The 245,665-nt window shown below is 66.2% G+C and overlaps 16 protein-coding genes across 26 annotated transcripts; 8 read left to right on the top strand and 8 right to left on the bottom strand.

The window, feature by feature from the left end:
• Nucleotides 1-7,255: 7,255 nt before the first annotated feature.
• LY6H (lymphocyte antigen 6 family member H) lies at nucleotides 7,256-9,172 on the bottom strand. Its single transcript, XM_054590569.1, has 4 exons — nucleotides 9,050-9,172; nucleotides 8,672-8,799; nucleotides 8,012-8,131; nucleotides 7,256-7,752 (listed from the first exon to the last, which is right to left on the bottom strand). The coding sequence occupies exons 2-4, from the start codon at nucleotides 8,736-8,738 to the stop codon at nucleotides 7,517-7,519; spliced, it is 423 nt and encodes a 140-aa protein (XP_054446544.1). The 5' UTR covers nucleotides 8,739-8,799; nucleotides 9,050-9,172; the 3' UTR covers nucleotides 7,256-7,516.
• Nucleotides 9,173-9,701: 529 nt separating this feature from the next.
• On the top strand, nucleotides 9,702-20,863 carry GPIHBP1 (glycosylphosphatidylinositol anchored high density lipoprotein binding protein 1). Of its 2 annotated transcripts, none has more exons than XM_054590568.1 (5): nucleotides 9,702-9,783; nucleotides 18,823-18,891; nucleotides 19,384-19,509; nucleotides 20,312-20,425; nucleotides 20,526-20,863. In XM_054590568.1, the coding sequence occupies exons 2-5, from the start codon at nucleotides 18,840-18,842 to the stop codon at nucleotides 20,759-20,761; spliced, it is 528 nt and encodes a 175-aa protein (XP_054446543.1). In that variant the 5' UTR covers nucleotides 9,702-9,783; nucleotides 18,823-18,839; the 3' UTR covers nucleotides 20,762-20,863. The 2 variants fall into 2 exon arrangements, with proteins under 2 accessions (XP_054446543.1, XP_054446542.1); XM_054590567.1 differs by lacking the exon at nucleotides 9,702-9,783 and adding an exon at nucleotides 17,147-17,346.
• A 2,881-nt stretch (nucleotides 20,864-23,744) lies between these two features.
• On the top strand, nucleotides 23,745-26,812 carry ZFP41 (ZFP41 zinc finger protein). Its single transcript, XM_054590566.1, has 2 exons — nucleotides 23,745-23,933; nucleotides 25,541-26,812. Exon 2 carries the CDS (start codon nucleotides 25,725-25,727, stop codon nucleotides 26,316-26,318), a length of 594 nt encoding a protein of 197 aa, XP_054446541.1. The 5' UTR covers nucleotides 23,745-23,933; nucleotides 25,541-25,724; the 3' UTR covers nucleotides 26,319-26,812.
• Nucleotides 26,813-31,915: 5,103 nt separating this feature from the next.
• GLI4 (GLI family zinc finger 4) lies at nucleotides 31,916-36,510 on the top strand. The gene is made up of 3 exons (XM_054590695.1): nucleotides 31,916-32,060; nucleotides 33,438-33,599; nucleotides 34,696-36,510. Exons 1-3 carry the CDS (start codon nucleotides 31,916-31,918, stop codon nucleotides 35,613-35,615), a joined length of 1,227 nt encoding a protein of 408 aa, XP_054446670.1. The 3' UTR covers nucleotides 35,616-36,510.
• A 5,991-nt stretch (nucleotides 36,511-42,501) lies between these two features.
• On the top strand, nucleotides 42,502-47,295 carry ZNF696 (zinc finger protein 696). The gene is made up of 2 exons (XM_054590563.1): nucleotides 42,502-42,564; nucleotides 43,866-47,295. The coding sequence occupies exons 1-2, from the start codon at nucleotides 42,549-42,551 to the stop codon at nucleotides 44,939-44,941; spliced, it is 1,092 nt and encodes a 363-aa protein (XP_054446538.1). The 5' UTR covers nucleotides 42,502-42,548; the 3' UTR covers nucleotides 44,942-47,295.
• A 26,660-nt stretch (nucleotides 47,296-73,955) lies between these two features.
• Nucleotides 73,956-84,268, top strand: RHPN1 (rhophilin Rho GTPase binding protein 1). Its single transcript, XM_054590557.1, has 14 exons — nucleotides 73,956-74,036; nucleotides 78,160-78,263; nucleotides 79,037-79,165; nucleotides 79,320-79,395; nucleotides 80,006-80,083; nucleotides 80,464-80,588; nucleotides 80,694-80,860; nucleotides 81,017-81,210; nucleotides 81,608-81,950; nucleotides 82,324-82,518; nucleotides 82,919-82,995; nucleotides 83,175-83,321; nucleotides 83,426-83,587; nucleotides 84,011-84,268. The coding sequence occupies exons 1-14, from the start codon at nucleotides 73,956-73,958 to the stop codon at nucleotides 84,215-84,217; spliced, it is 2,085 nt and encodes a 694-aa protein (XP_054446532.1). The 3' UTR covers nucleotides 84,218-84,268.
• Nucleotides 84,269-110,699: 26,431 nt separating this feature from the next.
• Nucleotides 110,700-112,677, bottom strand: MAFA (MAF bZIP transcription factor A). The gene has a single exon (XM_054590564.1). The coding sequence runs from the start codon at nucleotides 112,284-112,286 to the stop codon at nucleotides 111,228-111,230; it is 1,059 nt and encodes a 352-aa protein (XP_054446539.1). The 5' UTR covers nucleotides 112,287-112,677; the 3' UTR covers nucleotides 110,700-111,227.
• Nucleotides 112,678-118,944: 6,267 nt separating this feature from the next.
• Nucleotides 118,945-174,745, bottom strand: ZC3H3 (zinc finger CCCH-type containing 3). The gene is made up of 12 exons (XM_054590549.1): nucleotides 174,637-174,745; nucleotides 172,046-173,342; nucleotides 170,758-170,954; nucleotides 152,674-152,827; nucleotides 135,925-136,112; nucleotides 131,871-131,913; nucleotides 131,636-131,797; nucleotides 131,463-131,532; nucleotides 129,433-129,564; nucleotides 122,046-122,230; nucleotides 121,032-121,393; nucleotides 118,945-119,401 (listed from the first exon to the last, which is right to left on the bottom strand). Exons 1-12 carry the CDS (start codon nucleotides 174,722-174,724, stop codon nucleotides 119,370-119,372), a joined length of 2,910 nt encoding a protein of 969 aa, XP_054446524.1. The 5' UTR covers nucleotides 174,725-174,745; the 3' UTR covers nucleotides 118,945-119,369.
• A 4,036-nt stretch (nucleotides 174,746-178,781) lies between these two features.
• Nucleotides 178,782-183,156, top strand: GSDMD (gasdermin D). Its single transcript, XM_054590562.1, has 11 exons — nucleotides 178,782-179,132; nucleotides 179,840-180,054; nucleotides 180,235-180,427; nucleotides 180,907-181,075; nucleotides 181,209-181,314; nucleotides 181,565-181,618; nucleotides 181,892-181,966; nucleotides 182,094-182,269; nucleotides 182,349-182,490; nucleotides 182,586-182,665; nucleotides 182,797-183,156. The coding sequence occupies exons 2-11, from the start codon at nucleotides 179,844-179,846 to the stop codon at nucleotides 183,025-183,027; spliced, it is 1,437 nt and encodes a 478-aa protein (XP_054446537.1). The 5' UTR covers nucleotides 178,782-179,132; nucleotides 179,840-179,843; the 3' UTR covers nucleotides 183,028-183,156.
• A 3,425-nt stretch (nucleotides 183,157-186,581) lies between these two features.
• MROH6 (maestro heat like repeat family member 6) lies at nucleotides 186,582-191,107 on the bottom strand. The gene is made up of 14 exons (XM_054590559.1): nucleotides 190,862-191,107; nucleotides 190,503-190,655; nucleotides 190,184-190,338; nucleotides 189,442-189,559; nucleotides 189,049-189,233; nucleotides 188,826-188,963; nucleotides 188,589-188,703; nucleotides 188,356-188,499; nucleotides 188,113-188,286; nucleotides 187,748-187,915; nucleotides 187,442-187,561; nucleotides 187,118-187,220; nucleotides 186,935-187,000; nucleotides 186,582-186,811 (listed from the first exon to the last, which is right to left on the bottom strand). The coding sequence occupies exons 1-14, from the start codon at nucleotides 191,105-191,107 to the stop codon at nucleotides 186,582-186,584; spliced, it is 2,115 nt and encodes a 704-aa protein (XP_054446534.1).
• A 1,728-nt stretch (nucleotides 191,108-192,835) lies between these two features.
• On the bottom strand, nucleotides 192,836-196,122 carry NAPRT (nicotinate phosphoribosyltransferase). Its single transcript, XM_054590560.1, has 13 exons — nucleotides 195,881-196,122; nucleotides 195,545-195,672; nucleotides 195,385-195,467; nucleotides 195,109-195,239; nucleotides 194,874-194,989; nucleotides 194,418-194,614; nucleotides 194,206-194,346; nucleotides 193,833-193,917; nucleotides 193,654-193,734; nucleotides 193,460-193,562; nucleotides 193,228-193,382; nucleotides 193,024-193,131; nucleotides 192,836-192,939 (listed from the first exon to the last, which is right to left on the bottom strand). Exons 1-13 carry the CDS (start codon nucleotides 196,104-196,106, stop codon nucleotides 192,859-192,861), a joined length of 1,635 nt encoding a protein of 544 aa, XP_054446535.1. The 5' UTR covers nucleotides 196,107-196,122; the 3' UTR covers nucleotides 192,836-192,858.
• Nucleotides 196,123-197,304: 1,182 nt separating this feature from the next.
• EEF1D (eukaryotic translation elongation factor 1 delta) lies at nucleotides 197,305-209,781 on the bottom strand. Of its 7 annotated transcripts, none has more exons than XM_054590551.1 (9): nucleotides 202,894-203,985; nucleotides 201,147-201,267; nucleotides 200,798-200,869; nucleotides 198,749-198,805; nucleotides 198,417-198,516; nucleotides 198,242-198,342; nucleotides 197,871-198,089; nucleotides 197,489-197,683; nucleotides 197,305-197,393 (listed from the first exon to the last, which is right to left on the bottom strand). In XM_054590551.1, exons 1-9 carry the CDS (start codon nucleotides 203,955-203,957, stop codon nucleotides 197,355-197,357), a joined length of 1,968 nt encoding a protein of 655 aa, XP_054446526.1. In that variant the 5' UTR covers nucleotides 203,958-203,985; the 3' UTR covers nucleotides 197,305-197,354. The 7 variants fall into 7 exon arrangements, with proteins under 7 accessions (XP_054446526.1, XP_054446525.1, XP_054446531.1 ...); XM_054590550.1 differs by having other exon boundaries at nucleotides 201,147-201,270; XM_054590556.1 differs by lacking the exons at nucleotides 198,749-198,805; nucleotides 202,894-203,985 and adding an exon at nucleotides 209,658-209,781.
• Nucleotides 209,782-210,136: 355 nt separating this feature from the next.
• Nucleotides 210,137-212,573, top strand: TIGD5 (tigger transposable element derived 5). The gene has a single exon (XM_054590558.1). It carries the CDS (start codon nucleotides 210,166-210,168, stop codon nucleotides 212,065-212,067), a length of 1,902 nt encoding a protein of 633 aa, XP_054446533.1. The 5' UTR covers nucleotides 210,137-210,165; the 3' UTR covers nucleotides 212,068-212,573.
• Nucleotides 212,574-213,801: 1,228 nt separating this feature from the next.
• PYCR3 (pyrroline-5-carboxylate reductase 3) lies at nucleotides 213,802-220,071 on the bottom strand. Its single transcript, XM_054590565.1, has 7 exons — nucleotides 219,968-220,071; nucleotides 218,413-218,477; nucleotides 217,712-217,891; nucleotides 217,227-217,439; nucleotides 216,845-216,937; nucleotides 216,504-216,687; nucleotides 213,802-216,390 (listed from the first exon to the last, which is right to left on the bottom strand). Exons 1-6 carry the CDS (start codon nucleotides 220,062-220,064, stop codon nucleotides 216,505-216,507), a joined length of 831 nt encoding a protein of 276 aa, XP_054446540.1. The 5' UTR covers nucleotides 220,065-220,071; the 3' UTR covers nucleotides 213,802-216,390; nucleotide 216,504.
• A 2,999-nt stretch (nucleotides 220,072-223,070) lies between these two features.
• On the bottom strand, nucleotides 223,071-227,781 carry GFUS (GDP-L-fucose synthase). Of its 2 annotated transcripts, none has more exons than XM_054590125.1 (11): nucleotides 227,694-227,781; nucleotides 226,774-226,930; nucleotides 226,330-226,444; nucleotides 225,189-225,317; nucleotides 225,037-225,110; nucleotides 224,693-224,826; nucleotides 224,517-224,581; nucleotides 224,187-224,253; nucleotides 223,996-224,075; nucleotides 223,722-223,821; nucleotides 223,071-223,452 (listed from the first exon to the last, which is right to left on the bottom strand). In XM_054590125.1, the coding sequence occupies exons 2-11, from the start codon at nucleotides 226,917-226,919 to the stop codon at nucleotides 223,397-223,399; spliced, it is 966 nt and encodes a 321-aa protein (XP_054446100.1). In that variant the 5' UTR covers nucleotides 226,920-226,930; nucleotides 227,694-227,781; the 3' UTR covers nucleotides 223,071-223,396. The 2 variants fall into 2 exon arrangements, with proteins under 2 accessions (XP_054446100.1, XP_054446101.1); XM_054590126.1 differs by lacking the exon at nucleotides 227,694-227,781 and adding an exon at nucleotides 227,392-227,413.
• A 3,336-nt stretch (nucleotides 227,782-231,117) lies between these two features.
• ZNF623 (zinc finger protein 623) lies at nucleotides 231,118-241,224 on the top strand. 3 transcript variants are annotated; one of them, XM_054590640.1, is made up of 2 exons: nucleotides 231,118-231,202; nucleotides 237,529-241,224. In XM_054590640.1, the coding sequence occupies exon 2, from the start codon at nucleotides 237,601-237,603 to the stop codon at nucleotides 239,116-239,118; it is 1,518 nt and encodes a 505-aa protein (XP_054446615.1). In that variant the 5' UTR covers nucleotides 231,118-231,202; nucleotides 237,529-237,600; the 3' UTR covers nucleotides 239,119-241,224. The 3 variants fall into 3 exon arrangements, with proteins under 3 accessions (XP_054446615.1, XP_054446617.1, XP_054446616.1); XM_054590642.1 differs by lacking the exon at nucleotides 231,118-231,202 and adding an exon at nucleotides 233,188-233,338; XM_054590641.1 differs by lacking the exon at nucleotides 231,118-231,202 and adding an exon at nucleotides 236,414-236,466.
• The last annotated feature ends 4,441 nt before the right edge of the window (nucleotides 241,225-245,665 follow it).

A 245,665-nucleotide genomic window follows, 5' to 3' on the forward strand; every position in this document is an offset into this window, starting at 1 on the left:
AGAACTGCCAAAAATGTGGCTGGCACCAGATAACCCGCACAAAGCGTGCTTGTCTACAGCAGAGAGCATCTCCTGTTCAGGCTCAGCAGGGAGCATGCGTGCTGGGAGACTCCAGTTTTCTGACGCTTTGCACATGTCCTCAAGCAGCCCCGAGAGCCAGGATGGGGGGCTGGTCCCGGAGGGAGGCTGTGGGTTGCGGCTGCAGGGAGAGTCAGAGCGTCTGAAGTGTGTCCAGGAGGTGGGAGTGAGGTGGAGGAGGGGGAACCAGGCAGCGGGGGCGGGAGGGCTGGGTGCCTGTCCCCACCACTTGGCCAGGCCCTCTCACCCCAAGGGCGGTGTCCTGGGCCCTGCAGAGCCAGGGGCGGCCGCTGCAGGGCAGGGCGGACACGTCAGAGTGGGGAGGCAGGGCGGGGGCCCGGAGGGCTGCCGCTCACCTGCAGGGTGTCACGTATGGGGGACTTTTGAACAACACAGCCTCTGCCTTGTGTGCCACGTGTCTGTTGCTCCTACATTCAGGGAGTGGTGACGCAAGTGTGCTCTCAGCGGCGAGCCGCTTCTTCCGGACGCACCCCGGGTCCCCTTCATCCCAAGCTTGGCCCTGAAAAGAGCCGGAAGAGGTGGGCGGAGGCACACCCCTCGCAGACAGTCGGTGGGCGGAGGCTGCCACGGGGGGGATGGGACACGGAGCTGATTCTGGAGCTGATGGAGCCCCAGGCGCCCTGACTGAATGTTCAGGGTCACGGGCGTTTAGGGTCGGGGTGCAGAGCACAGAGGCCGCGGCCCCTCTGCACCGCCCTGCGCCCTGCGGTCCCACCAGCAGCTCGTGCCTGCGCGTGCACACGCGCACATGCACATGGCTCCAGGCCCGCCCAGAGGGGCTCCCCGCACCCCCCTTTCAGAGCCCCTCCGTCCCCCCATCCTGCCAGCTGCCCTTCTTCCAATCACTCCTGGAGGCTGCGGGCCCCTTCCCACCGCGCTGCCCCAGTTCTTCAAGGCGCTGCTCCCAGGAGCCGTCAGCAGACCGGAGGTGTGGGCGCCGCCTGAGCGCGGTGTCAGGGGCCCGGAGAGCCAGCCGGCCTCCTCTGGAGTGCGGGCCGCCCCGGGGGGCGGGGGGCAGTGTGCGGAGGGCGCCACCCTCTGCCGAGGGACACAGGTGTTTCTAGAATAGCAGGAAAGTGAGGAACATACTGAGAATACAAGGGCGAGCGTGCGGTTCAAGGGTTTTGTATCCAGCAAAACTGAGAGGCGGTATTCAGCCTCGATGAACCTGGGGGATTTTGTTCCCATGAGACAAGGCTGCGGGGCACAGGAAGGATGGGCGTGGGCGGCGCGTCCGCAGGGTGCCCATGGGACCCATGACGACTCTGCTCGGGAGACACAGACACAGCAGGACCACAAAAAGGTCAAGGTGACACCAGAGTGAATTTTGAAGGTTCTCAGCAATCAGATTGCAGGCGATGGGTTAGCACCGCTATTCTGGGACTATTGTGTCTATAAAGGGGGATAAAATAAATGAGTAACAGTGAGCTACCTGAGTTCTAAAAAGTCCTGCTTCCCTTCCTCCTGTGTCCCAGGATTCTCAATGTGGAAAACAAACTATAAAAGCAGAGCGCGGCCTTATTTGGAAATAAGGTCAGGACCGAGGTGAGACCGCCTGGGGTTAGAGTGGGTCCTCAGTCCAACCAGAGTGTCCCTCTCAGGCACAGAAAAGAACCCACATGGCCCCAGCCCCGTGGATGGAAGGGACCACGTGAGGACAAACGTAGAGACTGGAGTGATGCGGTGACAGGCCAGGAAACGCCGGGAGCCCCCAGAAGCTTGAGGGGATGAGGAAGGACCCGCCCCCCAGAGTCCTCCCAGGGACCTCGGTCCCGCCGACACTTTGATTCCAACGCCCGGCCTCCAGGCAGTGGGAAAGTAAGGCTCTGTTGTCCCAAGCCTCCACCGCGCTTGTGGTCATTTGTCACAGCCGCCCTAGGAAACTCACACAATGGGGGTCACCACGGCTGGGGCCCAGACCTCGCTGTCCCCAGCCCCTCAGAGGGAGGCTTGTCCTCATACCCGAGGTCCCTGCTCTCCTTGCGCCCTCCCTGTCTCCACTCAAAACCCTGCTCTCCTCCTACCGGGGGGAAGATGGCAGATAGACAGACGGATGGACAGACAGGGAGACGGCAGGAGGAAGAGGGCGACAGACGAGTGAGGTGGTACCGAGGTCCATGCCCACGGAGCTGTGTTTGCCCATCACAGCTGCGCGCGGCAACGGAATGAGGCGCTTTGTGCATGGGCACCCGCAGCGCAGAACTGCTGGGGCCTGTGCCCGCGGGCCTCTGGCGCTGACCCGCTCTGCGCTCCTTCCCAACCCGGCGGCTCGTCTGTTGGGACTGCTCTTAGGAGCAGAGGCCGGGCCACACGGTGGGCTCCCCGAGGAGACCCGGGGCCTCCGGAGGCACGGTGACCATGGCGATCCCTGAGCCGTGCGCACTGGGGACAGGTTCACCAAGAACAACTCACTCCGATTAGTGAGTCCCAAACCTCTCCTTCCCAGCGCGTCCCCAGGGCCTGCCCTGGACCAAGACCCTGGGCTGTGTCGCTGTAGGAAGGCATGTGTTTGTCTCGCTGTCTGTCTCGAAGTCTGTCTGTCTCATGGCCCGGCCGGGACAGACGTGATCTGCAGGTCCCCAGGCTGGGCGACGTGGGCCCAGTGCTCAGGTGCGTGGGGCAGGGACCCCGCATCCCCCTCAGAACAGGGAGCCCTGGGGAGATGGCGGGCAGGCAGCCAGAGAGAGTGCGGCCAGCAGGAAAGCGGACCCCGGGGTTCCAGCCCACAGTGTGGGGTGCACCGCGGCCCCTCCTGGGCACCTGTCACCCCTCAGTCACCCATTTGTCATTTGTTCAGAGTCACCGACCGCCTGCCTGGAGGCCAGCTTGGGAGGCCTGGGTCCGGGGGTCTCCGTCCAGGGCCCGGCCGGGGCCCTGGGCCAAAAGAGCAGCCTCCGCACCGCAGCCCGCGGCAGGGCGGGGGGTCACGGTGCCAGCCCCGGCTGCGCCCAGGCCAGGCCGAGCGGCTGAGTCTGAGACTGAGCGCGTGCACCTGTCCTGGGTAAAGGCAGCGTGAAGACCGAGCCGCGGCCGCGGCCTGGCCACTCAGCCTCGCTGCCACCTGCACACCCTCTCAGACTGCCACCGGGTCCCCTGGCTGGATGCCCAGCCAGAGTGTCCCAGCCCCCTGCCCCCCCCACCCCAGCTCGGACAGCACCGTCTGGCTGCCCCTGCCCCCCCCCATCAGTGCTGCAGGAAAGAGCCCTGGATGCCGGGGGCTTGGGCACAGTGGAGGGGGTGCGGGCTTGGCCTTGGAAATCAGGACCTGGGGCCAGCAGAGCGAAAGGGTGCCTGCCCCACCGCGAGCCCCCTCCCCCCGGCCCAGTGGCCCTGCTCTGAGCCCCCATCCTGCAGGATGTCCCTTGGGTGCCCCCGCTCAGCCTGGGCAGCCCCAAGCGGGCCACCCGTTCCCAGCCCGGTCACCGGTGCCTCACGCACCAGGGCCAGGCACAGGGCCACCCCACACGGGGGCCTCCGGCGCTGCCATCCGCCCTCGCTGTCGCCAACCCAGCTGCGCCCCCCCGCTCGGCCGCCCCCAGCCCTGCTTTGCAGGGCCCGGCGAATGGCACAGGGACAAAAATTAGACGAGCAACGGAAATGTCGGGAGAGCAGAGCCAAAATAACCTTCCTTTGTAGGTTGTCTGTTTGTGCGTCTTGGAAACCTCCGAGGCTCGGGTGAGAGCGGAGCTGGGAAGAGAAGGGCGGGAAAGCAGGGAGCCCTGGTGGCCCCGCGGTTGGCGGCTGCCCCCACCCCCCGCCTGTCGCCCCGGCCCCGCGGGCCGCTGGCGGCTCCTGCGGCGTGACCCCCCTTCCTCTGGATCTCCAAGGCTTCACCCTGCCATCCCCAGGCTCCTGGGGCGTCCTTGCGCGATTCAGTCCTGCTGGAGAGACACATCCCAATGCCGCCAAGGGCCCGCCTGTGGGGGAGATGAGGGGCGGCGCCCGGCCGCCAGCCCCGCCCCCGAGCAGCTCCTGCGGCCCTTGGAGCGGCAGCGTCCTTTGCGAGAACCCCCACCCACGGACTCAGGGGACCCCGCGCCACACTCGGGCGTGTGGGCCCAGCCCCGACTCCCAGGCGAACAAGGGCTCTTCGTTTTCTACCAGTTTTTCTCTGTAGCCCGGTCCACCAGGCCGGCCGAGCCCCGGCAGCCTGGCCGGTGCCGGCCGCACCCTTTTCCCCAGGGCTGCGTCCAATCGAGGGGCCACGCCCCACACCGGCGCCCGAGGCCGCGAGAGGCTCACCTACCTGCCCAGAGCCCCTCGCCCGCCTGTTACCACTCTGAGGTCTTGCTCCTCGGGAGGGACAGACGTTATTAGGAGGCTAAATAGACGTGGGGCTCTGTCGAGTGTTTAAGGCGGAGACTCCCAACAGTGACGGTGGTATCCTTTCCCACGGCCACCCGCGAATGAACGGGATTCCAATTAAAACCCTGGGAGGTTATTCTGGGACTGGACCCCTGAATTCTGAAGCTCCCCTGTGAGGACACGTTGTGAGAAGCGACAACCGTCTTTCAGAAAGGAGAGCAAAGAGGGGAGCCCGCCTACAGTCGCTGAGCCTGCCGTGAACCTGCCAGAACCGAAATCACGCAGCGGGGACGCGGTGCAGAGCGCCCGGGGGACCTGCCAGCCGCGGGCGGGAAGCCGGCGGCAGACACGCGGGGGGCGCATTCTCTCATCCAGGTGGCACTTTAAGCCAAAGGGGGAGGACTACGTACGGAGTAAGTGGCTTTGAGACAAACTGGCCACTTCTTCGACGGAGGCACTGCCTCCAGCCACGTTCTAGACCCCAGGTGGGCTGGATATCGGACCACGGCCCCACGTCTGTGACAGCGTGAGAGGAAATACAGACACTCTGTTGTCTCCTGAGGTTGGAAACCCAGAAACCATAAAGGACCAGCGAGGCATGGCTGCGTGGAATGTGAGCGCTTGCACCTGGGCACAGTGAAGACGCCAAAATGAAGACACATAGAGACATTTGTAAAACATGCTCCATGGAAAAGACTGTGTCCCTAACACACAAAACGGCCTACGGGTCAGTCAGGAAAAGACAAGCGTCCCGACGGAAGGGTGAGCTGCGGGCGCGGTCAGGCTGCGGCCAAGGAAGCGCGCTGGCTGACAGACGTGGACACGGTCAGCACGCGAACCATTTTTTACATGGCAGTTCAGTAAGAGCCTAGCTTTCGTCTCCCGGCCTGGCAACTGTCCCCAGCATCGGACAACACTGCTGCTGGCCAGGGTGGGGGGGCCAGGCCGGGCCGGGCCGGGGCCCAGCGGCCTTTGTGGGGGCGGCACGCCGTATGCAGGCAGACACTGCACCCGGCTCAGCGCCTCGCTTCTCGAAGTCGATCCAGCAGGAACAATGACGTGAGCCCCTCAGGACAGGCGGACCAGGGGGGCGGCAGCGGCACCGACAGCCCTGTGCCCCCAGGCGCCGGTGGGCACGCAATCTCTGCTCATTTGTTCAGGGAAGCACTCAGCCCACGCCAAAATGAGAGAGTCTGTCTAGGTGTGCTGACCAGGACCGATGTCCTGGGCGAACTCCTCAGGGCCCAGCGGCAGGCCGTCTGCGGGCGCAGCCACCTGCCCATCGGACCAAGCGCGTCCCCCGGACTGTGAAGGACAACCCTCAACCGCGACCGGGAGGCTGGGGACTCCACTCAAGCGCCTTGAGAGGCGGGGACACAGACCCAGCCACTCGGAAGCGGGGGCTGGGATTTCATGTCCAGGCTCTGTGCTGTCTTCCCCGGCAGTCCCCGCTCATTTCTCACCATGCGTCCTTCTTAAAAGACCTGGGAGAATTCCCGTCCTTTTTTTTTTATTTAGATTTTATTTGTTTATTTTTAGAGAGGGGAAGAGAGGGAGAGAAACATCCATGTGTGGTTGCCTCCCGTGTGCCCCCCACAGGGGACCTGGCCCGCAACGCAGGCCTGTGCCCCGACTGGGAATCGAACCAGTGACCCTTCGGTTCGCAGGCCGGAGCTCAGTCCACGGAGCCGCACCCGCCGGGGCCATTCTTTTTTGTTTTAAATACTTCCTGCAAAGAGTAAACTCAGCACGCAAAGGTGGTCATCAGAGTTGGCCCAAGTCCTCCCGGACCCCCGGCTCCCCTCTCCCCACCACAGCGCCAGCCTCCAGCCTCCCTTCGCTCACCCCCTGGGAGCTGCCCTGCGTCCCTGCCGACCGCGCTGTCCCAGGGTCCCAAAGCACCAGGCGCACGCAGCGGGTAGCACGCTTTGCTGGGGCTCGGGCGGGGGCGGGGTGGGGTACACTGCAGCGCGCAGGGCAGACTTCTAACGGCGCGCGGACAGCCCTCGGCCAGTTCCACCTGCGGGACATGGACACCGCTCTCCAGTGGCCCCGCTGTCCTCTCTGGGTCGCTCACCCTGGACCCCCAGGTGCCGCTCCATGGCTCCTCCGAGGAGCCTGGGAGGGAGGTCAAGGCCAGCTCTTGGTGGAACATTGTCCTTTCCAGAGAGCCCAGGACCCCGAAGTGACCATGGCTTGGGCCAGCCACACAGGGAAGAGGAAAAACTGGCCAAAGACCGGACCCCAGAGGAAGCCTGGAGCGGCCGCCAAGCATCACGAGGTGAGCCTGGGCCACAGGACAAGCTGCAAGGCCAGTGGGTGGGAAGGCCGCGGGGGGAGGGGCTCGGGCACAGGGACAAGACCACAGGGCCTCAGCTGGAACGGGGAGAGGGCCAGCTAAGCAGCACCCTAACACTCACCTCCAGGGGTCCCGCCCTGCCGCATCCCGTCCAAAGTGCCCCAAGGCCTCTGTGCCCTCCCACACGGTGGGGGGGCTTCCCCAGCCCCCGGACCCTGCCTGGGGGCGGGGGATGTCTGGTTAAAGGGGCCTGTGAGTGCATCTGCACGCCCCTGCGTCCGTGTGGGCCGGCGTCAGGCTGCGCGTGGCTGGGCCTCCCCCTGGGGCCCTGCTCACCCCCGCTCTAACCCGCCCCGCCACGGCTCCGCAGCCTCGCCAGGCCCGCGGTCCCCCAGGGAGCCCGGCATCACGGCCCCGTGCCTGGCTGGCGTTCGCCTGCTTTTCCCCAGCACCTCACGCCCGACCCCCTGGGGGAGCCCGTGCCCCTACGCCCAGGCCTGGAGCCAGGTCTCTAGACTCAGAAATAACTTTATTTCTCTGTGGAAGACGCCCTCACAGCTTGGCTGCTGAGCTGGGCACGGCTCAGCCCGGCTTCCTTTCAGCGACCTGGAGGTCCCAGCCCCCCGCCCTCACCCCCAGACGTCCTGCCCAGCCAGGGGACGCTGATGTCCGGCGGGTGCCCTGCTGGCTGGGACTCGGAGCTGGTGGAGAGACAGGGAGGGGCGAGGGCCACAGACGGTGGGGCCGAGCGGAGGAGGAGGCAGCCGCAGGCTCCAGGGCACCAGCTCAGAAGCCTTTCGGAGGGAGGGCAGCTCAGGGCCCAGCCCGGAGGAGGGCGGGGCCCAGGCTGAGCAGGAGGCCCCCCGCCAGGGCCCAGGGGCTACCCCCCGCCCCGGGCGCCCCATTGCACAGATCCTTCTCGCAGCAGTCCACGTCCACTTTTAAGATCCCAGAGTTAATGAAGCCCATCAGGTAATCTGAAAAAAAGTGCCGCTTCACGAAGTCGCAGGACGAGGCGCACATCCTGTTCACGGAGTGGTCCTTCCGGCCTGGGGGGTGGGGAGGGCCTGAAATGCGAGCCCTGCCTGGACCCTCGCTGCCTCCGGCCCAGGCCAGGCCCAGGGCCGGGCCCGGGGCCCCAGAAAGGCCGGGCTGGGCCGTCACCCAGCCCACGCTGTCCTCAGTGACATGGGAGGGGCCACGGGGAGGGGGCCAGGGCCAGACGGGCACCAGCTCAGGGTCACACAGCGGGCCAGAGGGCCACAGACCACCCCCAGGCTCGCTCCCCGGGGCCAGGCGCCAGCTTACTGCTGCTGGGGTCGGCGATGCGGACGCTGGCGCACACCGTGTCGGACGGCTGGCACTGCTTCGGGGCGCAGCGGCTGGAGTTGGTGGTCAGGGTGCAGTCCTGGCACCACAGGCCGTGAGCTGGGCGGGCCGAGGGCAGGATGACCAGAGGGGCCGAGGGCCAAGCGGGCCAGCCCCCGCCTCCTCCCACCTGCTGCAGGTGCTCCTAGGACAGCCCCGCGGCTGCGGGCGGCTGTGCGGCCCCCAGCCTGCCGCGGCCAGGCCAGACTGGCACCTGGAGGACAGGCCCTCCCTGGCTTCCCCTGAGAGTGCCCCTGCGCGCACAAGCCCCTAACCCCCTCGGGTACATGCCACCTTTCCCAGAGTCCTGTTCGTCCTAAGTTTCCAAGGACCAAACAGGACTCGATGGGCAGCCAGGTGGGGCTCTGAGAGCGATGGAGCCCAGAACCCCGGCACTGAGCAGGGCCTCCGTGCGGGACCAGAGGGTGCAAGGCCCCGAGGCAGAGCGCTCTGTGCCCTCAGGAGCTGGGAGGGCCCCGCGGGGTGGCCGGGGCCAGGCGGGGCTGTGCGCTTGATGGGCACGCTGACAGGACGGAGGCTGGGGCCCCGCAGGCCGGCCCTCTCGGCGAACCGGCCCTCCCCGAGGGCGCCCGGACTCACCGGGGGCGGAGCCCAGCAGGGCAGCCAGCAGCGCCACGCTGAAGCCCTTCATGGCTGCAGGCAGCATGCTCCAGGGGGGCCTCGCGAAGGCGCGGGGGCTGCGGGCGCGGGTCCTCTGGGGCGCAGGCCTGGCCAGGAGAAGCCTCGGTCAGCAGACACAGCCGCCCCGCCCCGCCCCGCCCCCACAGCTGGCCCGAAGGGCCCTCTCCTTTCCTGGCCTCCAATGCAACCTCCTCCCGGGAATCCTCCGCCGGGGTCGCCCGGGAGCTCGAAGAGCCCCACCCCCAGCCCATCCCCCACACAGCATCCCCTCCAGCGAGCCCGGGTCTGCCCTCCGGCCAGTGACAGGCTGAGGCGCGCCCACCCCGCGCCCGGCACCTGTGAGACAGCGAGTGTCGGGGGCGCGTCTTCTCCTCCTCCCGGGGGAGCGGCGGTGCGTCCGGGGAGGAAAGGGCAGGGCAAGGTTCGAGAGAACGGTACCTGCTGGTGGGGGGAGGGGCGCGCGCTACGCCCCCACCCGCACCCGGGCTCGGGGGCCGGGGACCCCCCGCGGAACCCCCTCCCTTCGCCGCCCCCGCACACGCCTCAGCGCTCACCGCTGATCGGAAAGCGGAGCGCAGGCCACGGGTCGGGAGGCCCACTCACATCCCTGGGGTGTCCGCGCTCGGACGCTCAGGGCGGAGCGGGCGGTGCTGGGGGCGCGGGAAGCGGCGTCCTCCGGTCTCCCTGTGGACCGGAATCGGGGCGCAGCCTCGTCTTTGGGGGAACGCAGCCGCAGACGCGGACCCCGCGCGAGGGGCGGAGCTGGGGCCGGGGGGCCGGGGCGCGAGGGGCGGGGGCGGCGGGAGGCGCGCTGCCGGGGCGCCCCGGGCTCCGAGGCCCGAGCCTGGCCGCTGTCCCGGACCGTCCGGTGCCAAAAGCCAGGCGGCACCGGCCCGCCCGCGCGCCCGCGCTCTCCAGCTCCCGCTCCCTCCACCGCCTCCGCCTCCCCCTGCCCAGGCGCGGGCGGGATCCCTTCCCCCTCCGCTTGGCTGAGATCCCCTTGGAATTTCTCGGAAGAACGTTTACTGCGAAAAGAAGCGAGACGCACAAGGACGCAGAGAGGGAGGGAGGTAAGGAGCCCACGTGCGGGTGCGCGTCCGTGTTCACAGACTGGCAGCCTTGCCCCTGCGCAGCCCCGGCCCGTCCGGCCGTTCGGGGCCCTTCTCCCCGAGCGCCCGCGAAGGCCCCGAGCGAGTAGCGGCTGCAGCCCCGCGGACGGCCGCCTCCACCCGCCAGCCCCCAACCAGGGCAGGACGTCCAGGCCCGCGGCTGCTGCCCGGGCCGCGGCCTCAGCCTTGGCTCGAGCCTCCGCCCGCGCAGCTCTCGGCCTCCTCAGCCTTTGCACCCGCGCCCCCCGGGCCCGCAGCCGGTCTCGGCGGGGCTCCGCAGAACCCGCAGCGCGGTGCCGCCCGGGCCGTCCAGCAGCTAACTACGCGGTGCCCGCTGCTGGCCTGGCGCTGCCCTGGGGCCCCGACAAGAGGAGAAGAGGGTTCTGTCCCTTGAATCGTACATCAGACGAATGATTGTCACTGATATGTCCTTGTGAGATGTGCCAATCTCAGCGTTCACTGAGCGCATAGTGTGTGCCCTAAACCCTTGCTGCGTGTCACCTCGTTACCCTGTGCCCTGAGAGCAGCGGCGTGTTGTCGTGGGTCCCATCTCAAGGGAGAGGAAACCACGGCACTGAGAGGTTGGGATCCCTGCCCAAGGTCACACAGTGAGTGACCCAGTGACCGGCGGGTGACCCTGCTGATGCTGGGACCTAAGGCCTGGCTCCAGGGCCCGTGGCCTCCCCGCCCTCCTGCGCTGGGAGCAGTGAAGGCAGAGGAGGAGCCCACGCAGCCCGGGCTCGGGGCTGGGCCTCCCGCAGATCCCACGGACCTCAAACGCCAGCTCGAAGTCAGGAATCAGAGGCGCCCACAGGAAAGAGGCCTCCAAAGTGCGGCGCCGCAGAAGCAGCGACGAGGGACGTTTTTGTCCCCACACACTTTCCAAATCGAAGGTGCCAGAGAGAGAGAGAGTATAAGAGCCATCTGCTCTGCAGGTTTAAGATACAGTAAAGGAAAGAACACTATCCAAATGGACCACGCTTACATGAGGGAAAAGGAAAAAGAAACCCTAGGAATGAAAAACTTTGCCTTGAAATTAAAAAGCCAGCAGAAACCTTGGAAGAATTATGCTAAGGGAAAATAAAAGTCACTGAGAAGCACACGTTGTATGATTTCCTTTCTGTGAAATGTCCAGGAGAGAAGCAGGTCAGCGGGCGCCTGGGGCCCCCCCTCCCAGGAGTCAGGGCCCCCGTGGGCGTGCGGGCGGTGTTCTAAAGGCAGGCAGCGCGGACGGGCGTGCGCGTGACCAGTGGGGAACTGCGGAGTTACAGACTTCAAAGGGGCGCATTTTACAGGAGGCGGGTTGTATTTCAAGACAACAGCTGTGAGAGAAAAAAAAACAACTCCGCAAATTAGACACCGTGGAAGAAGGAACGTGTTAACTGGAATATCAATCGAAAGACATTGTCGAAAATGGAGCACGAGGGATAAGGAGACAGAAAATGGAAAAGAGAAGCTCAGACAGAAAGGACAGCGCACCGAGAGTTAACACGGGTCTGGCCGGAGTCCCAGCGTGCAGAGTCACTGTTTGAAGAGATTACGCTGCAGAATGTTCCAGAACTGGTGAAAGATAAGTATTTACAGAGAAGCACAATGGGTACTAGAGAGAAGAAACAAAAAGAAAATCCCCACCTAGGTACCACCTAAGGAAATCACAAGCCACCGGAGACAAAAGATTTCCAAATTAGCCCAAAGGGAAGGAAGCTCCGCTCTAAAAAAATAGTCGCGGGCTGACAGCAGAATTGGAACAGCAACAACACAGGCGAGAGACAGTGGCGCGGTGTCCTTGGAGGAACCAGAACAACAGAGACTGACGTTCACCTCAGTGGGCTTGTGCGCAGCGGGCCGCTGGCAGGGCCGTGGGTGGGCCTCCCTGATCAGCAGGAGGTGTGGGTGGGACAAAGGCTGACCTCCCCCAAGCGAGAGGGGGTTCTGCCAGCGAATGGCCTTTGCCCTCGAACTGAAACACTGGCTCTCCTGCCTGCGGGCCCACCCTGCAGAGTTTGGACTTGCCAGCCTCCACAACTGCTTGCGCCAATTCCTTAACGTGAATCTGTCTCTTTTGCTTTCTCTCTCTCTCTCTTTCTCTCTCTCTTTCTCCATGTATATGTACACACAGACACTCACCTATGAAGTCAGAAGTCAGGTCTGTCCGGAAAACATCCAGCCATAGTTAAAATAACAAGAACAGTTTGCATGATATTGGTGTACCCGGGCAGCCACGTCAGTTGGGGGTGGTCGGTACCACTGAGCGAGCGTGCGCACTGTGTGGCCGTCACATTCAAAATGACTGGGCGAGTAGAGCAGCGAATCTGCATCATGTTTTGCATTGAGTTCGCACATTCTCTGCAAACACGACTCAGGAGGCCACAGCTGCAGGCAACTCGTGACTGGCAGCCTCGTCACGGCAACACGCCTGCTCATGCATCACGTCTCGTGCAAAGTTGTTTAGCAAAACATCAAATTGCCCAGGCGACTCAGCCCCCCTACAGCCCAGATTTGACACCCTGGGACTTCTGGCTTTTCCCAAAACTAAATCACCTTTGAAAGGGAAGAGATTTCAGACCATCGATGAGATAGAGCTACCTAACACAGATGCAGCTCTTGGAAATTGGGAGAACTGTGTGAGGTGCCAAGGTGCCTCTTGGAAAGGGACTGAGGTGTCACTGTCCCATGGACCATGTTTCTTGTATCTTGTGTCTTCTTCAATGAATGTCTCTATTTTCTGCAGTGCTTGGCTCGATACTTTCTGGACAGACCTCATGTATCGCTCTCTCTCTCTCCCCCCACCCCCCTGAAAAGGAACCTCCTGTGCTGTGAGGCAATGAATCCGTCCTGGCCTCCACCCTCTCTTTCCATCCCGTTTCTAAAATGGCACTGATCGCTGACCTTGAAACCATTTCCAAGTTCTCTTGACTTTGTCCAAGACATTGTGAGGCCATAAATGGTGCTGCTTTAAGCCCCTACATGTTGGGGTCACTTGTTATGCAGCCCAAGATGGTACAGGAGGCGGGGCTGGTGTAACCCCGGCGAGGACATTGCGGGCAGGAGCCCCATGTCCCAAGAGCAACGCCCAAGGAGCGGGGCGCTGCAATGCCCAGTGCCCCGGGGACCCTGGTAGGGCCGTTCCCCCGAGAGCCCGGACCAGAGCTCTGCCAGGTGGGCTTGGTTGCCAGGGAAACGGAGATTCCTATCCCAGTTTCCAAGCTGCTCTCTGCCTTCCTCCCGATGCCCACGTGGGTCAGTGTCCTCCTATCAGGATTTTGTAAACGAGAATAACAATCCATCAGGATTAGCAAAAGAAAGGGCCTTTTTCAAGGGAGTAGGAGGAGGCGTGGCTGCAGGGCCCACCCCTTCAGAGGGCCCGCAGGAGCCGGTGACGGACAGAGTCAGAGGCCACCGCCCTCCAGCCATTGGCCGGCACACCTGGCGCCCAGAGCAGAGGGAGGAGTCTCTGGGTCAGCCCGGTGGTGAGAGGCGAGTCTGGGGTCACAGAGAGAGGCTCTGCTGAGCTTCCTGCCGGGGACTCCGGGGATTCCGGGTGGCGGCCTCAGAACCCCCCCAGGCCTTCGCGAAGGACGGCTGCCTTACAAAGAAGGGCCATTTCCCAGAAGACCGGCGGCCTGGCTCACCGAGAGGGCCTGCCAGGGTCCCGGGGGCACTGTGTCACTCTCATAGCGCATTTCCTGAAGGGCTGCCGAACTCTGAGATGGGGGCCATCCCTGACCCCAGAGGCCCCAGAATAGCGAGGGGACAGGAAGGATGCTTGGCTGAGCGGTGGCCCCCAAAAGATGTTCAAATCCTCGCCCCCACCCCCCTGGCCTGGGGTTACGACCTTGTTTGGAAAAAGGGTCTGTGGATTGGATTGAGGTAAGGCTCTGGAGACGAGGCCATCTGTGTCCTTATGGGAGGAAGGAGGGGCCGGGAGGCGGAGGCCAGAGTGGTGTGGCCGTGCCCAGGAGCGCCCAGGAAGCTGTGGCTCAGCAGGACGCGAGGTGCTGCACAGAGCAGCAGGCAGGAGAGAGAGGACGCAGCCCCGGGACACACAGGAAGTGGAACGGGGACCGGAGGGAGCCCTGGATGCTGACGCTGTGTGCACGCTGTGGCAAAAGGGACGTGAGGCCAGGGCGCGCCAGGAAGCAAGTTGTGGTGAAGAAAACTGAGGAGGAATGGGACTCATGTCTGCTGGGTGCAGAGGACCCCGCTCCAAGACAAGGGGCAAGCCAGGCAGGGCCGGGGAGGGACGGGCAGTGGGCATGTGCGCTGGCGGAGACGCGCCCCATCCTGGGGTCCGGGGCAACTTCCGAGGACAGAGCCCGGGAGAGGGTGCATAGAGACTGCTGGATGGCAGGCGGGAACCCAGAACAAGCCCACCACAGCCTGCCAGGGGGCAGCCAGCGGCCCTCACCCGCGGAGTCTGTCGTTTTCCTGGGGTTGCAGAGACTGGAGGTGTGGAGCTGGGAGTGTCGCTAACCAGGGTAGGAAGGGCCGACAGCGTTGGCTGAGGGGCTGAGCCTGGCGGGGGGGGGGCAGTGAGGGACATGGGGCCAGGTGTCTACTGCAGCCAGGAAGGAAGCGGGACAGCAGGGACCCCCCATCCTTCCCCTGGGTCACGCCCTCCCCGCCCAGCTCACAGGAAACAGACGCTTCTCCCGCGGCTCTTGGCACCCACTTCCCTGCCTCCCGGATGTGGAGGTTCGGAGGCAGAGGTGTGGGTGGCCAAGAGTGGCCGTGCTGGCGTGACCCCGGGAGAGGGCTAGTGAGCTGAAGCTGAGGGACAGGCCCCCAGGAGTGAGGGCGTCAAGGACCCCGGGGCTCCCCCTGGCTGGGGAGCAGAGGAGAAAGGGAGACTCATGTCCTCAGGCAAGGGGAGGGATAGGGCAGCAGGGGCGACGGTGCCTGGAGCAGGGAGCAGGGAGCAGGGAGCATGGCAGAGGCGGGTGCCTGCGCATGGGGGGTTCGGAGGGGTGGGCCGGGATTAGCTGGGCGGGGCCGCTCGCTCGGAGTGAAGACAGGCATTTCCCTGCAGGAAGCTCCCAGCCTCAAGGTTTGAACCAACTTCATCAGCAGCTTCTTACCTGCCGAAGGATGGCAGGCTCCACTGGAAAGAAAAACTGTCCTCCTAGAGAGAAAGCCAAGTGCACGCTTGGGGGCCAAAGAAAAAAAATGCCTCCGATAAAGAAGGTCACCTGGCCACAGCAAGCTCCGTCCGGCAGGGAGAGGCGGCCCTTAAATGCAAACATCTGAAGAGACGGCTGGACAGTCCTTAGCTGCACACCCATCTCAGGGAGTCGGGGGAGCGATACGAGAGGGAAGGGGAAGGAAGGAGACCAAGGCCATCTCAGGAGTCTGCGCTCGGAGCAGAAACAGTTGTGGCCGAGCACAGGGTGGGGCAGGAAGCGGGCTTTTTGCGCCTCTCAGGGGATCCCTGAGTCGGTGGAGCCAGATGTCCGGGGCCGCCCTGGGAGGGGGTCCTGCTTCAGCAGCTCCGTGCTGGCAGCAAGGGCCCTGTACCTCCCCTTTCTCTCCTCCACTTTCGGTCACGTCAGTGTCACCCCAGACCCAGGGCCTTAGGGGGTCACGGCCGGCTCCTGGCTGCCAAGAACGTGGGGCGGCAGACCTGTCTCCCCGTCCACGGTGGGGGTGGGGGAGGGGCGCACCTCCTGATGATCCTGGAGCCCCCCAGGCCCCGCGCTGGGGCCCTGCACACCACTGGGCCCGGTGGGGCCAGCACCTGTCGCACCTGTCGCTGAGGCTGGGAGGCGCCAGCGATGGTCTGGTCGCAGACCAGAGCTGGCACTCCCAGGGGGGTGGGTCAGCAAGGGGAGGGGGAGGCGTTTTGGGGCTGCAACCTCTGGGCTGGCATTTACCCAAAGGAGGCGAAAGCTGTGTCCACACAAAGACCTGCCCGCGGATGTTTCTCGCAGCTTTGTTCACAAGCGTCAAAGCGTGAAGCAACCGAGACGCCCTTCAGCGGGTGACGGATGAACATAAGCTGCGGTCCATTTAGCAATGGAAGATGACTTGGTGCTAAAAAGGAATGAGCTCTCAGCCAGGTGACTTGGAGGAACCTTTTTATTGTTTTTAGATTTTATTTGTTTATTTTTAGAGAGAGAGGAAGGGAGGGAGAAAGAGAGGGAGAGATACACCATTTAGCTGCCTCCTGCAAGCCCCTGGCTGGGGACCTGGCCCGCAACCGAGGCCTGTGCCCTGACTGGGAATCGAACCAGGGACCTTCCAACTTGCAGGCCAGCGCCCACCCCACTGAGCCACAGCAGCTGGGGCACACAGGGCATTTTTAGGACAGTAAAATGCTCTGTGTTGTGACACTATGACAATGAACACATGCTCTTATTCCTCTGTCCAAACCCACGGAACACGCTCCCCCGGGACAAGCCCAATGAGAACCGCGGGCTCTGGGGCTTACGGCGCGGCCGCGCGGGCTCCTCCTGGTGAGGGAGGTCGGGGCTGGCAGGGATGTCGGCTGTGGCAGAGGTTCTGGGGAGGGTGGAACACAGGAAACGTCTGTACCTTAACTTCGCAGGGAACTGAAAATTGCTCTGAAAAAAAAGAAAAGTCTTTTAAAAAAAGCTGAGGACCCAGAAAAAGAGGGGTGCTGGCCTGGCACCGGGGGCTGGGCCGGGGCGGCTCTGGGCTGAGCACTGCCCAGCGGAGCACGAAGTCCCCACAGAGGGCCAGCCCACCCGCCGGCTCTGACGCCCTGGACCTGCAGACACACGTGCCCCCCTCCAGCGGCCTCCGTGCACCCTCACTGCGCCCCATGTGACCCCCAGCCCGGGACCTGTGTTTTCTGCCCGCAGGCCTGCTGGCCTGGCTGTGGTCGCCTGAGGCTGCGTTCTCTCCTGCCCCTTCACGTTCCCCTGGGGCCGGCCCCAGGGGCCAGCGAGCACACGGAGCCGGAGCCAACAAGGGCAGGTGGCCCTGGGCAGCTCCAGCCTGCGTGGAGAGATGGGCCCTCGGGAGCCTTGCCCGGCTCAGCGTGGGGACCCGAAAGCTGAGGGTCGGGGCACAAGGCTGGGGAGGGGCCGGCACCGGGGCCACGCTGCGGGAGGAGCAGAACGGGGCCTGGGGTGTCAGCCGCAGGGCCCAGGGTGCGTGGGCGCCGGAGGCGGAGCCTGGTCCTTGCCAGCACCAGCCGCTGCGCTGGGACTGGCTAGGGGCTGTCCGGTGGCCGGCTCAAGGTAACTCGCCAGTGCTGCGAGTTACACAACTGAAGGAGTCCCCGGGGAAGGAAGGGCCCCCGGGGACAGCCCCAGCGTCCTGCCAGCCTTGGAGAAGGGGCCTGGCGGGCAGCCAGGAGGCTCCAGCGGGCGGCGTCCAGAGCACGACCTCCGACCGCAGAACCTTTCCCCCGTTTCCACCCAGAGTGCGGCCTGGACGCTCTCCTGTGGCTCAGGACATGAGCTCTTTCCTTCCTCTCCCTGGCTGCGTAGGATTCTGCAGGCTGTTTTTTTAACATCAGTTGAGGGAGACTGATGTCTACTGTGAGAAAGGACATGCAAGGTACATCGTTGCTGAGCAGAAAGAAGCTGGTGGCCTGGGACAACCAGCCAGCAGCCTCCCCAGCCCCCTTCGGCAGGGGCTGGGGGCAGGGTCTGTGGGGGGGGGGGGTCCAGAGCACAGGCCGCCGTCCGGGTGGGTGTTCTGGCCTCCGTTCCCACGCGGAAAGCCCAGGCTTGGCGGTAGGGGGGAGGCGGCACCAGGGGATGAGAGGTCAGCCCCTGGCTCGGGAGATGCCACCGCAAGGAAGGGGATGGGGACAGAGTCTGGGTAGGAAATGAAGGAAAGAGGAGGCTTTTCAACAGTTTGCTTTTATTTTTCTGCTGTACGACACGCAATTGCATTGACACCCAGAAAGGGAGGCCCCGCCGGCAAAGGGAAGCTGGCTCACTCGGGGTCCGCCCTCGGGGCCTGAAACAGGGGCAGAAGGGGCGCCTGCGCACCCACGCTGCCAGCAGCCAAAAGGAGGAAGCGGGCTTGGTGCCCAGGGGACGGAGGGAGGGCTAGATGGGTGCGGCCGGCCGTGCCCTGGAATGGGGTCGTTCCCCCGTAAGCAGGAGGGAACAGGAGGGAGGTTCCGACACTGCTACGGCAGGGATGGGCCTGGAAGCCTCGATGCTGCGTGAAATAAGCCAGTTCCCCAGGGAGGAGCCTCCGGTGCCCCTGTGCGGCCCCCAGAGCAGCCAGGCGCGAGGGAGAAGGGGCCACGGGCCACGGGCTGGGAGCCCGGTTGAGCGGGGCGGAGCCGTGTGCGCAGGGGCGCCAGGGCCTGCGCGGGCGGCGCGGTGGCTGTGCTTGGTGCTCCTGCCCTGGGCACGTGAAATCGGTTATGACGGCAGGTGTTTTACTATGTATCTTTCACAACAGTGTTTTTAAATTGGAAACAAAATTAAAAAGAACTGGGGGGCAGACGCAGGGGGCCGCCCAGGCCCCCCTCTAGTCCCCCCGTGGGTTGGGCGGGAGGAGGAAGGCAGGCTCAGCTGGACAGCTCGGCCCCCAGGGAGCGCCCTGGGCAGGGGACCCCGAGGTCAGGGAGGGAAGGAGAGGGTGTGGGTGGGTGGCCTTGGGAAGGCCGGCTCGTGGGTAAGAGCGAGGGGCGGGGCCGGATGTGTGCTGTGTGTTTATCTACTATACTCTTACAGAGGCCGTGGAATGTCAGCGAGCCAACTCGGGGTGGAAGGGGCCTGGTCTGCAACCTGCAGCTGTGGTGACCCTGAGCTCCTGAGGCTGTGGGCCCTGGGCCCGGGTCCAGACACGGGGCAGGGGGCCGTCAGGGGTCGTGCTGCAGGGCAGGGCTGGGCCCCGGAGGCCCCCAACCCAGGCGGCACCCACGGCCAGCCACAGTGACTTCCCTCCCCCGGGTCCCTCAGGTCCAGGAGGGAAGCTGGCCAATTGTTTGAGGCTGCGGCTGGGGGGCAGGGCCCAGGGGCCTGCAGGAAGCCCCCCGGCAGCTGGCGCTCTTTGCCACACTCCCCACAGGCTCGCACCGCGGCAGGATGAAGGCGCTTGCGGCGGCCCTGCTTGTCCTGCTGCTGTCCAGGCAGCCAGGTACGAGGGGGCGAGGGGTGACCCTGGGGTCAGGGGAGGGCAGCAGGGCCCAGGCCCCCAGGGACCCCAGCCTGAGGACAAGACGGCTGGGGAAGAGAGAGAGGGTGAGGCTGGAGCCTGAGCCCGGGGGAGAGGGCCGGCCCCTGGCTCCCACAGCCGCCCCCGCCAGCCCCGGGGCTCCCCTCCCCTCAGCCCAGGGCTCAGCCCCTCTGAAATGCAAGCTTGGGGGCCCCTCTCCTCTCCCAGCCTCCGTTTCACTTTCTGCACAAGGGGCAGACCAGCCTGGGGGCTGGGGGTGGGGCTGCCATAAAGGGGCCGCGGCCCTGCCTCTGGCCGTGTGAGGACTGTGCCCGGCCGCACGCTGGGCAAGCAGAGACCGAGAGACCCGGCGGCCCGGGAGATGGGCGGGGGGGGGGGGGCGCTGGGCCGAGGGCATGTCCTCTGCACCTGAGCAGCAGAGCCTTACGGGCCTCCCTGTGTGGCCTGGGACAGGACAGGCACAGAACAAGGACATGGAGGAGGACGAGGAGGACGAGGAGCAGGGGGACGAGGACGAGGACGAGGACGAGGACGAGGAGGACAAGGAGGCCGGCTCGGTGGCAGGCGGCAGGGGCAAAGGTACCCGCGCCCCCGTCCCCCCAGGGCACACCGCTCTCTTCCAGCACGTCCGGCGGGCGCCGCAGCCCCAGCCGGGCGGGGGACCTGCGTGACGCGCAGGGATGGGCTGCCCTCCGGCGCGGCAGGGGCGGGTGAGGCGGGCCCTGACACCCCGCGCTCAGCACACCCCTCGCCGCTCGCCCTGACCGCAACCTTCAACTGCGTAAGGGGGGCGACGGTGCTGGGGCAGAGATGGCCCAAGGGGGCCCGAGTGGAGCGGCCAGCGGGGCCTGGGTGTTGGTTCTGCCCAGAAAGACAAGAGCGGTCTGGCCCCGGTGGGGCAAGGCGGTGGGGGGGACCCCCTGGGGGCAGGGGCTTGGACGGGCTCCTGCAGGGGACCGGGAGCGGACAAAGGCTTAGGACAGAGCGCCGCGGGAGAGGCGAGCCCGTCCCCACTCCTCACCCTGACACGCCGCCCCAGACGGTGGGGGCCGCCCCTCCTCTGTCCCACCCGCAAAGACAAAGCGGAGCTATTGTTACCATTGACCCGCGTGGCCTGCGGCTCCCAGCTCACCCCGCCCCCACCCCCGCATGCCATCCCTGCACCCACCACCCCACCTGCACCCTTGCCACGGCTCTCGCACCCCAGGCCGTGGCCCGTGGGGCTCTGCTGGCCAGTCCCCGGGAGGGGCCGCGTTCTGGGGGTGGCAGCTGCGGTAGGCAGGTGGGCGGGTGGGCAGTGGAGGCCTGGAGGGGAAGGGGTGGGACCGGGGAGCTGGGGGCTCCGGGGCCATGGCCGCAGCCTGAGCCCACCTGTCCCCAGGACTGCAGTGCTACACCTGCCTTACCCTGAGCCAGGAGGGTCATTGCAACCAGACGCGCAGCTGCAACCCCACTGAGCCCTTCTGCAAGATCATCACCTACGAGTGGGACTTTGGTGAGTGGCACGTGGGCGCCTACAAGGCACACAGCCCTCGAGGGGCCTCGTCCCTGTCCAGACGCCCAGTGTGACTCGCTTTCTCCCCCCCATTCCCCAGGATCAGGTATTCCGGCCACTTACTCGCTATGGTGTGCTGACTCCTGCACACCCGTCACCAAGACGGCGGACGGGACCCTGATAACCACGACCTGCTGCCAGACCAATCTGTGCAACATCCCACCCTGGCAGGGCCAGCCGGGCCGTGGGGCAGGGGGCCCCCAGGGCAGCCCTGGAACTGTGGCCGCCACCTTCCTGCTCAGCCTCCTCCCTGGCCTCAGGGCCATGGGGCCTTGAAGGCAGCGGCTCCTCCATCAGCCCGGGTGGGCCAGCTGCTCGCCTTCCCCCGCCCCACCAGCTTAGGAGAATAAACTCGGAGAGCCCGCACTGGCTCCTCCCAACCCCTCTGTGTGTCCTCAGTTTCCCGGCCTGGCCCTCTGGCCCTCCTCTGCCACTGCTCGCACGCGGTAGGTTCCCGGCATGTGGGCCTCAGGTCCAGGCCTCAGCCGCTCACTCTCCACCTGGGGGAGCCCCGCCCTCTTCTCTCCCCAGTGTCCTGCCTCCATCCGCCCCTCTGCATCCCAGCCCCTCACTGCGGGGGGCTGGGGAGGGGCGCTGCGGAGGTTGGGGTGGCCATGAGGTGGCCTTAAGGAAGGGGAGCGGAGAGAAGAGGAGGAAAGGGGGAGCCAGGAGAGTGGGCTGGGGTGGGAATTTCCAGCCAGCCCCTCAGCCTGGTGGGTGTAGTTTGAGGGGGGTGAGGGTGGGGGGTGGGGGAGAGAGTGCAAGGAGGGGCCCAGAACAGGCCTGGGGGTCCCTGAGGAGAGCAGGCAGTGGGAGGGGGAGAGCAGGAGAGCCAGGCCCTCCCTGGGCCAGAGGGCGGCTGGGCCCCTGGGGGTTCCCCGGCATCTGCTCGGGCCGGGCCGGGCCGGGCTGCGTGCTGGCCGCGGGGCGCTGGGCCTTCTTGACCGGACCAAACTCCACCTCCGCCAGGAGCTGCTGCCAGGATGGAGCCTTGAGGTGGCGGAGGGAGGAGGCCTGACCTTGGCCTCAGTCTCCCCATCAGAGGTCAGAGCCGTTACAGAACGAGGCTTAGAGGACCCCTAGGCCCCCACCAGCTCGAGGCCCCGGGAAGTCCAGAGTCCTCTTCTGCCTGTTGTCTGCCCAGCAGGCAGCGTGGCGCCCCCAACTCTCTGTTCTCCCCTCCCCTTCCTTATTCATAGAAACCTCAAGTCCAGCTGGAGGTGGGGGCAAATCCCTTAGGAGAGGGGGGCGTGCCTCCTTCCCCTTCACCCCTTCTGCTGGCTGGAATGATGGCTGGGGCTCAGCAGCCGCCTTGTTCCCTGAGGTAGCACTGAGAACGGCAGGCAGCGTGGCGAAGGCGCCCGGGTCGTGGGTGGCCCGGAGCCAGCAGGCGAGCCCTGCGCTGCCCGACCCAGGACCCCGACCCCGGGGGAGGCGGGGAATTCCTGCCATGCCACAGCTGGTTATTTAGGTTTCTCCATCACTTGCGTTGTCACACGCTCTCCCAAGCAGCCCCTGGTAAGGCCTCTACCCCACAGCGCGGGGACTGCTGAGGCTTCTCAGCCTTCCTCTGTGAGACCTGGGGACCCCAATACAATAAAGGGGAAGGCAAGGCGCCGGTGGCCAGGCCTCGAGTCTGAATCAGCCATTTACCCGCTGTGTGACCTCAGCAAGCCGGCGAGCCTGTCTGTGCTCAGGCCCCTGCCCTGGGCCTGGGGCGGGGGGGCCTGCTCTGCCCCAGGCGGGGGCTCAGGCTCTTGAGCTCTCACCTCCAGCGGTGTCCTTTCCTCCATCTGTCCCTCTTCCCAGCATTACGTCAGCCCTCTGGCCCTTCTCCCTTCAATGACCCCCACCCCACCCACGGGCCCCTAGTGAGGAAGAAACAAATGAGCCCTTTAGGCTGAAGGGCCCCTTCCCAAGTTGTCTCACTCCCGGGGCCTGAAACCAGCCCCTGGGGCCACATTAGGGCCCGGTGTCCCCCACTCCTTGGCACCAGGAGGAAGCTCAGTGTGGACACTCTGTTCTCTCCTTTTCTGGGCCCACGTGACCTGCTAGCTGGAGCCTGTGGCCTCCGGGGCCCGGCCGCCTGGGAACAGACCTTCCTGAAGCTCCCCTCCCATGCAGCCTGCGGCCTCCTCAGTGACGCTGGGCCCCCGCCCTCCTCCCCCTACTCCCAGATCCATTTTGTCCCGTGCGCCTAAGTGCCCCGCCTTGGGTCACCTGCCCTTCTTCGCTCCCCCACCTCGTCCAGTCTTGGTTCCTGGGGAGTTCCTTCTGCCAGCACAGGAAGCAGATGACCACAGTCTCATTTCCTTGCCTTGTTCTCGACCTTGAGAAGGGGGTGAGGATAAGGCAAGGACCCAAAAGAGGATATTCCTGAGGATGGAGGTTCCGAGCAGTGCTTCACCGACCCCCCCCCCGCCCCCGCCCCGCAAGCTGCCGCTCCCCGGGGCGGCCTGATGGCCCGCGATAGGCCTGCGTCCCCAGGTCCTGCCAGGAGCTCGCCGAGCAGAGGGGAGACCGCGCGCGTCGCAGGGCAGGACCCGGGCTCGCCGAGCGGTCCCGCCGGGGCGCGCGCTCCACGCTGCGGGCGCTGTCCAGCACGCAGGCGGCTTCGTCAGAGGGGCCGCGAGCGGGAGGCTTGAGGCTGTGTCCAGGGGCTCCGAACGGGGCTGCCCGTGGACCAGGGCTGGGTCTCGCGGCCTCGGAGGATCGGGGCGGGGGCGCCATGCATGGAGTAGCGTGGGGAAGGTGCGCTCGTGGTTCCCGTTACTCACGCCATCATTCCCGCCGGAGAGAAACCCGAAGTGAGCCGGGCGCCGGGGACAGCGAGGGGCACGTGAGAGCAGGGGGCGTGGGCCCTGGCTGGTGAGGCGCGGCTTCCGAACCCACGGTCCCAGGTGGATGCGCCATGGGCGCACGTGCCTGGGTCGCCGGTTCGCCCCCTCTTGGGGGCGCGCGAGAAGCAACTGATCAATGTTTCCATCTCTTTCTCCCTCCCATCCCCACTCTGTAAAAATAAATAAATAAAATGTAAAATATATATATTTATTGAAAAAAGAAGCGTGAAGGGGGACCGCAAAGGTGAAGGACGGGCATCAGCGGTACGTGAGGGGCCTGCGGGAGCCGAAGGGAGTGGGCGGAGCCGGCTGGGGGCGCAGCCCTGCGCCGCGCCCCACCGAGAGGCCAGGAGGCCCGCCTCCTAGAGCGGCCCCGGAAGGGGCGTGGCCCGCGGCCCGCGGTTCCGGCGGGCGCAGTGGCTTTGCTCCTCGGCCGGGCAGCTGGTGCGCGGCTGGGCTCGGCGAGGCTGGCGCCCATTCCCCGCCCCGCCTTCGGCGACGGACTCTCTGTGTCACTCCGGCGTGGCGTGGGCCCCGGACCAGGGAGACGGCCTTCCCGCCTAGGCTCCAGGCGCCGCGGACGAAAGACCAGCTCCGCGCGGATCGAGGTGAAGGCGTCGCCCCGGGCTCCGCGAGTGCGGCCGGCGAGGCTTCGTCGTGGGCGGGGCGCTGCCCAGCTCTGGGCCCCTCGCGTTGGCCTCAGCAGACCAGGGCCCAACAGACTGGGTGCATGTGTGTCCCTGGATCTCAGACCCACTGGTGATACGGTTTCTCCCTGGGGCCCAGGCTCCCGCAGGCAGCGGGGAGGGGATCTGGGTGAGGGAGATTTTCGGAGAGCCCAGAGCTGCGTGGTTCAGACCGCAGAAGGGCGATACCCCAGGTGCGCGGCCGGTAGCAGCACGCAGCCTTTGGGCCCGTGCTCGCCGGCGTCTGCTCTGGTAACGTGGACTGAGTTGTCTGTGTCGCCGTAGCAGTCACTCGTGTCTACAGACCTGCGACACGAGGGGACGGGGTCGGTGACCTCTGTCCACTCCGTGTTTAACCATGATGTTATTCCGGGGTGTGCACAGCAGAGAGAAGCGAGTGAATCCGTCCTGTGCCCTGAAGGACCTAACAATGCCGCGGGGGCGGTGCTTCCGCGGGCTCCGGGCCAGACCCGGTCGGAGGGACCGACAAGGTCTTGTTTGCACTTGTGAGGTTGGGATGCTTTTGGGTGGAATCAGGCAGCGGGTCGCTCAGATTTTAAGACAGAGCAAAGAAGAACCTGGGCGGCTACCTGGGGCTTTGGCCCTCCGTGGATGAGGTCGCTCCGGGCAAGTGCTACAAGGAAAACTAGGGCCGCGAGTGGGGCAGCGACACCTCTCTGAGAAGGGCCTCCCAGCCGAGCTCTGCGTGAGCAAGGGGCCAGCCCCACCTAGACCTGCTCTCGGGGCCTGTTTTCCGGAAGCAGCCAGGCACTGCGACAGAAAGGACTGGACCTTTTTGGGGACCTAAAGAGGGCTGGGTGGCTGGAGGGGAGTGAAGGCTTGGCCACGTGGTAGGCCAGGGCCAGAGGAGCAGGAGCATGTAGGGCCTGTGAGTGTGAGGCGGCCACTGGGGATGGAGCAGGGGCGTGAGGGGGCTCACCGGCCGCTGCGTGGGATGGGCCACGAGGGGCCCCGGGCCAGGCTGGGAGCTGGGCAGCCGCCAGGGGGCCAGCCCCAATTTCATGCACCTTAGGATCCAGGCCCAAGGTGATGGGTGGCACCTTCCACGAGGGGCACAGGAGGCTCCAAAAACATGTTGTGTGGAAGTGGAGAAAGATTAACAAACTCCAGTTTGGGGACCACAAAGTAGAGGCTGGGCCATGGCACACGTCAGCCCTCCTGGACACAGGTGTGGAGGCCTTATCCCCTGGCAGAGGAAGAAAGTTCAGTGGCTGGTAACTTGAGTGCACGCGGACGCCGTTTATGGAGATGGGGAACTGGCCAGAGAGAGTGGGGCGGGGCTCTCAGGAGCCAAGTGTTCTGTTAGGTCCGAGATGCTCAGCAGATGCCAGGTGGCAGGACCTGAGTAGGGGAGGGAGGGGCCATGGCCCCCTGGGCCCCGCCCCCATCCCCACCCCTCCCCCACCGCCCCCACTGTCCCTCAGTCCCTGTCTCTTTGGGAAAGAGCTCAGTGTGTCTTCCCAGAGGCCCACCTAACGCTCGGGGTCTTGCTTCTCTGGCCACTGCAGGACTGGCGCCACTCTGCCTTCTGCTGCTGATTTTCTCTTCGGGCTTTAACGGGAAGCTCAGAAAAGCGAAGAGCTGTGTCTACGGCAAGACCTTGCTGAAGACGTGGTTGCAAAGAAAGGAACTTGTGAGGCTGGGGGACGGCGCCCAGGCTTCCTGTGGCCCTGCCTCCCCGCGGACGGAAAGATGGAAAAACCCACAGGCAAGAAGACAACCCAGGGCCCAAAGGAGGACGCGGCTGCGCAGAGGGACTCTGCCAAGGACCAGAAGGCGTCCGGGGGCAGAGGGCCTGGCAGGAGAGCCGCTCCGGCAAAAAAGCACCGCAGGGAGCCCAGCCTGAGTCCCGAAGACGAAGCCCACATATTCGATGCCTTCGACGCTTCCTTCAAAGATGACTTTGAGGGGGTCCCCGTATTCATTCCTTTTCAGAGAAAGAAGCCCCACGAGTGCGGCGAGTGCGGGCGCATCTTCAAGCACAAGACAGACCACAGTCGCCACCAGAGAGTTCACACTGGCGAGAAGCCCTTCCAGTGCGCCCAGTGCGGCAAGGCGTTCCGGCACAGCTCCGACGTCACCAAGCACCGGAGAACCCACACGGGAGAGAAGCCCTTTATGTGTGGGGAGTGCGGAAAAGCGTTCAACTGCGGCTCGAATCTCCTGAAACATCGGAAAACCCACACTGGAGAGAAGCCCTATGAATGCAAGGAGTGTGGGAAAACCTTTGCTTACAGCTCGTGCCTCATTCGGCATCGGAAGCGGCACCCCCGGAAGAAGCACTGAGCGCAGGGAAGCGCTGCCGCCTCTGCTGGGCACCCACGAGGCTGCAGCCCTCGTGCCTGTCCCTTCGAAGACGTTGGTCTGCAGCCTCTGGGCCCACGGGGTCCCCAGCCCGTCCCCGTGCAGGCTGGCCGGAGGGCCGTGGCCCCGAGCCGGACAGCAAGCTGTCTTCTAGGAGGACGCGGATGCTGCCTGGGCAGGACCAGAGCCCCCTTGTCCCCACTCGGCTCGCTGCAGTGCCGTCCTCTCGGGCTGCAGTGCCAGCCCTTGGATTCCAGCCCCACCCCGCGGAGCTGGATGCCCTGTGCGTCCTCCCGGCCCAGCCTCCATCCCAGAGACGCGGCCCAACTCACACAGATGACCACCTGGGACACGGCGCCTCAGGCCTGACAGCTGCCCCGCGGGAGCGTCCCCCCCCCCCCGGTGGCCATGGGCTGGGGTCCCCGCATGCTGGCGGCAGCTTCCTCCCAGCCTGTGCCTGCCGCCCGGAGCCTCCGCACACCCCGCCATGTGCCCTGCCCCCCGGGCCTGGCTCTCCGTGCTGGTGAGTCCCACCTCCCTGTGGCTGCCCTGGGTCCATCCTGCCCTGGGTCAGGTCCGCTTGCAGGGCCTGCCTCGGTTTCCCTCAGGAGCGGTCTGCGCGGGGCTCTGTGCTCCGCGGGGCTGTGCCATTTGTCCCAGAATCTCTAGACAGCAGGAGGGGGCGCGGTGACTGTCAACCAAGAGATGATACGGCTTTCTATTAGGAAAATGACGATACCTGCATTTCCACCCTTTTGAACCCAAAACACTAATAACGGCCTACGCCTCTGGGGACTGTCTCGTAAGGAGGCCGAGCTCAGGGGAGGACAGGCCCCTCCAGCAGGCAGCCCCCGACGCCGGGAGGGGCTCCCGGTGGGTGGTCCTACCCCCACTCCCCCCAGAAGCTGCGACGTTGTGACACCAGCCTGAGAGGGCCCCGGCGGCCGCCCGGTGTGCCAAGGAGTGGACGGCCGCCCAGCGTCCCCCGCACCGTGACGAGCTCTGGCCGTTGGGAAGTGAGACCCGATGAGGCAAAATGGTTCCGAGGCAGGTGCCAGCCACCGGCTGCGGGGGCACTCAGACATGTGACCCCGCGGTAGAAGGATGTTCCTGGGACGCTGGGCAGATCTAAGGTCCCGACTGTCCACTCGGTGGCAGGGCTGTGCCCGTGACAATGCCGCCCCGTTTGACTGAGGCCTGTGGCCGACACAGACCACAGCCCAAGGCACAGCAGAGACAGCAGGGTCCGCCGTCCATCCCCGGGCGTCCCGCGGGGACACAGTGATGACAGCACATGCGTGTGCACTGAGAGTGGCCAAGCAAACTGGCGAGTGTCGGCCGTCCCTGGGCCCAGGGTGAGGGTCGGCAGACGTTCTCTGTGACGGGCCGGACCACGCCTGTTCTCGGCTCTGCGGCCACAAGGCCTCTGCCGTTGCCCAGCTCTGCTGTGACCTGCGACAGCGGTCACCACGGTACAGCGGCGGGTGAGGCAGTCTTGTGCCAGTGATGTCTTCTCTTTTTTTAAGGTTTTTAAAAAATTATTTATTGGTTGATTTTGAGAGAGAGGGAAAGGGAGGGAGAAAGAGAGGGAGAGAAACATGCATGTGTGGCAGCCTCTCACACATCCCCCACTGGGGACCTGGCCCACAACCCAGGCCTGCGCCCTGACAGGGAATCGAACCGGTGACCTGTTGGTTTGTAGGTCGATGCTCAATCCGCTGAGCCGCACTGGCCAGGGCTACGATGCACTTGGAAATGTCTTTACAAATATTGTTTACAGTAATCAGAGGAGTCACACATTTCAAACTAAACAGCGGTCTTTTGAGCCTCCTGTTGTCTGGAGCAGACAGCTGGGCTCCTTTCCCATTGCTCCTGAGTCGGCCGTGGTGAGGGCGCAGGCCGGCGGCCGGGGCCCAAGTTCTGCTCCCGCGGGAGTGCCAAGGCCAGAGCTTCCGCATTCGTCTCTGCTTTCTCATTTTCTGCTGTTCCAGTAAAACTCACTCACATTCCAGGAAAAAGAAAGTCTTGTAAATAACCCGACTCAAAAAATACTGAAAGTGCCCAGGCTAGTGGGGCTCCGTGGACTGAGCGCCAGCCTAGAAGGGTCGCGGGTTCGATTCCCAGTCGGGGCACAGGCCTGGGTTGCAGGCCAGGTCCCCAGTAGGGGGCACATGAGAGGCAACCACACAAGGATGTTTCCCTCTCTTCTTCCCTTCCCCACTCTCTAAAAATAATTTTTTTAAATATCTTTTAAAACCCTGAAAGTTATAAAGTATGTGCTTCAGTGGTAGCAAAAATGCCACTCGCCAGAGCAAGTCCCAGACGGGCAGCTGTCGGCATCCGGCTCCTGCAGCGGTCGGTGGGAGGGCCGGTGTTGGGGGAAAGCAACAGGGTAGACTCGGAGCAGGGGAGGGGGAAACTGAACAGCCATCTGTCCCAGGGGTGGGGGCCACCAAGGGTTAGAAACGGACAGGCTGGGACTTTGAAAGGACTGCGAGTGGTGCAGGGACAGTGTGTCACAGGAGGCACCGGCCCGATTTTAACGGTTTCAGGTGCAAAATGGGGCGAAACTAAGTAATGCGGTGAGTGGGGCACGCAGTAAAGCCAGAGGAAAACCTCACTGAACTCAGAGGACATTCCCTCAGCCGGCAGGCCCGCCCCAGCGGCGTGTCGGGGTGTCCACCCCCCCCCCCCCCCGTTAATTCCATCGTACGCACCCTGAGTTTGCGTGTTTGGTCTGTTTCCCAACTTAAACTCAGAAAGAAATAAGCACTTTCCTGGGGACCCTCTTGCCACCCAGGTGTGGGTTCTGCGGCTTTAGCCGCACATTCCCCCCCGATCATCAAACAGCTCCTTCACTCCCCTAGTCGGCTTTTTCCCAGCAAAGGAAGCAGACAATAATTGCACTTCTTTATTCAAGGGGCATTTCTCATCCTTTCAGGTTGTGAGAGCCGCCCATCCCCGAAGCGAGACGTTCCCAGTGGGAGATGCATGAAGAGAAGCCTCAGCGCCAACAAGGAAACTCCCACGTCACTGAGCTCCAAGGAGGAACGGAGGTCAAGAAGGATGAGAGGAAAGGAAGGCTCAATCCAGCCTCCCAGGCCGAGGGACAGGTGGGGCCCAGGCGTGGAGGGGGCTGTCCCTGCGGGAAGCCCACACTCCGGGGACACGTCCGCAGACGTGAGCGGGGCAGTGTTCCGTCTGGGAGCCCGTGAAGGCAGGGGCGCGGGGAGGCAGCCGTACCTGCAGGACTCTCCCGGGCCCCCAGACCGTCCGATGGACAGGCACACGCTGTGTTCTCGCCCCACCCAGCAGGCTTCTCCGCGCTCCGTCCACGGGCGGGCGTCCCCGGCCCAGTGCCTGCTCAGGACCCCGAATCTCGGCACCTCCTGCTGTCGCAGGAAGATGGCCCACAGTGACCCCAGACCTGCCTCAAGGTGGCTCGGTCACCACCCGCTCTGCCAAAGTCGCACACGGGCGCAGGGATGGCTCCGGGGGGCCTGGCGTCTGGGTGCGGGCCACCAAGGACCTTGAACAGACCTGCGGACAGCCGCAATGTCCTAGGAACTTGACGGGGACCGTGCTGCCTGCTGACATTCTGTGAGCCATGCCCGCACCCGCCCCTCCGGGCCTCACCCTGCTGCACCTGAGGGTGGGCGGCGGGGTGGGGGGGTGGCCGGTGCTGCCGGACAGCGGGCAGTGCGGGCCCCGGAGCAGGCGGGGCTCTGGTCCTCTGCCCGCGGTCGGGGGCTCCTCAGCTCCCCTGTTCTTGCACCAGGGTCCACTGCGTTCCAGTGGGCATTATTTCTAGTGACCTCTCGTGTGTGATCCAGTTTGGGCACCAAAATATGATCACTTGTTACCTCTGCAAGTGAGCAAGACTCCACCACGCGCTGCGGAGGAGACGGGACTCGGGGTGGGGCCTGCAGCCTCAGCTCCCAGGAGGCATTCACGGCCCGCAGGCGCCTGGACGCGCGCTCTGGAGCAGGACAGCAGGGTAAAGGGGTGTGTCTGAGGTCTAGGGAAGCGGTGCTGGGACCAGAGAAGGAGCAGGCTGGTGGCCAAGGTGGCCTCCGGGTCCGCTGCCCGAGGACCCCTGTGCCCCGAGCTTGGAGGCCTTGCCACCTGCTGTGTGAGCTGCAGGGGGTCCTCCTTTTGACCAGGGTCCTGCCGGGACTTTGGGTTCTGCAGGACGCTGCCCCCGGAAGTCACCTGCAGAGCCCACAGACAGGTTTCTGAGGCCTGAAGTCACCGTCCCCTTGGGGCGCGCGCTGAAGTGCCTCAGCTTCCATGCGCACCTTGGTCTTGGCCCAGGGGGTGCCCAGCGTGGGTTACGTGCACCACTCCACACTTGCCCTGTCACACCCCATGGGGCCCGGACCACTGTCCCCTCACCCACATGGCATTCGGATTCTGTTTTTAGAGTCTGGCTCGTGGTGTGAGAGTGCCTGTCCCTGGGGAGCCTGAGCGCTCCGTGCGGTGGCCTTCTCACGTCCCCCTGGGGCACGCGTCCCTGCCCGCACACCTGGGGCTCGAGGTGGCCGTGGCCGCAGATGCTCTCGCGTGGAGTGGGTGGCCTTGGGCCTGAGGGTGCAGGCTCTCGCTGGTCTGCTGTCTACCACGGTCATTTTTATTGTCCGTAAATTGAACTCTCCAACGAGTCAAAGCCATTGAACTTTTACTTGGTGATCCCTTCCCCGCTTCAGTCCTTAGTGAGTGTGTCCTGCTTCCGACAGCCTCCTGTGGCCCAGCGGCCCCGTGGTCTCCCCATCCAGGCACTGCGGCGTGGGCTCCTGCAATGCCCCCGGCCCCTGCCTCCCACACATCACAGGCCCAGTGTCCTGCTGCCTCCTGCAATAAACGTCTATCCTGACCCCTTCACTGTGCTCTGTGGATCTCTCTGCATCTCTGCAGCCCCGGGGTGCAACCGGGATTCCCCAGGGTGGAGCAGCTGGTCACTGCTGTTCATGGGCCTCTTCGGGGGCAGCCTCATAGTAACCAAACTCTCGAGAGGACATGTAAATTAGAGTTTGCTAACAGGATGGGAGTGACCCGCTGCAGTAACAAGATACGATGCATACCCCCCTGCAGACACCACTCATCTGCGAAACGACGTCTGGTTTGCCGGGTGCTTGGTGCCTGGAGGCGCTACCCGGGGGGCGCGGGTCTGGGAGGCTCGGGCTCCCAGAAGGGTTCGCGGAAAATGTCTGGGGCATTTTTGTTTGTCACAACTGAGGGGAGATGCCGTCAGCACCTGGAGGGTGGGGAGAGGGACGCTGCTGGGAGCCCCACGGGGCCGGGGCCGGGGCCGGGGCCGGGCGCGGGGCGGGGATCCGAAGAGGCCCGGAGGTCAGGGGCTGTCGGCCAGGTCTCAGCCGCTGGAAGCCCGAAGAGGCGGCTTTCGGCAGGAGCGCGGTCACGTGCTTGGCGAGGTGCCCGTGCAGGCGGCGAGCCCTGCAGGGCCGGGGACCGGGCGCAGGCGGGGAGCGGCTGGAGCCCCGGATCCGCTCTCACCTCGCCCTAACCAGCGCGGGGGGCGGGGCGGGGGTAGGTCAAGCCGTCGCGCTGCGGTCTAGCATATGCTCGCGTCGCAAGCCTCGGGCCGCCGAGGCCGCAGTCCTCCGGGCGCCCAGAGCGGCCGGAAGTGCGCTCGGCTGGGGCGGAGCGCGGGCTCACTTCCGGCCGGCGCGAGCGCGGGCGCGGCGGCCACCTCAGGCTCGGAAGGTGAGTGGGCGCCGGCGGGGGCGGCGGAGGCACGGGCGTTCGCGCTCGCGTTTGGTCACCGCAAACCCGGCCTCGGTGCCGCTGCCGCGTGACCTTGACCGCGGCTTCGGGGGTGCGGGCGGTCGCCCCAGCGTGCAGAGGAGGCCTCCGCCGGGGGGCGGGCGCACTGGCCCCGGCGGTCGCCGCGTCCGTTTGCGGGTCGCCTCGCCTTCCCACGCATCCTGAGCCCGAGGGACGGGGACTGTCATGCCCACTTCGCCAACGGTGAACTGAGGCTTGGCGAAGGCGCGCGTCCCAGGGCCTCGGCCAGCGAGTGCGAGCGCCTGAGCCCCTGAGGTCGGGCTTTCCCACTGGGCACCGGCTCCGCCTGCGACGAGGCGAGCGAAGGCAGCGGCGCTGGCGCGGGACCGCCTCCTCCGCTCCGGCAGCCGGGGCGGGCGGGACGGCCTCTCCCACAGGAGCCCGGGAGGTTCGCCCCGGACCTTCGGCGCGACTCAGCGGGCTGCGGTCCCGCCCGGGGTCCGCTCACCCGGCCGCCGTTCGCGGAAAGGCCCCGAGGCTGACCCGGGAGGTCGGGCTCCGTAGACCTGTCCCTCCCGCGTGCCCTCTCCACCCCGAGCAAAGAGCCCTACTGCACCGCTGCGTGAAAGGGAAGTCCTCACATCGCACAAGCCGCCCTTGCCCGTCAAGTTGAGGAAAAGTATCTGACTCCAGAAGAAGCTGGGCAAGGACAGAGGTCACGGCCTGCCCCAGAGGTCACCTGTGAGGGCCCGCAGGGTCTGAGGAAGCGGGCTGTCCCTTGCTGGCCGGCTCATTGAGACTTAAAGACTTTATTTATTTTTAGAGAGAGTGGAAGGGAGGGAGAGAAGGAGGGAAATATCCATGTGTGGCTGCCTATTGTGCGCTCTCTATTGGGCATCTGGCCCGCAACCCAGACCTGTGCCTTGAGTGGGAATCGAACCGCCGACTCTTTGGTTCGCAGGCCAGCACTCAGTCCACTGAGCCACCGTGGCCAGGGCCGGCCCATTAAGATTTAATCTAGAATGTTCCTGCTCCACGAGACAAGGTTCAGTTTCCCATCCCCCCCAGGGCCAGTGCCCCGTTAGGGTGCAGGTGGTCTTTCGGGGAGAACCCGCTTGCTCTGTTCCAGGGGCGAGGCTGTGGGTGGGGTGGACACTCCAGGCCACTTTTGGGACAGAGCCTTTCGGTTCGGTTCCTGCAGCCGTGCTCCTGCTGACCACAGGGCATAACGCCCCGGGGCCCAGATCGCCTCGCACCCCAGGCCCCACATGGCAGCTCCGGGCGTTCTTGCTCGTCCTGCCCCCCGCCCCTGGGTCCCTTTCACCCCCTCACCCTGCCCTGGTTTCCGTTCCCCAGGTCCCAGGTGTGCACGCCTTCGTCAGGCCTTGGGGAAGATGGCAGCCCTGGGGGACTGTCAGGAGCCCCCTCGTATCCCGCCCCCTGTCAGTCTCGAGTCGCCGGGGACACCTGGAGCCGGCCGCCAGGAGGCCCAGCCTCACTTCCACAGCCGGCGACACGGTACTCGCCCCGCAGTGCTGACCCCGTGGGCGGGACCCGAGGCCGCTGGCCGTGCGCTGGGGCCCCTCCGCCCTCAGGTTCGGGTCAGGACGCAGGTGACATCGGTGGAGGCTGGGGGCCGAGCTTCGTGAGCAGCGGTTCCTCGGGGGCAGTCCCCTGGGACTGTTTCGTTTGGGAGGGGCGTCAGGGGCAAAACCAACAGCAGCCTCAGCAAGTCCTCGCACCTGCCCCCAGGCCTTCGAAAGTCCTGTCCTGGTTCTGGGCAGGCTGGTTGGGGTGGGGGCCCCAGGGACCTCGCTCTATCCCCCTGGCCGTGCCTGGGGCTGTCGGGGGGTGGAAGTGGCTGGCAGGGGTGGACCTCTAAGCCCTGCACACACTGTGCCCCGGGCCGTGCCTTTGCTCAGAGGTCAGGGAGTCCCAGGGCAGTGCCCGTGTTCCCATCCACAGGAGGCCTGGCCACACCCCTTGCAGCCAGGGGCACAGATGAGCTGAGGGTCAGGGGCGGCGGCGGTGCTGACTGCCGGGCTCTGGGCGCATCGTCTTAAAGCCCAGGGGCCTCTCTCCCAGGTGGGCCCAACAGATGAGAGAGGTCAGGGTGGCATGAGATCACACGCAGCTGAGGGGCATGGGTCACCACCAGGCCAACCCAGGATGGGAATGGGAGCTCCAGGCTGTGCGAGGCCCCAGGAACCCTCCGGCTCCCTGCCCGCCCTGTGCTGGGCCAGGCCTGGGGGTGGAGGGTGCACTGGATGCTGACCTGGAGGAACCTGGACGCCACCCAGCGCGTGGGCTGCACAGGCCTTTGCCGGGCCAGCCCCTCTCCCTGCCCGGTGGTCTTGGGGCCTTGCCCAGGGCTCCCAGCCCCAGGCCCCTGCTGGCTGTTTCCCCTGCCCTCACATAGTCAGGACTTTGAGGCCCACAGTTTACCTCCATTTTCTCATGTCATCTTCAGAACAGCCTGGCGAGGTAGGACCTCTGTCCCCATGTTTTTGATGGGGACATGGAAGCCCAGATATGAGCCAGTAGAAACCAGCAGGATTCAGACCACGCCGGTGGGTGGGCAGGAGCCAGCTAAGTCTCCCAATTGTCTTTTCAGGTTCCAAGGCAGAGCCCGAGCAGGCTCTGCCCTCTCCCCACCTGCAGGAGGCTGGATGCGAGAGGGGCCAGGATGGCGGGGCACTGAGGGCCCTTCTGAGGGGCCTGCCCTGTAGACCCACAGGCATGGGCACCTTCGGGCAGGAGGCCAGCCTGGAGCAGCCCGCCGGCCAGCCAGCCCGGGCCACATCCTGCCCGCAGAAGAGGGGCGCCTGGCGCATGACACTCAGGCCACAGGGAGCCTCTGGGACCGGGGCCGGCCAGGAGCTGGGGGACGGCTTTGGCCGGGACTCGGACCTCGCGGCCCGGCAGGGCAGCCCGCGCAGCGCGAAGCCCCACCGGTGCGAGGCCTGCGGCAAGAGCTTCAAGTACAACTCGCTGCTGCTGAAGCACCAGCGCATCCACACGGGGGAGAAGCCCTACGCCTGCCACGAGTGTGACAAGCGCTTCCGTGGCTGGTCGGGCTTCATCCAGCACCACCGCATCCACACGGGCGAGAAGCCCTACGAGTGTGGTGAGTGCGGCCGCGCCTTCAGCCACAGCTCGCACTTCACGCAGCACCTGCGCGTGCACAACGGCGAGAAACCCTATGCCTGCGGCGAGTGCGGCCAGGCCTTCAGCCAGAGCTCCAACCTGCTGCGGCACCGGCGGCTGCACACAGGTGAGAGGCCCTACGCCTGCAGCCAGTGCGGCAAGGCCTTCGTCTGGAGCTCGGTCCTCATCGAGCACCAGCGCATCCACACGGGCGAGAAGCCTTACGAGTGCGGCGAGTGCGGCAAGGCCTTCCGCGGCCGCTCGCACTTCTTCCGGCACCTGCGGACCCACACAGGCGAGAAGCCCTTTGCCTGCAGCGCCTGCGGCAAGGCCTTCGGCCAGAGCTCCCAGCTCATCCAGCACCAGCGCGTGCACTACCGGGAGTAGCGGCCACGGCCAGACCAGAGGCAGGAGTGTGCGGCGCCCTGGCCTCCTTGCCTGCCTTGGGTGGCATCGCACACCCGGTGTCCCCGATACATTTCTTGTTAACTGACAGCCACGAGGGCCACGTCCACCTGGGTGAGGCCGTGGGTTGCTTGCTGTACTTGAAGGCCTGCCTCAGGGAGGGGGGCCCGAGCGCCGGAGCCGCACGCAGGTAACACGGTCCCCTTGCGAGTCAGGGAGAGTGCGCGAGGCTCGCCCACGCAGCAGGCCTCCAGACCTGGCCTGCCACGCCTGCCCTGGAGCAGTGAGGCTCGGGCTCTGGGAAGAGCTCCGTGGGGGTGGGGATGGCAGCACCGCTGTATGTTTATGAGCTCCTGCCTGCCCCCCCCAGAGCCGCGCCTCCAGCCACCTCCCCTCTCCAGCTTGCGTTCCTGGGGCCACCAAGTGCTTTGGACTTGCCGCCCAGTGTCCCCACTGGGCCAGAGGGCCTCCCGCTCCCTGGGGAGAGGCTGGAAGCCAGGCTCTCCCCAGACAGTAGCTTTAGGGCTCAAAGCACCTCTCTGAGTTGTCCTTGCTGAGGTGCTGGGCTCCCTGGAATTCAGTCCCTTCTGCCTAGAAGACAGGCAGACACGACTGCCTGCCGCTGCGTCCCCCCCCCACTCCTCCCCAGGCAGCGTGGCGATGCCTCTGCCTTCACGGGGAGCGGCAGGGTCAGCCCGAGCTCCAGGGGGGTCCCGTGTGGCCTGGGCGCAAAGGTGAGAGTTGATGCCCACGCCATGGTGGGAACTGGCAGCCCTGTCTGCTCACACCAGGGGACCAGGGTGAGACAGGAGAGCCCCTGCCAGAGGTTTTTCTTGGGATCATCGCCTGGAGAGGGGACATGCTTTTCGGCGACTTGGTCTGTGTTTCCCTACAGTGGTTCAGAGGCTTCAGCCCAGGCTGTGTGCACACGGGGTTGGAGGGAGGGGAAGGGGGAGATCCTGGACTGGCCGCGCACCCTGCCCTCAGGAGCCCAGGGCAGGAGGGGTCGGGGGAGCTGAGAACTGTCTTGTGTCGCTGCTGCGAGCCGTGCACGGAGGACGACCTTGCAGGGTTTTCCGACAGTGGCTGTGTTCCCCTCTTCACCACAGCCCCGCCCTGGCCTTGCTGAAGCTCTAACTCTCCTTGGTTGCCTGCACCCCCTGCCTAGGTGTCGGGGAGGGGGGGGGTCTCCTGCCGATCCCGGGGTACACTGGCCCAGTTCACACTTCCTAGGACCGGGCTTCACGGGGATTGAGCGCCCGCTAACGGGCCGCCAGCCCCGCCCCAGGGGAGACCCTCGCTGGGGCGCCCAGGCTCCTTTCCACAGCCCCCGGGGATGGCGGCCGTGCGCCGTGGTTGGGGACATCTGGCCTGCGCCGGCCCCTTAAAGCAGGCGCTCCCCGCTGCGGGCGGCAGCCCTGGTGCCGTCAGATGCCGTCGGGACAGGCAGGACGATCCAGAATCTGCCTCTCTGTCTGCGCCTCCGCTTGTTCCGGGCCATGCCCTCGGGAAGAGGACGCTCGCGGGCGCGCGGGAAAGGTCCCCAGGGTCGGGACGTGGAGTCGTGCCCGGGCCCCATCGCCTGCCCCTCTGGCTCTCCTAAGCGGTCGGTTCCCTCAGCCGGTCGCCGCGGAGGGTAAGGCGCCCTCCCCAGTCCCGGCCAGCGAGCGCCGTCCCTCGGGCCACTCCAACCACCCGCATCCGGCGCCCAGTGGAGGCCTCCGGACTCGCAGGCTAGACGCCCCTCGCCTGCTCTCTGGGGCCCCTCCTCCGGCCCTCCGATCCCCGCTCGCCTCGCCTAGCACCTCGGACAGCGCCGGCCGCCCGCGCCAGGTCTCCGGCGGCGGCGGGTCCTCCATGCAGCGCCCCAGGCGTGCGGCGCCTGCGCCCTATTGGCTGGGCGGGTAGGGGGGGTGCTGGGCTCAGACAGGAACCCCCGGCGTGGTTTGTCCCCGAGTCCAGGGCCTTCTGCTCCCCCCCACCAACCCCGGTCGCTGTGACCGTCGCGGAAGGGCCGCCCTCCACTGATTGGACTCCGGCACCGTCGGTCTCCTCCCCCGCGGCGGCCAGCGTCCTGGCTTCGCGGCCCCGCTGCTTTGGCCGCGGATCGCCGTCTGCCCGCGCGGCTCCCGCTTCTGATGGTGCCTTTCTCTTCATAGGAATGAACTTTGCAAACAATACATATCCTTTTCTTACAAAAATGTTTTAAGGGAGAATGACGTAAATTAAGTGCGCGGTGAAACCCCGGTAAATGCCAACTTGCACTTCAAAGACACCTTTAAAATCCTCAGCCGCGTCTGCTGTGCATGTTCGCGTCGTCCCCGCTTGCACTCGAGGCTGGTCTCTCTGCCCCGCCCCCCGCCCCCCCACAACGCCCATGGCGTGTGTCCTTTCTGGGCGGAACCCGCCGCGACCCCGAGGAGGGCGGCCTCCCGCTGTCCCACCGGCGCCCTGGGGCCATTTCTGGACCGAAACAAGTATCTTCTCTGGCGCCGGGAGGAGACTCGAACCGCCCGGGCCTTCCTTGCTGGCCCCGCTCGACTGGCAGCCAAAGGGCCAGGCCACTCGGTCTGGCTCCCTCGTCTCGTCCCCAGGTGGCGGCAGGACTGCACGCCCTGGCGCTTGAGCCGGTGGCGGTTAAGACGCTTTGGGCAGTGATGGGCCCGCGGCCCCGCACCGACCGCCGATGACCGCGGAGCTACCGGTCTCGGCTTCCAGACGCACAGCGCAGCACGGCCGAGGGAGGCCTGTCGCTTCCCAACGGCACCAGCTCCTTCCCCTGGGGCCCGGCTTCCCCATCCGCACAGCAACGCCTGAGCGGGGTGTTGTCAGGCCATGGGTCACATGGTGCGGGGCCAGGGATGGACGCGGGGGCTGAGCCGCGCGGAAGCGCCCGCGGGTCGTGCTCCCCACTCCCACCATTGTCCGCCATTGTCCCCTGCTGTCCACGGAGTGGCTTCCTGAGTCTGCGGCCTCCGCTCCCCGGGCAGCACTCTCCTTTCTCCACGAACGCCCACCTCGTCCTTCGCGCTCTCCGCAGTCACCAAACCCAGACCCACTTCCCTGACCTTAACCGTGCACCTTACTGGAGGCGGAGGAGCCCAGGTGGGAGACAGGTGCATGGGGCTGGAGACTGGCCGAGTGGGGGATTCTGGGGTGGGCGGGAAGGCGGGAGGGGCTGCTAAGATCGTGGCTAGGACGACAGCCTGGGAGAAGCCTCGCCCTGGAGCTACGAAAGCCGCCTTTAAGGATCTCAGAGGGAGGCCAACGCCGGGGCTGCGGTCCGCCCACACAGCGGTCTTCAAGCGCCACTGAGCGCACACTCCTCCGGCGGCCTAGAGCGTACCCGGAAATGTTCGCGCCACAGCCTCCAGGGCAGCAAAGCCCACCACTCTGCATTAGCCTAGAGCGTCGCCGGAAGTGTTCGCGCGGCGTTTCCCACCCCACAAAGCAGCTGTGAGCAGCCCTCTGGTGGCCTAGAGCGCCGCCGGAAATGTCCGCGCTGCGGACTCCAGGGCAGCTCAGCAGTCCTCCAGCGGCGTAGAGCGTTGAGGGATAGCCTGCGCCCGAGCCCCAGGCCAGCTGAGAACTGTCCGCTGGTGACCTAGAGCTTCCAGGATATGCCCGCGTCGCGGCATCCATGGCAGCTAAACCCACAGTTTTCCATTAATCTAGGGCGTCCGCGCGCCGACTCCAGCGGCACTGAGAAGTCCTCCAGCGGCCTAGAGCGTCCCGGAAGTGCTTGCATCCTGGCCTCCAGAGTCGCTGAGAGCAGTCCTCCGGGAGTCTAGAGCATCGCAGGAAGTGCCTGCGTCACGGCCTCCAGGGCAGCTGAGTACAGCCCTCTGGCGGCCTAGAGCGTCGCACGAACTGTCTCCGTCGGGGCCTCCAGAGCAGTTGAGCGCACAGCCTAGAGTGTTGCCGGAAGTGTCTGCGCCGCGAGTGAAGGGCCTTCGGTGCTTCGGGGTGACAACGCGACTGCAGGCAAGTTGGGCGACGGGGAAGGGGACTGCTGGTGTTGGGGCCGAGCCGAGCGCGACCGAGAGACCAGGATTGAGGGTCGCGTGTCTATCCTGAGTTGTCGCTGCAGAAGAGCCGCGGGTCCACTGAGGGGAGTGAAAGCGGGAAGCCGGGCCCAGCGGCTGCGATCAGGGGGCAGCTTCCCGGGACCAGCGTTACGGCCACCAGGGGTCACTGCGCTCCCAGTCGCTGGCGTTGGGGTGATGGCCCTGTTTTTCCTGTGAAATGACGTATTTCACAGGGTTTCCTCTGCAAAATTCGAGGTGAAGTTCCCGCGTAGATAAGCCATGATTTCGGTGTGGGGAGGTCCCAGGATGAGGGGCACGTGCGACCCCGGGGCCTTTGTAAATTGTCCGTGGCCGCCAGGCGCGCAGCGGTGAACCAGGGGAATGTGCTTTCAGAGTAAAACGCGGTGTTGAAGGGGACAAGTGTGGGGCTTGATTTGTTGGCCACTTGTTTTCTTTGCTGGGTTGTGTGCGCGTGACTTTTACCATTTTTTCTTACACAAATATATTTTAGTACGTTTTATTGATATTACAGTTGTTCCCCCTTTATTCCCCTCCGCCCGCCCCCCGCCCCTGCCTTCAGTTCGCGTCCGTGGGGCGGACGTACAAGTTCCTTGGCTTCCCTGTTTCCCGCACGATCCCGAACCTCCCCGCCTCTTCCGTGCCCACCAGTTACGCTGCTGGTTCCCTGCGCCTTTTCCCCCACTCGCCCCCTCCCCCTCCCGCCGATAACCCTCCCTGTGATCTCCATTTCTGGGATTCTCTTCCTGTTCTAGTTGTTTGCTTAGTTTTTGTGTTTTAGGTTCAGTTGTTGATGGTTGCGAGTTTGTTGTCATTTTACTGTTCCTAGTTTTGATCTTTTTCTTAGTTAAGTCCTTTTAACATTTCCTATAATAAGGCTTTGGTGGTAATGACCTTTAATTTGACCTCGTCTGGGAAGCGCTTTGTCGGCCCTTCCAGGCTAAAGGACAGCTTTGCAGGAAAGAGTGACCTTGGATGCAGGTCCTTGTCTGTCATGACTTTGAATACTTCCTTCCAGCCCCCTTTTGCCTGTAAGGTTTCTTCTGAGAAATCATCTGATAATCTGATGGGAGCTCCTTTGTGGGGAACTGTCTGGGAACTGTCTCCTTTTCTCTTGCTGCTTTTCAGATTCTCTGCTCATCTTTAATCTCAGGTACCGTAATTACGAGGTGCCTTGGTGTGTGCTTCCTTGGGTCCAACTTCTTTGGGATTCTCTGAGATTCCTGGACTTGCATGTGTATTTCCTTGGCCAGATTGGGGAAGTTCTTCATTGTTCAAATAAGCTTTCAATTTCTTGCTCTTCCTCTTCTCCTTCTGGCACCCCTATGATTCGGATGTTGGTACGTTTGGAGATGTCCCAGGGGCTCCTTACACTATCCTTGTTTTTTCTGAATTTTTTTCTTTTTGCTGCTTTGATTGAGTGCTTATTTCTTCCCTATGTCCCAAACTGTTGATTTGAATCCCGGCTTCCTCTCCTCCACTGATGGTTCCCTGTGGATTTTTCTTTATTTCACGTCATGTAACCTACACTTCTTTATTTTGTTGCCATACTCAGTCATTTCTGCGAGTACCCTAATCACCAGTGTTTTGAACTCTACGTCTGATAGGTTGGTTATCTGTTTGAATTAGTTTTTCTGGGGTTTTGCTCTGTTCTTTCGTTTGGAGCATTTCTTTATCTCCTCAACTTGGCAGCCTCCCTGTGTTTGTTTCTGTGTATTAGGTAGAGCTGCTTTGACTCCTTGTCTGAGTAGCGTGGCCTAATGCAGAAAAGGCACCTGTAAATGGTGTGGGGCGGAGCCTTGGGTAATGGCCAGGGCGGGGCAAGCCGCTTCCCGGCTTTGTGGTTCCGTGCGGGAGGAGGGCTTGGAGAGGGGACAGGGCCGCTGCCTGGCTTCTGGAGGTTTGCCCAGCACTCGCCCCCTTTCCAGTCGCGTCGCGCACTTCCCACATGTGACGGGCGCCCTTCCAGCTGTTGCCCTGGTGGTGAATCCCACAGTGGGGGGGTTGGTGTACATTCTAAGTCCATGTGGGCCCTTTAAGCAGAGTCTCCTGAAAATCCGGCAGCTTCTCCCACGACCACAACCCCCACTGGTTTTCACAGCCAGAAGCCATGGGGAACTCTCCTTCCGGTGCCGGAACCCTGGGCTGTGCCGTCTCGCCTGGGGCTCGGATCGCTCGTTCCCAAGGGACCCCTCCCGATTTTTATCCCACACATGAAGGTGGGGCTGCCCGTCCGCTGCCGCCGCCTCACCACACCGCACCGTCTCCGCGCCTCCACCCCTTACCCACTGAATGAATGCGGCTTCTTTAAATTCTCAGTTGTCGGGCTCGAACTTCTGACGATTGTGGGTGTTACTTGTTTTGAGGTGTAGTTGTAATTTTTCCTGTAGTTGTGTGAGGCAAAGCATGTTTATGCCTCCATGGTGGCCAGAAGTCTTCCCCCCATTTTTTATTAACACTAAATGTTCTTGTATGGCAAAGTCCATTGGATTTTGGACTTAAATTGTTTCTCAATCCAAAATTGCACCTTTTACTTGATTTCTTCTTTCATACTAAAATTTCTGTATTTACAAGAAAATTAAAAAACCTGTGGCCATTTCTCTAGACATTGGAGGACTAGTGGGAGGCGCCGGGCCAGGTTCTCACGGAGCAAGGGGAGTGCGGTCGGGTATGGACGCTGCCCTCGGGGGGTCTGTTCAGTCAGGGCCTTGATGAAATGACAAATGGGCACACAGGTGAGGTGGCTTTCAGGACCCCAGAGGGCTCCGACCTTCCCTCCCTCCTGTCACTTTCTCCCCTTTCTTCCTTTTGCCCAAGCAGGTGTCCCCGCTCCTGGCCTGTCTGCAGGACACACAAGAGGGCCACCCCGATGGACACACATGCAGGTGAGGGGCAGGCGGTGGAGGGGTTACAGGTCAGGAGTCGCGGCTCCCCAAGCCCAACTGCAGGGAACATAGTGCCCCCCACTTCGTTCCTGGCACAGCACCCACGGCCCCCCCGCCCCCGCCCCCGCCCTTGCCCTGCGCCCCTTTCTTGGCCCCCTGGTGGGAGTCTTCTGAGAACAAGGCTGATCCTGGGCTTTGTTTCCGGGCCCCAGCAATTCCAGGCCCAGGCAGCTGGGGCTGGGGGTGCGGGTGCCTGAGCTTTAAGGCCACGTTGGGGCTGTCACAGCCGAGGGCGCATGTTGTTTCCTGTGGTTGCTGTCACTACACTATTATGTGACCAGTGCTGAGGAAAATGCTACCTTCCCTCACGTAGACACACCCTTCTCAGTGTGTGGTCATGGTCGAATTCAATCGTGATTTGTCCAGCCCACGCTTCCCACCTGTTGCTCAGCTTTACTGCCCCCTCACTCGAGGCCGACAGGCAAAGCCCTGCAGGTGCGGGGCTGCCCGCTGCGCCCTCCCCCCACCCCCGGCCAGCCCCCAAGTGGTCCTGGCCTGAGGGGCTGCCGCAGGGGCAGCACCTGCCTGTGGGTGGACAGGTCGTCTTTTAATCTAGTCTCTGTGCTCGCCCTGGCGGCCCTGCCCTTGTCCTGGGCCACCTGTCACAGCAGACCCCAATGATGCTACAGGGACTGCCCGCCTCCCGGTGTCCCCATGTTGTGCGGCCACATCCCGGGTGCTCTTGTCTAAACGGGCACCTGCCCTGAGCTAAGGGGACCTTGTTAACCCGCCGCTTCTCTGCGACAGCCCCGCGGGCCGCAGCTCGCTCGGGCACCGATGCCCGCGTCCGCTCTGCGTGAGCAGGGCCCCCCAAGGCGGGTGGGCGGGGGGGGACTTGTCAAAAGCAGTGTCGACTCTGGGAGCCAGGGTCAGAGGAGTGAGTTGGGACCAGGACATGCGCCATCAGCTGCGGTGTACCCCACTCTGGTCCCGGGCCAGGTGGCAGAATGAGCACAGCCGAGCTGGGGTCTGTCCCCGCTGTTCCTAGGACTGGACTGTCGAAGTGGAGGCGCAGGCCTTTCCCAGAGTCACTGTTCTCCGGTCCCTCATCCATTCCTGTCCCCCCAGAGGTTAGAAGGGAAGGCTGAGCAGGAGCCCCTGCGGGTGCCCGGTGCACACTGACCTCATGCTCTTTGGCCCCATGTGGCCGCAGGTGCCCCCTCAAGTTCATTGAGGGCCGACCGCACGCAGCCCAACTGTCGTCTCATGTCTGAACACACGCCCCTGACCCTCTTTTCCAGCTTTCTTCGCACAGGTGTCCAGTGGCGGCCGGGCTGCTGAGCAAGGCGCTCAGAGCGCCGGGTTGACGCCACGGCACGCGGCTTCGGCAGAAGGGGAACGCCATGGTGAGCAGGCGCCAGAGCTGTGCCAGGGGCCCCCGCAGGCCCTGGGTTTTCTGGACCTTTGTGGGAGCAAGAAGGCTGGAGAGAGGCCCAAAGAGGCTCCGCAGGGACCGGTCGCTTGTGAGAAAACTGGAGGGCAGAATGGCCACGAGGACACGTCAGGCATCACGTTGAGCGCAGGCTCCGCACCAGGCAGCAGAGGGCCCTGGAAAGGGCGGCCATACCAGTGCAGCACCTGCGACCGCAGCTTCAAGTGCTACTCGGACGTGGTCAAACACCAGAGCATCCACTCCGGGGAGAAGCCCTACGCGTGCAGCGACTGCGGGAAGGCCTTCATCCACAGCTCGCACGTGGTCAGGCACCAGCGGATCCACAATGGGGAGAAGCCCTACATCTGTAAGGAGTGTGGCAAAGCCTTCAGCCAGAGCTTCAACCTCATCAGACACCAGCGTATCCACACTGGAGAAAAGCCTTACCGATGTGCTGAGTGCGGCAAGTCCTTCAGCCAGAGGTCAGATGCCATTAAGCACCGGAGAACCCACACTGGAGAGAGGCTGTACGAGTGTCGGGAATGCGGCAAAACCTTCATCCACAGTTCCAATGTGGTTCGGCACCAGAGGATTCACCACGGAGAGAATCCCTACGAGTGTAAGGAATGCGGCAAGGCCTTCAGCCAGAGCTCCAACCTCATTCAGCACCAGCGCGTGCACACAGGGGAGAAGCCGTTCGCCTGCCAGGAGTGCGGGCGCGCCTTCAGCCGCAACTCCTTCCTCAGCGAGCACCGGCGCATCCACACGGGCGAGAAGCCCTATGAGTGCGGCGAGTGCGGCCGCGCCTTCAGGGCCCTGTCGGGCTTCTTCCGGCACCAGAGGGTCCACACGGGCGAGAAGCCTTTCCGCTGCGCCGAGTGTGGCCGTGCCTTCCGCCTGAGCTTCCATCTTATCCAGCATCAGCGGGTCCACAGCAGAGAGTGAATCTGGGACGTGGAGGACATGGAGCTGGGAAACGTGCCAGCAGGTGGGGAGGGGGGCGCCCGCCATAAAGCCGCCACCCCCCTGAGGTGCGAGCTGCCCACCACATGCGGGGAGGACGGCTGGGGGCCCTCGCTGGGTCCATCTGCAGCCACTTGCCCAGGAGCAGCCAGAGGGCAGTGGAGTCTCAGGAAGGTGAACTTCCTACATGGACACCACAGGTGTTCCCGGAGAAGGGAACGTGTGACAGACGCACGTGTCCACTGGCGTTAACTCGTGTCACTTTCATAGCGCTGTGTGTTATTTCCTGGGGTGTCACTCGCATGTGGTGCAGCGTATAGACCTTACATGTGTGGTTGTATGCGATCAGACAATTCATTTCAGCCTCTGTGACCACTGTACTGCCAGGACAGACCTTCTGTCACCCACGGGTGTCCTCCCGACCCTCCCAGGTCAGTCCCCGCCCTCAGGGGTGAGGGGAGCCCGCCTGTCCCTGCAGCTCTGACTCTCCTCCAGCTTCACGTTAATGGGGCGTGACAGGCTCCCTGGGGCCTGCGCCTTCGTTCCCTTGGCCTGTGTTGGAGACTTGCCCGTGTGGTAGCAGTATTGTTCCAGTCCCACGGCCCTTTTTAAAAGGCACGGCTTCCCTTCTGCCCGTATTGATGCTGTTTTGTCACGTCTGCTTTCTCCATCAGAGTGTGAGCTGCTCATGCCCAGAACGGCTGGGCACGGGCCTGGCGCAGGGGCGGGGGAGGGGCCCGCGGTGCGCACGGGGCAGCACAAGGAAAGATGCTTGAGAGCTCTGCACTTGGAACAGCTGCTTCCTAAGTGCTCCCCTGTCCGGACTCCACGCTGTCCCAGGGAAGCAGACCCACCGCGGTGTCTGTGTTCAAGGACTTTACAGGTTAGAGGGAGAGATGGACAAAGCAATTTCTGTAACACCCAAAACAGGCGACGGCAGCAGCAACTAGGAGCCCGGCACAGAGCACAGGGCGCGGAGAAGGGCGGGACTCCTGGTGGGTCCTTCACACGACCAGTCGAGGGGACAGACAGATGGGGCTGTGTGTGCGAAGCAGAGGTGGGCATGCACGAGGAGTGAGCATGAGAAACGCGCCTACTCCGTCTGTAGCCGCAGATGGAACAGTGTAGTGGTAACCACCACCGCCTGGGAGCTGGGACTCCCACCACAGGACGAGGGCAACAGGCGCGCGCAGCAGCCGGGGCGAAGCAGAGGCGCCCAACGGGGGAGACGTCATGGCTCCATGAACCTCGGCCACAATGCGGGGAGTGAGTCATGTTACTGAGTCAGGTCTGTCACAACTGGACAGACCCGAGCGGTCACCTGGCCGAGTCCCGGGCCCAGCGCGTGGCTGTGCCACTTGGTGGAGACAGTCTGCTCCAGCTGACCCACGGGCAGAGGACCACGGGGGGGGGGCCCGCAGCCTCTGGACTCGGGAACAGCAGCATGGCTGCAGGGCCCGTGTGGGCACCCAGTGACCTATGTGGCCTCGTGTGGGGGCAGGGCGCCCCACGGAGTGGACTCAGTGTTGACCTGGGCCTCTGCGGGGGGACAGCCGGGGCCTCCACGCTGGGCCCAGGCCCGCAGGTGGGCCGGAGGCTGCCGGTCCGTGCGCCCCCCACCACGCGGCAGCAGAAGCCAAGGCAACTGCTCTGGAGGAAGGCCCCCCTCCCCCCGGCACTGAGATCCTGTCCTGCTCCTGGTCACAGGTTGCTGCCAGACCCCAAAACCGCTGGGGGAGGCTGGAGAGAATGGCTGCCTCTGAGGCGTGCGGGGGAGACGCCACAGTGGCAAGAAAGTGACGGCGACCATCAGGCCCGCGTGGGCAGGGGTTTTAAAGGAGGCCTAGGAGCGAGAACACAGTTCTGGAGAAAGCGTTAGCGTCGTTGAGGACACAGCCAAAGAAACCCTGCCTCGCAGAGAGGCCAGGAAATGGGAAACGCAGTAGAAAGGAAAATGCTCTAATTTAAAATGAACAAAAAGTATCAAGAAATAAGAGGAAAAAACTGGGTAAATAATCAGTACGGTAGCAGAAACAACCCAAAAATCAGCAAACATGAGTAGATGAAATCGCAGGTAAGCCCTGGCCGGTGCGGCTCAGTGGACTGAGCCCCAGCCTGGGAACCAAAGGGCCGCCGGTTGGATTCCCAGTCAGGGCACAGGCCTGGGTTGCTGGCCAGGTCCCCAGGAGGGGATGCACGAGAGCCAACTAATGGATGTTTCCCTCTCCTGCCTCACTTCCCCTCTCAAAATAATAAAATCATGGTTAAAACATTAGAACAGGTAGTAGGACTCTGACTCAGAACCACACACGCAGTCACGCACCGTAGGTGCCCGCAGGGGCGAGAAGCCAGGGCGCTATGCCAACACTGGGAAGGCTGGAGCCCAGGACAGAAGGGGGTCAGAGGGTCCTCCCTGGAACGCCACCCCAGAGGGCAGACGGCGGCTCCGGCCGGCACGGCACCCCCTGGACCGCCACGCGCCACCATGACGCGCACAGCCCTCGGCACCCGCGTCCCCGTCCCCATGTGGGTGGAACGCTGGCCGCCGCAGGCACTCAAGGGCCGTTTCTCACGTGCAAGTCAGAGATCAAACCACAGCAGACGGTGGTTTTTACGAACTCAAAGGAGACAGTTCAGGAGAGTGAACGAAACAGTAAGTAACCTTGGATTAAGAAGTAACTGTGTCCATTTAAAAAAAATAACATTTTAAGAGGAACACTTCAAAAGGAAGTAACAAGTCTTAGAATTTAAGCATGATAGCCAAAACTAAACTTGTCAGAGGACTGATAGGTAAGCTGAGCAAATCTGTTTGAAAGAAAGACGAGGAGGCGGGCGATCGGATAGGACGCGTCGGGGTGGGGACGCGGCCATCAGACAGGACGCGAAGGGCCGCCAGGGTGAGCACGCCTGCCAAGACCAGAGACCCGCCACAGCAACGGGCGGGGGGGACGTGGGCGGACGACCTGAGATGCAAGCAGGCCCCGGGGTCTCTCGACAGCAGAACCACGAGGCAAAGATGGTGCTCTGAAGTGACAAATGAAAATAAAAGGGTGCAGTGTTGGGGGCCTTCTGTATGACACCACAAACGCCTGCAGCCAAACATTTCACCCTAAAAATGCCCTCATGCTTTAATAGTGGAAAAACCCCAAAATCAGTCCAGCGAGGCTCTCAGGCGCTTTAGAAGCCAGAGTCCTCGCCGGCTGTTTCGAAGGCCCAGCGAACTTCTCCATGTCCTGCCGTAGGTCCTCTGCACATGCACCCCGACTCCCTGCACCTGCAGGCGGAGGCTGGGCTCTCGGAGAGCGCAGGGCGGAGGCTAGGAGCCCGGCTGGGCCTCCCCGGGGCTCGGGGCAGCTACAGAGCGTGGGGGCGGTCCCCCGAGGCAGGCCCCGCGTCCCCCAGGGGAGGCATGGGGACCACACTCAGACACACAGGTGACCCGGCCTCCCACCCACCACAGGCCCCCGATGCCCGAAAGCTCCCTAAACGCGGGGCTGATGACACACCAGTCCAGGTCCCTGTCACAGGAAGGAAGGGCAGGCCTGTGCTGCCCACGCGGGCACAGAGGACTGACCTGAGCCCGTGCACCAGGCGACGCTGATCCAAGGGTCCTGGTGGTAGAGCTGGGACGGGCCCAGGGCCACCTGCTGGCTCTCCTCCTCGTCCGCGGCCTGCACGTTCAGCCTCAGGAGCTGCCCCTCCAGCCTCTGCCCCGGCCGCTCCCTCTCCCTCAGCTGCAGGCTCGCCCGTGGGTGCGGCCCCGCCCCGGGGGCGGGTGTTCCTCCAGGCTGCGGGGGCGGGGGGGGGGCGTCCTGCGAGGCAGGAAGGTCCCACGGGGCGTCTTCAACGTCCTCCGCCCAAGCACACTTGTCACAATGAGGAAACTTGCACGTTTAAGAACCGCAACCACAGCAATCGGGAAGGAGGGGGCCGCCGCACAAACCAGCAGGGCGATGGGAACCGAGCCGCCGAGGGCCCGCAGGGGAGCCGCACACGCGCCGGGGACTCAGCCGGCGGGACCGACTGGGGCAGAAGCGGCCCGGGCCAGGATCTAACGGGAGGCGACCGGCCCGCCCACGGTTTTAAAACTTCACGAAGAAAAGCCCAGGCCCAGGTGGCTTCACTGGTGAATTCCCAATGTTCTAAAGAAGAATTAACACCAATTCTTCACAAAGTTTCACCAAACAAAAGAGCAGGGAACACGTCCCTACTCGCTCTAACACCGGCACTGCCTGGACCCTGAAGTCCAAGACGTCGCAGGAAGTGACCGATAACCTCCCTGCCCCCCGTTATAAAAAGAAGCGAAAACCCTCAGCAACAGCGGAGGACCCCCCCTCGCCTACGAGCCGGACAAGCTCCGCACCGGCGCGGCCCGCCGGAGAGGCGCAGGGAGGGCTGACGGCGAACACCGGTCCGCACGACGCGCGCATCCGCGGGGCAAGCCCGGACCGCCGTCCCCGCAGCCAACACCCTGCCCGGGGGAATGAACGGCCGCGACCTCGGACCCGAAGGGGACACCCACAAGCCGCCCACGGGCGTCTGCGGAGCCCTGGCACTGTCCCCGGAGGCGAGAGTGACGCCTCTGCCCCGGGGCTGGAGCTGAGCACGTGTCCCCTCGTGTCCCCTGTCGGCGGCACCGCGCGGAGTGCAGCCAGCGCTGTGAGGGCGGAAGGATCGCGGATCCTACGGGCCGGGGCCCGCAGGGCAGCCCCGAGACACGAGGCCGTCACCCCGCACTGACCGCACCTCCACGCAGGGGCGTGCGGAGTCACAGCAGGCCCGCCGCCCGGGTTTCGGGAGGGTCCCCATCGCCCTAAAGAGCGGACCACACGGAGGCCCACGCGGCCGCCGCTCAGGGCGCCGCGTCTCCAACCAGCCTCCCCGGCGGCGCCTCCCGCCTCGGGAGAGACTCCACACGTCTCCGGGGCAGCGGGGAGCCCGCGGGCCAGAAGCCCCGCCCACGCTGGGCGTGCCTGGGGGCGGGCCTCGGTGGCGCCCCTCTCCCCACCACCCCCCAGCCCCGCGGAGCCGCGCGGTCCAGGCGGCGGCAGCGGTACGTAGCTGGCAGCTGGGGGCGCCGGATCCTTGCCCTGCGCCTGGTCCCTCTGCCGCGGTGCACAGACCCGGTCCCGGTCCGGTCCCGGCCTCTGCTCCCGCCGGCGCTGTCGAGACGCTCGCACCAGGCAGCCGCGGCCTGCACGCGGTAGGCGCGGCGTGTCAGCGCTGGCCGCCCACGGCTGGGGGCGCCTAGCTGGAGCCCACAAACACGCGCGCCCTGCCAGCCGCTCAGATGTCAGCTGGCGCCTCCATGTGGGCGGGAAGCTGCGCAGGGACAGAGGACAGGAGCCAGCGCGGGCGGACGCAGGCCCACAGACGCCCCTTCCACCCAGCCCGGGCGGCCTCCCATCGGAGGCGCCTTTTGACAACTGTCCCCGAGGACCAGCCTCGCGCGGAGAAGGCCCTGGGAGCTGACCTCTCCCCCCTCCGGGGGTTGGTCCCCCGCTAGCCCCTGGCAGCGCGGCCAAGCTGCAGGCCCCCCAGAGCAGCTGCTGCTCCGGACAGACACGCGCTCGCCTGTGGGCCGAGCCAGCAGTGGGCCACACGGCTCCCCCGCATGTCCGGGCGTGGGCAGGTGGCCGGCAGCCCCGAGTCTCAGTTTCCGTCTGTAAAATGGGGTAATGGGACTGCGGGGAGGACACAAGGGCACGTGTGCAGAGCGCCCCCCCCCCCCCCCAGCGCACACGGCAGGTGCACGCACACTTGCTGCGATCACCCGGGGCAGTTCGTGGAGGCCGCCTGCCCCCGCGGCTGCCCCGGCTCCCCAACTCCCACCGGCGTCTTGCGGCTGGAAGCCCGGCAGAGCGGCGCGGCTGCGAACGCTGCGTCCCAGCACCAGGGCGGCCAGGCGGTGGTCGCAGCCGTTCTAGAAGGAGCCACGCAGCTACTGGCTGGACGTGAGCCAGGACAACAGCTGCCGACGCTCCTTGCAGCCCTCCGTGTGCCAGGTGTGTCTGAGGGCTGTGTCCATTCCCTCCGAGAGCCCTTTTAAAATCGGGAAGTAAACTCTAGCACAAGGCCACCGTTCCTCCGACGGAATCCTGGCCTCCGTGCTTCTGCTCAGACTGCCCGGGGTTTGTGAACAGCACGTGGCAGGACAGAAGCCACAGGGGCTCTAAAGAGGCGCAACAGCAGCACCCAACAAAACCCAGCGACTCCAAACGTGAGGACGGGAGGGGCACTCGACACCGCGGGGCCAGGGAAGCCCCGCCCAGTCAGCGCTGGAGGCGGAGCCGGCAGGACTCCCCGCCCCCACTACTGCTCTCCCGCGGTGGAGGCTCCCCCGAGCACGCGGGCAGGGAAGCGACACAAGGCACCTGCATCGGAAAGGAACTGCACTGTCTGTTTGCAGACGGCACGACCTTGGGTATAGAACACCTGAAGGAGTCTATGAAAAAAATTATGAGCACTAATAAAGAAACCCAACAACGCTGCAGGGACAAAGTCAACATTCAGATACATGCCAAAATCAGGGGTTTTTTACATCTGCAATGAACAGAGAAGAATATTAAAGCATGACTCCATTTACAACAACATCAAAAAAGAAAACACCTACAAAGACATTCAGCCAAGGAGGTGAGACCTGTGCACTGAAAACTACAACACGCTGCTGAGAAGTGCAGATGTGCAAACACCGGGAACAGGCCGCTCAGGAATCGGAGGACTTCGTGCTGCCGAGGTGGCTGTTACGATCCCAGCAAGTAAGAGCTCAGAATTCAGAGTTTTATCACACACACTTTATTGTTTGGCCAAATTTTACCTGCGCAGGGGCAGACCCTCCACCTACGAAGGGCGCGCCGCTGCTAAGGCACTAGGGTTTTTATACATAAGCGGAGCAAGCAAGCAGGGTACAAGGGCGAGAAGTGGCAGTTAGCGATAGGCTACTTTAGGCAGCTTCTTTTCTGCTGATTGGGTTCAAGGCTGTTACTGGGCCCCCCTCTTCTGTCTTTCTCTGGTCAGGATGTTTATCTGAGGCAAGGCTCAGCCGTTGCCCTACGCCTCCTCCTCATTCTTGTCGACTCTGGCCCAGCTGCATGGGGGCTGCACCCTGATATGTTTTTCTTGGTATTAGTTCCTCCCTTATCCTCAGCTTTGACCCTGCTCTCACGGCTCCCTCATTCCCCCCTTTTCTTGTTCATACCTTGTCAAACCCTTGACTCAGTGTCTTCTGCGGCCAGCAGAGTATAGGGTTGGGATAATACCATTAGCTTAACAACCTCAATTCGGTTTCGCACAAATGCCACTAGTTTATTCAGGATTAGAGGACCAAACAACAGGATCAGCAGGAGGATTAGAATCGGTCCTGCTAACGCTGAAACCAAGGTAGTCAACCAAGGTGAGGCTTTAAACATGGAGGCATACCAGGAGGAGTCACTCTCTTCACTATCTCTTTCTTTTAACCTACGGGTTAAGATTTTGATATTTTCCCTTATTACTCCAGAGTGGTTTGCATAAAAACAACATTCTTCTCCTAATGTGGCACATAGTCCCCCTTGCTTCAAAAACAGAAGGTCTAACCCTCGCCTATTTTGGAGGGCCACCTCTGCCAGTGAGTCTACTTGCTTCTCTAGGTATATCACCTGCTTCTGTAGCAGGGACACATCCTTGGAGAAGGTCTGCGATAGCTGCCTCAGGCTCAATTCTCCCTGCACAAGGGCACCTGCCCCTAGGGCAGCAGAGCCTACTATCCCAATTGTGGCTACGACGGGAACGAGCAGAGGGACCCTCTTAATTCGAGGGGAAGGTTGCAGCAAGAAGTTGGAATCTCCCCCGTATAGGTAGACTTGAGGGATGATGTATGCGCTGACACAAACATCAGGGTGTATGGGGGCTGTGCACTTCATGACTCCCCTTGTACAGGCAAACCACAGTCCCTCCTGGGCCTTCAAAACTTCGGGCTCCCCGTCTTGTATGGGGGTCTGTTCCTGCATATAGACATAACTAGTACAATAATTTCCATATGGTGAGGAGGAGAAATTTGCCAAGAGATAGCATGTCCCTTTCCCATGAAAATCTGCTAATTTTAAAGTGGTTTCTTGGTGACACCCTGGCATATGATACTGATAATTATCCTTGGTCACTTTGATAGGCTCTGAGGAATTCTCTGTGGTATTTGCCCCTATTCCGACGAAAAAGGGAGGTCTTGGGCTGAGACACAACCAGCACGACTCAGTTAGCCCGGGCTGGGTGTTATTCAGGAAGGGAAAGAATCTGTCGAGGAGGTTTAGTGTGTCAACCTCCCGCTCGGGGGCTCTTTGATGCTCCTCAGACCAGGGTCCCCTGGTGGGTTCGTTTGCGTACCCTTCGGTACTCTGCACACTAACGGGGGCCGTCTCGTTCCCTTCCTGGCTTGTTTTATCCTCAGGAGTCGGTCCTCCTCTTGGGGGAGCTATTTGCCCCGGTGGAGGCCGATTTGGCAGGGGCAGTCCACCCCCCAGGCCCTTCTGCAGGGGGCTGCTAATTAGGGGTATTCTACGTATGGTAAAAAAGGCCCCTGGGTCTGCTCCTGGTACATAGAGCCTAATTCCCCAGGTACGCCCTTTAACCCATTCCGGGTCGTGCGGGTGCAGGACGGTGAAGGTGACTATTGAGCTGTGAGATGTTATGGTGCCTGCACCCCCTGCAAAAGTAAATACCGTCTTATCCCGGTGGATGGTGATGTGAGGGTCTCGCCCCGCCCCCGGGCTCCATCTCCCGTCCGTCAGGGTCTCACATCCCCAGGCGCTACAATAGAAGTCCCTATGGGATCCACAGGTGCGACGCTTTCCTGGAGGGGGCTCCGGGCAGGCATAAAAAGGGGTGAGTGTTAGGGCTTCCTCAAGACTTCTATACTGGTTAACGAATGACCACAGGCCTTGGGAGTCTTCGTGCTCCTCCTCAAAAAATTTGGATAAACTTGCCCTGAGTGAAACAATTCTCTCGCCCCATGTTTGATTCTTTCCAACTACAGTCCCATCCTTTGTCCTTATTAACACCCATTCCCGGAGCTCATACCCGCTTGTTTCCCAGTTTAGTCCAATCAATATTAAGAGCGGGTAAAAGAGAGTCTGAGAGGCCTTTCTGGGTCCTGTCGAACTCTCCATGGTCTTTCTCCACTGGGGTCCTGGGCTGGCTTTACGTGGGAGAGGTGTATCCAGTAGGGTTTCTCAGCCACCCGAACGGCGGTCGGGGTGCTTAGCAGTACCTGGAATGGCCCGATCCACCTGGGTTCAAGGCTTCCTCGCCGGTGGTTCAGGATCCATACCCATTGACCGGGGTTCAGTGTCCTTACTTCGCCAGTGCCGCCTCTTTCATTTGCCTCCTGTTCCTCCCTTCGTAGACCTCGGACTTCCTCTCTGAGGGCCTGCAGTGCCTGTAAGGACTTTAGGAAATTACGATTAGAGGCCTCTACCTCCTGTCCAGTCAGCTTGGGCACTAGTGGCACAGGCTGCCCAAACATGATTTCGTAAGGCGTCCCCCTCCTGTGTACGGGGTACATCGAGCCCTAAATAAGGCGAAGGGGAGCAGTTCCACCCAGTTCTCCCCGAGCTCTTCCTTTAATTTGATTAATGTTTCCTTTAAGGTCCGATTCATTCTCTCTACCTGCCCTGAGCTTTGGGGTCTATACACACAATGCAATTTCCAAGTGATACCCAATCTCCCGGCGAGATTTTGGGATATTTGGGATATAAAGGCAGGCCCGTTATCTGATCCAATCGCCACGGGAATGCCATATCTGGGAATTATTTCTCGGACCGGGATTTTTCCTACCGTGGCGGCCGTTTCACCTTGTGTGTGGAAGGCCTCCACCCAGCCCGAGAAGGTGTCTACTAGAACTAATAGGTATTTGTATCCCGATTTTCCTATTGTCATTTCAGTGAAGTCAACCTCCCAGATTTCTCCAGGGGCATTTCCCCTATGCCTGATAAATCGAGGGCATTTTTGATTTTTAGCGTTCACCCTGGCGCATGTCTGGCATCGGGATACTATGGACCCAATGACTTCCCTTAGATTGGGGGCTTTGTAATATTTCAGCACTAGCTTTTCTAACTTCCCTTGTCCTAAGTGCGAGCTATTGTGCATTTCTTGTACTATTTGGGTTACTATCCCCTGTGGTAAGTATATCCTGTTGTCTGGGAGCACAGTCCAGCCCCCCGTTACTTAATTTCCCCCCATCCTGTCCCCTTCCTGCTTCTCCTTTTCACTATGGGTGGGAGGGGTAGGTAGTGTCGGGGTGGGCACCGTGGGCAGTACTCCCGCAGCCTCATCCCTCGCCGCCTCTTTGGCCGCCAGGTCAGCCAGGGCGTTACCCTTCGCCACGGGGTCACTTCCTTTTTGGTGCCCTCGACAGGGAATGATGGCCACCTTCTTGGGCATCCACAGCGCATCTAATAGTTCTAGGATTTCCTGGCGATTCTTGATTTCCTTACCTCCAGCCGTCAGTAGCCCGCGCTCCCGGTAGATGGCCCCATGCACATGGGCTGTTGCGAAGGCGTACCTGCTGTCCGTGTAAATGTTGACCGTCCTTCCCTCGGCCCTCCAGAGGGCTTGGGTGAGCGCGACCAGCTCCGCTCTCTGGGCCGATGTCCCCTTGGGCAGAGCTTGTTTCCATACTACCTCATCTGCTGTCGTTACTGCTGCCCCAGCATACCTGTGTCCATTACTTACAAAACTGCTTCCATCCGTGAACCAGGTCAGATCAGCTCCTTCGTGGGCCTGGTCCCGCAGGTCTGGCCGCGTTCCGGCTACCGTCTCCAAGACATGAGGGCAGCAATGAGTCACTCCCGACTCGGGGACTGGTAGCAGGGTGGCCGTACTTAGCAGCTGGACTACTACTGGTGCCTGATGCGCTGCAAGTCCAGGGGGGTTGGTCTCTGCCCATACCCCCGGTATCCTTTCCCTAAGTGCCTGAGGCATTTCGGTGTGTTGGTGCTCAGCCTTATCCACCGCTAGCAGATATTCTTCGGAGAGGGGAACTGTCACTTCCATACTGGGGTTCCCTTCCTCTCCCTCTGGTGCCTTCAACACTATGGAGGCTCGCAACTTTTGGAGCAAGTCTCTTCCCAAGAGGGGGTAGGGGCAGTCAGGTATGATCAAAAAGGAATGGGTGACTGTCCCTTTCCCAAGGTCCGTAATTCTTGCATTAGTCCAAGGGTAGGTTTCTGACTTTCCCGTGGCCTCTACGATTCTGGCCGAATCTTTGGTTAGTTTTCCTTGTGGCTTTTTCAGAACAGAAAAGGTGGCTCCCGTGTCGATAAGGAAATCGACTGGTTTTCCTTCGACTGTTAGGGTGACCATGGGCTCCCGGGAGCCAATACTTATGGAGCCCTGGCCCCGTCAGTCTAAGGTCTGCAGGAGCACTCCAGGGGTCCCCCCTTGCTCCTCTATCCCCTTCCTCTTGGGGCATTCCCTCTTCCAGTGCCCCTTCTCCTTGCAGATGGCGCACTGATCTTTCTCTAGCCGGGCTCCCCTTCTTTCTCTGTTCCCCTTGCCGGAGTTCCCTCTGGGTGTCCCTCCTTTCCTCTGTGCCGCTATCAGAATTTTTGCTACTTCCCTAGCCTTCCCAACCTCTGGGTCATCCCTGTTGACATATACCTTCTGTGCGATTTCTAGCAGTTTGCTAATATTCTCACCCTCAAATCCCTCTATCTTCTGCAATTTCCTCCTTATGTCCGTGGTTGATTGCGTGACAAAGGCTATGTTCACGAGTCTCCTATTCACCCTTGCCTCTGGGTCTAGTGGGGTATATACCCTATAGGCCTCCATCAATCTTTCCAGGAATGCGCCAGGGGTCTCGTCTCGTCCCTGCACTACCTCACTCACCTTCCCGAAATTTGTGGGCTTGCGGGCTGCTGCCCGCAATCCCCTCAGAAGAGCGCGGCGGTACTGCGGAAGTGCCTCCCTTCCCCCTCCAGTGTTCGGATCCCAATGCGGGGGATGGAGGGGAGTATTTCCTCCAACTCCCTTCTTCCTCCCGCTGTCCCTTCTTCCTCTCCCATAACCGCCTTCCCTGCTTCCCTCAGGATCCTTTCCCTTTCCTCAGACGTAAACAGGGTCTGCAATATCTGCTGGCAATCATCCCATGTGGGCTGGTGGGTCCGGAATATAGTTTCCAGTAGGGAAATCAAGCCCTGGGGTTTCTCAGAGAATGGGGGGTTCTGGTGTTTCCAATTGTATAGATCACTCGTGGAAAAGGGGACATAGATTAGCCTAGGAGGCGCCCTCGGGGCGTCCGGGGCCGTGGGCGCCTCTCGGAGTGGTAGCAGGGCCGGCTCTCTAGAGTCCGGAGCGCGTCAGCCTTTCTGTCCCTCACTGCTGTAAGGGGTCCCTCCCCGGGTGTGGGGCGGACTAACAATCCCCCCGGATTGCTCGGAGGAATCGGGTGCCGCCAGGGCGGGAGACGGTGGTGGGGCGTTAACAGGATCTAAGGGGTCCTCGGGCCGGCCTGGCAGGACTGGATACAGCCGGTTCCCTCAGTCGGCCACCCAACATTAAAGGTAAGCCACTCGAGCTGGCAGAACACTCGGAGGGCCTCCGGGTCGGGAGGGTTTCCTCCATAGCGCTCTGCCCGCTTCCTAAAATCAGAGAAATTTTTCAAGATGCAATCCAAAGGTGAAGCCTCGACCGCTCCCGTGGATCCCCCTTGTCCCATGTCTTTACGTATGTGGGTCCAAAGATCGTGACTTATGAGACCGAGGAGGGTCAAGATTAAGCACGCGGCCAGGCTCCACACCACTCTCTCACTTACGCCGTTCACTCTTCGGCCGGCCTCACACACGCACATGTAGGAGACGACTCGGACAGACGGGAACGATTAAAGCACTTTCACTTTCGCCCGCCTGGCCTCTCCTCTCGCGAGGGACTTGGGTCTGTCTTAGCTAAGGCTGCCCGAGTAGAATCCGGGTTACCTCCCAGCCGTTATGCCGTATGACAGACCGAGGATCCGCAGGTTGGGGCCCACTCAGACTCCGCAGGCTCGCTGTCCCGTGGAGTCACACAGACAGGCACTCGCTCACTCACACTGCCATTTCGCATGCGCTCCGTACCCGTTTCTCCCCGCGCTGCGCACCGAAACCGACCTCAGGGGACCCTGTCGCGACTCCCGAGGGCGTCCCCTCCTTGGGAGCCCCCTGGGTGGACTGCCGGTGACGTCTCACCTACCACCGCAGGGCTGCGTAGGCTAGCCTTTCCTTCCCCTTAAGAGAATTCTCGGTTTAACTCACCCAACTCGAGCTGGTTCCTTGGTTTCCGTTCTTTCACTCCACAAAGGGAGATCTCGCTGGGGCCTCCAAATGTTACGATCCCAGCAAGTAAGAGCTCAGAATTCAGAGTTTTATCACACACACTTTATTGTTTGGCCAAATTTTACCTGCGCAGGGGCAGACCCTCCACCTACGAAGGGCGCGCCGCTGCTAAGGCACTAGGGTTTTTATACATAAGCGGAGCAAGCAAGCAGGGTACAAGGGCGAGAAGTGGCAGTTAGCGATAGGCTACTTTAGGCAGCTTCTTTTCTGCTGATTGGGTTCAAGGCTGTTACTGGGCCCCCCTCTTCTGTCTTTCTCTGGTCAGGATGTTTATCTGAGGCAAGGCTCAGCCGTTGCCCTATGCCTCCTCCTCATTCTTGTCGACTCTGGCCCAGCTGCATGGGGGCTGCACCCTGATATGTTTTTCTTGGTATTAGTTCCTCCCTTATCCTCAGCTTTGACCCTGCTCTCACGGCTCCCTCAGTGGCAACTGCCCCGAAGCAACACCCAGACGCGGCCCCAGCCCCACCTCCGTCCCAGCCACTTCCGCAGAAATTGAGAGCACGATCCTCAAATGTACGTGGAAACACAAGATCTCCAGAACAGCCAAAACAATCTTGGGGGAAGAGAGAAGAAAAACTAGGAAGGCCCGTACACTCCAATGTCGAAACCTGCTCCAGCGCCTCAGCCACCAGGGCTGCGCGGCCCCGGCCGCGGGTAAGTGTGCGGCTCGCGGGGTGGGGTGGGGGGGGGGGGGGAGGAACGGAGCAGGCCCCCGGGGAAACCCTCGCCTCCGGGGCGGCCGGCCGACGAGGACGGCAGTGTCTCCAACAGCCGTGCTGGACGGGTGCAGGCAAACGATGAGCTCGGACCCATTCTCCAAAGTTACCCCACAACGCTCAGAGGCCTGGCTTTCACAGTTTTGTACTTAGAAAAAAAACAAGTGTAAAATTGTTGTGACTTTGGATGAATGATTTTTAAAATATGCTATCAAAAGCACAAGCAACCAAAGCTAAAATGGCTAAACTGAACTGATCAAAATTAAAAACTCTGGGCTTCAAAGGACACTGTCAGGAAAATGAGCAGACAACCCACAGGAAGGGACAGAGTTGCAAACCACGCGTCCGACACGACTCTTGTGTTCACAGTATGTAAGGGCTCACGTCCCGACAACAAAAAGACACAAACCTCACTAACAAAACTGCAAAGGGTCTGAAAAGCCATTTCTCCAAAGAAGGCTGCCAGCGGCCGAAGGGCGCAGGAAGGGTCACAGCCCACAGGGAGACACTCCGCGCCCACGCCGCATGGCCTGGCCCGGGTGTCCTCACGCTCGACGGCAAGGCCTCGCAGAAGGTGCCAGAGACTCCATTTCTCTCTCTCTCTCTCTCTCTCTCTCGCACGCACGCACGCAAAACATGCTCAGGAAATTTAAGTAATTCCCCCAAAACCAATCCGCTGAACACGCAGCTGATACAAAGACCTGTCCGACCTCGAGGCGGGCAGCCCAGGGGGGCCGGCCACACCCCCGCGGAAACTGGCAGCCACGTGTGGACTTAGCTGTCTAGAAACCAAAAGAAACAGGAATTTCCTCTTTGAAATACAGTTAAACTCAACCAGTGTATCTGAAATACCGTCATTTCAACGTGTGATCATAAAAACGGACGAGTCAACGCATGTCTGTGTCAAGCCAAGTGTTTGAAACCGGTGAACTGTTTACACCCACACGTGGTCTCGGTTGGGACCAGCCAGGTGGCTGCTGTATGGGGCGTCTGCTGCCCGGCGCCGTGGCTGTGTGTCAGCGGGCAGGCCGCCCAACTTCTCCGCTCCTGGCTTCCCAACCTGAGCAACGGGCCTAACAGCCCCACGTTGCCAAGGACGGGCCGAGCCCTGCAGACGGAGCACGCACCACGCTGCCTCTCACCTGCACGGTGAAGCCCACCTGTGAGAGCACCCCCCAACGCCTCCCCGCAAACCCGCAGCGGGCAGGACGGACACACAGAGCGTGCACCCCCTTCCCACCCACACCCACTACCCAACGGACCCTGAAGGCCCTGGAGCGAGCGTGGGGGGCCACCCTCTCCACCTTCCGCCGGCTCCCTCCCCTTCCTCCTCCCCGCTCTGCACAGCCCTGCACGGTGCCCGTCCCCACTGGCCTCCTCTGCGCCACCTTTCCTCAGGCCCCTCTTCCGGCATCTGGCGCCCACACACGTGCCCCCCGCTCGGCCCTGCAGCCCCCCTCTGGGGGCGGTGCCCACGTCCCCCAGCAGGTCCCTCCTCGAGCCCTCTGGGCCTTTTCCAGTTTTTTTTCTTTTTTTCTCCTGTTTGCTTCCCACCTCCCGCACGTAGCCTCTGTGGCTGGTGTCTACTGCAGGGCCATCTCCCTCCCCAAAGGTGCCTGGTGGCGGGGCCAGCGCGACCCGTCCCGGGGACGCCTCCTGTGCGCCCGGGGCCCGCGGCATCGCATCCCCAGCTCCTTCCCGTGGACTCGGAACCTTGCCCGGAACAGAGAGACCACCCATGAGTGGGACCCACGCCACGGGCAGCGCCCCCGCCAGGTCACCAAGGTGCAGGGGCCCCCGATGAGGGGCTGGCTCTGCACTCGGCGGGGAGAGGAACCGCAGCACCCTCAGGGCTCTGCAGCGACAGGCAGGCACGTGGCTGCGCGCACACCTGCCCTTCCCCGCGGGGACTGCCTGCGGAGTGGCGTCCACACAGAGGCCGCGTTCCTGTTGCCTCCGACTGATCATCAGACAACGTCCCTCTGTGCCTCAGCCCTGTGGCCCAGGGCAGACGTGGAACCCGCAGCAGCGGGCGAGTGGCCACGCCAGGCGGCCGCCCCCAGCTCGCTCGGCCTGGCAGTCACCGCGGGCGGGGCCGAGAGGGGCCTGTCCCGGGCCATTTCCCAACCAGGCTCGCACCCCACGGCAAGGCCCTACGTCCATCCACTGCTGTTCTACGTTTGCAGGAAAAAAGCCCGTACGATTACAAAGCTGGTCGTGGGAATCACACCTGGAGACGCTCACTCGGCCTTTGTTCTTGGACGGCTTTTCCTGGTCCCTCGTCCCCACCGGTCTGTGCGGGTCTGGAAGACACAAACACGTAAACCCGCTGCTCACCTGGGAAAGATTCGAAGTAAATGCGTAGGTGCCTCCAACATTGTCACAGACTCCTCTCTCTTTTCGAAACACGTACAAGCAAACAGGACAGTCAGTCTCCGAGCAGGGAGGGGGCGAGCCGGGTCGCAGCCCGAGTGCAGGCCGGCGGGCGGGGCTCCCGGAGCAGCTCGGGCGCCTCTCCCACCCGCAGGGGACCCCCACCAACACTGCGGCTGCCCCGGAATCACCCGTTTGGCGAAGCAGTCCTCAGGAGTGCCTCTTAAAGAACCGATCGGGGTGCAAACACATTCAGAAACAAAACAAACTGCACAGCGACGCCAGGCGTAACTAAGCCCAAGCGGAGAGCTGAGCGGCCGCGCTCAGACACACACACCAACACCCACAGGACAGCCAGAGAGGAAGAGGACGTCTGGCGGGGAGAAACCAACGTGCAGATCCACGCAGACTGCGGCCGGGCTGGGAAGCACTCTTTATTCTCATTGACGTTATAACAAACCACACGATTTAAACAAAACGGCGTCACTCAGGGGCCCGCTGTACGTGGCCGCCCACAGCATCAGCGTTCGCAGGCGCCCCCAGGAGGGAACCACCCGGACGTCCGTCCGCGGGTGACTGGAAAAGCCGGGCGGGGCGTGTGCGCCCGGCAGGCTCGCAGCCACAGGGGCACGGGGCGCGGACAGGCCGCAGGGCGGACGTGCCTCGGGCAGGTGCTGAGTGAACACAGCCAGACGCAGAGGACAAGCGCCACCTCACCGGTCGTGTGAACGGGCCAGGACGGCCGACCCGCAGGGACAGAGAGCAGGCCGGCGACGCCAGCGCCGGGGACGGCGGCCCGGGCAGACGGGGGCGCCTTCTGGGCGACAACAGGCCTCTGGCGAATGCTGACGCTGCAGGACACTGTGTGCGTGGGGCCACCGGTCTGTCCCCCTCAAAGAGGTCAAAATTATGACTTTTCTAGTATATAAATTTCACCACGATAAAGAAACACAAGAAAATTTCCGCGACGTTCTGACACTGCCCACGTGAGAAACAGCAGGCTCGGAACCGGATGCAGGGACCCAGCAGTGCCGGCCACTGTCCACCGCCCGGGCGCCACACACCGTGGGCCCAGGAGTTCAATCTGGGCCACTCATGTTTCTGTTGGGCTGGCCAAGCACTTTTCTAAAATTTCAGCAACGTTTAACACTACAGACGTTTCAGCACAAAAATCCCAATTCCTGCAACCTGAACTACCGGCAGCCTGGAGCCTGCAGGCCACGACCCCCGGCAGGGCCTGGCGCGCAGCACAGGGCGGACAGGAAAAGGGCCGGGGCGCCACCCCCGCCCCCCGGGGGAGCCGACTGCAGGAAACTAGTGACCGCGACACGATGTGACTCAGGAAACAGCAAAGCAAACCGTTCCCGGGCTGCAAGGCCAGGAGCTGCAGTCAAAATGGAAATCCCACGAGACACGACATTGCTCAAACCACCTGATTCTGGAACTTTGATTCCAGTCACCGGGAAAGAGACCCAAAGCCTGTCGCCAAGCCACGTATCACGTATCCGCTTACGGCATCAAATTATGCAAAAGCAAAACCTGCCAGTTTTCCCATCAGGCCTTTTCCTTGTCCCTCAGCACAAAGGGAGCTATTTACACCTCCCTCTGACACGAAGCAGGGAGAAGCGGGGAGTACGGGTGGGGGGCAGGGAGGCCGGCAGCACCCTGCGCCTAGCGCCTTTCAAACTATTTTTGGTTCCATTCTTTGAACAAGATATCGTTTCATCGATTCTTACCCAAGTTTACAATGGTTTCTGACAAGATCATTTATTTAAAACGAAACTGAACCACAGGCAGGACAAGGCAGGGCGGGCGGGCCGGTCCTCGGGACAGTGGCCTCCCGTCCTGGCGCTCCCACGGAGGCGCAAGAGATTGAGTTCCGCCCAGCAGACAGCGGCTCACATGACCATCCGCCCACAGCGGCACTGGACTCCTGCCGTCTGCTTCAGGGACACGAACCCCAGATTAAAACAGGGCAGGCAGGTCCCGCCTGCGCTGCAACGGCCGCGCACCAACAACAGGCGGCGATGCCACTCGCCGGCCCCCGCGGCCCGGCGTCTCCTCAGTGGGGTCCCCTCCCCAGCCCCACTTCACCTCCTCTGCAGCAGAATGACCTGACGCCACGGCCTCCAGGGCCGGGAGTGTCTTTCGATGTGGAGGACGTGCTTCCTAACTCGCGGCCCCGCTCCAGTCCCAGGACAACAGAGTTCACGCGCTCCGAAGTCCCAACGAACGGTCAGACCTGCCGCTGAGACCCTGAGGCCGCCACCGAGGCGTCCTGCACGGGGCCCCTCGGACGACCAGACCTGGTGCTCAGGACGTGGGCAGACCAGGCCCGGCCACCTCGGCCGGCATCCGGGCCCGCGGCCGCCCGCACCCTGTAGCTCAGCAAGTGGCAGCAGCTGAGAGCCACAACCCAACCCACCCCAGAGCTGCCTCTCATCCGGACCCGCCTTCGACACTGAAACTAAGCATACGCTACACAAACACGAAGTACACATTGTAAACTGTGCCAAAATGGCGTGAACACTAAAAAAGGCTTATGAGTAAAAACCATGAAGAGTGGACTACACTAAAGACTGCTTTTAAAAATGAAATATTCACAGCACATAAAAGATTCAAACCTGGCCTTTCCCACATCTTCCCCATGGTCTTTGGTTTGGCTCCTGCACTTCTTGTTTGAGTTTTCTAGCTTCATCTGTTCAGTATTCTCTCTCTTCCTTTGATCAAAAATAAATAAATAAATAAGGTGACTCCCAAGGGAGGAAATGCAAAGCCAACGCTGACATGTCGTCTTTGCCGGGAAGAAACTCAAACTGCACCGAGAAGCGATAAGGCCGCCTCCTGCTCCTCCAGCCTGACACCGGACTCCCGGCCGAGGCTGCCTGCGCGCACACCTCCATCCCGCCTTCCTCTAGCTGGGGGTGCAGCCCGGCCAGGCCGGGACAGGCGCTGAGCTGCCCGTGAACAGAAGTCACCATGCACCCAGCCAAGGCCACCTCTTCCCCACAGTGCGGGCAGCCCCGAGCCTCAGGGAGAGCGGCTGCGCACAGGGCCCGGCCCATCTCCCGTGCCTCTCTTCTGCGTCGGCCACTGCACGGCCGCAGCTGCCAGGAAACACACCGGGCGGCGGCGGGTGGGCTCCCGGAGGGCAATCTGCGCCAGGCCCACCTGCAGCGGGGCGTCCGGCCCACGTAGTCCCGACTGCGACGCAGCAACAGCCAAGCCCAGGCACAGCCCGGAGATCCACACGGGCCCGCATCCCGCAGTCCCCACTGGCCGTCACCCCTGAGCCCGGAGTATGTAGTCAGTGTCCCCAGGAAGCTTAGTGGACGGGGCTGAGCATTTTCCTGGGTGTCTTATGTCACCGAATGTCACCTGTGAGTACTCTGAATGTGGGCACAGGCTGGAAACGGCCCGTTTGCCAATTCTAGCTGAGCGCTATGGCTTTAGAGGCGTCCGACCAAAGGAAAAAACAACCAGAGCCGCACCCTGAGGTCTAACATGGCGGCGAGCACTTGCACCCAACGGCACATGCGAGCTCCGAGAGAAGGGGTGGCGCCGTGGCCACGGTGCCCGTGCGGGGCTTGTGGGCCTGGGGGAGTCAGGGTTTCTTTTCAGGGCAGGAGGCCCTGGGACGAGAACGTGCGTCCACAGGAGCCCCGGGGCCGCGGAGGGTGGGGGCACCGCCAGGGGAACGGGACACAGGCGCTGTGGACTCACCGAGCGGGCAGCTGGGGACACAGCGGAAGGGGTTTGCTGAGAGCAAGGGCGCGGTCGCCGAAGAGAACAGGGTTCCCGAGCTCAAAGCGGAGCTGCACTCGAGCCCCACCGTCCTGCGCTGGCCCTGCGACCTCAGGCTGAATCCCAGCTCCGCGGCAGCTTTCGGGCGCGTCCCGGAGACCTGCAAAGGGGCTGCACCAGGGAAAGAGACGACCCCCCCCACCGCCAGCAATTAGGGCCGCTCGTGCGCAGCCCGCGCAGCCTCGTGCCACGTGCACCTCGAGGACGCTGCCGCGGGGGCTGCTGGGAAGGTGGGCGGGGCAGCGCCTGCGCAGGCCTGGACGCAGGGGAGTGGGCGGGTCCTGAGGGCGGGACCTGCGGCCCAGACTGCCCAGCACCGGCTCACAGCAGACAGGCTGCGGGGACGGGAAGCAAGGGCGCCGAGTGGGCGCCCCTGCAGGGCCGCTACGTGGGCTGGCCACCCTGGCCCTCCTCTTGGGCACTTGGCTCAGCTGCCCAGGACTGTTGGAGCTAATGGGCCTTCGGTGTCCTCAAAAGATGGGGACGTCGTCATGCTGTTTGCTATTCTGAACACTCACCGGATGTTTGGGAGAGGCTGTCAAACAGGAGGTGTGACGGCCGGTTCTCTGCACGTGCAAGTGTTTTCGTGCAACCCAGAGGCCGGGCCTGCGCTGGGCGCTGGGGTGCGAGGGACGCTCGGCAAGCTCTTCGGGGAGAACAGGAACGGCCTGAACACAGGCGTGTGCGGCACGCCGCCGGCGCCACCACGTCTGGGGACACTGAACAAGTGACACTCAAGCTGCGTATGGAAAATGGAGTAGACGTTGGCGGTGGTGGACAGAGAGCGGGCTCCAGGCCCCCAGAGAGCTACACAGACAAGGGCACAGGGCACAGCGCGCAGCGGCCGGGACGCCACCATGGGCAGCCGTGCGCGCGCGTCTGAGGTTGCGTTCCGTTGGAAGCAGAGCCTCAGGCACGCGCTGTGCTTGGGTGGCGGGCCCAGGAGGGACAGGTAGGGGAGCGGGGAGGTGCAGCAGGAGCGAGAAGGAGGCCGGTCCCCGGGGGTGTGGCGCGGAGCAGATTTGTGCCGTGGCCTCTCCCCGTCTTGGAGCCTCTGGGAGACCGGGAACACACCTCCAGGGCGAGCGAGCTCCGGTGGGTCTGTGTCCGCCGCCCCGCTGTTGGTCCTTGGCTGGCGTTGCTTTGGGGCCAGCAACCCCGCGGCGAGGACCTCAGGCCGGCGCGCCGAGGCACAGCGAGAAGCCCCCTCGGGAGGTCGGCCGCAAGTGCCGCAGGCGGAATCGGAGCGGGTGTATTCGTGCCGCCCTGGGGAGCACCGGCTGGGTTCGGGATGACGCCAACAGGCTTCCGTTGCATTTAGAGATGACTGGGCCTCAGTGGGCGGGGCAGCCTCAGTGGGCGGGGCGGCCTCAGTGGGCGGGGCGGCCTCAGTGGGCGGGGCGGCTCCAGGGGGAGATGGCGGACGGTAGCTGGGGGCAGTGGGATGTGGGGACAGAGGAGTTTGTGGCCGGGTGGGTGTGGCCGCCCTGCGACCCTGAAACCCCTTCTCGGGACAGGAAATGGGCCTAAAAGCGTTCCCTCCGGAAAACAGGAGGCTGTCTTCCTGTTGCACACGTGCCCCTTACTTTAGTTTGGTTCTAAGTTCTGGTGCCTTTGAGGTTATTAAAGATGCCATTTGCCTGCCTTCTTAACAAATGAACGTTAGGTAAATAGCTGTTTTCCTGCTTTGGTGAGTAATGGCCAGACAGCAGCCTTCCGCCGCGCAGACCTCCCGGTAGGAGCCGCAGCCGCTTTGCATAAAGATGGCATCTAATCTACAACTGCGCCCGGATTTACTCAAGCCCCACGGAGGCTGAACTCATTTTATTCAGAACGCCACAGGAACGATAACCAAAAAAGGACACCGTGAAGGCAACATCTATCACAGGCTTCGGAAAAAACCCACTGTCAGCATCGGTGACAATGGCATCACCGCTCAGCCACTGAGATTAAAAATTAGTCACGCGTGGAAAATAGAAACGCATTTTCGGGCAGAAGGGAGCTTTGGTTCCACTGAATAATGCCCCCTTTTTTGCTTGGTAAATAAATGATGCGTATTTTCTGATGATATATCTTTCCGAGGGCAGCTACGTCTAGGTGGTCCCAGTGGGGGTGAGAGCCTTGCTGTCTGTGGACGCGCGGCGCCGGTGTCAGAGGCGTTTTGCGCGTTGCACCCACGGTGTCCCGTAGAGGCAGCAGAGCCGACTCCGTCCAGAATCCGAATCTTTCTGGGTTAGGTCACAAATGGATACGCCCTGGAAACCAAGCATTTTCCCTGCACGTGTCACCGGCCACCGCGTTGGCACGGTCCCTGCAAACCCCGCTCTTTCGGCCCCGTGCCTTCCGAGCCGCCACAGAGCCCCTGCCCGCGAGGCCTCCGCCCACCCTCCCCGCACCCCCCAGGGCCCCCCTCACCCCCTGCGCAGCGGGGGCCTTGCTTCTTGTGTCGCCGACTCCCAGAGACAGCCCACAGGCAGGACGCCCCTCCCAGCCCGTCTCAGGCCGCACCTGGCCCCATTCCCCTGCCTCCTGTTACTGGGTCAGACAGTTGGTGCCTCGGTTAAGGGCCAACCCCCGCCCTCCCCTGACCCCACAACCAGGCGCCATGCCATTCTTCGCCCCCCAGTGCAGAACTCCCCGGACACAGGCGTGTTCACTCGAGATCCCCATCAAAACAGCCCTTCCTGCACACACCCCACACCCACCCGGGGCTCCATCTGCATCCTGGCCTGGCTCAACAGCCTGCCCCGCCTGGCCTCGGCCCCTCCCGAGCGCCCCACCCCCCTGCTGGGCAGCAGGAGGTGCACAGAGGGTGGGGGGGGCCTCTGCAGTGGGAAACAGGCCAGCGCTTCCCAGTGCCGGCCTGGGATCAGACCAGCCGCAGCACCTTGGTGTCGGGAGGGTCGGGAGCACAGGCAGGGCCTTGGGGAGCTTCCGGAGTGGGGTGGGCACTCACACCCCCGGCAGGGCACCCTGACAAAGGGCGCGTTAAGGTGCTCCCCCTGTTCCGGGGACTTCCTATGCGGCGCCCACTGCAAGCCGCCGCCCCCTCTGACAATCCCCCCGCCCCCGGGTGACTGTCAGCTTGTCTTCAAATAAGAATAAATGTGCACGTCTGCTCCCCGGAGCCCCGACAGCCCTGAGCCGCCGTGACTTGGGCGGGATTAACGGCCGCGCCGCACCGGGAAGCCAGGCGCATCTTTTACCCAAGGCGGTTTCCGGGTGATGAATGGCTTTCTCACGAACACAACATTGTTGATTGTATTTACAAACAATTCATTTCTCACGTCCTGTTGATTCCTCTCCCCTGCTGATGCATGGCCCACTATTACCGCCATTGATTAAGGCTTCCGCGGCCCCGGGCGGCCTGTCCCTGCATCCGTCATGGGCAGGCAGCTCACTCCATCATGTTCTCTTCGTGCCTCGCGGTTATTTATTTTTCAATTTACGTCGTGTGCCCGCTCAGCGCAGGTGCCTTCCGGGGCTCCGAGATCACAGCCGGCCGCCGCAGCCGCGACCGGCCAGGGGAAAGTCTGGCTGCCCCAGTCTGCGCCTCGTTCTGAAAAAGCGTGAATGTAAATGGCACTGTCGCCTAAGGAGATCTGGGACCAGAGAGGTGACAGCAGTAAGCGCCACCACTTTTCAGCAAGTCGTGCGGCATTTACGCCCGAAACCCAAAGTCTTCAGCACCTCCCAGGGGACAGGCGATCAGGAGAGCAGCCAAGTCCAGGCCTGGTGGGAACTTTCTAGAATCAGCTGCTTTCTCCATGTTCTCCTGTCCAGACGCCCTCCTTCTGGTGGCATTTTTGGTTCACCTGTGGCAACCCTGCGGTCGGTCCCCACTGGGAGATGGGCCGGCTGCGAGGTCCTGCCCGGGGTCGCCGCTGCCTGGCCGCTGGGCCTTGGGCACATGAGCGAGTGTGGGGACAGCCAGGTCCTCACCTGGGACTCGCAGGCACTCAGAGCGGAGCCCGAGTTTCCCCTCCACCCGCCCCCCCCCCAAGAACCTGGGCGTGTACGTTCGCACGGAGACGCCAGTGGGCTGTACCGGCAACGTGTGGACCCGCAGCGAGTGGGGCGGCCCCTCCCCCTCCCCCCTCCCGCCTCCTGCGTGCAGGATCGCGCGGCTGCTGCTGCCCCACCCGCCTGCCTTTCGCTCCCACATCCTCCTCCGCCGCCAGTCTCCCATTTTCCCTTTTTTTACCGCACGGGCGCAGTGGTGCACGTTTGCCCCAGCAGCGCAGCAGTGCAGGAGGACCGCCGGAGGAGGCCGGGCTGCCGTAGGGGCAGAGCGGATCCCCGCGGCCCGGGCCGCGGCAGTGACGCCAACAGTGGGCTCGCCGTTTCCGTCCATGTCTGCCTTTTTCAGGTGCCAGCACGGCGGCTCCCACATACGTGTTGTCTGCAATGCGTTTTGTTCCCTTACCGCCCCGTGGGCTTCCTTTTAGACCATTGCACGAAACTCTAATTCTAAAATAACCTCATTATATCCCAAAGCTTGGAAAGACCATTACAAATTGTCCAAACCTCCAGGAACATGGGTGTTTATACAGGTTTTTACTTTGTTTTTTTAATATTAATTCTGACAATTTTAGTTGAGAAGGCTTGATTTCTAGATGCAGTCCCGTCGAAGCTGAGGTTAGTAGCTTCTTCAAGGGGCTTTCCTGAAGGGCTCCAGCCCCGGCCACCACGGGCGGCCTGTGGGCCACCAGCCCTGCCGCTGCCCGACCGGTGCCTTGCAAAGGCGGCCTCGCCAGGTCGGCCTTCCCCGGCGTCTTCACAGGGGACACTTCGGGCTTCACGTATCAGAAAGCCCAACTCTGAGTGTCTGAGCCGAGAAGGAGATTTGCTCTCTCACCAAATGGGAGTCAGGAGAGGGGCAGGGCCCTCTGCCACGCCCAGCGTATCGGCGGTGTCCCCAGCAGGTCACAGGCAGGACGTCAGGGCAGGTCTTGGTGTCCCGCCCAGTCACGACAGCGTCCGGGGGCAGGGGAGACACGGTCTTCCCCGCGGGACTCTCCCGGGAGCCCCCTGAAGACACCCTTCTTGCCCAACTGGCCAAAACTGCGCCCTCAGCCCTGGGTGCAGATGGGTCGCGGGCAAAGGGACGGAGGCCAAGGCAACTGCTGTCCGTCTCTGTGCCCTACAGGCGCTCGAGGCCGGGCCGTGGCTGTGCAGGCACGCCGGGCATCACAGGGCACTTCCCACCGCGCAGCGGCGCCCACGTGGCTCCAAGGCCCTTGGTTATCGCTGCTGGCCTACCTCTCCCGCAGCCGGGCCGGCCGGCCTCCCCCAGAACACACAGCCTCAAGGGCTACAGGGCAGAGCGAGTGGGCAGGGCCGAGCCCCCAGCAGGGCTGCCAGCTTCCGGGGGTGGGAGCAACAGATCCCCAGCAGAGAGAGTGTGGCCTCTCTCTGTTTGATGCGGGCATTTAGCCCGGCGAGCCGTGCCACCCAGCAGGGGCTGGAGCTGCCGGACCAGCCCGGGGCACGCTGGTGCCTACAGGTCCGGAGCCTCTGGGGACCGCCGAGGTCAGGCACCCTCCGCAGTCTACCCCGGCCGCGCCCTCTCCTCGGGCTGCCGTGGACCCCGGCGTGGGTCCCTACCTTCCCTCCCGGTCTTCCGTCCCCTCCCACAGGCGCTCGCACCGGGGGCGCCGTCGCCCGGACTCGGCTCTTGCCCGGACTCGGCTCTTGCTCGGCCACGGTGGGTTTGTGTGTTTGCTCTGGCGCAGCCCCTGCTCGCCACCCATGCAAGCCCACCCTCCTTCCCCCGACGGACAGAGCCCCAGCTGTGGCGGGCACAGCCACGTGCCAGCTGGGACAACAGGCCCCGCCCCCTGCAGCCACCCGCGGCCGTGTGTCCCAGTGCTGACGGCTGCTGGAGGCCTTCTGCTTTACTCCCTTCCTCCCTGGAACGCAGAACTCAGAGGCGGCGTAACCGGCCTCCCCGGGAGGCGGAGGCCACACTGCAACCCAGGCGTGGCCGCCCTCGGGGCCACGGCCCAGCCCCCGCCCCAGAAGGAGCCACGCGGCTGCGTTCCAGCCAGATGTGGGCGGCGAGGGTCCCAGTGTCCCTACGGAGCGTCTCAGGGGCTTGCCAACCCTGTTTTTTCCCCAGACACTCACCTTTCTTTGCTACCTGACTGATGTTGGCTCTTAATCCTTAGTAACTTCCTTCTGTGGCTTTGTTTTCATTTGGTTAATTGATTTTATGTATATATTTTTTTTTGCAAGAAACTCACCTGAGTTTACAGAATTTCTTTGGGTTTATTCCATACGTATATGAGGTCTGTTGGGAAAAGTCCAGCCATTGTTAATATAACAAGAATGGTTTTCACGACATCAATGTCACCTGGCAGCCAAGGCGAGGAGACTGGAATGCGCATGTGTGAACTATGATGACTTCACTGTCCTAGTCCGTGGGGGCGGGAGACACTGCTGAGTGAGCATGTGCACTGTGTGGCCGTCCCATTCAAAGTGACTGAGCAGGTAGAGCAATGAATCTGCATCAAACTTTGTGTTAAACTTGAACCTTCCTCCATGGAAACTATTAGGATGACTCAGAGGCCGCAGCCGTGGGCAGCTGCCCATTCGAGCTTCATCACAACAACGTTCACACTCAAGCATCACGTCTCGTGCAGAGTTTTTTGGCGAAACCTCAAATCACCCAGGTGACTCAGCCCCCCTACAGCCCAGATTTGGCGCCCTGCGACTTCTGGCTTTTCCCAAGACTAAAATCATCTTTGAAAGGGAAGAGATTTCAGACTGGCAATGAGATTCAGGAAAATACAACGGGGCAGCTGATGGCGACTGGGAGAACGGTGTGAGGTCCCAAGGTGCCTACTCTGAAGGGGATTGAGGTGTCATTTTCCTATGCACAATGTTTCTTGTATCTTGTTCAATAAATGTCTTTCAGAGTACATGGCTGTATGCTTTCTGGACAAACCTCTTATAATGTTATTTATGTATTATTTATAATTTATGTATTATTGTTATCTTATATATATCAATGTCACCTGGTCTTCATGTATATTGTTATTTACATGTTACATGATGTTATATAGCTACCTATATAGTAAAGTTATATAACATTTACTTTATAGTTACTTTTTAGGTAATTTGCTGTTTTAATTTTTGTTTAATTCAAACGTTATTTAGAAATTTCTTTTCCCTTCCAAATGGTTATGTTTTATTTTGGATGTTTTTTGTGGTCCATTTCTAGACATCTCTTTAAAAAAAAACAAAACAAGCTCCTGGCTCTGCTGAGGAGGGGACATAGTTTCCTAAGAACTGCCTAGCGAAACGGCGGCCTCCCCCGGGCTCCGCAGCCCTCCCTGGAGGCGGCCGCTTCAGGGACTCCTTCCGCTGATGACTTAGCACTGAACGCCACAATTCTGGGCAAGCTTCAGCTTCTGGAACTTGACTTTCTAATCTAGGCCTCCTCTGTGGACTTAGCCTTAGGAGGATGGAGGTTCATCATCTCCCACCGTCTCCTGCCCCCTCGCCCCTCCCCTCCTGCTGGTTGGCGCAGGTTGTCATTGCGCTGCGGCCGGGAACATTCTGGGATCACTTTTTACTTCCTGCCCACCGTGCCTGTGCCCAGGAGTTAACACCCGGCCTGTTTTGTTGCGGCCCGGCGAGCCCAGGAGCGTGGCTTACACTCTGAGCTCTGAGGAGAATCAGGTGTGCGCGAGGCCCGAGAGCCGGCCCCGCTCCCGCAGAGGCCCGGGTGGCGCGGTGGGAGGGCGGCGGTAGAAAGAGCCGGGCTGGAACTTCAGAGGAACCTGATAAAAGATTAGCGCCTGCTTCTGCTCCGGCGTCCTGTCTCCACAAAGGGTGTGTGTTCTTGGGGGAGGTGAGCCCACGGGACATCTGAGTGGGTCCCAGCCACACAGAGAGGTTAGGAGAGGACCTGGTGGCGGCACGGTGCCGGGGCAACCCTGCTTGGAGCGCAGGTTCCGGAAAGAGCATAATTCTGGAAGCAGGCCGGTTCCGCAGTCGGTTCTCAAGTAGGTTGTGGACAGAAAAAGGTTCTGGAAGCAGGTTCCGGGGACTGGTTCTGGGCGCAGGACGAGGGGCCGCGCCGACGGCACCCACCCGAGGGGCCGGGCCGGAGCCTGCGGCCGCAGCGGAGTAAGAAAGCGGGCTTTGTTTAAGCACTCGCCCGGCGCTGGCTCCTTCAAAACCGTTAAAACCCCCCACCGTGAATATTTTTGGACGAGCCCCTTGTAAGGTCCCTGTTGCCTGGGACGGGATAGAACTGCGCAGCGGTAACCGTGGAGCCTGCACGGGAGCCGCGCGGCGCGCCGAAGCGGTCGGAACTGGCACAGTTCGCGAGTTTCCCGAGTTTCGCGTTTCGCGTTATTTTTTTCCTTTTCCCCTAACCTTGCCGCACACGAAGCGGCCGCCCGCGCATGCGCAGCGCGCGGCCCGCGCCGGCCGCTCGGCGTCGGGCCCGGCGGTTGCCAGGGGCGACCACATTCCCCTAGGACTCCTCGGGCGGGTGGGCGGGCCCTGGAAGCCCGGAGCCCCCGCCCCCGCTCCCTGGTTGGCCGAGGCTGCTGTCCGTCGGAGCCACCGCTGTGGCCGACTGGGCAACGGAAAGTTTCGCACGCTCGGCTCGGGGCGCCACGCCCCTCCCTCCTGTCGGGCCGGCCACCCGGGACCAGAGGACAGTTCAGGACCCGGCGCGGCGCCCGGGAGGGACCTGCGCGGGTCTCGGCTTTCAGGCGGGCGCGGCCCGAGCGGTGGGCTGCGATGATCCCCGAGGAGAGGCAAGACGGCCCGAGCGCCAGCGAGGATAGCACCCGGCTGCAGGCGGCCGGCAGCGTCTGCAAGGTGGGCGCGCCCGCGGGGCTGGGGGACGCCGGCAGAAGGGCGCCCAGAGCCCGCGAGCACGCACGGGGCTGCGGATCCGGCGGTACTTCTCCCGTCCGAGCGCAAAGCAAGACTCGCAGGCGGCCGTCTCCCACACCTCGCCCGCCCCAAGAGGGCCAGCGAGGCGTGCCGCTGGGGAAACTGAGGCCGGGCCGGTGGAAGTCCGGAACCCGCGATGCCTGCCTGCGCTGGCTCCTGTCTTGCCTGTTCGGGGTCACGTGCGGGGAAGAGGCAGGAGGCCCCTGTGCGGCTCAGGAATGAGGGGAGCGCAGTTCAGCTCACTGTTTTCCCGGCGCTCTGGGCTCCCCTGTCTGGCAGGTGTTGGGCTCCGGTCTGTGACAGCCGGGGCCCTAGGGTGCGTTCTTGGGCAGTCATTCCACTTTTCCTAAAACCTGCCTCTCCCCCGGGCAGTCTCGCTTTGCCCTGGGCACCCAGCTCTGTATCTGATGAAACTTTGAGCTGCAGGCGGCTGAAGCCTCCCAGATACAGGAAATAGCTGGAGGACTTCACAGCTGGGGAGTTTGTCCTTTCATCACCGCACCCCCCCCACACACACACACATCCGCCCCCTTGTGAGGTCCCGAGCCCGGGGGCACCGACTGTGGACTGTGGACCGTTTCCAGGAGTACTGGGAAGCTCTGGAAGGCCCGGGGCGGAGGCGGAGACGGGCGGAGCCTGTGCCTGGGGAAGAGGGGGCGCCCTGGCTGACTCGCTCTGCCGCCCAGAGGCTGAGTGTCCCCTGGGGGCCACCTCGAGGCTGCCCTGGTGTCCATTGCAAGCATTGGGTTTCCATGCCTCAAGGCCATTCAGCCTGGTGCCACCAAACAGAGGTGGCACCGGCACCCGGACGATGCCTTGCCCCCCTTCCCCCTTCCCTGGTCAGGCTGCACGTGGACCCCAGCTGCTCTGTGCAGCCTTTGTGTGCCTGGGGCCTGGGCCTCCCAGGGAGGGGGTGGGCATCAGGTGGGACACGGGCTCCCGGTTCCTGGCCATGCGATGCAGACCAGACCCCCGGAGGGGCCGGCTCCTCCCACCTCACCCCCAAGAGATGCCCGGTGCTGCGGCATCTATGTCGAGGGAGGGCGCCGGTCCGTGGTCCCCAGCGTGGGTCCTGGAGAAAGAGGAGGCCCGTCCCCTGCCCTTTGTGCGCTCACTTCTGTGCGGGCAGGCCGGCCGCCCGGTGGCCTTGGGAGAGAATGAGCGCTGTTCTGGGCAGCATGTTGGGGAGGCTGCTCGCCCAAGATGTCCGGGGGGCTCAGGGGACAACACTTCCGCTCTCTGCCCAAGGGCCTCCTGGGAAGGCGGCAGACACTGGGTCCAGCCTTTCCTCTGGGATGGCGCCGCGGTCGGCGCGTCCTGACTTGTGTCCCCGCAGGGGCCCCTGGCTGGGAGCCGGCCAGTGGGGTGTGGACCGCGGCCCCGCTGGCCCTGTGTGGCGCCCAGCACACCCTTGCGCCCTCCTCTGTTATGTCACCCGGCGGCTCTTGCCACCTGGGAGGTCTAACTGATCCCTGCCGCCGGGCTGGGGAGAGGCTGCTCCCTAGACTGGGTGTCACATGCAGAGTCAGGACGGGCGGGCTAGCCACTCCCGTGAAAGCTACATCCAGAGCAGGCCCCTGTGGGCCAGCGTGGGTGGCGTCTCTGCCCCCAAAGTGCTGAGAGCAGGTGGCCAGTGGGCACCGCCGGCCGGGTGGCCAGCGCGGGCTCACCAGCACCACGTGGGTGCCCACCGAAGGGCAGCCCGGCCCGACCAGTGAGACAGGGCCTGGGAGCGGGGCACCTGGGGGCGTCTGAGAGCCACCTGTGCCCCAGTGGCCCTGGGCGAGGGCGCGGCAGGGGGCCGCTCGGCTGGCATGAGGGGCCGGGTCTGTGGCCCATCTAGTCTGGGCGAGGTTCAGCCACCACGTCCCAGCAGCAGTGCCCACGGGGCTCCGTGTCCCTCAGCGTTGGGAGGGTGGCAGAGGTGGAGGGTGGGGGCTGCTGGGGCCCCCCTCCTGGTGCGTCCAGTTCTCCTGTGAGCAGTGCAGGGAAGGGACGGGGTTCCGGGGATGGGAGGGCGTCGGCAGGCAGAGCAAGGGCTCCGAGAGGGGGAAGCCCGTCTGCCAGGCGGGGACCCTCCTTGGGAACAGGTGGAGGCGGGGGTACCCTGGGGAGGGCGTGGGGCGCCTGCTGTTTGCTCCTGGCCTGTGCTGGCATGACCGTCCCCCAGCGTGTCCCATCTGGCCGCCGCCCACACCATTTCCTCCTGGGCCTCTGGGGACCATGGCCTCAGGCGTCCGGGCAGCCAGAGCCGCCAGGCCTGTCAGGGCGTCAGCCATGAGGGGCGGGGGTTGCTCCTCTGTTCCCCACCCCTTCCCCTCCGAGCCGGGTTTCCGGGCGGGGTGCATGCGGGTGGCCTGGCCCCTGCGCCCGCCCTGCTGGTGGATCCCTTCGCCACAGGGACCGCTCGCTCGGGGCGGACAAGTGTGAGCTGGGCTTCCGGCCCATCCGGCTGCACCCGGGCTTCGGGAGCGCGCAGGGCACGCGCTGACACCGCCGCGCCCAGGCCGCCACAGCCGGCCTGGCCCAGCCGGAGCGGGCGGGTTGAGGCCGCGTGCCTGAGCTTCTCCCACCCCCAACACGTCGCTCCAGGAGCACGCGGCGCCAGAGACCACAGGAACCGCGTTGGCCAGGACAGTGTGCTGAGCCCGCAGCCTCTACCCAGCACAGGACGCCCCGGCCCGGGCGACGGCCGTGGCCGCTCACCCAGGACGCTGAGCGCTCGCTGGAGGCTTGCGTCCCCTCCCTGCAGTCATCTCAGGACCACTGGCAACCCATGACCATCAGGTCCCAGAAGAGCACCTCCTTCTCCGAGAAGTCTGCCCTGATTGACCTCTGTTGAGAACCCTGGAGTCTAGACACGTTGGGCCGTAAACCAAGGGTGTGTGCCAGCAGCAGCAGCCTCCTCGGTGGGCGGGTGTGCAGCCATTTTTAGGGAGCCCCCTTCAAGTGCTGGGGCAAGCGAGAGCCCTCGGGGGCTGAAACTGCCTGTGCATGCCACTGGGGGGCGCACCAAGGAAACCGAGCAACAGACCTCAGCAACGGGGAAGACAGCAGCTGCGGGGAGCCCCAGGGCGGTGCAGTGTGGACAAGACCTCGCTCTGGGCTGTGCTGTTGGGGGGCGTCCTGGGAGACACTATGCCCTCATCCCTGCTCTGCCCTGTCGGGGCTCAAGTAGACGCCCAGGTGGATGTTGACCAGGGAAGGTGATTCTGAGAAATCCTTCCTATTTCCCGGACTCGTGGCTGACCACAAGAGGAGGTCCATAAAAGGCCAGGAGGAGGCGCGGTGGCCGCGGCTGTCACCAGCGGGCCCCACGGAGGCTCTGAAAACCTTTTGGGGTTCCACACCCCTGGCCCACCACCTGCTGCAGCGGCCCCCCTGCGCGGCACCCCCGCAGTGAGGAGCCGCGCGGCACAGCGTCAAGCCGCCTGGAGGCCTTCGCCTGGGCCCAGCTCACGGGTGGGCGGCCTGGCACAGCTGCCCGTGTGCAGCGAGGGGCCGCCGAGGCAGGCAGGGGGCAGCCAGGAGCCTGGCCTGCTGCCTGTGAGCCGGGCGGCCCTGGGCCTGCGGTCAGACGTTTGCCACACGGTCCCCACGAGTCAGCTGGCAGCTGGGACCAAGCCCAGCAACAGGGTCAGCGCAGGCCCAGCGCCACACGACGGGCGGCCTGAGAGCCAGCCTCCCACACGGGCAGCCCGGGCTGCCACCCCCGCGCCCTCCCATGCACGCTAGGGCGCTGCGCGGGCAAGGTGGGCGGCAGCGGCTCCGGAACGAAATCCCGAAGGGCAGAGGGATGTGCGGAGCCACTGGCCGCCGCCTGCCCGGGGCTCCCGGACCGACTGGGTGTCCAGGCTGGGCCGAGACCCAGAGCCCCGCCACGCTCCCGCCCACTGCCCTCCTTCCTGGGGCTGCCCTCCGAGCCCAGGCTCCTCGCTCGCCCACCCCCTTCCCCACGGGCAAGAGATGTCCGGCCCAGACTCGGCCGCTGTGAGTTGTGAGCCGCTGACAGCGCGGCCGGCCTGTGACCGCAGCCTCTCCACAGGTCACACAGACGCAGCGCGGCCGCCTGCAGAGCCGCAGGGCCCGCATCCACCAGCAGATCAGCAGGGAGCTCCGGATGCGGACAGGCGCGGAGAACCTCTACAGGTGAGTGCCAGCGACCTGGGACCCCCAGAGAGCGGTGCCGCCGTCCCGGGGGTCCCCTGGAGCCAGGCCCACACTGGGTGATGAAGGCAGCACCTGCCCCGTGGGCGGGTCAGGGACAGGGACGCCTGAGCAGGTGGCCATGCCAGTGCAGGCTCCCGGGAACCTGGGCTGGCCCCCACCAGGGTCTGGGGCGGCCACGCTGCTCAGCCGAGGCCTTCGCCACCAACCTGGGCCCCCCCTTGGTGGGCCACTGGCAGGGGTCAGCTCGGGGCCAGCCGAGTTCCTTGCTGGGCTGGAGCGGACCTGGAGGGGTCTTCCTGCTGGTGTGCAATGTGGGAGCCCCTGAGATGCCTGCGGTGACCGGGGGCCTTCTCAGAAGGGGTACGGTTCAGGCTGGGCTCTGGCAGCAGACCAGTGTCCCAGGGTTGGGGACCTGGGCAAGGCCTCTCCCCCTTTGAGCACAAGAGCTGCGCACTTGCTCGGACCTCTGTGCGCCTGCCCTGTGGGTGGTGGCCCGACCGTGGCGGCTCCAGGGTGTGGTCCAAGGGACCCCTCCTTTTCCTCAGCAGCCTGGCCTCTGTCCACCGCATCCCTGCCCTAAGTCCGGCTTCCTAGGACCCCACGGCCCCCTGCTGGGCACCGAGATGCGGGCACAGGGGGTCGGACCCCACCTGCCCGGGGAAGTGGGCTGGAGCTCAGGCTGGGCGGGGCTGCACGGCCGGGGCGCGAGGCCACCTTCAGGGCGGCTGCTCACTGCAGCCTGGCCTCCCCAGGGCCACCAGCAACGCCCGGGTCAGGGAGACGGTGGCCCTGGAGCTGAGCTACGTGAACTCCAGCCTGCAGCTGCTGAAGGAGGAGCTGGAGGAGCTCAACTGCAGCGTGGACGCCGAGGGGCCGCGGAGGTGCGTGCGGGCGCGAGCACGTGGCCGAGCCTGCGGGGGGCAGTGCGACACGCGTGGGGCTGCCAGGAAACTTGGGGGCGCGTTGTGCGTGGCAGGAAAGGCAGGGGGTGGACTCCATGGCCTCTGAGCCTGGACCTGATGCTTCTGCTTCCAGCGAAGGAGTCACTGTGCCCATGATCCCCCTGGGGCTGAAGGAGACCCAAGAGCTGGACTGGTCGGCGGCCCTGATGGTGAGCGCGTGCTGGCCTGTGAGCCGCGGGCCGGGGGGGCCTGGAGAGTGTCCTGGCCCAGCCACCCCCTGAGCAGAAGAGGAAACTGAGGCCCGAGGGAGGGAGGGTCTGACCCGCAGGCGCCAGCCTCCCAGGCTGTTGGGGTCCTGCCCGGGTGGGCTTCGGAGGGGAGCCCCCTTGGTGGGCACAGCAGAGCCGGTCATCCCGCCAGAAGCCCCGGGATGCCCATGGGCCCTGGCTCTCGCCCCGAGCACCCCGCCGGCTGGGGGCCCCCCTGCAGCCAGCCTGTGTCGGGGGAACCCACCGGTCCCCCGGATCCTCGTCGGGGGTTCGGGAGCCATGCCGTCCTTGGCCGGCTTCCCACGGCCCCCTCAGGCCCAGTGCAGAGGAGCCTCGGTGTCCCCACCTGCCCAGGGCCACGTGGTGCCTGCCCGCGGGGCTCACAGGGGATGCGAGAGGAACAGCACCGTCCTGGGCCCGCATCTGCGGGGATGGGGCGCCCCGGGGACACCCCTTCTCCGGGGGACAGGGCTCCCCCACCCTGTGGCTCTTCCCCACGTCGGGCCAGGAGCCTCCAGGTGAGGCCAGTGCTTGCTCCCCCCGGCACCAGGAGCTGATCTCTGGGCACTTTGGAGAGGATGGCGCCTCGTACGAGGCGGAAATCAGGGAGCTGGCGGACCTGCGGCAGGTGGGTGGGCCCTGCCCCGCGGGGAGACCGGCCACGCCCAGTTCCCAGGGGACAGCGAGGTGGGGCTCAGCGTAGGCGTTCACGCTGCAGCGTAGGAGTCCCCACCCTCGGGCAGCTCCAGGGACAGCGGGGCGGCGGCGGGGGCTCGCGTGCACACCGGCCCTGCAGCCCTTCGGGACGGGGTGCTCCGTGCTTGTCCCCTCCCCAGGGACCCTGCCTCCCTCCCTCGTGCCCTTGCCATCTCCCGGGCCGAGCAGGTGTGCCACCGCGTGGCCCTGGCTGCCCCCGCGGGGCCGCGCTGCCCAAGGAGGCTCCCGGGGCGGGGGGTGCGGGCAGCGGGCCGGGCCGGACGGCGGGCCCAGCCGGCTCCTGCCCCGCAGGCCACGCGGACCCCCAGCCGGAGCGAGGCCGGCCTGGAGCTGCTCATGGCCTACTACAGCCAGCTCTGCCTGCTGGACGCGCGCTTCGTCGCCCCCGCCCGGAGCCTGGGGCTGCTCTTCCACTGGTAGGGCTCAGCGCGCGCCCTGGGGCCTCCCCGCCGGCCCACCCGGCCTCTGAGCCTTCCAAGTTGTGGCCGCGGAGCTCCACCCAGCCTGACCCGCCCCCGCAGGTACGACTCGCTCACGGGGGTCCCGGCCCAGCAGCGGGCCCTGGCCTTCGAGAAGGGCAGCGTGCTCTTCAACATCGGGGCCCTCCACACCCAGATCGGGGCGCGCCAGGACCGCGCCCGCCCCGAGGGCGCCAGCCGCGCGGCGGAGGCCTTCCAGAGGGCTGCTGGTGAGGCGCCCGACCCTGGACCCTCGGCCCCAGACAGGGCGCCCGCTGTCCTCCGGGGCCAGAGTTAGTGGGGGGGGGCGGCCCCCAGCGCGAGGGGTGCGGGGCAGCCCCCCCCCCCCCCCCCCCCCCCCGCCGCTGAGAGTGCCATCCTTGCAGGCGCTTTCCGCCTCCTGAGGGGCAAGTTCTCCCATGCGCCGAGCCCGGACATGAGCCCCGCCTCACTCTCCACGCTGGAGCGGCTCATGGCTGCCCAGGCCCAGGAGTGCGCCTTCGAGGGCCTCTCGCTGCCGGCCCCCCCGCCCCCCCACGACTGCTCAGCCCAGCTGCGCCTGGCTCAGGAGGCCGCCCAGGTGAGGGCAGGGAGCCCCGGTCCCGGGGGGCCCGTCCCAGCATCCTGGGGCCTCCCGTCTGGGCCAAGCCAGGCTGCGGCGGCTCACTGGGCGCGGGGCCGGCTGCGGGCGCCGGGCTGGGGCTGAGGGGCCAGTGTCCAGGCCGTGTCTCCTGTCGGTTCCCAAAGCCGGGGAGTCTCCTCGCCCCTGGGGGACCCTGCCTCGGGGGCAGCACCTGTCGGGAGCTGGGGGCACAGACCTTGAGCCAGGCACTGGGCTGAGGGGCAGGGCCGCGGGGACCTCAGCCAGGGCAGGGGAGGCCAGTCCCCAGGGTGGAAGAGACCGGGAGGAGGCCCCTGGGCCCGGCTCACCCTGGAGCCCCTGCAGAGGCCCCTCGGTCCTGCCCTGTCACTGGCAGGTGGCGGCCGAGTATGAGCTGGTGCGCGGGACCATGGCCCAGCCACCCGTGCAGGACTACGTGCCCTTCGCCTGGACCACCCTGGTGTGCGTGAAGGCGGAGCACTTCCGCGCCCTGGCCCACTACCACGCGGCCACGGCCCTCTGCGACGGCTCCCGTGAGTGCCCCGCCCGGGCCTGGGCGCCGGCAGAGGCCCGGCGCGGGGGGGCTCATAGCCCTCTCTGCCCCCCAGCGGCTGAGGCGGAGCTCCTGGCGCTGGAGCAGGTCTTTCTCGGGTCCCCGGCCGCATCCGAGCCCCAGCGCCCAGCCCTGCCCCAGGAGCGTGAGGAGCGCAGGAAGCTCGGTGAGACGGCCCCCTGCCGGGGGCGGGGGGAGGGGGGACTGAGCGGCCCACCCCACCCCGTCACTCAGAAGCCGCCCCTTCTGGGCACGCCCGGTGTCTCAACACTGGTGGGCGGGGGAGCCAGCCCACCTCCTGGACGCCCCCCCCGCCTGGGGGCGGCGCCCAGAGCAGGGCCCTGCGGGGTCGGGGGTGGTACACACGGGGGCTTGTCCCTGGCCCAGCCGGTCACCCGGCAGCTCCCCCGGTCTGGCTCTTGGGGCGAACCCGGAGGCGGTCAGCAGCCCTCCGCCCGTCGCGTCCCGGCCGGGCGCTGGGGCGCAGCCTGGAGGGCTGGGCGGGCCGGTGTGAAGCAGCGCCCGCGTGTCCCCCGCAGGCAAGGCCCACCTGAAGCGCGCCATCCTGGGGCAGGAGGAGGCGCTGCGGCTGCACGCCGTGTGCCGCGCCCTGCGCAGGGTGGACCTGCTGCAGGCCGTGCTGCTCCAGGCGCTGCGGCGCTCGCTGGCCAAGTACTCGGAGCTGGACCTCGAGGACGACTTCTTCGAGGCCACCGAGGCCCCTGACATCCTGCGTGAGCAGCCAGGCCCCCGGGATGGGTGTGTTCTGGACGTGCGGGGGGCAGGGCAGAGACCCCCAGAGCTGTGGTGCTGATGCCGGCGCCTCCCACAGCCAGAGCGGTGCCCCTGCGCAGGGACAGGGCGCTGGGGGATGAGCCCCCTTGCTCTGTGTCCCCCTCCCCGCACCCGATTCGTCCCCGGCGCAGCTGTGGCCTGGGAGGTGGATTCCCCCAGGCAGGGAGCCCGTGGGGCCCCTCCCACTAAGTTGGGTGGGGGGTGGCCAGGCCCTGGATGTCCAAGAGGGGCCAGCGGCACCCACTCCGCCGTGGCCGAGCAGCATCCAGCGGTGTTCCAGGGTCTGGGGGCCTGTGAGCGGGGGCTCAGTCCTGCCCTCCGCTCCCCTTTGCCCTCCAGCTAAGACGCAGCGGAAGCTGGAGGTCAGGGCCCCCAGCTTCTCCCGGGTGAAGGTGGCCGACATCTTCCGCCGGCTGGTGAGCCCGCGTCCCACTCTGTCTGCTCCAGTGAGGCCCCCACAAGGCCACGCGCCAACCCGCCCCGCCCGGCTCCTCGTGGGCCTCTGCCCAGGGTGGAGAGGCGGGGGCGGGGGTGTCACAGCCGGGCTCCCCCAGGAGGGCCACCCAGCCCAGCCCTGAGCTGCGGCGCCCCCCAGGGGCCCCTGTCCGTGTTCTCAGTCAGGAACCGCTGGCGGCTGGTGGGTCCCGTCCACTTGACCCGAGGGGAGGGCGGCTTCGGCTTCACGCTGCGGGGGGACTCGCCGGTGCTCATCGCTGCGGTGGTTCCCGGGGGCCACGCTGCGGTAAGGCCCCGCCCCGGGCCCAGCAGAGGCGGCTGCGTGAAGGGGAAGACGGCAGGGGCCGTGCCCCTGGGACTCGGGACCCGACTGTCCCCACGTCCCTGCAGGCGGCTGGCCTGCGGGAGGGCGACTACATCGTGTCCGTGAACGGGCAGCCGTGCAAGTGGTGGAAGCACGCGGAGGTGGTGGCCCAGCTGAAGGGCGTGGGCGACGAGGGCGTGAGCCTGCAGGTGGTGACCCTGCTGCCCAGCGCCGAGCCGCCCAGCACGGTGAGCCCCGGGGCGGGGAGGGCGTCCCCCTCAGCCCCCCCAACCCTGGTCTTCTGGGCCCCAGGCGTCCACAGAGGCCGCCGGGGCCTGGGAAGTGGCTGGCGCACCGGCGCCCTCCCGGGGGTGGCCTGGGCAGCGGCCTCCACCGGGGGGCGGTGCTGCCCTGGACGCGGCCCCAGCCTTCCCCCCCCCCCCCCGTGAGCCCACAGCCCTGGAGGCTCCGGGCGGAGGCGCTGCAGCTCTGTCCTTCGGCTCCCGCCCACCCAGCGTGCCGCGCCTATGGGGACCCCACTGTGGGGCTGCTCCACGTGAGCCCCCGACACACCCCCGACCTGCCGCCACCGCCTCCCTCACGCTCACCAGGCGGCCCCAGGCGGCTGAGCTGGGGCTGCTGACCGCTGCTCGTCTCTGTCCCGGCTGCAGGGGGACCGCCGGCCAGCCCTGCGGGGGCTTCTGAGGAGCCAGAAGGACTGTGGCTGGGAGACGCCGGCGCCTGCGAGAGCCAGCCCCAGGCCCCTCCTCGGCTGGAGGGGCAGGGCCAAGCGGGGCAAGCCCGGGGGGAGGCTGTGCCCAGCGCCTCGGCCCTGCACTGCGCTGCCCTCGCCCTCCAGCTGCCCCGGGAGGTCCTGACGGGCGGTTCCCCACACGCTGGGAGCAGGGGTCCCTCATGTCCTCCCCCGGGGACCTTCAGGCCAGTCTGCTGCCCAGCCCAGTGCCCGAGCCGCCCATTAAAGACAGTGTCCGACGAGGAGTGTCTGAGCCCATTGCGGGGACTGGGCACTGTGCCCACGCGGGGAGCGTCACTGTCACCCTGGACCCTGAGCCCGGGGGCCGGGAGGCTGCCCTGCCCCAAGAAGCCATCTGCTTCCCTGGGGGGGGGGCATGTCTGGCCGCTTGTCGTGGCGCCTGAATGGGCCACCCCCCCCAGAGCTCTGAGGGTGGGGCGATGTGGAGTCCTTGGGGCCTGCAGCCCGGACCCTAATCCCCTGCCTGGCGCACAGTGGTGCCCGGGCGCACCCACCGGCCCACCGGGCACCCACAGCCTGGACAAGGCTCGGCCCCCTGCCGCCCCCTCGCCCCCCGGCCTCCAGGCCACCTTCTTGCCCTGCTCGCCCTTCACACAGCAGCCCCGGCCACTTGTCCACCCTGAACTTGCCCTCCTGGGCCCAGGGCTGTCACCAGGGGGCACCCCCAACCCCCCCTGGGCTAACCCCTTTGGGCTCCGTGCTCGCCCCACTCCTGTGACACCCCCGAGTTCCCCGGACCGGGCCCTCAGGGTCCCTGAGCTGCACACACGAGGCGGGGGCGGGGGGGCTGCCTCGAAGGCTGTCAGCGGGCAAACTGCGCCGGTCCCTCAGAGCCTGGGCCCAGAGGGAGGGCGAGGGGGCTGCGCGGGAGGGGCCGGGGTGGCTGGCTGGGAGAGGCCCGCAGGCCTGCAGATTGGGGCTGGGGCCCGAGCTGGCCAGGGGTCACCGTGGCCACCAGGGGGCAGCCACTGACCACACAATCGGCCGCAGGAGGCGGGATCTTGGGCAGGGGCGGGCTTAGGGCCGGCTGCAGGCCCAGGAGAGCAAGGGCTCCCACCGGCCTCCCCCAGGAGGAGACCCAGCCCCCTTCCACCTGGTGCGTCCCCCTCCTCCCTGGCCTCCCCAGACAGGAACAGCCTGCGGGACCTGGCCCCTCCCCCCACCCGCGCCCCTGCGTTTGAGCTGCTGCAGGGTGGAGGGCGGGGCGCGGCGGGCGTGGGTGCGCGGGGGCAGCGGGGGGCACGGGCGTGTTTCCCGTGGCCCACCTGCCTCTCCTGGGAGAACATGCCCCTCTCAGCAAAACCACCCAAGGTCACCTCAGCACGTATTAATTTGATTAATACAACTGCGCGTCCAGCAGGCCATTACCTGCTAATCGGGGATGACAGGGCTGGCAGCTCCGGTCCAGGAGAGCGCAGTGACTCCCCGGCCGCCGCGGCCCCTCTGGACCCGAGCGCTCGGGCCTGGGCAGAGCCCGAGGGTCGGCAGCTGCCTCCAGCCTCTCGCTCGCCCGGGGCTGGTGTGGAGGGGGCCTTCCCAAAGACCAGAGGCCTCCCCGCTGCCGGCAGCCCGCGGGGCACCCCTGCCGGCCCCTGCCCTGCCCGCGCACCTGGCCTCTCCTGGCCGAACCGGCGTCGGGCAGGCTCTGCTCCAGGAGGGCTGGGAGTGAGGTCGAGGGCCCTGGGCCTGGCAGACGCTGCAGCTTCACCCCAGCGGTCAGTCGTGGCCTGCGCCCCGCCCTGGGAGCCATGCTGTGCCCCCTGGGGACCAGGAGTTGGACAGGGCAGCGGCCTTGCGTTGCCACAGCCGGTGACCCCTGCGGCCAAGCTCCCTCAGCTGGTGGGGCTCAGGTCCGGCCAGCGCCTGCCCTGTGTGTGCTCGGGGTGGGACCTGTCCAGCCTGGGCGAGGGGGCTGTGCCCATGAGGTCCCGCTGGGACAGGTCTTTCCCAAGTGGCAGTGGCTGCTCTGGCTGGGATGGGCTCCTGGGTGTGCACACATGTGGGTGTGCGTGTGCAAAGCTGGGTGTGTGCCTGTCCCTGCCCGGAAGCTTCGGCCCGACCCCAGCCCTCGCCTGTGCTCTCTGCCCCCTTGCTTTCCAGAGGGCACCTCTCAACCCTTCCCTGGACGCGGCCACGCCTCACGTCCAGGCTTAGCCCCGTTTTCTGGCCCAGCCCCATCACCGCTGGTCACGGGTACGACAGACCGTGGGCCATGGGCAGAGGCTGCATCAGCTCATCCACAGGCTCCATAAACAGAACTGGGGACCTGGCAGAGCGTCCCACGCGTGCGCCGCCCGCAGAGGTGGCCGCAAGACCCTGGCTGGCTCCCCGGCGCCCAGCGCGAGCGGCCCTGGACAGCGCGGGAGGGAGGGAGCGGGGCTGCGCGTGGAGGGCCGGCCGGGCTGGGACCGCGGGCCGCGGGCCGAAGGCCCCAGGGCGCCCGCCCGACCGCGCCCCTGAGCGCACCCGGGAGGTGCGGCGGCCCGCGGCGCGGGGAGGCCTCACTTCCCAGAGCAGCCCGCCCTGGGCGGGAGGTCGGGGGTGAGAGCGCGCTGTGATCCTTTTTGCTTCGCCAACAGAAAACTGCGGAGGGGAAAAGGCAGCTCCGTTTCGCTTGGGTCAGCAGTGAGCCGGGCGCAGAGATTAATGTGCGCAGAGGCGCACGGCGGAAGGGAGTCCGAGCCGCCGGGGAGGCGGCGGGCGGGCGGGCGGGGCGAGGCAAGGGGATCGGCAGGAAGAGCAGGGCCAGAGCCCCTTCCCAGCCTTCCTCTGACCCCGCCCCCTCTCAATGTGCTCCCACCCTGCCCACCCCCTGTCCCCTAACCCTGGGCCCCGTCCCATCCCCCATCCCCTCCCCCACTGCCCAGCCCAGGCCCGGCCACCTCAGCAGCCTCAGTCAACCCTCCACGCCCCTAGATGTCAGCCCTGGGCCGAACCTAAAGGACATGGCCCAGGGGACTCACGGCAAGTTTGAGAGGGGGCGAGGTGCCCCCAAACTGCAGAGCCACCTGCGGGGGGGCCAGAGGAGGGTGCGTGGCAGGTGGTGAGCGGGAGAAGCAGCAGCTCTTCCAGGGCCCTGGGAGGCCGTGCGGCCAGGACGCGGAGAGGAGCAGGCTGGAGAGCCGGGCGCCCTGCAGGGGCCTGAGCCCCGGAGCCCCAGGCGGGGGCCCTGCTGGACCTGCTGCCCAACCGCAGTGGGCGCCCCAGAGCCACGGCCACAGGGATGCCCCTGTTCGGAGAAAGGTTCTTATGCATGGAATTAAGGGTCTGAGGTGAGGTCATCCTGGATTACCCCAGGACCCTGACTCCATTCACAGGTGTCACTATAAGAGACAGGACAGGACAGGAGATCGGGGCGGGGGCTGCCTGGAGCCCGCGAGCCAGACGGAGCAGGCCGGGCCCTGCCCTGGGGCCACCGCGCCCTCAGAGGGCACCTCCGGGGCTGGCGGAGGGTCCTGCTGTGTTCTGAGCCTCTGAGCCCACGGCGGCAGCCGGGGAGCCGACTCGCTGCCCGCACACCGGCCGTGTGTCCTTCCGTGCCACGGACCTAGTGGCACAGGACCTCCGGGGTTGGGTTAGCGAGGGGGCTCAGACCCGGCTGCCGGGGGAGGGGCACCCCCACGCCGGGAAGGCTGCTCCCCCTAGATTCCGAGGCTCATGGCGGGGCGTCCCGAGTCACCGTGGCCTGAACTCCTGCACTGCGGGCTGTCCAGCTGGAGGGGCGGGGCGGGGGGCGGGGCGCAGGGATCGGCAGGAAGAGCAGGGCCAGGGCCCCGTCCCAGCCTTCCTCTGACCCCTGCCCCCTCTCAGTGTGCTCCCACCCTGCCCACCCCATGCCCCCTAACCCTGGGCCCCTGACCCATCCCCCATCCCCTCCCCCACTGCCCAGCCCAGGCCCGCCTTCCCCCGCTGCCCCCACCGCCCCCAGAGCCTCCCTGGCACCGTCTAGGAGCTGCTGGCCTGTCTGTGGCTGGAGGGGCACAGCCTGGGACCCCAAGGACTAGCTGGGGGGAGGCCCTCGAGGAGGAAGGCTCGGGGCAGGCTGGCAGGGCGGGAGGGCGGCAAGGCCCCCGAGAGCAGAGGCGGTGAGGCTGCCGGTCAGCTCTGTGTCCCCCCTCCAGGCCCCCGGGCCGGCCCTGCTGACGCGTTGGGGGCCTGGCATCTCTCTGGAGGACAGAGGTGGGCATGCGGCCCCGGGCCAGGCTGCCATGGGCCCTCCTGCCCCAGAGGCCCGAGCCGGGGAGCAGAGGCCAGACCAGAACCCGGGCTCCGGAGGCCAGCCCCTCTGGGGCAGGAGGGGGGCCTCGGCAGGCCACCGGCTGGGAGAAGGGCCTCCCTGCCTCAGTTTCTCCCCGGCCTCCAGCTGTCTCTGTCCTGGAGGCTGGGCCGTGTTCTCCGGGGCCCCAGGGGCGGGTCCACCCTGGGGGAGGGCACCTGCCCAGCGCGCTGTTTGCCTGGGGAGGGCCGCCCGCCCCCCCGCCCCGCCCCGGTGGGGCCGCCAGACGTGCATTACGGCAGGAGTGACTTATCGAGCTGTCAGGGGGAGCATTTTAAGACAGAATTATAGGGGAGAGGAAAAAGATTTTTACCAAATTAATGAAAAATCAATCTGGCTTCAAAAATCCATTAGCCTTCATAATGCGCCGGTTACAGTGGAGCCGCACAATCCATAGCTGCTGTTAAATACCGGCCCCCCCTCCCCGTGCCATTCATTACCCGCAGTGTTTACTTCTGAGACTGACACCTGCCCACCCCGCCCCCAGCCTCCAGCCGCCGGCCCCCGGCCCTGCCCCCCAGCCCCGCATGGCTGTCGGCCGAGGGGGCCACGGGCTCCCCCACCTGACACAGACCGGCCCCTGTGGGCTGGGTGGGCCGCCGTGTGGGAAGCCGCGGCAGACAGGGCGGGGCCGGGGGCCGGCGGTGTGCAGGGGGGCGGGGCAGCGGCCTCGCTGGCTAAGTGGTCCCGCGGTGGCTGTGTGGCCGGGGGTCGGCGCTGCTGGGGCCGGTGTTGCTGGCTGTGGAGGCAGGGTGGGTCCTGTGTGGGTGACCGGGGGGCTGCGGCCGGGGCAGCCCATGGCACGCCTGCCCCCCGCTTCCACTGATGAGCGGGCACTGGGCTGCAGGGCCGGGGGGGTCTGGGCGAGGCCCTACGCAGACCCTGTCACACCGCGTGCGGGACAGGCAGGGCCGCAGCTCCGCCAGGCGCAGGCCGGGGGGCTCCCTGCCCCTATGAGGCAGCGGCCGGCCCGCAGGGGGCGTCTGAGGCCCCGGAGCGGCGTGGGGCCCGCACCGCAGGAAGGGGGCTGGCAGGTGTCTCCCTGAACTGGCCAGTCCCCCTCCCCTCTCCGACCCAGGCTCAACGCCCACTGCCTGAGAGCCGCACCCTCAGCAGACGCCCTCCCGCCGACCCTCACGGGGGGCCGGGTTTGCTCCTCCTGTCACCTCAGTACCCAGCTCCGCGGGCCATCCTCTGGCCTGGACTCTGGCAGGACAACCCCTCTCCCAGGTCCCTCTGTCCCCCACCTGCCCCGTCCCCACTGCGTCCTTGTCCCTGCCTCACCACATGGTGTTTTACAAGTGGGTTCTTCCTGGAGGCCATCACTCCTGAAGCTGCCACCCCTGGGCTCTCTGGGTGTCCCCCCGCCCCCGCCATCTGTCTGTCCCTCCATTCACGCGTCGCACGCATGTGTCCAGAGCCTCTCCCGGAGCCCTGCGCTGCCCCCGGGAGTGGGTGGGCTGCCGGGGGCGCGGGGAAGAGGCGGGGCCTGCAGGAGCGGGGCGGACAGAGGAGCCCAGGACGGGCAGGAGGCGTGGGCTGGGGGGGGGCCGGGGGCGAAGCCCAGGGGTGGGTTTGAGGCCGGCGCAGCGACCCTGGGGACAGCGTGCTCAGGGCCCCCGCCACCCGCCCTCACGCGGCCCGGACAGTAGCGGCTGCGGCGGGCTGCGGTCTCGTGGATCAGTCCCGACTCATCCGCGGTGCTGGCCGGGGCAGGAGGGCAGGTGTGGTTTTCCGCGCAGCCTGGCCGCCGGGCTCCAGGGGCTGCCAGGCCCCCGCCCCGAGCCCTCCCGCCCCCCTGAATCAGTCTGGCGGGCGGCCCGGATCCAGCCCTGCCTCTGAGGGGCGCCAGGCCTGGTGGGGACCCAAGTTGCAGCCCAGCCCTGTCTCTCCTGGGACCTCCGCTGCCCCTGCTCCGTCCCCAGGGCGTCGCAAAGCCCCACTCCCTGCTTCTGCCCCGCTGGCCTGTGTCCGCAGGCGCCTCTCCTCCCTGCAGCCCTGTCTCGGGGCGCACCTGGCCCCCTCCTGTCTCTGGGTCCCCTCCTGCCGTGGTCTCCATGTCTCTCCTCTGAGCCTGCACCTTCCCGTGCCCTCCGACTGGCTGGCCGCGTGCCCGCAAGGCGCAACCCCACGCCCACCTGCCTGGCAGGAACCGCGGGCCAGGCGCCGCCAGGCCACGGGAGCTTCCCACACAGGCTGGGCCTCGGCTTTGCCCCGGGGCTGTGCCAGGGCAGCACTGGGGACCCGGGGCCTCAGGGTGCGTGAGCAGAGCATGGGGGGGCTGGGACGCCTCTCCAGCCCCGAGCTCGCTGACCGAGCCACCGTGCAGCGTGGGCCGCCCCCTCCCCAGGGCCCCGCCGGGCCGTCCAGCGTCGGCCCGATCAATGCCGGGCGCATCCTGAGCCCCGCCGGATCTGCTGACCCAGGCCGCCGGCCCCATCCCGCCCTTCCTCGTCAATAGCGGATCCTCCGGCTCCGTGCTGTCCTCAGCCCCCCGGGGGAGACTGGCGGGACAGGGGCCGAGCCCCGCAGCAGCACTGGGGTGCAGCCCTGAGAACTCCTGCCCGGCTCCCCGGTGGCCTCCGAGGCCCGCAGCGGGGACCTCCAGGGCTGCTCCAGCGGGGACATCCACAGGTCTCGCTGCCAGAGCTCCGTGTGGCCTTTGGGACAGCGACCTCCGACCTCCAAGGCAGGGCCCGTCCGCAGGAAGGCCGCAGCCTTGGACTGGGCCTGGGGGAATCCCCGGGCCAGAGCATGCCCTGTCCGGAGAGCTTCCTGGGAGGCAAGGTGGTCCAGGACAGTGGGGGCCACGGAGGGCAAGCGCCCACCACAGGGGTACCCACGAATGTCCGCGGAGACGACACGGCCCTGCCTGTGTCCGCCGCCCACTGTCTCCGAGAACAGAGGCTGGAGCCCCCGCCCAGCGCGCCCCGACCGCCCCCACTTCCACCCCGAGACCAGCTAGCCTGCGGCAGCCCGGCCCAAGGAGGCGCGGGGCTGCGGGTGCCGCCAGCGCTCCCGGGGTGCAGGGGCCCCCCGCCGAGGGCAGGAGGAGGGTCAGGGCCAGGGCCGCGGGGCAGGGCTGTGGAGGCGGCTGGGCGCGTGCAGCCCCGGGCCCCTGCCGCACCCCCAGGCCCTCAGCGCTCCTGCCCGCCCCGGCCTTCCTTGACTGGGGTTCTCCTGCACTGGCTCTTCGGGGCTCAGGGGTGGGGGCAGGACCCAGGAGCCCCTCCTCCTGCTTGACCTGACTTCCCAGCCCCCCTTTCAGCCCCAAGGCCTGACCCCTGCTGCCCTTTAATTCTGCGCAGGGACGGCCACGACCCCTTGGAAGAAGGGGTGCGGGGAGAGGGCCGGAGAGCAGGGCTCCCACACTCTTGGTCCAGAGCGTCCCGGTCTGCGTGCGTCCACAACGTGCGTGCGTGAGCCTTCGTTCCCTGACCGGGGAAACGCGGTACTTGCCGAACAAGCCAGCAAGTCGACATTCTTGGGACTGGTTTATGGACCCCTCTGGAGACGCTTGGCCTTTGCTCCCGGAGGAGCCTGGCCCCCGAGTCTGTTCAGCAAGTGCCCCACCCCAGTGGTCTGGGCTGGGCTGGGGCCGACAGGGTTGGGGCGCGGCCGGGACACGCATGGCTCCGGTGCTCTGCTCACAGGCGCCAGACAACCCCCCCCGCAAGGGCCTGGGAAAGGGCATTAGAAAGGGTTTCGAAGAGGGGATGGGGCTCTCTGGGTGGATGGGGGAGGCTCGAGGCAGCCGGCGAAGGGAGGGGCGGGAAGGGGGCCAGCTTGGGGCGCAAAGAGTGTCCGCGAGGCCAGGGCGGCAGCCCGGAGGCTGCTTGGCCACTGTGGGGCTGCGGCCGGAGGGGCAGCTGGGAGGTGTCTCCAAGCCCCGGCACAGCTGCTCGGGTCCGGGCGGCCGGGCTCAGGCTTTTGCTTTAGGGCCGAGAGAGGCGCAGAGACCTGCCCAGGGTCACACAGCAGCAGCAGGGCAGGGCTCGGCGCACTAAGCGCTCACCTCTGGGCCCCCGCAGGGCACTCTTGGGGTTTCGCAGGGAGCCCTCTTGGGCTGGCCCAGCCTCCGCCGCCGCACCCCTGGTCGGGCGGCCCCCCCAAGCCTGCAGCCCGGCCGGGCTCCCGGCCCTGGAGGGAGGCTGCGAGGGACTGTGTCCAGCGGCACCCCCAGCACTGACGTGGCTCTGCCTGGGACTAAGATTTACCTGTTCTTGGAACCGGTGTCCGTGAATATCCCTAAAGAGGAAAATCAATCAATTATCCCAGAACGCAGCCATTTCTCTAACTGGGAGAACAAGCCGTTTCGTACACCTCGGAAGAGCCGCCGGGCAGGATCGCTGGCTCGGCGAGCGGCCCTCTGAGTCCTCCGCGGCTGCCCGCCCCCGAGGGCCGCCTCCCGCCTGCCCAGCCGACCCCCTGTGAGGCAGGGGCTGCCACCGCCGCCGGGTGGCCAGCCTGGGACAGAAGGGCCGGGGGTCAGTCCCCGCCCCTGCCGGAAGCCGCCCGCCTGCCCGTGGAAAGCCCCGGTAGCCCAGCTGAGGCCCTGCTTTTTGTCACCACCTTGCCAGCCGCCTTCCCTCCCAGCGCGGCTGCCCTCTCGCTGGGGCGCTCCCAGTGCCCCGGGCCCGAGCCTGTGGGGGGTGGCGCCTCAGGGAGCCGCCGCCCCCGCCTGGCCCCCGGGCCCCCTGTCCTGGCCGTCCGGCCCCTGCCGGGCTGCCTGGAGGGCCTTCGAGGACGAGGGCCAGGCGGGGCCTGAGTGTGTGGGCTCGGGACCGTTAGATTTGGTAAAAATGTTATCGCAGTACAATACACGGAACATCGAATTCACCATCCCGACCCCTTCTCTGTGGGCAGCGTGGGGGCTCTGGGCCCGGTCACACCGCTGTGGAGCCGTCACTACCGCTCGGCCCCGGGACTTTGTCGTCTTCCCAAAGGGAAGCCGCGCTCATTGAACAACTTCCCGCGGTGCCGCCCGGCGCCCCTTCCTTCCTGTCCCTGAGCAGGTGGCCCGGGAGGCCACCCAGGGGCTCCTTCTGCGACAGCCCCAGCCCGTGTCCGGTCCTCCAGGCCGGTCCGCACGCGGGGTGTGCTCGCGGGGTGGGAGGAGGCCTGGCCCGGGGCGGGCAGGAGGCCCCGGGGCCCGAGCGGAGGGCTGATGCGGGAGGCGGGGGAGGGGAGGCAGCCGCGGTAACTACAGTCCAGCAGCAAATTGATGTCTCCAGGCGGCCGGCGGCCGAGAGGGTTGTTAATGGTCCCTAAAGCCCTTGGTCAGAGGCGCTGAGCTCAGCACCCCCCGCGGCCCACGGGGGCCCGGCCTCCTCTTGCAGGCCCCTCCGCCTCTCCCCCACCGGGGCCGCTGGAGCCGCCAGGAACTGGGGCAGGGGGAGGGGCGGGCGGAGCCCTGCCCTGTGGGTCCCCAGACCCCTGTGCTGGCCCCTTCCTGACCCAGGAACTGCCCTGCCCCCGGGGAGGGGAGATTGGAAGCGCCCACACCTCCATCCTATTTGTCATGGGGCCCATTAGGCGTTGACAGCCGCTCTCCCGTCTGCCCAGCTTGGGGTGGGGCCGGGGCCCCCAGATCCTCATGGGTCACGGGGTCTGCAGCCCCTCCAGCTGGGTCCCCGCTGCGGCCTCTGGGGGCAGCCCCCGCCATGGGAGAGGACTGTTCGTGAAGGAAGACTGGGGAGCGGGTCGGAAGGGGGCCACTCCTCCAGCCAGGGGGGCGTCAGCAGGGCGACCAGCAGCCCCTGCCCCCGCCCTGCCCCGCACCACAGCCCAGCCCCGGCGGCAGCCAGAGCAAGAGCCCCGGGGAGCCGAGGAGCAGGGGCGGGGGCTGGCTGGTCAGCTGCACCCCTCCATGGCCAGCCCGCCCCAGGGCCCAAGGCGGACCCTGCTGGGGCTCTGGGCCTCTCATTGCCGGGGCTCAGGGCTGAAGGGGCTCAGGGGGCCAGGGGAGGCCAGCCAGCCCCGGGGGCGGGGCCAGGACGCGGCCACAGGCCTTACTGGCCTGAGCAGCGGGTGCCGGCCGGGGCGGGGGTTGGGGGGACGGCTGGCGGAAATCTGGCGGCCCCTTTGCTCTTCCCGGAGGCTGTGGGTGGGCCCGGGCCGGGGTGAAGCAGCCCAGTGGGGACTGCCCGAAGCCTGTGGGTTATTTACAGGGTTCCCCTCGGGGGACGCCTGCCCCCCCCAGGCAGGGGGGACTGGGAACTCCCGGCCCCAGCGGGGCGCTCCAGGCCCCACTGCAGAGGGTGCCCCCGCCACGGCGGCCCCCGTCCGCCATCCCCAGGCAGCCGTCCCGGGGCCCCCCTGGCCCGTAGGGAAGCAGGGCCCCGGAGGTGCTGGGCCGCCCTGTGGGAGGGCGGGGGTGAGTCGTTTTGTGGGGCGGCCTGGGCCCTGCCTGGCCCTTCAGTCACAGGTCACGAGACCCCCCTCCCGCCAGGGTCCCCAGGTCAGACACAGACGCTCACTGGACGTGCATTTTGCAAGCCAAGGCTCGTTCTCAGTGTGTGTCCCTGCGCCTAGCGTGGGGCACACGCTGCCGTCACCTCGCCCTGGGTGTGACATCGGAACGCCCTGGGCCCCGGGCTTTTCTTTGCTGAATCCCGCTGCCCTCTGAACCCCTGCTGGGGCCCGGGGCGGGGGACGAGCAGAGGAGAAGAGAGCCATTGCCCCCGCCGCCGCCCCGCCGCTGGGCAAAGCCCAGGGCTGGTCCCTGCCGCTTCCTCCCATATTTCACCCTCCCACTTGCCCTGTGCCCCGCCCCCGCTGCCTGGATTAATTTGGGAGGGACAATGTTTATATTAACCATTCATTTATCGATGTCTGCTTGCTGGATCAATGGCCAAATTTATTGTCTCACAAGATGGGCCTGATCGAGCCGAGCGCCTTCCTCCCTCCCCATCAGCCTGGGGTGGACGGACGCTGTCGATAGGCAGCCGCTGACCTTGAGCCTGCCCGTCTCCACTGGGGGCTGGGGCTCTCGGGGGACCGGCCGCGGGAGCGGGCGAGGAGAGTGGGCCGCGGGGCCCCTCACTGCGCCCCACCGTCACTGCGGGCGTGTCTCTGCCCGCGGGCCAAGGGTCTGATTCCGGCAGCCGGTCAGAGACCCAAAAAACGGGTCCTGGGGGAACCTCAGGCCATAGGCTGGCTCGCTGGGCTCCTGCCGGGGGCCGTGGCAGTGGCCCCCAGGAACCCCTGCGTAATTACAAAGGAGGTTGGTGGGTGCACCCGGGGAGGCGCTGCGGGAGGGCCTCAGGCCCCGCGGACGGGGTGCGCCCCGCCTGCCGCTCCGGGGCAGATGTGGGCAGAGGAGCCAGGGATGCAGGGGGCCTGAGGGCTGGCTGCTGCTACTGCTGCTCGCCTGGCTGGCGGCGGGTGGGGGCCGGTGTAGACGCCCCTGTCGGTCTGAGCCGGGGAGGCTGGGGATCTGTGGACCCAGCTGGCCGGGTGCCTGCGGCCGGCCCGCGGGGGACTGGGCAGGTGGGCTGTCTCCTCCCTCTGCCCCTAGCAGTCCCGGGGGGCCGAGGCGGCGGCGTGGACGGTGGTCTGCAGGGGCCAGCACGTGCGAGTGTCCCGAGGCAGGAGCTTGTCCGCAGTGCGGGGCGGGGGCGGGGGCGCAGACCCCAAGAACGGCAGGCGGGCAGCAGGCAGGAGTGCCAGGCCTGAGCAGGGACAGCGGGGCAGTGCAGGGCCGGAGAGGCGGCGCCCGGTGTCCTTTGAAGAGCATCACCTGGGTGCGAGGGCGGCAGGGCCCTGTGGCTGGTGCTGGCGGTCCCCTGAGAGGGGCAGGGGCACGGCCGCTGCCGGCGGCGTCCTCACGGGCTGCGCCCGGGCCCACCCCTCCCCAGGCCCTGTCCGGGTCCTCCCCTCGGCTGGCCGACAGGTCCGGAGCCCAGCAGGCGGGGGGCGGAGGCCAGGTCGATGGGCTCAGCTGTCTGTGAGTGGGCCTCAGGGCAGGCGGTCGATGGGCCTGGTCGCCACGCCGCACTTGACCTAGAACCTCCTGTGCGCGGGACAAGCGATCGATCAGCCTGTCAAGGGGCCGGGCCCAGAGGGGGAGAGGTGGACGCAGAGAGGGAGACAGAAAGGAGAAATTCAGAAACAGGACAGAGAGAGAGGGAGGAGCGAGGGCACGTCCAGCGCCACCCTGACCGCGGAAGGCCCTAGGCACCTGCTGCCTGTGCCCGGCTGTGGCTCGGGGGGGGGGGGTCCCCTCGGGGCAGGGGCCCCTCCCCCTCCGTCCCTTCCAGGGGGGCAGGGCCGTCCTTTTGCTGTTTCCTTTGATAGATATTAAATATATAAAATTCATAGGCTTTTTGAGGCAGTTTATATTTACTGGTAAACAAGCAGAAAGCAGTGCCCACACGGCCTCTCGGCCCCTTCCCGGCCGCGTCGGTTTGTGTGATTGTTGCCGTTGATGAGCCAACGTTGATATGTTAGTGTTGGCGGAAGTCAGGCTGCCGCTTGGTGGGTGCATCCCGGGGTTTGACACACGCGCAGTAACAACGGGCATCCAGCGGGACCGTGTCCCGTGGAAGAGTTTCCCTGCCCTCAAAGCCCCTGTGCCCGCTGCAGTAAACACGTGTGTGCATCTTCTGCGGGCCCACGTTTCGGGCTCCTCTGGGGAAGCGCCCAGGAGCACCGCAGCGGGCTTGCGCGGTAGCAGCATGTTTGGTTTGTAAGAACCGCCGGGTGCCCCCCCCTCCCCCGCCCCAGGGGCCGAGCCATGTGGCTCTGGCCGCAGTGGGCGGAGCCCCACCGCCCCGGCAGGACCCGCGACTGCCTTCAGGGGTTCCTCCTCGTTTCCAGAGACGCTGCGTGTGGCTCTTCCTTGGTTTTTCGGCTTCAGTCCGTCCAGCTGCCTTCCTCCCGCACAGCGGGAGGCGCTGCCCCACTCTGGTGCGCCCGCTTCCTCGGGGCCACAGGGCCTCCCCGCCTGGTGCGGCTGTGGCCTGGCAGAGCGGGCGCTGCCCTAGGGCTCCCAGTGCCCGAGCTCGTCCCCCCCGTCTGGCCCTCCCTCTCCGGCCCCTGTCCGCTGTCTCCCTCTCTGCGTCTGTCCTCCCGCCCTCTCTCCCGGACGCTCACTTGCTCTCCCAGGCCCTGTTCCTGGGCTTTTCCTCTGCAGTCGGTCCCTTGTCCTGGGACAACCTGCCGCTGTCCTGCGGCTGCGCCCCTTTTCCTGGAATCCGTCTCTTCCCCTTACGGGCCGTCCCTCGCGCTGTCCGCCCGCGCCCGCGGAGAGGACACACAGAGAGCCCCTTGGGGACTGCACAGCTTACAGCGTCCTGATCCCGCAGCCCGCGGGGTCGGCTGGTGGGCTGCTCTGCTGTTCTCCTTCCCAATTTCTTCTCTGCACGTGACCCCCGCCCCCCAGGCTCTGAGGGTCTTCTTTGTCCTCACCTTGGGAAGCTGGTGTGAGGGCTCTTTCGCCCCATGGCCCGGAAGTGGGACACGTCTTGGGTGTCACCAGAGCTGGGTGGCCTTTCCCCTCCTTGTTGCCCTGGAGGACAAGCCAGGGGGACCGGGGGACGCTCCCACCTCTCCACACACGAGAAGGGCGCCCCGCCCTGCTCCCCCGCCAGCAGAGGCCAGGGCGCAGGTGGACAGCCGGCCGGGTGCCCAGGCAGGGTCAGGGCTGGGAACCTGGTGTCCTGGTGGGCAGGCGGGCGGCTCTGGGGTGCCCCCGCCCCCAGCTGAGGTCACCTTCCAATCTCAGCCAGCTGCATTATTCATGGCCAGCAGCGTGGCCTGAAACCCAACCCCACAGCTCCAGTTCCCGGGGCAGGCCCGGGCGACCGGCAGGAGCGCCTTCCAAAGCTGCGGCCGCCGCCACTGCAGGGCAGGGGTTGGGGAGCGGGCGCGCCTCCTGGGCCGGGGTGGGCGCGGCCGGCAAGGGCGAGGTCAGGTCCTGGGGACCGGCCACAGCCACCTGGCCAGGCCCCACCAACCCCCTCCACGGGCTGGCCTCCGGCCTGTCAGCCCTGGCTGTAGGTCACCTGGGAGGTCATTTCAGATGCCAGGGAGCCCTCCCTCTTGGCCCCGTCCCTCCACCTCTCCAAGGCCCTTGTGATCCAGCCGCGTGGTCCGCCGGGGCCTTGCTTGCCCCTCCCCGAACCGCCTGCCCCAGGGCACATCCTGGGCAGGTCCCTGGCTTCCGGGCTGGGCCAGCACTTGCAGGGCCTCCGGCCCGGAGTCCCCAGCCGTCCCTTGTCCACTGACCCCTCCTCCAGCAGGAGCAGCATTCCTTTGCCACCCCAGCCTGCCCCTCCCACCCCACCGGGGGTCCGGCCTCCCGCCCGCCTGGCCTGATGGCAGGTGTCCCCATCAGATGAGGCGGTGGGATCTCCAGGTGTTAGTGAGCCTTCAGGTTCTCAGGCCGCCCCGGGCCTGGGGCGGGGGGCAGGGCAGCCCCCCAGTCGTGCGGGTGGCCACGGGGGCAGGGCCTCTGAGGAAGCCTGGCACAGTGCCCCCAGGGACCACAGGCCGGGACCCCTGCAGAGCCTGAGCCTGGGGGGCAGGGGTAGGGGCAGGACTGGGGAGCAGCCCTGGCTGCAGCCGAGGGCCCCCCGCCACCCTCTCAGGCCTTGGGCGCGCCCCCCGCAGCCAGAGTGTGTGCTCTGTGACAAACGTGCTCCACTCTGGGGACACGGGCTTGACTGGGAAGAACATGGAGCTGAATGTCCCTGTTTTGAGAAAACAGGGAACGTGGGCTGGAATTGCAGTTATTTGTTTTAATAAAAGGGCATTGGCCCAAGTGGTCTTTTTAAAAAGGCTGCACCCCAGAGCCCTTCACGGGGACCCCGATCCTGGCTGCACCCCCCGACCCTCACACCAGCCACTTGCCTCCAGGGCGGAGAACAAGTGTCCCCACTCGAATGATCGGACGGTTCAGTCCAGGCTGCCCTTCCAGGGGGCTTGCCCGAGGCGCCCCTGTCACAGCCGGGGCGCAGGACACCCCCTCAGGAGCACACTCAGGGCGGGGCCCCACGCCCGAGACCTTGGGCAGCCGGAGTCACCCCGCTGCCCACGGGCCACCCGCCTGGGCCACGGGCCCCAGGGCCTGCTCCCCTCAGGGTGCTGCCCCCAGTGACACTGCCACCACTCCCTGAGGCCCGGGTGGCACACACCCCCGCCCGAGGGTCCCCCACGCCCCAGGTCGCTGGCCTTGGCCCCCTGCTCGAGCACAGGGCCCGGCCACTGCAGCCAGGGACCCGGAGGCTGGCCGGGCCCCCGCAGGACGGGGCAGGAGGATAAGCCTGCCCGGGGCCCCTCGGCTGCGGCCCCTCACGCACCTCGGGCCTCTGCCCGGGCGGCGGGACGGCTCCCCGGAAGCCGCTCCGCCCACTGCCCAGGAGGCCGCGCGGCAGGAGGCCAGGCCTCGGGCCCTGGGCCCTGGGTTCCGGGCTGCGCCGCGCGGGCACCCGCAGACAAGTGCTTGGCTGCCTCTGAGGCTGGGGGGGGGGGGGCGCTGCCTCCCCTGCGACCCCAGAGCCGTCGCACAGGCAAGAGGCTACTCTCCGGGGCGCCGCCCTCGTCCCCCTGCGGGCCCCTGCCTGTGTCCGCCGTGCCTGGCGGCTGCGTGCGCCTCCGTCCTGCACCCTCCGGCCCGGGAGAACCGAAGACCGACCCGAGGACCCGGCCCGAGCCCGCGGCGCGGCCAGTGCCGCCGCGCTCCCCCGATCGCGCGTGCGCACTGGCGGCCCCGACGCCCGCCGCCGAGGCGACACAGCTGCGCCCGCCCGCCGTCGGCCGCCTTGGGCACCGGCGGCATCAGCTCGGCGTGTCACTGCCTCCGCCAGCCGCGCGGCGCAGCGGGCGCGCGGGCCCTCCAGGGGCGCAGAGCCTAGGGTCCCAGCCCGCGTCCTCGGCGGCCGAGGAGCCGCCCCAGGCGACGCCATCCGACACCCCCTGCGCCCCACCCGCCGCCACCTGCCCGTCGCGGCCCCGCCTGCGCCCCGAGCCTGCCCTACACCCCGCGGTCTCAGCCGTCCCCGCCCCTGGCTGGGTGCGCGGAGCCCCAGTTCCCCCGGACCGACGCCCCGCGGCAGATCGGGCCGATTGGAGCCGTAGGGGCCCTGGGGCGCCCGCTGCTGCTTCGGCCCCGTGGGAGCCCCGTCCCCGTGGCCGACTTCACGGAGGAGGAAACTGAGGCTGAGAGGGGGCGTGGCTACCCCAGGCTGGGCCCCTCCTCTTCCGCCCATTGGCTCCTTCAGCGTGGGTGGTGTGGCCCTCAGCGCCCCCAGGGTCGTGGGGGCACCCCAGGCCTGCCTGGGAGGCAGCCCAGGGACGGTGGGACGGACAAGGACGGCGGCAGGCGTTAGGTCTCAGGACAGGCCCCCCCCCACCCCACGGCAGCAGCGTCTCCTCGGCCCCCGCCCAACCCCGCTCCCCGGCTGGGCCTTCCTGCCCCCGCCTCTCCGCTCGCCCAGGAGCCTGTGTGGGAGGGGCTGCTCGGAGGATACGGGCGCTGAAGGGGCGGGGCCTGGCCGGCGTCACCCGCCGGTCAGGCCCTGGTGTCCGGGTCCTCCGCTGGCCTGCGGCTGCTTGGAGTGAGGGAGGGGGGGCCAGGGTCCCGAGAAGCCCTGGTTGTCACAGGTGGGCCGGGACCCTGAAGGGCGGCAAGGACCCTGCCGGAAGCACACAGCCCTCACAGCCAGCACACAGGCAGGGCCGGTGGCTACGGGCTCGGGACACGGGCTCCCCGGGAAGGGCCAGTCCCGCCGCTGCTGTTAGACGGGGTCACCAAGGGGCCCGTCAGAGCCACCAGAGGCCGCCTTGTCCGAGGTGGTCAGAGAGGGACAGGCAAGGCCTGCGGACAAGGCCGGGAGGGCGGCAGGGCGGGCCAGAGCCCCGGGCAGGGCCAGGGCTGGGCGCTGCAGGGAGCAGCCCGCGGTGGGGGGTGGGGGGCCCACTCACTGCCAAGGTTGCCCTTCACCCTCCTCCAGTCTCAATCACGCCGCTAATTAGCGTCCTGACCACTCAGTTAATTGGGCTGCACGTGCCTAATTATGACAGAGTGTGTCTGCGCGTGGGGCCGCGCTAGCAGCCCACACCCTGGCCCCCTCAGCTGGGGCTTCCTGACCGGGAAAGACATGTGCGGAGGCCCGGCCGGGGCACACGTGGGGGGCCGGCGGGAGCCCCGGCCCTGCAAGGGGCTGCTCTCTCACTCTCGTCCGGCCCCCCCAGGCCCGTGCACGGGAGTCCTCAGCCCACCTCTGCCCCCGAGGTTCTACCGGCACCCGCCCTCCTGCACAAGCTCTCCCAGCCGATTCTGAAGTTTTCCCAGGCCGGGCTGGTGCGGGCCGGACCCCCAGACTGGAGGGCCCATCCCTGCCCCGCCCCCTTCTCTTGGGGCCTGTGTACGGGGAGGGGGGCCCTCCTCCCGCGGCCCCTCCCGCGCCCCCTCCACCCTGCGGCCTCACCGCGGCGCCGCTCACTCGGTGTCCGTCCTGACCCCCAGCCGCAGTGGCCGGCCCAGGGCCCTCTCGGAAAACCCCAGCCCCAGAGACGCCGCCCTGTTTACTGCCTCCTGGGCAAAACTAGCCAATTTGGCACTTAGTGTTTCTTGGAAATCCAAGAGGTTGTGTCTCATGATGGCGACGGCGACGCTGGTGACAGCGGTGACGGCAATGACGCGGTGGGGCAGGCAGGCGCACGGGGCTCTGCCTGGGACGCCCCTCAGGCTTGCGTGGCCCACCTCCTGACCACAGCCCCGTGCGGCTGGCGGAGGCCCCTCCTGGGGACAGAGGGCAGGGTGCGGGCCCAGGGCGCTGGGAGGGTGCCGCTGGGGCTGAGGGTCCTCGGCACAGAATCGCCCCAGAGACCTGGGCCTGCCACTGCCACCTGCGCACAGGGCGGAGCACTCTGACCTCTGACCTCTGACCCCCACCCTGGCCCGCACAGCCGGGGCCCACAGTAGGGCCCCATCGCTGCTGGAGACCTCAGCGCCCTCTGCGCAGCTGGGCCTGCGGGGGCAGGCATGGGGAGAGGGGAGGGCGGTGTGCCCTGGGGGGGCTCCGATATTGGTCCCTAACAGGTGAGGCTGGGGCAGCAGTCCCTGGGTGTCCCCGCGCAGGCCCTGGCAGTGACCAGCCTCCCCACTGCGCACCTGGGCCCAGAGCCCGCAGAGCAGGGGTCAGGGGTCCCGGCTGGTGTCCCAGCAGGAACGTGGGCCCACCGGGGGGCACCCGGGAAACCAGGGCCCCCATGGCTGGGCCCTGGGGGGGTCACAGAGGCCGAGTCAGACCCCGATGGAGCCGCCCCGGTGCTCCGTCCTGGGGTGCGCGCCCCCCGCGGGCTCTGGTCGGGGTGCCGCAGGGCCGGCCCAGCCAGGAGGCCTCGTCAGCCCTGGGAAGCTAAGCCTGGGTCTTGGCCTCGGAGGCCAGGCCAGGCAGGGCCGCTGCACCAGGGGCCGTGGGCTGGGGGCGGCCACAGGCAGAGGGCAGAGCCACTTGGGCTGAGAGGGCGGCAGGCCCAGTGCCCCCGCCCCCTCTGTGCTGGGCACCGAGTCAGATACAATTACTCACTCAGTGCATCATAATTACTGCAAATAGCCCATTAAGGAGAAATTATCATCAATATGATATTAGCAGACAGCGGGGAAATGAAGAAAGAAAAGTGCTTATTCTCCCATTGTCCCCTTAATGGGGACAAGGAATGGGGAGGCAGCGGCACCCCTGTTTATTGACCTTAACACGCTCCCCCCTGCAGGCAGCCACGAGGGAGCCTGCGGCCCCCTGGGCCCAGCCCAGTGGCCACAGAGCCACCTGGCCCCCAGCCTCCCAGGCCCCTGGCGAAGCCTCGGATAGAAGAGGCCACAGCCACGCGACTTCCGTGAGACATGGGCGCGGGCGGCGCTGCCTGGGGCCACCCCAGAGCCGCACGACTGAGAGAGGAACAGTGAGGTGAGGCCGCGGGCCAGAGACGGAGGGGGAAGGACCCGCCGCGCCTGCGAGCCTGCCCTGGCGAGCGGGGGAGACCAGTGGCTGACGGTGGCCTAAGGCGTCCCCGGAACCCAGAGGCTCAGCGCTGGCCGGTGAGGGGTTGGCCACTGACCCCTCCCAGCCACGAACTGGGCGACAAGACAGGACCTGGGCCCGGCTCGGGGAAGGGCTGGGAGGCTGTGGCCGGGCCGCGTGCCCGAGCGCACCTGTCTGGCGTGCGAGACGGCCAAGGGGACCTCCTGGACCCAGGTGGCAGTTTCTGGGTAAAGGGCCCCCCAGCGGGCATAGAGCAGAGAACGGGCCAATGCGGGGGTCGTCCGGCCCGGCTGAGCACCCCCACCCACGCGCCAGGCGCCGGGCCTGGCTGGCCCTGGTGGCAGAGGCAGAGGCAGCAGCGGGCATGGGCCTCTGAGGGACAGTGGCTCAAGGAGCCCTCAAGGGGGCAGGCGAGGGCAGGGACGGAGAGGGAGGGTCTCGGACCGCTGGAGCAGCCAGGCCCAGCCACAGGGACACGGGAGCCACTCAGCAGGCCAGGGCTCCCCGGGTCGACCCTGCAGGAAAGAAGGCCTGGGGGGGCGGGGCTGGAGGCAGGGCCTGGGGCTGACACGGGGCTGACCCCCCGCCCCCCACCCCGTTTCCCCCTCTCAGCAGCTGCTCTCCGGCCACCGCCACCACCCGGGGCTGCTGTCCAGGAACCACCGTGGGGCCAGGCAGGCCCTCGTGGGGCGGGGCGGCCGCAGCGTGGTGAGTAGACAGGAGAAGCGTGGGCGGAGGGGAGAGCAACAGGGGGCCCGCTTTTGAAAATGGGGGTGCAAGATGTGGGGAAGGCTCAGAGGGGAGGAGGGCAGGGAAGAGCCGTGAGAAGGCTCTGGCGTGGGAACCCTGCTTTCAGAGCCGCCCCACGGCTTTCTGCAGCACCCACCTCCCCCCGCAGCTGTCCGCCTGGTACCCCTCATCCACCCCCCGTGTCCACCACCCCGTTCCTCCTCGGAGCCCCATCTTCCCGCCTTCCTCCCGTCTTTCCATCTGTCCGTCTTCCTGTTCATCCACCCAGCTTTCTGTCTGTCCATCCACCCATCCAACTCGAACTCATCGCGTGTCTTCTGTTCTCCCCAGGTGGCCGGCCCTGACCCCGGGCCCCTGCTGCTGCCGCCGCCACAGTGACCGCGCTGCGGTGGGAGCGTCCTGGGGTCTGGGCCTGGCCCGGGCAGGGGCTAGGGGCCGGCACCCGGCGCTGGGGGCTGTGCTCCCTGGGTCACAGTCTCGACAGAGCCCCCGGCCCCATCCGCACCCCAGTCTCTCCACTCAGCTGAACCCAGATCCCCAGACTTAGCAGGAAGTGCCTGTGCCCTGAGAGCACAGACGAGGCGGGGCTGTGCGGGGACAGACAAGACAGGGCGCAGAGGGCCGTCTGAGGAGCAGACGGCGGGGCCCGCTCACGCCGGGGCCCAGAGACGCGGCCCCTGCAGGGGGTCTTCCGCAGTTGTGGCCCAGAGGTCTCTGGCCCTGGCTGGGGGGGCCCGCCCCTGCACACCCCACACCTGTTCCTGGAGGCGCACGTCAGTCCCGCTCCGTGCCCTGCTCCCTGTACAGAGCTTCTCCTCCAGGGAGCCCTCCCAGACTGACACAGGGCTTCTCGGTTCTCACTGGTCTCTCACAAGGGCCCTGTCTGGGTGCGGGGTGGCCGGGGGGTGGTGCTCAGTGTCCTTTTTCCAGGCGAGGTGACTAAGCCCACAGCAGCCCCACTCTGGGCTTACCCCACCCCAGACGCAGGTCCCGCTGTAGCCTCCTGCTGCGGCTGGAAAAGCTGTGGGCTCAGCTCGGGCTGGTCAGGCTACAGGGCCCGCAACGGAGGAAGGAATCCTGGCCCCAGCCGGCCAGCCTCCTCCCTGCTCCAGGGCAGAGACCCCACACCGTTCCCGCCCCCTCTGGACCTCTGTGACCTGGCCGCGTCCCCCTGCCCTCCCCTGTCATCATCACCCCTGCCCCTCCCGCCCCATGCGTCCCGCCTCCCCCTGCGTCCCGCCTCCCCCTGCGCCCAGCACTAGGGGTCCCGCCGCTGCCGCCGCGGCCCAGGGGGCGGGGCTCGCCCCTCCCCCCTCCCCCCTCCTCCCTCCTCCAGCCCCTGCGTCCCCTCTGGCTCGTTCCATCCTTCACTCATTTAACAGGCGCCCCGCTCTCTTCCGGGGGAGTGGGACGGGGCTGGGTTCCCGCGCGTCCCGCGCCGAGCCCTCCCCGACACGTGGCAGCCCAGCCCTAGCGTCTCACACACGCACACACCGCTGGAAGTGCCACCTCTTGACACTCCGCTACTCACACTGAAGTCACGTGTCCCACCCTGGCGAGGCGCAGCCCCGCCCTCAACCACAGGAAAGGGGAGGCCCCCGTCCGTGGGCGTGGAGGCAGCTCCCCACAGCCCGACCCGTGTGGGAGGCACCCGTCCGTCCTCGCCCCGGGGCAGCAGCCCCCACCCGCCAGGCCCCGCCGCCTCCCGCACCCTGGGGCCCTGCTGAGGAGGAGGTTTCAGCTGCGTGGGGCCCCAGGCCCTGGGCGTGGAGCCGGGGTGGAACCGGGGGCAGAGCTGAGGCTCCGCGGCTCCCCCGGCCCTGCCTCTGGCTTCAGACCAGAGCGCCCTGGAAACGCGGGCGCCCGGCCGGGTTCAGAAAGTCTTCCTGAGGACCCGGCTCCAGCGCCGCCCCTCCCAGGGCGGGGGCTTCGGAGGGGAGCGGCGAGGGAGGGGGTGAAGGAGGGGGCGGGGTCTGCGTCCCCGCGGAGTGGGGCCTGGCCGAGGTCCGGCAGCTGCCCGCCCCCCACCTCAGGGCCGCCCGCTGGGACGCCCCGGGGCCTGCTGTTCTCCCCCGACGTCTCGGTCCCCCACGCCCTGCCCGGCCCCAGCCCTGCGGCCTCCGGGCGGCAGGCGATTCGCTGTGACCTGTGACAACCGACCCCTCAGCAGCTGAGCGGTGTCACCGCGAATTAGACCACGCCGAGCCCGCCGGAGCCAAGGCCGACGGCTGCCCCGGGCCGCTGCGCAGCCAACTGCGCAAGGGGTGCTGCTCGCGGCCCCTGTGCTCCTCGGCCGGACCCCAGCCTTGCCCGCCCTGCCGCAGGCCCCGCCCCCTCCCCAGGTGAGGGGGCCCCCTCCCCAGTTCCCCAGGTCCAGCCCCCACATCCTCTCCTACCGGGTCCTCTCCCTGGCCCTCCACCCGCACCCACATCCGTCTCCTCTCCTTTCAGCGAAACTCCTAACACAACCCGTCACCCACCCACTCCCTGGGCCCTGGGGCTGCAGAGTCACTGGGCGTCCCGGCCGGAGCTGCCTCCCCCCGTGCCCCCGCCCCCGCACTCACCTGACCGAGGCCCGGCTCTGGCCCTCTCGGGGCTCCCGCCCTCTCGGGCGTCCAGCTGCGGCTCTGGGGCCCAGGCCTGCGCCCCGTCCTGGGAGCCCTCTGGCTGCAAGGCCCTTCCAGGACCTGGGGGACGCTGCCTGCCCTATGCCGAGCACCCCATGTCACCCCGCTGGCCGCCGGCTGCTCCCCGCAGCCCCCAGGTCCCTTCCACCTCCGCCACCTCGGCTCCCACACCACAGGCCTCCCAGGCAGGGTCGGGACCAGGAGGGTGGCACTGAGGCTCCCTCTCTGCACCCCCGCGCCCCTGCCCCTGCGGAACCCCTGGAGCTGGCCCGGGGAGGCGACAGGGCCGGACCTGCACCGGAGCAGCAGGCGCGGCTGGGGGCCTCCCCGCCCCCAACCGTCCCCTCAAGTGCTGGGAGCTGCCACTTATCAGCTTCCACTGGGCGCTGGGTGAGGCCAGTTGCTTTGGACACCCACCCCGTCCAAAGTCCCAGGCCTTGGGTCAGAGAGCCCCCTGGTCAAAGCTTGTGGGCCGCCCGGCCCTTCCTTGGGGCTCAGGAGAAGGCGTCCTCCGGGCTCTGACCCGGCCTGGTGGGCAGGTCGCCCGCGCGGTCCCGCAGGCCTGTGTGTGGGGCAGCAGGTCGCGCCGCTGGGGGGTGACGGGACACACCTCCGTCCTGGAGGGCCTCTGGGCCCTCGCCAGTGGCACTGAGGACCCAGGTTCAGCGCTTCCCCGGAGCCGCACCAGCTGGAGAGGCAGGGAAGCAGCTGAGCCGGGCGTGCCTGCTGGGGGCGGGGCGAGGGGCCCGCAGATGTGGGAGGCGAGGCCCAGCTGGTGCGCTGCGCGGGGCGGGGCTGCGGGCGCTGGGAGTGGTCTCCGCCCCCGCGGCGCCTGGGCCTGGGAGCCCGGCAGCTGGTGCAGGGGGCTCCTGGCCCCGGTTCTGGGAATTCCAGGGACACTGAGTGCAGGGTGGTGGGAGAGGGCGTGGGAGCGGCCTCCGTCCTGGGCCGGTGGCAGTGGCGGGGGCGGGGAGCGGGGGAGCCTGGGGTGAGTGCACGGCTGACGAGGGTGTATGTGTCGCGTGTGTGCGCGCAACCCCGTCCCGCCCCGCAGGCCACCCCAGCACAGGATGCAGGCCCGCAAATGCGCAGCTCCTTAGGGGCCTCTCCCGCCAGCTCCGGGGAGAGAGACCACCGCTACCGGCTGCCCGGGCGCGGCCCCTGGGAACTTGAGGTCCCCAGGCCGCCCCAGTCTGTTCTGATGTCCCAGCCGCCCCCGAAAATGAAAACCCCAACCCCTGCCCCCCAGACACCGGCAGCAGGACCGACGGCAGCCTGACCCGCTGGCTTCTTGGGCGGGTTGCTGGTGACCTCTCGGAGCTCATTTTGGTCCCTGCTGTGGCCCCCGCGGGGCCCGACAAGGGGAAGAGTCTCAGACGGAGTAAGGTGACAGGCCGGCGAAGGACCAGCCCCCCAGAGGCAGGTGGGAGCTGGGGCATGGCCACCAGGTGCGAATTCGGTCAGCAAGATGGCTCCTGCGCCTCCTCGGGGACGCGCAGGACGGCCCGTGGGCTCCCGGGGCCCAGGGGCTGGCTGGCCCCGTCAGAAGCGGCCGTGCAGGGGGCCATCCCAGCCCCCGGCATCTGGGCAGGGGCTCGGGGACCTCGGTGCTGAGCGCAGTTTCCTCTTGCAGGCGGGACACTGAGGCCCCGCCCCCGCCGGCCTGCTCCAGGCCTTGGGCTGCCCACTGCTCCCTCTCACACCCGTGGGCTGGCGGCCCCGGCGCTGCCTCTGCTGCACATGCCTGCACGGCACATGCCTGCACAGGCACACGCACACGGCCACGCAGAGGCCCACGCAGACAGCGACACTGGCCGTTCACCTGCCCACGCTCCCGAGGGCCCTGCTCTCTGGTCGCCAGGCCCCTTGAGTTTGAAGGCCCCCAATTCTCTCACAGTCCCTCCCTGGGACTCCCCTGGTCGCTAGCCCCAGCCTGGTGGCGGCAGTCCCCCCCCCAGACAGGCCTGGGGTGCCCCCCACCTGCCCCGGCCCCTGCCCCCGCAGTGGGTGGGAAGCCGTGGAGGTCAGTGGGCGCCTGGCAGAGGTGCCTGGTGGGGCCTTGCCCTGTGGCCTCTGCCTGGCGGGCACAGGAGGACTGGGAGCCAGAGGTGGCCTCCACGGTTGGCTGTTCTGCGAGGTCACGGGTCTCCCCAAATGCTTTTGGAAAAGACGTGTCTCTAAACACAGAGGAAGTGCGCCCCGACTCCGGCAGGAAGTCCCGTTCTCCGGTCCCTTGGCTTCTCTGAGCCTCATCCTGGGGGCAATGGGGGGAGGAGGGGGGGAGGGAGGCAGGAAGATGAAAGCAACTAGAGGAGGAGGAAGGTGAAATCGGACCCAGCACAGCCGGCTTGGGTGGGAGCCACAGAGGCGCTCCCCGCTCCCTACCCACCCCTCTGGCTGGGCCGCTTTCTCTGCCCGGAGGAAGGCTCCCCGAAGGCCACTCAAGATGCCAACGGTGAAGGCCCAGGCATCTCTGTGAAACACAAGCCAGTGGACGTGCATGTGCATGTGCGAGGCTCCAGCCCCTCCCGGGTGACAGCCTCCCGGGCGGACGCCTGAGCCCTGGGCAACCCGGGGCCTGAGCCGGCGGCTGCGGCCCTGCCGGAGGCAGGGGCCTGCACCCGGCTCCCGCGCACCCCGCAGGCTCTCCGTTCTGTCCCTTTAACTCACTCCTGCCCCCGCCCACTCCTCCGCAGGAGCGCGTTGGGGACCCGCAGCAGCCTGCTCCCCTCCTGGGGGATGCAGGTCTCAGCCCCTGGGTTTGGGGGTTTTGCTCTAAGTTTTACTCTAAAGCAAAGGGGCAGCGGCAGCCTCGTCTTTTCTCCTAGTCGCTCCACTTGAGACAAACTCTGCGAGGCACTCGGGCTGCCGGCGCGCGGGGGAGAACCGGCGGCTGCCGGGACGCACGGGCCCTCTCCGCCCAGGAGGGCGGCCGGCCGCGGCCCTTCTCCCCAAGGGCGCCAACGACGGAGCTTCGCCGCCTCCACCCTCCGGTGAAGGGAGGTGACCGTTGCCTAAACCCTGCAACCACCCGGGCCCCCTCCCGCACGCCGGACCCCCAGAGGTGGGTCCTCTCCCCGGCGCCCCGCAGTCCAGGCCACCTCTGCCCTTCAGGTGGGCGGCCCCGGGCTCGGAAGCGCGGGGACAATGCTTGTCGCCAGGACGCCGCAGCCCTGCACTTGGGGGCGCCACCCACGACGGCCTCGTGCGCCTCCGTGGGGCCCGGACCCGGCGCCCCAGCCTCCTCCTCCAGGGCCGCCCCGGGGCGGGGGGCAGCGTCCTGTGGGTGGCTCTGGCGTGTCTCCCGCTCCCTGGCTCCCGCAGGGCGCAGTTCGGCCTCCTTCTCTCTGAACCAGGGACCCCCAGGGCAGGAACGGAAGCCACAGAACCACCAGCCAGGTTCCAGGGACTTTGGTTGTTAGGATCTAAACGGATTTATTGTCTTTTTTTTCCCCTTTCCCCGTTCCATAGCAAATGAAAAAAGAACCCAACAACACAACAAAACTTTGAACGAGTCGCCACGCGTCCTGCTCCGGAGCTCAGCGGGAGCCAGGACCGGCCGGAGCCCCTCTGCGGGCCTCCCCACCCCCTCCCCCAAAGCGGCCAGGCTTTTAAAACAGACCCCGCACCCAAAACGAAACACAATTTAAATGGAGATAAAAACACTTTCTTCACCCACCCCCATGCCAGGAGGTTCAAGCCAAAACCTCCTCTTAAATTGTTTTCTGCTAGAAATACTGTGCATACTTTTTTTTCTTTCATTTCTCTTGAAGGTTAAAATAAGATATATTTCCCCGGAGTCATAAATACGATCTGGTGCATAGAGAAAGAGCGGCGCGTCGGCCCACGCCCTCCCCGCAGCCAGGGCGGTCGGGCGGCGGGACTGAACACGGCCTCGGGGCGGGCGCGGGGCGGGCAAGGGCGGGCAGGGGCCGGGCAGGGGCCGGGCCCTCCGAGCGAGCGACACATGCTGGGACACGCGGACGTCCAAGGGTGACCCCGGAGGGAAGTTCCGAGCTTCTTCCGGGGCCTTTTCTAATCACCAAGCAAAATAAATATAAATACTTCGAAAGTAAGACCGGTTCAAAACGGAGTAAAAAAGGGCAAGGAGGGCAGGCGAGAGGCAAGGAGGGGTCGGGACTGCGCCCCGGGCAGGCAGGGCGGCGTGGGAGCAGAGGCCGCGCGGGGTATGTACACGTGAACGCCTGCACGGAAGTTCGACCTGGAGCGACTTTCCTGGAAATCGCTGCGCTCTGCGCGCCGGGGCTCCCCGGCCGGGCAGGTGCGCGAGCAAGCGAACCGCGCCGCGGGAAGGGGCCTCCCGTCCGGCGCCTGCGGACGTGGAGCGAGGCGCCCGGTGCTGGCCCGGCTGGAGGCGGCGGCGCCGGCTCCGGACAGCCTTTGCGTCCTCGTCCTGGGCCGCGGAGTCCGAGCCTCTTCCCGGCGGCGGCGCGGGTTCGGGTCCGGAGCTCACAGGAAGAAGTCGGGCGCGCCCTTGGCCCCACCGGGGCCGGCCTGCGGCGGCGAGGACTCCCGCGGGAAGCCGGTCCCGCCCGCGCCCCCGGGGCCACCGCGGCCCGCCAGCTTCTCGTATTTCTCCTTGTACAGGTCCCGCTCCTTGGCCAGGCGCCCCACCTCCAGCTTCAGCTGCTCCACCTGGCTCTGGAGCTGGCACTTCTCGCTCTCCAGAATGTGCCGCTGCTGCACCCGCTTGAAGCGGCACGACTGCGCGTAGCCGCGGTTCTTCAGCGTGCGCCGCTTCTGCTTCAGCCGGATGACCTCTTCCTTGCTGAAGCCGCGGAGCTGACGGTTCAGCTCGCGCACCGACATGGACACCAGCTGGTCGTCGGAGAAGCGCTCCTCCAGGCGCACGTGGTGGCCCGCGCCGCCCACACCGGGGCCCGCGCCGCCGTGGTGGTGGTGGTGGTGGTGGTGGTGGGCCGCGTGGTGATGGTGGCTGGCGTGGTGCGCGCCGTGGTGGTGGCCGGCGCCCACGTCGTCCGCGCCACCGCTGCTGCCCGCGAAGCCCTGGCCCCGGAAGGCCTCGTAGGCCGCGGCGGCCGCCGGGTGGTGCGCGCCGTGGTGCCCGGCGTGGTGGCCGCTGCCAATGAGCGCCTCCACCGCGTCCTCGGGCGTCAGGTTGAGCGCCTCGGGGTTCAGGTGGTGCTGGTAGCCACTCATCCAGTACAGATCCTCCAGTGCCGGCTTCCCCGAGGCGCCTCCGACGGCGCCGGGGCTCCCGCTAGCTGGGCCCGGGGCGCTCCCGGCCTGCGCCGCGCCGCCTGCTGCGCCGCCGCCGCCCCCGGTGCCCGGGCTGGGCGCGCAGAAGCTGGGCGAAGAGGGTACGGAGGAGCAGGGCGTGCTGAGCGGCGTCGAGGACAGCGAGCCGGGCGGCAGGCGATGGCAGAAACGCTCGGCCTCGGGTGGCTCCTTCTTCACCTCGAACTTCATCAGGTCGAAATCGTTGACGTACTCGATGGCTAGCGGGCTACTGGGCAGCTCAGCGCCCATCGCCAGCTCCGCGGCCATCGCCCGGGGCCCAGGCCCCGCCGCCGCGCGCGGTTGCGCCCCAAGGGAGGGCGTGGGGGGGGGGAGCCGCGGGCCTCTCCCCCCCCTCCGACCCCCGGGGGCGCCGGGTCCCGGCCGGACTGGCCGGGGTGAGGGGAGGCAGCTCTGGGCCGCCGCGCCCAGGAGCGCGCAGGAAAGTTTAGCGCAGTCAACTCAGGGACGGCCGCTGGGTGCGTCGCCGGCCGGGTCCCTCGGGCTGCCCCGGGCCGCTCCCCAGCGGGCGCAGGCCAGCCGCACTCCTCTGACCGCGCGCCGGAGCCTGGGCAGGTGGCCGGGCCGGAGGCGGCGCAAGAACCACCTCCTCCCAGCTGCTGGGACTCAGGGTGCCGCGCCCGCGCTCGGCCGGCCCCGCCTCCACGGCCGAGCGCCGCGCCGGGCGCTCCCTTTTATAGCACCGGGAGCCTGGGCCCGCCTCCCCGGGACGGGCGCGCGCCCTCGAGCCAATCGGAACCCCAGAATCTCCGTCCTCATTTGCCTATCCCCATGGCAACCCGGAGCCCAGCTGTCAATCTGCTGCAGGGAACAGCTGTGGGAGGGGGTGGTGACCGGCCGCTGGCTAGAGGAGGGGGCAGGGCCCTCTGGTGGCCGCCGCCGGGGACTACAGCGGCGGAGGACGCGGGGGGCGCGCGGCCGCGGGGCGGAGGGGTGCCGGGGCGCGGGGACCGGCCTGCGGCCTCCGGCGCCTCGCGTCCGCGACGGGGCGGCCGGAGAGTCTCGGGGAGCAGAGGGCGCCCCTCGGTCTCCTCGCGTCCCCGCTGGCCGTGACCCCGCAGCCCATTCCCCGGCCCTTCCTGGCTGGCGGGGAGCCCGCAGCCAGGTGCGGCGGTGCGGAGACCTGCCGGCCTCCCGACCCCGTGACGCTGCGGCCCCGCGGACGCTGCGCGGGGCGCGCCGGCTATTTTTAGCGGGCGGTTCAGGCGGGTCCAGGAATTCAGTCAACAAAGTTGCTGGCACCTCGGCGCGGCGGGAGCCAAGGCGCGCGCGCAGGTCGGGCGGGAGGCGCGCGGCGCGGGGTCCGGGCTCGGGCGCCGGGTCGCCTCGGCCGCAGCTGCCCGCCAGCGCGAGGCGGGGTCCGGGACGCGGTGTTGGGCCTGGCGGGCGCGCGGAAAGGTGGGAAGGCTCCGGCGCGAGGAGAAAACGCGGGGGCTGGGGTGGCCGACTGGGGCGGACGCGCGTCCGGCTGCCCAGGACTCCGTGACAGCGAAGGGGACGGTGAAGCCCAGGGCAACCGGAGCGGGGTCAACGGGGATGGGAGGGGCCTGACCCAGGGTGACACCTCTAATGTCCACATTGCCGTTATGTGACTTTTACAATGTAAACAGCCAGTGTCGAGTGTAAGCATTTACGCACAGAAAGGGAAGCCTGGAAGGTGTGCGCAGAAAGGCCCCAGGGGCGCTGAGCTGCGTGCCGCGGGCATTTAGCTAACAGGGCTATGCACCTCGTTCCGGGTGTGAGTGTCTGTACTTTATAGTAAAAAATGTCTCATGATTGGGAGTGACAGCCAGCTTTCCCAAGACGTCATGGGGGTGGCCGGGCCCCGCTGTGCCAGGTGGGCACGTCTCTCCCCCCTTGCCCCAGCATCTTGCAAGCAGGGCAAGGACTCCCTTGTCAGAGGGCCAGGCAGAGCGTGGGGACATGCCTGGCAGGGAGACCCGGCGAGTGGCAGAACCGAGGCCCCAGGCCACACAGCACAAGCCGAACGGTGCAGGCGTGAGGCTCCCTTTAGAGCCCGCGGTGTCCAGAGGGAGGCTCCTGACCCGGGCAAGGCGTGTCCTGTCTGCGGGGAGAGCGCCTGCCTTGGGCTGCCCCTGCCCCCACCTCTGCCTTTCGCTCTGTGGCTGCAGCCGGGCTGTTGGACCTGGCCAGGGCTCGGTCCCAAGCCCAGGAGGATGCTGGGGTGGCGGAGCCCAGCCCCAGGGGCCAGCGTGGGCCTCCTCACAGCCCGCGGCCTCAGACTCAGGGGCGCAGCCCCACAGCAGTGCCCGGGCTCTGTGGCACCCCCAGCCCTGACAGGTGCAGGCAGACAGGCAAGGCCCCGCCCCGCCCGTCCAAGCCCAGCCGGCGTCTCCTCGAGGCCCGTGCTCAGCTACCACCAAGGCAGCTGCCCCCACAATCTGCCCCCAAATCTGCCCCAAAATGGGAGGTGCACGGATGCTGGGCCCTCTGCTGGGGGGCCTGGGGCCAGCCATCCCCCCATTCACTCACACACACGTCTGCCCACCTTGTCCGCTCTCTCCCTCCTCCACTAGGGGCAAGGGACAGCCAGAGCAAAGTGGCTGCAGTCAGAGGCAGATGAGAGGCATGGGACCTTCAGGGCTCAAGGTCCCCCCACCCAGGGTGACCTAGGAGGAGCGGGCCGCCTATGGCCGAGCAGGGCACTCCCCTGCCCTACTGGCTTGGGAACGGCCAGCTGCCCCAGCCCTGGACGTGGCCTTGGTCGGAACAGCTTCCCAGAAGAGCTCTGGGCCTGCAGGCCTGCCTTTGGCTTCTGGCCGCCCCCGAGCCTGGGAGCAGGGGGCCTGGGGAGGTCTGCGCCCCCCACCTCCTCTGGGCTCCTGCCGGCCTCTCGGTCCGCTCCCTGGGCTCTGTGCAGCCTCAGTCCTGCCTGTTAGTCCCTGCCAGCTGGGGCAGGGGAAAGCCAGGTGAGCCCTGTGCCCTGGCTCCGGGGCCCCCGAGGGCAGGGTCCCCTGCTCTCCAGCCCAGGGAGAGTGCTGGCCTCGATGGCTTGGGGGAGGGATGCGGCTACGAGCAGGCGCTTGGCTGGGCCTGGGGAGCAGAGGCTGGGAAGGACCTGGCCCCTGTCCTGCCCGCCGGGAGCGGCCAGCAGAGGCGCCACGGAAGAGGCAAGCAGGCGCGCTGCGTGCCGGGGGGACAGGGGCGCGCCAGGGCAGCGCGGTCCCGCCTGCCCCTGGCTGTCCATCCTGCCCCGGGAAAAGGCTCTTTCCTTCCGGCCCAGCACCCGTGCGCCCTCCTGGGGCGCTCACACCCATCAAAGCATCGGCCCTGGAGCCACACGACTCCATGGGGACCTCTCCTGCGGCTCGTCATTAGGTGCACTGCACAAATCTTCACGGAGCACCCACTGCGCGCCAGTCTGCCTGTCCCTGGGGCACCTCCAGTCAGGCCGGCAGCCCAGGGGTCCCTGGCTGGAAACAAGCCCTCAGCGCCCCGGGGTGCAGTGCAGTGTGGCAGGACGTTCGGGGTCTGTGGCGACGGTCAGCTGGGGCGCAGGGAGGGCTGGACTCCGGTGCCGACGGCTGGGAGGACTTGGAGGAGCGCCGGTGGCCGGCGCCCCAGGCACTGCAGGCCACAGGGGCCCTTGGCTGGGCCGGCCCCGCCCAGCGTCTCAGCGCCTGGCTCCCCGGCGCGGCCTGGGCTTGCCCCCAGCATGGCGGCTGGCCCCCTGCGCGAGCAAGCGCCCAAGGGGGACGGGTGGTGCGCCTGGCGTTCCTGTGAGTCCCAAGGGGCTCTGTCGGCCAAGGCGTGGCAGCATCCGCTGACGTCCGGGGGAGGCACGAACGCCACCTCCCGCTGTTCCTTCTGTGGAAAACAGTCTGCCAGAGTGGGGGTCCAATGGCAGAGCGTAAACCAAAAGCAGCTCGAAGCACAGCACACAGGGTATCAGTTTCCTGTCGCTACTTAATGAATTACCACACTTAACGCAGTTACCATCTCCCATACTCTGTGGTCAGGGGTCCTGCCCCCACCAGGGGGTCTCTGCTCAGGGGCCCAGGGGCCCAGGACCCCAGGACCTCTTCTGGAGCTTCTTCTGGAACCCTCTGGAGTGCTCCGGAACTCTCCGGCTCCCTCGGGTTGCCGGCGGGACCATTTCCTCGAGTCTGAGGAGCCCAGGCCCCAGCGCTTGCTGTAGGCGGCCCGCCACGCGGTCGGATGGTCCCAAGGCAATGTGCCCGTGTGAGGTTCCACGGCTGGAAGCGGGTCCCAGGTCCCCCGGTGTCACGGGGAGGCGCCCTGCCAGCGCAGGAAGCACAGCGCGGGTTGGGGGGCGCACACCAGGGGCCGGTCCACCCCCACGGCACAGGAGAGGTCAGCGGGGCGGGCACACCGCGCCTGGCGAGGGCAGGGGTCGGAGCTCCCGCGGCTCGGTGAGGCGGGCGCTGTGGGAGCCCCTCGGCCGCCTCTGGGGGAAGGGGGCGGCCCCGCACACTGGAGCGCAGCGGCTGCTCGGCTGTCCTGCCCGCAGGGCCGCCCGGGGGTCCACCCTTGCCATCACGCTCAGTCACTAAGTGTCGTGCCGCCCGAGAACCAAGGCAGGGGGTCTAGATCTGTTCCTGGGAGGCGGCTCCTGAGCTGGGGCAAGTGGGCACCCGTCCGGCGGCTACCTGCACTGAAGAGACGAGACGAAGCCGCACAGCTCCTTGCGCCAGCAGGGCCCAGCTGGCCTCCCTGCGGCCGCCGCCCACCCCCTGCCCCGCATGGCTTCCTGGGCTCAGCAGCCCGCCCCGCCTGGGAGCCCCGTTCTGGGGGTGCCCACTTGGCGGCCACGGCGGGGCCGGCCGGGGGCGAGGCCTCCTTGGGGCAGGCCCCGCTGCCACGGGCACCCCCCAGCCCCACACCTGGAGGCCCTCTCTGTGCCGCAGGCCCGTCGGCCCCCGTGCCGCCCACACCGGCACCTCAGGCGTCTCCTCTCCAAGGCCAAGGGCCCCGGGCAGACGCCCGAGACCCACGAGCATGGGGCTGAGATGTGAGCCCCAGCCCCAGGTCCCCCAAGAGCCTCACCCCCGGCCCAGAGGGTCGGCGAGGGCGCCCTGCCGCGGCCGGCGCCCGGCCCCCGGAGCCCACTTTACGGCTCACACGGCTCCGGGGCAGCAGGCCTCCCCGCACCGCAGGCGGCGGGCCCTCACCGCTGCTGGTCGCCCCAACGCCTGCGCAGGTCCCCGCATGGGCCACAGGGAGCGGGGGTGGGGGGACCGGGCCCAGGAGCACAAGGCCGCCCCCGGCCTGGCGTCTCCCGTTTCCGGACTGCCCGGCCCTTCCGTGCTGGCCTCTGGCTGCGTCCGGGCCGCAGCGCGGGCACTGGGTCTGGGCCCTGCCCCGCTTGCCAGCAGGCCTCCCCGCTCGTGACCCGACGGCCTCGGCCTTGCTGGAGGGGGATGCAGCTCCCTGGAGCGTGGGGCTGGGAGGGCCGCCCTGGCAGGCAGCGGCCGTGCTGGGTGGCAGGGCGGGTGTCCGGCAGGCGTGGCCCAGCTGCCCCCCGTGGACGCCCCTGCCCACCCAGTGTCCTGCTGGCGCCCACCTGGCAGCCTAGGGGGCAGGCGTGTGCACCTCCACTGGCTGAGGGGAGCGCAGGGAGGAGGGAGGCGAGGGTCTGTCTGAGCAGCCCCAGCTCCCATCAGGCCAGACCCACTGTGTCCACCATCCTCTTGTCTGCGGAGACAGGCGGCGCCAAGGACCCGGGAGGAGGTAGGAGGCCGAGGGGCGCGCGGGCTGTGCAGCCCCCTTCACGGTGTCAGCCAGGACCCGCAGCTCCCCGGGGCAGGGCGCCCACACTGCCGAGCGAGGGCCCGGAGAGGCAGCGGCAAGGACCCTGCGAACGTCCGGCCGGGGCCGCGTCGCGTACGTGAGCTGCCCACGGGGGCCGCGCTGTGTCCTCGCCTGGTGGGGACCCCTCCCCGCAGCCAGGCCTAACTCCCGAGCCCACCCCCGCCAGGCGGGCTGCGGCGGTGGCTGGGGCCGGGGCCGTCTGCGTGGTGCTGCGCCAGGGGTGCCTTCCCAGGGACAGGAGACCGCCACCCGGCTCGTCTGTGTCAGGAGTGCCAGCAGCCGGTCACCTCTGAGGCTGCTGCGGGGACGCCCCATCTCACAGACAGGCCTGCTGCAGAGCAGGGTTCCAGGCTCTTCGGGGACTTCGGGGAGGTGGGGTGGGGACTCCCGGCACAGAGTGTGGGCGGGGCCGCAGGCCAGGGGGCCGGGTCAGGCGGCCGGCCGTGCAGGTGCAGGTGCGGGCGGTGAAGCCCGGGGGCGGCTGCGGGCTCCCATCACCCGGGGAGACACACCCCCTTCCCCGGGGGGAGCGAGAAGATCCCCGAGGGGGAGCATGTGCACCTCCAGGCCTTGGCCTTGCAGAGGCCCCGTGACGGCCAACCCGTCCCCAGACTGAGGCTGCTCCCCTCAGCCAGGCCTCCCGGCGACCCCCTGGAAACGGAGGCACCTGGGCCTGGACGAGCTGCCTCCTCCTTCAGGCTGCCCCACCCCCGCCTGGGCCAGGGGTCCCTGGAGGGGACCTCAGCTTGGGGGACCCTGGTGCCAGCCTGCAGCACCCATGTCCCCGGGGCTCCCTCGGGCTGCTCCCAACAAGTCAGCTGGCTAGGCCCGCCCTCTGAGCCACCCCGGGGGGGCGGGAGGAGCCAATGCCCCTCTGCCCTGCCCGGCAGTGTGGGGCCCCCAGGGCCCGATGCACGCGGGCAGGTGGGGGGCAGGGCAGAGGCTGCTGCAGGAGCGGGGCGGGCTCGGCGGCCAGCCCCTTGCCTTTCCCCAGGCCTCTGTCTCGGGCCTGCAGGCCCCCCGGGGCCCCCGGGGCCAGCGTGCGTTCATGGGGCTGGCGGCACGGCGACAGCGAGGGCAGCCGAGGACACACAGGACGGAACCTTTATTGCTCACTGTGAAATGCCTGCCAGGGCGGCCTGGCCGGCGGCCCCTTCTCCAGGCCGGAGCCTGGGGCTTGCCGGGGGGCACGTTAATGGCCACTGCCCTCCCCGCGGCGTGGATGGGCCTGGGGTGAGCCCTGCCCGGGACCCCTCAGGGCGGGGGTGGGGAGCGTGTCCTGGGTGCGAGCCGAGGGCCCAAGGGCGAGGAGGGGAGGGGTGCAGAGGGCCCGGCCGGGTGGGGGCCAGCTCGCAGGAGAGGGCGAGGCCCCGGGCCCTCACACACAGGGAGGGCAGGGAGGACGGAGAGCCAGGCGGGCTGAGGGCTGGCTCTGCAGCCCCCAGGGGCAGCTTGGTGGCAGGCGGCCCCTCCTCTGGGGCAGCGGCAGGTGCAGGCGCGGCCTCCTCCCCGTCCGGGCCGCGGGCCGCGCCCAGGCCCTCACAGGCGGGGTTTGATGTGCAGGGGCTTCCCTGTGCCGAGGAGGAGGGGGGTCAGGAGGGGGGCGGCACCGGCAAGAGGGGTGCCCCTCCTCCATCGGCCCAGGCCTGCACACTGGGGGCTGCTGAAATCGGGGGCAGTGGCTGTGGGCAGGCCGCCCTGGGGCCCAGCCGTCCGGCAGGGCGCAGGGCGCAGGGCTTGGGGCTGGGTGGGCCCGGGGTGGCGGGTGGGCGTGGGGTGGGGGGGGCCGCGGCGGCATCTGCAGGCTGAGCGGACGGGCTGCACCCGGACCCGGCACTGCTCGCCCCCAGGACTCCGTCCAGGACGAGGTCGCCAGCCGCACACGGGGCGGCTACCCAGCTCCTTCGAGGGAAGAGCCAGGGTGTGTGCGAGCGACTGGCCGCATAGGGACAGGAACCAGCGAGGTCCCCGCACAGGGAGACAGGGCGGCCGCGGGCAGTCGGCAGCCAGGGGCCGGAGGACGGACGGCCACGTCCCGGGGCCCCGCCCACCGTGCTCCACACTCACGGGGCGCCGCTGCCTGTCCCTTCCCGTGAAGCCACTTCACAGGCCGGGCTCCTGTGGACCAGACGCCTCTGTGCAGCTGCCCACCGACGGGGCACTGTCCACATGCCCCTGCAGGCCTACCTCTCCTGGGGAGCCCCTTCAGGGGGAGGACCCCAGCCACCTGCTTGGCTGGGCTAGGTCCAGAAGCCAGGCCCAGGTGGCAGGGACCCCAGGCCTGTGGCCTTGGCCACCACTGGGTGGCAGCCTGGGCAGGCGCAGCCCAGCCCGCTGCCCTGGGGCCCTCCCCGGCCCACGCCGCCCGCCCCTCCAGCTCCAGGCCCTGGCCAGGCGGGGCGTGGCCCAAGCCGCCTCCTGGGGCCTCAGCAGCCCTGCCCGCCTCCCGAGTCTGGGGGTCAGCTGCTGGGTTCCCAATCTCACGAGAAAGAAGTGGCTGCCTCAGGACCCTCGCCTGCCTTCTCCCACCCCAGTGAGCCGCACCCCGACGGAGAGCTGGTGCCCTGGCCTGGGGGGCAGGTGGAGGGCCAGGCCCAGCTGTGCGCCCCTGTAGGGGGGCCGGGGTGGGCGGCGGGGGCGGGCCCCCCTCCGTGGCCAGCGTTTGAGCGCGCTCCGCGGAGCTGTTCGAGGCGGCTGTGGCAAGCATCTTCCATTAACGTTATGACCGTGAAATATGACAATAAAATGATGGCCGTATGGTCACAAATTTGCAGCCCGCCGAGCTGCGTGGGGTTTATCGTCACTCAAACGCGCGGAGAGCTGTAAAATGTTTACAGAAAGGGTCGTTTGCGGCCATAAAACCCTCTTTTCTCTCCTAAACGAGGCTGAGTGGGGCCATTTACCAAGCCCTGAACGCTCGTCGGGGAGAAGGAGCATCTGTTCTCTCCAGGAGCGCGCGCCGATCTTCCAGAACAAATTAACAGAAATGGGTGCTTTCTAATTAAATCAGCCCTCGGCGGGGGCGGTCTGTGCACGGACGCCGCTGCGCTCGCACCTCGGCGCCCGCCCCACAGCGGCAGGTGCACACGCCGGGGTTTTCCGGAAGCATCTGGCCACGCCTGGAGACTCTGACTTGGGGGGTCTGAGGTGGGCCCTGAAAGGCACCCTGGCCGTGCTGGGCTCTGGGGGCCAGCTACCTACCTGAGTCCTTGGTGGGGGGGCTTTGGGGGGCGGGGGCCCTGGGCCGGCCGCCCGGGCTTGGCGAGGACTGCAGGGAGATGAAGGAAGGCAGCTTGGAGAGGTTGCCGGAGCGGGTCCCCGTGGGGGCGGCCTCCTCCTGGGGAGAGGGCTCCTCCTGCTCTAGGGAAAGAAAGGGAGAGGCCACGGAGGGCGGGGAGGGGGAAGAGGAGCAGGAGGGGGAGGAGGGGGCCTTCGATGACAAGGGACAGGCTGAAGCCGAGGCTGACACCCCTGTGGGGGAGAGGGGAAGGACCAGGCTAGCGGCCACAGACGCGGGGGAGCTGGGCACCGATCTGGCGGGGCGCTGGGCAGCCGAGGACTTCCTGCGGGAGAGAGGGCGGGGTGGCAGCGTGAGGCGGACAGCTGCCCGCAGGGCGGGGGCCCGGGGCGCTGGCCCCGCCCCGCGAGGCGCCTGACCCCGTGGCCGGGCTCTTGGCCCCTCCCCACCCACGCCTTCCTGCCCCAGCAGCCACCAGGCATCACCATCCAGGGTCAGGGCCAGCGCCAACCCTCGGGGCCCAAGGGCAGGCTGGTGACATCATGGGGCTGGCGGGCCTGGCACCACGCTGGCCCTGTCCGCACCTTCCAGAGCGGCCCCCCCGTCCACCCGCGGGGCAGGTGAGCGCGGCACGGGGCCCCCAGCTGCGCTCGCTGCCCGGGATGCCACCCTGCCCTGCCCGGACAGTGGGAGCGAGGGGCCGAGGAGCCCCCGCCTTCCTCCCAGGGGCAGGGCTGCGTAGCCCCACACGAGCTGGTCTGGGCCAGGGCCGCCCTTGGCTCTGTCCCGCCTGGGATCTGGGCCGGGGCAACTCTGGAAGCCACTTGATCCCCACCTTTGGACTGGGGCTTTTTGGGTCTGAAGCCAGAAGAGCTGGGTGGGGTGCAGGGGCTCCCAGGAGGCCCCGAATGTCCCGGGAGCGGGAGGACTGCTTCCGGACCCCCGCCGGGTGCACACGCGGCCCTGTCCCCACTCACCTGGGCCCGTGGCCGCCAGGGGCCCTGCTCCGGGAAGGCGTGTCGCTGGGCTCTGGGGCTGGGGGCGCAGCCGCCCGGCGGCCGAGGCGCTTTCGGTTGCGGTGGAGCAGCTGGCACTGGGCGCCCCGGGGGCAGGAGCCGCTGCGGGAGAAGTCGGGGCACAGCAGCGTGTGCTTCTTCTTGCACTGGGGGGAGAGGGGGCGCCACTGGGCGAGGCTGCACACAGGGTGGGGCGACCGCCTGCGCGGCCGCGGCCGGGGCCCGGGGCCCAGGGCCCAGGCTTCCCGCCGGCTGCGCACGCACCCGAGTAGCCCCAGGGGCAGGGACAGGGGCAGGGCAGCACCTCGCTGGGGCTGAGGGCAGGCCGGGCAGGACTGGGGGTCCCGCCAGGCTGGGCGGGGGTTCCCAAGGCGTTAACCTTTCCTCCTGACCACAGCTCGCCCGTCCTGGGGGAAGGCGGGGTGGGATGGGATGGGAGAGGCGGGACTAGGGAGCCCGAGGCCTGGGGGGACCCCACTGGGCGGGGTTCAGGCTTCGAGCCCAGGGCTGCGCAGGTCGGCCCAGGCCACCACGCGCCCGACCCACCACACCTGTCGCTGCGGCTAATTATACCCCGGGCCCCGGGCTACACCCGGGGGCAGGTGCTGGGGGCGCAGCTGCAGCGCTTGTGCTCCGGCCCCCGTGGCAGCAGCAGGCCCTGCCGTGCGCCCCTTCTGCCGAGGGCTGTCCTGCGCCCCCGCCCCCTGCGGCTGGCCTGGCCGGCAGGACCGGGGGATGGGCCACAGTGCTGGAGCCTGGGCGCCCTGACCGCCCTCACGTGGGACTGGGCGACGGGCGGCTGGGCACGTGCTGGAGAGGCCGAGACCGGGGCCCGCCGGCCCGGCAGCGCCTGTGGGGCGCGCCCGCTCATCTGGGAGCCGGCGCCAGACCCCGCGCACCGTCCTCCAGTTCGGAACCTCCCTCCTGGTCTCGTCCCTGCACGAAGGCGCCAGCCTCTGGCAGGGCCGCAGGGAGTGCGCCCCGTCCCCTGGGTGGGGCCTGTGCACGGGCCCATTCTTGTCACCTGGTCCCCACCACTGCCGGGGGACCAGAGGCCCGGCAGGGAGCCTGGAGGCAGGCGGGGCTGGGGGGCCCTGGGCCCCGCCCCGGCCCTCACTCCCCCCCACCCCCTGTACTGCACTGGGCCAGGGCGGGGACAGTGTGGCAGGCCCCAGGCATGGGGCGGGGCAGCCGCGGCCCCTCCAGCAGGGGCGGGCCTTCTGGGAAAGCAGGGCGCCCGGGCAGGTAGGTGCAGGCAGAGTCGCTGTCCGCGCCGCATAGAATTCACGGCACCCATTTATTTTTTGTGTTTTTCCTCCCTAAAGGTGACTGCTAGGAAATTTTAAATCTCACATGCGGTTCCGGCTGGCCGGCCTTCCCCCTGGCCCGTGCTGGTCTGAACCAGCCCTCTGCCTGAGAACAACCAAACATGCCAGGTCGAACGTGAAGAATCTGCTGACATCATCCCAGCGCTGCGAGGACAGTCTAACGGCAGCAGATAACGTGCTCAGGAGAGACGGCGGCCTGAGTTCCAGAGGCCTGAGCGCTTCCTCTAGACCAGGTGCAAGGACGGAAAGGCAGAACCAAACTGGACACCCCAGAAACCCCAGCCAAAGGGCTGGGAATTGAGGCCACTGGTAAACAATTTGTGAAAATTCGGTAACAATTAGAGCCAAGTGAGGACAGCAGGCCACTTTATCGACATCTACGGGTGCATCCAGCGCAGCTCTTAGATTAGCGAAGAGTGTCCCCCTCAAAGTGAGGGGCAGAGACAGCAAGAGAAAGCAGAGGGAAGAAAATGAAGCCGCCAACAGAAATTAAGACAAAGACAAAATCACAACGAAGCCAGGAGACCAAAGGCTGGTTCTCTGACGACATTAATAAACCTGCCCCGTGAGAGGAGTCAGGAGGCGGGGCAGGCGCGGGCCCCAGGAGGACAGCAGCCCGGGGCCACGGCCGCTCCGTGGCGCGCAGGTGCCGGCAGCACATCCCAGGACAGCTGACAGGAGGGAAAGGCAAGGCTGGGCGGGTGCCCCTGCAGCCGCAGCAAAGTTGCAGTTGGGACGGGCAGGCCGAGGGCGCTCGGGCCCAGTCCCTGCCGCCGCCACTAACCTCGTGTGCTCCATGGGTGGTGGGGCCCCCAGCTTGCTGAGCTTATGGGGCCAGAACAATCTTGAAACCAAAACCTGAGCAGAACCAGGAGACCAACGAGCACTGGGCCACCTCCGCTGATGACCAAGGACTCCGGCCCCCCCAGAACGCAAACACACTGGCCCCACGGGGCTGCTCCACGCCCTCAGCGGGCCGCCCTGGCCGAGGCCCGCCTCGTCTGTCCCTTCAGCCATTCGTCCCGATGCCGGAACGCGAACGCCCTGGGGTCTCCCAGCCCCCACGATGGAGCCGCGGGAGCCGCGGGCAGAGCCCCAGCCCGGACCAAGGCCGTGGCGGCGAGCCAGCCCCGGGGACCTGCAGCGGCAGGCCGGCCGACGTGTCGGGGCTCTGCGCGGGTGCTGCGCGCTTTCTGCAAATCCACCGTGACCGCAAAAGGACACGTTCACTGAACACCAGGACTGAAGAGCTGTCTCTGTGCGGGGCCCCGGGTCCGGGTGCTGGCCGGGCTCTCCCTCAGGGCGCCGGGCGTGCGACAGGCGCTGGTCGCGAGGGCAGTGTCGCGAGGATCCGGAAGGGACAGGCAGAGGGCAAGACTCTGGCGAGGCCGCCCGGAGGGAGAGCGGGGAAACGCACGTGAAACACTGACGGAGGCGGCCGCCAGGCCTCGGCGCCTGCCGCAGGCACGGCTGGGCCCCAGCACACGGCCGGGCGGGGCTGCCCAGGGCCCTTGAGCCGCTCTCATTCAGCAAAGTGCCGCTGGAAGTGCCGGCACAGCGACTAGGCAAAAATAAGTAAATGACAATAAAATAACAGACATCCCAATAAAAAGGGAAAGCAATGATCTGTTAACACATGAAGAACCACAACACAAGTCTCAGGGCTGCCCTGACCTGTGCAGCTCAGCGGGCTGGGCGCCGTCCCGCAAAGCGAAAGGTCGCAATGGGGTGCCCGGTCAGGGCACGCGCCGGGCGTGCGGGTGTGGCCCCAGCCGGGGCGCACATGAGAGCTCACCGGTCGGTCTCTCTCTCACATCGGTGCTTCTCTCCCCCTTTCTCTATTCCTTCCCTTCTCTCTTCAAAAGAGTAAATAAAACCGTTTTAAAAAATTGTTAGAGCTAATAAATAAATTCAGCAAAATCCCAGGATATAAAATCAACACAGAAAAACAACTGCATTATTATACATTCGCAATGAACAACCTGAAGAGCTTTAAAACTCTCATTTACAACACTGAGGAACACATTTAACCAGGGAGGCAAAAGACTTGCACAAAAGGCCGCCGAGAGCAGGGAGGCACCCACACAAACGGGGACGCGCTGCCTGGTCATGGGCCGGAGGACAGTGCCCCGAGCGGCCTCCAGGCTCAGAGTGGCCGCGGTCCCAGTCCTGGGGTCTTTAAAAAACAGAGGCAGAAAAACCCATCCAAAAACATTTGCAGGGAATCTCTTGGAAAAGAACAAAGTTTGAAGGGTTGACATTTCCTGATTTCTTTCTTTTCTTTGTTTTTTTTCTTAAGATTTTACTTACTTACTTTTGGAGCGATGGGGGGGAGGGAGGGAGACACCGATGCGCAAGGGAAACACAGGTCAGCTGCTGCTCGCCCCCCGCCCCCCAGCGACCTGGCCGCAGCCCAGGCACATGCCCTGACTGGGAACCCAACCAGCGACCTTTTGGTTTTCGGGACAACGCCCAACCCATGAAGCCACACTGGTCAGGGTGCATTTCCTGATCTCGGAACTTACGACGAAACTGTAGCAATAAACACTAGGATGAGGACACACAGAGGAAACAGGAGAACCCAGAAACAAGCCCTCGCAAAGGTTGGTGGACTCTGGACGAGGCGCCTGGGCAGTCGATGGGGAAGAGCAGCCGTGCAGCCAACGGCACTGGGAGAGCGGGGCGTCCGCCTCCAGGAGACTGAGGTTGGGCTCCTGCCTGACACCACATACAAAAACCAACTCACAAGGACCAAAGGCTTACACGTTAGAGCTCCAACTACCAAACCCTAACAGGGAAGACAGGGGAAAAGCTTCGTGGCAAGGAGCTGGACAACGGCTCCCGGGCGTGGCACCAGAGGCACAGGCAGCCGTGCCAATGGGCAAGCTGGGCGCCCGGGGCGCTGGCCAGAGTGGGGCGGCCACGTCCAGAAGGGGAGCGGACACCCGCAAGCCGCATCTCTGGTGAAGCGTCCACCTCCAGAGCACGACAACTTCCAATTCAAAAGCAGGCAAAGCACCTGAAGAGAGAGACCCTTCTCCCAGACGCCACACCAACGGCAAAGCAGCACGTGCGCAGACGCTCAGCGTCGCTGGGTCAGGAGAGCACAAGCCAGAGCGGCCCGAGCGCACCGCGAGGGCGCTGGGGGCGGAGGAAGCCCCTCGCCTCGGCCGTGGGCTGGCTCGGCCGTGGGCTGGCTGGACGACAGTCGCTGGGCGAGCGGTGGGCGGACCCTCGGCAGGGCGTGCCCTCCGTGCGAGCCGGGAAGGCCAAGGGAGGTGCCCGGGGAGGCTGGGGAGCAGCAGTGCAGTCCGCAGAGGCCGTGCACGGGCGCTCACAGCGGGGTGCCTGGGCAGCCCCCGGAGAACAGGCTGCAGGCCCACCGCTGGGGGGAAGGCCCCCCCGACACGCACAAGAGGGGCGCAGCCCTGAGGCCGCAGCAGGGCACCTTCCCAGAGGTGCTGAGTCAGACATGCCAGACATGCAAGTCCGTGCTGCAGGAACCAGCCTAGGAAACGCCCAGAGTGGACCACGGAGTGCAGGCCGGAGGCAGCTGGTGCCGCGAGGATCCTGGTGGTGGCTGCCCGGCTCTGTGCATTCACTGATCACCACTGAGCCGTGACCCTGCACTGGACAGACTGGAGGACCTGTCACCTGCACCTCAATAAAGCGGCTTTAAAAAATCTGCTCAGCCCTGGCTGGTGCGGCTCGGTGGACTGAGTGTCGGCCTGTGAACCAAAGGGTCATTGGTTCAATTCCCAATCAGGGCACAGGCCTGGGGTGCGGGCCAGGTCCCCAGTGGGGGGCGCACACGAGGCAACCACACACTGATGTGCCTCTCCCTCTTTCTCCAGCCCTTCCCCTCTCTCTAAAAACAAAAATAAGATATTTAAAAAAAATCAGCAGAAATCAGAGAGGAAAGAATGGGCAGTTTGTAGGCAGCATGGGGGAAAGGGCTCGCTCTATGAGGAAGCCGAGTGCGGCCCTAGCCTGGAAGGCAGCCAACGCAAAGGTGCCGACCCCCGCACGGCCGGTGGTCCAGAGGGGCTCATGGCTTCAAGGAGCAGGGATGGGGTGGGCCTGGGGTCTGGGCCACCTCCGCTTGGCCTGGAAAGCCATGCTGGACACGGTGAGGAGGGTCCCTGTGGCCTCAGATCCTGGAACAAAGATCCACAGAGTGAAAAATGGAAGGACTTTGCCCCTAAAACCAAGAAGGATCAGGCCTAAGGGCAAAGTTCCCAGGTGGTCACAGACAGGGAAATGCTCCCTGTGGTTCCGAGGGCAGGGAATGGCACGCAGAGGCCACGGCAGGAGAGGCAGGGGGCAGACTGGCCACGAGAGCAGTGGGCCACCCCACGAGCCACGCAGATGCAAGGGCCTGAGACTGAGGATGTCGGGGCAGGCAGCAGCAAGGAGAGGGCAGACCCGCAGTCCACGGCGGGGACACCGGTGTGGCCCCCGGGGCTCCTCCAGGCTGAGCTGGCTGTGGGGCACGCCAGGCCTGCCCCCGGCTCCGCCCCGGCTCCGCCCCTGCAGGGTAGGGAGCCTGCCCGGCCCAGGGGCCCAGGGCTCTGCAGGCAACAGGCAGGGGAAGAAGCAGGGCGGGGGGGGGGGCAGCCTGGGGCAGGGCCGGGGCCCGCGGGCTGCCGATAGGGGCAAGGCCCCACGCGCCTCCATGTGGACAGGGACAGGGACAGTAAAGGGCAGCCCCCGCCAGGTCCGGGCAGGTGCAAACCCGTCCTGGGGAGGCGGGGCGGGGGCTCTTCCTCAGGGTGCCGCCAGCAGACGCAGAAGGGACGACGGCATCAGGGTGCCCAGGACAAACACAGTGGCCCTCGGACCAGCTGGTGAGGGTGGTCTCCCACGGCCTCTCCCGAGCGCACCGCGCAGGAAGCAGGCGTCAGGCGGCAGGGGAGCCCTGGCCTCAGGGCGTCTGCGAGGAGAAGGCGCCCTCGCTGGGTGTCAGGCCCCAGGTGAGGAGGTGAAGGGCTTCCCACCCCAGGAGGCACCCTCCTGAGAGCCCGGGGGCACAGGGCTGGGAAGGGAGCAGGTTCTCTCCCGCCGGCATTATTCACAGGAACGGCCGCCTCTTTACCAAGCCGTCGCTTCAGGCGGCGAGGTTAACAATCCCACTCGATTCAGTGGGGTATCATAAACTCTCTGGGGCCCGTTCGAGGACCTGTACTCCAGGCGCGAGGTGCCCACTCAGCACTTTCTATATTATTTAGAGAATCAAGTTAACCCTCCCGGGCCCGGGCCGCCGCCCGCCCGCTGCTCCGCAGGCTCAGCGCTTTCCCACAGATAATTACGAGCCGCTATCCATCATGTGGCGGCCACGCAGCGCCCACACGCTGAAAGGGGCTCCGTAAGCACTTCCACTAATAGGAGCGGAACTTAAATACAGCTTTGATATTTCACTTAAACTGTACTATTTTACAATGATCATCCACGTCCTCTGTGCAGACCCCTCCTGCCCCCTGCCCCCTTGGCCCGAGCGTCCTTCAAGGCAACTGGTCCACTCCCGTGGGGTCCCCAGGTCGTGGCCTGGCGGCAGGGGGCCCACCGGCTGCGGAGGGCTGTGCCCGCGGCGGGGGGGCGAGGGCCCGCCCTGCACTGGCGCACACGCCTGCGACCAACGCCCAGCCCTGCGTCCTGGGCACCTGCGGTCGAGCCCCCGTGGCCCCCACTCCTCTGGGAGCCCCTGACCCAGACCGCAGGCCCCTGAGCAGGTGATGAGGCTGCCTCTTAGCATCCGGGGACTAAAGAGGTCCGTGCAGAGGTGCCCGGACCAGGGCCACCTGTGTCCACAGCTCCGCCACCCCGCAGGCCTGAGTGCGGACGGGGAGGGGAGACGGGGCCTCATCACGGAGCACGGAGCCGGCCTGCCCGGCCGCCCGCAGCCCACATGCGACCCTCGCCGCCCAGTTCACGTGCTCCCACCGCCCCCTCGGGGTGCACAGGCTCCAGGGGAGGCATCGAGAGCCCCCGGGCCCGAGGGCGCCACGGGGCCCGGCCCTCACCTTGGCGCCCAGCGGGCAGTAGCCCTTGAGGAAGTCGGCGCAGACCTCTGCCTTCCGGGACACGTAGACGTGGCTGTAGGGGCAGCTGCTGTTGCTGCAGATCCCCTTCAGGAAGTAGGAGCACACGGGCATCTGCCGGGGACATGGGGGGGGAGAATGGGGCGGGGGGGGCGGTGAGGGCCAGCAGGGCCCGCAGACGCCCCCGCCCCCGCCGCAGGTGAGAACACCGGACGTGGAGGCCTGCCCAGCGCCCCCGGACTCCGGCCGGACACCCTCGCCGGCGCCCTGCCCTGAAGCGGAACAGACCCGCGGTGCTGGCCCGCGGAGGGGAGCCCGGCAGGAGCTGAGGGCGCCTGGGGTGGGGCCAGGTGAGGGGCGCCCATATGATGGGACGTGGGGCCAGGGCAGGCGCTGGCCCTGCAAAGTGGCTCCGGCCCCGACGCGTGGCCACCTGGGTCCCTCCACTGTTCCGTGTCCGGGCTGCGGGGACACACGGGAGGGGCGGGCTCTCCAGCGGCCTGATGCGTGGGCTCCGTGGTGTCCGGGGCTGGGGGGCCGCCCCGCCCGCAGGGACTCAGGGGGTCAGGTGTGGCCCGGGCGCCGCCGAGGCCTGTGGAGGCCTGGCCGGGGGTCCAGCGCCTGCGCCCTGGCCTGTGGGCAGGTGGCCCGGGGAGACCTGGTGGGGGCCACGGAGCAGGCAGCCTGGCAAGGCCGTGTGGCCCCTGCAGCCCCGGACGGGATGGGGACGTGCGGCCCACCTCCGTCTCCGACCCCCCACTGTCTCCGACCCCCCACCCGGGCCTCTGCAGCCGCCGTTTTTCCAGGCGACTTCTCTCAGGGGGCCCTTGGGCGGCCCAGTGCCTGGCAGGGAATGTCACCGCCAACGCCCATGCGGGGCCCCCCTGCGGGCCTCGGACCTCCTGGGGCCCCTGTGGTGGGGGGGGCTCGCCCTCCTCCCCACTCCTCGGGGGGTCAGCTCCCCCCAGGCCGTACCCACTAGCCTCCCTGAAGCTCCCCCGCAGGCACTTCTGGGGGGCAGGGGGGTGAGGATGAGGAGGGGGAGGGAAGGAGCAGAGAAACAAAGGGCGATTTACGTGCCTGCGTGTGAGTTTAGTTTTAATTGCCTTTTAACTGCAGCACCGAGCGGAGCGGGGCCTGCGTGGGGCTGGCGGGTGTGAGGTTGCAGACAATCCCCTTAATGTGGCTTTTGATCTAGAGCCCGAATTAGCTCTAATAAAAAGGATAATAAAGCCAACTCTACACCAAACGGAACCCCCGCTTGCTGTCAGCAGGGCCGTTATCCCGAGGAAACTGCGTTCTCATTTCCATTAACCTTGTTTGCACCCACCACGTCCACACAAATAACAATAACATTAATTCCGGGGGCTCGTGCCGCGTCCGCATCAGACAGCCCGGAACGCACACCAGCCTCGGAGCCGGGAGCTAATGAACCCGAAGCCCGACGTGAATCTCCAAATGGCTCACGACAGAGTCTGGGAGCTCTATTAGGGAGAAAAATGCTGATTCTTTCCAAGCTCCTCAAGGGGAAACGCTGTGGCGGCAGCATCGCCCCCGCCCGGTCCCACCTCCCGAACTGCGCCGCAGCCCCGGCTCCGCACGTCCCCAGGGCCCCCAGCCCTGCACTGGCGCTGTCCCCTGCAGGGGTCCGCACGATGAGGTCTGCTCCCTCTGGCCCAAGGTGCGGGGGGGCCCGGGGCTGAGGAGCCTCCAGCCTCCCGCACCCCCATGTCGCAAGCTGCTCCGCGCCGACCCGGGGGCTGCGCCTGTGTGGCCAGGGCGCCCGGGGCCGCTGGCCTGACACGGGGTGGGGCGGGGCCTCCGAGCGGCTCGCGGACGCCCTCCAGGTCGGCGGTGGGCGAGGGGGGGGGGGCAGCCCAGCCAAACGGCTCCTGCGTGGCCCCGCACCCAGCTCCTCACAGACACCAGGGGACAGGGGTCTGCATGCCCGAGCCCAGGGAAGACTTCAGGGCACCGCCTGCCAGGAACACGCTCGCCACGCTGGTGCTCACCTTCTCCTTGGAGACCTGGTGGGAGAAGGGGCAGGTCCCATCCGTCTTCTTGCATGTGCCCCGGACAAACCTGTGCCAGAGGTGGAGTGGGCTTGAGGGCCCTGCCGAGACCAGCCCAGAACCCTCACAGGCCCCCTGCCGGCCCCACCCTGAGATGGCCCCAGGGCGGTCACCTGGTGCACACGGCCACCTTCTCGGGGTCGTGGATGTAGGGGCAGTGCTCGCCGCGGTTGCATCTGCCGAAGCGGTTGTAGTACATGCAGTACTCCTGGCCCGTCCGGCGCTGCCTCTGCCGGGCCTGCCGCACGATGGCCAGGCTGCGCTGCACGGCCCGGCTGTGGACAGCAAGGTGGGAGGTGAGACTGAGGGTGCGCTGGGACCCCCCTCCCGCACAACCCCGGGACGCACCTGGCCAGCGAGCGGCTGCAGCTGCTAGCAGGGTCTGGCCGACCTGTGGGGAGAGCGCCTGGGTCAGGCGGGGCCACCGCCCTGAGCTCCGCCCGCGGGCCTGTTTGGCGCAGGCCCCGGGGGTCCCTGTCCACCCTCCCCTCGGGGACACACGCGGAGGGGGGTGCTGTGGGCCACTCACGGCCCGGCCCTGCGCAAGGGAGCTGCCGAGGTGTGGCGCAGGGACAAGGGCTCTCCCAGGGCCACAGTGGTTGCTGGCCCGTGGGTGCACCGGGGGGGACGGCAGCCCCAGGAGCTGGGTGACGGGGCCTCCCCGGCCGCCCCCTCTGCCTGGAGCAGAGCCCGGGGTAGGTGACCTGCGGGTCTTGGAGACGCCACTCGGCTCTGCTGTGGCCGGGACGGTCTTTATGTGCTTTAACTGTTGTAGAGCCAAGACAAACAACAGGAGCGCAGCACGCAGCCACAAAGCGCGGCCTCCTCCGCCTGGGCTGCCCGGGGGACTAGGCCCGCCGTTGCTGCGGAGGCCCCAGTGGGCCCGGCCGGCAGGTCCCCGCTCCTCGAGACCGCGGGGCGCCTTGGAGATCACCCCTCAAAGCCTCGAGCACAGAGACCAAGCAAGGCTCCTCTGAGGTCACTGAGCGTGGCCCGTGAGAAGCTGCTCACACAGCGGCGGGCGGTGGCAGGACGAGGGCGGCTGGGGCCGAGGGGCCGGGGCGCGAGGGGCCGCTGCACAGGTGCGCGCCGGCCCTGCAGGAGGAAGGGCCGCAGTGACACACGGCCCCGCCTGCCGTTTAGACACGAGGTCACCCCCTTGACCAAGGAGGGCAGGGCAGGGCAGGGCAAGAGCCTCCTCCGGGTGGCCACCAAGTTCCCAGTTTCCCCCCCACACACACCCACCCCACCCCCCCTTCCCAGGCCAGATCCAATTTCCTGCAGGCAACTGCTGAAATGGATCTGGTGGCAGGAGGCAGAAGTGACATCACTCAGAAATTCTGGGGACCGGAGGCGATGACAAAGCATCCAGGCTCTAAAGGGCCGTCCCCAGCTGGCTGGCCCTGAGCTGCCCCGTCGGAGCCGCGGGGGGGCCTGGGCGGGCGCCCCCTGCCACCCGCAGGATCCCCGCCTCGCCCTCCCTGGGCGGCCTCTCCCAGGACCCATCGCCTCCATCCAGCTCACGGACCGAGGCCCAGTCACACCGGCTCTGACATGCCACGCGGCCTGTCCAAACCCAAACCGCCGTGCCCCCACAGGCTGGACCGCAGACGCCCCTTCCCCACGTGCCACCTGCCACCAAGCCTTGACTGCACCCTGGGTGCTCCGCGTGCCCCTGGGCCCGGCCCCCCACTGCCTGCTGCAGCCCCTCCTGCGGAGCACTCCCCTCCCGAGCCCCGCCCCCAAGTTTAAAAAGGGCGCCTCCAGGCTGGACAGTAGGACCCCCGTAGGAGGGGGGCTCCGAGAGGCGGCCACACTGGCCGCGGAGCAGGGGGCTGCGGTGTGAGGGAGGAGGTCACAGGGTGGCTCCAGGCCGCAGCACGGCCGGGACGCCAGTCCCGGGGGGCAGTGGGGCCGGCCCAGGTGGCACGTGGCTCCGCGCACCTGCCAGCCAGCGGGTGACAGAGTGCAATTTGATAGCTGTCGGCGATGGCGGATCCCGGGCTGCCACCCCGGCTGCCGTGACGCTGCGGCGCCATCTGCTCCTGCTGGGGACTGCTGTCATCACGCGTCCGCCTGGCAGACCGCGGCCCCCGGGCCCGGCCTCTGAGGGCGGGGCAGGCTCGCCCCCCTTTCCGCTCTGCTCTTAAAGAGGTGCCGGCGCGGGGCTCACGGGAGTCTCGCAGGAACAAGAGGCACCTTTTCAAACGCTGTGCAGTGTTAAAAAATGCACATAATGTCGCCGGCTGGAACACAGGCCGAGGGGGCTGAGAGGCGCTAAGAAGTTCAGCTGCAACCTGCACCCTGGGAGCAGGTGGCGCCGAGCCTCGGAGAGAACTTGCACTTCCCAGGGATCTTCCCAAAATAGCTGGGCAGTCGCAGCCGCAGCCCCACCCCCACTGCCAGCCCCAGCCCAGGCAGCCTCTTGCCTGACAGGCCCAGGGCCAGGGCCGGGGTAGCCCCCTTGGGGAGGAGACCAACACCCGGGGCTGGGCCCAGGGACAGACGGAGCCCCAGGAAGAGGCGGCTGGGAGGGAGGGAGGCAATGGGCGGGGCGGGGCGGGGCTGCAGAAGGCTGAGCAGCCTTCTGAGGGTGTGACCCCGCAGCAGCACAGACCGCCCGGGGCAGTGATGGGGCACGCGGTTCGTCCATTGCAGGGAGACACGGCCGGGACCACCTTGCTCTGGGGCCCTGGGCCCGCCCCGCAGCCTGGACGCACAGGGGACCGGCAGGCGGACCGGGGTTCCTGCTGCCGGCAGGGGCTGAGGGGCTCTGGGCCGTGGGGCCTGATGCACACGAGGCCCGGGGAGCGCCCACCAGAGCCCAGTGTGCCCAGGTCTCCAGTCAAAGCGTGAGGAGTGGGCACAGGGCTGGCTCTGCCCCTGTGCCCCCGGGAGGGAGGCGCGCCCTGAGGCTCTGACACCTGTCCCCTGAAACGCCTACAGGCTCCGCGGCCTCACCAGCGCCTGGGAAGTCCGTGCAGCCAGGAGGGGCAGGAGGGACAGGAGGAGGAGGGCGGTCCCAGGAGGCTGCCTTCCTTGCTGAAGCGGAAGCCCCCGGCACCAGGAAGATTTACTCCTTTAATTACTCTCCATAAGAGAGAGGCTGCGGGTCAGCGGACACAGCACCGGCGGGGGGCTCGCCCTCCTGGCAGCGAGGAGCAGGCCGCCCACGGGGAGGCCAGACACTGCTGGCAAGGTGGGCGGAGCCGGTGGGCTCTGCCCTGGCCTGTCCTGTCCTCTGGCCGGGCCCTGAGGTGGGGAGGGCTGAGCCCCAGGACTGCCCCTTTGAGGCCACCAGGGCTGGGCTGGTCGGCAGCTGTAGCTGCCACAGGCAGGTCCCAGGAAGAGGCCTCCCGGGACCTGCTGCCCCTACTCCACCCCCCTTCACTTTACCGTGTGAAGGCTGAACTTGGGAAGGAGGTTCAGGAGGTCGGTTCCAGAGCCCCGCTCTCGCAGGGCGGCATCTGCCCTGAGCACCGGCCCCACAGACCACGAGCGCCGGGCCCGCAGCCTTTGGGCTCTGGGGTCCGAGGCCACTGGAGCGGGGCCCGCGGCTGGTGGAGGGGCTGCCCTGGCCCAGCACAGCATCCCTGTGGGCCGACCCTTGAGTGGACCCCCGTGAGGAGGCTTGGTCAGCTCCCTGCACCTGCTCCTTCCCTGAGCAAAGGGGTGGGGATACTGAGGCACACAGGCAGGCAGAGCCATGGCCTCCCAGCACCGAGTACCCCTCCGTGGGGCCCGGGAGGCCGGGGAGGGGCTCAGGCAGCTTCTCCCTCCTGCTCCTGGGGTGCCATGGCGTGTGACTGGGGGTGCGCGGCCTCTGCAATCCCATGCGAGCCTGCGAGCCTGCCCTTTTATTGTGACACAAAAAGGGGGTAAAATTGGACTGAAACAAAAATATTTTTCTAGTCGATGCACGCAACAAGCAAGTCCAAAGCCTCTCCTCCCACGGAGCCAGCCTGTCCCCCCACCCCCCCGACACAGCAGGGAGGTGCCGCCAGCGAGATCCTGGGAGCCACCTGGGAGATCAAGGTGTTCACGCGCCTTGATAGCTGGGCGAGTGACGCCTCAAGGCCCTCACACGGTTCACCGCCCGTTTACCATGCCCAGTTCGTCCCCTTTGTCCCGGGGGCCGCTCAGTCAGGCGAGAGCCGCTGCCTGCCCGAGGGGCCTTCCCCCGGGACACAGAGGCCACAAGGCCTCCCCGTTGGGCCCCGCCTGCTCCACTGCCCTGGCCGGACGTCAGGGCAGCGACCCAGGCACTGTGGGCGCGGAAGCGTGAATGAGCGCCGGCCGGGGTGGCTGGCCGGGCAGTGCTCGCTCGGACGGGTGCCCAGAGCATCTTGGGAGTCCGGGCCAGGCCCCAGGGCCTCCGGGACCCACCACCAGGAAGTCTCACCTGAGCGCAGCAGGGGCCTGCTGCCTCCCTCGCCGCTAGGCCGGCCGTAGGTCTTGGAGAGCTTGTTGGCCGACACCTGGTAGAGCACCCCTCCGATGCAGCGGTAGCCCCTGTCCCGCCACCGAGGGGGGCTGGGCTGGGCTCTCCCCGCCCCGCAGGCACGGCGCAGGCGGCTCGGCACCAAGGACCTGCAGACACAGGGACATGCCAGTCAGCCCTGGCCCGGGGCCCCGGCAGGAGGCCTCTGTCCCCTGCCCCCGGGGCCCAGGAGGTGGCCCTCCCAGCCCCGCCACCCAGGCTGGGACGGCCTGAGCCCCCGAAGGGTCGCGGGGAAGGGACAAGCCCCTCCCCAACACGCACACCCCAGGAGGGGCCTGATGCCCCCACTCAGAGGCGCCGCTGAGGACACCGTGGACCCCCCACCGGATCGGCCACAGGCCCCCCAGCTCGGGACCAACAGCAGTCCTGACGCTGTCCTGGCTGAGCTGCTCCCCCTGGCTGTCACATGGGCAGGCTGCCACCAAGATGAGGGGACAGGGGGCATCCAGTGTGCCCAGGGAGCCTCGTGACTCCAGAGGGCATATAGGGCCGACCCCTCAAGACAAATTTCAGCAATAATTTGTTTATGCAAACTGCACTTAATTTCACATCAGCTCAGACTCTGCCCCTCACGCCATTACCGCTGAGCCCCTGGCCCCCACCGGCCAACCTGGGCCAAGGCGCACGCTGCCTCCACCTGAGGGCGGCAAGGTGAGGATGGGGGTCCAGGCCCTCCTAGGGCCTGTCTCAGTGCTCACGCTGGGGTCCCTACAAGTCTGCCTGTGGACCCCACTCCACCTTGGGCAGCAGGAAGCCCGCTCCCAGTCACCCGGGGCCGGGGGGCACCGCCGACGGGGTTCTGGCGTGTGCTGGGGGTGAGCAGGCCTCAAGGCACCCCAGCGCCCAGCAGCCCTGCGCCTGGGCCCGGCTGCCGACCCCCCCCCCGCAGCCCGCCCCCCACCCCCGGCCCTCCCCCTGCAAGCTGGGGGCGACTTGCCAGCCGCAGCCTCCAGGGGCCCGCTGGAGGGCTAGCATGCGCCAGGGAGCTGGCCCGGGAGCCCGGAGCTGCGGTGTAAGCGCAAACGCAGGCAGGAAGGGCAGGGAGCCCTCCCGCACGGAAGCACTTAACCCAGTTTCCTTTAATTAAAATCCAAGTTCACAAACCCCGACCTTGGAGGGAACTAGCACAGCCCAGGGGCTGGCCACACATGGCCCAGGCTGTCCCTGCAGGCGCTCCAGCTGCCCCGCCCGGGGAGGCAGCCAGGCCTCCAGGCTCTCCTCAGGCCTGGGGGCGCCTGCGCAGCCAGGCCAAGGAGCGATGGGGTGGGGGGGACAAGGGGGCGGGGCTGGTAGGGGTCTGCCCCCACGCCAGCCCCGAATTGCAGAACCCAGTTAGCCCTGGGGGCTCAGAGGCGGCTCTGGACCCTCTGCGGGAGCAGCGGCCTCTGTCTTCAGGGTGCGGCTCAGCCGAGTCCTAATCGCCACAAGCCTGAGCTGAGCCCCGGCCAGCCGCCCCGACAGCTGGCCCAGCCCGAGCCTGACAGGCCCCCGACGGCTCTGGGGCCCTGCTCTCCAGGGGCATGCCCTGGGCCCAGGATGCCTCTTCGGGAAAAACTGTCCGGCATCCTGGGCGGACATGCCCGCAGAACTTGGGGAGGGCTGGCCGGGGCCTCGGGGGGGCGCCTACCTGCCGTGGGAAACAGGCCCAGTCCCCGGGCACACAGGACCACCTGCGTCCGCCCCGTCCCCGGGCCGGCGCCCAGCGTTCGACCTGTGGCCAGCGGGGCCTGGGTGGGCAGGGGCGGGACCGACGGGCTGGGGGCACCCGCCCCGGGCCCCGCAGCGCCTCACTGCCGCGGGTGTCACCGCGCTCCAGCGAAGTGTTGCCCTGATGCAGCCTTTGGGAGTGAACTGTGCTGAGAAGAGGGGATAAAATTAACGAGATAATAGCGGGGCCAAGGACCTGGGGAAGGCACCTCCCCGCACCCGCGGGCCCGGTAATTCCTTTTCTCCGACTGGAGCCTCAGATCTAAAGGCCTCTGCCGTCCATCCAGCAGGCCCCGCCGCCAGGAAATTTCATTAGCGCTGGAAAATAGGGAAGGTATTAAGCGGGGATAATGAAGGCCGGGGAGGGCGCCGCGCCTCAAGACGGTCCTCCTCCTGCCTTTGTAATGGGAGGCATGAACTTTCCCTCAAATCCATTTCTAATCCATTTGAAATACTACAGCAAATTATCTTTCCTTCAGCCCGAAAGCGGCCAGCCAATTTACTCCGAATAGAAGTGACAATGCCCAAGGATTTATCGCCATAACCTTGACTACACCAGGGTGAGGGCTGGGCTCCCCTCACCCCCCCCCGGGGCACGGAGGACGGGTGGGGGGAGATAACATTTTAAATGGGAAGTGGAGGTAATGGGGAGACAGACACACACACCACAAAAGTCGGTTTAGAAAGAAAAGCTGCCCATGTGTCCGCCCCGTGGGGAGCGGCCGGGGGCTCTGCCTGCCACAGCCCCGCCCCTGCCGTGCCCGGGGGAGGACAGCGGCGGGGCCAGGGTAGGCCGCGCCAGAAAACAGAGTGGCAGGCACCTGGGATGGGAGACCCAGAGGGAGGCGTCAGGGCCTGGGCAAGGCAGCGGGGCTCCCCGGGACACCCAGCACGCCCGCTCTGCCAGGCCCCACCCTCCGAGGGCTTCGCAGGTCCACGGAGGATGCCCGCGCTCTGCCTGCTCAGCCCTGTCCTGGCACAGTGCGCCCAGCCCCAGCAGCAGCCTGGCACCCTATTCCCAGGGCCAGGGCCAGGCCTGGGGACCCTGCACCCCAACACGAGGGCTGCTCCCCCACGCAGGACCCCTGGGCCGGAGGTCTTGGTCGCCCGTGGAGAGAGACCAGGGCCCATGCGGCTGCTGGCGGAGGGCCCAGCCAGGCTCCCAGGTGGGATTCAATTTCCCAGCCCACCCCCTCGGCCGGGCGGCCAAGGGCCTGTAGGCCAGGCCGCACAGGCAGGGGCGGTGACGGGGCAGGAGGCAGGCAGGCGGGCTGGGGAGTGGAGAAAACCACCGGGGAAGCATTTTTCAGGAAATGGAGCGCGATTCTGCGGAGCTTCGCGCGAGCGGGGAGTGCGCTGTCAGCAGAAGGAGCCGGCAGGCGGCTCTGCGCAGCAAATCCCAAGTAGGTCAGGCCCGCAGCCACCGTGACAGGCTGCACACTGCTTAGGTGCGCTTTCCACGGAAACGCTGACGGTCCGGGCCTCCCTGGGGCCCCTCCTCGGCGCCCCTGAGCCCCTGCTCCCGCCCCGGCCTCGGCCTCGGCCTGGCCGGTGCCCGCTCGGCCTGGCAGGGAGGTGCCCTGAGCACAGAACCCTCCCAGACAGACACCTCCAGCGCAAGGCCAGCGCAGCAAGGCCAGCGCAGCGCAGGGCCCTCCCCTCGGGAGGCCCCCAGGCATGCTGGGGGTCTGTAGGGCAGGCGCCGACAGAGTTCTGGAGGGGGAAAGACGGAGCCCCTCAGGCGTGCAGCGCTGGCAGCCCGGGCGGTGAGTGGGACCGCCAGAGCCCGGAGGGGACACACGCGGGGGTGGCCAGCACAGGCCTCGCAGGGGCCTGAGAAATGGGGCTCAGTGGCCAGGGACCCGCAGATGGACGATGCAGGCCTCACGGCGGCTGTGGCCGCCAGGCCTCACTCTTTCGGAACGCAGCCCGCAGCTGGCTCTGGGCTGCGGCCGCCCACGCCCACCCTGCAGCGGCGGCCCTGCCGCGGCCTGGCCCCCGTGCCCACCTCCCGCCTTTTCCGGCCAGGCCACCTCGGGACAGAGGCACGCCGACTGCCGGGAGCTGGGGCGGGGGTCGCACCGCCCCACCAAGAGGGGCACGGGGGGCGAGGGGCTGGCCGCGAGGATCACCTGGAGGCTCCCTCAGGTGCCGCTCCTTCCCGAGGGAGCCCCCATGCCTCCTGGGTAAAGAGCAAAAGTGACTCCGGGCACCCAAGCGAGCTGCGAGCTGGGGGCACCGCCAACTGTGCTGCGCCTGCCACACAACCCGCGGCTCCGTCACGAGGGGCTGGGCTAGTTTATGTGCTCACATCTACTCAATTGGTATTTCGATCAATGGATGCATTACAAGCTTTCCTTTTAACAGCCTAATAAACAACAAGATGGAAAGTAAAATTCTCCATAAAATGACACTTTTAAAAATCCATTTCAACTGAAGCTATTGGTGTTTTGTGTGTTAGCTGCAAAAAACGGTATTATTGGGCCTTAATGGCCCCACTAGGGAGTGCGGAGTTCAGCGGGAGGGGCGGGGGGCGGGCCCTCCGGGCTGGGTCCTTAGCCCAGGACCCCTTGGCCCTTGCGGGCTGGTGAGGGACAGGGCCGGCCCTGGCCCTGCCCCTGCCCCTGCCCCTGCCCCCTGCCCCTGCCCCTCTCCATCACCCCTCCTCTCCCTTCTGCCTTCCGTCCGCCGCTCCGCCCTCCACCCCATCCTGCCCTGCCCACTCACTGATGGACCCCTGGCCCCCAAGACCATCTGCCAGGGGCTCCCCGCTGGCAGCTGCTGAAAGGTGGGGGCTCAGGCGTTGCAGCTCCTGCCCAGAGTTCCCCGGGACGACCTCGGGAGGTCCAGGCTCCCTGGCTGCTGGGTGACGGCCCCGTGTGTGCCCGCCTGGCGGCACCCGCCCTCCCAACCGCAGGGCAGGCCGGAGCGGGCCGCGCGGCATCGGCTCCCGTCTCCCCTCCACACCCGGCCCAGAGCGTGGGGCGCCTCCCCAGGCTGGGCCTGCCTGCCCCCGCCCGGGACCTGCGCGCCCACTCATGCAGTGAGCCCTCCTCGGTGCCCTCCCCGCCGACGTCCGGGTCGGGCCCTGACCCCCACCCCAGGGTGCGGGGACCCCACCCACGGAGCGCCTGCTGAGTCCAGGCGCCCAGGCCCCCGGAGTAGCCATCCCCGGGCCTCTGGCGGCGGGGGCCTCGCGCCCCTTTGAGAGGCCCCCCTCATCGGCTCCACGGCCGTCTCAGGGCCTCTACCCTCGCACTGCGCGCTGCCTGCCGGGTGCCCGCCCCGCCGGGCCCCGCCGGGACCAGCCCTTCCGTTGCTGGGCCCCGGCCGCCTGCACCCATCCCTCTGGCTCTGTCTGGGCTGTGCCCCCGGCCTCAGCCACACTGACCAGGTTCCCACGGCCACGGCCACCAGCTGCTCTGCTTGCGCCTCCCCCCACCTGGAGTGGCATTCCATCTCCCACCTGCCGGGGGACCCCCTCGGGGGCCACGCCCCTCACAGAGGGGCGCTCAGGGCAGTCCAAGCCAGGGGTGCGTGACAGAGCGGAAACATCACAAGACCCAGAATGCCAGGCGTGCCTGGGGACCCCATGGGTCACGGCTACCCAGAGACACAAAGTGAGGGGAGGAGCCAGCGCCTGCGCCCTCCAAAGTCCCCGGCGGAACGGCCTCCTCCCGGGGTCACGGAGCAGAGGCAGCCCCCTGCGCGGGCCGCAGGGGCGGCGCCAGCGGCAGCGCCGGGGAAGGCCCGCGGGCTCTCCTCAGCTCACCGCGGGGGGCCGCTCACTGCCCGCGAACACGCCCCGGTGTCAGCCGCCTGCCAGGCGCCGGCACGGGTGGGCCGGCTGGGCGGTAGGAGGAAGAGCAGCGCAGGCGTAAAGAGGGGGCAGGGCCGCGGCCGGCGTGCCGGCCACGCCGAGGCCGCGGAGGAGCAGCCGCACCCAGCAGGAGCAGGGCACGCCCTCGTGGTGGGGGGCGGCGGCTGAGAGGACAGAGGCCCGGGCAGCCGGGACGCCCATCTCGGACCACGAGCGGCAGTTACCTCAAGATGGATCGCAGGCTTCCGCGCGAGGGCTAGGCAGCCAGGCTGCTAGAAGAAGGTGCGGCTCGGGGCAGGCAAATGCTTCTTAAACAGGACACGAAGGGCCCCACTCACAGAGGAAAAGGAAAATCAGAGGTCCTTAAAAAGCCAGCCCCAGGCAGCGAGAGGACAGCCGAGAAGAACACATCTGTAACGTGTAAAGAACGCCAGCAAACCCACAGAGACACTAACACACGAGCGGCCCTCACAGAAGCCCGCAGCGTGGCCTCCACGCCCGCTGGACGTGCACGCTCAGGTCACGGAGATGCCACCTCGCCGCCCTGCGCAGCGGGAGCCACACGGCAGGGCCGGAGCCACGCAGAGCGACGCGGACAGGCCTGGCGAGGCTGCCGTGAACCAGAGACGGGGTGCCTTCGACAGCGGAAGCCGGTCTGCTCACTGCCGGCTCCCAGGCAGGGGCTGGCCTGGTGCCGCGGCCGCGCCTCCATGCAGCCGCAGCAGGGGCGCCGATGCCCCTGGATCAGGGCCCCACCGTGACGGCCGCATTCACCCTGGATTACCTCTGCAAAGGCCCTGCCTCCAAACAGCCACACTCAGGCTCAGGGCTTCGGTCCGGGGCAGACGGCGAACAAAGGGAGTCAGACACAAAACAGCAGCTACTGTACAGTCCCATCCATGTGACGCTCAAGAGCGTTGAGACAGAGCTCGTGTGGCCGACAGAGGCCGGTGGGGGGACCCCCTGCAGGGTGGGTGGCGGGTGTCCAAGATCGAAGTCCACAGAACTGACCCCTGCAGACACACGCCGCAAGCGTTGGTGCACAAGGAAACCAGAGAGGAAGCCACGGTCAGGGACAAGCACCTGCGCGTGACAGAGGCGGCACTTTCACACAATGGGGGAGACCGGATGTTTAATACGGGTCCTGGGACAGCCAGTAACCCCCTACAACGCTGAGTCTGAACTCCAATCTTATGCCACGCCCCCAAATAACTTCGCAGAAGATTATAAAGTTTTAAATGTAAACCTTGAAGAAAGTACAACTGAATTCATAAAACCCTGGCAGGGGGAGGGGGGGCGGTGTTCTAAGCAAATCCAAATCTTGTCTTAAAAGAATGGCAGTTTTAAGTGTACAGAAAAGTAAAAACTCTGTTAAAAATAGTCACAAACAAAACTGAAAGGCAAACTGAAACTGAAAAGTAGTCTCTGATACAAGGGTGAGACACAGAATATCCCCTCTCGCAAACGCTCACGAAGTGTGCCAGGGGAGAAGGAACGGAAGCACGAAGAGTGTGCAGCCTGTCGGAGAGCACGGATGGTGTGGAGGCCAGACAGGGCGGCGCTGCGCTGAGGGGCACCAGAAGGCGCAAACCGGCCCAGCGGGACGCGCCCGGCCAGCCCCAAGCCCTGCGGGGCACCCTGACAGCCAGGCCAGCTCAGGCCTGTCCTGCACAAACGGATCTCACTGGGGAAGACAAAAACTAGTGCCAAAGGGGAGCAATCGCAACAGCTGGTCCAGTGTGGGGCCTAAACGGTGATCGAGCTGCCTACCCGACCAACAAGCCAGAAGCCTCCTCCTCTGAGAAGGCTTCCAGGCTGCACACCACACAGAGGGCAAAGGCCATCTGCTGGAGGGGGCAGGTGGAGGCCTCCGTGCAGAGCCAGGTGCTCCAACACTGCTGTGGCGGAACCGCAGCTGGCACCTACCGGGCAGAGGACGGTCCAGGTGGAATGCGCTCAGCGGGGGCCCAGCTTCGAGCAGGCGCTGGGCTGGGGCGGGTGGGAGCCGGTGGTGCGAGACATCGAATTCTTTAGGGAGCCCAAGAGGCAGAAGGGCGCAGGCAACCCTGCCAGGGCCCGGGTGCCCCCTGCAGACCCTGCCCCAGTCCCGCGGGGAGGGGCCGGGTGGGCGGGCCCCTGGTGGGCGGGGCCGGGAGGAGCGCCCGCCCCCAAAGGAGCCTGTATCGCAGAGGGGACAGAGCCCTGGCCATAATTTACACTCCCCCGCCTATGCTTTATGGCCTTCTTAATTCGGCTCCTGCTACTATTAATGTAGTTAATGCTGAGATTATATCTATTTTCTGGCGTCAGGCAGTGATTTATTCCAGCCATTTTTCCGGCGGAGGCTCCCACGCTGTTAAATCAAGCGCCTTGCCAATTAAGTGCTGACTTGGGCAGTGGCCGCAGTCCTAACAGACATCTCGCCGCAAATTAAGCGGGGCCGCACTCTGGGGAGCGGGCAGGACCGTGCGGAGGCCTTGCTGACTCTGAGGGAAGTTGGGGGAAAATAAAGCTGACCCCCACCCGGGCGCTCCCGGCCACGGTGGCTGCCCCGCCAGCAGAGGGCGGCCAGCGGAAGGGCAAGGGGCCCGCTGCCCCCTCACAGAAGTATCCGCAACTGCAGCCACCACACACCTGGCGACAGACAGTTTCACAAAACACCCCTGGGGCAGCCTGCAGCACCGCAATCCCGGTCTGCGCCCCCAGGGATGAGGCAGGACCCCCGAGAGACGGGGTGGCGGAGGGGCTCGCCCCGAGTCCCATCTCTGGGGACACGGAGCCGCACAGTGTGGGATGAGGGAGGCAAGTTCAGAAGGAAGGTGGAGGGAGGGAGGGGGTGAGGGGAAGCACCAGAGCCACGGCAGGGGATGCACAGCCCGGCCGGCACGACCCGGGCGCCCCCAAACCCGTGGGCGCCTCCTGGCCAGAAAGCTCGGGAGTGACGCTGGAGCATGGATCCTGGGGCGAGGCCGAGGCGGGGGGGCCCCGCAGAGCCCCTCCCACGGCTCCCGGTGGCCGCCCTCACCCAGGCACGGGGCGGCTTCGCTGTGTCCGGCCCCTGGGGCTGCGCCTCCCCCACCGCCCACAGGGGCCCTGGCCCCGCCCCGAGACGGGGGCGGGGGGCGAAGGTCTGGGGTGCGGCCAGCCTAACGGGTTGATGAATGAGAGGAGTTAAACATGGTATCGATTATCTGAACACACTTTACTACCACCTCTAAACCCAGGATAAAAGTGTATTCAAAATGGTGTCTGACTGCGTAAGGCACCAGGTGCCAGGGGGTGACAAGGACGTTTTACTTCCTCCTGTCGGGGAGTATTTTCGGCTTCCTCTGCTCGTCGTTTCCAGGGACATCCAGGGGCTCCCGTGGTCACACGGGGGCCCACGGTGCTGGCAAGGTGTGGCCAGGGCGCGGGTCCGCCACTCGCGCCACAGGGACGAGGCCACGGAGGCCCCCCGCCGCCGTCCCGCCGTGCTCAGCGCAGAGCTCCCCCGGGCGGGCGCGCTGCCCTCCTGGGCTGCCAGGACTCACCCCGCCGGCCCGCCTGGCGGCCCCCAGGGCCTGCGCTGTGCCCTGCCGCTCGGCGTGGTGGCGGCCGTGCCTCACGGGGCCTGCTCTGCATGGTCCCGCCCCTCAGGCTCTGCCCAGAAGGGCAAGGCCTGGGTGAGGGGCACGCGTACCTGTACCTGTCCCCTGCTGCGACCCCCAAGGGCCAGCCTAAAGGCCCCCGGGCAGGCCTCAGCCACACAGGCCAGCTCAGGAGGGACACTGCAACGCCGCGCACTCGTGTAGCTGAGCCAGCCTGGCCCGGGCCGAGGGCCTGTGCCGCGGGGGACAGGGCAGCGCCGGACAGAAGGCGGGGACCATCCCACAAGGACCTGCGGCAGGACCCCAGCCAGGGAGGCCGAGGGCCCTGTGCTGCGCCACCCTCACCCTGGCCCTGGCCCTGCCAGTCCCCTCCTGCACACCGGCACGGCCCTCAGGGGCAGACACCAGGGACGTGCCCAGGCCCGCTCACCATGGGCCAGCAGGGCAGGCGACCAGCCCTGGAGGTGGGCAGGTCTTGGCGTGAAAGGGAGGGATGAGGGCCCCAGTGCCCGCCACCGCCGCCCCCGCTGTCGGCAGATGGCCCCGGGGCCCCCGTCACTGCCTCGTGCACACGTTTGGCCATGGTACCCGCACCTCAGGCCCCACTGGGGAGGAGGCGGTGGCACATGCCTTCCGTGGGGGACAACGTTCACGGGCCAGAGGTTCGGACTGACAGGGGGCGGCGCGTAGCCCCCGCAGCTGTCTGCCCCATCTGGGAGCTCAGGGCTGTGTGGCACTGGGGGCTGGGCCGAGCCCGTGCCTGGACCCCCCACAGTGCTGAGCGCCCCACCACGGGGACCGGGCCATGTGAGCCAGCAGGCCCAGGGTGCCCGGTTGCCAGAGAGGCCGGCGGGGGCCGCCTCGTGCCGCCCTCGGCCACGGGCGTTGGGCAGTGAGCGCAGATGGCCCGCGGAAGCCACCGGGGGAGGGAAGAGGCAGAGGCCATCTCGGTCTGTGCGCCGCCGGACCCGCACACAGGGCGCCCTCTGCCAGCCAGGGCCTGGGCCTGGTCCCTCTGGATGAGGCTCCAGAGAGAGGCCAGTCTCTCACAGCGACGCCCTCCGTGCCGGTGCTGGGGGCTGTGCCCGGTGAGGCCGGTCCCCGTCCCCCACCTGGCAGACCACGGAGGAGGCGGCGCCGGGTCAAGGCCCCGCGGCCCCCATGGCCCCCGCGGCCCCTCCCCAAACCCAGCCAGGGGCCCCAGCAGGTGTTCCCGCAGCCGGGGGCTGCTGACAGCTAAAAAGGCCTGCCCGCCTCACACGGACACAGAATGAATCAACAGCCCAGACGTGCTTTGAACCCACTTCCAAATTAAGAGCTGCCTCCTCGCCGTCAGGCCCCCGCAGGCAGCCGCGGCAGCTCCCGGGCAGGGCGGCAGCTCAGCCCATCTATTAGAATGATGGAGGCAGAGGGGCTGCCGCGGCCCTCCTTCCTTAATGAGCAGCCGAAGGGATCGGTAAGCATAATCTCACAGGCAGTAATATTTTATATAATCGCCGAGTAGTTCAAATTGAAAACCCCCAACTGAATCAATATTTACTGCATTGAAACGAAATGAATAGTAATAAGTCACTAAGCTCCCTGTCCTGTTTCATAAAATAAAAAATTATAGAAATGAGCACAGCGCACGAGGCCGTCGCATTAACTTTCACAGCACTTGGGGGCCGTAACCGCCAGTTCCCACAACACAGGGTTCTCAAAAACCTGCCCGAGTAGACCTGCCTCAGCACAGCCTGGTGGTCACCCACAGCCCCCACCGGCCTGGCGCCCATCGAGCCCCCCTCGCCGCTGGCCAGGGCCTCGGCACCGAGAGCTCTGCGGCAGCCTCCCTGTCACCCTCAGGTTCAAGCTCTGCTCAGACCCCACCCCAGCGAGGGCACAGGCGGAGATCTGGACAGGCGCTCCGGGCCAGCTCCCCGTGGGCGGAGGGAGGGCGGGGCCGCACGATGTCCCACGCTGGCCCTCGGAGCCCTGGAAAGGCCAGGCTTCTCCCTGGGCCCCAGGTCCCCGAGGGGCACATGACCTGCAGGGTCCCAGGAGCATAGACACTGGCAGAGACCGGAACCAAGAGGAGCCCTGGGGGAGGGGAACTCGACCTTGCACTTGACCCCGGGGGCAGGCAGCTCCCACAGACGCCTGGGCAGGAGACCAGGTCCCATCCAGGCAGTGGAGCCCAGCTCAGCACCGGAGGCGGGGGTGTGCCCCTCAGCCAGGTAAACTCACTCCCACCAAAAGCAAAAGGCCACCTGCCAATTTACGAACCGGCAGGGCCCCGGCTGCTGTCCAAGGCATCTCCGGTTTCGCTCTTGGTTGGTCTGGGCACAGGCCTGGGCTGTGGGCCAGGTCCCCAGCTGGGGGCGTGTGAGAGGCAGCTGACTGACGTGTCTCTCCCTCCCTTCCCCTCTCTCTGAATATAAATATTTTTTTTAAAAAATGGACAGAGAACCTGAGGGTCTTCCACAAACTAAGACAAGCAAAGACCTTAAATACGCCGTGATCAGCCTGCAACACCGCTGCTCCTCAGGGAGACGCAAGCTAAAGCCTCGATGAGCCGCCACCTCACGTGGAGAACGTGAAATTAAAGAGACGGCACCACCAAAGGCTGCGATGGGAACAGCAAGGGCACCGCGGCTGTGGGGGCAGCGGCCCCACGGAAGTCGCACTGCCCGATCCGAGTCCCCCTCCCGCTCCCAGGTGCAACTGCAGAGGAGGAAACACGGGCTCGCGCAGCTGGAGGCCCGCACCCACCGCCCGCCGAGGCCGCCCGGGCCCCGGGCCCGTGGGGTGCTGACGCTGGGGGCCACGCTCTGCGGAGAGGCGCCCAGCTCTGGGTCGGGGACAGAGCAGCGGGCGAGGCAGGAGACAGGAGGGGGGCTCCTTGGAGTCCACAGCATCATAAACAAACAGCAAACACAAAGCGGGGGGCGGGGGGGCAAGGGGCAGCGCTCCCGGGTCAGGGCTCACACCTGTACCAGGAGGAAGCCAGTGGTGCCTGAGCAGGGGGCCTGGTGAAGGGGGACCACCCCCCCCGCCGTGGCCCCGGGGAAGGCTGCAGGGCCCCCGCGTGCCGCTTCTGCCACGCCCCTGAGGCGCAGACGTGCACCCACACGAAGGCACTCGCAGAGGTACCCGCGAGGCACCAGGAGGGCGGGGACGGGACCGCGCCTGGGAGTCGCCCTCCACCCTCTGCCTGCAGCCTGGCCCCAGGCTGCCCTGACCCCCTCCCCCCCTCCCCGACAGCAGCCCCCTCTCCCAGCCTGGGACGCTCTTCCTGAGGCCTGGGGGCCATCGGCAGCGGTGGGGCGCTGACCCTGACACGGGGACACAAAGCAGAGGGGGGCGGCCGCAGAGCAGGGCCTGGGCCAGGGTCACTCCGCGGATGGCCGGCGCGGCCGAGTGTGGGCTCCACAGCGGGCTCCGGCTCCTGGCAGCCTGCGGCCGGGCAAGCCGCTGCGCCGGACCCTGCTTGGCCTCCTGCCCGGGCCTCCCTCCTCCCCGGGGCCTGCGCGCTTCCTCTGCTAGGGGAGCCTCTGTGCCTGGCTGCCTCCCCCAAGCCGCAGGCCAGCCTGCCGGGCCGCAGGGCACGCGGCCAGGCCCTGCGAGGGCTCGCCCCGAGGGCAGGCCCGCAGGCGGCGGGGCCCCAGCCCCAGTGGCTGGGTCGGGGCAGGTCTGGGGACAAGAGGGACCGTGCTGCTGTGGACTGAATGGATCCAGTGTGGGGGTGGGGAGCCTCTGGGAGGGGACTAGGGTTAGAGGCGGCGGCGAAGGTGCGGCCCCATGAAAGATGACGGTCCTCGCAGGAGCGGACGCCGCCAGAAGAGAAACAGACCAGGCACTCCGGCCGCAGGCCTCCGGAGCGGGGAGAAAGGAGCCTGCCGTTGACCGCGCCGGCTGGCGCATTGTGGCGGCGCCCGCTGCCCGTGCTCCGTGGCCCAGCGGTGGGCAGCAGGCAGAGCAGGGAGTCGCTGGCCGCCCGGGAGGCTGCGTGGGCAGGCCTGGGCGGCAGGGGCGGGAAGCAGCCTGCAGGGGCCCGGCCACCCGGCGGGGCTCTGCCTGTCCCCGGGCCGAGTGCCTCTTTAATGAGACGTCACTTGAGAAAAGCATTTCAGAGCCTTCACACCGCAGCCCAAACCTCGTCAAACCACCCGGAGATTACTTAAGATTTACCGCGCAGACACGAAAATAAAACGAGATGGAGTGCGGAGGCCCAGCGAGCGGCAGCCTCCTGACAGGGCCATTTGTAGCCCAAGGAGCAGCCTCCAGACGCAGCTGCTTAAGCGCAGGGCTTGTTTACTTCACACTTTCACGTCAAATGAATTTGGAAAGAAAAAAAAAGTGACAGGCAGTTTAGGGATATAAGTCACACTTCAGCCTCTGTGCAGATTAATGAGCTGGTGGGAAGCCGACGGGAACACAGGCCGATCCACGCACCTCGCAACAGCACCACGCACCCAACACACCCTCCCTCGGGCGCAGCAGCCTGGGGCGCCCTCTGCTGCCCCGGGGCCTGGCCCGAAAGGCCCGCGCCCCAGGCCCGCTCCGGGCAGGGAGGCCCGGAGACCGCAGGCCCCGCCGGGCCGGGGACCCAGCACGTGGGCGGTCACGTAGCTTCCCACGTGCTGGACCAAACCGACACAGGGCGGAGGGCAGGACCCTGTGTCGGCAGACGAGCGAAGCCGCCGGGGAGGCAGGAAGGCACCGGCCCCGCCCAGGACCGGTGGGGACCAGCGCCGTCAGGGCAGCAGCCCAGAGCACGCGGAAGAGGCAGGCGTCTCCGGCGGGGCAGGCGAGGGGCCCCGACGCGGGGCGAGCCCTCCAGAGACGGGGTGCAGTGGCTCTGTCACCTCCACAGCCTTTCCAGCACGTGGTGCAGGATTGAGTGTGGGGACCCAGCCCCGTGAGGGGGGCAGGGGGGCAGGGGCTCGCCAAGCCACGGGCTGCCGGGTGTGACCCCCGCCCCAACCCCCAGGGCCCCCCGCTGGCCCAGGGCTCCCGGCCCTCCGGGACGGCGGCCCCCGCACCCACCGTGCCCCGCAGTGACCGCACTCAGGGCGCCCCTGCGGGAGCACGGGGTCCAGGGGCACCCACGCCACCAGGCTGCCCTCGGCCCGCCGGCCCGCCGGCCTGCCCGGGGGCCTGCCTCCGGGGGTACAGGTCAGGAGGCCCAGGAAGAGCCCTCAGTCCCCAGGCTCAGGCCGACTGCCCGGTGGGACAGCCCCACGTCCCCCCATGACGGCAGCCCCCGGCGCACACGGGCCTGACCCCCACCAGCAGCCCGGCCACTCCTCCTGCCTGGGGAGCGCCAAGGGACCCGCCGCTGCATGGGGCAGCGGTCAAGGACTCGGCCAAAGCCGGTGGGCCCCAGAGCCTCCCTCTGGTGAAGCTGAGGCAGCAGGCGGGCAGGCATCGGACTGGCCACCAGCCCGGAGACGGGCCCTTTCTGCTGCCTCGGCAGCCGAGCGCCAGCGCGCACGCCTACTGCGGGCCAGGCAGCTGGCGGGCAGCCGCTCTGCTGAGAAGGCAGCCTGGCCCGGACACAGGCGGCCTCGGCAGAGGAAGCCCGGCCCCTTGGCAACCACCCAGCCCTCGGCGCCCCGCCTCACCTACCGTGGTGCCGCCCTGCAGGCCCAGGCCCAGGGTTCCAGGGCCCAGCGCTCAGGCTGTGTCCCAGGGCCCCACTTAATAACCCCCAGAGACTCCCGGGGTTGACGCGGGGCCGCCCCGAGCTGGGGTCGGCCAGGCGTCCTCCAGCACGGCAGGTGCTGCTGGCTGGGTCCAGCCAGGCCTGCGGGAGCGGAGCCCTCCGGCGCCCACCACCACCCAGGGGGCTGCGCAGAGCCCGGGTGCCCAGACAGCGGGCGGCTGGGGCGGGAGCCGGGGGGCTGGGGGCCATGCCCGGCCGGCAGCTGGCCTCCCCCAGCGGCGCCCCCCCAACCCGAGGAGGACCCACAGGCCCGCAGGCCCCGCTCGGCCCCGCCCCTCCTCTCGCCCCGGCCGCCCCCGCCGCACGGGCTCGGGGCGCAGCTGCCGGCGCAGGAACGCTCGTCCCACGGGGCCTGGCGCCCACTTCACCCCGTGACCCTGTCAGGCCGGCCGGACCCCAACCCTAACCTCCCCGGTCCTGGGAGGGGGGCTCACTGGTGTCGCCCTAACAAGTCACCCCGCCTCGGCCGCCCCAGGAGAGGCGGGGCCGGGCCGGCAGGTGGGGAGGCAGGAGCAAGAATCAATAAATCTGAACCTCATTCATGATGATCTGGGGCTCTTATTAAGTAAATTAATTTAAGTTAATTTAGCTCGATCCTGACTCCTGATCACAGTGATTTAGTGAGGGGGAAATTGCATTAGGAAAGGCCAGGCTCACCAGATAGAGGAACGGAAGAGAATTAGACCCACTTAGCACTGTGAATTAATATGGAAATAGCAGGTGTAAATTTAACCTTATCGAAAGAATGGAAATTATCTTCATAAATTTGTAGAAATAGCCCCCAAGATGCTTATAAATCTATTTAAAACAAAAATATTACAAAAAGTGCAGTAAAATTAATTTAAAATATACTTCCAGCTCTTGCCTCCCGAGAAGCACGCGGCTGGGCCAGGCTCGCTGAGGCCGGGCGGCGGCAGGGCCTGCGAGGGCTGGCAGCGCGGCTGCCCTGCCCCACGCTCCCCGAGGAGGCCGCTCCCCAGGGCGGAGGGAGACGGGGGAGGGGCCGGTCACCCATCTGCCAGGGCCGCCACCCCTTCCGCCTCCGAGAAGGGCGACCCCCGACCCCGGGCCCCCGGAGCCCCGCGGCTGCAGCCGCTCCTGCAGAACCCGGAGTTCGGCGGGGCCCCGACTCCGGCAGCCCCCCTGCTTTGGCGCCCGCGGCGCCCAGGGGAGAAGGTGGCGCCCCGACACACCGCGCCCGCTCAGCCAGCGGCGGCCGGGGCTGAGGCGGCCGGACGGCCGGGCGGGGATGTGCAGCTGCCCTCCCGAGCCATCAGTGTCCCTGCGACATGGGCTGCAGGGCCCCGCCTCTCTCACCGTGAGCTTCTCCCTGACAGACCCCACGGGCCACGCACGGCCAGCTGACAGTTTGCTGGGAACAGGGGACAGGAAGCGGGGCGGGGGGTTCTGCGCAGCACGCAGTCCGGCCGTCGATCTGGGGCCGAAATCACCGAGCAGAACGATGAGCCGAGCCGGGCTGGTGGGCCCACGGGACGGAGCGCCGGCCTGAGAACCACAAGGTTCTTGGGTCCATTTCCAGCTGGGGCACAGGCCTGGGTTGCAGGCCAGGTCCCCAGTAGGGGACGTGCGAGAGGCAACCACACATGGATGTTTCTCTCTCTCTCTTCCTCCTTGCCTTCCCCTCTCTCTAAAAATAAACAAATGAAGTCTTCAAAAAAAAAAAAAAAAAAAGGGGGGCCCTTCCTGAGCCCGCACACTGGAGACCAGGCACTGGCAGGTGGTGAGCACAGTTCCACGCCTCAGGGCTCCTGCCCTCCCGCCCCATCCCCGTGGCCTCAGAGGCCTGCCAGCCGGGCCCCAGGACCACGCACCTGGACAGGGAGAGCCGCCGAGTCCGCCAGGAGGGCAGGGACAGGGGGAAGGGGGCCACATTGAGGGGCGCCGCCGGGGTCTTCTTGACGATGCGGTATCGGGTCTGGATCACCTTGCCGGTGGGAGGGCTCCTCAGGACGCTCAGGTGGGAGGCTGCAGAGAGAACCCAGGCGGGGGCGGTCACTGGAAGCCGGCAGATGCCCCGTCACCCCCCATTCCAGCCCTGCGCCACGTGGCGCAGGCATGTTCCAGAAAGCCCCGTAGCCTGGGGCTCCAGGAGAGCCGGCACCGGCCCGAGTCCCAAGACAGAGGCCTCCGGGACGTGGCGGGACGCAGCGGTGGGGGGAGCGGGCCAGGACCCTCTGCGAGCAGAGCCGACATCCCCAAACTCCAGGCTGCTCCCAGCTCCCCAGCGCCCCCGGGGGCAGCAGGGAGGGCCCCTCGGGCAGGCGCCGGAGGCCGGGGCGTGAGCGGCACCTTTGCCGCCTGCCCACGCCGATGCCCGTGCTCCTCACTCCGGCCTCCTGCCACTTGGCTTTTCCCGGCTCTCCTTTTTGCTGAGTGTTTCATGCAATTAACGGGGATCAGCTTTGCCTGAGTTGCCTTCCACTTGATAGCTGGCAATTTCTCCATAGCTTCAAGGAACATGTCTAATTGCCTGACTTCTGTAATATACAGCTCTAACCGCCCAGATAATTAAAGCTAACGTAGCCCGGGACCAGCGCCCCTGAGGCCAGCGCCTCGGCTCGTGCTCGCGGCCTCCGACCCGCCTGCATGACACCCAGGGCCCTGTGTGGAGAGGGGCTGCCCAGGACCCCAGCCCCGGGGGCTCCTCGGGGCTCTGCCCAGAGACACCACTGCTGGGCAGGCAGCCAAGCGGCCAGTTGCAGGGGGAGGTCAGGCAGAAGCTGGGGGACCATGTGCCGGGCGAGGCCCCCAGGAGAGCACACACGGGGATCCTGTGGCCAGAGCACCAGCAACAGGGTGCGCCTGTGGCCCCCGGGCAAGGACTGGCCGGCCCTTGGCTGAAGGTCGCCTGGCCCGGAGTGGCCCAGGAGAGGGAGCAGCACAGGCGCACAGCGCCCGAGACGCCGAGGCCCCCACGCTCCCGCTGCTGGGTGCCAGCCCTGGCCAAGGCCGGCCACCCCGCCTCAAGGTGCAGGCCAACGCTCCCTGACCTGCACCGACTCCCCTGGGCACCAAGGAGACACCCTCCCGGCACCCGCACACCCCGGCCCAGAGCCAGAGCACCGCCCCCCGCACCCCCAGACCATGGGCAGGGACAGCAGCTGTCGCTAAACATAACCCCCCGGGGCCCCAGCCCACAGCCGGGCTCCTCCCCTCCAGGCTCCACCAGCCCATGGGCCCCAGGGCACCCTGGGGGCGTCGGCAGGGAGGGCACCCCCCGGGAGCCCCTGCGCCCACACAGGCCGCGTGGCTCAGGGAATGCCAGGAAACTGAGGGCAGAGACCTCTCTCACCTGCTCTCCCCTTCCTCTCTGTCTCCATCACCCTGTCTCTGTCTCGGCCTCTGTCTGTCTGTCCCTCCCTCCCACCAAGGGCAGCAGCGGGGCGGGGGAAGTCGGGAGAAGAGGGAAGTCTGGCAAAACCACAGGCTCTGTGGCGTCACCTGGAGGCTGGCTCTTGCTGAGCGAGTGACCAGAGTGAGTGACTCTAGCTCCGGGCACCGCGGCACGCCTGGAGTGTAGGGGACAGCCTAGCACACAGTGGGCGTCAATAAATAAATGTTTGTTGAATTGAATTTTCAAGGTCTTACAAGCAAGGAGAGACCAACAAAAATCAATAACGGCTCGTTCCAACTAAGAGCTCCAGAACACGGGATCGGCTTGACGTCACCGCCAGGGCAAGCTGACCGCACGGCCCCCCGCTCCCAGTGCCCACGGCCCTGGCACCTGGACCGCCCCTGTCCGGGCCCCTCGCCGGGGCCTGCCCGCCCCCACCCCTCCCCTCTGGGCCCCCCTGGGCCTGCCGCTGCTGGACAGGACGCGCATCCTGGAGTCGCAGGGCCCCTGTTCTGCAGCCCCGGCCCCTGCTGTCCCTGCAGGGCCACCTCCGCAGAGCGTGGGGGGGCTGGTCCTTGCCGGGACGGAGCCCCTGTCAACAACCTCGCTGCCTTTGTCCCGATGGGTCGCGGGGGCCCCCGCGGGCCTCTCCCGGCCTCCAACGCAGTCGGACAGCGCCCCTCATGCAGGAAGCCCCGCCCCACGCCCGCCAGGCCAGACTCTGCACTCGAAGGGGCCCCGCTGGGCCCAGGCCGGGGCCAGCACCGACTTCACAGCGCAGTCCCATGCAAGGCAGGCGTCCGCCGTTGACCTCCTGCGTTTTACTTGTTAGCGCCCAGGTATCACTTCCAAAAGGACACAAACAAAGCAGACGCCCTTTTCAAAGGCCAGCCTCTTGCCGCTTCCCCCATGCCGTCACCTGTGACAAGCCCCCGCCCTGGTGGTCCCCAGAGGCAGACAGGAAGGCACCCAGCCCCTGCCGCCGCCCCATCCCCTGGGGCTGCGACCCCCGCAGCCCACCCCACGGGCCAGCCCGGTCCCTGACGACAGGCTGCACAGCCAGGTCCCGCCCCGGGGAGAGCCGGCCCCGCCCACCCCACGGGCCAGCAGCCCAGCAGGGCACCAGGCGGGCTGCGGCCCCAGTGCCTGGCCTGCACCAGGGCTCCTCGGGCCCTGCGGGGCGCACAGACCCCAGAGAGCGGGGCAGGAGGGGCAAGGCCCCGCCCCGGGGCCCTGCTCTGGGGGCGGCACGGCGGAGCCGAGGCGCTGCTGCCTCCTGTGTCTGTTCCACCGCGGCCGCCAGGCAGCGCTCCCCGTGCCCCGGCTGGCTGAGGGCTTGTGTAGATAATCATGTTATTTAGATAGGATGTTGGTTTAATTCCCTTCATTACAGACTCCCAGGGTTGTAATTTTTTTTCTCTGCATGATGTATTCCCTGTGGCACATTTCACTCAGATCAAACCCTGCGCGCCTTTATTGCCCGCGAGGCCGGGAGCGGTGTTATCAGCCCCGCACACACGGCCCGCCCCGCCCTGCTGTGCAGAGGTCACTTCTAATGACTAATCGATCTCATTAGCTTTCCTAATTAAAAACTTTACTACCGCAATGGAAGACAAACCACAGAAAACTGCTGGCATCACATCGGAATGGACTATGAGCCCATCCATCAGCAGGGCCCTTGCTCCCGCACACCGCGGCCGGCGGCCTCTCCCGTTCCCACGCTCTGGGCCGAGGGTGCGGCGGGCGCTAGGAGGGCCCGTGGGAGCCCCCCCAGGTGCCGAGCGCCAGTGCAGCCTGGGGGACCGGCACTCCAGTGGCAGAGCCCGGGCAGCCGGACCGGTCCCCAGCGCGCACTGCCCCCACCCCACGCCCCAGCAAGGAGGGAGGGGGCTCGCCAGCCCCTGGGGGTCTGCGCCCCGTCCTGTCCCAGCGCTGCCTGCACCGCTCCCGGCCGGCTCGCCCCAGCCCCGCCTCCCCCACAAGCCGCCAGAGGCAGAGCCCACCAGACGGAGGTCACGGCTCTCGCTCTGTTTTACTGTGGAGCGGGGGTTGAGAGGGAGTTCAGGTTTTTATGGAACTTCAAAGGGAAATAACTAGGAAGAAAGTGAGTTACTAATTTCACAACTGTGTAACGAGGAAGGAGAAGATGAAACCAGACTGCGAATCTGTGCCAACAGCCCCCTGAAGCCACTGACCAGGAGAGAGAGGGCTGCTCCCAAACAAGCCCCACACGCCCGAGCCCGAGGCAGGCAGAGGGAGCGGGTGACTGTCCCCAGCAGCCCAGCTCTCCTCCCCAGCTCCCCACACGCCCATGGATGCAGGACCACGTGGAACCTGTGGGCAGAGAAACCAACCTGCCTGTCGGGGACCCCAGAAAGCAAGGCCCGCTCCCGACAGGGCTCCAGGCCGCTCCCCAAGGGCGCGAGGAGCCGCAGGGCCGGCACAGGCCCCTGGTCTGTCAGGAGCATGCGGCGTGGCCGGCTTAAGGGTGCGGACCCAGGGGGGAGCCCTGGGGCCAAGGCCCTCTGCCAGGCCCGGTTTTCTACCCCCGCCCAGCCCACTTCAGCCTGCTGATCACTGCCTGGGGTGCTTTCCACCAGCAGCTCCCCGGCCCACTCAGCGTCTCCCCACCGCCCGACCTGCACAGCCGCGGGCAGCTCTGAGGCCGTGTCCTGGCACAGCCTTTTCAGAAGCCAACAGGGTTTCTGCCCAGTAAACCATTCTCCCTGGCCAGCTGCTCAGGTCTCGGATGGCCCATCATCAGCCATTGGGGCCCCAAGCACACAGGACCGGCCCAGGGAGCAGGGGCTCCCTTGGGGAGGGTCCTTGGGTCAGGGGGGCCTCGCCCCAACGACGGCTGAGCTGCACCCTTGGAAGAACAGCCTCAGGAGTGGAGACAGAGCAGCGGGCCCACCCTCGAGCGAGGCCTGCTGCAGCGGGCGGGGCACCCACACAAGAGGGCCCGAGGCGCACCACGCCGTGCGCAGAGCCGGGCCTGGCCGGGCGGCGGGGCCCGCTGCTGGAGCCGGGACAAGAGCCGCGTCGGCAGGACGCTGTCTCCCGAGGGTGGCCGCGCAGGACAGCGCTGCTCCTGGGGGCCCTGCCAGGGCTCCACCCGGAGACTGGGCCCAGGTGAAGGCCTGGGGAGTGGCCTCCAAACCCTGTTCAGTCCCAGCCGGCCCTCTGGACGCTGCCCATCCATCAAGGCATTTCTGAAAGTTGGCCCCACCTGAGCTGTCCCCTCAGCGATGCCCACAGTCCTGAAGGTGGCAAAGCCCAGGCGGCACATGGGACAAAAAGGACCTGGACCCTGAGGAAGGGCGGCAGGCCCCGAGGGCCACCGCACAGGCTGTGCGCAGCTGTCGGCCGTTTGCGGGGAGCAGCCGGAGGAGGGCCAAGGTGGGTGCGGGCTCCAGGCTGGGCGCTGCGAGGAGGCCCAGGAGCGCCCCCGTGTGCCTCGCCCTGGCCCTGCCGCAGACACCGCCACCGAGGGAAGCTGGCCATGGACCCGCTGCCCGGGGCCCCGCTGCCGTCCCAACGACGCCACACACGGTCTCCACAGCTGCGTCGGGCCGTCCCAAGACACACGTGCAGACACAGGTCATATGTGGCTATCCCCTGCCCATGCGGCCTGGCTGCCAGCACGGCAGGGCCCACCGCGCCCTTCACGCCAAGTACCTCAGTGCCGCCCCCACAGGCCCCTCCGCTCCATCCTGAGCCGGCTGGACGTGTCTAGAAGCAGAGCCGGGGGCCCCAGAGGCCGCCCCAGCCAGGCTGCTGGGAATTAGCAGCTGGAACGGCTCTCAGCCCAGGACCCGGGGGTGGGCACCGACAGCCTGGTTTCGACGGACACCGGTGACGTGGGGCGGAGCGGATGCTGCAGCTGCCCCCTCTTGGCTTGGGGTGGGCAGCCAGGGTCCTGCCCGGGGGGCGGCTGAGGAACAGCCCTTGTTGGGAGAAGCGGGGAGCGTCTGTTCCCTCGTCCCTTCCACACAGAGCCAAGGTTCCTGCCACAGGGCGCAGTGGCCAGTCCTGCACAGACGGGCCCAGAGAAGGAACGCGACTGCCCACCATGCTGGGCCAGGCCACCGCTGCAGCGGGGGTGGGGGTGGGGGGTGTCGTCGCCCGCTCCTGGGTGCCTCAGGGGGTGGGGCAGGGCTCCACCCCCACGGACACCAGCCTGGAGGACAACAGAGGCGGTCACGCTGCTCCCCCTGCAGAGCTCCGCCTGCCCCGCAGACCCCCACCCGGGCCCCCAGAGCGACCCCCGCCCCAGGCCCCACCTGCCCCTGCGGCGAGGGGCTGCCCTCCGCCTGTCCTCCCGCACACATACCCCGCTCCCGCGGGGCCAGAGGTGCGCGGGGCCTGCAGGCGGCAGGCTTGGCCTCAGCCCCCCATGAGAGCACGGCCCCAGCGTCACAGCAAAAACCCTGGCCCGGAGCAGCCGCTCACAGACCGGCAGCGCCCGCCCAGCCCTCGGACGGGGCTCGGAGCTCGAGGGGAGGTGGATGCCCCGCCCCCACGCTGCGCAGCGGGAGCTGCCAGGGACCACGCTCTAACAAGCTTCAGACGCGGGATGACTGGAATCACAAAGTATGAATTTTTATGAGTCTAATAAATCACTCCACTTTTCCTGTGCTTGCCTGAAGATCCCCAGCACTTCAAACGCAGAAAAAGCCCTGCCGCCATCAGGTGCCTCGCAGGGTGTCTGGTGGGGCTGCGGCGGCGAGGCCCCGCCCAGCCTGCGCTGAGGCCCTCCTAACTGGCGTCCACGGGAGGACGGGCCCGTGTCCCTGCGCACCCTCACGCACGCAGGTGCGCGGCCCGAAGGGGAGGCTGGAATGGGTGTCACGGCCCAGGCCTGTCCGAGAGCCCTGCGGGGCCACTCTGTGCTCCCGGGGAGGTCGAGGGCAGCGGCCCGCCCAGCGCCTGGGCCTCACGCCTGCATGGCAGGGGGACGGGGGGGGGGGGGGGGGGCGCTTGTCACCAGCTCCTGGCAGCCGCGACGCCAGATCTGGGGATCGGCCTCTGACGAACATTTACCGATTATCAAATCACAGCGGCAGCCTGACAGGGCCATGCGTCACCTGAGCAGCCGCCAGCACTGCAGGCTGAGGGGCGCGGGCGGCTCGGCGATGACAAACAGCCGCTGTCAGCCACCTGTCCCGCGGTGGCTGTGCTCTCCGCTGTCCCACGCTGCCTGGTGTTTAATGGCAGCGCGGGCAGCACGAGAGGCAGCGCCGAGGCCGTGGACTGTCAAGGCCTATTAGAGGGAAGATGGAGACCCTGCTCTTCGTAAACTCACTCAAGCAACACGAGCCGCTAGTTCCTATAATTATCGTGGGCGAGCCATCGATCGCGTGCTGACACCTGACCTATCTGTGTGAAATGGGGGTGGTTTGCTCCGTGACACCTGCTATAGATTACGGGGGGCGGGTCTTCCCGTCCCGTTTAACCATCACTCCGTGGGACAGAAGAGGGCAGCGGAGGGCCCCGCCCACCCCAACTGGTGGGCCCAGGGGCAGGGATGCGGCACAGGCCAGGGCTGAGGGGGGCGGGGCGCAGCCCCGAAGGCGGAGGAGACTGCCTGGAGGAGAGCGGGGCCTGCAGGCAGGGCAGGCCCAGGGCCCATGTTCCAGGCGGGCTCCGCGCTGCACAGACGGCTCCCTCTCCCAGGGCCAGGGCCTCCTTCCCAGGGAGCAGACCGGCCGGGGGCAGGGTCCACACGGATGCAGGCCTGTCCGGACGCACGCCGGGGCCCGCGCTCCCCCAGCAGGCCTGGGCCGCTCGGGGCCACACTGCTGGCCCTGGACCCCGAGGCCCGCGCTCCTCCGGTGCGCCACCCACCCTCCCCAAGCGGCTACAAGATCCCCAGGGCTGGGGGCCCGCCCTGTTTCAGTCGTGCCCCATCACTCCAAATCCGCCCCTGCCACAGGACAAAGGCCAAACCCTCTTCTGTCTCCGTAGCCCCAGGGCCGGGGGGGGGGCCAGCACCCAGCACGGCACTAGGGGCGCGTGGATGCGTCGACACTAGCGCCCAGGACCCGCGTGCGCAAGGAGACACGCGGGAGAGGGTAAGGCTGCACGCCCCCAGAGCGCGGGAGTCAGCCCGTGACAGTGGTGGGTTCTGGGGCTCAACTCCAGCCTCACCTTAAAAAGACAGGGCTGGCCCTGGCCAGCGGCTCGGTCGGCTGGGGCCTCGTCCCGTACACCAAAGGGCTGCGGGTTCGATCTCCGGTCAGGGCACACACCTAGGTTGTGGGTTTGGTCCCTGGTGGGGCACGTACAGGAAACAACCAATTGATCTTTCTCTTTCACCTGGATGTTTCGCTCTCTCCCCTCTCCTCCTGTCTCTCTAAAAATCAATAAGCCTGTCCTCTGGCTGAGGACCAAAAAAATAAAAAGGCAGGGCTCATGACGAGGGCCCTGTCACTGGGGAGCTCATCACTCAGGACCCCCTCCTGGTCCTGGACCACTGGGCAGGTCTGTGCCCTCCTGCGCTCGAAGGCCCGCCCTTATGCCCACGAACGCCGGGGCCCCTCTGCGCTTGTGCGGACCCCCCACGCTCAAGGGCCACGAGCCCCCGAAACACAGCTCCAGGCCCTGGCCCCTTGCTGGCTTCAGGCCGGCAGCTCAAGTGCTCAGCACTGCCCCCAGGGGGAGGCCAGGAGTAAGCAGCAGGTCCAGGGCAAACGCACGACCAGGACCCTGCCCAGCAGAATCGTGTGGTTCTTCTGCCCCGAGGGGGTGGGGCCCACATTGGGGCAGCTCGCTCCTTCCCCCAGACTTGGGGGGCCGGGGCGGGGAGCTGCCCCAGCCTCGTCGTCCTGACCCACAGCCCCCTCCTGTGACCCGAGGGCTGGCGTTGCCCCGACTGGTGCAGCGCCCGGCCGCAGGCGCAGGGGTGTGGTCTCGGCCCCAGCTGCAAACAGCTGGCCTGGCAGGAGAGACACAGGCCAGCTCCTGGTGCGCCCCGTGTGCCCGCGGGCGGGCCGGGGGCGGGGGCGGGGACAGGTGGGCAGCTGGAGCACGGCCACAGGCCCTGCACTTCTGAGCTGTGGCCCTGGATCCCCGGAAGGAGGCATCCTCCATGGAGAGGGTCAGGCTGGAGGGGACAAGCCACCCAGGCCTGTGTCCCTGAGGCCCCTCCAGCGCCGATGGTGTGGTCTGTCCTCACGCCCTTCCCTGGGGGCACAGTTTACCCGGGACTGAGCTTCACGACCTGGCCCGTGGTCTCGGCAGACCCCAAACCTCGGCAGGGCCTCCGGGCCTCCCCCGCACGTCCCCGTCCAACAGGCTGCACACACAGCCACGTGGCCCACGGGCTCTCTGACAGGAAGCCTGTTTCCTGGCTCATGAAATCTGCCTTCGCTACCCACAGGAGCTGCCCCCAAGCACATCGCTGAGCAACCCCCAGACCAGCCCTCCCACTCCCGCCACTGCCTGCCTCCTCCAGGGGTGAAGGCATGGAGGTGCGGACGACACTCCCGGCACAGACCCTGGCCCCGACAGTCTGGCACTGCCGCGTCCTTCCCTTGGTTGGCCCAGGGCCGGGCCTCCGCTCCCCACCGCCGAGCCCTGCGGGAGGCCCTGGGGACCTGCAGGAAGGGGGACCAGAAACCCGTTGCCTGAGGTCACTGGTCGCTCCGGCACTACCCATGTCTGCTCCCCGGCCCAGCACTCTGGCCCGCAGAGCCAAAGGCGCCCCCAGCCTGGGCCTGCCCCGCGGCCCACCCACCCCCCCAGCTCAGGCCAGGCGGCACAAGCAGGCAGCGCCTCGGACGCACGTGTGGCGGGGGCGGGGGAGGGCGCGCTCCGCAGGAGGCATCCGTAAACCAGCATTCTTCACTCTCGGGCCACACTGGCTCCCGGCCCCGCCTCCCGCCTCCCGCCGCGCCCTGTGGGGCAGGTGGCCGTCTGCTGCCCAGTGGCCACTCGCGCGGAGACGTGAGAGAGCACTGGGCACCCACAGCCCTGCCCAGAGCCTCCTCGAACCCCAGTGCCACTCGGCAGCTGCTGATGCAGAAAGGACAACCAGCGGGGAGCTGCGGGGGCCCAGCGCAACCCGCAGCTCAGGGCACAGGAGCAGGGGACACTGCAGCTCAGCCGGGGCACTGGCCTCGAAAGCACAGAGCCCTGAGTGACAGTGCCAGGGTGGCCCAGAGGGCCTGCCTCTCCCCACAGGCAGGGGAGGGAGGAGGGCGGCCCAGCTCCTGGGGCCCCACCACACCCTTGAGCTCCACCAGCTGGGACAGGCCCAGCCCAGCGCCACGGCCTTCTGACGCCCGCAGGGTCCCAGCTCCCCCGGGGTGCCTTCAACACAGGGCCTCGCCCAACACAGCTGCAGCAGGTGGGGCCAGGCCAAGGGACACAGGCAGACAGGGGCCTGGGCTGCGCCCAGACAGCACTGGCTCCAGATCCCACAGGAGCCTCCCGAGCCAGCGCCCGCGGGGGAGCTGCGCGCCCTGCGCTCGGCCGCCTGGCCCCGCGGTTCAGCCCCCGGGCCCCCTCACACAAGCCCCACAGCAAGGGGGGGCCACAGCAGGGCTGGAGGCAGACGCTCTCAGCTCGGACGCTGGCGGGAGGCCCGTCCTGGCGCCCCTCCTGAGGGGGCTCGTCCCCCACCCGCCGCACCCTCACCCCCTCAAGGGCAGCCCTGCTGGGGACCTGCTGGGGAGGGAGGGTGGAGCCCCCGGCACAGAGCCCCCGCGGGGCGGGGCCCCCAGCCCGGTCGGCCCCCGCAGCCCGAGCCCCCTCACTCCGGGGCACGCACCTCCCGCAGCCGCCCGTCTGCCCCGTCTGCGCCTCTGTTCTGCAGGGAGACGGCGTCGCCCAGCCGCGCCTGCCCCACCACGGCTGCCCCTCAGCACACAGTAACCAGACACACCCGCAAGCCAGACCTGACCCAGAACTACGGAGAGAAGACCAGGCGCGGGGAGACGGCGTGGACAACAGCCCCCGCCCCGCCGTGACGAGGAGCCACACGGAGAGGGCCTCCCCGAGTGCGCGCATCCTCCCCGGACCTCCGTTCAGGGTGACGGCGCAGGCAAACATGGCCGCCTCTCACAGCCACGTCCACACCTCGACTGGAGGACGGAGCCCCCGTTACTCAGAACTGCCAGAAACTGAGCTGCACGGAGGTCCTACAGCCACGGAACTACAGAAGAAACCGCAGCCATCCAGGCTGGCAGGAGGCGTGGAGGCACAGAATGGGCTCCCTCGTGTGGCAAGTAAAAACCGGGCAAGACAGCTCTGAGCGGGACCCAGCCCAGGGCTCCAGGGCTCCAGGGCAAGGAAGAGACGTTCCCTTAACTTCTGGCTGTAAGAGGCAGCAACGACTGAGGCTGGGGGCCCCAGGCAGCTCCTCTTAAAGGACCCGCACAGCAGACTTGCTCAGAGTCACCCCTCCCGCTGAGCCCCCCGCCGGGCCAGCAGATCGAGAGGCGTCGGGGGCGTGCAGGGAGGAGGTGACCTGTCCGGCACCAGGGCGCGAGCTGGGGGCAGCTGTCCCCAGACAGAGGTGCTAGCAGAGGCCACTGTCCCTTTACTGAGCCCTGCCCCCACAGAGCCACAAGGCCAGCAGGTGGGCCCACATCTGAGTCTCTATCAACCTGGCTCCAACTGCCCCCCCCATGATTCCCCGAGGCTCCGGCCACCCCAGCCGTTGCCAGCAGCTCTTCCGTATGAATGGCCTGTCTTGGCTCAGGCTTCAGCTTTTCCTAAGTTCTCTCAAACAGGCAGCAGCCACCTCAGCGTGCCTCACGCCCACTGCTAAGCGGCCCCAGGCCCAGCACGAGCAGTAGCTGCCTTGGTTCTCAGCTTGGACTTGCCTGGGCCCCTCCATACCCAACACAAGCAGCAGCCGCCTGCAGGTCGCTCTGCAGCTCATGCCACTGGCTCTGCTCAGAACACAGGAGGCAGCTGGCCTCGGCCCGCACCCCGCATGGGGCCCTGGGGCCCGCACCCGCCGTGGACGGCGGCAGACCACGCCGGGGCACCGCCACCCGACCACCTCCACAAGCGAGACGCTCAAAGGGCAGATGCAGCGGGTGCCAGGGCCCCCCTGCAGAAGGTCCTGCTCTGCTGGGCGGACCCCTGCCCAGCTGACCCCCCGCAGCGGCTGCAGCCGGCCCTTGCAGCCCCTCGGCCTGGGGGTTGAGCCCTCCCACTGACCTGCCAACTGCAACCAAGGCTCAACTACAAGAGGAGGCTGCACTTAGCCCACATGAAGGGCGCACCTCAAGCCCCCAGCTTGGGGACGGGGGAGGCTGTGCCACGGGACCCTACCGGACACCCACTACATTAGGCCACACCGCCAAGACAGGGAGCCAAAGCAGCTCTACCTAATACACAGAAACCAACACAGGGAGGCTGCCAAGATGAGGAGACACAGAAACATCGCCCAGGTGGAAGAACAGACCAAAACTCCAGAAAAAGAGCTAAACGAAATGGAGATAAGCAACCTATCAGATGCAGAGTTCACACCACTAGGTATGCGGATGCTCGAGGGACTAAGTGAGAGGAGACCTTTCCCGGGAGGCGCCCTGAAGCAGGGGTATGGGGCAGAGGCCGCACTGGCAGGTACAGTGGCCGAGAATTTTCCAAAGATGGTAAAAACCATCAAGCCACAGCTTCAAGAAACATCACCAACACTAGCAGGATAAGGAAAAAGCATGCGGCTGCCAGAAAGCCAAGCAGGAGAAAGGCGGGAGACCCGGCAGGGGCGGGGCGGGCAGGGCGCCCTCCGGGGAAGGACGCAGCGAGCAGCAGAGCGGCTGAGGCTGAGCGGGCGCTGGCAGTAAACACTCCCACTCCTCGGAGACCTCAGAGAGAGGGCGAAAGCAAGGATGGCTCAGACTCGCCTCTGCTGCGAGGCCGTGCCACGGGGCGGGGGGCAGCAGGTGTGCTTCCGGCGGAAGGAGAGAAAGAACAAAGGGAGACAGGAGAGCGAACACACCGGTGACTCCCAGCAAGAGCCGACCGCACAAGGTGCCTCGCACTCGCGAATGTGCGGAGCCCTTCGCCAAGGTCCCAGGACGGCAGGCGGACCGGGAGCAGGTTCCAGACGCGGAGCTCCTGCTGTCCCCCGGGAAGTGGCCGAGCCGCCGCCTCGCAGCAGCAGTGAGCCAGGAAGGCGCACTCGGGCCTCCCAGAAACCGCGGCAACCGGCACCCACGTACGTGGGTGCGCTGACCGAGGAGACACAGGAGAACAAGTATACACTGGGAAAGAGAGAAGGAGAGAAAGGACACAGAACAGGTGGAACAACGAAGCAGCGCAGAGTGACACGGGGTTCCACACCCGACTCCTGGGTAGTCCCACTGTGTGGACAGACGGACTTCCTCACACAGTTCCAGGCTGCGCTCACACTGGGGCGCCAGGCGCCCACTGCGCACGAGACCCAGCGCGGAGCGGGCGGGCGGGCAAGCGGGCAAGCGAGGGGCGCGCCGTCCGAGGACAGAGCCCTGGCGGTGGGAAGCCCTCCTAGAGACAGAAACGGGCGCTTGTGATGCCGAGAGAGTCAATCCACCAGGGAGGCGGAACGATTCTCAACTGTTCTGCATGTAGTAAAGTGACCTCAAAATAGTCCATAAAAAATGACCACTAGAGCAATGAACAAATTCACAGGCACAGTGGGCGAGCTGAGCCCACTGCTCGTGACTGGTGAAAAGACCCCCCGAGACACCATCCCCCCCGACCCCGCCCCATTGGCCGGCGCAGCGAAGACTGGAGACCGTTGCTGCCTTGAGCCCCCGGCCAGCGGCCGGGCCCCACGCGCTCGGCAGCAGTGGGCCCGCCGTCCGCTCAGCTCCCCTCGCGGGGCGGGTGCCAGCCCCACGGCGGCGCCCGGAAGCAGGAGGGGCAGGTAACTGCAAGTCCCGCAGGTGTGGAAATGAAGCAACACCCTGTATGTCCCAGGAAGCATCAAACGAAACAAAAAAAATTGGGAGAGAAACAAAAAAATTAACTTGTGGAATATAGCTCCTCTTAGGGGGAAATTTATAAACTTACAATCAAGTACTTAGAAAAAATAAACACTGAAGGTCGAGCACCCCCCCGCCCAGCTCCGTCCGGGCTCAGGCCCACTAGGCTGCCGTGGGGGCAGTTCGGACCCTGAACGGCGGCTGCCAACCCTGCCCCCGGGGGTCCCGCTCCCCACGTGCTGCCCCTCAGGGACGTCCTTGGTGCCCGCGAGTCCTTGGAGTCCAGGCGGGGCGCGGGGGAGGGTGGTGACTGGGAGGCCCAGCTGCCCAGCAGGGAGCCGTCCCCCCATCTAGGGAGCTGGAGCTGAAGAGGCCGGCGGCGGCCTCCTAGAGGCTGCAGGAGCCGCAGCGTCGCAGGACGGGCCCACAGCACCCCAGTCCCTCCCTCCAGGCATCCCCAGGGGCAGGGATGGCAGAGAGAAGCAAGCAGCTGGGAAACAGGGTGCCCTGTGGCAGCCCGCACCAGCGGTGCCGCCCCCCCATCCCCCCACCGCCAGGCCTTCCCTTCCCCAGCCCCTTCCGCCAGCCCAAGGCTGGGCAGGGGACTCCGAAGGGAGCCGGCCCCGCCCGCTCCTCCGGAACTCACCCCAACCGCCAGTGGGCCAAACCCACATCCACCAAAGGTCTGGTCACGCCCTGCCCCAGGGGAGGGAGGGGCTGGGCCCAGGCGAGCTGGTGGGACAGACCCCTGAGAGGCAGGGGTGGCCGCGGGGAGGGCCCTAGGGGCTGAGGGGAGGCAGGGCTCGCTGGGCATGGAGGCCAGCACACAAGCTGGGGCACCCTGGGCGCACCGCTTCGTTTACTAGGCCCAAGGAACACCCAAGCCGGCCCTGGGCTGGGACCCAGGCCCACAAGAAGGGTGCTCCCCAGCACCCCTGGGTGCAAGCTCCAGCCATCCTAAGAACATCGCCCCTCCCTCCAGGCTTCAGCTTCTCAGGGTCGCTTGGGCGCCCCCAGCCCTGCAGAGGTCAGGGTCCCCTCGAGGCACCAAGCCCGGCCGGGCAGTACCAAGCTCCGTGTGCACACACGGCTCCCACCGGCTCCTGTGGGATAATTAATTAGCGCAGCCACAACACACACAGACCTGAGGCCTCCAACGTGCCTGGTAATTTATGCAAGACTCGGGATAGCGGCGCCTGCCTTTCGAGCCCCTAATTCAGCATTTTCTTTTTCCCTTATGAAAGCAAGACTGCAGATTTAACTGCTCTCACGCCCCTTCTGGTGTCTGCCGTAGGGAAACTGAACAGCCCGCTGCACACGCGCGAGCACGCGGGGTCACAGGCCCCTCGGGAGGCGAAGCGCGGGCGGCAGCCCCGACCCCTGACACGGCTCCTTCAGCCTGCACAGCAGCCCAGGGGGTTGACCTTTAGCGGGGCCACAGGCGTGGAAAGGGGGCGGGGGGCGAGGCTGTGCCAGCCACAGCCTGGGGGCCCCCACCGGGGTGTGCCGGCACCTTGGGGAAACCGCAGCACGAGTGCAGGACACAGTGCGGCTTCCCAGAGCCCCTGAGGACAGGGACACCATGGGGAAGTCCCCAGGCTGGCACCCTCCCCTGCCGGGACCCCGCACAGCTTGCCCGCCTGTCCTCCTGCCCGGCTTCCTCCTCAGTTCTCGGGTCGGGGCCGGGGCCTCCTGGGGCTGTGGCAGAGCTGCCACGGGTCCCCGCCTGCCACACCAGCCAGGGGCCAGCCTTGGGCTCACTGTGAGTTTCCTGCTCCCCGAGCCTGGGACCACCTGGGGGAGGACAGCGCCCTGCACACTACGTTGTGCCAGGCTGTGCCCTGGAGGCTCACCCGGGCAGGCAGGGACCCCCTCCAGGCTTCTCTGCTCCCCACATCGAGCCCTGGAGTTTGGACGCACGCTCTGTGACAGCCAGCCTCCCAGCTCACAGTCCGCCCAGCAGCCTGGCCACTCTCAGCTGGACACCTCTGCTCCCAGCCCCACCAAGTGCCTCGGGGGGCGCTGGTGGTGAGAAAATGCCTCCGACCCGGGGACATCCAGGGCCAAGATGCCTCTGCCCTCAGGCCCTCCGCAGCCCCGAGGCCGGTGCAGGCCGTGCACAGGGCCGCCCAGTGCCAAGCAGCAGGCTCCGGCCTGGCCCACCGGGTGCACCCGGCCGCCCGGCCAGCTGGTCAGAGAGGCGGGCCTGGGGAGGGGGGTGGAGGCTGGCGAGAGGGCAGCTGTGGTCCGAGGGCTGAGACCTGAGCCCTTCCTGCCGACCGTGAGGCCAGCACCTCGCCCACCACACCAGCTACTCCTCCGCGTGGCCTGGGGCTCCGCCAGCTCCGGGCAGCCAGGGGAAGGGGGGGTGGGCTCTGGCCATGCCCACCGCCCCAGGCCGGTGAGGCAGCGGGGCGCCCCCCGTCCCAGCCACTTCCGGGAAGTGACGACGCCACCGCCCGCCCAGGGCTGTCCCCTGCAGGGCGTAGGACTCCTGGGGCCTGCGGCGGGGCAGGCGGGCCGCCCGCCCCACGCAGAAGGCAGGCGCACGAGCTCTCCCCCCTGCCTGGCCAGGGTGCACGCGGGCCAGGCGGCACCCTCTGCGCACTCGGAAGCTGGGCTCAGGGGCGCGCACCCAGTGCGGCTGGGGGGCAAGCCCCGGGGCCAGTGCAGGGTGCCTGGGGTCTGCGCTGCGGGCGGGCCTGCCGGGCTCTGTGCGCTGTGAGCACCCACTGCCGCAATCACACGGGTGGTGCGTCGGAAACCGCCTCTGAGGTCTGTGAAAGGGTCCCGTCTCTCCTGCCTGCTGCAGCGTCCGTCCACCCACAGACCGGTCACCCGGGGGCTCCGTGCCGCGGACAGGGCAGCCCCGCCAGCCAGCAAACAGCGCGTCCCCGCTCGATCCCCAGCCGCGACCGTCCCGGGAAAGGAAAGAGAGGAAAGCAAGAGGCACAAGGGCTGCAGAGGCAAAGACCCCAGGGCCCTGCCCGCACCCCGAGCCTCAGTCAGACTCGGAGCCCAAGGAGCCAGGGGCCTCAGAGGGCGGGCAGCAGGGAGGGGCGGGGGGACGGACAGAGGAGCGGCAGCCGAGCAGTCCGGCGGGGTCCTGCACGGCTCGGTCCCCAGGGCAACCGCGGCCCCTCGCCTGCTGAACAATGCAGTTTTGAATTCAATTAAAGCGATTATCTGTTGTGCCAAATAAATTGTGTACAGCACACACCCCGCGCACGCCTTGCCTGCAGGCTCATTATTCCCTAACTGTTTCCTCCTGTTTATGCGCTCTCACATTAAACTGCTGATAACATGCGCCAAAATAAAAAATGAGCGCACCTTGTCCCAGAAAATGGATTCTCCCCTTCCCTGAACCGGCGGTTGCCAGGTTTTATACACTCTGTTCCTGGTGATCATTAGTAATTCAATTTTCTTTTTATTAGCCCCTTATCTGCTGAGCAATATAGTGGCAGAGCTGACCTCTTTCGCACGGGTAAATGTTTAAAATCTTTTCCCTGATTAATTTTGCCAGTTAAGAAAAAGAGGAGAAATGGCCCGGCTCTTAGCCATCACAATGAATAAAGCTTAATGTTGATTGTGATGGAATTTCTAATGCCGGGGAAATTGATTGAACGCGGCAATTACACTGCAACGGCAACTCGAGGGAGATGGGTCGCCTTCTCCTGGCCGTAGCCTTTTGGTTATTTAAAACAATCCAATTTGCAAGGATAATTATGTATTAGTGTTTTATCTGCCACTTGAAATGAACAGGGGAGTTTCGATACTAGCCCAGCATTAGCAGGTTATTGCTGCAAATTACTCGATATCTGCTTTCTTTCACATAAAGAGGAAATTAGGCAATCAATTACCAGAAAGAGGTGGACGGGAAGATAACAGGGGCAAGTGCGCCCTCTACTGGCCACCGAGACACACAGCAGGGCTGAAGAGGGGACTTGGGGCTGGGCTTCTTTCCGCCACCAGTGAGCGCCCACAGCGGGGCGCCCTTTGCTTGGCCGCCTGGGGACGAAGCCCACATTCGCCGTGGCACACGGGGCGTCGCGACCGAACAAGAGTAGGTGGGCAGCGAGCGCCCTGCAGCCTAACCTCCTCTCGTCCCCACGGCCCCACGCCCGCGCTCTCGTGACCAGCCCCCACGCAGCGGCTCCGCTCTGGGGGCGCAGTTCCTCCCGGAGCCTCTGCACAGCAGGCAGGAGCCAGCGGCCAAGCCGAGCCGCCCGAGGCCAAGCCTGCTCGGCCCCAAACCCTGCTACCTCCAGGTCTCCCAGGTGTCAGCCTGGGAAGCTACCACCGCACAACCCCCCCAGCTGCTCAAAGGGGACGGGAGGGGACACCCCAGGACCAGGTGCACCCAGACGAGCCCTGGCTCTCCAGGACAGCACCACAGTGACCGCCTGCCTCCCCCTCATCCACTCCCCACGGCGCCAGACCCCCGCACAGGTCCCCAGCCGGCAACAACTCCCCCAGAGCGCTGCCACCACCCCAGTGGGGCCACGCCCCAGGACGCTGCCCCCACACTGTCCGCTGAACACCAGCGACTCGCACAGAGCGCAGCGCCACCTCCCAGGCCAGCGCAGGGCCGCTCAGGCCTTCCCACGGCCAGTACCCCCACGGCGCGGTCCTCATACCTTCCTTGGTGGGGAGATGAGCCCCGCCTGGGGGCAGGCTGGCCAGCCGGTGTCTGGTCACCTGCGTCAGGCCCTTGGTGGGGGTCTTCTTCTGGACGGGGCTGCTCTTCCCCCGGAGGGCCTGCCTCCTCCGCAGGCTGAACTGGCTCTTAGCAGTGGCGACAGGTGGGGGGCTGCTCTTCTTGTCCCCCGGAAGGCTGCGGAGACAAACAGCAGGCAGCTCTCCACAGGCCCTGCCCCGCAGATGGTGCCTACGCACCGTGGCCCACGCAGACCCCAGCACCATGGCGCCTGCCCCAGGAGACAGCCGGCTGGGCCTCACGGGGTCCGGCCCTGCTGCTTCGCCGTCCCTCCTCACGGGCGCAGCAGAGCTGTCAGCTCCCTGCCGCAGCCGGGAGGGTCCCAGGGTCCCTGAGGCAGGACAGGCGAAGAGCCGGTGCAGGGTGGCCAGCCCCTGACCCCCACTCAGTCTGCCAGATGGGCCCCTGGGGACGCTGGGCTGGGGGCAAAGGAGGCTGCAGATGTGGGGGGGCCACCACGAGCACCGCAGCCTTCTTTGCAGGAGAAGCTACACACAGCTCCCCTGTCCACCCTCCTGAAATGCGGGTGTCACCATCCAGAAAAAGATGGGGACACCCAGACAGGGACAGCAGGTCAAAGACCCAGGTGGGCCAGCGGGAAGGGCCCGCGGGGCAGCACTCGCAGTGAGGGCCGGCCTGTCTGACGGCAGAGGCAAGGCCTCTGGCCGTGCCAGCAGCAGCCGCCAAAAACATGCCCCTGATCCCAGACCAAGCAGGAGGTCAGGGCACCGTCTTTGAGCTTCTTCTCATCCACAAGGGTGGAGACCGGGAGGGAGAAGTGCGGCCACTGGGCCACCAGGGGGCAGCCTTGCTCCCCCTGCAAACACTGCGCCCTGCCGGCGCCTGCTCAGCCAGCGCAGGGCCAGCCACGAAGTCTCCCGCCCGTGGGCCCAGGAGGAGGCCGCCCCCGCAGCCTCTCCCAGCAGGAGAGAGGGCAGACTTGCTTGCAACCACAACCCGTCCCTGCCCAGCTGGGGGCCACAGGCCAGCGCAGGGCTGTGCTGAGCCTCCCTCCTTCAGCAGTGAGCGCAGCCTCGTCCTGACTAACAAAGCTCTGCTCTCACTCAGGCCCGACCAAGCGGTGACCAGGAGGTGTCAGGCGATGCCTCACTTCCTCCTCCCACACCCCTGCAGAGCAAGGAGGGCGCGCGCCAGGCCCCGCCCTGCCTACCCACACAGGACCCTGGGGTGGCGGCTGGGACACGCACTTAGCACTCCCCCGCCTCCTGATGATCTTGGTGCGGCTCTTCACTTTGTAAGCAGAGAGCCCTGGGGTCTCACTGAAGACTGGCTTCACGCCACTGGGTCCCACGGCTGGTTTGTCCCCTGGGGGGGACCTGGATGGGACGGGAGAGAGCTGGGAGGCCCGGTCCTTGCTGCCAGCCTCTGACTGCCAGCGGAAGGAGGAAGACGAGGAGGCTGAGGGGCTGGCAGCCTTCCACTTGTACTTGCTGGGGGCGGCCAACTTCCTGGGCTTGGCATCCAGGTCCACTCTGGGCTGCGGCTTCTCTGCTCGCTCTGCTGGGCCACAGGAGGCTACACACGTGCTCTCCGCGGCCGCCCTGGGACTGAGGGCCCTCCGAGGGGCCCGGGGACTCTTCGCCGAAGCAGCCACCCATTTGTAGTTGTTTTTCCGGAACTTGGTTCGACTGGACACAAGCAGTGAGGCCTCCCGGGCCTGCCTGGGTCCGGACGCCGGTCGAGCTGGGCCTGCCACCGGGCCAGAGGGGGCTGGCTGGTCTGGGTGACTGGCATCCACGCTCCCACCCCCGAGGAGCTGCGCGGCACAGCTGGCCACAGGGTGAGAGCCCACCTTCCTGGCCAGAGCCGTGCCACTGCGCTGGGACAGGGTGGCGGCCAGCAGGCGAGCCCTGACAGAAAGCGCGGTCTCACTGACCGTCCGCCGGGACCCGGAGGGGCTGTCGCCCAGGCTGCTCACAGACTTCACCACGCGGGGCTTGCCAGCCTCCTTCTGGCAGACCAGCAGGGGGTCCTCCAGGCTGCAGGTCCCCTTGGCTCTTCCTGGCTTCAAGGGCTGCCGCTGCCCGCCGGGGGGCTCACCCCCGCCTTCCCGAGGTCTGGGATCGCTCTGGCGCGGGTCCTCCTGTTCTTCCGGGGAGCCCCGAGAGGCCCCTGCAGTGCTAGCCAAGCCGGGCTTCGTTGGGGGCTTGATTTTGATGACCATGCTCTGGTCTGAGCTGAGCTGGACCTGCCTCTCCAGGACGCACTGTTGGGGGTCAGGGTCCTGGCTGCCCCCGGCCCCCAGGGTTGGCTCCATGGCTCCGTCGCCGGGCAGGTCCAAGGACGCTGGGGGCCGATTCACAAGGGAGTATTTCTTGCGCCACGCAGGCCCGTGGTTTGGAGAGAAGCCTCTCCTGCTTGGGCGAGGGTAGCGAGCACCGAAAGTCCTGCTGCTGCTGTACGCTGGTGGCTGCCACCGGGAAGTGGCCGAGGTGCCGGGGGCAGGTGCGTTGCCATGGAGGTTTTTATAGTCATCGATCAAACCTGAGAAGACAGAATCACAGGGTCCCCCGAGCGTCAGAGTAAAATCCACAAAAGCACCCAGGAGGCACGTCAGCTGACAAGACACCCACAGACCCCACCTCCACCAAGAGCCCCTCGGAGTCTGAGAAACAGACAGTTCAGCCCGAATCTCTCGGGCCAGTCCCTTCCAGGAGCCTTTCCTCATCCACTCTATTTCAGTCCGAGTTCTGGCTGCCTATCCTGAAAACGCACCCCCGTGGCATCACTGTCCCTGCAGGCTAGGAACATTATCCTGGGCCCACAGTCCTTTGTGGAGCAGTGCCACTCAATACGAAGGGACCAGCGAGGCCCCACCCTGCGTTGCCTCGACAGGAAGGAGGCCCTCTGGCTTGCCCACTGACAGAAAGGGGGCAAGGCTACACCTTAACCACCTCCCTGTCTGTCACAGGACAATGAGCATGAGACAAAGGACAGCCCTGGGAACTCAGCACTTGACAAGAATGGCACGAAGTCCCCACCCCAGGAGATGAGAGGCCAGGTGGTCCCCAGCCCCAGCGCAGTGGGCTAACTGGCCTCACGGGAACAACCCAGGGCTCCAGGGCATTTCACCTGAGCACCTAGGAGCCAGCCCACCCCCGTTACAACACTCCCCAACCGCCGGCCCTGTCCCCACACCCTGACAGAGCCATGTCCACCTGGTGACGCCTCAGGGCGGGTGTGATGAAGCCCAAGAAGTGACCCAAAGGAGGGGCCAGCACACCTAGACTCTCCGTCATACATACTTTCCAAGTCCTTAAGTCCTCTTTTTGCAGGAATAACTTTAACGGGATTTTTTTTTTTTAAGGGCAGAAAGCCCAACTTGGGTCTAAAAACTGAGAAGTTTGGAAACCGAGGCCTAGGGAGTCTGGGTCTGGAATACCAAGGGGAGAGCGACTGGACGGAGGGACGCAGAATCCAAATGGAGCGTCCAGGAAGCAACGCCACCCCGCGCCAGAGCCGCCGCACCCCCGTCCGGGCCCGGGAGCGCGGGGACGCCGAGGACATGCCTGCCCGAGGGAGCGGGCGCCCGCCTCCAGCCGGTTAGTAAGCGACCGTCCCGCCGCAGCCCCGGAAGGGTCCCGTTATCCGTCCAAAGAAACCCGGGCAGAGCGCCGACCCGGCCGGCCCGGCAACCCCTCCGCGTCTCCCACCTCTCGCTTGACGCTACCTGCCTCCCCACCCGACCCCGCCCGGCTGTGGGGACCGCGGGCGGACAGCTGGCCCCGCGAAGTGAGGGTGAAGAAAGGACACGCGACCCCCGCCCGGCCCGACCCACCCTGCAGGAGGCGGATCTGCCGCCGTAACAGCTCCTTTTCCTCCATCTCCGGAGACCGCGACGCTCCGCCAGGCCCCCGCGACGTCATCGCCGCGCGACCGTCTCCCCGCGGGAGGGGTGGGGCGGGGCGCGGGAGGCTCCGAGACTGCGCACTGCGGCCAGGCCCGTGCCGCGGCTGGTCGCCAGGGACGCACCGTCGCCCTGGCAACGCCTGCGGGACGACGCACGCGCAGAGCTAGGGACGGGACGCCGTCCGGACCGAGCGCCGAGGAGAGGGGCCTGCTGCGTGCTGAGAGGGGCCGGCTGCCGGCGGTCACTGGCCGGAGGGGCCGCGGCCGGCTTCTCCGCCGCGGGCTCTCTCTCCCTGCGGGATCGGGAGGGGCATCGAGACCTGGACCCCACCCCAGCCTGGTTCCTCCCCCAGTCTTCTCCTGCCCTCCACCTCTAAGCCTCCTCCTCCGTCGGCCCAGCCTGCACCCCCTCGGGAATACCTCCCCGCAGGCTCTCGGGTGGGACAGATGTTGGCAGGCTGGGACCTCTCCCCCGGGATGACCCCTCGCGTTTATCCCGGCGTGGGGGGGGCAGGAAGTGACTGGGAGAGGACCGCCCCCGAGGCCCCCCGTGGGTCGGTCACCCCAGCATCCCATCCCGCATGGGCCCTCACGGCCAGGAGTGACCCACAGACCCCAGACGGATGCCCCCCTCCCACGAAGAAAAGGGTATGCCTGCCGTTCCCTTCATCAGGGCATTTCCACGAGGCTCTCAGGGACCACGACGGGTAGGTTGTGTGACTTCACGTGCCCTCCTCCTGGGCAAAGCTCGGGCAGTGTCCCCCCTGCGCTGCAGGGGAAGGGCCCCAGCTGCGGCAGGAGTGAGGCTCACGACCCCCGAAGCAGGACCAAGGGATGGGTCCCCTGCAGAGGTCCAGTGGCGTGGGTTGGGTGCCATGACCCCGCCCCCTGCCAGCCGAAAGCCGGGGGAGCCAGGCGGGACGCTGCAGGCCTCGGGGCGGGGCACCCCAAAGGAAGCAGGACGGATAGGGGGCGCCGGGGAGGGTCGCCGAGAGGCGGGGCCTGGGCAGTGGGGATTCCCAACGACCTGCGCCGCCCCTCCATGAGAGCCTCCCCGGGACTCCGAGCTGCTGGGCAGTTTCCCTGCGCCGCCCCCACCTCCGCGGGACCTTCCTGCCCTCCGCTCTTCTCCGGATTCCTGAGAGGCCTCTGACCCCGACGCCTCTGCTCTGGGGCCGCCCGGGCAGGGTACCCGCTTGCTGCCGCCGTTGTCCAGCGATCCCCGAACGCTGACTGAGCCCCCCACGGGCAGGGCCTGCGGACCACCCGTCGGAACAGCAGCCCGAGGATCTGGGGCAGCAAGAGGGAGGGAGGCCTCGCGGGGACTCAACTCCGCAAAGGAAAGGACGTCGGGGCCTTCGTCGGCGCTCAGGCCCCGCCGCGGCCGGGCTGGCACTCCTTTAGTCCCGGCTGCTCCGCGCCGGGGGCGCTCTGCGGGACCGTTAGCGGGGCACGGGTTTCAGGTGGCCCGCGGCCCGGCTGAGACCTAGGTACAGGCCGAGCAGGGTGGGGAGGGGCTGCCCTGGGCGAGGTCTCCCCGGCCCTGCGGGAAGACCCTGTAAGCGCTCCTGGGCGGGCCGCGCGGGAAGTGGCGGCCCCGGGCTACTCCCACTCGCGCTCGGGAGGCTGTGCCGCCCTCGGCGAAGCACGCAGCCCGTCCGCGCGCCGGCCCCGCCTCTCTGCGGCCCCGGGACCGCCCGGCCTCCCTCGGCTCTGAGTCCTGACTTTGGGCGGGGCCCATCCAGCCCTCCTGCGAAGCCTGGGTGGGTTCCTGGAGCCTGCTGCCCCCGCCCCCTCGGTCTCCCGCCCTCCTGGCCTCTGCTGGGCGCCTGACTCCTCTCGCTAAGCCCACTGTCCCACCTCCGCCGGAGCACGGCCCACCCAGGGCGCTATCCGCGTTGTCTCTCCGAGATCTTAACAACCTGCTCGCTCCCTCCCAGGGACGCCGCCAGCCCCGGCTCGCAGGGCCAGGGCCAGCCCCTCATTCGGGTGGGTGGAGACAGACGCCTAAAAGCTTACCCTTCCTCGTCCTTAGAGCCCGCCCCGCGCGGTGGGCCCCTCCCCTCGAACAGGCAGCGGCCCCCTCCCATCTTCCCAGGCCCTGGTCACAGCTGGCCATGGGGGACATTGTGTCTTCTCCAGTTCTGGCCCCCCAGGGCAACTTCAAAGTTTCTGGCTGTCTGCCTCCCAGGACACCAAGGAGGGGTGGGGACGGGGTGCACCACAGCCCCACCCACCTTCCTTCTGCCTTTCCTCCCCAGCAGGCACATGTCCTGTCCCTCATGTCCCCTCAGAGGGGACTGACTTCTGTCCCCCGTCAGAAACCGGGGCACCACCACCACCACCACCACCACTGGGTAACACTGTGCTGCTCGCTTTGGTACGGTCATCGCTAAGGAGCTGAAGATGTGGCAGGAAACAGCGCCAGCCAGGCCACGTCCAGCCCCACCCAGCCCTGGGTCACTGCAACAAGGCGGGGGGCGGGGGCTGCAGTGTGCCATGCTGCCTCCAGGTGCCACGTGGACGGCACCTCTGCCTCAGACTGAGCTCCGGGGCCATGCCACCCTCCGCCTCCACCCTGTGCTCCCACGCAGCAGCCAAGACCTTCTAGGAAAAGAAACCAGGCTGGTCAAACCCCTGCCGGTCACCCCTGACCCTGGCCTGGAGCCTGCCCGCTGGAGAAACAGGGATAAGGGGCAGCAGGAGCGGCAGCCCAAGGAGCCGCGGTCGGGGGCAGGGAGAAGCAGGGGGCACACGCACGCGCACCTACATGCAGACGCACCGCACGAAACTTGCACACACACACACATGTGAACCGGCGCACACACTCAGCCCTGCTCTGGCTCCGGGAGCCGCCTGCCACCACCAACAAAGTGCCCTCTCTCACCAGCCAGTGGCTCCAGGGCTGGGCCGGAGCTGGGCGCCCCTGCCCGGCTGCCGAGCGCCCCGCCCCCAGAGGCCCTCTGCTGGCAGAGCATGCAGGCAGGCCTGGCAGTGTCCGGCCCAGGGTGCCCAGTGGTCGGGGACTCCTGCTTGCATGAGACAATGTTTCCTTTCTGCTTGAATCAGCCTCTCCTGGCACCGCAGCTGCAACATGCCAGCACAGCACATCGCCGCCTGGGTCACTGCGACAGCTCGCACGGGCAGAGCACCTGGCACAGGCGCCGACATGCACGTGCCAGTCGGGCGAACGAGCGTGCAGAGCCTTCGGGGCGTGTGGCGCCAGCAGCCTGGCCCAGGCTGCCGGGCGTCCAGCGCAACCGCCTGACCCCGCCGCCTCGCACCAGCCACGGTTCGCCTGTGGCCCAGGAGTCTGCTGCGGAGCCCGTGGCGGCCTGGGGTGTTGTCACTTGGCTGCAGATTGTCTAAGCAGCAGCCCTATTGAGAGAGAACTCCCAGCGCTGGCTGGGTAGCTCGTTGGTGAGAGCATTGTCCCCATACGGCCAAGGTCGTGGATTCAGTCCCAGTCACAGTACACACAGGAGTCAACCCATGAACGCATCGATAAGCAGAACAAATCAATGTTTCTCTCAAATCAATAAATTTAAAAAAAGGAACTCGCACGCCACATAATTCACGCCTTGAAAGTGTAAAACTCTTGTGTGTTTTAGCACATTCAGGGTTGCGCAACCCTCAGCACAGTCAGTCAGAACAATTTTCATCGTGCATCCCCGGCAGCTGATTCTCCCCGGCAGCCCCTGGCCACCGCGGTGACTTCCTGTCCCCACAGGCTCTCCTGCTGTGGACATCGCAGTGGGCAGGAGTCAAGGGAGACAGCCTTCCGAGCCGGCTCCTTTCACTGAGGATGCCAGGGGGCTGAACTCTCCTCCCTTTTAGGGCCGTGGGCCATTCCACATGTCCTGCGGGGTCCCGGGCTCCCCCATTTTCTTGGCGCGCATCAGCCCCCGGACATGGGGCTGTGTCCAGGTCCTGGGTGTCACGGCCGATGGTGTCCGACCCGGCGCGGGCAGGCCTCGCGCGGGCGTGGACGGGATAAGGCTGTGCTAACCGGCCCACTGCCGTCACGGGTTTTCCGGCGCAGCGGGCGGGGCTCCCGGCTCCCTCCCCTGCTCGCCGAGAGGGTGTGAAGCGGCGCGTCCCCGCGCTTTGCTTCGCGCCCTTCTGTGCTCTTGTTGGCCGCTTGCACACTTTCTTCTAAGTGTCTGCTCTGCCCCTCCGCCGGCTCCGGAGCGTTAGGGAGAAACGCCGAACGGGCGCCCGGCGGGAGGCCCCTCGGGGCATTTCCGGGAGCGCAGGGCGTCTTGCGCAGCCTCCTCTGGTTTCACTTTTGGGTCCGGCCGTCCGCCCGAGGGCTGAGCGCTCCTTCGGTGGCTCCGGAGCACACTCAGCGCGACCCCGGGCCAGGGCGGCCTCGCCTCGCCTCAGGTCGCTTCGTGGGCGCGGAGCCCGGGCGCCACGGAGACGGTGAGCCGCACCCCGCGACCCCCTGGCTCCCCAGTAACGCCGCTCTTGCTGGGTGGGGCCGCGCCCCGGTCCCAGCACCTCCCAGGACTCCCCGCCACCACGGGGCGCTTGGGGAAGCCCAGGGCCTCTGGGCAGGTGGCACCCTCAGCAGCCAGACTGGGTTTGGCTTGAGTCCGGAGTGGTGCTCCAGGCACCCCTTGGCCGACTCTGATTTCAGGCCCACCCAGAGGCTCAGCGACCTCAGCGCGACGGGCTGGCAGCTCCCCAGAGTGGGCCCAGGTGTCCTGCCTCCTGGGATGTCCGCTTTGGTCTCTCATCCTGAAGCCTCAGCCCTGGACAAGTGGCTGATGAAGCTCTGGGCCCAGAGAGGCCCTAGTGGGCATACCCGGGGGCTGGGACATTCTGCCCAGGTCTCGCTGTGAACCCCTGTGTCCAGTGCTGGAGGCGGTGGCTTCTGGGCCCTCAGCCAGGGGGCAGCTGCTACAGCAGATAGAGCGTAGGCCTTGCCTGCCCTCGGTGGTGGCCCTGGGCCATGCTGGGCTGACAAGTGATGGAGGCCTTGAGGGGCGGCCCAGGGCTGCCCTGTGCCTCCAGCCCTGGTAGCCCGGCACGTGCTTGGGCTTGTCTGGGCACTCAGGTCGCGCGGCGGACAGTGTGGACGGGCCTCCAGCCCTCCAGGGCAGCGCCTGACCCACCTCCCTCCTCAGGACCATGGCGTCAGCTTTTGAGCGGGTGGTCAAGAGCGTGGGACTGGAACTGGACCAGAACAGAGAGTTCACCCCTGTGGACAGCCTGCAGCGCTCCACCAGCTTCCAGCCCTACTGCCTTTTGAGCAGGAAGCCGAGCTCAGGGTTCTTCAGACACTACACGTGTGTCAACCTCTCCATCCGAGACATCCTGGAGCCAGATGCTCCGGAGCCAGGTACCACCCTGGCGCTGAGGTGGAGCCCCTTTGGCTTAGGAACGGAGACCAGCCTGCCGCCGGCCCTGGGCCTGGGGGCTCTCGGCTGCCAGGGGCAGTGCCTTTTCCAAGGCCCTTGTGCCTGGGGGGACAGGCATGACAGGCAGGGGGCGCGGGGCCTCAGCTCTGCTCTTGTTCCAGCTGTCGAGAGTATTGGCCCCTTCTACTTCCAAGACGCTGTGGACGGGCACCTGGGGGGCACCGTGGAGGTGGTGGCAGCAGGACAGGGGAAGATCGGAGGCGGGGCGGCAGTGTCTGGCAGCGCCAGTGCCTCCATGAACGTGTGCAAGCTGCAGGTGTCCCCCAACACGTGGGTGGCCATGCTGCAGGAGAGGTGAGCCTTGGGCAGGGCCCAGGGCAGCGGAGCCAGGCCGAGCCCTGGTCTCGGGGAGGCAGCTGGGCTGCGGGGGGGGGCGCGGATGCGGGGACAGCAGCGAGGAGGAATGCTCCCTCAGCCTGAACACCGCATCCTGGGCCCAGGGAGCGAAGGAAGGGAGAGCACACTCCCGTGCGCAGGCGGCAGAGCGGGTGGGCGCCTCCAGGGCCAGCAGGCGTCCACTTGTCCCTGCTGGGCCCGCGTCCCTCCACCTTCGTCCACAGACACTGTCAGGAGCGCCTAGGGCGGGAATGACACCCCCCCCACGCCGGGGCATCCACGGAGCCCCGGCCCCCTCAGCCTCACAACACCCCCCTTGTCCTCCCCACGGATGGGCACAAAGACGGAGGCCCAGGGCAGGACAGCCGGTGCCTTGGTGGGGGGCCGGGGATGGCGGCACACCCCTGAGCCTCTTGGCCCACCGCCCTCTGCCACAGGCGCCTGCGGCAGCCTGAACACAGAATCCTGCAGCAGCTGCGGAATCGCAGGCACGATGTGTTTGTGGTGACGGAGGTGCTGCAGACACAGAAGGAGGTGGAGGTCACCCGGACGAGCAAGCGGGAGGGCTCGGGCCAGTTCTCGCTGGCCGGAGCCGTGTCCCTGCAGGTGCGGGGCGTGGGCCTGCCCGAGCAGGGTGGGGGTGGGGCGGGAGGGCCACGTCGCCCGGCAGATCGCTGCACCACCCCACGGCCAGCCCTGCAAGCCAGAGCCCAGAACTGAGCCTGGATCTGCCCCTCAGGGCGAGGGCAAGGGCCACCTGAGCCGGAAGAAGACGGTCACCATCCCCTCGGGCAGCGTTCTCGCATTCCGGGTGGCCCAGCTAGTACTTCCTGGCCCTGAGTGGGGTGAGTTGGGGTTGGGGTGACCTCTGGGGCCCAGGCTCTGTGGCAAAGACACAGGGCCCTTGGTGGAAGAGCCGCCGGCTGGCAGAGGCTTGCAGGCACCTGGGGCACAGCCTCCTGGGCTGGGTGGCCACGGGCCCTGGGCTCCAGCGTGTGGGAGGTGGGCGTGCCCTTAGGGAACCAATGGGTGAGGAGAAGGCTGGGAGCCCCGGCCGACCTGCCTCCTCCATCTCTGCTCCTGCCTGGCTGCCAGACATCATCTTCATCCCAAATAAGAAGCAGAGGACCTTTGAGCTGCCCCGGACAGGTGAGACGTGTGGACGCCACCGGCCCAGCCTGGGCAGCCGGGCGCGCGTCTGGCCACCATCTCCCACCCGGCCCGGGGCAGCCGGCAAACCCTGAGGGCTGGGCACCCGGCGTGTGGTCGTGCGGGGGAGGGGGCAGTACGCGTGCCTGTGCACACGCACACACGGGGGACACCAGTCCGCCGGGGCTGGAGTGGCCGTGAGGGCCCCGGGGAGGCCTCAGTCCCCTCTGGCTCAGGGCCCACGCCCGGCGCCAACAAGCTCTGTCCCAGCAGATGACCAGCCACAGCGGCAGTCCTCCATAACCTCCTTGCTGAAGTCCCTAGCTGAACAGCTCAGGTTGGCCTCAGGTCGGTACCTTCTTGGCCACCCCCAGGACCCCGGGGGGGCTCCTGTTCTGCCCCCGGGCGTCCCTCCTTCCTGACCAGGACTCCCCGAGCCCTGTGGACACCGGGCAATGCCAGCCTGTCCCCACAGATGGGCTCGACGAGGTCCAGGCGGCGTCCGCTGAAGACTTCTGGGGCCTGCAGGCAGAGGTGAGGGCCCAGGCCAGGTCCCTGGAGGACATGTCCAAGACACTGCGTGAGCAGCTGCTGAGGGGCCTGGGGCAGGTGATGCGGGACGAGCTGGCCCTGCAAGCCCTGGAGGAGTCGGTGAGCAAGGCCCTTGGGCGGGCGGCTTGGGGCGGGTGGGCCGCACCTGCGGCCAGCTCACCGGCCCCTGTACCCGCAGCTGGAGCAGGGCCTGTGCTGTGGGCGGGCGGAGCCTCTGCAGGGCCCGGCGGGCTCTGTCCTCGAGTGCCTGGTGCTCCCCTGCAGGACGCTGGTGGAGGAGCTCGCAGGCCCCGTCAACTACCTGCTGGGAGCGCTGGCTGGTGAGGGCCCCCTGCACGCAGGGCGGGCGGGGGCAGGGCCGCGGGCTGCTCAGCTGGGCCTTCTGGAGCCCCGCTCACCCCCGGTCTCTTCCCAGCCCTGAGTGAAGCCCAGCGCGTGCTGCTGGCCGAGGCGCTGGAGGCCTCGACCCTGTCCCTGTCGGAGCTCTTCGAGCTGGTGAGGGGGCCCAGCTGGTCGGGGAAGGGCTGGGGCTGTGGGGCGGGGCCGGGTACACCTGGACAGGGTGGTGGGGGCAGGTGTTGGGTGCCTGAGCGCCCCGAGGACAGCCTTCCGCCCTGTCCTGGCAGGTGGAGAAGCTTTTGGAACTGAGCACCCCGTGGCAGGAGCGCCGGGCCCTGTCCCTGCCACCTGGGCCCCTGGGGAGCACCTGGGGCCCTGAGGGGCCGGCCTGGGCCCTGCTGGAGGCCTGCGGCCTGGAGCTGCAGGCAGATGCCCCCACGGTGTGCTGGGAGCCAGGGGCCCAGGGCCGCACGTGCGCGCTGTACGCCTGCCTGGGCCTGCTCTCCCGGCTGAGCTGAGCGGCTCCGCAGGCCGGTGCCACGCGGAGGGGAGCGCACGCAGGTGCAGCCTCCAGCCCTCGCAGGCAAGAGCCCCGCCCAGTCCGGCGGGCCACAGGCTGGGGAGTCCGGAAAGTCAATAAATGGGAACCACAAAGTGCAACTGGGTCATTGAGTTTCTGAGGGGCCCTCCATCTGAGGGGGGGAGGGACCCGGGGCCAGGAGCAGGCGTCTCCTCTGCGGTCTCACTGCTGTCACCGTGCGGGGCCGAGAGCCTGCCCTGTGCTCGCACTGGTCCCTCCTGCGCAAACAGCCGCCTGGCCGCTTCCCTGGCCCGTCCCCAGAGTGCTGGACTGTGGAAGACGGAGGCAGTTCCACCTGGATGCATCTCCTGCTGCCTCAGGGACCTTGAGGACACACCCTCGCGGGCACACACCCTCGCGGGCAGGGCCTGTCTTGGGCCCGCGGGGCTGCCACGGGCCGAGCACGTGCGGCTGACCAGCGCACAGACCCCACACTCCTGGGGCTTCGGGGAAGCTTCTGGGTCCTTCTGGGTCTTCTGGGAAGTGGCGCCTCGCACCAGGGCAGCCGGCCTTCCGCCTGTGCCCCGCCCAGTGCACTGCTTCGCAGCCATGGGACCCAGGGCACCGCAGGGACCCCGTACATGGGGATGGAGTGGGAGCTTGGAGAGCCCGGGGGAGTTGGCCCTTCTGCAGAGGGGGGCCGGTCTGCCTCTCTCCTTGGGTGGGAACAGGAGGCCACTCACCCATCACGGCGCTGAAGGCGCACAGCTTCCAGATTTGCTGAAGAGGAGAAGCAGGCGGTCCAGTGGGGACATCAACCCCTATGCAAACGCAGGGTCCGAGCCCAACAGTGGCATTAACATTAAAACAGAGGGCAGTGCCCCTTGATCATGCGAGTGGGCGGACCCCCTAGAGATCGGCCGGTGCGTGAAGCTCGAGGCCTCCGGGCCCACTTGTCTCTCCAGGGCCCGTGGTCCTCGCCGGGGAGCCCTCGTTCGGGTGACTTGAAAGGCAGAAGCCAGGGAAGTGGGACACGAACAGCCCAGGTCTCAGAAAGCACTAAAGAAGCAGGAACAGCCCAGGCTGGCGCGGCTCAGCACACTGAGCACAGGCCTGCGAACCAAAGGGGGGCCAGGTCACTTCCCGGTCAGGGCGCAGGCCTGGGCTGCGGGCCAGGTCCCCAGCAGGGGGCGGGCGAGAGGCAACCACATGCTGGTTTTTCTCTCCATGTCTTCCTCCCTTCCCCTCTCTCTAAAAATAAATTGTTTTTTTTTAAAGCAGCAGCAGCAGCAGCAGGTACAAGAGTGTGGCTTCTGGGCTCTGGAAACACTGTCCTGAGGGCAAGGGGAAAGGCAGGTCCTGGCCAGCCCCACCCAAGCCCCATTTGGAGAGTCCAGTTTTTGGCTCTCAGGTTCTAGACCCACCCACGGCCTGGGTCCCCAGGGCTTTGAGAATATGTCAGCATCAAGATCAAGCCAGGCGGGACCTCCGTGGGAGGCAGCACACTCAGAGGCGCGTCCGCCCGGCGGTTCGACTGCGACCGGTGGGGCGATGGCCCGGGTCGCCCTGGACGCTCACAGACAGAGGGTGCTCGCCTGGGGCAGGGCTGTGGAATCGGCACGGCTGCAGGGGCAGCCTGTGGCGGACCAGGCTGCTGCGCCCCCTGGGACCTCCGGGGGACCCCAGCAGAGAAGTCCCCTAGAAGGGTCCCCCTCCCAGGGCCCAGCAATGATAGCCTGGCCTTCAGGAACCTCCGCCTGGCAGGCAGAGCAACCAGCCGGCCGCCAGGGGCTGGGCGGAGCCAAAGTAGGGGACAGGTGGACAGACGCATGACCATGAGCAGGCAGCTGTGTTGCGCAAGAGACAGCCTGCAACAGGGCGGTTGTGGGCTCCCTGCGGAAGCAGCCCCAGCCCCACGTCTGAGGGGGTTCTCCTTTCACACGGCATCACTGTGCGGCCTGCTGCTGGCCAGCGCCTCCGTGCAGGGGTTTGGGAGAAGTGGACGGGAATGCTCGCCCTGGGTCTGGCTCTGGCCTGTGAGGGGGCGGGGCTTGCACGGAGGGGCACCTGGGAGGCTCCTGCTGAGCCAGGCTGGGGCGCAGCCTGAGTCGGTGGCTCCCCGCAGGCCCTGCTGCAGGACAAAAACCCAGTGCCACAGGGCTCCCCGGCAGGCGACTAGCTTGAGGACCCCCGAGGCCAGGACAGACGTCTGGGATGCACCCGCCACCTACTACTTCATGGGGGCCCGAGGACCCCCTGGCCGGTCCGGCATGTCCCCCTCACACTTCATGTTTAATCTCGTCTGGAATCTGGAATTGTGGGACCTGAACTAACCCTTCAAACCCTGATCCTGGTTCTACAGAGACCAAGTCCTAAGAAGACCTTCCAGAGCCCCTGACCCCTTCCCGAGTTCCGACCCCGGTGCCCCTACTCCTGCCCACATGCTGCCTTACCTGTAACCCCAGCCTGAGCCCGGCCTCGGCCCAGGCCCCAAGCATCAGAGCCATGTCCTCAGCCCAGGCGCCCGCCCCAGACAGACGCCGGACCCCTCTGATCCACATGGGTTTACTTCAGATACTTTCGTAGGGGCAGGCAGGACCCCAGGCCTTCCCCCCAGGGTCCCGGCCTGGAGGGACTGCTCCCAGCCCTCCAAGGGGCTGTGCGAGTCGAGGCCTCTCCGGGGCAGCAGCTTGCAGGGAGGGGTTTGAAAGTCAGGAGGGCATTCGGGGGGGGCGTCCAGGGTCGAGGAACCCGCCCACAGCCCTGCGTTCTTGGGAGGTCTCTGGGGGGCTCCTTCCCTGCGTGTCCAGTCACACCCTCCTCATTCGACCCCATGCAGGGTGCGGGGTACCAGCGCACAGGCTCAGTCTGGTGGGGGTGTAGATGCCGGCGCCCCACACCTGGTCCCACAGGTACAACCCCAGGCCTGTGGTGTCCAGTGGAGAGGTCGGGGCCGCCTCCTGGAGGAGGCCCGAGTGGGGCCTGATCTGAGGTGGCGACCGGGAGTGGGGGAGCAGGCAGGAGGCGGTGCCAGGCGGAGGAGCGGCAGGTGCCGGCCGGAGGTCAGGGCAGGACACGAGCTGGCAGGGCGTGGGGTGCATGCCGGGCTGCCGGGCTGCAGGGCTGCGGGCTGGCCAGCAGGGCGGAGAGGCCCGCCGGGACGGGGCCCGGAAAGGGCAGCAGGTCACGGGGCTTCACAGTGTCCTGCACCGGACCCTCCTTGGAAGGTCTGGTGCCGTCCAGGCCAGGGGCCGGCACACCTCAGCGGGCGGGGAGAGCCGCAGGCCTGAGGGGGGTTGGGTGGGCCGTGCTTGCAGGGGCTGCGGGTGAAATGGTGCTCGGACGGAAGCGCTGATGTCCCTCTGAAGAACGTGGCCATGGCAGCGCGGAGCTCCCGCAGAGGAGGCCTGGCCCGGGGGCGGGGCGGGGCGGGGCGGGGGCACCAGCGACCAGTGTAGGGCCCAGGGCTGGCCAGAGAGCGGTGGGGTGCCAGACGCAGATCCCGGGCACTCACTGGGCTGGACCCAGCCCGAGGACGGCCTCGGGTCAGGCTCAGCCCGCGCCAGAACAGCTCCAGCGACCTGAGAGGCTCCTGCGCTGGAAGGGGCTTTCCGGGTAGACTGGCGGGGGCCGGGCGCGGCGGGCGGGGCGCAGGCGGAGACGGGAGAAGCGCAGGCCCCACCCACAGGCCTGTGCGCGGGCCAGCAGCGCCACCTGCTGGGAGGATACCTGCGCAGCGGCGACGACGGCCGGCTCGGGGTCATTCTGCAGCTGCCCTAGGTCTGCAGGGACAGGGTGGCTCAGGAAGGGCCGCCAGGCGCCCCAGGCACGTGCACTCCCACCCCCTCAGCCCAGGCACCTGCCGCCTCTCCAGGACCGCACACCCTGGCGCGCTGGGCCCTCACCGTGGAACAGGGAGTCCAGCAGGTCCTGGCTGATGCGGCTCGGGCTGCTGTGATGGACAAGGAAGCCTGGACCGAGGCAAACCCGTGAGTGCCGGCCCCATGCCCCCAGCAGGGCGGGGCTGGCCCAGCTCCCAGAACCCGGGGCGGGGGGGGCGGGGCAGCTGGACACCCGGGGCGCCTCACCGATGAGCACGGCGGCTGCCCGGCGCAGGGGTTCCTGTGGGCTCCTCAGGTAGCCCTGCGTCTGGCTCAGGAAGCGGGGCACGTGGCTCGGGTACCACTGAACCTGGGGACACAAGGGCTCAGGGCAGGACGGGAGAACCTGTTCTGCGTGGAGAGGAGGCGGCTGAGGCGAGCCCGGGGAGCTCCCAGGGCAAGGGGTCAGAGCCGGAGGCCTTAGACCTGCCTCCGCCTCAGCCGGGGGCAGGGACACTCAGCCTGGGGGGAGAGGGTGGCCCAAGTGGGCCACTGGCCGTACCCCGTCACCATCACTCCCCGCCTACTGACCAGGCGGCGGCAGACGCGGCTTAGGGCCTCAGGGCTGTCGTAGTGGGCCACCGTGACCACCTCCTCCAGCAGGCCCCAGCGCAGGGCTCGGTCACAGCGGGCCAGCGTCCACTCTGAGCTCTGGGGCAGGGGGAGGGAGGAGGGTGAGGAGCCCAGACGGTAGCAGAGGTGGCCTCAGTGTGGCCAGCGTGAGGGGTGGGCAAGTTCAGGGCAGGGGGCCCGGGAACCTGCGAGTCCTTGGGGAAGCCTGGGGCGGGGCTGGGGAGGGGGTCGGATGGGACAGCAGTGTCGCCGGGGGCGGCTGACCTCAGCAGCATCCAGGCTGGGGTCATGCAGGCGCAGCAGCAGCGGCACCAGACTCTTCAGCACCAGCTTCCGCAGGGGGCCTCGGAGCCCCAGCCGGAGCCCACCCCGGCCCCGCCGCACCAGCGTCCCGAGGAGCCCCGCCGCCGAGGCACGCACTGAGTCCCGGGCCTGCCCGAAGACCAGTTGTCAGCCGCCAGGGCAGAGCCCCGAGGGAGAAGGGCTCTGGAAACGGCTGTCTGGGGGCGTGGCCTGGGTGGAGCAAGGAGGCGGGGCCTGAGGGGGAGCCTGGGGAGGGGGCTGTGCCCCTGAGGGGCGGGCCCTGGGGCGGGGCGGGGCGGGGCGGGGCGGGGCGGGGCGGGGCTCACGTCGTCCAGCAGCGGAGGGAGACGCGGCCCCAGCTCTGTGCTCAAGCGTCGCACCGGCGCCCGCGGCTGCAGCAGGATCCTCCTCAGCGCGCCCAGCGCTGCGCCCACGAGTCGCGCGTCGCCCTCACCCAGCGCGCCCAGGAGTGCAGGCAGCAGCACAGTCACGTGTCGCACCTGCACAGTCTGGGATTGTGGGAGGCCGCCTGCAGACCCCGCCCAGTCCCACCCGGCCCTGTGCCTCACCTTCCCACGGTTCAGCGCCAGGTGGCCGAGGCCCAGCAGGCCCAACCAGCGCACGGTGGGCTCGGGGTCTCCCTGCCAGGCGCGGAGCCGCTCTAGGATGACTTCCTCCCGAAGGAGCCGCGCGGTGGGCCAGCTCTGCAACAGCTGGGTGGGGGACAGGGAGTCAGCACGCTCAGGGCCGTGGGGCAGGGGGCAACGCTTAGGCACCAAGGCCATCCCAGAAACAGGCTCACCCCAGTGAAGAAGGCCATAGCCGTAAGGCGCTGAGCGTCGTCGGCACTGCGCAGCCTGGGCAGCAAGTCAGCGAACAGGCCCCGCAGGTGGTGGTCCGCATGGGCCACCATGGCGCTGGGATGGGATGGGATGAGATGAAATGGGAACTTTCCCTCCACTTATGGCCTCGCCCCTGGGGAAGCCCCTACCCGACCCCCCTCGTGCCCCTGCCTCTTCCCCCACCCCCACGCCGGTACCTGGCCAGCAGCAGGACACCCTCCAGGTGGGTGTGGGCTCCCACCAGCCTCCTCCAGCCTCCCGCCTGCTCCATGCACGTAACCACCATGCGGCTGCCGTCCCCAGTGAGCAGGGCCTTCAGGGCCTCTATCGTGCAGCTGGAGATGGGGCAGCAGGAGAGGCGGCAGTGAGGGGGGGGGGCGGGCACTGGTCCAGCCCTCGCCTCCCAGTGTGCGCCCTCACCTGGTGTGGCTGTGCGGCGGCCCCCGCTGGGATGGGGCCCAAACCCTGGGGGTATCAGGGGAGCGTGGGTTCTGGGCCAGCTCGTGCAACTGTGTGACCAGCGCCAGGAGGAGGTGTGGGTAGAAGCCCCGCGTGGCGCCCACGCAGCCGGACACGGACAGCATCTCCCCGAGGGCGCGAGTGGCCTGTGGAGTGAGCAGCCTGTTCAGGCTCAGACACAGCGCAGGCGGGAGGAGGAAAACGCCTCATGCCCTCCCACGCTCGGGGGACGTTTTCGATGGGTGGAACTCTGGCGAGACCTTCCTGCCCCAGCCCCCTGGGGCCCGCCTCACCCGCCCCCTCGGGCCGGGGGTCAGGGGGCATTCCCTGGCTGTGCTGGCTGGAGTCACCTACTGCCAGGGCCTGCTGCTTGGGTCCGGCCGCGCCCTTTAGCGCCCACAGCAGCTGCACCAGCACCTGCCCGTTGACGCGCTGGTTCCGGCTCAGGCTGCGCCACAGCTCGGCCGCCGTCCTGGGGGTGTGGGGTTGTGAGCCCAGGTCCCAGCTGGCATGCCAGGAGACCCCGGTCAGGGTGGACTGCTGCGGGAGGTTGGGGGGGGGACCAGTAAACCATCCCCCTCCCCCCACAAGTCTCTATGCCGCCAGAGAAACAAAAGAAATGGCGTCTGTATAGCCCACACAGAGTAGGGCCCGCAGGGTCAGCTGCCTGGTGTGGACGGCTCAGAACCCCGTCAGACCGGCCGCAGGGGAACACGCCTGGCAATATACACAACACTCAGAGCAGGACCAGGTAACCTCTCTTGGGCCGAGTTAAACCGAAGAGCCAGCGTGTTGAGACACAGAGCCACCTGGCCTGCTGGCCCCGCCTTGCAGCGCACCCCCAGGCGGCGCTCCAGAGGTGCCCGGGAGGGAGAATTTCGGCCAGGAGTCCGGAACCCGTACCAAGGACCTCGAAGTGGGCGGGGCGGAGAGGTAGGTGGGACAAGAGTGGGCGGGGAGGGAATCAGGAGGCCCTGCCCCCTCCACAACCTGCCGCACGGGGGCCGCCTCTGCAGCCAAGCAGGAAGGGGAAGGAAGCCGCGTGGGGATGTGGGGATGTGGGGATGTGGCTGGTGGGTGGGGCGGGGCAGGTTACCGGTCCAGGGGCAGCGAGCACGGCAGCAGCGCGCGCACGACGTCCTGCGAGTGCTCCAGGGCCAGCGAGCTCAGCACCCGCAGGGCAGCCCGCCGGGGCCGCCCCTCGGCCAGGCTGGGCACCTGCGCCAGCAGCCCGGCCACCAGGGCGTGCACCTGGCGTGGAGAGGCAGGTGTCAGCGATCGGCCCCCTTGACTCTCCGATGTTGCCCTCTGGGCCCCCTGTGGCCGGGAGTGGCCTCAAAGGGGCTTTTGTGTCAAGCTGCTTGCTCCAACCGCCCAACCTTGGAGGGGGACTGAGGGGGGGCGGGGGGGCTGACCTGGTCCTCCAGCCGCTCCCCGCGGGCTTCCAGGGCTGAGGACAGGGTGAGCGCTGTTGCCTGCGTCCCCGCCAGGCCAGCCTCTTCCAGGCAGGCCACGGTGTACAACGCCAGGTCGGAGAGGGTCCCCTCCTCCCAGGAACGCTGCGGGGGCTGGGGAGCAGGTGGGGTGTGTGAAGTCCCCTGGCCTCTCCCAGCTCTCCTCCCCGGCCCCCGCCCCCCAGCACCGCCCCCCCCCGTGGAGCCCTCCGCCTCCTTACTGTCCCGAGGCTGATCGGCCCCCATCCCTGGTCCCAGCTTCCCTTTTCCAGGTCTCCTGTCCCCCGGGCCACCCCTCACCCCCGTTCCCGCCCTCTCACCTGGCAGGGCCCCTCGGGGGCGGGCTCCTGGGCACGGGGCAGGGAGCAGGGCTCCAGGACAGCTGTCGGAGCGGAGGGGACGCTTCCAGGCTCTCCCTCAGGTTCTGGCTCAGGTTCGGGCTCAGGGTCCTTGGGAGGGGCTCCCATGGACTCCCCCTGGCTGGCCCGGATCCCTTCAGCCAGAGCCGTCAGGGTGAGGGCCCCCACAGGGGCCCCCCAGGCCCGGCCCCACACACCCCCGGCCATGGCTGCCACACACAGCCCGTGGTGGGGCTTGGCCTGCAGCACCTGCCAAGGGTCCTCCCAGGAAGCCTTGCCCAGGCCTGACCTAGAAGCAGGCTCCGGGTGGGCGGGGCCAGGGACGGGCGTGGTCCCGTGTGAGTGTTTGCTCTGCGTGCTCGTGATGGGGAGCCACAAGTAGGTGTCCCCGGCAGGGCGCCCACTGGAGGCGCGGGAAGTGCCTGGGATGCTGGCGGTGAGGGGCCAGCCTGAAGCCTGCGTCTGGGGTCTGGCTCCGCCCCCCAGGGCCCGGGAGAGGGGGCGGGGCCCCAGGAGACAGCCTGGGTGCAGGTGAAGGGAAGGCGGGCCCTCGCCTTGCCCTCGAACCCCACTGGGCAGGGGGTCCGGGGAAGGTGGGGACGGCCCGGGGAGGCCCCGCCAGGCTCCAGAAGTCTGAGCCCAGCCCCGCGCTGAGTCAGGTCCAGGCAGAGCCACTGCATTCCTACCCGGCCAGACAGACATCCTGGGGACAGGGATGACCGGCTGCCACCTCTGACCTCGGGGCGGCCCTGGGGCGGGGCCCAGGAGGCAAGAGGAGCTGCACCTGCCGCCTCCCGGGCACTCTGGCAGGCGCCGCCATCCCGGGCGCGGGCCCTCAGGGTCTGGGACAGTGTGGGGCGCCCCTGCCCCGGGGCTGGGCACAGGGCTCCGGGCTCCGGCACCGCTGCTGGTGTGTGTCCGTGTCTGCAAACCTCATGCTCCCCTGGACTGGCCTGACCAGGCCTCTGCCCCCAGTCTCCACCGTCACCCTGACCCAGTGACATAACAGTCATGGCCCACACTGGCCCCAGGGAGCCGGAAGAGCTGGTCGGGCCGAATGCCTGGGCAGGCGGAAGTGCCCCGGGAAGGCCCCCGCCAGCCAGCATTCCCCCACGCCCTTGCCTGCCATTCCCCCCACCCCCCGGTGCCTGGGCAGGAGAGGCCTGGGCCCAGCCTCTGCATGCGCGGAGCCTAGGACTCCTCCTGAGCAGCTCCTCTGGAGCCCAGGCCGCCAAAGCCAGGGGAGACCTGCCTCTCCTGCCTGGGGAGGCGGGGCCAGCTCAGGACTGCTGGCCAGGTGCCCAGAGCTGAGCCACCACCTGGGCCCTCAGCCTCTTCACCGGCTCCGCCTTCCCCAAGGCTGCTGGGTTGGGAGCTGGGTCCCCACGGCCTGGGCCGGCCCGGCGGACCCCGCGACAGATGCCCTGGCTGGAGAGAGCTGTGCGGGTGGAGCCCAGGGGCACGGGAACCCCGTGCCGAGCCGTGCAAGGTTGGCAGCAGCAGTGGCAGGGGACGCCTGCACTTCTCTTTGCCTTGGGAACCTTGAGGTGTCCCACTGACCCAGGGCCCTTGGCAGGTGTGGGAGCCTGGGGCCACATTTGGACACAAGAAGCCCCGAGACCCCCTGACTGGCTCCTCACCCCCACCCCATGGCTCTGTGCCGAGCTGAGCCTCCAGCAGGGAGAGGCCCTCCCAGCAACCCCACCGTCCCAGGTGGGCACCTAAGCCCTCCCTTCCCCCGAAGCCCCGCCCACCTCCAACCGGCCCCAGGCCCAGCTCAGACCCGCCCCCTTGGCCGCCCTCCCGGCCAGACCTGGGCCTTCCTAGGGACAGGAGCCCTCCTCTGAGTCCCAGCCGCGCCCCACCCACGAGCCCCCAAGAGTCGTCCGCCGGAAGCCCCGGTAAAGAAAAGACTCAGGACAAACTGAGGGAGGGGGACAGTGTGACTCGTGTTAAGTTCACGGCCCTGCCGCGCGCTCACATGGGACCCCGTCGCTCAGTTTGCGCACCAGGGCCTGCAGCCTCTCAGACAGCGCCACCTGCAGGGAGAAGAGGAGCGGACGCTGGGCGGCCGCGCGGGCGGAGCGCACGGGGGCGCGCGGCCGAGGCGGGCCTCCACCCACCTGGTACGGCGCAGGCTGCGTGAGCCGCTTGTGCTCGGGGCTGAGGCGGCTCAGGGACAGCTGGGCGAAGGCCCTGGACTCTGCCAGAGACGGGAGGGGCTCACACAGCTGAGGGAAGAGCAGAGGAAAGGGCTGGCTCAGGGTCGGCGTCGGGGTTGGGCTTGGGCTGCAGGTGTGGGCGAAGGGGGTGGGCGAAGTGGTCACCTGTCCCTGTTGGAACCAGAGCCGCAGGAGTGGCTCCACCCGGGCCGGCCGCACGGTGCAGGGTGCTTGGGCCCCTCGAGGCCAGACCTTCAGCTCCTGGCCAGCCTGGGGCGGGGGCTCCTCTGCCAGCTGCAGCACATCCAATAGCAGAGCCCCTGTGTGTGTGTGTAGGGGGGCAAGAATGACGTGAGGGCCTAGGGCCTCGAGCGGCACAACCGGAGGGGGGCCTCACCGTTGGAGCCCAGGAGCCGGAAGGCGGCCTTGCTCCCAGGCAACGTCTGCTTCTCGGGGTCCTCGGTCAGCTTCATTCGCGGCTGGCCTCCCACGGACACCAGCTGCGGGGACAGGGTGTCGAGAGCCGGGCCCTTCTCCCCAAGCCCAGGACCCCACGGCCCGCCCCCACGGGGCCCCAGTCCCTGTCTCCACCTTGTAGACGCAGCCCAGAGAAGGCTGGCGGGGGCAGGTGACCGCGCTGGTGCCAATGCCAATGACATTCACTTCGCTGCCCTGGAAGATGGTGGGGGAGGAGCCCTGAGTTTGGCCAGCTCCAGCGGGCCCAGGGCCTTCCCCGCCGCCCTCCTCAGCCCCTCCCGGCCCCGCCCCACCTCCCGGCCCAGCCGGGCCAGCTCTGCCTCGTCGATGTTGTTGCTGACAGCGATGGGGACGGACTCCAGCCAGGGCACCTGGAACCTGTGATGGGGGCGGGGGAGCGTTCCTCTGAAGCCCTGACCCACCAGGGCTCCCGCTGGTTATGCCTGCCCATGCCTCCCTGGCAGAACCTGCCCTCGCCCACGCGGGCTCTGGCCTCCCCAGCATGGCCACCATGTCTCCACTGAGGCAGCTCCAGGCTAGAGCTTCCCACTGTGGGAAGGGAAGGGAAGGGAAGGGAAGGGAAGGGCCCCTCCCTCCCTCCCTCCCTCCACTCCAGTGCCCCTACACGGGTCTCTTGCAGGCACAGCCCCCCGCCCCAGGGCTCACTGGGCAGCTGTGGCCTGGAAGAGCCCTCGGATCTCCTGGGCTTGCCGAAGCAGGTCGCCGCTGTCCAGCCTCACTCCCACAGCCTGGTAACCCAGCTCGCCCAGGGCCAGGGCTACGGCCAGGAAGTTGGGGAGACCGCTTCTGCAGGAGGGACAGGCAGGTCGGGAGGCTGCGGCTGCTCTGCTGGCCCCCCGGGGGTGCCTGGGCCTCACCTCCTCACACTGTAGGTGTCCAGCAGGCCCTGGAAGGCCCGGGGAAAGGCCAGGGCATAGGCCACAAAGGCCGCCCGCTCCCCCCGGTGTGGCTCCTGCACTCCCAGCCCCAGGTGGGCGCACACACGCTCCAGCCACGCCTCCACAAGGGTGGCCAGATCCACGCTGGGGCCCCGGCCAGCCGCTGGAGCCAACATCTAGGGAGAGGGGTCAGCGAAGGGTTGCGGACCCCGAGTGCACGGTGGGGTCTGGTTCACACCCGGCTGAGGGTCTGATGAGGGGCCCTGCCGCCTGCCTGCCGCCTTCCCAGTGCGGCTTCCTGCCCAGGGTGGCCTGGTGGCCCAGACGTGGCATCTGCCCTCGAGCAGAGCCTGGGTTGGGCCACCCCTCCCCCAGGCAAGGGCGGGCCTCGGAGTTTGCCCTCTGGAGTTCAGCAGGGGAGAGAAGGGTACTGACCGGGTCAGGGGGCACCTCAGTGCCTGAAAAGGAAGTGACGAAGGAATGCGCCAGGGTTCCCGCCACGGGCACGCCCCTCAGCTGTCCTGCCAGCACATTGCTGCTGGCATCGAAGCCTAGGTCAGGGCATTGGGGAGGGTTGGGGAGCTTCAGGCCGGGAGGGGGGGCGGGGGGCGTGGCGCTTTCAGGCCGGGCCTCCACCTTTGCCCACCCTGCCTCCTTCCCTGACCCTCACCCCCCAGGTAGCTGTAGGTGGAGGCTGTGAGGCCCCCGTCAGGGCCCTGAGCACGCCGCAGCCCCATCTCCAGCAGCCGCTTCTCTGGCCCCGCGATCAGGCGAAGCCGCGCCGCGTTCGTAGCGATGAGGCTGTGGGGAGCAAGTGAGCAGGGGACCCTGCGCCTCAGCGAGGAGCTCGGACACGGGGCACGGAGCCACGCCCACACCCGCAAGGGCCGGTCCTCGGAAGTCCGAGCTCCAGCTCCCTTGCGCCCGCCCGGCCGGCTGGCCCCACCTGGCGTAGCTGACCAGGCAGAGGAGGGGAGTCTCGAGCAGCTGCACCACCAGGAGCGGCCCCGACACCTGCAGCAGCGGCACCTGCGGGTAGGGTGTCAGCTGGCAGCCGCCTGACCTCGTTCGGGCCCACCCCTCCGCCCCGCTCAGCCCGCACTCACGCCGGGGAAGGCGAGGGAGCCCTCGGGCAGGGCCCGCACCGTCACCCCGGAGCAGTCAAGGGCCCGGAGGTGCTCGAAGAACGCGGGGTCAGTGTCTGGAGGCAACATCGAGGCCAGGAACTGCACGTCTGGGGGCGACAAAGGCCCTCGTGGGCTGGGGCAAGCGCGCAGGCAGAGGGGCTCGCTGGGGGCTGGAGACCTCCCCTCAGCCGGCGGGGGCTCCTTGGGGCATGGGGAAGGAAAGGCTAGTTGGGGCGTCTTATGAAGGTGGGGAGCTCGTCGAGTGGGAGGGGCCTGTCTGGGTGCTGGGATCCTTGGTGACGAAGCAGCGGGTACCTGCGTCGCACAGGCGAAAGGTGCGCAAGAAGCGCACGCAGTCGCGCAGCCCCGCGGCCAGGGCGAAGGCGCCGCCGAATGGACAGTGGCGAAAAAAGAGCTCGAACTCGGCGAGGTCCTGCGCCCGGCCCGCGCGCCAGTAGCCCAGCGCCATGGTGGCCTGGTAGAGGTCGGTGAGCAGCGGCCGCGCCGCCGCGCGCCCCTCGGGATCCTGCTCTGCTGCCATCTTGCCCCAGTGCCTGTACTCCGGTCCCCGCCCCAGCCGGCCCACGTGACACCCGCTCCCCAATAGCCGGTACCCAGATCCTGCTAATCATGACGCGCCGCAATCTGGGAGTTTGGAGGGTGGGGACACCCGGGAAGCAACCGCCTTTTCCGTAACAAGAATGAGCTGGACAGTCTGACGGGCTCTGACACAGAACGGTCGGAGCGGTGGGACCTAGGCTGATGTGGGAATCTATCTGTCCTCCCGGATCCTCCCAGCCCCTCGAAGCATGGTCCCCCCCAACTCTGCATTCGGTGCAGAAGGTAGAAGAGTGCAGTGGCAACTCCACCTCCAGCTAGACGTCGTCCCCGCCCGACTGGGAGCCAACCCAGGCTGGGGAGGGGCAGGGGACAGAGGTGCTTCCGCAGTGAGCTCCTGCTCTTGGGCGCGGCCCGCAGTGTTCAGACACCACTGGTGCAGCGCCCACCCCTCATTGGCACCAAGGCCTCCACATCCTGCACCCTGAGCCCCCCAGGAGTCCTTTAAAACTGAGCGCAGCCTTGGGGCTGCCGCCACGAAGTGGGCACTCAACCCTGTGCAGTCACTGCAGCCACCACACATCCGGACCAGGTAGGGGGCGTGGCCACCTCACCAGCCACACTGGCCAGTCTGGAGAGGAACCCGAGGTGTCATGATACTGACAGATGGACGGACCAGGTTGGAGAGGGGACAGGCGGGACTCCACAGGGCAATGTCCCGCAGTGTCCTGGGACCTGCCTGGGGCCAGGGCCCTGCACCGGTTAGAACAGGTGCGGCTGGTCGCTGGCCACCGCAGCAGGGCCAGGCCGGCCCCTGGGAGCTCTTTGCCGCACAGCTGCAGGCTGGCAGGCTTGCTCCCACCGAGGCGCGCGGCTGGGCACGGAGTGGGAGGAGGGGAAAGGGCTGGGTCGCTGCTGCCTCCCTCCCGGCTTAACCACCTGGCACTGGACGTGGCCTCAATGGGTGACTGAGGACGGCAGGAAGCGAGAGGCGGGGCCGGGCGGGCAGGGGTCACAGCCGTGGGAAGGCTGCGCCATGGCCGAGAAAGGGGAGGGTGGCGGTGGCCTCGGGGACCACAGGTGTGGGGCAGACAGGCCCGCTGAGGCCGGGGCCCGGAGGGTGCTGCGCACAACCACCCCCACCCACAGGGCCCCTCCAGGACAGGAGCCAGACGGCGGGGGCCTCAGTCTTTAATAGCGGCAGAGGCTCGCGCGGCAGTGCCTGCAGGGCTCAGATCTTGTTGAAGGCGGCGATGTCGACACTCTGCACCTGCAGGGAGGAGGGGCCGGGGGTCACGTGGGGCCCAGCGTCCCACAGGCCCCACCCGCTGCCACCCCACCTGCCGGCGCGGCCCGCCCACTCACGTGCTCCTCGAACTTGGTGATCTCCTCTTCCAGCAGGTCGGTCCCCACCTTGTCGTCCTCCACCACGCACTGGATCTGCAGCTTGTGGATGCCGTAGCCCACCGGCACCAGCTTGGAGCCCCCCCAGGTCAGCCCGTCCAGCTGGACGGAGCGCACGCAGGCCTCCAGCTGGGCCATGTCCGTCTCGTCATCCCACTAGGGGAGAAGGGGGAGGAGAGGCTGGGTCACGGGCCTGCAGACACCCGGGGAGGCCCCCAGTGCCGCAGAGAACAGCTCTGAACAAAGCTTGCGAACAGTCTGTCTCCGCCCGCCCTGCCCCCCTCCTCTCCTTTGCTCCCGATTCCTGAACCCACACAGGAGCGGCCGGAGGCCGGCCACTCACAGGCTTAACATCCAGGAGGATGGAGGACTTGGCCACCAGCGCGGGCTTCCTGGCCTTCTTCTCCGCGTACTGCCGCAGCCGCTCCTCCCGCAGCTTGACGGCCTCCTTGTCGTCCTCCTCGTCGCTGCCGAACAGGTCGATGTCGTCGTCCTCGTCATCCTCCGTGGCAGTGGCCGCCTTCTTGGTGGGGGGCTCCACTTGGCGCATGGGGGACACGTGCTGCCGGGGAAGGGGGTGCTGAGACCTATGCGCCCTGGCCGGCAGGCCCGGAGGAACTGGGACCCAGGCCCCCAGCCCACACTGCCTCCCGGGCCGGCCCCCGGCTCCTCTGCCGCTCCACGTGCGGGGACCCCGGTCAGGAGGGCACTCACCTGGGTCTGGGGGGCTGTGGCCCGGTGGGCAGGCGCGCTCTTCTCCAGCACGCTCAGTCGGGCCTCCAGCTTGGAGATGGCCTGCTGCAGGTCCCGCACCACTGCGGGGGTGAAGGGGCGGTCAGACCACAGGCCCCCTCCGCGGCCCCCTCGCCCGCCAGGCCCGGGGCCTCACCGCCTTTCAGGCTCTGGTTCTCCACCTCCAGGCTGGCGATGCGCATGACGAGCTCGCTGTGGTCTCCGCCGGGCCCGCTGGAGGCCCCAGGGCCTGAGCTCTGCAAGGCAAGGGGAGGGTGAGGGCCTGGAGCTCACCCCGCTCCAAGGCCCCCCGCTCACAGCCACTGAACAGCACCGCCATGAGCTGGGGGGAGGCCTGGGAGATGCCCGACAGCAGGGCTGCGCGCCGGGGACCACGGTGACATTCTTGGCCAAGCACAAAGCACAGGACTGAAAGCTCAGAGACACAGCTGCCACTGCCTGGCACGGGCAGCGGGGAGCAGGACTTACGGTCCCGGGGGCAGGCTGGCCTGAAGCCTCAGGGGGGCTGGGCAGCACGGCCTTGAGCTGCAACAGGAGGGGAGAGCAGCTGAGGGCCGGCAGGGTCCGGAAGGGGCGTGCCTGCGCCGAGGGCGGCCGCCTGCGCCAGCCGGCACTGTGCCCGCGGCCCCGCCGTGCACCCACCGTTTGGCTCACTAGGCCCGGCCGCCGGCAGACCTGCGACGCTGCCCAGGGAGCCTGCCTCCAGGCGACGCGGCTCAGGCCTGTGCCACACCCTGTGGAGCGGGTCCAGGAATGCTGTGCTCCTGGCCTCGTCCCCGGGGCTGCCGTCCCCGAACCCGTCATGATAAAAGCCCAGGGCCCAAGGCCCCCACGTGCAGCCACGGGACAGGCCGCTGCTCTGTGTGCCCGCAGAGCACAGGCAGGCAAAGGTCCCACAGAGGACAGGCACCACCAGGCAGTGCAAGGCTGATGTTGTCCTGGAGCCCAGACTAACTTGCTGCTAGCAGGGCCAGCCCAGGGCACCGTGTGGCTGGAGAAGGAGCACTGACCAGCTGTGCAGACCAGGGTGGGCTCTGCTCACGGCGCTCCCCTCTAGTTCAATGCAGCCCCTACTGTAGTCAGCGAACAGCACACCACCCGCATTGCAGCTCACGCTGGAGCGGGGAGGACCACCCGCCCCCAGTCTCGGCTCCCACCCTCAGCACACAGCGCACTCTGGCCTGTTGCCCACAGCACCTGGCTCCCCGTGCCATGCCCACCGACAGCTCCTCCCACCGGGGCCCGGCGGCCCAGGGAACCGAGCCCTGCTGCCCGGTGTGCGCATGGGGCGGGGAGATCAGGGTGGGGGGCCTACCCCAACGACTGGCATCCGTGTAAGACACAGAGGGAACAGGAGGCAAAGACAAGGAAAGAGAACAGCCTTCTGCCCGCCAAGGAGCAGGGCCTCAGAAGGAACCAGCCCTGCCCATGCACCGTGACCTCGGGCTTCAGCCTTCGGCTGGTGAGAAAAACTGCTGAAGCTGTGTGGTGTGGCTTGTTACCCCAGCCCTAGCAGCAGGCACCGTCCCCAAAGACCAGGCCCCAGCAGCTGACCAGCACAGCCAGGCCCTGGGGGCAAGGGCCTCGCTGGGCAAAAGGCAGGCAGGGAGGAGCAGGCAGGGGCGAAGCAGGACACAGGGCCCGCTGGGCAGACAGCAGTGGCCCCGCCTCCTGGACGCCTGCCCATGGCTGCCCGGGCCTGTGGCCAGGAGCCAGCACACCTGAACCAGCTGTGCAGGCAGGTGACCTTGCACGGCCGAAGGGCCTGTGCAGATGTGAGGAAGCTGAGGAGGCGGGAGATGACCCCGGATGGTCCAAGTGGCCCAGTGTCATCACCAGGGTCTACGTAAGAGGGAGGCGGGGAGCGAGGACACATGACACGGGGAAGGGCAGCATCGCGACACTGCTGGCTCGGAGTCACAGGCCGAGAGCTGCGAGCAGCTTCCAGACGCTGGAAAAGGCAAGGGAGCAGGTTCTCTCCTGGCGTCTCCACAAGACACACAGCCGTGAGGACAGCTGGCTGTCAGGACGGGATACCCCCTCATCCCAGAGGGATGACGAGGGGCCACCTCCCCTGGCCAGGAAGGCGGAGCATGTCTGTCTGCTTCTGGAGATGCCCTGACAGCCAGGCTGGGGCAGAGGAGGACACGGTCCTGTCCTCTCACAATCTACCTGGGACCTGGGAGCCAAGTCTGGACCTCAAATCCAGAACGGTACCCATTCTGTGACTTGAACTTCACGCCCTGTGAACCTGTCTCTCTGGGGAGACGGAGGCCCAGGAGGAAAGGGAGGCTGCCCTTGGCAGGGAGCAGGCTGGGAGGGAGCGGCTGGGGCAGGGGAGCCGGGTGAGCACCAGCAGGCAGCAGGGATGCAGAGTAAGAAGCCCCGGCGGTGTGGGCACAGGACCCTGTGTGGGCAGGGACGCGCCCGGCCCTGGCTGTGCTCCGAGGGCAGGGCACGCGGCAGTCCTGGCGGCAGGTGAGGCGCACTGCTGGGCGCGCGGGCCGCAGTACTCACTCCGGCCAGGGATTTCTGGATGTTCTCTCTGGCTCTCGCAATGTCCCGGAGGATCACGCTTGCGCCATTCTCCTGCAGACAGTGCAGAAAGAACCATCTTCTATTTCCATTAAAAAAAAAAATCTTAATTTCAAAAAAGAAAAAAAAAAAAAAAAAAAAAAAAGGAATCCCACGTCCCTGGTGCAGAGAATGAGAAAGCGATGTGCAGAACGAAGCTCAGCAGGGCAGCAAGCAGTGTGCGCGGGGCTGGAGCCTCGCGGCCGCAGTGGCACCCCCCACCACCTGTGTGCCTGCGCCCCCTGCCAGAGACCCTGCCGCCACAGCCGGTGGCCTCAGGCACAGCCCTTACCTGGCACGAGGAGCCGGCCACAGGCCCGTTCATCTGCTCGTAGAACTTCCTTTCCGCATCGTCGTACTTGAACTTGTCAAACCAGATCTTCTCGTGCACTAGGAAGTTTGTGGCCATTTTCCTGCTGAGAGGGAAAGGAGACGCTAAGAGGTCCTGGCCTGCACGAGTGCCCCTTCTGGCAGCCCAGGTGCTGGGGGCACGGTGGCTGCCCCAGCCCTCAGGAGACAAGGCCTCCAGGCTCCGCAGCAGAGCACTCCCCGCTCCCACGGCCACACGGGGGCCCTTCGGTGCACAGGGCATGGTCCCTGACTGTCCCTGAGAACAGCGGCTCTCAAAGTGTGGCCAGGAACCTTGGGGGGTCCCGTGGTGCCCCCCTTTCCCAGCACACATCTGTGCAAGGCTGGATTTATGTCAGGCAACACCCACCCACAGCTGAACACAGAAGCAGGGGGGACTCCCCTGCCTCCTATTAGCCAGACACTAAAGACTCCAAAGTGCAAAAAAGGCCACTCGCTCACTGGATTTTCTTCTTACAGGAAACTATTTCTCATAAAAATGTCTTATTACGTGTAACGAGCTATTATTTCTCAATAAATATTTCCAGCACTTCTGCTAACATGGTGCAAACCCACAGATACAACAGGGGCTCTCTGGGGTCCCGAGGTCAGGAAGCCGAGCCCACGAGCCACCCAGGCCCGCGGGCTGCGTCTGCCCGTCGCCGCGCGGGCACAGCTGCCCGCCATGGCCTGACGAGGTTGGGCAGTGGCCAGAGACCCGGCCCCCGGACCCCCTCCTGCTCCTCACAAATGGAGAGACAGACCCCACCCCACGAGCTCTGCGCTGAGAAGCCCCAGCCATCACTGAGCCTCGCCAGGGGCCTCGGGGTGACGAGGAGGTGGGGCTCGCCGGTGAGAAGCCGGCTCCCTAAACCCTGTTTCTGATCCGTGCCCCGCCCCCACTGCCTGAGGGGACATTCCCCACCTCAATGGGGCTGGGCCCTGTCAAGCCACCAGGTCACCCTCGCAGAAGGGCACGGCTGAGGCTGCTGCCAGGAGCGTGGGCACCAGGCCGGCGCCACTTCCCTGGGGACCCGGGGACCTCCGTCCTGCCAGCCCGGCCAGGGCACAGCTTCAGGCGCCCCAGGGCCCCCAGCTCCCTGCTGTGCATCTTCCCTTGAGCCCGTCTCTGCCCACCTGCCCGGGAACCCCGTGGCCCAGGCGCTGGTCTGCCCCCACCTGGCCCCCTCCCGGCCTCCAGCGATCGCTGCTGGCACCGCACGGCACTGTCCCTGGGCAAGGCCCTGGGTCCCCAGGCTGGAGGCAAGTCGGCCTCACCCAGCACGTGTCCTTCAGGCCCAGGCTGGCAACAGCGGCCGTGAACTGGTGCACGTCAGACAATACCTTATCTTAGGGGTGGCCACAGACGACAGGGCAGGCAGGGGTGGACAGGGGGCGGGCGGGGCGTGCTGGCCCCCACGTGTTGCCCCCGCGGGGCCCCAGGGCCAGGAGCCATCGGTGCTCCCCTGGGAGCCGCCCGGCCAAGGAGAAAACCCTGCGCGGGGCAGACTCGGCCCTGTGTGACCCAAGGGGTGACCCCGGAGGCTGCACTGACCAACCCACTCCCGCCTCCAACCTGGCCGGGTCCAGGTGTCTTGGGGAGAGCCCTGCCGGGGTGGGGGCAGGGAGGGGGCGCATGCGGCCCGGCCTGGGTGAGCCAGACTGGGCACCCGCCGGCCGGGTTCTCCTACTTGGGTCTCAGACAGGCCACGGACAGGCCGGGCCGGGCCCCGGGTCGGCGAGCCAGGGGGACGGCTTCGAGGCGCCCGGCCGCACGCAGGGCCTCAGCAGTGTGGTGGCGGCGCTCCGCGCTGTCGTAGGCAGGCTTGCCGAGCCAGGGGGCCTCCGCGTCCTTGTGCAGGAAGTACCAGTAGGGCAGGGCGGAGGGCGGGGCCTCCCCGTCAGGCCTCCGCGGCCCAGCACGCCTGCTCCCTGCGCCGTTGTGGCACCGCCGGTCTCTGCGGCCCCGCCGGGCGCTCTCGGCCTGGGTGGCTCGCTCCTGCAGGCGCACCTTCCCCGGCGGGTGGCCGTCGAACAGGGCCTCGTAGAAGCCTCTCTCGGCTGCATCGTACAGCGGCTTCTCCAGCCACACCTCCCGCACCAGTGCCTTCAGACTGCCCAGCGGGGGCTGGCCGTTGGCTGGCGGGCCGGGATGGCGGGCGAGGGCCAGGTCCGGTGCAGGAGCCCGCCGGCCTGTGTCAGCGGCCCCCGGCCGGCAGCTCCCCTCCGTGGCCAACAGCAGAGCCTGAGACCACTCCACGAATGCCCGTTCAGCCTGGTCAAAGGCAGACTTGTTGACCCAGACGCCCCAGGTCACATGGTGGCAGGCCACCTGGCTCCCGTGGGTGCACGGACCCCTGGGAGCCAGAGCCGGTGGCCGGGCTGCCTGGGCAGCCACATCTGCCAGCCTCTGGCGGTAGGAGCTCTCCGCCTGGTCGAAGAGCGGCTTGTCCAGCCAGACATGGTCGGCCGAGAGGCCCATGAGGGCCAGGTCCGCCCGGCCGAGCCAGCTCTTTGGGGAGCGCTTCCTCTTCTTCTGCAGGGGCTGCCTCCCGTCACGGCTCTTCCCGGGGCCACCCCTGCAGCTGCCGGGGGCCTCGGCCTCGTCCACCTCCTCCGCGTCCTCCTGGCCGGGCCCGTTCACAGCTGGCACCTGGGCCAGGAGCTGCCGGGCGGCGGCTCGCGGAGCCTCCCCATGCTTCTGCTTGTCCTCCCAGACGGTCTCCAGGGCACAGGAGGCCTTCCCGCTCCTCATCTTCCGCGCAGCGTTAAAAGCAAGCACAAGAAGGCAGTTGAGCACAGCCAGCCTGGGAGGCCGGCGACCCACCCCTCCCTCGGTGGCCTGGCTGGCGGGGCTGGAGGAGCCGGGGATGCTTCCCAAGGAGGGGAGGTGCCATCAGGCAACATGCAAAGACCTCAAGTCAAACCCGTGAGGTATGCTCAGCAAAGCAACAGAGCAGCGGCATACGCACACGGGCGTGTAAATATCCATATTCTTGTAACTGCAAAACTCCCCCCCCCAAACTTCCTTTCTAATCCAACGTGCACCCAAGTTCTACAAAGGGGTCTAGAGAACACTGTTTCCAAACCTCAGAAAACTTTTTTCATAGAATCTCCGAACGGGATGCCAGATAAAACAGAGAATGCACTCAGTTAATGTGACTTTCACATGAACAACAAATAACCTTTACAAGGTACGTCCCATAAAATGCGTGAGACTCACTCCTACTGGAAAGCTATTCATTGTCCATCTGAAACTTTAACTGGACGTCCCGTGCTCTCGCTAAGTGCGGCCCCTTCTGGGGGAACGGGTTCTAGAGAGGGCACCTGGCGACCTCTGAGGACAGCGCGTCACGGTGCGCCCAGCCCCGTCACCCACGCCTGCCACGGCCACACCGCCACCCAGGGCGGCACACACCACGGGCCGCTGCCAGGGTCTCGGACAGGGGCAGCCTCTCGGGGGGCGGGGGGTGGAGGCCTCCCACACGACCACCTCGGGGCAGCTGACATGAGGTGCGCCAGGAAGGAGCCAGCGGCTCCTGGGTCAGCGCCGGCGCCTCCGCCTCTGCTTGGCAGGCAGCTCACACCTGTGGGTGCACTACACGGAAGGGGCCGCCGGGACTGGAGTCCCAGAACACCAAGACCCCTGCCCTCGTCTCGGCACCATTCGGTGCAAGGAGCACTGTCACTCAGCCCGCGAGGGGGGCCTCTGGTCCCGGATCCCCACTGGAGGTGGCCTCAGTTGTCTGCGGCCCCGCAGCGGTGGCCTCGTCCCCACCCTGCCCACCAGGCCAGAATGCTGAGCGGCTCCCCCTCGGCACGCGCAGGGAGCCCGGGCCACCGCAGCCTCGGGCTGGAGCCGCTCGGGCCCAGGAAGCCCCCAGCCAGTCTGCTCAGAGGCTGTGCCTGGAGTCCCCGAGCTCACATCCAGAGGCCTGTTTAGCAGGGTGGCTCTGACCCGCGTGGAGCGTCCTTCCCAGCCTGGCCCAGGCCTGGCTAGCGCCCTGACTGACACCCAGGGGCTAACCTGCCAGGGGTGAGAGCTGCCCCTCAGGACACCCTGCTGCCCCTGCTTCTGGGGGTCGCTGGGGGAGCCTAAGCAAAGGCCGACCCCTGGCCCAGAGCATCTGCCTGCCGGGCAGGCCCTCAGGCCCGGGGGATGCGGTCTCCAGCGGCAGGGCAGCCTTCCGGCCCGGACGGCAAGCCCTTCCCCAACTCACCTGGGCTTGTGGCTCTACGCGGCGCCCACGGCCGCTCCCTAACACCCCAAACAAAGCCGTGACCCAATCCCACCTGCTCTGAGGGACATGGGAATGAGGCCCACACCTGCCTAGCCCTATGGGGTGAAGCCCCTCTATGCTCTGCAGGGCACGCCGAGGCCGTGCCGCCGGCCTCTTACGCGGTCCCAGCAGGTCCCAGGCTGCCCTGGGCACGCTGCAGGCAGCGGCGCTCACCAAGGCCAGGCTGACGGCAGGGGCAGTGCTGGGGTGCCGGGCCGTGTGGCCAGGAGGCAGGAGCTGTGCCCAGGAGGCAGGGCATTGTGACATCACTCACTGTCCCTGAGGGGGCAGCAGACTGACCGGGCAGGGCCCCGGTGCCCCAGCCCTGCTGGACCCTGTTCGCCTAAACCCTTCCTTGGCTTCCGGCACCAGACCAGGCTGTGCTTGGGGCGCTGGGGGCCACAGCTCAGGGGAGGAAAAGCTACTTCCCATGGCTGGCGAACACGGCGCAGGGCCTGAGGCTGGGGCCGGCGGGGCCGAAGCTCCATGGCCGCCCACAGCCCTGCCCTGCCCTGGCCGCGCAAGCTGCTTGGCCCAGGGACGCGCCTGGACCTTGGCTCAGAGGCTGAACCGCACATCCTGCTCCTCTGTGCTCCGGAGGAGGGACCCGGCCCAGCAGCCAGGTGAGCCAGGCCCCACGCCCCCCGGGGCAGTCCTGGCCGCACGGGGTCCCCTGGCTCAGGTGAGGGGCATGAGGACGCGTGGGACAGGAGGTACTTACTTTCGCTCTGCCCTCCTAGGACAGCGTGAAGAGAAAGGAGCAAGGTTAGAGGCAGGCAGACAGGGCGGCGCGAGAGGGCCCGCGAGGCGAGGCGGCGAGCTCGTGAGTTCGGCGGAGGAGCAGAGGCGAGCACGAGACAGAGCCGCCACCAAGGCCCCGGAGGAGACCAGGCTGCCCTCGCGGCACCTGCGGCACCCCGAAGGGGGCCGGTCCTGGGAGGCACCCTCTGAGCCCCTCCCACCTGCTCCTCCCCGGGCCTGAGCGCCCCTCCTGTCCCCCTGGAGCTGTGTGAGGGACCCCACCCAGCTCGCCCTGCAGTGCCATTGAGCCCAGGCTAATAGATGAGGTGCAGGGTGACAAGGACCACGCCAGGGGTCTTGGCAGCCACCAAAGGCCTCTGTCTCGGGGACAGAGCCTGCCTTCTCCCTGCTGCGCAGGACAGCGCTTTCAGCACTTTCCTGGGTGGGAGCTGCCAGGCGCCCGGCGCTGCGCCCCAGCAACCAAGACCGCCCAGCTCCGGGAAGGCCCCCCGGGCACGACCTGCCCATTGGGCCCCTCCGCCCCCCACCCCCCGCAGCGACCAGAGCTCAAAGACTCTGTCTCCCTCCTCCAACAGGAGCTCTGCCACCCAGGTCCCTGGGCAGCCTCAAGTCAGTGATGGCCGAGGACACATGGGGCCCCCCATGGGAGTGGACAACAGAAGCTGATTCCAAGGGGAGCAGCTGGCCTGTGAGTGCACAGGAGGCCGGGGCAGCCTCCCTGCAGGAGCAGCACCCACCACGGGGGCTCCCAGAGGCTGGCTCTGGGGGAGGCAGGGCCCCGCTGGCCACAGCCGGGGGCAGGAGAGCACCACCTGGGTGGGCGTGAGGCCAGCACTGGGGACAGGGCCAAGAGCACCCCCAGGGACGCTCCCGCCTCCCCCGCCCTGCTGCTGGATCTCCCAGCGACAGCCCAACAGCTCCCGGCGGCTCAGACGCGGGAGCCCCGCATCCCCGCCGGTTCTGGCTCCTGGCCTGTTGAACCAGACACCCACCTCTCCTAGGAGGAAAAAGGGCTGGAGTTTTGAACACTTCCCTTTGAGGACACAAACACAAACCTACAGCTCTCCAGTAAGGACCCCGCGCTTCCGCAGGGACAATCCGACCCCCTGCCCAGGGGCTTCTATTGGCAGCAGCAGTCGCAGCTTAGGGCTCGGGGAGGAAACGCGGGAGCAAGGATCAGAATGCCCTCAGGGGTCCCCGCTGGCGGCTGACATGCGGACCTGCAGGGCCACAAGCCGGACAGCCCCGAAGGACAGGAAGGCCCAGCCCTGATCCATCAGGCTTCCGTAAGACAGGCCACGCCCTGCCTGGCGAGACGAAGGCCGCTGATGCAGCAAAGGTGGTCCTAGAGAGGTGACCCCTCCCTCACGACACTCCCAGCACCGCACCTGGCAGGTCCACAGTCTTGGCTGCACTGAGGCCCCAAAACCTGCAGCGCCTGTGGGCCCCGGGGCCCTTCTCAGCCTCTGCGGAGCCAGAAAAGCGGCTCTTGCGGTGCCAGCACAGGGCACCTGGCGGCAGGCCCTGAAGACGAGGACGTGGCCTGTCACAGCTGTGCCCACCGAGGCGCCGGGGGACCCGTGACACTGGGCGAGCGGGTGAGGTTTCTGGGAGGGGCAGTCCCTCCCAGCCCTGCTGACCACACCACCTTCCGGTCCTCCGGACGCTGCCCCGGGCAGTCCTCTGCCCACGTCACCCCTCAGCCACACACCGGAGCACCCAGACTGTACATGCAGGGCAATAACAACAAAAAGCCCGCCTTCCACGGGACACGGGAACGGCGCGCGCAGGTGTGAGGTGCAGAGGGACCAGGGCTGCGGGCAGGGCAGGCTCGGCACCCTTCCTCGGGGGCAACTCTAGTGCTGCGCGCGCTTCCTGGACCTCTCCAAGCACACGCCACACACACGCCTCTGCGTGTCCAGGGCTCACACGCAGCTGGGAGACGGGTGGGAAAGCAAGGCTCTGAGTCCGTGTGGAGCTGGGCCCTGTCTCCACTGTCTGCACGGGGGCGGGGTGGGGGGGCCAGTGCGGCCCCGCCGCCCACTGCCAACGCGCACAGGCCGTCTCGAAACATCGGCCCAGGGCCAGGCGAATGCTCAGGCCAGCATTTCCTGCCTGCGGCCCCCAAAAAGCCAACACTGACCAGCATGTGGTGTGCTGGACAAGTTCTTCTTGTCGGTTTTATAAAAAATAACACCTTTAAGAAACCATTCATGTAGGCCCTGGCTGGGTAGTGCAGATCGTTAGAGCGCTGACCCGATCGCCAAGCTTGTGGGTAAGTGGAACAACAAATAGAAGTTTCCCTCTTTCTGAAATCAATACATTGGGGGGGGAACCCCGCCATTCCCCAAACCACCAGTCAAGCACGTTAGCCCACCTTTGCCCTTCGCCGCGTACTGCAGCCTCACGCAGCTCCCCAGGAGAAAGGCCCAGCGGCCCGAGTGCTCGCACAGCGGCCCCACTCCAAGGGGAGGAAGTGGTGGCCGGGCCTGGAGGCCCCCCTCCGGCTGGCATGGGGCCCAGACCCTGCTCCGCAACAGTGGCACCTGCTCCTTCGAGTTTGTGCCAGGCGCGCCTTGAGAAGGCGCCTTCCCAGGGACACTCTGCCCACAGAGCTGGGCACCGGAGAGCTCGGGATGAAGACTTGGCACTTGAGCCAGGCCGCTTACTGGCGCCCAGAGCCCGGGCTGTCACAGCTGCTCCCGCGCCGCAGGCCAGGCCACTCCCCAGGGTCAAGTTCCGAGACTCCCGGCAGCAGGGACCACCCCGAGGGCTCCAGGGGGCCCCTCAGCCTGCAGCACCCGACAAGAGGCCTCGGTGCAATCTCCGCCCCACTCCACTCCCTCGGCTCCAGCCCGGGCCTTTCCTCCTCCTGCTGCAAGTGCCCATTTTTTAAGGAAGTCATCACCCGCCCGTCAGAGGCTGGCGTCAACACCGCCTCCTGTGCGTTCCAAGCCCCGGTCCCTGGGCAGTCACGTCCCCGTTCCTTGCCACGTTCAGGAGCCGTCAAGCTTCCAGGAGGGCTGAGCCCGCGCCTGCGCCGAGGCCCGGCGCGCGGCAGGTGCTTACTACACGCTCGCTGCACAAGACAAGGCCGACAGGCCCGGGCGGCAGGTGGGCAGATATTCCCGCCACCCTCCGAGACGCAGCCCAGGTGGCCCCGGCACTCCCGCCGCCGCCCTCCGCCCGGGCCGCAGCAGCGCTCGGCCGGCCACGTGGCCCACGGGCCCCGCCCCTTTGCGTTCCGCCCGGGAGCCGCACTTGGCCCACCGCCCCTAAGCCGGCACGCAGGCGGCACTTGCGCCCCGGTCCCTGACGGCGCGGAGCCGCTAGCGCAGTCCGGGCGGCCCGCCCCGGTCCCCTGAGGCCTGCACGGCGCGTGCGGCTTCTTCCGCGCGGGCCGCGGTACTCACACGCCTGTCAAAGTTGCGGCGACCGAACAGCGGCGCTCGGCGGCGCGGGACTGCTGAGGAAAGGGGAGGCCGCCCAGGTCGCGCTCGGGAAATGAAGCCGCGGACTCTACCACGCGACGCGGGCTGGGACGCGGGGGAAGCGGTTCGCGCGCCCGCCCCGCCCCGCCGCCGGAGCCCTAGGCGCGACTCTCTCCGCGGCTGCAAAGACAGAAGCCATACGGAGACCCCCACGGGGATCGTTCTTTTCCGGCGGAACCGGAGCAAACAGCTGCGAAAACACCGCGGCCCGTTCGGCCCCCCTCTGCACTGCCGGCCCAATGGACTCGCCCAGCTGGGGCGGGCGGCCGGGCCGGCACGCGCTGCGTGACGCACGGGGCGGGGCCAGCGCGCCTGCGCCCCCGAGCCGGCCAGACAAAGGGGAGGGCCGCGGCCAGTCCCGCCCCCAGAGCCCCGCCCCGCGCGGCCGGCAGGGCGGGCTTATGGCTCCCGCGTCCCTGCAGCTGCTGCCATGTACCCCGCCGGTCCCCCGGCCGGCCCGGCTCCGCGCCGCGGCCGCCACCCCCCGCCCGGGCGCCCCGCGCAGCCGCCGCGGCCCTCCGTGCCCGCCCCGGCCCCTGCCGCGCGACCCCGCGTGGCCATGAAGATGGCCTTCCGCAAGGCCTACTCCATCAAGGACAAGCTGCAGGCCATCGAGCGCGTCAAGGGCGGCGAGCGGCAGGCCAGCGTGTGCCGCGACTTCGGCGTGCCCGGCGGTACGCTGCGTGGCTGGCTCAAGGACGAGCCGAAGTTGCGCTGGTTCCTGGAGCAGCTGGGCGGCGAGGTGGGCACGCAGCGCAAGAAGATGCGGCTGGCCAACGAGGAGGAGATCGATCGCGCCGTGTACTCGTGGTTCCTGGCGCTGCGCCAGCACGGCGTGCCGCTGTCGGGGCCGCTCATCCAGGCGCAGGCCGAGGCCTTCGCGCGCCAGATCTACGGTCCCGAGTGCACCTTCAAGGCCAGCCACGGCTGGTTTTGGCGTTGGCAGAAGCGTCACGGCATCTCCAGCCAGCGCATCTATGGCGAAGCCGAGACCCCGGCCGTCGGCCCCGCGCCCGGCCCGCCGGTCAAGCAGGAGTGCGCACAATCCCCTGGCACCAACCCCCTGCCCGGCCGCGCCCCAGTCCCGCCGCCCCCTGCCGAGGGCGGCTACGGTGATGAACAGATATACAATGCCAATGTCACCGGCCTCTACTGGAAGCTGCTTCCAGAGCAGGCTGCACCCCTGGGCGCCGGGGGCTGTGGCCGGCGCTGGCGGGGCGACCGGGTGACGGTGCTGCTGGCCGCTAACCTGACTGGCAGCCACAAGCTGAAGCCGCTGGTCATCGGGCAGCTGCCGGACCCGCCCAGCCTGCGCCACCACAACCAGGACAAATTCCCAGCCTCATACCGCTACAGCCCAGACGCCTGGCTCAGTCGTCCTCTGCTGCGGGGCTGGTTCTTCGAGGAGTTCGTCCCGGGCGTCAGGCGCTACCTGCGCCGCAGCTGCCTACAGCAAAGGGCCGTACTGCTGGTCGCCCACCCGCCCTGCCCGAGCCCGGCCGCCAGGATGCCCACCCTGGAGGAGAGCGAGGAGGCCCCCAGGCGGTTCCGGCCTGAGCCCCTCAGCCCCCCGGAGGAGCTGCAGACCCCTGACGGGGCCGTGCGAGTGCTGTTCCTGTCCAAGGGCAGCAGCCGAGCGCACATCCCTGCGCCGCTGGAGCAGGGAGTGGTGGCTGCCTTCAAGCAGTTGTACAAGCGGGAGCTGCTTCGGCTGGCAGTGTCCTGCGCGGGGGGATCCCCACTGGACTTCATGCGCAGCTTCATGCTCAAGGACATGCTCTACCTGGCCGGCCTCTCCTGGGATCTGGTGCAGGCGGGCAGCATCGAACGCTGCTGGCTGCTGGGCTTGCGGGCGGCCTTCGAGCCCCGGCCGGAGGAGGAGTGCGCTGGGCAGCGAGCGGGCCAGGCTGAGGAGGCGGCTGAGCACAGCAGGGTGCTCAGCGACCTCACGCACCTGGCTGCCCTGGCCTACAAGCGCCTGGCGCCCGAGGAGGTGGCCGAGTGGCTGCACCTGGACGACGACGGGGGGCTGCCTGAGGGCTGCAGAGGGGACACAGGCCCCGGCCGGCCCCCTGCGCTGGCTCCCGGGGCCCCTCCGCTCCCGGCCAGCCTCCCCTCCGTCATGGAGGGCGGGGAGGAGGAGGAAGAGGCCGCCGTGCCCACCGCTGGAGAGGCTGTTCGGGGTCTGGAGACAGCCCTGCGGTGGCTGGAGAGCCAGGACCCCCAGGAGGTGGGGCCGCTGAAGCTGGTGCAGCTGCGCTCGCTGATCAGCATGGTCCGGAGGCTGGGGGGCGTGGGGCCCTCGCCTGCAGCCCCTGATGATGGGGTGTGATCGAGCCCGCCCTCCTGGCCCCCCGGGGGCCTTTGTCCTGCTGCTCCTGGAGGGAGGGGACGCACAGTCTCGCCTTTGCCCTCCTCCCCTTCCCAGGGGAGACCCTCCCCATGGTGAGGGGTTACAGGGATCCGAGCTCAGCCTGGCTTGGAGGGGCTCTTGGTGAAGGGTCACCCTGCTCCACTGGTTGCCCAGTCTCCCCTGGGGGGGCTGGCAGAGAGGCCCTGGGCTCATGCTCCTCCCTGAGCCAGGATGTGGGGTCCGTGGTCTCAGCCAGGGCCCCTCCCACACACACCTGGCTCGCACACGCCACAGCACTTAGTGCAGCGCAGTGCGCTGTGCTCCCGCCCGGGCCACGTGGGGCTGAGGCCTCCAGCCCGCCCCCCCTCCGCCGGGGGCCTGGCACTGGGTGCAGGCCAGTTCTCCTGTTCACCCCGAGCGCTGGTGCTGTGTGGCTCTTGTGCCATGTGATCCCCGTGGGGAAGCACACCCCTGGGTTTTAATTGCATTAAGTCCACTTTTACAGATACTCTAGGGGCGGGAGGTGGGGTGGTGTCTCAGCCCCCAGCCTGGGGGGGGGCTGGGGCGGGAGGACGGAGTCAGTCGCTCGTGGGCCTCCTGACGTCCGGGTGTAGATTTCTGTTCCACTCGGACTTTTAATTTTCCTTTTGAGAAAATACATTTTCTGAACTCTTACTCTGTGGGGTTGGCGTTGCTGTGCAGCTGGCCTTGGGCCCTGGTGACTTGACCAAGGACTGGACGAGCTCCGCAGCCACAGCCCACCATGTCCAGACTCAGGGCCCAGGGCCACCAACCTGCCCAGAGGCCCCGCGGCATGGACAGCCCCACGGGGCCTTTGCACCCCCGGCTCCTCCTGGCACGGCTTGGCGTGGCTGAGCGGCGGCCCCTTGCCCCGGGAGGGAGCCTCTGGGCTCCAGTGTGAAAGGGGAGAGCCCCAGGTCTCGGCCAGCTCTCACAGTCAGTCCGCTGCCCTGTGTGCTCTGGATTCAGACCCCTGCCGGTGGCCTGAGGCTCGGAGATGCCTGTCCCTCCTGGGGGCTGCCTTCGCAGAGAGGCGGCCCAGAGCCCACACGAGGGGCAGGGGACTGGCAGTGAGGCGCCCCCTGCCCCTCGGCACTGGCCCCTTGCCCAAGTGGTCTTAAGTGGCCGAAACAAGCAGACAGGTGGTGTTTGCACAATGGCTGCACCTCAGGGAGGCGCTAGAGGGCGTCCCTGAGTGATTTCCACCCAAGTCCAAAAGTGTTACCTGTTCTTTAGAACCGCTCCCCTTCAAAACATACAAGCACACAAACACCTCAAATCTGAAAGCCGAGGGAAACTGTGGAGAATTTGGGGGCGAGGGAAGTGAGCCCTGGCTAGCCAGGCCCAGCGCACACCTCCCTTGCCAGCTGTCCAGAGCCTGCAGTCTGAGGCTGGCCCCGGGCCTCGGGTCCGGAGCTTCAGGAATCCTGCTTTTGACACCCCCTGCCACTCCTGATAGGGACCCAGGGCTGCGGGCCTACTGGGCGTGTGGGAGGCAGCCCTTGGCCCAGACGGGCACCCAGCGAGGGCGCCCCATGGCCCCGTGCAGCTGCCTCAGCACTGCCTGCTCGGGCCAAGGTCCACCCCACTCTCTTCCCTGCCTAGCCCCCCACGGGCCTGGGCAGGGGGCTGGGGTCAGCGACAAGGCCTGTGTCAGGAGTGGGACTTCTTGCTGCTCCTCGAGCTGCTTTATGGTGCACCAGCCCCTCCTGTCTGGGGGCTCAGGCTGCACCCCAGGAGGCAGCTCCAGCCTGTCCCAGTGGCCTGTATAAAATGAGGCTGGTCCACGCTGGCCTGGGGCCTTAAGAAGCTGCTTTTTTCTTTTTTAGATTTTATTTATTCTTAAAGAGAAGAGAGGAAGAGGGAGAGAAACATCAATGTGGTTGCCTCTTGCACGCCCCCTACTGGGGACCTGGCCTGCAACCCAGGCATGTGCCCAATGCCTGGGAATCAAACCGGCGACGGTGAGGTTCGCAGGCCGGTGCTTGACCCACTGAGTCCTGCCAGCCGGGGCCGGCTTGAATGCCAGTGAAGTGTGGGCCAGGGGCCCCTCACCTCACGAGGGCCTATGAAGGCTTCCTCTCTGGGATGGAGGCACTGGTGGTGTGTGCACTTTGGGGCAGAGGCTGCAGGCGCCAGGCCCCGTGGGCAGTCCCACCAACGGGTCACCGTGACCTCAGTGCTGCCACCTCACAGCCACCTGCCCTCCCTGGGCTCAGCTCAGTGTGGAGTCAGGGGCAGCCTGGCCAAAGGCGGCGTCTGGTGGGAGTCCCTGGGCTTGTCTCCGCAGCAGACGGCGGACGCGGGCCCGGCGGGTGGCCTCACCCGCGGCCGCCCCCCACTGCTGCTATCTGCTGGTCCGTGGACGTCAGAGCTCTGCCACCCTGGATTGTGCCGACCTGCGAACTAGGGGTGAGCGCCCCTGGGGAGGGGTCTGGGTGGTGCTGCTAGAATTCCTTCATCCGCTGTCTGCAAGCCAGACGCTGGCCCTGGAAGGTCACCCAGTCCCAGCCAGGGTGCGGGGACCCCTGTGGCAGGAGATGCTTGGGGACGAGCCGCCAGCCCCTCCCTGCCCTGCTCAGAGCCCCCCGAGGAGCAGTCCAGGTGGAGGAAGTCACGGGCCTTCCACACAGTGGCCCGTGGGCAGGGAAGTGTGCGCCCAGGCTTCAGCTGAAAGCACCCCTGGTCTGCAGGTTTGACGTGGGGGGGTGCAAGACTAGACTTCAACAGGGACCCACCCTGCCTGAAGGGGCTGTGTGCTTGGACCATGGCCCCCAGCCGCAGGTGCAGTCTGAGCGAAGGGGTGGACCCTCAAGCCGAGAGGCCTGCCGTCCAGGGGCCCCAAGTGCAGGCAGGGACTGCTGTGGAGAGGCGGGCAGGAGCAGGGCCCTGGACACAGTCTGGCCCACGGTGAGGGTGGCCACAAGTGAGGCTCGGCACCAGGGGCGTACCCGTGAGAGGACGTGGGCTGGGGGGCTGCAGGCTCCGGAGGGGCCGTCACGCCCAGCCCCGCTGACGGCGGACTCGCCCGGTCAGCGGGCCCACTGTGCCCTACAATAAAGGCCGGACACGCTCACTTCCCATGCGTCCCCTTCCGAAGTCTCATTTGTGCAGCGCTGGCCCAGGGCCTGGACCTAGGGCATCTCATGCACTGAAGATGGAGAAACCGCTATTGCATGCACCAGCGTCTCCCGAAAGCCATGTTGGCCTTGGGGTGCGAGGCGAGGAGACCTGCCAGCCAACAGCTGGGCTGTGGCCCCATCCCCCCGACTCAGCGCGCCCCAAGCGGGGCTGTGGGCTCACCGAGGTGCTGCTGGGCCGAGCCCACCGGCTCCCCACGGACTGTGAGGCGGTGCCTTGCTGGGACCCACTGCCCAGCGGCCGCGGGCTCTGGGGTGGTGAGGTGGGTCGCTGGCTCACGCTGCCAGGCCCCCGGGGTTCAGTTCTGCTGGCCTCCCGTTACATGCCGGCCACGCCATGCTACAGGATACTGGCTTTATTCCCACCTCACGGAAGAAACCTGGTGTGGACACAGACTCAGGCCGACCCGAGGTCAGACCAAAGGAAGGTGGGGAGAGGGTGGCGGCCAGAAGCCCGAGGAGGGGCGGGGCCGGCTAGGCCACAGATGCGCAGACAGGGCGCTCTCCTCCGGCCCCCGCGGGTCAGTGGCAGCGGCAACCATGCAGCGAGGAGGCCCCAGGGGGCCTTGTGGGCAGTGCCAGGGACAAAGCCACAGGCGCCCCACCCATGCAGAGGCCCCCCAGCCTTGTTTTGGGCTCCGTTCCCGGCCTGTTGGTCTCTTCAGGGACACACTGGAAAGTCCTGCACTCAGAGGCCAGGCCTCAGGACCCTCCGGGACTCTTGACTGAGAAGGGTCATCAGGCCCAGCTCCGCCTGCCGCTTGCCAGGGGCTTCGGGTCTGGGGGAGGGGCGCACACCCAGCCGAGCCCCGCGTGTGGCCCCTGCTGGCCAAGACCCATCCTCCTGACCGTGGAGCAGCCCCCAGCCCAGCAGCAGGCCAGCCCAGGGACAGGACAGACGTGGTGGCCTGGCCCCGCGGGCTTTACTGAGAGGAGCGGTCCTCTCGTGTACAGTCCCCAGAGCCAAGCCAGCTGCAGCCACGCAGCTGCTCGTGGGACCCATGCGTCCCCTTGCGGTGGGCCATCAGGGCGAGGCCTCGTGCCTGGGCTGCAGGGCAGGCAGTTCCCGCTGCTGAGGGACCCCTCCAGCTCTACCCCTCACGCTCCCCGTACGGGAAGCGGGGTGCCGCCAGGGAAGCGCCTGCGGGTTAGAGGGAGAACCACGGTCCTCAGGAAGGGGCAGGGAGAACGGAATGGAGGGGGCGGGGCCGCTCTGGGCACCCAAGGGCTGCGGCCCCTGGCTGATGCCTGCACCTCATTTCCTGCTGAGCTCCTTGGCCCGGCAGGCGGCGGCCTCCACGGCGCTCATTGCAGCCGCGCGCAGCCCGCCCTGCTCCAGGGCATGGAGGCCGTAGATGGTGGTGCCGCCGGGCGTGCACACGTCTGCCCGCAGCTGGGCCGGGTGCTGCCCCTTCTGCAGTAGCATCTTGGCCGTGCCCTGGGGAGAGGAGTGTCGGAGGCCAGTGACTCAGGGGAGGCGGGCAGCCCCGCCCCCGCTCTCCAGCTCAGCCCCCTGTGCAGCCGGCTCTGTCGTACAACCCCGCGGCTGCCAGGCCCGTCCCCTTGCCGGCTCCCCTGGAGCCAGAGCCACTCACCAGCAGGGTCTGGGCGGCGATGCGGTGAGCTAGGCAGCTGGGCATGCCCATCTTGACAGCGCCGTCGGCGAGGGCCTCGGAGAACAGGCTCACCTGGGGGGCGACGGCATCACAGCCGAGGCTCCCCTGGACACCGCACCCCGCCTGGGAAGGCCACCAGAGCAGGGCCCAGGGCCGAGGCCTGAGCCCAGGGCTCTGCCAAGAGCCAGCTCCACGGCCCAGGAAAGCAATGATGGGGTGGGGCAGGACAGAGTTCACAGGCAGCTGGGGACCCAGCCGCCCGACGCCGGGTCCCGGGGGTAGGGGTGTTCTCAGGGATTTGGGACGGCCCCACCTGGCCAGTGGTCGGCTGCAGGGGGCGGAGGGACCAGGCAACACTTACGAAGGCCACGCCACTGCCACTGAGGCCAGTGTGGACGTCCACCTGGGCCTCAGGCACTTCCTCGCACTGCCCACACGCCTCCAGCAGAGTCTGCACGAGCTCCACCTCGCTGCTCCCGGCATGGCGCCCGCGGCTCAGCACCATGGCCCCCTCTTGGACCACGCAGGGCAGGTTGGGTGAGACCCGCAGCACCCGTGAGGCCGGGGGAAGCAGCTGGCCGGAGAGCGGCTGCCGTCAGGGAGCCCGTGGGATCGGCCTCAGCCAGGCTCCCTTCCCTGCTTCCCAGGGGTGGTGCCAGGGGAAACCCAAACCCCAGTCGCCTTAGCCCCCTGGCCACCTCCGCAGACTGGCCAGGAGGCTGCCTGCCACTCGCCCCACCCCTCCTGCACCCAAGAGGGTTAGGGTCAGGGAGGCAGGGGCTGGAAAGCCGCCCCTGGCCGGACTCCAGAGTCGCAGCTCATCCCCAGCTCATCCCACGTGCTCACCTCCTCCAGGGTGCTCAGAGGGACGCCGGCCGCCACGGACACCAGGATGTGCTTAGAGGTGACCACAGGGGCCACCTCTGCCAGGACGGCTGGCAAGATGTGGGGCTTGGTGGCAAAGAAGACGAGCAAGCAGCTCTCCAGCACCTCCCGGTTGGAATGGGTGGTCCGGCAGCCCAGAGCCTGTCCCGGGAACGCGGGGGTCAGGACGGGGTAAGCGGGCGCCTTCCCAGACCGCCCGCCGCCCTTCTGGCCGGAGGGCACCCCGCACTCCCACGCGTCCCCGGGGCGCTCTCCCACTGCACCCCCCTCCCCGGGGACTCACCTGACCTCCCAGTCTTGCTCAGGACCTAGCCCTGAGCCCCAGAAACCCTGATATCAGCCCCTGCGCGAGCCCCCCAGCCCCAGTGCGTGCCCAGGGCCACCCCTGCCCGCCCCCCACACGCGCACGCAGGCACACGCACGCGTATACACCCACGTGTGCACACACACGCGCGTGCGCACACCCACAGCCCTTCACAACCTTGACGTCCCTTCTGGCCGCCTCTGACTCCCTTCCCCAGCCCAGCCCAGCCGGTCTCAGACTTTAGCTACATAAGCAGCACTTCCCGGGCCTCGAGAAGTATCTCGGAGAGACAGGAGCCAAGAGCCACCCTAGGCCCCTGCAGGAAGCCTCCGTTCAAAAGAGCTGGTCCCCAGCTCACCCGGAAGTGACAGAGGTTCCTGTCCGTTGGTGCACTGACCAGCACGTGCCGGGCTTCCACTTTTCCTGGAAAGGCAAATGCCAGGTGTCACCGAGCAGGCTGGGGAGGAGGACGGGGAGGAACCAGCCCGGCCGGCCCCTTACTGAAGGCTGTCCGGTTCCTGGCCCATCTTGGCCTTGGCTGGCCTGAGAGTCTCTAAGAACCCCGGTGCCCAGCAGGGGTGCCCCTGCAGCCAGGACCAAGCAGTCAGATCCACTTCCTTCTACTGGGCCGTTACCACCCCCGCCTGCTGCTGTTGCCGAGCCAGGGGCTCTGCTGGACCCAGGGGCCAGGCACCTGCCCCCTCTTGAGAGGACACAGACGCCAGGGCCGCTGCCTCCAGGGACTGAAGGCCTGGAGGGGAGGGGCACACGCGGGGCAGGGATGGCCGACGGGGCCGGCCGCGCTGGGAGAGGGTGCTCTCGTGCTGGGATGTGTGCTCCTTCCATAGAAGCCACCTGTGCTTGTGGACCGCGAGGCTACAGGTTCGCATTCTGTAACGTCGAACGGGACAGCAGCAGCGCACCCCAAACCCGGACCAAGACCTGATGCATCAAGACAGTGATGTCCACCGTGCACGGCCCACCCATACAGCACCGCGCTCAACACGCCGCCGGGGCAGCGTGGGAGGCAGGCGATGCTGCTGGGTTTTACTGGTAAAACACCTGAGACTTGCGGTAAGCTATGCTGTGACTGTTTTCACCCCTTGGGACTCGGCGATGCGGCTGAAAGCAGAAAGACCGTTACCTACACACAGAGGTTTGGTTACTGCGGAGTAGCGCTGAGACGGTACTGTCAGCCCTTGCAGTAAACCAGTTTCTCCACAAGGGCCAATCTGGCCGCCGGGAGTGGAGCTGGCACAGAAAGAGGAGAAAGAGCCGGAGGCTCCCAGAGGTCAGGCGACCCGACCAAGGCCAGAGACCTGGCTGGAGAGCCCAGGCTCTCGGCCAGCGCTGCCCAAGAGAAGTATCGTTGGAGCCACATGTGTAGCTACATTTTCTAGTAGTCACATGAAACAAATAAGAAGAACCAGGTAAAGTTAACGGTATTATATTTTATTTAGCCCCCAAATAGTATCCTTCCAACACATAACCAATGTTAAAATCTACTAGATGCGTTACTTTTCCCTTCTATGGGCTAAATCTTCCAAATCAGATACAGATTTTATTCTACACACTCCCAGCACTTATCAGTTCGGACCAGTCACATTTCAAGAGCTGCGTGGCCGCAAGCGGTTGGAGGCGGCTGTGCGGACAGCCGACTCCAAGGCTCCTGCCGTGTTCTCCTAGGGAAGCGGTCCCGAGGGCAGGGTCCACGTTTCGCCCCGGCCCACGGCCGCCCGGGCCTGCACCACCCTGGGACCCGTGCGCGCAGGACCCTGGCTGGCCAAGCTCCGCCCGGGGGCTCTGCAGGATTCATCAATCTGGGCTGGAGAGCTCCGGCCAGACATGCCCGTCCCTCCCACCCGAGACCGGAGTCGGACGCCCTCGTGCGACCCACGCCCGCGGCGCCCCACCTGCTCGGATGAGGCCCTGCGCGATGGCCTCCGCCATGCGGCCAGCGCCCACGAAGCCCACTTGCCAACGGCCGGGTTCCACAGCCTGCGCCGCCATGTTGCCTCAAGGCGCCCCAGTAGCGTCTCGCCCCGATCCTCCGCCCGCCAACGGGCTCCACCGCTCCGCCCCCACCCTCGTCATTGGCTGCCGGGACCGCACGCTCCACCCCGCTCCTACCGGGCTCACGGGTTCTCGCTTTACAGTTCGTGGGGCAGTGGGTCCCACCCCCTCTCTGTTCCTTGGCCCGAGAGTCTGCGTCTGGCCCCCCGGTGGGCGGGGCCTGGGCGGGGCGCGTCACAGGGGCGGGACACCGCGAGGGGCGGTGCCGGCAATCTTGCCGAGCGAAGAGGACTAGTGTCCGGGTGCTGAAGACGGTGGCGAGCCGTGGCAGAATTCTGGGTGCGCGTGTGCAGATCAGATCCTGCTTTTCCAAAGGGCAGCTTGAAAAGCTCCATTCAAAGTCAAAGGTCGGAAAGCATGGGGTCTCCTCGGACCCCGTCCCGGAGGCCGGTGTCCTGGAGCGTGCCCGGTGCGTGTCTCTCGTCGGGTCGCTGCAGAACCCGGGAGGCCACTGATTGGTGGTCGCTGGGCAGTTGAGCTTCCAGGAATGACATCTTTATTTTTTAAGTTTATTTTTTATTGTATTTTTTCCACTACCATTTATCCTCCTTCTACCTCCACCCAAACCCCTTTTTAAAAATTTACTGATTTTAGGGTTAGAGGAAGGGAGTCATCAGGTTGTTGTTCTGCTTATTTATGCATTCACTGGTTGATTCTTGTGTGTCCCCTGACCAGGGACCACACCCACAACCTTGGCAGATCAAACCGGCCACCTTGGCGTACCCAGCTGCTGCTGCAATTGACTGAGCTAGGCGGGCAGGGCAGGGTCCAGACTCTGGCCTGTCGTCCCTAGAGGTCAGGTGCTGGGACACGGGGCCCTGCCAGCCTCAGGCTGGTTTCTGCCGGTGGGAGCAGCGCTGAGTGCTCTGGTTCTCCGTGCGGCGCCAGCGAGTGGGCTCGGGTGGGAAGGACAGGACTGCCTGGTCGGAGGTTGTGAGCAGCTCCTTCCCAAGCTGAGGCAGCTCCAGGTGACAGCGTCAAATTGGCACTGCCAGTGAAACGTGAGAGCCGATGTCTCACTTTTCTGCGTTGGAGCCCCTCTGGCCAGCCCGCATCCAGCTTTCCCTGGGCCTCCTGGAGCACGGCAGGGAGGGGGCTGGAGGCCTTTTTTTAAGATTGTATTTATTTTCAGAGGGGAAAGAAAGGGAGACACATCCATCAGTTGCCTCTCACATGCCCCGACCAGGGGACCTGGCCCACAACCCCAGCAGGTGCCCCGACAGGGAACTTTTGGCCCCAGGCCAGTGCTCAATCCACTGAGCCACACCAGAGCCAGCAGGCCTTCTTTGGGGCCCCAGCAGCGAGCTGGCTCCTCTTACTGGTTCTGGAGCACTCAGCCAGGGCCAGGGGCCACCGCAGAGACTGACGGGGAGGGTGGGGAGTGTTCCTGTCATTTTTAATTGACGTGGGAAAAATAAGGCTTGAAGATCCCAGGTTGAAGGGTTTTTGTGTGTGTTTGTTTTTTACCGTTCGCCCAGGCTAAAATAGCATTTTAAGGATATCTTTCTTTCTTTTCAACTCTACTTTGGTTTTCTAAGCTCTCCAACAATGGAATTCAACATTGCCCCTGCAGTGTGGGGCCACGCTCTGGGCGGGGACAGGTGCCACACGGCAGCTGACGTGACAGCTGCACAGCTGCAGCCCGGGCCTGAGGACCTGCACTCCACCCAGGGAGACAGTCCCTCTATGGTAAACACACACAGGACAAGCCGGGGACTCGGGACAGACGACGACTTGTGTCCCGCCAGGTGTGCCCAGGCCTGCTCTGCGCTGGCCCAAGCGCCGACTCAGGCGCCAGGCCCTCCGCCCTACCCTCAACCCCAACATGGAGAGCTTTTGTTCCCAAGGACTGCCTGACAGGGTTACGCGGAAGGGCAGGCCCAGGTCCTGAAGCTCCGAGGTGCAGGCAGATAGGGGGCCTCCCAGGTGGTCCCACACAGGCAAACAGGTGGTGCTACAGTGCTGCGTGGCAGGCTGGGCGTTCAGAGGGGAGGACCGCTGCAGCCGAGACCTAAAAGGCGGGGGCGCTGACATGAGCGGCTCTGGGGCCAGCCCCAGGGCGGCCGCTGGATACACCCCCAGGCTTTGCCTGAGACAGGGGTGGTGACAAGCACAGCAAGAAGTCAGCTGGGCTCTGGGAGATAGGCCGGGATGCGCATGCCGGGCCCTGGCAGACAGACGGGGCCGCGTGAAGAGGAAGGAGTGGGCATGGCAGCCACATCTGCGTCAGGAGACAGCTGGGAGCCCTCGGCCGGAAGGTGGCAGAGGGCCCGGGGAGGTGCCTGGGTCCTGGGCAAGGCAGTCCAGGGGGGGCGTTGGAGCTGGGTGCTGCTGGGTCTGCACCCCTGCACTGCCCGGCTGGTGGACGGAACCTGTCACTCAATGTGCCTGGACCTCACCCAGCCCAGATAATGGGGGGGCCCAGGCCACTCACCTCCCTGCCCACCAGGCCCAGGAGGCCCCCTGGGGAATTCCTGCTACGGTCCACAGAAGGGCATGCTGAGCCCCACCCCGCAAGCTGTCGCCAAAGCTGGGGTTGGGAGAGGAGGGCCTGCCCTGAGGTCCAGGGAAAGGCTGAGCCACCCAATTGCCATCTTCCCCTCAGATCTGCACCACTCGGCCTGTCCAAACCCAGGCCAGCCTCCCTCCCCAAAGTCCTGGGCCGAGGAGAGAAGCCCTTGGGAGCCCAGGCCACCAGCCTGCTCGCGGCCAGGGCCCCAGCAGGGCATGTCCCGCCCCGCCAACAGTCCGCCCGCTTCCTGCCCACACACCCGCCTCTCTGTGCCTGCGCTCTGCCACCCCAGGCACAGTTGCCCACCCTGGCCCAGCAGCTCTCGGCCTGAGCAGCCAGCAGGGGGGCAGTGCGTCCCAGGGCTGGCCAGGCTCAGGGAGGCAGCGCCTGGTGTGGGGACAGCGGGCACAGAGCCGCCAGGGCCAGGCCTGTGAAATGCACTTTATTGCTCCCAGGACTGGGAGAGCAAGATCAGAGGTGGGCACAGCCAGGACCCGGGCACTGGCATCGAGGAGCACGGTGCCAGGCCTGGCCTGGCTGTGGTTTCCCTGAGCAACGCCGGTGGCGGCCCCAGTGGACAGCTGCCTGGAGCCGCCCTGGTGGAGGGGTGGAGCGTCGGCCCAAGTTGCTGGGCAGTGCCCTCGGCTCCTGAAAGGGTCCAAGGGTGAGGGTGGTTGCCACCGGGCTCTGCCAGATGAGCGGCTGCCGGGGCCTCCGTCGGGGGCGGGGAAGCCAGCACCTGGGCCTTCGTGGCCCTTCACTTCCGAGCCTGCTCGTAGTTGTCGGTGAACCAGGCACACGTCTCCTTCACAGCTGCAGGGGGCAGGTGAGGGGGTGGCAGGTGAGGGCCCGGCCAGCACTGACCTCCGTGGGCTGGGGAGAGGGCGAGGCTCCCACATCGTAGGGCAGCACCTGTGTCCCGCTGCCTGATGAGGGTTAGGGATCAAACCTGCAAGGTGTCCACCCCCACTTGGCAGCAGGGAGCTGAGGCCTAGGAAAGGCAGTGGTTGCCCAAAGCCAAGGAGAGGCCCAGAGGCCTTGGGGGACGAGGGCGGGAGGGCTGGGGGCGGGCCGGCACTCACCCTGCTTGAAAGGTGTGAACCGGAACGCAGGCAGGTAGGCCCGCAGCTTGCTATTGCTGGCCGTCTTCTTAAACTGCCCGTCTGACTTGGTTGTATCAAACTAGGCGCTTGGTCAAGGCCATAGCAGAAAGGGCAGCCCCACCCTCCCGCCAGCCTGCCCTCGCACCTCCTCTGCCTTTCCCTGGGGAGCCTCCGGGAGAGCGGCAGACCCACCCTCTGCCCCCAGACGCGAGGCCTCCCGAGGCCCGGGCGGCCCGCAGGAGCCGAAGGATACAGTGACCTCCCCGTGGAAGTCCATGGCCTCCACCACGGCCTCGGCCGCCTCCTGGATGGAAACCTCATCCTCCTCGCCCACTGTGCAGATCGAGGGGCCGGAGGCCAGGTCAAGCCCCCCGCCCGGCCCCGCTGCCGTCCAGCCACCCACGGAGTGCCCGCCGCTGCCGTGGGGGGCTGCGAGGCGCCCACCTGACAGGATGATGGGCTCCACTTCGTTGTACTCCCGCAGGACCCAGATGAAGAGCCGGGCCAGGTCCTAGAGTCAGACAGGCAGGCCGAACGGGGCCACGGTCACCCTCCCACACACCCCTACCCGGGCCGGGGGGGGGGGCCCAGAGAGCGGGGTCCCTCCCTTTGGGCAGTCCCCGGCCGGCTGAGCCCCAGTGGACCAGATCCGTTCTCGCGCTGAGGTCGGAGCTGCACCCAGCAACCCGCTTGAGCCTGGGCGCCTACAGGGACTCAGCGAGGGTGGCAGCCCAGACCCTCCCCCCCCGGCTGTCCCGTGCCTCCCGCACCAACCAGTGAGTAGATGAACTGCCTCCGCGGCTTCCCGGTGCCCCACACCGTCAGCGCTGAGCCGCTGCCTGCAGATGGGGAGGGGGCGCGGTCAGGGGCTGGGCCAGCCACGGCGCCTCCCAGCCGAGCCCCAGGGGCCCCCACGGGAGGCTGATGCGGGCTGGGCGGCGGGCACTCACTCTTGGCCAGGTGCACCTTGTGGATCAGGCCGGGCAGCACGTGGCCGTCCTCAATGTTGAAGTTGTCGTGGGGCCCGAAGACGTTGGTGGGGATGACAGCGGTGAAGGTGCAGCCGTGCTGCTGGAAGTAGGCCCTGTAGAGGCGCACTGTCTCCTCCGGCCCCGGTTCTGGGGCCGCTTACCCCACCCCGCCCTGGCCTCTCACAGGCGGAAAAACTAGGGGCTGGCGAAGGAGGGAGATGAGGCCCCCGAGCCCTGCGGGGGTTACGCATTGGGCGCCCCCCACCCTCGGGCCCTCCTCCCCGATTCCTGGCTGGCCTCGGCCGGGCAGGCTCCCGCAGGACCTGTTCTGCACGTCGATCATCCTCTTGGCGTAGGAGTAGCCAAAATTGCTACTGTGCGGGGGGCCGTTGTGGATCTGGAGGAGCGGAGGAGACTGCAGCTTCCTGGCCCCGCCCCGGCCCCGCCCCTTCCCAGGCCGGCCCCGCCCCCTCACCATGGTCTCATCAATGGGGTAGGTGGTCTTGTCGGGGAAGATGCAGGTAGACAGGCAGGAGACCACCTTGCGTGCTCCCACCTCGAAGGCCGAATGCAGGACGTTGTCGTTGATGTGCACATTCTTCCTCTGGGGGGTGGTGGAGGGTTCAGGCCCCTCCAGGCAGGACCCCAGCCCTGACCTGCTCCTCCGAGGACAGAGGCGGGGACACACCCGGGCCCCTCCAACCCGGCCAGGGCCTGAGCCCCCTTCTCCTCACTGCTCTGCCCCTCCTGGACTGCAGGGGGGTCTGGGCCTGCCTGCCCCTCAGCTCAGGGCTGGGCTGTAGCCACAGGGGCTGTTAGGGCAGGGCAAGTAGCTCAGGGGCAGAAAGGCACTCAGAAGTCCAACCGGGCCCTGGAGCAGAAAGGGCCCATCTAGCCACATGCCCCAGGCGAGCTCACCTGGTGCACTACCCAGCAACAGGGAGGCCTTTGGCCAGCTCCACCCCTTCCAGGGTCCCACCTGCCCCTCTGGAAAGTGGACTGGCCCAAGGAGAAGGGAGAGGTGGGGCTAGGCTGCTGGGAAGGCTGGAACTGAGACCCAGAGGGCTCTGGCCTGAGTTCCTGCCATCTCAGTGCCTGGCGCAGGGCTGACCCGTGCCAAGGCCAGCAGCCCCGGGAAGGTGAGGCCAACCCTCGGGCACCGCCTGGAAGCGCCCCGTTCTCTTCTTAGGCCTTACACCACATCCCCGCCCCCGCCCCCAGGGCACATGCTACAGGCCCAGAGCCCGGCTCGCACCCTGGCACCAGTGGGCCTGGGTCAGGGCAGCTGGACCAGACGGGTCCTGGGAGCAAAGAGTCTGGGAGCTCCGGGCCAGGAACCAGCCCCAGGGCACACAGCGAGCGCTGGCTTCTCTCGGCGCCCCTACCCCGCTGGTCAGCTCCGTGGCTCTCTCCTAGGCCGAATGCCCCCGCTCCACCTGCATGCCCCTCTGCCTATACACAGAGCAAGTGGGGGTCACTGGGGCCCCCCAGCAGCCTGTGTCAAGCTCTGACCATCAGGGACTTCCTGAGGCTAGAACATGAATGTGGGAAGCCGGCCAGGAAGTCCTCAGAACCTGGCTCCCGGCTCCCAGCGCTCACTGGAGTCCCTCACTTACCCAGAAGTCCAGATTGTATTTGATATTCCGGAACAGACCTCCCACCATTGCGGCCAGATGGATGACGTGTGTGGGCCGGACCTTTTCAAAGAGGGCTCGGGTCTGTGCAGCATCCCTGGGGGTAGCCAGACCATCAGGGGTCCCTTGAGGGCCTGAGGAGACTAGCACCCTGGGGTTGGGGTACTGGGGACAGGTGCTGGGCAGGGCCAGAGGTGGGATGGGCTGCCAAGAGGGAAAGTGGAGGTCCAGGCCCTGGCTGCTGTGAGGGTGTGGGCTTCCGGGAAGACACAGGCGGATGTTTGCCTAGGAGCAGAGCTGTGCACACCCAGGCCACTCCAGCCACCTGGCAGGGAGGGTACAGCCATGAAGCCACCAGGCTCAGGACAGGCCTGGCCAGAGCTCTGTCCAGAGAGGGCAGGGGTGCTCGGAGATGGGCCCACTCACGTGAGATCAGCGTCCTTGGAAGAGACGAACACCCAGTCCTCCCCCGGCAGCTTGGCCCCGTCCGCGACCACCTTCTGGATGGCTCTGCCCACCAGCCCAGAGCCCCCTGTCACTAGGATCCGCATGGACCCCTGGGGCTCACCCATGTCGGCTGTACCTGCGGGGTCACAGGGCACGAGGCTGAGGCCCCCGCGCTTCCGCCCAGCAGAGCCCCGCTCCCCTCGGACGGCCGGCCTAGAGTCAAGGCCTTAGCACGGCCGCAGCAGCTGTCCACAGGCTGGCCCTGGGCGACGCCCCCTGGGGGGGCTGCTGGGGAGCGGAGACACCCAGCTGGCCTGAGTCATCCCCGACTCCCCGACCCCCCGCCCGCCCAGAGCTGCACAGGGGCCTGGGGGCTACCACCCAGCCAAGGGAGCCTGTCCCAAGTTCCAGCCGGCGGGCGCCTCCACCCTCGGGTACCCTGTCCTGGGGTCTGGAAATCTGCTTGAGCCCCTGCGGGAAGGCCCTGACTACGCGCAGGGCCCCGTGCCCAACCCCAACGGGAGGGGCCCTGCCCAGAGATCTGCAGCTCCTCACGGCGCAGGCGGTCCAGCAGCAAGCCCCGGCGGGAGACCTCACCTCAGCCGACCTCTCTACCATTCCCTCCGACCTCTCCTCAGGCCCAGGACCACTTACAAGCCCACGTGTCTCCTCCCACGCCTCCAGGTCCTTCCCCGGCCCGCTCCACGCCCAGAGGCATCTTGCAGATAGGTACCCTCCTGCGCCCGTCCTCCCCGCCCGCGCCCTCGGGCCCTGTCCCATGCCTCTTGGGGTCCCGGCACCCCTCAGGGCTCTGCTTGTCATGGAGCGCCCGGGGCTCAGGCCCCAGCTCGCCAAGTCGCACCCTCCCTGGGCTCCCTCGGTGTTGCCAGGGGTCTCACCTGTACCCAAAAACACCTGCTACGTTCAGATCGCTACTTCCGGCGCTGGCTCAGTCTCCAGCCGCGCGCCTAGGGCCAGGTGGAGGGGGCGGGGTCGGGGGAGGGTCCTCCCGCGGCTTTCTGGGAAATGGAGTCCTCGAGAGGCCCCGGCGTTGCCTTGAAGTGCAACCCGGGACCCCGCAGCACCCTGGGAAATGTAGTTCTCGCCGGCTCTGCGTCCGCGAGGCGGATCCTGGGGGGCTGATCCCGGCGCGGTGACCGCAGGGTGCCTGGGGGACGACCGCCTTAACCAAGCCAAAGGTGCGGGGTATGCCCCTGCTGGGGAGAATGCGGGAATACGGGAGGAAAGGCTGTGCATCGCCGTAGCTCCGTAGCCTGAGTTAGGAGGAGCGGCAGTTAACACACGCCGCGGGCTTCCAGGAGGGAGAAGCCGCAGGACGAGCTGGAGGCTCGCGGGACTCCCGTACAGTGTCGCCTCCCCGCGTCCCCCTGACCAAAGGCGGGCAGACCCCAGGATTGCCGAGATCTCAGTGGGTGATCTGGGCACGCAAAGGCACGATGTGCCCGGCTTCTTGATGCTTGGGCAGCATTGGCCAACTAACTTTCATAACGATCTTACGTATTTCAGTGGCTTATTTCATATAGCTGGTTTCATGTTTCGACCATGTGTTTTAATAGTTTTTAATGTTATTATTGTACAGAAACATTCGTACTGTGCAAGCTTATTCTTTGTAGAATGACTGGCTGAAAAAAAAACAATTTAAATAAAATGCAGTCTCTTTTCATATTGCCTGTCGAACAAAAGCCATCCCCGGAAGTAAAGCTGAGCAGGTGAGGCCTTTAGTGCCGAACAGCATCAGGGCTGAGCGGCCCAGGATGCATGAGTAACATCCCACTGCCACAAATCTGAAAAGAAAACGCCGGACTCAAATGATGACTGGGATCGCCCTGGGATGGTCTTGCTGTGGCGCTGCCCTGTTGGCCACGAGCCACCCTCCTGGGGGCCCTTTCCTGTTTCTAGAGACCTGGAGCTGGTCCCAAGCCTTCTGCCCTCCAGCTGCAACTCTCAAAGCTTAACTCACTGAGGTCCAAGCAGCATCACTGCGCCACTGGGGTTTGTGATGGGCTGGTTCTAAAGCTGGACTTCCTAAAGAAACTCTTTCTGCATCTCGCGCACCAGAACGGCCTCTACCGGGTATGGAATCGCTGGTGCTGGGCGAGGAGGACGCTGTAGTTGAAGGTCTGTCCACTCGCACCGCTCGCACCCAAAGGGCTTCTCGCCACTGTGGACCCGTGGGTGGCGGTGCAGCCTCAGCATGGAGAAGCGCGTGACGGCGCGGCCGCACTGCCCGCACGCGTGCGGCTTATCGGCACTCAGTAAAACTGAGGAGCTGGGCCGGCGATGTGTGGACCCAGCCGGAGACGCCGAGGGACGCCGTCTGGGACTGGCCGCTGGTGGTGGCCGCAGCGCGGGCCAGATTGCAGGACAGGGACCGCAGCAGGCGTGGAGCCCACGTGCTGGCCCGCCTATTGCCCAGATCCAGCGGGTACGCGAGGTGAGCCCCCCGCGGTCCGGGAGCTGCATCTGCACTGGACTGAGGCGCGCCCCTGAATGTCCAGCCCAGCCGACCCGCCGAAGTGCGCTAGGCGGGTCCCCTACCGGTTCCTCCCTCCGTTCTGTCCCCACAGGCCTCGTCCCCTTCCCTCCCTTCCCCCAGAACTGCTCCACAGGCCCCTCCTCTCTCTGGCGCACGTGCTCAGGCCCCGCCCCTTCGCCGGCTCTCTACCCCGCCTCCTGCGTGCTTGCGCTCAGGTCACGCCCCATACCGTCACTAGGCCCCTCCTCCCTAGTATTCGCGCGCGTAGGTCCCGCCTTCTTCCATTACCTGCCCTGGCTCACCTGGGATGCTTGCTTAAGGCGCGAAGTATGGGTTTGGGGCGTGAATGTTCTGGTTCTGCGTGTCTGGGTAGACTAGGAAATGAACTTGAAAAGGTTCTGCTGGAGACTTGTTGAGTGCAGGCTTACGAACCTTGTCCCGGACAAGGTTCTTAACGTTCCTACCCCAGTCCACATCCCATCCACGGCATGGGCAGTGATGCCCTGTGCCCTCACTGCAGGGGAGCTCAAGTAACACACTTACGGGTGCCTCTGTCCCCTAGGATCTGTGCTTGGCGCTGGCACAAATGTATCTTAAAAAGAAAAAAAGAGAGAGGTGACTGGTCCAGATGCCAGGAACATTTGCAGTTGTTTGACTTCTAAACCAGCTGGTGTCGGAAACACACTTGCTTCCAGAACTTGAGTAGCCAACGTGCTGCTTAGGGAAGAGGAAAGACAGATGAACGAGTCGTCGCATTCTTCCTTCGTGTGCAGTGGATCCTGCACAAGGAGGCAGCAGTTCGCAGTAGTGAGGACGGTCCCTTTTCTCGCTTCTCTGTTGAGATCATCCTGCGGAAACAGGGTGGACCCTCACCCAAAATGTGGTTCTGATGTGGACTTGTGATGCCCCCCCCCCCCCCACACACGCACCAAGAGGGTTTGAGAAGACTTCCTACTTATATAAGGAGGCTTTTCCGGGGCAGCAGGGCAGTCCTTCGGAAATGGCTGGAGGGAGCACAGAAAGTAGACTGTGGGCGGGGATGGGGGTTCCCACTTGCAGGCAAGGACGAGGAGGGAACAGCCGGGCTTTGTATTTGTTTTTATTTTAATCCTCACACGAGGATATTTTCATTGGTTTGAGAGAGGAACGGAGACACACGCACACACAGAGAAACATTGATCACTTGCCTCTCGCATGGGCCCCAACTGGGGATCGAACCCTCACTCTTTTTGCTGCAGGGGAGCACGCTCCAACCAACTGGGCCACCGGGCCAGGGCACAGCCAGGCTTTCTCATCAGCGTGCCCAGAGGAGTGGCCAAGGGAAGGGGGAGAGGTGAGGCTCCAAAGGCGCAGCAGTAAGCCGTCTAAACAGAGGCTGTTACATCTTTAAGCAGCAGCTCGGGACTTGAAGGGTTCTCACGTATTAGCGGAGCGTTCACCACGTTTGTACGTTTTGCCTTATCAAATAATTCACAGTCCTGTAAGCATGCACATTTATTTGTACGTCTAGAGGTCGTGCCTGCGGACCAACACTGAGCGGGCACGGGGCTCTGCGGCAACGCCGGAGCTGCGCCCGGTTTCAGGGTCGGCTCCGGCAGCTCACCGGAAACTAAACCCCCCGTTTACGGTGCGGGGGACGCCACGCTCTGGGGTTCGCGGTCCAGGCTGCGCCTCCGCCCGCTCCTCACTCCCTCCTCGCCCCTCCCGCGAGCGTCCGGAAACCCAGACCACCAAGAGGCGGGCCGACCTTGGCACGCCTACAGCGGAACCGGAAGTTCCCAGGGCGGGGCCTGGGGCCGGTTTCCGGCCGCGGTGTGCGGGATGCCGTGCGGGCATTGTCAGCGGGCCTGCGGGGCGGGCGGCTGGGGCTGTAGGCGGGGCGCGCGCCGTCTTCTGGCCGCTGGGCGCCGGGTGAGTGGCGCGTTCCGGGCTGCGGGCCGCGGGCGGGGACGATAGGGCCCTCTGGGTGGGTGGGGCGGACGGGCCTGCCCCTCACCGGTGTCCCGGAGGCTGGGCCTCGGGAAGCCGTCTCAGCAACCGTCACGGCCGACCCGCTGGGCTGCCACTCTGGCCCGCGGCCCGCAGATTCCCTCCCTAAGGAATGTCATGTCGGTAAATACCCCGTTCCACTCTCTTGGCTCCCCAGGTTCCAGGACCACCCACCCGGCCGTGCAGCCTCTAGCCTCGTCCCCTGCGGGTGGCCTGGGCGTCGCGGGGTGGGGACGGAGGCGGTAGTCCTGCTGTTGCTCTAAACCAGCCCCCTCTCCCTGGAGTCCGAGGGAGCGCTGCAAATGCTGCTGGGACGGGGGCCGCGGCGTTGAGCTGCTTTGTGCTGGAGGAGGTGCTGAGCCGCACCTACCCTGGCGGGGGTGGAGGTGGACAAGAAGACACGTGAACAAAGCCCCTTCCCCTCCTCGGACCTGAAGGAGAGTTGCCAGGTGGGGAGAGGTGGTGCGGCTGCGCTGTCCTAGCTCTTTCCTGAAGTTTCCCTGTCCCTAGAAGTCTTCATCAATCCCGGTGGCCATCTCTCTGACGTCAGGGACGTCACACACTGGCTGCACCGTGGTCGTGGGGGCCTCAGGGCCTGAGACTTATTTCTCGAGGATGTTGGCCGGAAGCAGGCTTTGAACCCCAGCCGCTTGTCTGCCGAGCTGAGCTCGTAATCAGCCTGCAGCCCTTCTCTGCCCCTGAGGTCCAGTCCCTCCAGGGACTGGCAGAGGGAGCTGAGAGAGGCCAGTCTCAGCAAGTTCTCAGGCAGGCCTCGCTCCTACGCACCGAGATGGGGCCTTCTCCCTGTTGTGGCTGTACTGTCCTAGCAGTATCTTATCTAAATTCCGGTAGCAGCCACACTATTCCTTTTATGGGAGGGGGTGCCCTGTTTTCAGACGTGGCTCCAGTCTCTCCTGGACGGGTGGTGGTGCATTCCTGACCCTCCTGGAAGGGCCTTGGGAATGATAGGGTCGGGGCATAGCTGAGAAGGGCCAGACCACTTGCAGGAGCCAGAGATGGAAGGGTGGTCGGGGAAGTAGCTGGCCCAAGACAGGACGCAGCCTCGGAAGCAGTCCAAGGAGCTGTCAGGCATGTGCAGGGCTGGCTCAGGTCATGGAAGATGACAGGGGAAGGACACTGGACTTGTCAGAAAGGAAGAAGATTGTGGGCATCCTTGGGCAGAGCCCTGGGAGCGGAAGCCACACTGCCGGGGACCGGGCCGGAGGGGACGGCACCAGCATCTGGTGTGGCCTTGAGTGAGTCACCCCTCTGAACCTCATAGGTGGCTGCGAGGAGAGCGTACGAAAGCAAGGAAAGCGCACGCAGGCCCTCCGTCCCTCCCTCACGCAGGGCAGGGGCGCGGGCGGTGACAGGGGCAGGCGCGGCCGGACGGGCCCGGGTTCTCGGGGGCCCCAGTCCGTGTGGCACCGCGACCCGCTCCTCTTTCCTTGTTAGGCGCAAGGCTGAGGCAGACCCCCCTGCTTCCCTCCTTTGGGCCACAAGAGACGCACCTGACTCTGACCAACCTGGGGCCCCAGGCCGTGACGCCCCTTTACGTGCAGACAGGAGAGCAGCTGCTTGTGCCTCCCCCGGCTCCCCACCTGCCTCTCGGGGCTGCTCCCAGGCTCCCACTCCCAGGTTCGGCTCCTGCTTTGTTCCCAGCCCTGGGACTGTCCCCACCTTGCCCCACCAGCTGTGCGTGTAGACAGTGCTTGTTAAGTGTTGTCCCGCAAATTCTGTTACAACAGGAAGGTAGGCATGTTAGCTCAGTATCTCATGAAACCAGAAGTCTGGTGTTTTGTTACTTCCTTTTGTTCATTTTATTGCTTTAGATTTTTATTTTATGTTTAGAGAGAGGGGAAGGAAGAGAGGGAGAGAAACATCCATGTGCAAGAGACAAACACCGATCAGTTGCCTCTCTCACACCCCCAACCGGGGACCTAGCCTGCAGCCCCGCCATGCGCCCCAACCGGGAATCCAGCTGATAAACTTTCAGTTCAACGGACGATGCCCAGCCCAGTGAGCGACACGTGTCAGGGCAAGATTGCTGATTTTGGGGTAAATATTTACTCAAAGCGAGGTATATTTAATTTTGAAAACTTCCTCTAAAGTTAAAATATTACGAAAATAAGAGGCACATCCATGTATCTGAAGCTGTATTCTTGTTATCAGATGCAAACTGTTTTCGGGTAATATAAGTCATCTTATACACAAACATCTGAAGATGCCACTGACTTTCAAAACAAACCAAAGTCCTGCCCCCCACCCCCCCCCACCCCACCCCCCCCCCTTGATCCTCACCGGAGGATGTGTTTATTGATCCTAAAGAGACGGAAACGTCGATAGGTTGTGCCCTGACCGGGGATCGAACCTGCAGCCTTTTGGTGCACAGGACAAAGCTCCAACCAAGTGAGCCATCCAGCCAGGGCCTACCTCCCCTTTTTTTGTAAGATTTTATTTTTTAGAGAGAGAGGGGAAGGGAGGGAGAGAAGCAGTGATGTGAGAGACACCTATCAGTTGCCTCACACGCCACCTACCTGGGCCCTGGCCCGCGACTCAGGCCTGTGCCCTGAGTGGGAATCAAACTGAGGACCTTTTGGTTCACGGGCCGACACTTGGCCCACTGAGCCACAGCAGCCAGGGCATCTCCCCTTTTTTTTTAAATTAAGAAAAATAACAAGGCTTAAAATATAAACTTTGAAATTTTACTTACTGATTTTAAAGAGCGAGAGGGGCAGCGGGAGAGCATGGATCTTGTTGTCCACGTCGCTGCGTCCATCAGTTGATTCTCGCGCACGTCCTGCTGGGGGTCAGACCCGAAGCCGGGCCGTGCTGCGACGGCCCTCCAACCAGCCGAGCGCCGCGCCGGGGCGACAGACGCTCGCTGGGGTGCTGATTCCAGCGGGTCTAAGCGAAACGCCCTGTGGAAGTGACGGGTCACACTTGGGAAGGGAAACCTGTCACAATGGTAGACCTGGATTTGAACCTTAACTCGGCCACTTACTGGTTGAGTCACCTTGGCGGGGTTGACTGTCCTGGGCTCTTCCACCGCCTGTAAAATGAAGTAAAAGCAGTGACATCTGCCTCATTTGGTGCGGGGGAGTGTCCCAGACGTGCAGTCAGTCCGCTGGGACGCCCTGTGGTGCGGGTGGGGCCGTCCCGTGACTGGGCGGGTGTCCTTTCAAGCAGAGGCGGCAGGGGCACCCAGCTAACAGCATTGCCTGCTCAGCCGCCGAGGACTCCGCTGTCTCATGTTTCTTTATCGTTGGAAATGTGGTCACAATATGTATCTTAACGTTTTTAACCCCTAAAACATAAAGTAAAACAGGATACAAGACAGAAGATGTGATTTCATAAAATACGGTGCAGAAAAGAACCAGAGTGAAAATGTTAACTGGTCATTTTAAAATTTTTTCTCAACTAGCATAATTTACCTTTATATCTTGAAAAATAACTAGTTAAAGGTAATTATAAACCGGAGGAAGATTTTTGTAAGCCAGGTTAATGGGCTTCCTTTCAGAAGGGCATTCTCGGCGAACGCCACCGCTGGCGCAGGGGAGGGAGCGCGGGCCGAGCGCATTCACCGCAGGCGCCGCCGCATTGGATGGTCCGGGGCCTGTGGGCCTGTTTCGGCCTGGGTTCAAGTTGCTGTTAACAGATTCAAAAATAGTGTTTCCAACAAGAAACTCGCTCTCTCCCGCTGCTTCTCTCTGCAGGCTGCTGTGCCTCCTGGCGAGTCCCGGCGGCCGGGAGACAGGCCGAGTGCACACACCCCTCCGTCCCTGTCCCCCTGCTGGACCTCCTTCACAGGGTCGCACCCAGCCTCAGGGCACGCTAGGACACGTAGTCATTGGCTGGGCAGCCCTGTGCCTCCTAGAGTTTCAGGTGGGATTGCTGTCGCTCCGAGGAAGCGGGGACACTGGGCAGTCTGCGGTCTCTGCCACTCTTTTGCCCCCTGGCCACCCTCTGTGCAAGCCAGGCGCTGCAGGGGCACCAGCGCCACTTCACACAGTCACAGTTCCAACTCAGACAGCCCTGGCCTCCCCCGCGCCGTCCCCAACTCCCAGTGAAAGGGCTGGGTGACCAGGGCTGCCCCACAGATGCTCCCACCCAGCAGGGGGAAGAGCCCCGACCCTCGGCCTGCAAACGCGTCCTGATTGGGGGGGGGGGTGTGCCACTGAAGTGCCTAGGGCTAGGACATGTGACCCGGCAGCCCCGCAGCCAGTGGGCACCCCGCAGAGCGCAGGGCCATCTTCCTGAGGATGGGGCAGGAGCCTTTACAGTGGCTTTATTCATGGCCCCTCATTGCAGACCGCTCGCAGGTGCCTGGGAAGGTGCACACAGACTGGGGGTGGGGGGTCTGCGCAGTGGGACCCCCGTGCCAGGGGAGGAGGGGCTTCCAGAGGCACAATATCGAGTAGGAGCAGATGCCTCTGGGGCAAAAATCTGGACTCAGTAAGACAGTGGCAGTGGTTCCACAATCAGGAATAGTCTAGAAAATACTGAATTGTGCACTTTAAAATGGTGAGTTTTATGGTGTGTGAAATATACCTTAAAAAAAGAATGGACAGTTTGCCAAGAAGCAGAGAACACGCTGTGCAATTCCATGTATATGCACTTTAAAAATGGACAGAACCCACCGACAGCAGCAGCCTGTCGGGAGGGCAGCTGACCGCCGCGGCTCCCGGGACACGGCAGCACTTCCTCCGGACGTGCGCGCGCGCCGCTGGGCGGGGCCCCACAGGCCGCGGCCCATCCCAGGGTAGGTGCGAGCAGGCATCGCTGGGGCGCGGGGGTTGCTCCAAGATCCCCACCCTGACATGCGCACCTCCCAGCTGTCGTGGAGGGACTTTGTGGCTGTAATTAAGGGGCCAGGTCGGCTGCCATGGGAGCCCTTGGGAAGCAGGGTCTTCTGCAGCAGGCACGGCAGAGGGGTCAGCGAGTTCCTGCCTGGAGGATGCAGGTGGCCCTGAGGAGCCAACCGCCAGTAAGGAAGCGGACGCGGCCCATACCTGCAAGGGACTGAGCTCTGCCAGCGATCTGAGTTTGGAAATGGGATTCCCCAGAGTGTCCAGATGAGCCCTCACCTGGGGCACACGTGTGGCCCAGTCCCGGTCGTGCTGGGCTGGAGCGGCCTGAAGCACTGAGGTGACAGGCACGTGCTGCTTTCTGCTCCTCTGCCCGTGGTGAGTTGGTACACAGCGACAGGTAACTCCGTGGGGCCTCCCCAGGAGAGGGCACGGCCCTGGGGCAGTTCCCAGGGCGAGAAGTCCAGAGCTGCAGGGAGGGCGTCGCCCTGACACCCTGCAGCCATCGCGGTCTCACGTTCCCCTCCGTGGACGGCTCTGTCTGCATCTGAGCTCAGTATAAATGGGATCAGACGCTGTGAACTCTGTGCCTGGCTTCATGGCTCGACAGCACGTCAGGTGCACATGTGCTGGGGTGTGACAGCTCCGCGTCCTTGCTGTGTGCCGCACCCCCTCGTGGGGGTCCCTGTTGTCAGAGTCCTGGGCTGTGCAGGGCAGGCTCGGTGTCATCGAGCAGATGACGGGGCTTTAGTGCACGGGGCAAGGGTTGCTGGAGGCTGGCTCCAGGACACTTTAACTCATGTCACAGGGAGGGCATGGTATGGGAACAGGTGGGCTGGCAGAGAAGTGGGAAGAAGTGAACGTTCGCATCTCCTTGCTTGACAGTGGGGAGGAGGGAGAGGTTGGACACTTGAGAAGAGACTGAAAAGCGGGAAGTGGCCTCCGAGGAGAGCCAGGCATTGGAGAAACTGCTGGGAGCCTCCAGAGCTCAGCAGCGACACCGACACAAGCAGCAAGCAGAGTTCAGCCCCGGCAGGGTTTTCCCAGGCAGGTGTGATGGCAGAGAGGCAGGGGAGTGAGGGCTGGTGTACAAGAGAATGGTTTTGGTATGTGCACCCCTGACCGTGGGATCTAAGCTGGAGAGGAGGGAAGGGAGCACATGAAGGGACAGGGGACAAGGAAGAGGTGGTAAGGTTGATAAGTTTGTGTTTCTTTGGAAGTATGTCTTGATTTTGATAGTCCAAGCCGTGTGCCTACCCGTTCGGCCACCCGAGCAGTCTGTCCCCTGGAGTTGGATGCTGGAGCCCCGAAGAAGCCTCCCCAGTGAGGGGCGGCTGGCGGGGGCACACTGCCCTCTCTGGATGTGTTCTACCCCCACTTTTTGCAGTGGATTCCTGCCTTTCAATGATGGGAAAGATGATCTTATCTGTTTTATTTCAGATTCCAATGTAGAACTAGTGACAAGAAGGTGACTCAGGAGCCTGAATTTCTGATGGAAATCCACACACGACAATGTCAGAAACACTCACAGTGATGGAGCCCCCCACCCCTGAGTCTGAGTCTGTGGGGGTCTCTGAACCTGGAATAGGGGGGCTGTTGGGAAACCTGGAAGGGCAGAGCCTTCAGAGCTCCTTGTCTCAAGAGAGAAGTTTCAAGCAGGTGACAGTTACGCACTGGAAGATCCAGACAGGAGAGGCAGCCCAGGTGGGCAGTGAATCAGGAGGAGGTCCCGCTCTGGGCTCCAACCTCCTCATACTTCAGAGAGAGCTTATAGGAGGGGAAGCCCACCCATGCGAGACCTGCGGCAAAAGCTTCCCATTTACTTCGGACCTAATTAGACATCAGATTTCTCATACTGGGGAGAAACCTCACAAATGCGACCAGAGCGGGAAAAGCTTCAGCCAGAGCTCCCACCTTGCCGAACACCAGAATGTCCACACCGGAGAAAGACTCTATGTGTGTAATGCTTGTGGGAAAGACTTCACTCACTATGCGGACCTCATTGAGCATCAGCGAGCACACGCAGGAGAAAAGCCGTTCAAGTGCGCTCAGTGTGGGAAAGGCTTCTGTCACAGCTCGGACCTGATTCGACACCAGCGCGTTCACACCCGGGAGAGGCCTTTTGAATGCAAAGAATGCGGGAAGGGCTTCAGTCAGAGTTCCTTACTCATCCGACATCAGAGAATTCACACAGGAGAGAGACCCTACGAATGTAACGAATGCGGGAAATCCTTCATTAGGAGCTCAAGCCTTATTCGACATTATCAGATCCACACAGAAGTGAAACAGTACGAATGTAAGGAATGCGGAAAGGCCTTCCGTCACCGCTCAGACCTCATTGAACATCAGAGAATTCACACTGGAGAGAGGCCCTTTGAATGTAACGAGTGTGGGAAAGCCTTCATTCGGAGCTCCAAGCTCATCCAGCACCAGAGGATCCACACTGGAGAGAGGCCTTACGTTTGCAATGAGTGCGGGAAGCGCTTCAGCCAGACATCAAACTTTACTCAGCACCAGAGAATCCACACTGGAGAGAAACTCTACGAATGCAATGAGTGTGGGAAAGCCTTCTTCCTGAGTTCATACCTTATTCGACACCAGAAAATTCACACTGGAGAGAGGGTATACGAATGTAAGGAGTGTGGGAAAGCTTTTCTCCAGAAAGCTCATCTCACTGAACATCAGAAAATTCACACTGGGGACAGGCCCTTCGAGTGTAAGGACTGTGGGAAGGCCTTCATCCAGAGCTCCAAGCTGCTTCTCCATCAGATCATCCACACCGGGGAGAAGCCCTACGTGTGCAGCTACTGTGGGAAGGGCTTCATTCAGAGGTCCAACTTCCTTCAACACCAGAAAATTCACACTGAAGAGAAACTCTATGAATGTAGTGAGTATGGGAAAGATTTCAATTCTACCCCAAACTTTAAAAATAATCAAGGGGTTCACCAAGAGGGACTTCCCTTGAGTAAGGCCCCCATACATTTGAGTGAGAAATCTGTCAGTCCGGGGGAGCATACAGGCAGCTCATGAAGTTAACTATCCTCCAACTCAGTGAGTGATGTTTGGACGGGGGGCCATGAGTCCTCATTCAGTGTCTTTGGACGTGTTGGCGCGTCCCAAAGGCACAGGTGGGGCAGCTTTACGCGTGGGCTGCCATCTGCTGTTTGCAGCAGTGCAGGACTGCTGTCCTCAGCTAGGAATGCGTGTCCCTGGGAGGGCAGCAAGACTGGACAGCTGACTCTGAGCTGGAGCAGTTTGGGGCCTGAAGCTAGGTCTGGAAAAAGAGTTCTGTACTTGATTGAACAATTACAGTTCATCCCCGAGTTAAATCCCTTTAAAGGATACATTTGTCTAATCTTATTCCTTTAAAGAGTATGATGTAGCAAATGTTGATCTATCAAAAAGGCAAGTTGGAGAACTCTTTATTTAAAACCAGTTTGGTTCCCTGGGGTCCTTAGGATACATTCTAAGCTCCCTCACTTGCATCCATCCTACGGGTTTGCACCCCGGGGCCTTGTCTCCCACCACTTAATCCCTGCCCCGGAGTCGGTGTTACAGGAGCGCTGACTGACGCTCCCCGTGGCCTGGCTGCCCCTGCCTCCTGGCCTCTGCCTGTCTGAATGCGCTCCTCTCCTCACCTGGTTAACTCCTCATGGTGAGCCAGGACTGACTTTGGTGTTTTCTCTCTCTCTCTTTCATTATTACACTGCTGATGGGAGGACAGCTGTCACATCTCATTGATTTATTTTTCCCTGGCATCTAGCAGAGACTAATAGAAACCAAACCCCAAATCCATGTAAATGGTGACTCTCCAGCTTTGTCCCTTCTGTACTGCTATTTCCAAACCTTTGGATTTTGTCGTTGTGTTGTATCTACTGGTCTTCTGGAAATATATTTGTTATTTGCCTGGTTGGTGTCTCCTGCTCTTCCTGAAGCCAGAAGTCGCAAGCAAGGGCCAGTGTGAGCCCAGTGTCCTTGTTGCTGCAGCTAGAGCTCAGCCATGACCTTGGGAAGCCTGGCCTTCACTAGCGGTCAGTGCATCTTTCTGGCGCGTTCCAGTGCACCACGTAACTTCTGTCTCAGCAGTTCCAGGATTAACTCACCTCTTCTTGTCACTTTGTCCTGCTCTTGGGCTCATTGTGTCATTTACTTGGAAATGTATTGACCCGTAAGGACCAGCGCGAAGTCCTGGGAAAACTGATGAGGACACCGACCAAACTGAGGCCATTCCAAGTCTGGTAGGTGTAACCAGTCACAGCACACCACGCAAGTGCAGAAGGAGACACCTGTTCCCACCTGTGCGGGCGCTTAGGCAAGGTGGTGACTAGTGTAGCAGGGAAGATCTGGGGCAGCTTCTCCGAAGAGGTGGCATTTGAACTGATCTACAGAGATAAGTAGACATCTGTCTGTCAGGGAAGAAGGAACAAAAGAGGAAACGAGCAGAAATGGGCTGTTGCAGATTCCACCTTTGGTCGAGCTGTTCAAAAGCAGGCAAGTTTTTTTGCACAGTGGATAACTGTCTTAAGCGAGACCATTTCCTTTTCCAAACATTAACCAAAATAACCAGTTTTGAAATTGTATAAAACAACTTTTTGTTTTTGCCCATAAAAACATATTTTGAGTTCCTAGCAAATCCCAGCAGCCCTAGACGACTTCGGGCAGTCAGTCACGCGCACAGGGCCTCCGGCCTGCTGTCCCGGGGACGCGCCACTGGGGCTGTGGACGCGGGTGTTACCAGATTGTTCAGTCAGAGTTGCCGAGGTCCAGCTTCCAAACAGTACAACGCCTCTTCTGAGTGGACAGAGTTTTAACATGCGCCCAAAAGCTCCCTTTTGCCCTTCCTCAGCGAATCCCACACCAGCCCCAAGTGACCATCGTCAGTGTAGATGAGTTTTGCTTGTTCTAGGACTTCCTAAGTGGGTGCGTATAGTATGTCATCTTGTGCGTCTGACTTCTTTCACTCGGGCATGTTTTAAAGACTCACCCCAGTGCACTTACGTGTTGCAGTAGCTCTTTCTCTTTGCTGAGTAATATTGGATTGTATGGATAAACCATCACTTACTGTTCATCTGTTGATAGAAATTTGTGTGTCCACTTTGGAGTGTTATGAATAAAACTGCTATGAGCATTTGTGTAAAACAATTTATTTGAATTTCCTTTCTATTTCTCTTGGGTAAATGATTAGGAATTTAATTGCTGAGTTATAAGATTACTGTGTTTTTAACGTCACAAAAAATTGCCAGAACTTTCTGCATACTGGCTGCCGCATTTTTACACTCCTGCCACATTGTGTCCTGGTGCCAGTCACTCCACATCCTCAGCGACGCTTGGTGTCGTCGCTCACTTCAAATTCAGTCCGCCAGGCGGGGTGTGTTGTGTCTGCATCTCATGCTGCAGGAGGGCGGACGCCTTTCCGCGTGCACAGCGTCCTCCGGGACCACCCTTGTGCTTTATGTGTTCACAGCTGTTGCCCCCTGTAACTCGGACGGTCTGTCTTCTCATCATTGACGAGGAAGGCTCTTTTCTAGATGAAAGTCTTTCCAAATACAGTCTTTGGCCTTTTTGTTTTCTTAATGATTTTTTTTAAAGATCAGATTAAAAATTAATAAAACTTTATTAAGTCCAATTTGTCAAGAATTTTTATAGTTTATGCTCTTTGAGTTGTGCCTACATTTTTAAAGCCATTTTTCAAGTTATTATTACGAATGTGCAGAAATACATTTGATTTTTATGTATTGATCTTGTGTCCTGCAACCTAGATGAATTCACTTATTCCAGCCCTTCCTCCTAGGATTTTCTGTGTAGATCAGAGTTTTACTTCCTTTCCAATTTATATAGACTTTGTTCCTTTTTCTTCTTTTATGGGACTGACCAGGGCGTCTTGTACAGTTTTCATTACAAGGGGCAAGAGGACATCCTTGTGTTTTGATATCATGTTGCCCGCATAGCATTGAGTTACTGTACCCATATGTATTTTCTGAAGTTGTTTCTGTAATAATAATATTTCTTAAGTGTACGTAGATTTCACTAGTAAGACCCTGGGGATGTCTGTGGGAAAATTACAAATTCAATGTCCATAACAGGCATAACACTAGTCAGATTTTTCTATTACTTCTTGTGTCAATTTTGGTAACTTGTAGATCTCTCAAGGGAGTATTCATCTAATATATTGAGTTATTGACAAGGTTTTAAAAATCTCAGTATTATATTTTTGTGCATTCTTTTAAATTATATTTTAAATGATGTCCCCTCTTTTCTTCCTGATGTTGGTGACATGTGTCATCTTTTGGTTTTCTGATCAGAGATGGAGACTTTCCAGGGTTACTGGTTCTTCCCAAGAAGCAGCTTTTGCTTTCCTTGAGTTTCTTTTCTTTTTAAGAATTTATTTATTTTTAGAGAGACTGGAAGGGAGGGAGGGAGAGAAACATCGATGTGTGGTTGCCTCACGTGCCCCCCACTGGGGACCTGGCCCGCACCCCAGGCCTGTGCCCAGACTGGGAATCTAGCCAGGACCCTTCAGTTCTTAGGCCAGCACTCGGTCCACTGAGCCACACCAGCCAGGGTGAGCTTTGTAAGTTCTTCCTAAATTTTGGTCTTTACTCCTTGTCAGATGTATAGGCAAATATGTTCCCCCATTCAGTGGTTATCTTTTCTTTTTGTTGATTTCCTTTGCTGTGCAAACATTTTTTAGTTTGATGTAGTCCCATTTATTTTTTCGTTTCCCTAAACAGCACATTTTTTTTTTAGCCAAACAGTGGAAACAACCCAAGTGTCAATCAGCAGATGAATCGATACACAAAATGTGCTCCACCCATACAAAAGGGTATTGCTCAACTTAAGAGAAAAAAAATTTTGTCCCATGCTATCACATGGATGAACCATGATGACATCATGCATAGGGAAATAAGCCAGTCACAGAGACGAATACTGTGAGATTCCACTTTAATAAGGCACTTCGAGAAGCCAAATTCATAAATACAGAGGGTTGTCAATGGCTGAGGTCCAGAGGAGAGGAAAAATGGTTAATGTTTAATGGGTTCAGTTTCTGTTTTGCAAATGTGAACGTACTTAACACTGCTGCACTATACATTTAAAAATGGTTAGGGTGGTACATTTTTTGTGTGTATTTTACCACAGTTAGATATAAAAATAAACTTAAGCAAGTACACCTGCCAGCGGGGCTAAGAGCATCCCCCGATCCAGCCTTGGAGGTCAGAGATGGGGTCCGGGGAACCCAGCTCTGCGGCCTGGTCTCTAGGGAGGTGGTTACCGGCCCACCGGCGGAAGCGCGGGCTGCACCGGGGCCTAGGGGGCTGCACCAGCGGAGGGGACGTGGCACCTGATGGAGACCAGACGACAGACCGTGGGAAGGCGTGGGATCTGAGCCGGTTTAGGCACCCCCCCGCCCCCGGTCTCGGCGCACCCGGGACACCTGGTGAGGGCAATGCACAGCGCAAGGAGTCGACGTTGGACAAGTCGGGCGGAGGGCACCGCAGGCTCCAAGGCGGAGGTCGCGTCAGGGGCGACATCAGGCCGATTCGGGGCGGTGGGCGGCTGGGAGGATGCGGCACGTGGGGCCAACACCGAGCACAGCGCCCTACACCGCCCGCGCGTACCACCGAGACGGACGCCCTAGAGCGGCGAGCTCCGCTTCCGGCGGCGGCAGACACACTTCCGCTGGGATAGCGGAGCCGCGGGCGGGAGGGGTCCTCGGAGGTGCGAACCGTCAGGTTACCTGCGGGGGCCCCACCTGCCCGTCGGCACTGCGCGAGCGGGGCGAGGGTCCCGGAGGATCGCCCTTGGGCCTCCGAGGACCCAGTGCGTATTCCCTTAGTGGCGGGACGCTGCCTGGTGGCCCCGGCCACGGTCTGTGGCTCCAGCCCGGCCTCCGAGGCGACCCCGCCGGGAAGGCGGTTCTCGCCAGGTGGGACCCCTTCCGCCTGCGCGTGCCCCTCAGTCACAACACCCGGTGTGGGTCGCAGCGTTTCCGCGTCCCCGTTCCACCCTCACTGCCCTTACCCCAGTCCTCGTCCCTCACCTCCACTCTCAGGGGTCGTCTCGCTGTCCTGTGTGGGCCGCCCTCTTTCTAATGCATGACCGTAAGATTGTCTGCTCCACGTTCTCCAGTCACTTGTTTGCAGCAAAGCCGCTGGCTTTCAGCTCTTATCGGCGGACCGCCGTCTTTCGGGGGACCGACGGTGGCGTGCTTTCTGCGCCATCGGTACTTGCGTGAGCGTGGTGGGCGGTACCCAGCGCCCCGCGCCTGCCCTGCGACTCTCCTTCCGGCGCCGAGCACACCCTGTGCGGGCGCGAGCCCGGGTGTTGCCGGGTATTCCTGAAGCCCCCGGTTCACTGCGGGGACGCAGCTCCGGGCTCCATCTCTTGTTCACTCTGTCTCCCCAGATCAGCTGCTCCCCAGCACCCGTTTGTCCCCAGAGGGCTCCTCCGTCTCCTGGAGGGCCCCTGCTGCTGTTCCCATGGAGGTACCTGTCCCAGGTGAGCTCGGCTCCCCTGTGCCCTGCAGGCCGCCCCGTGACCCAGCCCCTGCTGGCCTCTGGAGGGGCCCGCGGCAGTGGCTTCAGCAATGTACCTGATCCCCAGTTCTCTCTTACGGAGCGGAGAGGAAAAAGAAAATGTGGCTTGTCCTGGCTCGTGCGGCTTAGTGGATTGAGTGCCGGACTGCAGACCAAAGGGTCGCCGGTTCGATTCCCGGTCAGGGCAGAGGCCTGGATTGCCGGCCCGGTCCCCAGTGGGGGGCGCGCGAGAGGCAGCCACACATTGATGTACCTCTCTTTCTCCCTTCCCCTCTAAAAATAAATAAAAATTTGTTCAAAAGGGGGAGGGTCGGACAGGGGGGAGTGGTGGCTGGGAAATGGAGACAAATGTATTTGAACAATTTTTTAAAAAGATGTTATCAAGAACTCTTAGGGAGGGGGGGCATAAGGGGGTTAAATGGTAATGGGAAAATGCAGTAAAATTTTTTTAAAAATAAAAACTTTTAAAAAAGAAAATATGGTCCTTTTATGGTAAGACTGTTGTAGATGTTAGAGAAAGCTTGAAAATACACTTGATTCTTAGGTGCTGAGTCAGCTAGAGCTGCCGTGAGTCCAACGCGGGCACGGACTGAGTCGTTTCCCGACAGTGCTGGAGGCCAGCGGGGCGCGGGGGAGCCCATTGCCCTGCGGTGTCCCTCCTCCGTGGTCTCTGCCTGGGGATGGCTTTTCTCGGGGAGGCCCCCAAGGCCTGGCCTGAGTGCCTGCACCCTCGCTTTGTCCTCTCGACAAGGCAGGGAGGACCAGACAGGCTCCATCCCTGTCCGCCCGGCCTTCCTCAGCAGGCGGGGTGCCCCCCGCCGCCGCCCCATGCCCTGATCCACCGGCCGCAGCCCTGCCCTAGCGATACTGCCCGTGGGCAGGTACTCTAGCCCAGCTCTGCCTGAGCCCTTGAAGGCCCTCCTCGTAGTCTCTTGGTGCCTGGTGTCCCTCCTACCCCTGCTGAGGTGACTGGGAGCTGAACCGGAGCAGTGGCTCTTTCTCCGCAGCGGACACGGCTGCGGCTGGGCTTGCTCTGACCTGTG

This window comes from Pteronotus mesoamericanus, unplaced genomic scaffold (genome assembly GCF_021234165.1).
Source record: "Pteronotus mesoamericanus isolate MK-2021 breed Mesoamerican mustached bat unplaced genomic scaffold, CSHL_Meso_final scaffold_174, whole genome shotgun sequence".
NCBI lineage: Eukaryota > Metazoa > Chordata > Mammalia > Chiroptera > Mormoopidae > Pteronotus > Pteronotus mesoamericanus.

Bases quoted from the DNA above. Each gene is read 5' to 3' on its own strand.
- LY6H (XM_054590569.1), bottom strand. From the start codon at position 8,738: ATGCTGCCTGCAGCCATGAAGGGCTTCAGCGTGGCGCTGCTGGCTGCC. The intron at 8,132-8,671 runs GTGAGTCCGGGC...CGGCCCGCCCAG, and splicing joins CCTGCTGGGCTCCGCCCCCG to CTCACGGCCTGTGGTGCCAG. The intron at 7,753-8,011 runs GTAAGCTGGCGC...CCCACCCCCCAG, and splicing joins CATCGCCGACCCCAGCAGCA to GCCGGAAGGACCACTCCGTG.
- GPIHBP1 (XM_054590567.1), top strand. From the start codon at position 17,319: ATGTCTACTGTGAGAAAGGACATGCAAG. The intron at 17,347-18,822 runs GTACATCGTTGC...CACTCCCCACAG, and splicing joins TGTGAGAAAGGACATGCAAG to GCTCGCACCGCGGCAGGATG. The intron at 20,426-20,525 runs GTGAGTGGCACG...CCCATTCCCCAG, and splicing joins CACCTACGAGTGGGACTTTG to GATCAGGTATTCCGGCCACT.
- ZFP41 (XM_054590566.1), top strand. From the start codon at position 25,725: ATGGAAAAACCCACAGGCAAGAAGACAACCCAGGGCCCAAAGGAGGAC.
- GLI4 (XM_054590695.1), top strand. From the start codon at position 31,916: ATGCTCGCGTCGCAAGCCTCGGGCCGCCGAGGCCGCAGTCCTCCGGGC. The intron at 32,061-33,437 runs GTGAGTGGGCGC...TCCGTTCCCCAG, and splicing joins GGCCACCTCAGGCTCGGAAG to GTCCCAGGTGTGCACGCCTT. The intron at 33,600-34,695 runs GTACTCGCCCCG...TTGTCTTTTCAG, and splicing joins CTTCCACAGCCGGCGACACG to GTTCCAAGGCAGAGCCCGAG.
- RHPN1 (XM_054590557.1), top strand. From the start codon at position 73,956: ATGATCCCCGAGGAGAGGCAAGACGGCCCGAGCGCCAGCGAGGATAGC. The intron at 81,951-82,323 runs GTGAGACGGCCC...TGTCCCCCGCAG, and splicing joins TGAGGAGCGCAGGAAGCTCG to GCAAGGCCCACCTGAAGCGC. The intron at 83,588-84,010 runs GTGAGCCCCGGG...TCCCGGCTGCAG, and splicing joins GCGCCGAGCCGCCCAGCACG to GGGGACCGCCGGCCAGCCCT.
- MAFA (XM_054590564.1), bottom strand. From the start codon at position 112,286: ATGGCCGCGGAGCTGGCGATGGGCGCTGAGCTGCCCAGTAGCCCGCTA.
- ZC3H3 (XM_054590549.1), bottom strand. From the start codon at position 174,724: ATGACGTCGCGGGGGCCTGGCGGAGCGTCGCGGTCTCCGGAGATGGAG. The intron at 131,798-131,870 runs GTGCGTCCCGGG...TGCTGTCCACAG, and splicing joins TGCAGCCGCTCGCTGGCCAG to CCGGGCCGTGCAGCGCAGCC. The intron at 119,402-121,031 runs GTAGGTAGCTGG...TCCTCGGCACAG, and splicing joins CCCCCCCACCAAGGACTCAG to GGAAGCCCCTGCACATCAAA.
- GSDMD (XM_054590562.1), top strand. From the start codon at position 179,844: ATGGCGTCAGCTTTTGAGCGGGTGGTCAAGAGCGTGGGACTGGAACTG. The intron at 180,428-180,906 runs GTGAGCCTTGGG...CCTCTGCCACAG, and splicing joins GTGGCCATGCTGCAGGAGAG to GCGCCTGCGGCAGCCTGAAC. The intron at 181,619-181,891 runs GTGAGACGTGTG...CTGTCCCAGCAG, and splicing joins CTTTGAGCTGCCCCGGACAG to ATGACCAGCCACAGCGGCAG.
- MROH6 (XM_054590559.1), bottom strand. From the start codon at position 191,107: ATGGCCGGGGGTGTGTGGGGCCGGGCCTGGGGGGCCCCTGTGGGGGCC. The intron at 188,500-188,588 runs GTGAGCCTGTTT...TCCCCCACCCAG, and splicing joins CTATGGCCTTCTTCACTGGG to CTGTTGCAGAGCTGGCCCAC. The intron at 187,221-187,441 runs GTCAGTAGGCGG...TTGTGTCCCCAG, and splicing joins GCCGCGTCTGCCGCCGCCTG to GTTCAGTGGTACCCGAGCCA.
- NAPRT (XM_054590560.1), bottom strand. From the start codon at position 196,106: ATGGCAGCAGAGCAGGATCCCGAGGGGCGCGCGGCGGCGCGGCCGCTG. The intron at 195,468-195,544 runs GTGAGTGCGGGC...CCCTACCCGCAG, and splicing joins GCTCCCTCGCCTTCCCCGGC to GTGCCGCTGCTGCAGGTGTC. The intron at 193,918-194,205 runs GTGAGCCCTGGG...CCCCCATCACAG, and splicing joins TTCCAGGCCACAGCTGCCCA to GTTCCAGGTGCCCTGGCTGG.
- EEF1D (XM_054590550.1), bottom strand. From the start codon at position 203,957: ATGAGGAGCGGGAAGGCCTCCTGTGCCCTGGAGACCGTCTGGGAGGAC. The intron at 198,343-198,416 runs GTGAGGCCCCGG...TCACCCCCGCAG, and splicing joins GAACCAGAGCCTGAAAGGCG to TGGTGCGGGACCTGCAGCAG. The intron at 197,394-197,488 runs GTGAGTGGGCGG...TCCTCCCTGCAG, and splicing joins TCACCAAGTTCGAGGAGCAC to GTGCAGAGTGTCGACATCGC.
- TIGD5 (XM_054590558.1), top strand. From the start codon at position 210,166: ATGTACCCCGCCGGTCCCCCGGCCGGCCCGGCTCCGCGCCGCGGCCGC.
- PYCR3 (XM_054590565.1), bottom strand. From the start codon at position 220,064: ATGGCGGCGCAGGCTGTGGAACCCGGCCGTTGGCAAGTGGGCTTCGTG. The intron at 217,892-218,412 runs GTGAGCTGGGGA...TTCCCGGGACAG, and splicing joins GGAACCTCTGTCACTTCCGG to GCTCTGGGCTGCCGGACCAC. The intron at 216,688-216,844 runs GTGAGTGGCTCT...TCCTCTCCCCAG, and splicing joins TCGCCGCCCAGACCCTGCTG to GGCACGGCCAAGATGCTACT.
- GFUS (XM_054590125.1), bottom strand. From the start codon at position 226,919: ATGGGTGAGCCCCAGGGGTCCATGCGGATCCTAGTGACAGGGGGCTCT. The intron at 225,318-226,329 runs GTAAGTGAGGGA...ACCACCCCCCAG, and splicing joins AATACAATCTGGACTTCTGG to AGGAAGAATGTGCACATCAA. The intron at 224,582-224,692 runs GTGAGTGCCCGC...CCCCATCTGCAG, and splicing joins CAAGGTGCACCTGGCCAAGA to GCAGCGGCTCAGCGCTGACG.
- ZNF623 (XM_054590640.1), top strand. From the start codon at position 237,601: ATGTCAGAAACACTCACAGTGATGGAGCCCCCCACCCCTGAGTCTGAG.